The 288,358-nt window shown below is 44.5% G+C and overlaps 3 protein-coding genes, 1 long non-coding RNA gene and 1 pseudogene across 5 annotated transcripts; 2 read left to right on the top strand and 3 right to left on the bottom strand.

The window, feature by feature from the left end:
• Positions 1 to 30,115: 30,115 nt before the first annotated feature.
• Positions 30,116 to 71,605, bottom strand: LOC117351134. Its single transcript, XR_004537339.1, has 3 exons — positions 71,523 to 71,605; positions 49,064 to 49,196; positions 30,116 to 30,287 (listed from the first exon to the last, which is right to left on the bottom strand). It is a non-coding gene; the product is annotated as an uncharacterized LOC117351134 (long non-coding RNA).
• Positions 55,716 to 182,596, top strand: RAF1 (Raf-1 proto-oncogene, serine/threonine kinase). Of its 2 annotated transcripts, XM_033925984.1 has the most exons (18): positions 55,716 to 55,979; positions 78,260 to 78,492; positions 90,746 to 90,858; positions 93,226 to 93,328; positions 101,690 to 101,847; positions 112,378 to 112,476; positions 112,870 to 113,023; positions 117,891 to 117,950; positions 134,791 to 134,818; positions 134,912 to 135,039; positions 140,830 to 140,947; positions 144,271 to 144,355; positions 145,929 to 146,105; positions 167,512 to 167,558; positions 171,184 to 171,302; positions 174,803 to 174,934; positions 179,867 to 180,001; positions 181,581 to 182,596. In XM_033925984.1, the coding sequence occupies exons 2-18, from the start codon at positions 78,286 to 78,288 to the stop codon at positions 181,719 to 181,721; spliced, it is 2,004 nt and encodes a 667-aa protein (XP_033781875.1). In that variant the 5' UTR covers positions 55,716 to 55,979; positions 78,260 to 78,285; the 3' UTR covers positions 181,722 to 182,596. The 2 variants fall into 2 exon arrangements, with proteins under 2 accessions (XP_033781875.1, XP_033781877.1); XM_033925986.1 differs by lacking the exon at positions 117,891 to 117,950 and having other exon boundaries at positions 55,717 to 55,979; positions 181,581 to 181,721.
• A 32,514-nt stretch (positions 182,597 to 215,110) lies between these two features.
• Positions 215,111 to 253,553, bottom strand: MKRN2 (makorin ring finger protein 2). The gene is made up of 8 exons (XM_033926295.1): positions 253,398 to 253,553; positions 251,595 to 251,723; positions 242,558 to 242,739; positions 239,365 to 239,669; positions 237,518 to 237,732; positions 235,919 to 236,029; positions 233,126 to 233,270; positions 215,111 to 215,455 (listed from the first exon to the last, which is right to left on the bottom strand). Exons 1-8 carry the CDS (start codon positions 253,424 to 253,426, stop codon positions 215,297 to 215,299), a joined length of 1,275 nt encoding a protein of 424 aa, XP_033782186.1. The 5' UTR covers positions 253,427 to 253,553; the 3' UTR covers positions 215,111 to 215,296.
• Positions 226,971 to 227,089, bottom strand: LOC117351476 (annotated as a pseudogene).
• A 10,777-nt stretch (positions 253,554 to 264,330) lies between the features above and the next one.
• Positions 264,331 to 270,268, top strand: MKRN2OS (MKRN2 opposite strand). Its single transcript, XM_033926296.1, has 4 exons — positions 264,331 to 264,566; positions 268,089 to 268,138; positions 268,467 to 268,629; positions 269,858 to 270,268. Exons 1-4 carry the CDS (start codon positions 264,361 to 264,363, stop codon positions 270,090 to 270,092), a joined length of 654 nt encoding a protein of 217 aa, XP_033782187.1. The 5' UTR covers positions 264,331 to 264,360; the 3' UTR covers positions 270,093 to 270,268.
• The last annotated feature ends 18,090 nt before the right edge of the window (positions 270,269 to 288,358 follow it).

Raw genomic sequence — 288,358 nt, forward strand, 5'->3', positions numbered from 1 at the left:
TTTGTTCAAAGCCCCCGCCGCGGCTTCTCTATCGAACTTCACCAGAGTTGGAGAAGACTTCCGACTCTGGCGGGGATCGAGAGAAGAGACGCAGCGTCGGCTTTGAACTAAAAAATGAACTTTGTCTGGCCGGAGCCGGCAAGCCCACTGCGAGACAGAGAGATGCGTTGCCAAAATTCAGTCGTAGGAGTCAAGCTTACATCTGACTGGCTCCCTTACTGCCGCCCCTTCCCTTCCCGCAGTCCCGACTACAAACCTGCCAATTCCAGCAGCGTGTGCAGCACTCTACACACGCTGCTTCGGGGCCTTCTACTACCCTGATTTGCTCTGCCGCGTCTCTGATGATGTCATCAGGGACGTGCCAGAGTAAATCAGGGCAGTAGAAGGCCCAAAAGCAGCGTGTGTACAGTGCTGCACATGCTGCTGGAATTGGTAGGTTTGTCGGGACCGCGGGAAGGGAAGGGGGGCAGTAAGGGAGCCGGCCAGACCGCGGGAAGAGAACGAGGAGGTAGGGGAAACGCTGCTGCTGCACAGGTAAGTGGTGTGGAGAGAGGGAAATGGAGGGGGAGGGAATGCTGCTGCTGTGGCTGCTGCACAGGGAATTGGAGGGGGAGGGAATACTGCTGTGGCTGCTGCACAGGGAAGTGGGGGGAGAGAAATGCTTCTGCATAGGAGGCAGGAAAACAGATAGATAGAAAGGAAGACAGACAGCGGGAGGAAGGGAGACAGAAATAAAAGAAGAAAGACAAAGGGGCAGGGAGAGACACAGAAAGACAGATAGACAAAGGGGGCCAGGGAGAGAGACAGACAGAAAGTAAGACAGCGGGAGGAAAAGAGAGACAGACAGAAAGTAAGACAGACATATATTCTAGCATTTGTTAATGTCACGGGCTAAAATATTAGTTGAAAATAAAATGTCTGATTACACAAAATTTCAGATCATTCAATGAATGGTTGCTCAGTACCCTGAGGTTGTGGGTTCCAACCCACATTGCTCCTTGTGACCCTGGGCCAGTCAGTAATAGACAGGTCAGATTTTGATCACACCGATTGTAAAAAATCCTAAGGAATCTATTAAGTTGACATCAAATTGCACACCTATTGCGAGCACTCCCTTATTCATAAAGCTTTCTGGTCAACATTAAGAGGTGCTGAGCAAATCAACTAACAGCAGCCCTCCCCTGCCACAAAAGTCCTGGATCCTGCAACTTCTGTCACCTCTGGAACATGAGTAATGATCACATCAGGTCTGGTGCCAAGTAAATTCCTTTCTCAAATAAATAAAAGATTCTTGTTTTAAAGAGCTAGCTTGAATCTGCTATGTAATCATTTGTGTTCTGATGAACTCCTCAGATCATTTGATTCACTTTCTGCTTCAGGATTAAAAGGCCTTCATTTGCTTTATATATTGCATGACTTATACATCATTTAAACAAAAAAGCTCCTCTCACTAACAAACTCATCTGGCCGGTGGATCAGAAAAGCGCTGTCCTGGTTTGGTTTCTGTGTCAGAAATTCCACTTCCTGCATCAGCCACAGTTTCAGATGCTAAAAGTAAAAGATCATGGATTAGATAAACCACCTTTTCTGTGGTACAACAGAAGCGGTATTTCTCTGTCTAATGGGCTCACAATTAACATAAGAACATATGAATTGCCGCTGCTGGGTCTGACCAGTGATCCATCGTGCCCAGCAGTCCGCTCAGGCGGCATGTCAAAGACCAGCGCCCTAACTGAGACTAGCCCTACCTGCATACGCTCCGGTTCAGCAGGAACTTGTCTAACTTTGTCTTGAATCCCTGGAGGGTGTTTTCCTCTATAACAGACTCCGGAAGAGCGTTCCAGTTTTCCACCACTCTCTGGGTGAAGAAGAACTTCCTTATGTTTGTACGGAATCTATCCCCTTTTAACTTTAGAAAAATCCCTCTCGTTCTCCCTTCCTTGGAGAGGGTGAACAAACTGTCCTTATCTACTAAGTCTATTCCCTTCATTATCTTGAATGTTTAGATCATGTCCCCTCTCAATCTCCTCTGTTCAAGGGAGAAGAGGCCCAGTTTATCTAATCTTTCGCTGTACGGCAGCTCCTCCAGCCCCTTAACCATTTTAGTCACTATTCTCTGGACCCTTTCGAGTAGTACCATGTCCTTCTTCACGTACGGCGACCAGTGTTGGATGCAGTACTCCAGGTGAGGGCGCACCATGGCCCGGTACAGCCGCATGATAACCTTCTCTGATCTGTTCCAACCCTGGACCCATGACCCCTCCCAGTTCCGCCCCATTCTGCCCCCAATCCCTGCCCCCACAAAGCCTCCTCTCTTCTTCCAGCCCTGTCTGGAGCATCTGCAGCATTCGCGGAGGTGTGTGACGTCATCCACACATGCTCAGAGGCCCTCCAGATGCAGCTGAAGCATGTTTGGGGCTTTCCAAAACCTAGACAAATGTCAGGTTTTGGAAATTCTGGACAGGCCTCTAAAAGGAGGACATGTCCGGGTTTTCCCAAATGTCTTCTAACCCTACACTGTCCGAACCATTTAGACTCCTCCTCCATTCAGAAGGTCACAGGTCTCTAGAGACATAGGAAAGGAGCTGTAGTCAATACATAGAAGTGACACCCACAGGGCAGCCAAAGCAGGCTATATGTCACCCTGCCCGAGAGAGATAAATTCCTCATGTAATACAAATAAACACTCATGGCAACAAATCCCAATCTGGTTCCACACAAGTATATGTTTATTAAGGTACTTAGATACTGACCTTTATAATACCATCAAAGCAGTTTTTACATTCAATATTTTTCCCTATCTGTCCCTGAGGCAAACGAGGATTAAATGACTTGTGCAAGGTCATAGGGAGCAACACGGGGATTGAACCCACAACCTCAGGGTGCTGAGGCAGTAGTTTTAACCACTAGACCACTCCTAGAGAAGAGAAGTGGGAGGAAAAAATAAATCCTAGCTACAAGCTACCTGATTTAGAGGAAGATTCTCAAAACTTCGCAGTCAAATCCTCATTAATGCACACTCATTAAAATACAGTAACAGTGAATCAGTGTGACGGATGATTGCATACGTTCCTGTTCAATTTTTCTGCTGCCGATATGCCACAGATCTTCTCTTTGTCAGTACAGTTGTTACAAAGTTCAGCTGTATGATCAGAAAGCAGAAAAAGAGGTCAGGTGATCTGGAGGCTTCCTGGCTCTGCTTTTGAAATAGCTCGTAATGGAAGGGGCGCAGTATTGAGAGCTTGCCTGAGGGGAATGTGGGGCACAGTTACAGCCCTGTGAATTTATGTAAGCTATTTCTGATGATGGCCACTCCCAACATATAGTCACCTGTAGCGAGTTAGGAATTCCATGGGCGTATCAGAAACTTAATTTGACTCTGGGGCAGGTGTAAAGAAAAATTACTGGTTTGATGAGGTGCTCAAAAGGGGGAAATAAAGCAACATAACTGAATCAGCTTCTTGTGAACTGAGTTGCACTGAAACGAATGATGCTCTGGGACCTCGGGAAGTCATCCAGGCTCCAGGAGATAGGCAGGGCATTGTGGCTGTAGGACTGCAACTCTTTTCGGTCATGTGATGGCTGCCAGGGAGTAAAGTCATACCACAGGAGCTCTCCCAGCAGAGACTACTACACATAGACTTGACCCCGATAATACTCATTCGAATATTGCTTGGATTGAAAAGTGTTTATCGGAAAACACGCCCCCTCAAACTGATCCAGAAAGGATCACTAAATCTGCAGATACAGGGGTGAAATCAGTGTAGTCTTCTAGATAACCCACAATGCTTCAGTGCATGGCTTAACAAGATGGTGCTCCTCCAACGCCAGCTACTTCACCTCCAAACACCCCCAGTGGTGATGCCTTGGGAGATAAGATTCCATGAGATTCAGGTGACACTTTGGACTTGGTTCTCCACGCCATACATGAAGGCAACGCTAAATTAGCTGCCCAGTTCAATACTACCCAAAATAATCTTACAAGAATGTGGGCTGAGGAACAGGCCATAGCGGGAAGACTGGATTTTGTGGAGCAGCAGGTGGGAACGGTGGAGGATGATATTATCAACCTTGGAAAAGATATCAATTCCCATGACTCAGTGATCATAAATCTTCTCCTCAACTTAGAAGATTCATTATTGGTATTCTTGAGGACGCTGAAAGAGGCAAATGGTCATACTTAATTGAAAAAAATACTTAGGGACTTATTTTCAGCAGAAATATTTCCGAAGGGCTTTGCTACTGAATTGGCACATCATGTACCAATGCAGCTCATGTCAAGGAACACGTTACAAGCGCCTAGATTTGTGCTGGCAAAAATTCTCAACGGTAGGCAGAGGGAATTGATTCTATCATGGGCAAGAAAACAAATGGCTGGAACTACAAGGCTGTAGGATACTATTCTTCCCTGATTTCAGCCCCAAAGTTGACAAGAAACGCAAGACATATTGAGAAATTAAAGAAAGATTATATATGAACATGATGTATCCTGTAAGACTGAGTATTCAGTTGAAAGGGTAAAGGAATTTTTTTCTGATCTGGTGGAAGAGGAGAAATTTCTGTAATTGAACTGCGAGGTATTGTGGTCTAAAAATAAAATTATTATATTAATTGCATTATCCAGATGATCCACTATTTCAGTGCTCCTCTTGGGAGGATAAAACCAGGGAAGATTTTCATCAGAATACCCAAAGCAAATTGAAGCAACAGAACAAAACTATGATCCAGAAAGTGATTGACAGATTTGCCCGAGTGGACTTGCTGGTAGATTCTGGATAAAATTGATCCAGGAGCATTAACATGATGGTGTTTAACCTTTTTTTTTTTTTTCCATAGGCCAAGAGGCCTTTCTGCAAACAGAGGTTAAGTTCTATAATTGCTAGAATCCAAATATTAATTCTAGTGACTTTTATTGACTGATTAAAGTGTATTGCACTAGGATCCCCCTTTTCCCTTCTTTTTTTTTGGGGTTCTACTCTGTGGAGGATGAATACGGAACTACTAGGTTATGAACACTTTGTCCTACAAACAAAAGAGATGATCCACGAGTACCTACAGTTCAATAATACAGGGAAACTGATACTATATTATGGGACAATCTCAAGGTGGTTATATGCAGTAAAATTTATACAGTATCATTCATATTTCAAAAAACGAAAGGCTCAAATCCTCTGCAGATTGCATTAAAGCAGGTTGAGGGGAAATACAAAGTCTCACAGACAGAATCTTCCACTTTGGAGCTTTTCAATGCTAAAAGACAATATAGTGAATATATAGATGGGGGAGTTTCTCAAAAATATTATGTTAAGGGATGGAAAATAGATACATTCCTTGCTATTACACAAATAAAGGACATGACTGGTGCTCTTATAACCAATATGAAAGGGATTGAACAACCGCTTGTCGATTTCTATAAAGCCTTATATTCCTCCAATATACTATAAGATATTTGAATAATACTATTTACAATAAATTTATAGATGCCCACATGGATCTTCTGGACTCTGAAGTTACAGAAGTGGAGGTCCCTCCCGTAAAGTAAAGTAACCAGGCCAGATGTTGTCTCCCTGAATTTTAGTCCAATTTTAACAAAGATTACCTAGTTCTTTTTTTACAAGCAGTTATTACAATTCTTTCCCAACCTGAAAAAGATGCAACATTGTACGGGTCCTACAGACCAAATTTGCTTATTAATGCCGATGCAAAGATAGTTTGTTGATTGCTTTTGAAAAACGTGTTCATGTCATGTATTCAGTGTGATTTTTTTCCACGTTTTTTCTCTTTTGAATTTTTCCTCCACCCATCTGAACCCTATTTTACCAGAAGTTGTTCATAGAAGGGAGAACAACAGCAGAGCTTTGAATCTATTGGTTTCTGAATGCTAACTCACATATCTCAGCGGTTTTTCTCACACTTGCCCCCTTTTACAAAGCCGTAGCATGGTTTTTAGTGCCGGCCATGGTGGTAACAGCTCCAAAGCTCATAGTGAGCGTCAGAACTGTTAACAGTCGTAGCCAGCACTAAAAACCGCGCTATGGTTTTGTAAAAAGTATGTGTATGTGGGTTTGATGTGGAAAAGGCACTTGATAGGGTGGAGTGGCATTTTCTACAATTAGTTTTAAAACATCTGAACTATGGCCCTAACTTTTTTCTTTATCAAATACCGTAACTTTAATTTAAACATCATGATAGCAACCAGCAATGAAACAGTTACAAAAGATACTGAAATAACCACAAAAAATTTCAAATCATAGATTAAACAAAAAGAAAAAGGCAAAACAGAAAATCTCATAGAAAAGGAACAATGCATATTCAATTAATTAATTAGTAATAAAAAATAACAGTATCAAACATTTAACAGTACTAAGAGATAACGAAGAACATCAAAACAGAGCAATAACCATAACATGTAAGAGAAACAGAATAAAGTAGAAGGGAGATATATGTTAATAATCTAGCAAAAATGAGGAAAGATATCATCATAGAGGAGCTGATATAAATCAGTCATGTAAGAAAATAAAATCCCCCTCAGCCTTTTACTAAATGCTCCAACGCTCATAGAAGTCCTATGAGCGTCAGAGCAGCGTTGGCTCATTTAGTGCTCCGGGCTGCGGTAGAAACCTCTACAACAGCTTAGTAAAAGAGGGCCTAAATGAAAGGTCTATAACGGAGAATATAGATAAATTCTTAGTTAAAAAGAGGCGTGTAATAAAGGGTTCCATATCTGGTCACCGTACATGAAGAAGGACACGGTACTACTCGAGAGGGTTCAGAGGAGATTGACTAAGATGGTTAAGGGGCTGGAGGAGTTGCCGTACAGTGAGAGATTAGAGAAACTGGACCTCTTCTCCCTTGAACAGAGGAGATTGAGAGGGGACACGATCGAAACATTCAAGGTACTGAAGGGAACAGACTTAGTAGATAAAGATAGGTTGTTCACCCTCTCCAAGGTAGGGAGAATGAGAGGGCACTCTCTAAAATTGAAAGGGGATAGATTCCGTACGAACGTAAGGAAGTTCTTCTTCACCCAGAGAGTGGTAGAAAATTGGAATGCTCTTCTGGAATCTGTCATAGGGGAAAACACCCTCCAGGGATTCAAGACAAAATTAGACAAATTTACGCTAAACTGGAACGTATGCAGGTGAGGCTGGACTCATTTAAAGCACTGGTCTTTGACCTGGGAACCCCGTGTGAGTGCACTGCTGGGCACGATGGACCACTGGTCTGACCCAGCAGCGGCATTTCTTATGTTCTTATTATAGTATCTCCATGATTTATGTTTCATAAACCAGTTGAGTTTTTTCATACTTTCTCTAAGCACATATATTTAGAAGGTAAAGAGAATTGAAACATAGAAACATAGAAATAGACGGCAGATAAGGGCCCACGGCCCATCTAGTCTGCCCACCTTAATGTCCCTCCCCTACCTTTGCCCTGTGAATAGATCCCATGTGCCGATCCAATTGGTGCCATCTCTGAGCCATTCATACTTTGATTTGTTTCTTGTGTGTTATTTATATCTTTGACAACTCTGAATGCTTCTATCTCATCCACTCTTAAGTCTCATTTTGGCAATTTTTCTATGGACTATCTTGTTAAGGCACAAGCTCCAAAGCTAGACATAAGAACATAAGAATTGCCATACTGGGACAGACTGAAGGTCCATCAAGCCCATTATCCTGTTTCCAACAGTGGCCAACCCAGGTCCCAAGTACCTAGCAAGAGCCCAAGAAGTAAAACAGATTTTATGCTGCTTATTCTAGGAGTAAGCAATGAATTTCCCCAAGCTATCTCAATAATGGCCGATGGACTTCTCTTTTAGGAAATTATCCAAATCTGTTTTAAACCCTGCTAAGCTGATTTCACCACATTCTCCAGAAACAAATTCCAGAGTTTAATTACACATTGTGTGAAGAAATATTTTCTCCGGTTTGTTTTTTTTTTTGTTTTTTTTTTTTTTGAAAAGTATGTTTTATTAAATTTTCAATAAGAAAAGAACCAAGCACTCAAGTGCACATGGTGTACAACAAATGTCATGAATACCAAAATTCTGCTCAAATTCACCAACACAATCTTGAGCCCTCCCCCCCATCCCACCCACTCCCACCCCCCTCCCATAACCCAAATAAACAAACAAATCAGAACAAAGGTCCACTCTAGTACAGTCCAAATTCTATGGTCAAATATTTAACAAATGGCTTCGAGCTCTAGATGTTAAAGTATCCCAGAAGGGAGCCCAACAATGACAGAACAATCTGCCCTGTGCAGAGTCCAGACTAGCAAAACAAAGGCGCTCCATGGAGGCGTGCTGTATCATCAATGTCCGCCAGCGCGAAAGCGTCGGAGATGCAGATGAAATCCAATTAAGTAGAATAGTCTTCTTCCCCAATAGTATAGAGCGGGCAAGAAAGCTTCTAAACCCCTTTGGAGCTGACAGAGGCACAGAGTCAAGGGTAAACAGCATCTGTTGATCTAAAGAAAAGTTGTAATTCCACATGTTTTGAATATGCACACACAGCTGTTGCCAAAAAGCGTGAATCCGAGGACACATCCAGAACTGATGTCCCAAAGTGGAAGGAGAATGAGAACATTTAAGGCAACCATCAGACAGGCACATCTTCGCACGATATTGATATGAAGTAGATCTATACAAACGATGGAAAAATTTATAATTCATTTCAAACAGAGTGACACTGTGCGAAATTCGAGCCGTTCGAAAGACCCCCCTGCGGATCATAGTAGCTGTTATCTCACAGGAAAGATCATGTGACCATTTTAAAGCATAAGAGTCATAGGAAGGCTCGCCCAGACATTCCTGTAGATGACGATGATGAAATCGCAAAGGAATCGGTACCTGAGCAGATAAGCTCAGCGCTTCAGATAGAAGTTCCATACAACGATCCGCTATAGAGTCCCGTGGCAAGGAGGCAATGTAAGAGGAAAGTTGAAGGTAAGTGAACCAATCAGTAGGCCTCCAGCCATGGTCTCGCTGAAGTTCTTCAAATGATTTCAAGGCGCCAGTGGAGTGCACCAATTGAAAAATATATTGATTAGTAGGCAATGTCCACACTTGAGAAGAAACTGGGTCCATACCCGCTGTAAAGTCACCATTACCCCGCAATGGTAAGTAAGGAGTAACCTGAGAGGTAAGCTTGAGCTGATTACAAAGTACTTTCCAAAGACGCCGCAAAGGCAGTAGAAATAAGTCTCGTGCTGAGGAGGTCTTCCTTGGCAAGTGAGAAGTGTGGAGCAGGTAACTGAAATGATATGGAGCACAGAGCAACAATTCCTGTGTGGAAGCCGAAAAATGTGTAGTCCCCCGGTACCAATCGTTCAAATGTCTCATCTGGCACGCCCAGGACAATAAACGAAGACTCCGAAGACCAAATCCTCCGCGATCCCTAGGGCGCGCCAGATGAGCCAAAGACATACGAGCCCTCCTCCCACCCCATAGGAACTTTTGCAAACATTTCCCCAGAATGTTATCATGACGTGCGGAGAATAATACAGGTATCATTTGAAACACATAGAGCCACTGGGGCACAATTATCATATTATACAACGCTATTCTACCCATTAAAGAAAGCGGGTAACTCCTCCAATTCTGCAATTTTTGAGTTGTGGAAAGAACTAGAGGGCCCACATTGAGAGCATAAAGTTGGGAAGGATCAGGGGAGACAACCACACCCAAATAAGTAAGATGACCCGGTGCCCATGATAGAAGAAAAGGTCCCCTCCACTGTGTCTGCACTTCCGGGGTCAAGGGCAAAACTGAAGACTTTGATTTGTTTAGTACCAAACCCGAGTACATACTAAACTCATCCAGCAACTCTAAAGCTCTAGTAAGAGAAAGTTCGGGAGATCCCAAAGTTAACAAGAGATCATCAGCATAAGCTAAAACCCTCAGTTGGGAGTTACCCTCTGGTAGACCCTGGATAATGTCATCTCGCATTATAGTGCGCAGGAGAGGGTCTAAGTAGAGTAAGAAAAGGAGAGGTGAAAGGGGGCTACCCTGTCGCGTCCCACGCGCTATCGAAAAAACGGGTGTGTAAGTACCATTGACCGAAATGCAGGCCGTAGGATCTGTGTAAAGCAAGTGTATCATGTCCAGGAACCACCCCTCAAAACCCATGTATGTGAGCACTTGGAATAAATATCCCCAATTTACCTGATCGAAAGCCTTTGCTGCATCTAGCCCCACCAGTATGCCTGGAAGATCAGAATCCCTTGAGCGCTGTAGAGCAGTGAGTAGTCTACGAACATTGAGCACCGAGTGGCGGTGTTGAACAAAACCCACCTGTTCCTGTACTATCAAAGTGGGCAATAAGGTGGCCAATCTATTAGCCAATATTTTGTCCAATATTTTGATGTCCACATTAATTAGTGATATAGGTCTATAAGATTCAATGTCCGTATCAAGTTTGCCCGGTTTAGGTATTAGGGTGATGATTGCCTGGTTAGCCCCCCGCGGGAAGGACCCTCCCTCAAGCGCTGCCGTATAATATGCCTCCAATGGACCACAGAGGGAAGGAAAAAGAAGTTTATAGAACTCAGGAGTAAATCCATCGGGGCCTGGTGACGTACCTCCCTTAAGCTGCTTAACCGCCCCCTGAAGTTCTTTACCCTGTATAGGACGATTTAAGTAGTTACGATCCAGTGAGGTCAAGCGGGGTACCCCCGCATCCATTAAATAATCCTCCGCATTCGGTCCCCCCTGCCCTTCCCTGGAGGCATAAAACTCCGTATAATGTTGGAGAAAGCCAGCGGATATTGCAGGAGTGGTTGTGAGCTCCTCCCCCGATCGCAGCAAAATACGGGAAATATGACGATTAGGACGGTGAGGTTTAGTCAAGTTAGCCAAAAGCCGTCCCGCTCTATTCCCAAACCTATAGAATTTAAACTTCCAATAATGAAAGTAATGTTGTGTGCGTTCATGTAATAATGTGTTCAATGCGTTCTGCGCCGCTACCATGGCCTCCTGAGATTGAGGGGAAGGATGCGAAAGGTGAGCTCGCTTCAGACGTTTACATTCACTCTCTAAATGAAGAAGGCCCCTGGAAAGGCGGGCTCTATGGGCACTGACATAGGAAATGATATCCCCCCGCAGTACAGATTTGGCTGCCTCCCAAAAGAGCACGGGTGTAGTCCTATGCTGTGCATTGAAAACCTCATAGTCATTCCATTTCTGTGTGAGATATTTTTGAAAATTCAAATTTTTAAATAGGTAGGAAGGAAATTTCCATGCCCCCCCAGGCATATTGTCCGTACCACTTAAGATGTCTATCCAGATAGGACAATGATCAGACACAGAAATAGGACCCACTTCGGATGCTCCTATCATAGGCAAATAAGCAGTGGACGTCAGTATGTAGTCTATACGGGAGAATGTGTGATGCGCTCGGGACTGATGGGTGTAATCCCGTTCCGTGGTATGAAGTACACGCCACGGGTCTATAAGATCTAAAGTGTCGCATAAGTATGGAATACCTTTCGTGGGGCCATGATTTTGTGAGGAGCCCGGTCCCGTTCTGTCCATACTAGGGTCCAGGACTTGGTTAAAATCTCCCAACACTATCAAAGGATTAGTAGGATCTCTGACTCCCAATCCCGTGATAGAAGTGAAAAAGGAGTGCTCATATTGATTGGGGGCATACAGCATTAACAGATTGATAACCTTCCCTGACATAATAACCTTACACATTAAAATCCTTCCCAAAGTATCCCGGTAAAGTTGTTCCACCCTGCCCGGAAATCCCCTGCGCACCAGGAGCACCACCCCTGCCTTCTTATTAGAGGAAGAAGAGCAAAAAATCTGCCCCACCCATCCTCTAAGGAGTTTAGCGTGTTCAGCATCAGAAAGTCTTGTCTCCTGCAAACAAGCCAAATCTGCCTTATGATGCTGCAGACGCTGAAGAATCTTACTTCTCTTAACAGGAGAGGTTATGCCGCATACATTCCAGGATAATAGTCGAATAGTTTGGGAAGTCATGGAATAGGAAAGGTACAGACACGCGCCCAGTTCCACTTACAGAGTCTCCCCGGCTCCCAGCCAAACCAGGGAGAATAGAAAACAAGTCTGGCCGTTGATGTCACCAAGAAAAGCACAGTATTTGGGATTATCAGAAACTGTACCAGAATGGACAATACAAACAAGAGTGTTATGATCAAGTGCACAAAACTCAATCCCCTCTCCCACCTACCCCTACCCAAACCCAACCTACCCCCTAACCCCCCCTTCCAATCTATCCCTACCATCCCCCCACTTACTCCAAGATAAGGCTACCCTCAAACCCTCCCGGGCTTAAGATAGCAAATCACGTGTGTGAGGCTATCCGATCCCCACCATCCTCCTCAGAAAGTGAAATACACTGCACCTACAACATTTAAACAACCAGCAGTAATTTGTGAAACCCCCCAATACCAGCATTGCAATAAAGACAGAATGTTATGCTCATGTAGTTCCTGCCGTGGACTCTGCACGATTAATGAACTCCCCTGCTAAGTCTGCAGAGTCAAACACGTGCCATTTCCCATTTTGGTGTATTTTCAGCACTGCAGGATAAAGAAACATAAAACGCCTCTTTTGTTCCACCAGCTTAGCGCATAGGGGGTGAAAGACTTTGCGCCGGTCAGTCAGCGCAGCAGAGTAATCTTGACCAATGCGCACCGGTAAAGTTTCATAAGTCAGAGGTTCTCGTCGGGCACGGTAGGCTCTCAGCAGTTCCACTTTATGACGATAATTGTGTAATTTTCCAATGATAACTCTGGGTCTCTGGTCCGAGCCCCCTTTAGGACCCACTCTATGTACCCTCTCAAAGCGGGCTGGGCCCAGTGAGGATGGCATGGGGAGCTCACTAGCCAGCCACGACTCCACCACAGATAATAACGCTGTATCAGAGATGGTTTCTGGGAGTCCGATAAAGCGCAGGTTCCCACGGCGAGAACGGTTCTCTAAGTCCTCAAGCTTGTCTTGACAAGAGTGTAGCTGCTTGGTGAGGGAGGCCACTGTGGATTCCATTGCCGTGGCCCCATCTTCCACCGCCGAGACCCTCGTCTCCAGTTCAGTCACCCTCGTCGAGTTGTCCTCCAGCAGAGACTCCAGTTTGGTTAATTGGCTGGAAATAAGCTCCATCCTCGGCCCCAGCGCCTGTATGACCACATTGTGGAGCTCTGTGAGCATCTCCGGGGTAAATGCCGCTGTCGCCGCTGTCGCCGCCGCCGCCTCAGCACGAGGCGCGGCCGCCATTTTATCCTCCCCGGACCGCGTCTTGTCTCTCTCTTTTTTCCCCGATTTCGCCGCCATTCGTGCCCCCGGAGAGCTTAAAAACTTGTCCATGCAGTGCTGACCCGTTGCTGGCAAAAGGGGGAGCAGAATCGCTAATGCGAGGTGCGGTTGTTATGCCGGATGAGGGGCAGGGATCCGGAGCCGATCGAACTCACAGCCGACCAGCTCACAGCATCACGTGATCTCTCTCCGGTTTGTTTTAAATCTACTACTTAGTAGCTTCATCGCATGTCCCCTTGTCCTAGTATTTTTGGAACGAGCGAACAAGCAATTCACAGCTACCCTTGCCATACACAATACTAGGTGGGATTTCACCAAAGACTTGCACAGAGACATCCTCACCTCTGGTTATACTTCTTCCTATGCACCCATTATTTAGCTACTTTGAACTTATCAGATTTGACCATACTGACGTTTTTTTCCTGGTTGGTGCCCATCAGTATCTCCAGCTGTAGTGGTTTTAGCTCAGATGCTCACAGGAATTCTATGAACGTCAGAGCTAATACTGCTGTGGATGGCGATAAACAAAGCCTAATTTTTTAACCTTTCAATCTCCTGCCTTGCTGGATTTTAACAAATATTTGTAGGTATAATTTAGTGCCCCAAAACAATGAAAGATCAGCAACATCTATAATACTAAGCTGAACATGTGAGCAATCGTTCCTATATTCTAGGAGTGTTGCTCAGATTTTACACGGTTGCTCACAAAAATATTAGCAAATATGGAAAATTATTAGTTTTTAGATCTTTTCGCTCACATGAGAAAATATTTGCACGCACCCAGCCAATCCTTAGAGGGAGCATTGCTCAATACCCTCAACAATCTCCACATGGGCAAAGAGAACATAAGAAGTTGCCTCCGCTGAGTCAGACCAGAGGTCCATCCTGCCCAGCGGTCCGCTCCCGGGGCGGCCCATCAGGCCTAATTGCCTGAACAGTGTCCATGATTAATTTGTAACTGCCTCTAATCCTATCCCTATTACCTACCTCTACTCCTATCTGTACCCCTCAATCCCTTTTTCCTCCAGGTACCTGTCCAGACCCTCTTTGAAGCCCTGTAGCGTACTCCTGCTTATCACATCCTCCGGTAGCGCGTTCCATGTATCCACCACCCTCTGAGTGAAAAAGAACTTCCTGGCGTTTGTTCTAAACCTTTCCCCTTTTAATTTCTCCGAGTGCCCCCTTGTACTTGTGGTTCCCCGTAATTTGAAAAATCTGTCCCTGTCTACCTTTTCTATACCCTTCAGGATCTTGAATGTTTCTATCATGTCTCCTCTAAGTCTCCGCTTTTCCAGGGAGAAAAGCCCCAACTTCTTCAGTCTGTCAGTATATGAGAGGTCTTTCATACCCTTTATTAGCTTAGTTGCTCTTCTCTGGACTCTCTCAAGTACCGCCATGTCCTTCTTGAGGTATGGCGACCAGTACTGGACTCCAGTGGCAAAGCTATGGGGAGGGAGCCTTGGTGGCCTGGCTCCCCCCACACACTCCCTTTGACTGAACGGTGAGGATGCTGATTAGTTCTGCTGACAGAACTACCTCAGTGCTGTCTCAATAGGGAAAAAGTTGCTTCCTTTCCTGCTGCCAGCATCAGCACTCCTTGCACAAAGGGTTCCAATATTGGCATCAGGAAGGGAGCCGCTGATTTCTTCCCTACTGCCAGCAAAGATAAGGAATGTGGCGGGTGGGGGGAGGGGTTAGAGGCTGGCTATACCCCTGTCATATAAGAAACATCAATTAGGTGAAACACTCATTTGAGTGAATTTCTGGTTCCTTGATCAACCCGACGATGAGTTTCCCTTTGGTTGAGACCTGTCCAATGACAGCATCTTGTTCTTCTACCTGGGAATATGTAGAATTTCATCTCATTCCCCCAGGAAATTAGAAATAGAAGTGACAGCAGAGGGAATAGCAATAATTGTATTTAAACCCTTGTGCTAGTTAAATCCTCAAAATAGGATAAAACATCCAATATTAAATTAAAACTACATGTTTGCTAGCCTACGACTGAAATCAAATTCTGAAAAATGTATTTTGGGTAACTAGATCAACTTAACACATATACAGAGATGTCTTTGCGCGTATGAACTCAAAATAGCTTACTAGCCCTGAAGAGACAGATTAGTCTCCGAGAACCACAAGAAACAGGAAGTGTTGTTCAACCAAACCATGACGCGTTGACTTCTGTTGACTGCTACATGAAAACACACTTTTATAGCACAGTTCAAAGACAAAAGCACTCTAGAACCCTTTTCTTATCTTTATCAGAATTGTCATACTCATCTCATGCAATCTAGGGGTGCAATTACTGCAGGGTAGCCCTGGCTATTGTGTTTGCTCCACATCATTCTCAGCATAAGGAGATGGTTTTCAGAAGGGAGATTGTGCCTGTTTGTTAATCAGGAATTACATAGAACATGCAAAATACTGCAGTCCACTTATCAGCAGGCCTGCTTTTAGTATGAACACTATCTCATAAGGCAGATGGGGTTTCAAGACATCCACAATGACTTTGTATAAGATTAATATACATGCGTTGGGACTCAATATCCAAAATGTCTGGGGTCTCCAGGACAGGTTTGAAAATCCCCATTATAGGGCCAGGACTGGCTCAAGGAACTGTGGTACCCAAAGCCAACTTTGGCATCAGGGCCCATCCATCCCCATGATCTATTAATCTCCCTCCCTAATGCTGCCGATACAGGGTGCCAAAATCCTGAATCCAAATCTAGCATCTCTCCTTCCCTTCCCACAAATGGGAGGGAAGAGAGTCAGAGAAGCCCAGCTGGGATTTTAGCACCCTTTATCACCGGTGCCCTAGGCCAGGGCTTCACCTGGTGAATAGGTTGAGCCAGCCCTGTATAGGGCATTCATTTATTCACTATCTCTTAGTAATGCTGTGATAACCACAAACGAAGCACCTCTGCCTGCCCCTAATACACAGTTTATATCTACTATAGCATATATAGTTAATTAATGCATCTTGGTCGTTTGTTTCTACCATACCATGTATAGCATGTATCTAGTGTATCTCAGATTTTCTCCATTTACCGTAATTTGATCATTGTACACTAGCTCCCAAATACGTCTTGTCCATATTTGTCTTGGCTATACTGTGTATGTACAAAAATAAATCAAACGACTGCTGTTAAATTCGCTTTACAATACCCATTACAGTATACGGATTATGGTACAGTACTCCCCCAAAATTTGTGGGGATTAGGTTCTCGGAGTGACTGCGAAAAGTGAAAAACCGCAAAAATTGGATGTGGTCCATAAATGACCTCCCCGCTCCGTTTTTGGCTGCTGCCATTGGTCACCGTTGGCTGGAAGGCTAAATCGTGCGTGTGCACTCTACTGCTGCAACTGCCACTAATCTCTTCTTTCTCTCCCCCTCCCCCAAACTTCCTCACAGCGGCCGCACTGGACATAGTAGGTGCCGCTGCAACAGTTGGCGGGCCGGATTCCACGGCGCAAGGGGTGGTGGTGGGGCAGATAGCACCAGCACTGGGAACCGTGTCCGCCGAGTCGCCTCCCACATGGATGCAAGTTGCTGCTTCTTCTCACAGGTCCTTCACCTGAGCACCGGCCCTTCTCGAAAGTAGCAGGAGGAAGACCCCCCCCCCCCCCGCGAATAACTGAGGCCGCGAATGCTGAACCACAAATTTGCAGGGGAATACTGTATCCTGCTGCTCCCAGCTTAACACTGACTCCCTGTAAGTTATGTTATATGGGTTTTTGATGAATTAAAAGACAACATTAAATGCAAACATAAATGTATTTATTAAACATAATTTATTAAACAATTGTTTGTATTTTACATGATGTTAAAAGTTAAGTATACATAAAAAAAGAAAAATTATTTCTAATTAAGCTCCCTTTTACAAAACCACAGAAGTGGTTTTTAGCACAGGCCAGCGTGATGAATGCTCTGCACTGATCCCGGCGCTCACAGAAACTCAATGGGCTCTTTTTATCAAGCCGCGCTAGCGGTGTTAGCGCGTCGGACATTTCATCATGCGTTAACCCCGCATTAGCGACTAGCGAGGCAGGAGGATGAACGCGTGTTAAACTCCTACCGCAGCTTGATAAAAGGACCCCTATGAGTGTGGGGAGCAGCACAGAGACCTCAGTGTGCCATCCTGCGCTAAAATCTGCTTCCACATTTTGGAGGGAAGGCCACGAAGAGCACTGCTGTGGCTGCTGTTTTTAGAGGCCTCGGAAGTGCGCTATGTTTCACGATGGGAGGGTCGGTGGGGTTCTGCTGCACAGGGAGATGGGACAGAGGAATAGAAAGATGCTGCATAAGGGGATGGGTGAGAGGGGAGGAAAGATGCTGCACATGGGGGGGGGGGAAGGAAAGAGGAAGAATTAGGGTGGAAGAGACGAAGGGAGAATTGATTGTGGTATGTGAAAAAGCAAAAAAAAGACAACCCCCTAAAATAAGCCCTAATGTAATTTTTGGAGCAAAAATTCATATATAAGACTTGGTCTTATTTTTGGGGAAACACAGTATTAGCTCTGACACTCATAGAATTCCTATGAGCATCAGAGCTAATACCGCCGCAGCTGACAATAAAAAAGCCCAATGTGGCTTCTTAATAAGCGGGGGTGGGAAGGGTATATACAGTACTTTTTCTGATCCTAGTGGGCTTACAATCTTAATATTTTTGTACCTAGGGCAATGGAGGGTTAAGTGACCTGCCCAGGGTCACAAGGAGCTAGAGTAGGAATAGAACTCATTCTCAGACCACTGTACTAACAGTGTAAAGGGACACTGTCCCAACGAAGCGTCATGGTGAAATGGGACCTCTTTCTTTGCAGGGTGGCCCTCTCTGTCATGTACCACTCAGCCTAAACAGCAGCGCATCATAGCGCCTTCCAGCTGTAATTTTCTAGAAAAAAAATAAGGTATGATTCAGGTTTGGTGGCAGCCTCCAAGTTGCAACCCAATCACAATGGAGAAAAAGAAGCAAGTTCAAACATTTTCCAGTTCAGTGACAAAGGGTACGATTGGTGGCCTAGTGTGATCTGGCACTTCTTGTGCCCACTTTCTTAAAAGCACAGGAACGGGCTGGGAGTGGTTCCACTGTACTCTTACTGTTGTAGCAAGGGCTGCCCAAGCAGAGAACATAAATATAGAGGGGTGAAAAAATTCCTCCCAGTCTACCATCTCAACTCACTGAAAGTGGCGAAGCAAGTAGAGGGAATCAGTGGGCGAATCGCACAGGACACAACTGTCAATGCTCCCTCTAAGGATCAGCCGTGTGTGTGCAAATGTTTTCTCACGTGAGCAACAAGTTCTAAAAACAAACAATTTTCCAGATTTGCAAGTATTTTTGTGAGCGACCATTTAAAATCTGTGAGCGATTGCTCACGGCTCCGCTTAGAGGGAACACAGTCGGCTATCGCTTAGTATGGTCCTGCTGCTAGCTCCCTGTCAAACCTTTGAAAGTCAATACATCACACAAAAAAGGGAATCGAAATACACAGCAAAACACAATAACTACCAAAAAAGGAGTGTAAACGCCTGTAGAACTGGGACAAATACTTCTTTCTTTCAAATGAAAGACCCGACACTGTCAGTGTTTTAAAGACACTGTATGAACATTTTTTGAATAATTGATTCCAATTGTTTTTAATAAAAAACATTTAAAATAATATGTATATTTAAAATATTATGTTGATATGTGATGTTATGATATTTTTACCCTTTTCATAAAATGCTTTGTATTTTTTCAAAAATTTTATGATCAATTGATTTGTGCGGTAAAATATTATGTTGATATGTGATGTTATTTTATTTTTTTTATAATTCTTTATTCATTTTTAAAACTTACATCAAGTGTACAATTAATAAAACATTTAAGATTAAAAACATCACTTGAATTTTCTTAATATATTCAGGTACATAAGTTTATTCCCTTCCCAGCCACCCATTCCATTCATACTTAATCAAAAATATATAAATATAAATGTACTTATTTATGTTAAAACCTTCCGTATAATTTAGACAACCCACCCTCCCCCTCTCCCTCCATTACTCCATATACTTCTAATAGAAAATGGCATCTATTCATTACAGTATGTGATGTTATATTTTTACCCTTTTCATAAAATGCTTTGTATTTTTCAAAAATTTTATGATCAATTGATTTGCACGGTACCTATTATATTTTCATACAATAATTTTGTTATCTTGTAGACCCCTGAGGTAGGCCAAGAGCCGAAACACTGACAGTGTTGGGTCTTTCATTTGAAAGAAAGAAGTATTTGTTTACACTCCTTTTTTGGGTGTTATATCTTTGAAAGTCCACATTCAATAAGAGATTGCTGCTGTTAGAAGAAAGTTCTGCCAGGATGGAGGAGGAGACACCCCTTTCACTTCAATGCCCTAAGCAGCTGCCCATTCTGCCAGGGAGGAAAACTGGACCTGCTCTTTTGTTACTGCAAGCCAGATGTACTCGTACAAAGCTATTTTCCCCAAAGATGCAAAAATGAGAAAACCCCAAACGGCTGCGACTCTGCAGATGGGTTACTAAAGCATTGCTTTAAAGTGGTTGAAGTCAGAAGAAAGAAGCTTCTGTTGTTTACCCCTCTGATCCAACTAAGCACTCTCGCACAGCACATTTGGGACTGCTGAAATACTTCCTGTAGCAGCTCACTCGCTACTGTCTACAATAAACATTATGCACTCTGGGATATCATTTGGCTGGCTAAACACTGAAGCGTGTTGATGTAAAAATGGCTCTTTCCCATCATTTCTCTGCAGAAGGTTAATGGAAAGCACAAAGTGGTTATGTTAGTTTCCAAGTTGTTCAGTCAAATTTTTTTTAAAAAGCCCTTTTCAGGTCAGTTGCTTTTGAAATTGAATCCTGATATTCATGAGTTGTGTGATGCAGGGCATGAAAATCAAAGATGCAGGGCACGACAAAATCAAAGACACCACAATTCAAGTGAAAGGATCCACATTCCCCCTTGAACAAACCTTAAAAGTTCTGGGAGTAACACTGGACAAACATCTATCCCTCGAGAAACACACTGATATCACAGTCAGGAAAAGTATCTCGACTCTATGGAAACTCCGCACCATAAAAAAATACTTTGACGACTCTTCATTCCGCCTCCTAGTGCAATCCTCCATACTCAGCATACTGGACTACTGCAACATCATCTACTTAGGCTCCACAAAGAAAACCATCAGGAGACTAAGGATGATCCAGAACACCGCAGTCCGCCTCATATTTGGCCTGAAAAAATGGGACCATATCACCCCTTTCTACCATAAACTTCACTGGCTCCCTCTAGAATCCAGAATCATATTCAAATTCGCCTGTTTTTGCTACAAAACGTTATTTGGTTTATCCCCAAGCTACATCACCCCTCACTTCACCCTTAACCACAACTACAAGAACGCCCGTAAAATTCAACTCTTCGCCTTCCCCTCCCTAAAACTATGCCACTCAAAAAAATTCCTAGACAAAACCTACGCCTTCCAAGCCGCCAAACTAAACCCTTGGCTAGCCCAAATGGTCCTCAAGGCCCACAACTACCTCGACTTCAGAAAATTACTCAAAACTCATCTATTCCGAGACCAAGACCCTCAATGCCCCTTCCAATCCTCTTCCCCCCCCTTCTGATCCTCGCCCCCCCTGTTCTCCCTCCTCTTCCCACTACTTCTCTCCTTGCTGTTCGCAACTCTATGACCATTTTGATATGTAATCACTTGTAAATACTCTCTCCTTGCTGTCTGCTACTCTATGATCAATTTGTGTAACCACTCGTAATCTCTGTCAAACTACTCCATGATCAATTTGATATGTAACCACTTGTAATCTCTGTCTAAATAATGTGAACCGCCTAGAACTCTTCGGGGTATGGCGGTATACAAAAATAAAGTTATTATTATTATTATTATTTCATTGGCACAGCAGCGGCAGTCATCCTAGGGGTGACATGGTTCATGGACAGGGTCAAGCATTCGGTGCCAACAGGATAAAGGTGAAATTTAGCATATCAGAGAGGTACGTTGGCCTGGTCTTGCCAGCTGGCTTCAATTCTCTGGCTGAGGTTCATCCAGTTCTGGTTTTAGCCTCACTGCCTGCATAGATTCGTAGCTCCTGCTTAAGAAATGTGCGTTCATGTGCGATTTATCTCGGCTGGTTAAATCACTTACCCTGGGTTTTACTAGCGAGTCAGCTGCAACAACTATTCTTTGTAAGTCACTGGGAAGGGTTCCCGAGATATACAGTCAAAGTTGGTTTGGGGTTAGCAGTTATCTAACTCAAATGTTAGATTTAGAAACTGTTCTACTACCATAAGAAGTCTTTGCCTCTACTGTTAAAACTGATCTCTCTTTATTTGAAGTCCTTACTCCACCTGTCTTATCACTAACTCATATTGTGCCTATATTGTATTATAAGAACATAAGAAGTTGCCTCCACTGAGGCAGACCAGAGGTCCATCTTGCCCAGCGGTCCGCTCCCGCGGCGGCCCATCAGGCCTATTGCCTGAACAGTTCTTATTACAACTATCGTATTGCTTATATTTGTAACCTGTTCGGGGCTCTTTGGGGAGCATGGGCTATAAAACTGAATGAAGAAACAAAATTAACACCAAATATTATGGCCAATATTCAGTTATTAACACCAATAAGCAGCTAATTATTAAATGTATTCATTTGTTTCTAAACTAAATTAAAACTTCATTTTATAGGCCGGTTCTTCAACCGAAAGCTGCTCGACTCGGTTTACAATAATGTCAGTACATGTTTAGTACATAAATCTGAAAGAAGAATGAAATCTAGAATGGCTTAATTTCCAAAGTGTTCAGTAAACAAGAAAGTTTTCAGAGCTTTCCAAAATAAAGCAAAGGGACCTAGACTTCTAAGTGAAAGCGGGAACTCATTCCGGAGCTCAGTTAATTTGAAAATGAAAGAGTGGCTGAATCTCTTGAAAGTTCTAGTTTTACCCCTAAGGGCAAAAATGTATTTTATAATCCACCTTTATCCGAGGAGGAATACAAAACAACATACGTAATCATAAAATCAAAGAACACAGAACAACCACAAATTAGTCACTTCATACAATCAAATGGAGGCAAAGGCTAGTAAGTCATCTTTCTCAAAATCCTGCAACTCTCCGGGACAAAAGGTGGAGCAATAATGAGATACACGTGCAACTAACACTATTCTATAATGTATAATTGTGCACACAAGTATATAGAATTAGAAAGTAGGTGCTTTTTGAAGGCCGAATAGGCACCTACTGAAGCAAAGTGCATCTGCTTATAAACAGTGCACACTATTGCACCCTACCGAGTACTATTTATGACACTATCCTGAAGTGAAAATATCTACAAAGGAGACAGGAAAATAAACAAAATGCGCATTTTTTTAACCAGTACATCCCTCGTATTAAACTACAAGCCCAGAGATGTACCTGGTGGAGCAGGAGCCGGGGCGGAGTGGCCACTCCTCCAGGCTGTGGTCCATTTGTGCACGGCCGACAGCTCCACCGGTCCCTTGCCCTGGAACAGGAAATTTGACATCAGAGGATCAGGGACTGGCAGAATGCAGCCCTGTGATTGCTCCAGCATCTTCCAACTCCCTGTACCCTGGGCGGACTGCCCCCGCTGCCTCGCCCTTGGTGCACTATTTCAAGCCCTTGTAATAAGTAAGACTAAGAGCCAGATTCTCAAGCTTGACTGTGCCTTTAACTATGGCTGCTAAACCGGCTCCAGCCAGTGCGTTGTGGCAGTATTTTACAGCACAATTATCAGAACGGCTCACTGTGGTCTTTTCCGAGCTTCCTAGCAGCCTCTGATTCTGCCGTGCAAATGTATTACAATGAGCTCATAAATATTAAAATGGTAGTAAAATGTACTCCGGGTGATTCTCCAAGCACGGTGCTGGCTTTTGACGACCAAAAATTACCGACTGGTCTGGAGGTGACAGTACTGTGAAAAGCGTGTCTAAGGTGTTTGTTTCTGGCTGTGGCTCATGATAATTTTTTTTTTAATGCACCATTCACATAAATTATATTAGTATAGTTGTATAATAGTTTTGTGGGGAAAAAAAATCTCAAAAGCACGCATCTCAAGCGCATGTACTATGTGTGCTTGTTGAAAGCTGATGCTTGCACCTCCCCTCTCTTCCATCTAATAGCACTGACACACCACATGTGACATGCATATATTGCACTCCATGCACATGATCATATTTATGCCTCTTTCCGTGGACTATTCTGCGCATGTGCTGGTTGCTATCACCAGTGTCTCATCTCATGTAAATTTGGCAACTTTCCGTGACCTTCTGTGAACCTCATTTGCATGCATGATTCTTCAAGAATGACTTGTCTTTTTGAAATCGTTACATTTATGGCCGTTACAGTGGACCATCGGATTTTACCATCGATATTAGAGAATCCAGGTCTAAACCTGCAAAAATTATTTTAAACAAAACCTTTAACTGCAAAAGAAGAGGCCAGGTGACAGTAGCAGATCTGGCAAATGCCTCTACTTCTGAATGGAGATGTTATTCCAGTCCAGTTTAAAAGAGGAGATTGAGAGGGGACATGATCGAAACGTTCAAGATAATGAAGGGAATAGACTTAGTAGATAAAGAGAGATTGTTCACCCTCTCCAAGGTAGAGAGAACGAGAGGGCAATCTCTAAAGTTGAAAGGGGATAGATTCTGTACAAAATGTAAGGAAGTTCTTCTTCACCCAGAGAGTGGTGGAAAACTGGAACGCTCTTCCAGAGGCTGTTATAGGGGAAAACACCCTCCAGGGATTCAAGACAGAGTTAGACAAATTCCTGCTGAACCGGAACATACGCAGGTAAGGCTAGTCTCAGTTTGGGCGCTGGTCTTTGATCTAAGGGCCGCCGCGTGAGCGGACTACTGGGCACGATGGACCACTGGTCTGACCCAGCAGCAGCAATTTTTATGTTCCAATGCACTGCAGTTCTTGTGGTGCCAAACTCAAAAGAAAGTTGATATAAAAATACTTGAAAGCAAGTTCACAGGTTGAAAGTATCCCTTTAGAACCCAGGTCATTTTAACTGTTGGAAGAACATAAATCATATGTTCCACTTGGAAAGCTGCCTTCTATAGATCGTGCTGTTCTACATGTTCTGACAGTTAAGCAATTAAGGCTGACAGTGTCCCTTAGCTTTGCTTTGGACACCAGTGCTTTCTCCGCTCGTTCTGACATTTGACCTGCGCTATAATGCTCTATTTGCATTAAACAGAATTCACCATTTGAGACTCTTGACAAAGGCACAGACGCCGAAACTCTGTCAGTGTCACGTCTTCGAGTCTTCACAGTGCTACTAGCAAGAAAGTGAACTTTGAACTGTAGACCCGTGGCTGATTGATTGACAACTTATCCTCATGACTTCCCTGTTGTGCAGTGTTTCCCTCGTCATCAAGGCCTCCTTTGAGCTTTTTCCTTAAGTGTCTTCCTGTAATAGGCCTCCAAGAATGGAATGAGATTCCGTTGTACATACGACAGCAGGAAAACTTGTAAATTTTTTTAAAAAAATATTAAAAAGACATCTTTTTTGTAAGATGAAGCATGGGAACTGAATTTTAGGTTGTAAGATTGAGTGCTGGTCGCTTAGTTGTTTTTGATTATCTTGTTGTGTATGCATTGTTGATTTTATGATTATGTATGTACTTGTAGTGACCTGCTTTGTGCAAAGCGGGCTACAAATAAATAAACTATATAGCACCTCGGTACAAAAATATCATGAATTTATTGATGGTCTTCAAGGGATCACCAATGGTTTGGTTTCAAGATACCTCACATGAATAGAATGGGATAGATTTGCATGCAAATCTATTTCATACATATGTATTAAAGGGATATTGAAAATTTGAACAAAATGCAGCTCTGAAGGACCAGAAGTGAAGACCACTGAGTTGCTGAACGAAGACATCAGCTTGCTAAAATAGTGTTATAGATGCTGCAGCCACCCTGAGCCAGGTCATTCCCACTGCCAAGTTGCTGGAAAGGGAGTTACAGAGTTTCCAGTATTAGGAGAAAATGGCATAAGAGCTTTTTACTGGTAGAGTGCTTTCAGCTGCAATTGCAAAATCAACTCATAATCTTCATTGAGCTGGTTTTGTACATGCTGGCTCCTCTGTATGAAAGGTGAAAGGGAGTATCACCCCAGTCCTGTGCGCTTGCTGGAAGGAGATACTTGGCTAGAGTGCAGGTTCGTGAGTACAAGAGGCAGACGGCCAATAGGGATGCAGTGCTAGCACTTCCTCCTCCTCCTCCTTTATCCAGTATCCCTCTTATGGTCACCATAGGATGAATGACACAGGCCAACAATAACAAAAAAAAATAATTTTCTTGGTGCCTTAGGTTTTTTGACCTGTTCCTGGGGATATTTGGGGTGCTGATAAAGAAGGGAATCGCGAGTAGATCAGAAAGGGTTATAATGTCGCTTTATAGAGCAATGGTCAGACCACACTTGGAATACTGTGTCCAACACTGGTCTCCCAACCTAAAGAAGGATATAAAACTGCTGGAGAGGGTGCAGAGATGAGCAACAAAGCTGGTTAAAGGTATGGAGAACTTGGAATACAAGGAACGACTTAGGAGACTGGGATTGCTCTCCCTTGGGAAGAGGAGACTACGAGACTACAAGACTTTCAAAATATTGAAAGGACTCGACAAAATAGAGCAGGAAAATAAGTTATTTACAATGTCCAATATGACACGGACAAGAGGACATGGACTGAAGCTGGGGAGGAACAAGTTCAGGACAAATATCAGGAAGTTCTGCTTCACGCAGCGAGTGGTGGACACCTGGAATGCTCTCCCAGACGAGGTTATTGCAGAATCCACCATCCTAGGATTCAAAAGTAAACTAGATGTACATCAATAATAATAAAATGCTAGAGGTGCATGCGCTCTTAAAAATTCTGTGCCAGTCCTCAGGGCGCCTGCGCCAAAGACACCAGCGACTCCTCCCTCCCGCTCCTCTTCAAAGCAGCCTGCTGAGGTTTGCCAGCCGCTGTAGCTAACCTCGCAAGCTGCTCTCCACCTGCAGAAGAAGGAGTCGCCGTGTCACCTCCTGCCCTCACTCGCCGCCGCCACCGCTGCCGCTGATCCTCCTCTTCAGAGCAGCCTGCGATCGTGGCCGGCTTTAAAGAACCTCGCAGGCCGCTCTCCAGGCTCAGTAGCACGCTCTCTCTGATGCACGGGATCGCGTCAGAGGGAACGTGCTACCGAGTTGGAGAGCAGCCTGCGAGGTTCGCTAAAGCCGTCCACCATGATCGCAGGCTGCTTTGGTGAAGAGGAGCAGGCCAGAAGACGCCTGGATGTTGGGAGGGTAAGAAGGGAATCAATACTGGGAGCCAGGGGGAAAGGGAGCTGCTTTGGGGGGAGACAGAAGGGGCCATGGAGAGATAGAGAGAGGGAAAGGGGGCTGCTTTGGGGGGAGGGGTATGCTGGGGGGGAAACAGAAGGGGCCATGGAGAGATAGGGAGAGGGAAAGGTGGCTGCTTTGGGGGGGAGGTGTGTCCTGGGGGCAGACAGCTTTGCTCAGGGGGGGGGGACAGAAGGATACAGACAGCGGCTAAGGAGAGAGAGATAAAGAAACAGACAGACAGACACATCTATTCTAGCACCTGTTAATGTAACGGGCTTAAAGACTAGTCTCCTTATGAAAGGCATAGAGGGATATAGGTGACTAAAATTACGCCAGGTGTACACCTGGCTGGGCCTCCGTGTGTGCAGATCGCCAGACTTGATGGACTGAAGGTCTCATCTGGAGATGGCGGTTCTTATGATTCAGAAAATTGCATTGGATAGACTGCATCAGCTCTAGTTTCTTAGATATGGTTGAATTTATTAAATTTTTTTACCGCTATTTAAAAGATCTCTTCTGCAGAATTGGGACATTATAACAAACTTTCTTTTTTGAATGGGAAATTTATGTATTTAAATTACCCACTTTTTTGTGTATAATCACCTTTGTTTCACAACTGTTCGTCTACTTCCTTCCCTATAAGGCACACTGGCATAAAAATGTAAACAATTTGTAAAGGCTTTGAATAAAGACGTTTCGTGCATGGAATACATAGAGGGGCATAATCAAAACATATGTCTAAGTCCGATTCGGATGTATGGTGCTAAACACCCAAAGTCGGCACTGGGAAAATGTCCATTCTCGAAAGGCAAATCACTATACATTCAAAATATTTATTTTTTGCTGAAAATTGTCTATCTGAAGGGAGGGGGATCAATACAGCATTAGCAAATACAATACTTTTTTTTATTTTTTGGGGGGTGCTACCCATATTCGCTTGCAATTGCAGAGCAAATGCACAATATGGTGCCATTAACTAATCTCTGTGTTCCTCATTGTGGTAAAGTGAACAAGGGTGGGATCTGGAGACAGGATGAGCCACACAGCGGGTTAAGGTATACAAAATGATATCAGTTAGGAGTCCTGTTCCATTCACAGGTGGGGGAAGGAAAGTAAATATAACACTAGTCCTTAGATACAAGAATGTCCTTTTGTGATTTGCTGCTGTAGGGCTACAGCATACTCGCACACTGCTGGGTCCTGATCCAGCTCCCCAAAAATTACTGGTCAGATTTTAGCAGTTAGCATAAGCCAGCCTGCATCCAACCAACCAGATCAAAGATATCAAATTGTAAGGTGCTAAGATTAACTTGGCCTACCTGGCTGCAGTTCACACATAAATGGTGGAGATATATGCAGTCAGGCATCACTGCTTCTCTTCTGGGCCTCCCTAACTTAGCTGTGTTCTGGGCTTTTATACTTCTGGACCATGTCCTCCTGTCTCTGCCCTTCCTATGTCACTTCCCGCTTGGACAGGACTTGAAGTTTTAAGGTGGCTCTGACACATAAGAATATAAACAATGCCTCTGCTGAGTGATACCTGAGGTCCATCGTGCCCAGCAGTCCGCTCACGCGGCGGCCCAACAGGTCCAGGACCTGTGCAGTAATCCGCTATCTATTCCCCTCTATCCCCTTTTCCAGCAGGAAATTGTCCAATCCTTTCTTGAACCCCAGTACCATACTCTGCCCTATTACGCTCTTTGGAAGCGCATTCCAGGTGTCCACCACACAGGTAAAGAAGGACAGTTATCAAGGTAGAGGGGCAATGTCTTAGACTCCCTCACACTTGTGTGAAAGTATGTTGAGAAAACAGGGATGACAAAACTGTCTTATCTAATTCTCTTGCCAAATGGTACCACATAACGATGATGCACTTGTCAAGAAATCTTACTCACTGGAGGCTTGTTGCTACATTTTCGAGCTTAATTATCAGGCTGTGACCTTCAGCCTCCCTAAATGAGTCATAAACACATTCCTCGAACTTCATCACACCAAGAGAAAGACACGGTAGCTACATCTTCAGCTAAGTGACAAAGAAGAAACCAAAATATTTCAGAGCAGAAACCTCTCGCTCTACTCCGTCCCCCACTTTACGCTGGGGCTGTTCTTGAAGTTACATTTCTGAGGATGGAGATCAGGGCAAGCAGCATAAAGTTCACCGGAAAAGGCGAGATAAAAGGAAAATCAGATGCACCTGCTGATAGTGACGCTGCCTTTTAAAAAGTCTTCCAGAGAGTGAAAGGGCTTTCTTTTTTTAGATTTCTGTTTACATCACAGCATGTGACTCCTGAGAAGCTATTTTCATACTTTGTGGTCAAATATTCACTGTGTTCTTCTAACAAGAGTGATCAATGATTATTCTGTAAACCTTCTACGGAAACTTCTGTATTTTAGTCCTATCTTCCTCATTTTAACTTCTCATTTCAAGACAGTATTTCAGTTAGCTACAAAACCAAAGCTATGTAAAAGGAGACATTGACTGGCAACATTAGGCAGCAAATGTAATATGCTTTCTCTTGACCTTCAAATGTATTAAAGGAATTTTCGCTTTCGCTTGACATTGTCTCTCTTCCAGAGCCTCTGTTAATGCTGTGTCTACGAACTCTTTCTGTTAGGATTGTAGATGAAAAGGGGGCAGAACATACAACATTGTGATGGTTTTGCTATATACTGTATATTTTCTGCACTGTAATAAATGTCAACAAATTTTATTTTATTTATTTGGTTTTATATTCTGTCCTCCTCAGAACAAGTTACAAATTATGTTACAATTCAGCAAAGCATTTTACTATTCAACTGACTAGACACAGCCAAACCACTAAAAAACATAATGGATAATCTGGTTTTAAATGCTTATTAGCTCCAGAAAAGGCCACAGTATATCTGGACTACCACTACTACAGTGGTCTCAAACTCGCGGCCCGCCAGGTACTATTTTGAGGCCCTCGGTATTATAAAGAATGATTCTTTATGGAAAACGTGTGCCTTAAGTGTCTGGCGGTCGCTGTAACCTCACGCAAGCGCTTTCCTGCGTCTGTACGCGATTGTCCTCTCCACTCCACCTCACAATCGCATACAGATGCAGGAAAGCGCTTGCGTGAGGTTCCAGAACATAAGGTAACCATTGGAGGCAGCGTAGCTTGTGCGTGTGTCCGGTGCTGGAGGAGATGAGAGCTGAAGGCGGTTGCGGACGCGACCGCCAAACACTTAAGGCACAAGTTTTTCATAAAGAATCATCCTTTATAATACCGAGAGCCTCAAAATAGTTGGTCCAAAATCTTGTCTTTTGCAGTTGATACTTCGATAGTTTTTCACTTTCTGCATGTTGCACTGCTTTTAACTGTATATAGCTGAAATTATCAGAAGCAATTGCTTCTGATAATTTCAGATAATCCACATTTCGGATTTGTAGGTACTTCCTCATGCAAGTTGTAATTTCTTTAATAAGTCATAAGCCTCCTTTTACAAAACTGCGATAGCAGTTTCTAGCATGGGGAGCCGCGCTGAATGAGCCGAACTGCTCCCGACGCTCATTGAGTTGTTCTTTCCAAGGTTGATGTCCACAGTCCCACTTCCCCACATGGTTTCTTTTTCTGTATTATTTAACATGGGGTTGGTTTACCTAGTTAACGAGAAATTTCAACATTGGCTTTTTTGAGGTTATCAGAATGAACAGATTAGTTACTTCTGTTGCCTTTTTATCCCTGCAAGCAGGTGAAGTAACACAACTATTTTATAACACTGGTATTTTCCTCAAATGTATTTTGTAAAATGTTACTTCTGAACTCATATATAAATGTTAACAGGTTTGCACTGTAGATAGAAACAAGGGAGTGAATACAAAATGTTACCATCCTAGAGAATGAAGGTCAGGACCAGACCGCAGTGGCAAAACTACACCAGCGGTTGTTACATGGTTGCTCACAAAACTATTGATCCAACTTGGCTTTCAACCAAAATTAAACCATAAAAATATTAAGGCTCCCTTTCATCAAGCCGTGGTAAAAGCTCTGATGTTCATATTTCCTAACACTGTTCTTGAGTCTACCTCCCTGCACATTTGAGTTCATTTCTTCTACTCTAATACTTCAAAACCTCTGTATCATTTCTCCTTTCCTCTCTTCTCCAGGGCATAACATTTTCCTGTCTTTAAGGCTTATCTTAGTGCAGACCCTACACCATTTTGGTTGCTTTTGTCTGTGTTGTTTCTAGCCTGGTCAATATTCAAATGCACTTATGTGGTTGGCAGTGACACGGCACACATAAAAGCTTTTTAAATGTGAAAACTTGGCCAAGTGTACATATAACTTTGGCATTTAAATCAGAAAGGGGTGCGATATGGGGGTAGGGAGGGCAAAAAATTATGGGCATATTCAATGGCAGGACCACTGACTATACGCCATTTTGTGGCCAGTTTGGAGGATGGAGTCAGCAAGGATTAAGCAGCATTATGGAATGGAGGAGTGGCCTAGTGGTTAGAGCAGATGACTCAGCACCTTGAGGTTGCGAGTTTGATTCCCACTGAAGCTCTTTGTGACTCTGGGCAAGTCACTTAACACCTCATTACCCCAGGTATAAGTACCTGTCTAAAAATATGTAAACTGCTTTGATTGCAACCACACAGAAAAAAAGTGGTATATCAAGTGCCAATATTCGGTACTTAGCTGCCTAAATAGGAATGCATAGTCCTGTCTTTATGTGCTAAATATAGCACTTCAATGTTGTAACTGCCTGATATTGAGAGATACTTATTCCTATAGCAGCAGCCACTTATGAAAATCTGTCTAACACCACCTATCTCTATGCCTCCCCCTCCCATGTTCATTTCTATAGCCTTACATAAGAACATAAGAAGTTGCCTACCCTGGGTCAGACCAGAGGTCCATCCTTCCCAGCGGTCCACTCCCGCAGCAGCCCATCAGGCCTATTACCTGTTGCAGTGGTCCCTGACTATTTCTATATCTATAACCCACCTCTACTCCTATCTTTTCCCCTCAATTCCCTTATCTTCTAGGAACCTATCCAAATCTTCCTTGAAGCCCTGTAACATGCTCTGGCCTATCACAACCTCCGGAAGCGCGTTCCATGTGTCCACCACCCTCTGGGTAAAAAAGAACCTCCTAGTGTTTGTTCTAAACCTGCCCCCTTTTAATTTCTCCGAGTGCCCCCTTGTACTTGTACTTCCCCACAGTCTGAAGAATCTGTCCCTGTCTACCTTTTCTATGCCCTTCAGGATTTTGAAGGTTTCTATCATGTCTCCTCTAAGTCTCTGCTTTTCCAGGGAGAACAACCCCAGTATTTCCAACCTGTCAGCGTATGAAAAGTTTTCCATACCTTTTATCAGTTTAGTCGCTCTTCTCTGGACCCCCTCAAGTACTGCCATGTCCTTCTTGAGGTGCGGCGACCAGTACTGGACACAGTACTCCAGATGTGGGCGCACCATTGCACGATACAGTGGCAGGGTGACTTCCTTCGTCCTGGCCGTGATACCCTTCTTAATGATACCCAACATTTTGTTTGTTTTCTTTGTGGTCGTTGCACACTTTTCAATGTTGTGTCTACCATCACCCCCAGGTCTCTTTCAAGGTTACTTACCCCTAGCAGTGACCCCCCCCCCCCATTTTGTAGCTGAACATCGGGTTCTTTTTCCTTACATGCATGACCTTGCATTTCTCTATGTTAAAGCTCATTTGCCACTTTTTTGCCCACTCCTCCAGTATCGTTAGGTCCCTTTGCAGGTCTTTGCAGTCATCCGCGGTTCTAACCCTGCTGCAGAGTTTGGTGTCATCCGCAAATTTTACAACCTCACATTTTGTTCCCGCCTCCAGGTCGTTAATAAATATATTAAACAGGAGCGGTCCCAGCACCGACCCCTGTGGAACTCCGCTTGTGACCCCTAGCCAGTCTGAGTAATGGCCCTTTATTCCAACCCTCTGTTTCCTGCCTGCCAGCCAGCCAGTTTTTGATCCATCGGTGGACCTCCCCTTGCACCCCGTGGTTCCACAGCTTCTTAAGCAGCCGTTCGTGTGGTACCTTGTCGAAGGCTTTCTGGAAGTCAAGGTAAATGATGTCTATGGATTCCCCTTTATCCATCTAGCTGTTTATCCCCTCAAAGAAATACAGTAAGTTTGTGAGGCACGACCTTCCCTTGCAGAAGCCGTGCTGGCTCGCCTTCAGCAGTCCATTGTTTTCTATGTGATCTCTGATGCTGTCCTTAACCAGTACCTCCATCATCTTTCCCGGAACCGAGGTCAAGCTCACCGGCCTGTAGTTTCCCGGGTCACCCCTTGATCCCTTCTTGAAGATGGGCATGACATTTGCTAATTTCCAGTCCTCCGGGATCTCCCCAGTTTTTAAGGATAGGTTGCATATTTGGCGAAATGGTTCCGCTATTTCGTTTCTTAGTTCTTTGAGTACCCTTGGGTGGATGCCATCTGGACCCGGTGATTTGTCGCTCTTTAGTCTGTCTATCTGTCAGAGGACATCCTCTTGGCTTACGTCTAGTTGGACCAGCTTTTTTTCCTGATCCCCATTTATGATCTCCTCGGGTTCCGGAATATTTGATGTGTCCTTTCTCGTGAAGACTGACGAGAAGAACTTATTTAACCTATCAGCTATCTCTTTTTCCTTCTTTACCACTCCCTTCTTGTCTCCATCGCCCAATGGTCCCACTTTCTCCCTGGCCGGTTGTTTCCCCTTCACGTACCTGAAGAACGATTTGAAGTTTGTTGCTTCCCCCGCCAGTCTCTCCTCACATTCTCTTTTTGCTTTCCTAACCACTATATGCAAGTACTTTGGGGCCAGATTCACTAAACTTACCGAATGTCAGTAAACCAGTTTGACTGGTTTTGCAATTGTTCGTGTTCCCTGACCCGATTCACAAAACTGCTGTCGGATGAGTTTCTCCGAGCACTCTCCCAGTCTCCAATCCAAGCATGCTAATGAAGAGATTAGTAATGAAATGCCATGCGATCGAATCACAAAGCAGAAGAAGAAATGCCAATCCAAAAAAGAGCGACTGCTGAGGACCAGTCGCTCACTCTCCTTGCCAACTCTGCCCTGAAATATCAGTATTAAGGTTACAATCCTGAATAAAACAACTATTAAAAATACCTATAAATTACTATAGACATGCACAAGGACTCATTCGTGTGTTATATGCTGAATCATGGGTGCATTGCAAACATGTGTGTTTAAAGCGTGTTGAAGTTCTGTTCGATACATGCCCGTAGTCTGCGTACACAAAAAAATATAAGGCACGGTGGCAGTCACAAATCTTTCCTTTTTAAAAATTGCCAACTAGTAGGGCCAGCAGTGAAATGTATCTACCCCTCCCTAATGGGCTTACAATCTAAGTTTTTGTGCCTGGAGCAATGGAAGGTTAAGTGACTCGCTCAGGGTCACAAGGGGTTGTCGTGGGAACTGAACTCAATTCCCTTGGATGTCAGTCTATTGCACTATTAGGCTCCTATTCCACTCCCAGGGGTGGTTTGTTTTTCTCCTCTTAGAGCTCCCCAAACACCATTTTGTCACAAATGAAACCCTGTCAACGAAAAAGAACACAGGAGGTATTCCCAATGTCATCCTAATTCATCCGATTCCGGGATTTTTTATCCTTTCGTAAGAGTTTGAAGGTTCATCTTTTTGGAAATGCTTTCCAGGATTTGGGAGTGATTTAGCTCATATATGGTTTTCTTTTATGAGTTGTATGATGAATGTTATAAGTTAAAAGAATGATGTCATGTGCTTATGTTGTGTTATCGAGTAATTGTATTGTTTTTATTTTATGAATGTGATGTTGTAACCCACATAGATTTCGGAAATGCGGACTATAAATGCCTAAATAAAACAAACAAAAACCTGCACTCAATGAGAGTCACTGTTAGTACTTGTTTGTTTATTTTCCTCAATTTAAGAGAGTTTTTCAGTATAAGGGGACTCACCCTAAGGTGAAATTCATCCCCAAGCAAAAATAACACGAGTCCGCTGCTACATCATATCACTCTCTATAGGCAAGTTCTAAACATATAGGTAAAGTAACAGTACTTTATTGTTGTATATAATCAGTTAATCAAGAGAACTACATTGTTGTCATAGAGAATACGACAGAGTACGCTACTGGGTTTCAAGAAAGGTTTGGATGATTTCCTGAAGGAAAAGGGAATTGAGGGGTACTGAGAGAGAATTACTATGCATGTCCTTGACCTGATGGGCTGCCGCGCGAGCGGACTGGACCTTTGGTCTGACCCAGCAGAGGCACTGCTTATGTCCTTATCAGTCCACTACATGTAAAAAGACGCTAAGCAATCTGCATGAATCACTTCCAGCATGATCATGAAGCTGCCTGACATAGTGCTCCGTTTCGTTTCTTCTTCAGGGGTAGAAAACAGTCTCACAACTAAGAAGGTCGGTTCAAAAAATGCTCTGCAGTTTTGTAAATCCAACCACGACGGTAACAGCTCCTCCGAAAAGCTTTCAAAGTTCTAATGCATTAGTTCCTATGGAAGTACAGTAATTACTGCTTTTTCCATCTTGGCCCAAAGACACTGTAATGCAGTGTTTGAGACTATGTATTTGGTTTTATTATTAGGTAACTGGGAGAAGCAGCACTCTTGTACTGCATTTGAAAATTTTAATATATTTAGAAAAGGTTTTGTTTGTGCAAGGATTAAGCCGCATTACTTAAAAAAACATGGAGACCGAACTCACAGTCTAAGAAACCTTTAATCTTCTTTATTAATAATACTTAAGTCAATAAATCATGCAGTTGACCTCTAATGCGAAATGCCTAATCCAGGTTTTTTCAAATTATACGTGTGTCATAGCATCATTATCTGCTTAGGCAGTATCACTGAATAAGCTTATATTTATTTATTTCAAAAATTATAACTTTCATTTTCTACTATTTTAAGCAGGCTGCAACTTAAAGAGTACTGGATCAGACCAATGGTCCATCTAACCCAGTATTCTGGTTCTAACAGTGGCTAATTCGAGTCACAAACAGCTGGCAGATATGTTCCCTCTAAGCCAGTGGTCTCAAACTCAAACCCTTTGCAGGGCCACATGTTGGATTTGGAGGTACTTGGAGGGCCTCAGAAAAAAGATAGTTAATGTCTTATTAAAGAAATGACAATTTTGCATGAGGTAAAACTCTTTCCTTTTGGCTAAGTCTTAATAATAATATTGTCATTTATAGCTAAAGAGACAGATGATCAAGAAACTGTTTTATTTTGTTTGTGATCGTGATAAACATACCGAAGGCCTCAAAATAGTACCTGGCGGGCCACGAGTTTGAGACCACTGCATCCTTCAACTATCTAACCATCCAATCAGGACGCACGTTTTTAGAAAATAGCTCCCCAGGCCGCCTACATTGGAGGCGCCTTGGGAGCCTAGGGAGGCCCACATGCCTGCCTAAGGTTAGCCGTGGGGTGGTTTTACATTACATTACATTTGTGATTTCTATTACGCCTGTGCCTTGCGGTTCTAAGTGGATTACAGTTAAAAGAGATCAGGACATTACCGAGAGAATTACATTACAATGATTTAAGTAAATTACACGTTGTGGTATAGAAATACAAGTATAAGATATCTGGATTTATCGATAGAATAACTTGACAGGGTTCAAGTAGTTACAAGGTTCAGTGGGGGAAACAATATAGACAACTGAAGAAAGATACCTAACTTTGAAGGAATCAGTTAAGTGGATACCTAAGGGAGATGCTTATTTAGGAGAAGGTTAAATGGATACCTAAGGGAGATGCTTATTTAGGAGTTTGGATATTTTTCGTAAATGAGGTTCAAGGGGATGACTAGTGTGTTATTTAATGGGGAGAGTGCATCTGCGATTGGGGAGGGGAATATTAAGTAAGGACGTGTTTTTTGAAAAGAAATGTTTTGATTTCTTTCCGAAACACTTTGATGTCTGTTGTTTTGATCATCAGTTTGGTGAACAAATCTCTGGAGACGGGAGTGATTCCTGGGGATTGGAGGAGAACGGATGTGGTCCCTATTCATAAAAGTGGTCACAGGGATGAAGCAGGAAACTACAGGCCGGTGAGCCTCACTTCAGTTGTTGGAAAAATAATGGAAGTGTTGCTGAAAGAAAGGATAGTGTATTTCCTTGAATCTAATGGGTTACAGGATCCGAGACAATATGGCTTTACAAAAGGTAAATCGTGCCAAATGAACCTGATTGAATTTTTTGATTGGGTAACCAGAGAGCTGGATCGAGGACATATGCTAGATGTAATTTACTTGGATTTCAGCAAAGCCTTTGATACAGTTCCTCATAGGAGGCTGTTGAACAAACTTGAAGGGCTGAAGTTAGGACGCAAAGTGGTGAACTGGGTCAGAAACTGGCTGTTGGACAGATGCCAGATGGTTAATGGAAGTCGCTCGAAGGAAGGAAAGGTGACTAGTGGAGTCCCTCAGGGTTCGGTGCTGGGGCCAATCCTGTTCAATATGTATGTGAGTGACATTGCTGAAGGGTTAGAAGGAAAAGTGTGCCTTTTTGCAGATGATACCAAGATTTGTAACAGAGTAGACACCGAAGAGGGAGTGGAAAACATGAAAAAGGATCTGCAAAAGTTAGAGGAATGGTCTAATGCCTGGCAACTAAAATTCAATGCAAAGAAATGCAGAGTAATGCATTTGGGGATTAATAATAGGAAGGAACCGTATATGCTGGGAGGAGAGAAGCTGATATGCACGGACGGGGAGAGGGACCTTGGGGTGATAGTGTCCGAAGATCTAAAGGCGAAAAAAACAGTGTGACAAGGCAGTGGCTGCTGCCAGAAGGATTCTGGGCTGTATAAAGAGAGGCGTAGTCAGTAGAAGGAAGAAGGTGTTGATGCCCCTGTACAGGTCATTGGTGAGGCCCCACTTGGAGTATTGTGTTCAGTTTTGGAGACCGTATCTGGCGAAAGACGTAAGAAGACTTGAGGCGGTCCAGAGGAGGGCGACAAAAATGATAGGAGGCTTGCGCCAGAAGACGTATGAGGAGAGACTGGAAGCCCTGAATATGTATACCCTAGAGGAAAGGAGAGACAGGGGAGATATGATTCAGACGTTCAAATACTTGAAGGGTATTAACGTAGAACTAAATCTTTTCCAGAAAAAGGAAAATGGTAAAACCAGAGGACATAATTTGAGGTTGAGGGGTGGTAGATTCAGGGGCAATGTTAGGAAATTCTACTTTACGGAGAGGGTAGTGGATGCCTGGAATGCGCTCCCGAGAAAGGTGATGGAGAGTAAAACTGTGACTGAGTTTAAAGAAGCGTGGGATGAACACAGAAGATTTAGAATCAGAAAATAATATTAAATATTGAACTAGGCCAGTTACTGGGCAGACTTGCACGGTCTGTGTCTGTGTATGGCCGTTTGGTGGAGGATGGGCTGGGGAGGGCTTCAATGGCTGGGAGGGTGTAGATGGGCTGGAGTAAGTCTTAACATAGATTTTGGCAGTTGGAACCCAAGCACAGTACCGGGTAAAGCTTTGGATTCTTGCCCAGAAATAGCTAAGAAGAAAAAATTACAAAAAAAAAAATTTAAATTGAATCAGGTTGGGCAGACTGGATGGACCATTCGGGTTTTTATCTGCCGTAATCTACTATGTTACTATGATGGTGGGGTCAATTTTCGCTGCCTGAGTTGCTAGAAGGCTGTCGTAAAGTTTCTTACGTCGGGTACCATTCATTATGAGGGGGGAAGGTGAAAAGATTCTGAGTTCTTCTTAATCTGGGTAGTCGGTAGCGGCAAAGACGGTTGTTCAGGTAATTGGGGGCCATACCATGGGTTACTTTGAAAAGTAAGCAGTAGAGTTTGAATTGCCTCAGAAGTCACCTTAGGCAAACCTAGGTGGCCTTGTGCATCTCCCTAGTCCAGCGGGAGACGTGTACAATGTAGGCCAGCCTTTTTAAGTAGACGTGGCCGCTAAACTTATTGTGGCAAGAGATATCCCTGCCACGATAAGTTTAGCGGCCAAGTCTGCGGCCGCCAGTTCCTCACCCCCCGAACGAACATGGCAGGAAGGATGCCCAATCCCTCCTGCCCAAAACACCCCCACCTGCCCCGAATGATATCCCAATGCCAGGCCCACCCCCAAGCATGCGCGGACCCCCTCCTCCTAATAAGAACATAAGCAATGCCTCCGCTGGGTCAGACCTGAGATCCATCGTGCCCAGCAGTCTGCTCACGTGGCGGCCCAACAGGTTCAGGACCTGTGCAGTAATCCTCTATCTATACCCCTGTATCCCCTTTTCCAACAGGAAATTGTCCAATCCTTTCTTGAACCCCAGTATCATACTCTGCCCTATTACGCCCTCTGGAAGCGCATTCCAAGTGTCCACCACACGTTGAGTGAAGAAAAACTTCCTAGCATACGTTTTGAATCTGTCCCCTTTCAACTTTTCTGACTGCCCTCTTGTTCTTTTATTTTTTTAAAGTTTGAAGAATCTGACCCTCTCTACTCTCTATATGCCCTTCATGATCTTGTAAGTCTCTATCATATCCCTCCTGGACCCCCCACTAACCTTAATTGATGAGTGGCCGGATGGGTTTTCCCATTATCTGGCCGGCAGGCCTTTCTCCGTTAAAATGAGGTGGGCCTGCCCCTTGCCAGTGCATTGTGGGATGCCCCGGAGAGGGGCCTAAGGCCTGATTGGCCTATGAGATGAGCCTTAGGCGTATGGGCCAACCTAAGATTCCGGTTGGTCCATGTGCTGTCTGTATCCGGTTTGCTTAGAGATTAAAGCTGTAAAATGTTTTTATAATGCTCTTCTCCAGACCCCTCTCTTTCACACTTTGACTTCCTGCTTTCTCTCTTTCCAGGCTCCTATGCAGGGCTAGTCACGGAAGCACTGCTGAGCCTTCATACACATACGGTACTTTTCTCTGTTAATCAGCACTCATTTTAAACCAGTTGTAGCTACCTTTCTTTCTCTATTTAGAAACCCAGTTAGCTGCTGTTCTGGGTCTGCTCCTGACTTGAAACGTATTCCTGCAAAATATACTGACTTCTAGGACCCCCTTCAGAGATAGTTTTCCCAGCGACATCATGCCCTTTATCCCACCCATCCCTAGGCTCACATTACACTTATACATCCACAACTACATAAAGAACATAAGAACATAAGCAATGCCTCTGCTGGGTCAGACCTGAGGTCCATCGTGCCCAGCAGTCCGCTCTCGCGGTGGCCCAACAGGTCCAGGACCTGTGCAGTAATCCTCTATCTATACCCCTCTATCCCCTTTTCCAGTAGGTAATTATCCAATCTTTTCTTAAACCCCATTACCGTACTCTGCCCTATTACGTCCTCTGGAAGCGCATTCCAGGTGTCCACCACACTTTGGGTAAAGAAGAACTTCCTAGCATTCGTTTTGAATCTGTCCCCTTTCAACTTTTCCGAGTGCCCTCTTGTTCTTTCATTTTTTGAAAGTTTGAAGAATCTGTCTCTCTCCGCTTTCTCTATGCCCTTCATGATCTTGTAAGTTTCTATCATATCCCCTCTAAGTCTCCTCTTCTCCAGAGAAAAGAGACCCAATTTCTCCAATCTCTCAGCATATGAAAGGTTTTCCATACCTTTTATCAGATGTGTCGCTCTCCTCTGGACCCTTTCGAGTAATGCCATATCCTTCTTAAGATACGGCAACCAAAATTGGACGCAGTACTCCAGATGCGGACGCACCATCGCCCGATACAACGGCAGAATAACTTCTTTCGTTCTGGTCGCAATGCCCTTCTTGATTATACCAAGCATTCTATTCGCTCTCTTAGCGGCCGCTGCGCACTGTGCCCTCGGCTTCATTGTCATGTCCACCATTACCCCCAAGTCCCTTTCCTGTGTACTCTCATTCAATAATATCCCTCCCATCGTATAGTTGTACCTCAAGTTTCTGCTTCCCATATGTAATACTTTGAATTTCTCAACGTTGAACTTCATCTGCCACCTTGTCGCCCATTCCCCTAGCTTGTTCAAGTCCCTTTGCAATTCCTCGCAGTCCTCTATAGTCCGAGCACCACTAAATAGTTTGGTGTCGTCTGCAAATTTTATTATCTCACACTTTGTCCCTGTTTCTAGATCATTTATGAATATATTAAATAGCAGCGGCCCAAGCACCGAGCCCTGCGGTACACCACTCGTGACCCTCCTCCAGTCCGAGTAGTGGCCTTTCACTCCTATCCTTTGCTTTCTACCTTCCAACCAGTTTCTGATCCATCTATGTACATCTCCTTCCACCCCATGGTTCTTCAGTTTCCGGAGTAGACGTTCATGGGGCACCTTATCAAAGGCTTTTTGGAAATCTAGATATATGATGTCTGTGGGGTTTCCTCTGTCCGTTTGTTTGTTAACTCCCTCGAAGAAGTGCAATAAGTTCGTTAGGCACGATCTCCCCTTGCAGAAACCATGTTGGCTGGTTATCAGAAGTTCGTTCCTTTCAAAATGTTCATCGATGTTTTCTTTTATCAGAGCTTCTGCCATTTTTCCCGGAACCGAGGTCAGACTCACTGGTCTGTAGTTTCCAGGGTCACCTCTTGATCCCTTTTTAAAGATGGGCGTAACGTTGGCTATCTTCCAATCCTCCGGGATCACTCCTGTTTTTAGGGATAGGTTGCAAATTTGCTGTAATAGTTCCGCTATCTCCTCCTTTAATTCCTTCAGAACCCTTGGATGTATTCCGTCCGGACCCGGGGATTTGTCAGTTTTTAGTTTTTCTATCTGCCTGTGTACGTCTTCAAGGCTCACTTCTATGGATGTTAATTTTTCTGCTTGACTTCCATGAAAGAATTGCTCAGGTTCCGGTATGTTTGATGTGTCCTCATTTGTAAATACAGACGAAAAGAACATGTTAAGCCTTTCTGCCACTTCTTTCTCCTCCTTCACCACTCCCTTCCTGTCTCCGTCGTCCAGTGGTCCTACCTCCTCCCTAGCCGGCTCCTTCCCTTTAACATATTTAAAGAACAGTTTGAAGTTTCGTGCTTCCCTGGCTAGCCTCTCTTCGTACTCTCTTTTGGCTTTTCGAACCATACGGTGACATTCTTTTTGATTTTTCCTGTGCTCTTTCCAGTTCCCCTCAGTTTTGTCCTTTTTCCACTTCCTGAATGAATTTTTCTTATTGCCTATTGCTTCCTTCACTATTTTGGTTATCCACGCCGGGTCTTTTGTTCGACTCTTTGTGCACCCCTTTCTGAACCTGGGGATATATATATTTTGCGCCTCGCTCACCATGCCCTTGAAAAAAGACCAGGCATGTTGTACCATTTGCCATATTTTGGAAGTGTTCCTAAGTTTCTTCCTTACCATTTCCCTCATTGCCTCGTAGTTTCCTTTCCTGAAGTTAAAAGTTGTCGCTATGGTTCTCTTCCCTTTCGGTATTCCTACCTCAACCTTGAACTTGATCATATTATGATCGCTGTTTCCCAACGGTCCCACTACTTCTACTTCCTTAGCAGGTCCCCTTAACCCATTTAGGATTAGATCCAGAGTGGCATTTCCTCTCGTCGGTTCTCTAACAAGCTGCTCCATGAAGCAATCCTGTGTAGCTTCCAGGAATTCTGTCTCTCTAGCGCATTTTGAGCTTCCAAGACTCCAGTCTATCCCAGGGTAGTTGAAGTCTCCCATAATAACTGTGTTACCGCTTTTGCATTCTTGCTTCATCTCGGCTTCCATTTCTTCATCGATATCTCCGGTTTGTCCAGGTGGACGATAGTATAGGCCTATCTTTATTTCAGGCCCTTTCCTTCCTGGTATTTTAACCCATAGCGATTCTAGCTTGTTGGCCGTCTCTGCTGTGTCTATTTTTGTCGATCGTATGCTTTCTTTTATGTATAGGGCTACTCCACCTCTTCTGTCCTGATCTGTCCTGGCGATAGAGCTTGTACCCCGACAGTGCTGTATCCCATTTGTTTTCCTCATTCCACCATGTTTCAGAGATTCCAATGATGTCTATGTCTTCTGCATTGGCCATGGCTTCTAGTTCCCCCATTTTGTTTCTCAGGCTCCTTGCATTGGTATATATGCAATTTAGATCCTGGTATTTTGTTGTCTTCATTTCCATTCCCTGTGCTTTGGTCTTTATTTTCTTCTCTTTTGCTACAATCTTTCTAACCTCCTCTTGCAATTTGTCCCTTGCTTCTTCCCGGCCTTTTTTCCCCTCAGTATCTTCACGGGATACCTTCTTCCGAATCGTCGGCGCTTGGTCGACTGTCGGCTTTCCCCTTCTTGTTAGTTTAAAGCCTGTTCTATTACTCTCCTGAGTAACAACTACAAATTAACATTAATTAAGGCTTCTAGTACCAAGCCTTATCAAGCTACCTCCGCACCACCCTGATCACTGCTCACACCTGATAACTATCAACTATCAAAATAATAAGGTGCAGGTCGCCTCTGTATTTTATGGTTTGCACTTCTTGTATAATGGAAGTTTTGCATGGGGGTTTTGTATTATGGGGGTATGTATTGTCGATGGTGTATGTAATGTTATAGCTTTGTACGTAAGTTTGTAACCCACCCTGGGTAAGAGTAGAATATAAATGAACAAACAAACAAAGTCAGACACTGCATTTAAACCTAAAACTAAGAGTACAAACCACATCACTACCCTAATGATTCTATATATTCACTCACTCCATCCTGGTTTTGGAGGAAAAGTATGAACTCTAATACTCAGAAGAGAGCTGTGTGGCCTAGAGCAGTGTTCTTCAACCACCGGTCCACGGACCAGTGCCGGTCCACAGAAATTTCCTGCCGGTCCACAGGGCCAGCATGTGCATCAGGCCAAAACAGCGTTCTTCAACCGCCGGTCCAAGGTGCGATCGATGTGGCGTTATCTTCAAGCCAGCTCCCTCTTCCTAACTGATTCAGTGCACAAGCCACGGGCAGTGGCTTCTACGGGGATCCTGCGCCTGAACTGGAAGCCTTCTCTCTGACTTCCAGATGAGGCACGAGACGTGCAAGGTGCAATTAGTACTATTATGGGGCGGGATCTGGCCCACAACAGCCCAGTGTTCGTCAACCGCTGATCCACGGACTGATGCCGGTCCACAGAATAATTATTTTATTTCTGCCGTTCCATAGGTGTAAAAAGGTTGAAAAACACTGGCCTAGAGTATCCAACCAACCTATCTTGCATACTACACTTAGGTGGCAGGGCCTGGGACAGAGAGAAGGAATTGAAATGCTGGTTACTTCTATAAGCTGATTTAGATGCTCTGACCTCAGTTCAGCAATTATCCCAGTTACAGTGTGGAAGCAGGCCATGTCGAAGGATTCCTTTTTGTACCAAGATGGCATGAATGTTAGATAAGCCCAAGCTAGTGAAATCTTTGAGCTCACAGGGAGTAGAGAGGAACAAAAAAATAGATGAAAGGGGTGCCTGGGTGAGGATATTATGGAGCATTAGAGTTTGAGGTGAACTCAGTCCCCAGGAGATACTTCTGCAACCCAGAAGGGTAGGGAGAGGATCCTGTACCATAACATTGTAGAGTCTAGAAAGGAGAAAGATGAGTGCACAGGAGAACTAAGTCTTCTTGCCAGAAGAGGAGAGTAAAGCTGTTGGGTGTAGAAGAAACAATAACCACCTGAAGGGTTTCTTTGCTTTCTATATTAACCTGATGTATGTTCCTTATTGTAAGCATGGTTGCTTGAAAGAAGATATAGGTTCTTTAATCACTAGCTGATCTAGCATTGCCAGGTTTCATGAATGTTATTAGGTATGTTCACAGTTTCAGTGACTATAATACCATATGATCCATGAATGATGTGTTGTCTTACTGATATCGCACCAGTAATAAACATTAATAAAGAGGATGCCACACTGATATAAATCACTGACCCTGTGATTTACAATAATTTGGGCTATAAACAATGCATCTTTATAGCTCTCAAATCTTCATTGTATTTCTCACACAGTGACCTTGTTGTCAGCATTTTATCAGTTGTTAACAATTTAAAGTTCAGAGGTAAATCCACACATGCTTAGCAATGGGAACTTGATTTTGAATTGAGTTACAAGCAAAAACTCAAGGGCGGACTAGCCAAAGGCCTTGATTGATGATGTTCCTTAAATAACAGATAATTTTTCAACTGGATTCAGTAAATGGCACTGAAAGTCAGGTGGCAGAAAGATCTGCACCCCTTTTAAAATAGTGCCAGTGGCTTAGTGAGGGAAGGAGGTGCCGGGGGTGGTGGTACCTGGCACGGCCTCCCCTTTGGGTGAAAAAGTGTTTACGGTATTTTTTGCTCTCTTGCCCATTGCTTTCAAAATAACACTAGCTAAGCACCTTATTCTATATATGAGCTAAGCACCTTATTCTATATATAAGCTAAGCACCTTATTCTATATATGAGCTAAACACCTTATTGTATATATGAGCCAAGCACCTTATTCTATATATGAGCTAAGCACCTTATTGTATATATGAGCTAAACACCTTATTGTATATATGAGCCAAGCACCTTATTCTATATATGAGCCAAGCACCTTATTCTATATATGAGCTAAGCACCTTATTGTATATATGAGCTAAGCACCTTATTCTATATATGAGCTAAGCACCTTATTGTATATATGAGCTAAGCACCTTATTCTATATTTGAGCTATATATGAGCTAAGCACCTTATTTTATATATGAGCTAAACATCTTATTGTATATATGAGCCAAGCACCTTATTGTATATATGAGCTAAACACCTTATTCTATATATGAGCTAAGCACCTTATTCTATATATGAGCTAAGCACCTTATTCTATATATGAGCTAAGCACCTTATTCTATATATGAGCCAAGCACCTTATTCTATATATGAGCTAAACACCTTATTGTATATATGAGCCAAGCACCTTATTCTATATATGAGCTAAACACCTTATTGTATATATGAGCCAAGCACCTTATTCTATATATGAGCTAAACACCTTATTGTATATATGAGCTAAGCACCTTATTGTATATATGAGCTAAGCACCTTATTCTATATATGAGCTAAACACCTTATTGTATATATGAGCCAAGCACCTTATTCTATATATGAGCTAAACACCTTATTGTATATATGAGCTAAGCACCTTATTCTATATATGAGCAAGGCAGTGATTCTGAACTTTCTATTGACACATCTGACAATGTTCATGTGTGTGATATGCTACACACTAAACTTTACAGCTGAACATAAACGAATCTTAATTTTTCAATGCAGTTAAAAACGATGCAAGGGAAATCCGAGTTGCTAAAGAACCTACTTTAGACTGATAGAAGATCGGTACACTAGCCTTTTACTTCCCCTTTCTACTTTCCGTTCTTACCCTTCTTAATTTTTTCACAGCTATGTGACCTTCAGAAGGTTGATGCATTTGGGAGGTAATTGTATGTTTCCTATAGGTGCTCCGAGGCCTATTCTATAATCTGCTATCCAGGGTGCCTAAAATTTAGATGCCTGGTTACATCAGCCATGGATCTGGTGTAACTGCAGACATGCAAACACGGCAAGGTCACACGTAAATTAAGTATTCTTTATATTGCACGACTATCTTAAATTTGGGGGAAAAAATGAAGACTCTTCTCTTTGGCGCTACTTTTCTAAACTGTTAATTTATTATAACATGTGATTTCAATATTAACATTACCAGCTAGAACATCAAGTGTTAATGCTCCGTATTTCCAGAACATTTTGGTTCATCTTTCACTGTTTATGAGATCAGCAGGGACCCCTCAAGACGTTCCAATTAAACCTTCAGCCTATAAATGAGAGGATGACAACATGCAATTTCTCCATCAAGAGAAACTATCAATCAGGGTGCCGAAAATGATAGCCCGCTGCAGCAAAATCATTGCAATCTTCATGCATCATTAAGCTCTAGTGCTAGCGCAGACCATTTCACTTCTTTCTTCCCCTGCATATTTTTGAAAGGAAATTTTCTCCCAACATATTATAAACACTAGGGAGACTAATTAAGAAGGCTGTGTTTCAGTTTCGGGATTCTGCTGCCCTATGCAAACCTCTTCAACTATGCGTGTGCGCTTTCTGCCAAATCTTCTGATTGAAAGTTAGACTTGCAGTTTCTCTCCCATAAACAGAGAGACAGACCTAGATACACAATAGGATATTAATGAGCAACAATTCAAAATAAGCCAGATTAAGATTTTTTTTTTTTTTAGCTGGGCCTTAATACTACTACTACTAATCATTTCAAGTGTTACTTAGGGTTACCAGACGTCTGGATTCCCCAAACATGTCTGGGTTTTGAAAAGCCTCCTCAAATTGCGTTGAGAAGAGAAAAGGTCTAGTCATGCGCAGATACCATGGAATGATGTCATGCGCATGCAAGAGCAGGCAGCGGGGACTGGGGCGGGAGGAGGGCATGGGTGGACTGGAAAATCTGGCAACCCTCCTAGTGCTACTGGACATACATCAAAACACAGACAAATTGGACAAGAAAGTGCATCAATACAGGTGAGAGAATTACAGAGGAAATGATAAGACAGATGTTGGAGTTTGGAATTGAAATGGGCTTTGAGTCTGGATTTGAATGCTGTCAGAGACAGAGCTTAAATAAGAATAGCTTTAATGGGTCAGACCATTGGTCCATCTAGCCCAGTGGCCAATCCACATCACTAGTACCTGGCAAAAACCCAAATAGTACTGATCCAGGGCAAGCAGTGGCTTCCCCCATGTCTGACTCAACAGCAGGCTATGGACTTTTTCTCCAGGAAATTGTCCAAACCTTTCTTAAAACCAGTTATATTAACTGCTCTTACCACAACCTCTGGTAACAGGATACAGAGCTTAACTATTCTCTGAATGAAAAAATATTTCCTCTTATTAGTTTTAAAGCAGTGGTCTCAAACTCGCGGCCCAGGGGCCACAAGTGGCCCGCCATGTACTATTTTGAGGCTCTTGGTATGTTTATCATAATCACAGAAGTAAAATAAAACCGTTTCTTGATCATATGTCTCTTTAGCTATAAATTACAATATTATTATTAAGACTTAGCCAAAAGAAAAGATTTATAAACTATAAAGAGTTTTACCTCATGCAAAATTGTCATTTCTGTAATAAGACATTAACTCTTTTTTTCTGAGGCCCTCCAAGTACCGACAAATCCAAAATGTGGCCCTGCAAAGGGTTCGAGTTTGAGACCACTGTTTTAAAGGTATTTCCCTGGAACTTCATCAACTGTCCCCTAGTCTTTGTAATTTGTGACAGAGTGAAAAAAATCGATCCACTTATACCCGTTCTACTCCACTCAGGATTTTGTAGACTTCAATTCTATCTCCCCTCAGCTGTCTGTTTTCGAAGTTGAACAGCCCTAACCTTTTTAGTCTTTCCTCATACGAGAGGCGTTTCATCCCCTTTACCATCTTGGTCGCTCTTCTTTGAACCTTTTCTAGCGCGCTATATCTTTCTTGAGAGAAGGAAAGCAGAATTGAATGCAATACTCCAGATGAGGTTGCAGCATGGAGTGATACAAGGGCATTATAACATTCTTAGGCAATTGTTAAATTATGTGATAACCGGAAGAGATCTAGCAAAATGCATCATATGCACTCATACATTGCCTGTTGAATAGTTCATCCACACATAGTACAGTGCTCAGCCTTTAGTTATTTGGCAACCAGGAGGTCAGAAACATGGATGCTCCATTGCCAGATTGCAACATTGAAGAATAATGTGCAGTAATGTGCTTTCTTTGGGCAGAGGGAGTGAAACCTGTGGAAATTCACTGTTGGATATTAACTCAATATGGACATAGCACCATGAATCAACAAAAGGTTTATGAGTGGGTAAAAAGGTTTAAAGTGGGAAGAACGGGTGTATCGGACAAAAGTCGTTCTGGCCACTCATCATCATCGTGGACACAAAAGCATATTGACAGGGCGCATTCCTTGATTAGATAATGGACTGATAATGGTGTCTCAATTCACTGCAAATTTGAATATCAGGTATGGATCTGCATTTGCCATAATGTTTGATAACTGGGATACAGGTAAGTCTGCACAACAGCTTACTGATCTGCATAAGCAACGATGCGTGGAGGTTGCAACCCAGTTCCCGAGACGGTATGAAGAAGATTTATGTATTCTGGAGAGAATTGTCACCGGCGACGACACATGGGTGCATCATTGTGATCCGGAGAGCAAAAGAGACAGCATGATGAAGTAAAGGAAGCAGTGCTCACCTGGCTTTGGGAGCAGCCAAAAACCTTCTCTGCAGGAAAGCAAGAAGCTAGTTGAATGATATAACAAATGGGTCACCTTGCATGGAGACTATGTGGAAAAGTGATATGTTCAGTTGCTCACAGTTATATGAGTTATATATAACTGAACATATCACAGTTGCTCAAAGTGATATGTTCAGTTGCTCACAGTTGCGTTAAATGTAGACTTTTTGACTTACCGTCCTATGTATCAGCTTTATCTTCAGGTCCAAGCAAATAAGAAATACGATATGTTCATTTTGTATTTCCTTCATAACCCATTTTCCACCAAAAGATAATATCTTAGCTCAAAGCACAATAGATACAATTTATCTGTAATAAATAAACAAAAAAAAAAAAGAGGTCATCTTAGACTGAGCCATATGCCAGCTAGTGTTTATTTATTCCTGCTGTTTTAGCTCTCATATCTCAATTTTTTTAACAGCCCTTTGGATGTAACCGGTCCCCTAGGCACTTTTCCTTACTGGATGTGCAGGTATCCACAGATTACAGCTGTAAAGGAGGAAACCACACTCTTCTACGTTCTGGGTCTTGAGGGATTTAAGGCCCCATATTGGTGGAATATTTTAGGTGGGTTCAGACTCTAACGGGCTCTTTTACAAAGCCACGCGGCAACAGCCCCGAAGCCCTGGCTTTGTAAAAGAAGCCGTAACTCTCTCTTTTATCGCTCACTGAAAATTAGATCAGATTCAGTTCAAGTTTTGATTGTATATATATTTTTAAAAAAATGAAATGTAACATCGGGGAAAATTCAGCATAATAATTGCATGAATTTATCCCTGCTGTTCCTAATTCATATTTCTGTGTCTTTTTTGCCTGTGGCCTTAGATGCTTAGCCAATGAAAACATGCTACCTGGAGTTTGTGCCTACATCCCTAGAGTTACTAGGTTGGCCCTTTGCAAATTTTTTACTTTTTATTTTGTCCTGTGCTTCCTGCACCTGCTTGGAAATTCAGACCTTCTGGTACCAAAATCTTCTGGAGGCTTGGGAATGCTTTCAGAAGCCTATGGAAGTGAAGGAGGGGTTTGTGCTTGAGAGGCGTTCCTGGTGGTAGAAGTGAACACTTCAAAAGTAATTTAAGTTCTTGCTTTTGCCCACCAGAATTCTTTGGTACTCTCCCACCACTGACTACTCCATCTCATAGGGAGAGGCTCGATTTTTATTCCTGCCAAGCTTGACACTTTTTGTGGTTTTTAGAATCAGCCAGCCTATACTCTCATGGAAGGGCAAAAAAAAAAAAAAAAGCACTTGTTTTTACTATAAGAATTCAGGAGCTCCTGGGACTAGAACTAACCAAGTTGCTGCCTGGCATTGTATGGTGGTATGAACACAGGCAGCAGAATGCTTTTTCGTTTGGGGTGGCTCAAAAGCTCTTCCCAAACTCTTCCCCAGACCCGCCCAAACTCCAGCCCTGACTCCACCCCAAGAATAATAATACTAACTGTAATGCAATTTCTTCCATCCATTTTTTATATACACACACAATATAATCTTATTAATACATAATGGTAACCACAACATAAAAAAAAACCCAAAGCACACTGTATGCAGAGAAAATGTTAATTATCGAGAGGGTTCAGAAGAGAGCGACACATCTGATAAAGGGGATGGAAAACTTTTCATACGCTGAGAGATTGGAGAAACTGGGTCTCTTTTCCCTAGAGAAGAGGAGACTTAGAGGGGATATGATAGAGACTTACAAGATCATGAAGGGCGTAGAGAGACTAGAGAGGGACAAATTCTTCAAACTTTCAGAACATAAAAGAACAAGAGGGCATTCGGAAAAGTTGACAGGGGACAGATTCAAAACGAATGCCAGGAAGTTCTTCTTTACCCAACGTGTGGTGGACACCTGGAATGCGCTTCCAGAGAACGTAATAGGGCAGAGTACGGTACTGGGGTTTAAGAAAGGTTTGGGCAATTTGCTGCTGGAGAAGGGGATAGAAGGGTATAGATCAGTGGTCTCAAACTTGTGGCCTGGGGGCCAAATGCGGCCCGCCAGGTACTATTTTGAGGCCCTCTGTATATTTATCATAATCACAAAAGTAAAATAAAACAGTTTCTTGATCAAATGTCTCTTTAGCTATAAATTAGAGAATGACACGGGGAAAAAATCTGTCCCCGTCACCGCCCCGTCACCGGCCCACCATCCTCTGCACCGCCCCGTCACCGCCATTCCCTTCACCGCCCCGTCACCGTCACCGCCACCGCCATCCCTTTCACCGCCCCGTCACTGCCACTGCCATCCCATTCACCGCCCCGTCACCGTCCCCGCTGCATCCATATAAGCCTTAGTACTGTAATATTTAGCTTATTCCTTTCTTATAAATCAAAGTTCCTGCTGCTGAACTAGAGAAAGAGATGTTCAGCTGGCAGGGCTTTGTTTATAAATTTTTATCAACACAACTAATATACTATTTTATCTTAAAGCAAAAAATAAATAAATAAATATAATTTTTTTTTCTACCTTTGTTGTCTGGTTTCTGCTTTCCACATCTTCTCATTGAATTCCTTCCATCCACTGTGTGTCTTCTCTCTGCGTCTTCCATTTGCTGTTACTGTGCCTCTCCCTTAACCCCCCCCCCAATTGGTCTAGCACCCATCTTCTTCCCTCCGCTCCCACATAGTCTGGCATCTGTCTTCTTCCCACTCTGTCTTCCACATTTCCCTTGGGAGTCTGTTCCTCTCCACCCTCCTTCAATGTCTGTTCTATTCCTTTCCACCACCACCCTTCCCTCCCTCCTTTACCATCTGTTCCTTTCTACTACCCTTCAGCTCCTCTCGCGTGGCCTATCTACCTTCCTTCCTCTTATTTTCATGGCACGTTACAATGTAATTTGTGCAAGCCACTGGAGCCTGCAAGCTCGGTCCCTGTCCCATCCCCACAAACCATCTCGCTTCTGTGCTCCTATTTTCTCCATTTCTAATATCTCCCCTATGTATCTGTCATTGCCCCCCCCCTGTGTCCATATACCATCCCCATGGCATGTCCCCTTTATGTCTCTGTCCCTATGCCCCATGCACATAATTTCCCCTCTTTCTGTTACCTTCCTGTGTCCAGATTTCCCCTATCTTCCTCTTCCATACCAGTGTGTCTCTTCTTTTCAACCCCATCTAGCTTTTTTCCCTCTTTCTTCCCCCCCCCCTGCTTCTAGCATCTGGCTCACCTGCCAGTCCTTCCCTTTCTTTCCTGCTGTGGGTTTTTCTTTCCGACTTCATCCCCTTGGCCCAGAATCCTTTTCCCTTTCACTCCCTCCTTCCAATTTGAGCCGGGAACACTAGCGATCGCACGGTCCCCGCAGCCACTACCTGCCTGCCCAATCGATCCTAGTGTTTAGCCAGCTCTCTCCCTTCTCCTCACCTTAGTTTATAGGTTTTCTTTTTCGGCGACCTGCACGCTTTCCCAAAGAGCCGCGCATGTGCGGCTGCTCAGTGTTCAATCTTCTGCTCTGCTGCAACTTCCTGTTTCCGGTTGCGTCAGAGCAGAAGATCGAAACTGAGCAGCAGCGGGTGCGCGGCTCTCTGATAGCGTGCGGGTCGCCGAAAAAGAAAATCTACAAACTAAGATGAGGAGAAGGGAGAGAGCTGGCTAAACACTAGAATCGATTGGGCAGGCGGGTGTGAGCTGCGGGGACCGCGCGATCCTTCATGCCTCACTGCGGGGACAAGACCATTCACCGCCCCGTGGGCGGTGAATGGCCTTGTCCCCGTCGCCGCAGCGACTGCTAGTTTTCTTCCCCGTTTTCGGCGGGTGACCCGCGGCTAAAATGCGGTGGCCGCAGGTAAACCGCCACCGTGTCATTCTCTACTATAAATAAGTACATAAGTAGTCGCCTCCGCCGGGGCAGACCAGAGGTCCATCCTGCCCAGCGGTCCGCTCACGCGGCGGCCCATCAGGCATATTGCCTGAGCAGCAGTCCCTGACTAATTTTATGCCTACCTCTACACTTATCTCTAAACCTTCCACTGCTCTTATCTGTACCCCTCAATCCCTTTGTCCTCCAGGAACCTATCCAGGTCTTCCTTGAAACCCTGTACTGTGCTATTTCCTATCACGGCTTCAGGAAGGGTGTTCCATGTGTCCACCACCCTCTGTGTGAAAAAGAATTTCCTTGCGTTTGTTCTAAACCTGTCCCCCTTCAATTTCATCGAGTGACCCCTTGTTCTTGTGGTTTCTTTCAAATTGAAAAATCTGTCCATGTCAACCTTTTCGATGCCCCTCAGGATCTTGAAGGTCTCTATCATATCTCCTCTGAGTCTCCGCTTCTCCAGGGAGAACAGCCCCAGCCTCTTCAGTCTGTCAGTGTATGTAAGGTTTTCCATACCCTTAATCAGTTTAGTTGCTCTTCTCTGGACTCCCTCAAGCATTGCCATGTCCTTTTTGAGGTACGGTGACCAGTACTGTACACAGTATTCCAGATGCGGGCGCACCATAGCCCGGTACAGTGGCAGGATGACTTCCTTCGTTCTGGTCGAGATACCCTTCTTAATGATACCTAACATTTGGTTTGCTTTCCTCGAGGCTGTGGCGCACTGTGCCGATGCCTTCAATGTCGTGTCTACCATCACTCCCAGGTCTCTTTCCAGCTTACTGACCCCTAGCGTTGATCCCCCCATTTTGTAAGTGAACATCGGGTTCCTTCTCCCTATATGCATGACCTTGCATTTCCCCACGTTGAAGCTCATTTGCCACTTTTTCGCCCATTCTTCCAGTGTCGTAAGATCCCTTTGGAGATCCTCGCAATCTACCGTGGTTTCAACCTTGCTGAATAGTTTGGTGTCATCTGCGAATTTGATGACCTCACATTTTGTTCCCGCCTCCAGGTCGTCGATGAATATGTTAAACAGGAGCGGTCCCAGCACTGACCCTTGAGGAACCCCGCTCGTGACCCCTTGCCAGTCTGAGTAGTGGCCCTTTACACCAACCCTCTGCTTCCTGTCTGACAGCCAGACTTAGCCAAAAGGAAAGATTTATAAACTATAAAGAGTTTTACCTCATGCAAAATTGTCATTTAAGACATTAACTATTTTTTCTGAGGCCCTCCAAGTACCTACAAATCCAAAATGTGGCCCTGCAGAGGGTTTGAGTTTGAGACCACTGGTATAGATAGAGGATTACTGCACAGGTGCTGGACTGCTGGGCACGATGGACCTCAGGTCTGACCCAGCGGAGGCATTGCTTATGTTCTTATCATTTATATCTGGGTGTTTTTCGAAGATGTCAAGGGAGATGACTAACATATGCAATGTCACCTCAGTAACAACTATAGAAAAATAGACAAATATAATGCAAAATATAGACAGGAGATATAAATTCCCAAAACTGACATATTTTGATCACTAAATTGAAAATAAAATCATTTTTCATACCTTTGTTTTCTGGTGATTTCATGAGTCTTCTGACTGTGCATCCAGTCTTTCTTTCGCATCCAACATTTCTTTCACAATTCAGCCCCATCCTCTTTGGGTCCAGGTCTGTATCTCTTTTCCCTCTGCTTACCTTCCCCAGATCCAATGTCAATTCTCCTTTGTACCTACCACCACCTTTGTTGCAGGTCTCCCTCTCTCTTCCTTCTCTGTTATGATATTCCATCTCTCTGTTCTTCCTCATGGTCTCCCCCCCCCCCCCACCTCTGTCTGCACCTCTCATAGTCCAGCATCTGCCTCCTGTTTTTCCCCTTTGGTTCAGACCTTTCTCTCTGTGTTTCTTCTGCTTACAACCCCCACCCCTTCTCTGCCTCTCTCTCTCTCCTTCCTTGCTCCCTATGTCCCCCTCACTGTCTTTCAGCCTTTGTACCACCCCCTCCCTTGAAGCCAGCCTGCCTGCGTCCAAGCCTGGCCTACCTGCCGTCGATACTTCCTCCCCCGGTCCGCTGCCACTCGCCGCCCGCTGCTGCAGCAAATCTAAGAAAGAAAGGGAAGAGCCAGGTGCATGCAATGACACCAGCCCAAAAGCCTTCCCCCGTCATCAATTCTCACGTCGGAGAGAAGGTCCAGGCCAGCCAAGCAGCGATTGGCTGGCCTGGACCTTCGCTACGTCAGAACTGACATCGGGGGAAAGCTTCTGGGCAGGTGGTGTGCATTCGCTGCACGTCTTGGCCCTTCCCTTCCTGCAGTTGCGGCGGTGATCAGCCTGTGTACCCCCTGACCTACAGGATGGGCAATTTTGGGGGAGGCCAGGGCCCCTGTGGGCCCCCGCTGTTCTGATGCCTATGGGTATGAGGAACCACTGCACCCCAGAGAAATCTAAGCAGAAGACTTAATTAAGCCTTTCTAGGCAGGAAGATCATTTATATTAATAAGTATTGGGAGTTAACATGGTTTTTTCCATGAACAACTTTACTATAACATCTTTTAAAAGTAATTTTGGTGCTGGAGAGGAGGAGAACGGTGTAAATAGTTGGCCATAGTTTGGAGCTGCTTCATTAATTGACTATTTTTCTCTCCAAGGAGTTACCAGTTGGCCCTGGCTGTGGTCGTGAACGAATCCATTCTGGGAGGCAGCTGGGGAGGAGTGTGTGGTGCAGTGGCTGAGGGGAGAAAATGCTAAGAACGGATTGTCCCTTGCAACTACACTGGAAACGTCCATGAAATGCTATGTGCGAGCAGGGGGGACATTTCTCGGCTTTTCCTGGCGTTGCGCGCGCGAACTTTGCTCCCACGACACAAAGCCAACAGTTTTGCCAGAAGTTTCAGTTTCACGGGCTCCTCGCGCGCCTCCTCCGACGTCGCCCCGCCCTCTGGCGCGAGATCGACGGCTCGGCGATCGACCGCCGCGAGAGGCGTCGTCTGACGCGTCGAGCGGCTCGAGCCCGCCGCCATTTTAGGCGGGGACGTCAGGGGGCGGCGCTTGGGCAGCGTTAACTCTTGATTTGTCCGCGCGGAGCCTGGTTACGGCGGCGAAGCCCTTTATTGATGTTTACCCAGCGGCGCACTTGGCCGCGCCGCAGCGCTCGCGCCAGCTGAGAGGCCGAGGCGGGAAGACGCAGCCCGTTGCGAGCGCCCTGTGGAGACGAAACTTCGGCGGCTTCCTCGGGTCCTTCGCGCCTCGGGAGGACGGTGCATGTGACCGGCCCCGCCGTTGCCCTTCTCAGGTAGGAGACGAGGCGAGCAAAGGGGCCCGAGCGGCCGCCCCTACCCCCCCCCACCCCCCGGGCACAACTTGCTCAAACTCTTCTTCCTCTCTCGCCTTTCTTCCCCCCCCCCCTCCGGCCTTAAAGCAGCAAATCTTCCGCTTTGGCAACTCGCTGGAAGCGTCAGCACTTCGCCGAGGGGCCGGACAGCGGCAGGTGGCTCGCAAGCGAGGTAGAGGAGACCGGGGGGTTTCGCCCTTTTAAGAGCAGAAAAGTGAGAGATGGAGTTTACTGAAGAATTCACTCCAGAAGTACAACAGATTTACCAACGGGAGTCGCACTTTGTGGGAAATCGTTCTTGACAGGGCCCGATCTCTTTTTAAGAGTGACAGTTATGTTGTTTAAATCTTCCAGGAAAAATAAGAAACGACAGTAATCCCATACAAAACAGATCTTTCTGATTTAAGAAATAGTTTTAGATCAACATAAAGAATGCCATTGAATGACAACTGCAAGTCACAAGCAGTTTCTTTCAGGAGTTAATGGTGTATTTCTAAAGTTGAGATTAGAAATACTTGCATTTAGTTTCTCATCTGTAAATGATGCTAATTCTACTTCTTGAGGGTTTTTTTTCCCAAAAGTTGCTAAGAATAGTTTGAAATGAAATCTGAAACTGCAATTCAGTTGTCAGAGCGTTTCAAGGTGTTCATCAAGTGATAAGAGACAACAAATCTGGAAAATCTTGTACATTCCCCAAACGTAGGGTCTTATATATTTCGAGGGGCCTTTGGTACACTCAAACAAATGGGGCTGATGCGAGTTTGTCCTGACTTCTACATGGTGAATAAATGTCAGTGTTCTGCATTTTTCGGAGTTGGCACTCTTTTCCAAATGTCCAAGTTTAACATTTTCTCCTAGAGGTATAGATACTATTTCTGTCATTAAGAGAAAAGATGGAAGGACAAACCCAATAGCTTTACTATTTTCTGTGCTACTAATTTCATGCTTCTATTTTGTCTTGGTATTCTTAAATGTTTTAATATGGCAACTTTCAGTTATGCCTTCTATGTGCATTAGCAACTTCTGCTTGTATGCTTTAATTAGACATTTTGTATTTTTAATTAAGTGACTAGAATTTGCTGTATTGTCTTCACTTATTCCAGTGGCGGTATTTTTATTAGTATTTATATTTCACTTATAACTAGGAAGTTTTTCTTTACCCAACGTGTGGTGGACATCTGGAATGCGTAATAGGGCAGAGTACGGTACTGGGGTTCAAGAAAGGATTGAACAATTTTCTGTTGGAAAAGGGGATAATGGGATATAGATAGAGGATTACTGCACAGGTCTTGGACCTGTTGGGCCGCCGTGTGAGCTGGGCACGATGGACCTCAGGTATCGCTTAGCAGAGGCATTGCTTATATTCCCTGTCTGTCCTGATGGACTCATACTCTTATCTAATGTAACTGGGGCCAATAGAGGATTAAGTGACTTGTCCGAGGTCACAAGGAGCAGCATGGGTGTTGAACCCACAACCTACAATTGCTGAGGGTGTAGCTCTAAACACTGCCACATACTCTATGGCAGGGGTAGGGAACTCCGGTCCCCAAAAGCCGTATTCCAGTCGTGTTTTCAGGATTTCCCCAATGAATATGCATTGAAAGTAGTGCATGCAAATAGATCTCATGCATATTCATTGGGGAAATCCTGAAAACACGACTGGAATACGGCTCTCGGGGACCGGAGATCCCTACCCCTGCTCTATGGTATCGTGGCTTAAAGTAATGACGCATTACTACATTACATTAGGGATTTCTATTCCGCCATTACCTTGCAGTTCAAGGCAGATTACAAAAGAATTATCCAAGATGTATTACAACAAGAACTTACAAAAAAAAAAAAAAATTGGTCATTTTCAAAGAGAGTAAGAAATGGGTAAGGTTATTTGTTTGGGGTAGTTCTCTTTAGTGAGGGGTGGAGTTTGAGACTTGCGGTATTATTTCTTTTATTATTGCTGATAGACTTTGTTTTTGGAATTACAAGTGTAAATAATAGTGTTTTTGATGGAGTGATTTTTTTGTTTGTTTGTGTTTTTTTTAAAGTACAAGAGTACAGTCCTTGTTGAAAAGGAGGGTAAAGTCTCTTAATACATTTCACAGTGTTACATTGTAATGGGTTAATGGCCACATAAAGAATATAACTTTAACATTTATAAGTTCTATTATTTCTAGCCTTGAGTACTCAAATGCTTTTGTCTCAGAATCAGGGTGATTGATGGGGGGATAATATGCACACATTTAACACGTTCTAGTAAAGTACAGGAGTTTCCTAATTTTTTTTTTTTTACCTTTAGTCATTGAAGCTGAAAGACAGGATTTTAAAATCAAGCTGAAGCACTGCTACAAGATAACTCTCTGGAATGAGAGAGGGAGATAATGGTGTTCGTACAGTATTGGACTCGATGTCCTATTTCCATAATATATAACCAGCTGGTTTGATTCCCCAGGGAAATTCATGAAAGGACAAAAAAGACCATGCTGATGACTTGATTCAGATAACCTCTTAGTTCTTGAATAAGAATGTATGCAGAAATGTCTGCCAAGTAGTTAGGTCCAAGTGAATGACCTTCTTCACAGAACTTGAGTGGTGTCACTGAGATTGAGTGAAGAAGGTCATTCACTTTCTTAGGGCAAAATGGTACAGGTTTATGATTGTAAGACCTTAAGGGAGAAGAACAATGCCAGTATTAAAGGGCATAGAGGGGGTTGTTTCTTTCTCTCTCCCCCCCCCCCCCCCGAGACTCTCAATTCAATATGAGAATTCTAGTGCTCTAATACTTGGATAACTTTGTACCAGGTACTTTTTATCAAATGCATTTAAAACTTTCCACAGTACAGGACTATAGTAGCTGTTTTGGTTCTGGAGAAAATGGGAAATCATTGCAGGTTGTGATTCTGTTCTTTGGACCCTTTAGAAATAGTAGGTGTTGCATTATGTGAACTTTTAAGACCATCTTCTAGATGGCTTCTTCAGGAGCTTTGGTACATGTATTTTATCGTTTGTAGCATCATGCAACCTTCATTTAACTTTTTTTTTTTTGTATAGAATTTCACGTCCATTATCTCTTAGTTCAGCTGTAGCTGGGTTTGGGTTCTGTGGAAATAGCACATTTCTAATGGCAGAATAGTGAAGTGCTACTAAACTGCCACTAAAGTGTTTAGTTCCAACTAAAAAGCTGAAAACTTAATTTTTTCCCATTTTTAACAGGGGAGGGTGTAGTTTCTGTATGCTGTCATTGCTTCCACCAAAGGGATTAGAATGCATACTATGTAGCACAAATGAGAATCACATTGTAACACAATTCAGCTAGTTTCTAAAGTTCTGCTGTCAGTGTTTTACATTTTAGAATTTCATATTCCCCTTTTTTAAGCTGAGGCATGTTTAAAGCAAATTATGTGCATTTCAGGGCAAACTTGTAATACAGCTTAATGGTAGCCCAAGTTGAGCTCACTTAGCACAGGGGTCCCATTTTATGCAGTGAGAACCTGTGCTAAAAAAGCTTGGATTTTGGTCAAAACTCATCTTTAATGGTAACCTGTTTTGATAACCTCTCCCTCAATATCTATGCTTTTTTGGCAGTTGTCAAAGGGGGTCTGTGAATGAGTGGACTTCAGTGTTAGGTTGTTGCCTCACTTGAAATTCTGTCAAGCTAGTTTGTTCCAGCAGCTGGATATGAAAAGTTGTAAAACCCAAAGATTAGAGGAAGAAATTTACATGTAAATAAAACTCATGTTTTAAAATGAATATGAATTTTTTGCTGTAGTACTATAGAGAGTTAGTTCTTTGATTGTCTTGAATCAGGTTACAGTAGGTACATAGGGGATCCAGCTGTATGACTAGCCAAGCACTGTCTACTGGTGGAAAATGCACCTTTTACTATTTTGGTATTAAATTATAATGGATCCTATTTTCAAATGAGTTCATTTCAGAAAAATGTTCAAGTGGGGCACTAGTCTCTAATGCAGTGTCCCCCAAACTTTCTCGAGCCGCGGCACACTAAAGGTAGTGTGTGGATATCGGTGCGATGACATCACGCGCATGCATGACATCATGTCTGTCCAATGTGTGTCTGAAGTAGAGAGTTGCACAGGGACAGAAATCCCACCCGTCCTCATAAAAAGTAGCAATTCTGACAGGATCATCAATTCCACAGTTTCTTTTGTGTTTGCGCTGCTGTTTTCCTTGTGGAATCTCTTTGGTGGAACCCTTTTTTTGTTTTCTGTTCAGGTAATTAACTTATAAACCCCCTCTTTTACTAAGGCTGACGTGTCCATTATATTATATGGACGAACCCTGCTTCCAAAGCCTTCCATCCCCGTGGGAGTCCTGTTGGCTAGAGGGGGGTCCCCGTGGGAGTCCCGTGGGTTAGGGGGGATTCCCGCGGGACCTCCGCAACCCCGTGCAGACCTCTAGTCTGAAGGCCCTCCAGGCGGGCCCTGAGATGCCAGTGTGTGTGTGTGTGTGGGGGGGGGGGGGGGGTGCCAGAAGGGAAGAGGGCCTGAGAGAAGGATAGGTGCTGGTGCCCACTGATTGCCTACAGGATGTGCCTCTCGCCACAAGGCGCCTCTCCTCCTCCCCAGTGTACCGAGGCACACAGTTGGAGATATACTGCTCTAATGACTAACAAAACAGGCAACTACAAGTTTATTGCCACGGCTTACTTTGCATTTTTCTACAATATTCTCAATAACTGCACATACAATCTGGAATGCCTTGCCAACTCATCGAGTAGAACCAAACCTAGACAAATTTAAAGGAGCCTTAAAATTTTTTTATTGAAAGATGCTTTTGATTATTGATTTCCCATCTCTATTTTCAAAGGTTCCAGCGATTAAGAAACTTTTTCCTTTTTTGCCCTATTTTTCCCATCTATGTTCTCTTTCCTATAATTTATTCTAGTTCTACCCCCTTTCCTTTTGTGCAGTGTATGTGTTTTTAGGTATTTAGTAATATGTTTTTCATATTTGAATGTACTTAGTGATTTTAAATTTGGCCTTCCCTTTATTCTTATTTTCTTCTAAAATGCCTAGTATTTGGATAGGCGTTTAAATTTTAAATAAACGTGGGAACTTGCAAATAAGGGATGCATTTTATCCCTTTAATTCTATAACACCTTTTATAGTTAAATAGCTTATTTTATAAAAGACCATATTGTTTTCATTTTTCATCTTGTATAGAGACGTTTAAATACCTATGTAATATAAATGTTAATGAGTCGAGTCTCTTTCATTTGAAAGGAAGCTCTGCAATGAGAGGGCTCTGGAGTAATCTAAAGAAATACTGTTTTATAGAAAGGGTGGTTGATGCATAGAACAGTCTCCCGGAAGAGATGGTGAAGACAGACTGTCTGAATTCAAGAGGGCCTGGGATAGGCATGTAGGATATCTTGGAGAGAGAAAGAGATAATGGATGGGCCATTTGGCCTTTATCTGCCATCATATTTCTATGTTTTTTTGCCTCATTTGTTTTTGTGACATCCTCTCCACCCCCACCAAATGACTGACAGTGGTCACTACAAGAATACTATCTATCATATCTCCCCCTCTCCCGCCTTTCCTATTCCTTATGACGAAGACCATGCAGCATTTTAGCCTTCCTCTGGACCGACTCCATCCTTTTAATATCTTTTTGAAGGTGCGGCCTCCAGAATTGTACAAAATATTCTAAATGAGGTCTCAGAGTCTTATACAGGGGCATCAATACCTTCTTTTTCCTACCGGCCAAACCTCTCCCTATGCACCCTAGCATCCTTCTAGCTTTCATTGTCACCTTTTCAACCTGTTTGGACACCTTAAGATCATCATATACAATCCCACCCAAGTCCCGCTCTTCTGTCGTACACATAAGCTCTTCACTCCCTAATCTGTACCGTTTCCTCGGGTTTTTGCAGCCCAAATGCATGACCTTGCATTTCTTAGCATTAAATTTTAGCTGCCAAATTTCAGACCATTCTTCAAGCTTTGCTAGGTCTTTCTTCATGTTGTTCACACCATCCGGCTTGTCTACTCTAGTGCAGATTTTCGTATCATCCGCAGAGAGGCAAATCTTATCCTACAAAATCTGCTTGTGAAAGAAACTTTAAAAGTAAATTAGGTCTAGAAATATGGTGTTTTTTCAATCTAGGGTATTAACATTTTTGACAGGGTGCCATTACCCTGTATATAATCTGTATAATTTTCTTGAAATTGATGGTGCACCCTTTTAAAACAATTTTTATATGGGATAAATAGTGGTACTTTATTGGTACTGCATAAACAGTACGATTGTTTGAATAGAGATTTTAGAAAGCATCACTTTAAAATAAAATCTCTATGGACTCTTAATTGCAGTGGCTCTGTAAGCATAACTTAGAAATTCCTTAGTATTGTTGTGGGAGCTGTGTGGTGTGTTTGGGTTTGTTTTTTTAATTTTTAAAAAGTCAGATTCTTGAAGCATTGGGATTTTATGCTTAGCTCAGATGTTGACAATGTGTTTGCATAAGTATGGTTATCTTTATCTCTAATTTTCTAATGTACCAAAAATCAAACCAAAAACTAGTTGAAACCTGCAAAACCTTTGTAGCATTATGTACTTGGTGTGCAAAATTGCGTGCTCAGATTATGGAATATGCACAAATTAATTGGTAAATTAGATGCTGACAGTAACTGATTGGAGTTAATTGACAGCTATGTGCTTAACTGTACTTGGTTGTTATCCTAGAAATTAGCATGCAAAAGCTATAGCACTAAGTACAACGGGGCATGGGCAGGCCAGGTTAAGGGTGTGCCTAGTGCTTACACGTAAAGATTCTAGAATATGGTTTGTTACGCACACGATTGCAACATTTAGCCATAGATATTAGCATCACCCATGTTGCAAGTGGCTGTGACTAAATGCCGGCATGTAAATGCCAACTTACCCTAATATTACATTTGTAATTGCTGATTATAGAATTCACTTTTAGCCTGCAGCTTCCTCGCACCAACATTTTCAGCAACTTGTTTTCAGAATTAACTCCCTTGCTGAGCAAACCCAACTTCATAATGCCCCTTCCCCATCACATCTCTTTGTTTCTTCTTCTCCTCCTCCTGCTGCACCAACTCCTATATCCTCCTTCCTGTTTGAAAACAGCATCATAAGAACATAAGCATTGCCTCTGCTGGGTCAGACCAGAGGTCCATCATGCCCAGCAATCCGCTCACGTGACGGCCAATCAGGTCCAGGACCTGTATAGTATTTTTCTATCTATACTCTTCCATCCCTTTTTCCTTCAGGAATTTATCTAATCCTTTCTTGAACCCCGATATCGTGCTCTGTCCTATCACACCCTCTGGACGCTCATTCCAGAAGAACTATGCCTACTTAAGTTGGAGCATGAGCTGGGGACAAATTTTTCCCCATCCCCATGAGTTCTTTTCCTGCCCCTGCCCCATCCCTGCAAGCTCTGTCCTCATCTGCACAAGCCTCAAACACTTTAAAATCATAAGTGTTTGAAGCTTGTGCGATTAACACAGTGCTTACAGGAATGGGACAGGGACAGCAACAAAACTCACGGGGATGGGGACAAATTTGTCTCCCTTTCATTCTCTACTTTAAGTTCCTCCTCTAACCATTCAGGAGCTTAAGGGCCACACAGGATGCTTCTATCTGTATTGCCAATCTTTGGTGCCAGAGTAGCCTTTCTTGTGCTAGGAGAGAAGGCTTACACATACACAATTTGTGTATGATTATATGGTATTCCCATAAATAGAATAGGCATTTTGACCTAGACATTTGGCACCAAGATGCATGAGATTGGTGGAGTTGTTTTCCTTAAATAGTTCTGTAAGATGTCATAACAATTTTCATAGCAATGAAAAATTGTAGCTCTTTAAAATGCCTATAGGCAGGGTTGGACAACATTATTTGGTTAGCATCTTTTTATCTAGGAGGCAGAGGTTTTTTGTTATAGATTTTTTTTGTCTTTGTTGAGAGCCTTCATTGAAGAGTGACCAAGTGCTATTCTGTGGAGTATTTATTCCCTGCTAGTTGCTCATTTGTTTACAAAAGAACCCAAGAAATAGAATAGAATGGGGTGGGGGTGGGGGGGCTGCAATCCAGTTGGGTTTTCAGGATTTCCCCAATGACTATGCACGAGATCTATTTGCATGCACTGCTTTCATTGTATGCTAATAGATCTCATGCATATTCATTGGGGAAATCCTGAAAACCCGACTTTGACACCCCTGGAATAGAAATTGTAAAGGATTACAATCTCCTGGGTTCTTTTGTAAACAAATGAGCAACTAGCAGGTAATAAATACTCCACAGAATAGCACTTGGTCACTCTTCAATGAAGGCTCTCAGCAAAGTATTCAAAGGCAAGAAAATAACACTCTAAAGATCAGACTTGTCCACGCACTCTTTCAGTGGTCAATTATGAATCCGAAAGCTGGACACTATGGAAACAAGACAGGAAAAAAGATCGATTCTTTTGAGCTTTGGTGCTGGAGAAAGATTTTATGTGTGTTGTGGATCACCAGAAGAACTAACAAATTGCTTCTGCAAGATATAAAACCAGCTATGGGGCTCATTTTCAAAGCACTTAGACTCCATATGGAACTTTGTAAGTCTGTGCTTTGAAAACATGTCTCCATGTCACGCGAAGCCCAAATGGTGAAGTTACGACTGTCTTATTTTGGTCACACCATCAGACTGTTTCATGGAGCAGCTGGTCACGGAACCAACGCGAGGGGATGCCACGCTAGACCTAATCCTCAACGGGCTAGAAGGACCCGCAAAGGAGGTGGTGGTAATAGCACCATTAGGGAACAGTGATCACAACATGATCCAGTACAAATTAAACATGGGAACATCAAAGGTGAAAAGAACCAAAACGACAGCACTCAACTTCAGAAAGGGAAACTACAAGGACATGAGGAAAATGGTAGGAAAAAAGCTCAACAGCAACTCAGGAAGAGCACAAAAGACACCAGAAAGAATGTCATCGAGAGGTCAGGAAGGCAAAGAGAGAATATGAGGAAAGACTGGCAGGAGAAGCAAGAAACTTCAAACCCTTCTTCAGGTATGTGAAAGGGAAACAACCAGCCAGAGAGGAAGTGGGACCACTGGACGACGGAGACAGGAAAGGAGCGATACAGGAGGAAAAAGAGATAGCTGAAAGGTTAAACAAATTCTTCTCGTCAGTCTTCACCAGAGAGGACACATCCAATATCCCAGAACCCGAGGTGATTATAAACGGAGAACACGACGAAAGGCTGGTACAACTAGAGGTAAGCAAAGAGGATGTCCTCAGACAGATAGACAGACTAAAGAGCGACAAATCACCAGGCCCGGACGGCATCCACCCAAGGGTACTAAAAGAACTGAGAAACGAAATAGCAGAGACACTTCGCCAAATATGTAACCTCTCCCTAAAAACTGGGGAGATCCCAGAGGACTGGAAAATAGCAAATGTCACGCCCATCTTTAAGAAGGGATCAAGGGGTGACCCGGGAAACTACAGGCCTGTGAGCTTGACCTCGGTTCCTGGAAAGATGCTGGAAGCAATGGTAAAGGACACAATCTGCGAACACATAGAAAACAATGGACAACTGAAGGCGAGCCAGCATGGCTTCTGCAAGGGAAGGTCGTGCCTCACGAACTTGCTGTACTTCTTTGAGGGAATAAACAGTCAGATGGATAAGGGTGAATCCATAGACATCATTTACCTTGACTTCCAAAAAGCCTTCGACAAGGTACCACACGAACGGCTACTTAAAAAACTGTGGAACCACGGGGTGCAAGGGGATATCTACCGATGGATCAAACACTGGCTAGCGGGCAGGAAACAGAGGGTTGGAGTCAAGGGCCAATACTCAGATTGGCAATGGGTCACGAGCGGAGTTCCGCAGGGGTCGGTGCTGGGACCTCTACTATTCAATATATTTATTAACGATCTGGAAACGGGGACAAAATGTGAGGTTATCAAATTTGCTGATGACACCAAACTCTGCAGCAGGGTTAGAAACACGGAAGACTGTGAAGACCTACAAAAGGACCTAACGAGACTGGAAGACTGGGCAAAAAAGTGGCAAATGAGTTTTAACGTGGAGAAATGCAAGGTCATGCATGTAGGGAAAAAGAACCCGATGTCCAACTACAAAATGGGGGAAACACTGCTAGGGGTGAGTAACTTGGAAAGGGACTTGGGGGTGATGGTCGACTCATCACTGAAACCATCGGCGCAATGTGCGACAGCCTCAAAGAAAGCAAACAGAATGCTGGGCATCATCAAAAAGGGTATCACAACCCGGACGAAGGAAGTCATCATGCCGCTGTATCACGCAATGGTGCGCCCGCACCTGGAGTACTGTGTTCAATACTGGTCGCCGTACCTCAAGAAGGACATGGCGGTACTCGAGGGAGTGCAGAGGAGGGCGACTAAGCTGATAAAAGGTATGGAAAATTTTCCATACGCTGACAGGTTAAAAATGTTGGGGCTGTTCTCCCTGGAGAAGAGGAGACTTAGAGGGGACATGATAGAAACCTTCAAAATCCTTAAGGGCATAGAGAGAGTAAATAAGGACAGATTCTTCAAACTGAGGGGAGCCACAAGCACTAGGGGTCACTCGGAGAAATTGAAAGGGGACAGGTTTAGAACAAATGCTAGAAAATTCTTTTTTACGCAGAGAGTGGTGGACACATGGAACGCGCTTCCGGAGGAAGTGATAGGCCAGAACTCTGTACAGGGGTTCAAGAAGGGTTTGGATAGGTTCCTGGAGGATAAAGGGATAGAGGGGTACAGATAGAACTTGAGGTAGGTTATAAAAGTGGTCAGAAACCACTTCACAGGTCATAGACCTGATGGGCCGCCGCGGGAGCGGACCGCTGGGCGAGATGGACCTCGGTCTGACCCAGTGGAGGCAACTTCTTATGTTCTTATGTTCTTAAGAGAAGGACATGTTTTGGAAGATCAAAGGAACCAAGGAAAGAGGGTGACCTGCAACCAGATGGTTGGACACATTGAAAACAACCATGGGGATGACGCTGATGCTGATGCTGGAGGACTTTACTGAACTAGCAGAGAACCAAGTTCTTTTTCGATCTGTAATTCATCAAGTCACTAGGACTTAAACAGGAGTCAATAGCACCTAACTACATCAAGAAATCACTTCTGGATCTCCCCTCATTCCTAAGCATAAAGGAAGTATAGATGTGCCATTCTTTCTCTTTCCCTCTCCTGGAAGAAGCAAGGAACCGTGGGAATCAGCAACTGAGAGCAAAGCTAGCAGTTCACATTAAATGCCAGGAGCATTTAGCTTTTGCTGCATAGCATCAAAGATTTGTAAAAGCCCACTTAGGAGAGCAAAAAGAAAAAAAAACCCACAACCACCCTCCATCATTCAAGAATAAAGACATATAAAGTGCATATATTTATTCAATTTTCTACAGCGCTCTCTCAGGGGAGCTCAGAACGGTTTCCCTGAATTTATTCAGGTACTCAAGCATTTTCCCCTGTCTGTCCTGGCAGGCTCACAATCTATCTCATGTTCCTGGGGCAAGGGGGTGATTAAATGGCTTGCCCAGGGTCACAAGGAGCAGCGTGGGGCTGAGGCTGTAGCTTTAACCACTGCGCCACACTCTCCCAAATACAAAGAGCAAATTAAAATAATAGCAGCACAAAACAAAAGCAAACACAAAAATTATAACAAAAACCTCTCTACCTCCTAGATAAAGATGCTAACCAAATAATGTTTTCCTAGTGTTAAGTTTAGCAAGACAAAGAACGATATCTAAAGGAATTTTTTTTATCAGAAAATTGAATTGGAACATATAAATGGAAAAGCCAGATTAAGTTCAAGTTCAGTTTGTTTAATATACTGCAAATATAAAACCAAGATTAAAATCTAAGCAGTTTACAATGAAATTGGTTACACTTAAAGGAAAAAACGATAAGGTTAGATTACAATAAAATTTACATAGGGAAAGAGAGGTTAAGAGATTGCAGCAGAAATTCCAGCCTCAGTTGGGGATGCTTAAAGATGCCGATGGAATGATCTAGAAAGCATTAAAAAGAGTGAAAGAATATACAGACAATTTATACCTAAAAGGCAGAGGATAATGTTAGCATTTGCACCTGCTCATGGGCCCTTCCAAAACCTGGACAAACTGCTGGGTTTTGAAAATCCCTCTCTCGCTGGGGGTTGGGGTGCTGTAGAGAGAAGGAGAGCTGCTGGTGACAGACTTGTATCTCGCTACAGCACACAGTTTGCGATTCTTTGCTAGAGAGACATCTAAATACCTACTCTGCATAAACGTGCAAGTTTCTGCTCCTGGTTCCTGCCATGCTCAAGCTGTGTACCAGTCTCTAGTTCTGCTTTTGTGCTGGATTTGTGTCCCAGGTTTTGTTTGGATTTGGGGTTTTGCCTTATTTTTTGTTTCATTGATGTTTTCTTTAGACATTGTGTTGGAAGCTTCCTGAGAGTTCTGCATTTCAACTTACGTTAGCCCTCTCGTGGCTCTGCATTCTGTTTCTTTACTTCTATTGAGGGCTTTTTTTTTTTTTTTCAGTGGTTGCCCATCTCATTAGAGTTTCTCTGACCAATGTGTGCATTTAGCAATCAATAGTAACCCCTTCTGGCATGCAAGGAAGGGAATCCCAACTAGCAAGTGTGAAAGTGATTCCTGCAATGTATTGAACCAAGGTTTCCATCATGGCTGCACACCCATTGTGTCGGAGTTGAGTACAATACTTTTGTATTAAAAAAACCAAGTAATAAATAGATGGAACAAAATCTCTTTAAATTCTTTCCTTCCAATGCAAAAGTCAGTCTGAGCAAAAGCCAAATCTTTCAGTTACATTGCAATGACATTGGTAACCTCATTTAAAGGAGCTATTTTTAATCCATCTTGCTGTTTCATCAGTCTTATTTTATGCAGAATCAAGAAATGTTTGTAGGAAACTAGGGGGGGAAAAAAAGAACTGGGATAGTCATCAATCTTAATCAGTGAGAAATTACTGCATTGTTTACGTTGGCTTAAGAAATATGGCAGGAAGAATCATTCTGCTAGTGTTTTTTTAAACATTTTCAAACAAACTATTGGTCTTGCTGTGTGTTTCTGCAATGGTGGAGCAGGAATTGTGGATAATATCTACGTTTCCCCCCCTCCCTTTTTTGCAAAAGCATATCGCAGTTTTACCTGTTACCACCATGGCGGCCAGTTAGGTCATCAGCTGTACTGTCTCCCTCACCCTATTTTTAAACATTTTTGTTTTCTTTTGCCTTGCCTATAGTTCATTTAATTTTGTCAATCTTCTGTTTTATTGGTTTTATGTTTGGGCTTTGTTCCTTTGGTATGGGACCTTAATTCTTTTTTTTTTTTTTTTAATTTAAAAAATAATTTCTCCGACTCTCCTGTTTGACTGTTGGCTTTGGTCCAACAGTTGAGGGGCCTCCTACCTGCCGCTCGACTGATTCCATGGTGGCGGCTGAGGGAAGTTGGACTATGCCTTCACATCTTCTCCTTCATTGAAGATGGAAAGGGTCTGGGTTCAGCTCCTTTATATCACCGGTGGGAATGCATCATGTCTGAGGAGGTCAGCAGTGAGATCGACGCTGCCGAAATGGCACGGCAGTGTCCAGTGGTAAACTGCGACAGATCGGCTAGACCAGCTGCTTTGCCCTTGCTTCCTAGTGGAGCTGGCCTGGATTTACAGCAGCTGATGGCAGGTTGCTGGCACAGGCTTGGCATTGCACCAGCCCAGGACTCTCAAATACCAAATGTTCAACCAGAACTATCACATCGCTACAGCGATTAGGGGAGAAAGGCCGAGCAGTGCGAACACCGGTGAAGAGGCAGAGTCAATGGTGAACGCAGGCGCTACGGATCAGCAGTGTCCATTACACGCTGGACACACATTGTAAACATGTCGATCTCATTGCCAGGATCGTTCCCACCGCCTAGATTACACAGCAATTACTTTTCAGCAGTTATGTCTGGGCTCAAAGAATTTACCAGCTGGTTCCTCTTTTGCTCCTGGGCATGTCTCCTCTACGAACTTATAACATCAAAACCTATTGTCTGACTGGAATTTATTTAATTTAATATTTTTTATTTTATTTTAATTCAATTTACTCACTGAATACTTGTTGGGTTGTACAGCTTGTCACCGTGCATTGCCGGGCCCAAGCGGGAATGACCACTAGAGCCCAGAGCACATGGTGCTGACCGAGCGGATTATCAGTACTGATTAGAGTTGGTGGATCAAGTAAAACACACCCAGTTTTGCTTCCAACACAAAATTCTTTATTCCAATAGGAACTTCAGCTTTCAAAACCCACAATTGCATTCACAGTTCAACAAAAAGAAAAACTATTATTTTCCCAGTTATAATCCAAAAATGACTTGTCCATAGATTCCAAACTACTTTCAAAATGCTTTCCTGTGGTTTGATACAGTCTCTTGCTGTCAATCACTTCTGGCAGCTTTAGACTGGATCTGGCCTCTGAACTCCTTGAATGCAGAGCTCAGGGCCGAAGGGACCTCCTCCCGCAATGACCGTTGACTGTGGTCCCTCCCAACTAGGACCTACAATCCAGTCTAGGGAGAAAAAACCCCCAAAAGGAAAAAGGTAATGTAATGTAATGTAATTTATTTCTTATATACCGCTACATCCGTTAGGTTCTAAGCGGTTTACAGAAAATATACATTAAGATTAGAAATAAGAAAGGTACTTGGAAAATTCCCTTACTGTCCCGAAGGCTCACAATCTAACTAAAGTACCTGGAGGGTAATAGAGAAGTGAAAAGTAGAGTTAGAGGAAAAATAAAAATAAAATAAACATTTTAACAAGACAGCATTGATCTAAATACTTTGGAAGGTAGAAGAGAGGAGAGAAAGGAATAGAAGCAGAATGGGTCAGCGTCAGTGATGAAATGGAGCAAGTAAGTTTAGGAGGAGCGATTGACGTTTCCAGAAAGGGCTTCTTCAGGGAAGAGACTTGGCCGACAGTCCCAGGATGCCTATGTCTCCTCCCCTGCGATGTTCTCCCATCCATGTATTCCCTCCCAGACACACTGCCTGTGCCCCAGCCGCTCCAAGGAGGCTGCCCCAGATGAGGTCCACGGTGAATGCAGGATTCTCTCCTTTGCGGGTCTCCAAAGTACTGCCAAGGCTGGGCAGTACTAATTGCCCCAGCCTAGAAACTCTGGGGTTCTTGCCCAAAAGCAATGCAAAGAACCCTCATAAGCTGCTAGGGCTTTCAGTAACCTTTCTTTTGCCTTAAGGTTACAGAGGCAGCCAGCCCCTTAACTAGCACAACCAAAATCAGAAAGACCATTTAACTTCTCAGTGTTGCTGTTTGTCCCAGTCTCAGCCTAACTTCACTTAAACCCCATTATTGGTTTCCATATCCCATTGGTCAGAATCAACATTTCCCTCTTTAAAGTCCATGGTCTCTTCATGGTCTAAAAAGTCTTCATTATCTGAAGCTTCCCTCCTGAATTAATCTAACATTTCAGCTTTCATAAAGTTAGATCTGACCTGGGTGTTAGGCTGAGGTATGCTGCTGCATGTCCTTGGAACTGGTCTCCTGTCTGTTTCCTCTCCAGTGTGGGTTGGTTCAGTGGCTGCCTCCCCTCTGAGCACTGCTGCTGGTCCCTATAAGCCCCAGGATAATGAGCAACAGGTGTGACTTGTTCCTGACTAAATTGAGGACTGGAATTTTCCTAGTGTTGCCTGGAATTGTGTCCCCCATCAATGTTAGGAGATGTGTGGTGCATCCTCCCCCTAGGAACAATATCCTGAGTACCTTTAGTTCCCCTTACCCATTGTTCTCCCTTCTCTAATTCTGGCGAAAACAAATAGCTACTTCCTTACTCTTCACTGAACCTTCCTTGCCTGGCTGTAGTTCTGGGCTGAGGTGTTGGTGTGGGTAGTGTTTTATCTCTTTGGGAGAATAGTTTCCCCTGCCTAGCCCTAGGCGTAGGCGTCCTTCCACCACCCAGTTCAGTCGCAGTGCCTACCCTGTGACAATATCTTGTCTCTATCTCTATCTTTATCTTTTCTATCTGAATATGTTTAATGGATTTCCTTTCAGTATTCAATTGTTATATTGTAACATAGTAACATAGTAGATGACGGCAGATAAAGACCCGAATGGTCCATCCAATCTGCCCAACCTGATTCAATTTAAATTTTTTTTTTTTTTTTTTTTTCTTCTTAGCTATTTCTGGGCAAGAATCCAAAGCTTTACCCGGTACTGTGCTTGGGTTCCAACTGCTTAGGTCAGTAAAATGCGGGAGCGGTATATCAAAAATCTTAATAAACAAACATTATGAGGAAGTAATTAGCTACTTCAGCATTATTTTTTTTATGTGTAGTAAACTAATGTAACTTTGAATTTAATTCAAAGCTGCTTATTTCCATGGTTTTAATTCTTCCTGTGTACTTATGTACGTACATAAGTACACAGGATGTATAAAAATGTGCTAGAGTTAATGTTGCTGACATGATAGTGAATCTAAATTGGAAAGGGTTTTTCTTAGGCTTGCATTTTTCAGTTTTGGTTCTGCTTTTACCAATTCTATTTATCTATGTAGCATTTAATAGTACATCATACCAAATATATTTTTGTAGAAATTTTTACTGACCAAGAATTAACATATTTGAAAAGTTGTACTGTGTCAGAATCCCAAGCTGCAATATATCTACAATTATGTAATCAGAACAGATGATCTGATCATTTCTTGTTTTGTAATGTGGTGTTTGTATCCCTGATGTTTTTCCTTTACATCTGTGCTTTCTCCCTTTTTTGAAGCCCCAAACTTATTTTATGTTTAAAAAGTTGGTTTAAACAGCTACATCAATACCTTTTGGCAGCCTTAAAATCATGATAGTGCATCAGCAATCTTTTATCTAGGCTTTGGTGTTTTTTGAAATACTTTTGACTCTTCAGCAGTGAATATGTAGCTTGTGAGTTTTTTGTTTGTTTTTTTATATGGAATATGGATCAGATTTCTACTTGGGTAAAACTGTAAAAGTCTTTCTATAAAACTGACAAGCAATAAGTAATAGGCAGTCAAAGTGTAGAGTATTTACATATTACTGGTAATATTTTATGAAAAATCTGATTTTCTTTTTGGTATTTTGTTGGTGGTGCTCTGTTATGGTGTCTGTAATGTGCATTACAGTTTGTTCTTTTTCTCATCTGACAGCATGACCATCACACTAAAAACAAAGGAACAATGATACTATCTACTCCAATTTATTTATTTCTATTTAACTTGCCAAATCAGCTCAAAGTAAACAGATATAAAAGTTGATCATATCTTGTTTCCACAGTAGGCCTTGAAAATGTCTGCTGCCCATTCCTGCTGTTTCAGCAGATTGAAATTTCTCCTGTAATCTTCATGTAATACTTCTGTCCCCCAGTTTGATTAACCCCCCCACTCATTTATAATGTAACATAGTAACATTGTAAATGACAGCAGATAAAGACCTGACTGCCATTAGTTATACCCATTAGAAATACATGATTAAATTAACTTAGGAAAAGTTATTTCTGGGTCATAGACTGTAAAGTCCACCTGGTATTGTCCTAGGTTCCAAATGTTGAAGTCGCTATCCAAGCTCACTCCAGCCTATCCAACCATCCTGTTTGAAGGATATCTACCATAAAGTCTGGCCAGTAACATTTTTACTGACTCAGAAACATCCAGTTTAGATAATCCTGGATAAGTCCCTCACATTATCTGCCAATGCTGATAAATATTAAATTTTCAGAAGTGTTCAAGCAGAGTTGCTCAAATAACCAGGAATGTAACCATTCCTGCTATTTCCTCATTTTTGATTCTTTGCTTTGTGCCTGTGGAACAGATACAAACCCGTTCTTTTAACAAAATCTGTTTGCAAATGTGCTAAAAATTTGCTCAGCCTTTTCTACTATTGCAGTCTCTAGCAAAATGAGCTTCTGGAAGAAGGTCTTTTTAGATTTTCATCCCTTCTCTATTATGACACTTATAGTCCTCCTCCTTCAAATTAAAGCTGGAAATATTTTAGTCATCTCTATTTAAGGAAAATTTAAATATCTAAGCAAGCAGTAGAGGATAGATAACTTTTCAGCACCACTTCATATTTTATCAGCCTAAACAACTTCCTAAATTTTGAGCATTATTTTTGCCACTGTAGCTGAAAAGTGTTTTATTTTGCAAAGTGCCAATCTGCAGAATCGTAATGCTATGTTTTGACATTATTTCAGATCATTGATTGAACCATGTCAACGAAAAGGGTGGAAATTTTCAAGTTTGGAACTCTAAGCCATAATGAAATTCCTATTCCTGTGGAAGAAAACTCCATGAATGTATGATGCAGACATTGAGTGACAAATGCCCATCATACTCCAAAGATGCAGCAAGGTCGGGAAGGCCTCAAACAGGTATCAACTCCTGAAATTGTTGACAATATCCATGACCTGATTTTGGCAGGTCAGCGAATTTTGGCAAAAAATTGCTCAGATGCTACAAATGTTCAGGAAACATGTTGGATTCATAATTCACAAGTAGCTGGGTATGCAGAAGCTGTCAACCAAGTAGATGCCCAAATGTTTGAATGCTGATGAGAAACAACGTTGAATGGATACTTCCAAGTTTATTTTGCAGCATTTTCAGTGAACTGGTGCCAACTTTTTGGACGACTAATTATTGTTGATGAAACGTGGTTACACCAATATGATCCAGAGACAAAATAATAGTACATGCAGTGATGGCACTCAGATACTCCAAAGCCAGGGAAATTCAAGACCCAAAAGTCAGCAGGAAAGGTCATGGCCACACTGTTTTGGGATCAGGAAGGTGTTGTCATGACTAACTTCCAAGGAGTCAGTTAATGTGCCATACAACTGTAACTTGCTATTCTGATTAAAGGAGGCATTGAAAGAAAAGGAGAGGGAAGCTATGGAAAGGATTTTTTTGCAAGACAATGCACCTGCTCACAAGGCTGGCAAAATGATGGATGTTTTGATGCAGTTGGGATTTCAGTGCATAGACCATCCACCCTACTCACTAGATCTTGTTCCATCTGACTATTTTCTGTTTCCAATTTGACAATTTGAGTGATTCAGAGATGAATGGAGCAGTATTTCAGTGACCAGACATCAGAGTATTTTTTGGAAGGGTTACATAAACTTCAGACACGATATGCCAAATGTGGTGAACTTAGGGGTGAATATCTGGAATAACTTGTAAGATTCATGGCTCCACATCATTCCCTTCTTGGTTGGGCTGAGAATTTTTTAACACGCCCTAGTAATATCCATGTTAGTCATGAGATGGATTCAGTGGAGGCATCCTGGAGGGAATCCAAATTTCTAGATATTCTAGACTTCAGAACACATTTTTGTTTTTTATAATGATACTAATGGTTTAAGAAGATCTGCTATTCTGTGGTTGGGAAGATGATGGTGGTCAACATAAAAATCAAAGCAAAACATGGAATATTGCAGTCATTTATATTTGAAAGCTAGATCTCTAAGAGCAGATGTATAAAATTAATTAATTTAGCAAAATGGTTCCCTTATCAAAATCTATTAAAGAAATAGGGCATAGGTTGAAGAAGCTGCTTTGTACACAGATGAGCACAAAAAGTTGTTTGTATATTCTTTCAGAATGTTTTGACGATATATTATGTATGTACCGAGCTCATTGGGGAGGAAGGGATATAAAATGAATTAAATATTTAATCCTTAAATGCTTTGTAAAAAATTATCGCTTTATTGAGGCACAGTAGGGTCAAGCCCCCCCTCCCTCTGGGGTGAGGGAGGATACCTCAGGCAACTATTTATTCTAGTTCATTTGTGGGTATGAACACAGCTATAGGAGTTCATGTTTGGGCTTACTGACTACTGATTTAGTATCAATAAGACTCGGCCGGGTTCTCAAAATTTGCTGGTAATATCTGGCGAGGCTATGTAGTGGCCATAGTGGGAGTGATTTTTTATTTTACGGGCGATTCTCAGTATAATAGTATGCAAATTATATGTATGTTATTTGTGCAGAGAATTGCCAGTAAAGAGGTGGGAGGAACTGTGCCTGACGCTTGTTCAGAAGAGCAGTCGTTAAGCACAGCTCATACCTTCTGTCCTGATCAACCGAGACACAGGTCTCCCCGAGTCCTGCCAGCAGGGAAAGCAGCAGATGGAAGTGTTCCCCCACCCCTTTTATAAGATCGGCAGGAGGGATGCCAAGTGTATTAAAATTTTCTATCCCGCTCCAAGGGTCATAGCCTTCTGGGTGGATTACAGTCTAAAAAGCCAAACAATTACATAGATCTATATAAATAAACTATCTAAATTTAAAATTACAAACCAATGGTCAAAAAAACAACAAATCAAAAAAATATTCTGATATCTAATGTCTCCAGAGTTCTCTCCATACCAGACCCCCATTAACCATTCTCGTATGCATTGGGGGGATAAAATAAATGTTTTTAGATCTGTTTAAATGTTATCTAAATTCCCTACCGTGGACTGGAAAGGATTCTTGGGTCCTCATTTCTGCTTTCCAATCTTGTAAAAAAAAGAAAATGAGCAGGGCCAGTTTTGACACCACAGTTTAGGTCAGGGGTGACAAACTCAGTCACATTAAGGGGCCGAAATCCACAACACAGGCTGTCGCGGGCCAGACCCTGCCCCCACAACAGTATTAATTGTAACACCAGTTTTTTCCATTCAGTTTTCAAATATACACACACACTATAATCTTATTAACAACATATAATGGTTAACCACAAAATTCAACTGCACAAAACACGCTGTATGCTTCTCAACATTCATTCCTATCAGACCACAGAAAACCCCTATGCAAATATGGGACCAAAAACTAAAAGTACTAATATATAGAAAGGAAACCCTAAGATTCAAGACTCTGCATCCAGTACAACCCCCAGAGAAAAAGAAACAAATGCATTTCTTCCTGAACAGTGCAAAATTGACACAATCCAATCACTAAATTCAAAAATAAAATCATCCCCGCCTTTGTCTCCTCCCTCCCTTCATGCTGTGCCTCCCTCTGGCGGGTGTCTTACCTTCTGGTCGGCTCCTGCCTGGCCGTTTTATGCAGCTCATGGTGCAATGCGGCATTTTCATTGCCGCCCCCAGTGTTATCTTCTGGCTGGCTCTTTCCTCCTCCTCACTGCCGCAGTGTGCACAAAGCCGCGGACGACGACGATGACTACTCGCACGTCCCATGCCTCATCTGGAAGCATTCCCTGTGATGTTGTGACATCAGAGAGAAGGCTTCCGATTGAGGCGCAGGAGCTGCAGCAGTGAGGAGGGAGCCGGCCAGAAGATAACACTGTCCTCATGTTCCTTCTTTTGAACATTCCTAGGTTTTCATTTATAGGCCTTACATTTATCTGTATATATTTTGTTATTCTCCTTGGGTAGGAAGGAGAGAAGAAATTGTACATGCCTGATCTGTCACCAGAATTCTTTTTTCAATCTATTCCTTGCTTGCAAAATGTTCATACAGGTTTTACAGACTACATGTATCTATAGAGTTTTGAGCACAACTAGGCCCTGATGTTCTTGCTTTCACAGTAGCTGAAATGGCTAAGAATGCCTGTTGATTAGTAAGCCAGATTTGAATAGCATAAAACCAAGTAGTACAGAAGTATTTATCTTTACTAACTACTTCTTAGACACATATAGCATTGTACACTTTATACGCAGGTACTTCCTCTGTCCCTAGTGGGCTCACAATCTAAGGCTTTTTTTTAAATATACTTGGGGCAAAGGAGGGTTAAATGACCTACCTAGGGTCAGGAGGAGCTGCAATGGACTTAAACTTGGTTCCCCAGGGCCTGTCTCACTGCACTAAGCATTAGGTGGCTACTCCCAAATTTTCTTGCATATTTTAAAATTTTGTCAGAAATGCTGTTTGACAAAGTTATTTTGCTGCTTTTTACAGATGTTGCTCACTAAAAGATCAGTGAAAGTAGCTTTTTCTACATTCTAGGGTGAGAAGCAAGTAAGGAACATTAACATACAAAGTAGAAATAGACAAAATTAAGCAGGTGGGTTTTGTGGAAGGGGAATATATAATATTTCTGAGGGGAACTTGGAATCGTATTTGAAAAGATCATAGGCCCATACAAATTCTTTTAAATCTTAAAGTAATTGGTTCTGAATTTTATGGAGCTGAATCTTTCAGGAACTTTTAAGTAAAGAAGCAGTTTACTGTTGTGCTTTGAAATTGATGTATTTTTTTCTTTTTTTCTCATAGATTTTCGTGTTCTTTAGAAGTTGTCCATGGATCATTTTCAGGGAGCCTGGAAGACGCTGAGCAATGGGTTTGGACTTAAGGATTCCGTCTTTGATGGACCTAATTGTATGTCTCCCACCATTGTGCAGCAGTTTGGCTATCAGCGTCGAGCGTCTGACGATGGAAAACTCATAGATGCCTCGAAGACAAGTGGTACCATTCGGGTGTATTTACCTAACAAGCAACGTACAGTGGTAGGTCCAAATAACTTTTTGTTTATTAGTAAGTCATAAATCAAATTTTAAAAATCTATATTAATTTGAATCATATATTACCTATGCCTGGGTTTGCTTTTATGGTGCCTTATTAGTACTTTGTTGATTAGTAGGACATAAAGGTGACATTTGACAGTTGAACAAAAATACTATGAAATAAAAACTATAGGTATGGTACACCAATATAGGAGATCTTAGGAGCAGTTCCATTTCTCGGTATGCATTCAGATGATGGTCATCTATGCATTGTAAAACTAATTTGGAAATCACATATTTTCCATTGCTAGGTGTTGGTGAGAACTTTTGCCCTTACAATTACTTCTGCCTCAGGTGGTTTATATTGGAGCGTACAGTAGTAACATATGCTGCCTCCTTAGACTAAGGAAACCTCAAACAGTCTTATGTACAGACAAGTGCTTTTTTTTTTTTTTTTTTTTACTATTTGTGGTGATAGCAGCTCACTAAGGGATTACAGGTTTCATAGGTATCATTTTGAGTGTTTATGGTTTTTTTTGTGGTTTTGTTTTATTTTGTGTGTTTGGGGGTAGGTTCCGCACTTGATCTGTCTGATGACCTGCGCCACTAGTCACAGGACTATATCTAGTTCTGTTATGTCCCCTCCGGATTCCATATGCTAGGTGTTCAATCCCAACCTTTAATCCGGGAGTTGCAGAAATCTACTAACTTTTCTGAGCACATTCTCCACCCCCTTAGTTTGAGAACTAGCAAACATATTCAGTTACAGTTTTTACAAGCAATCTGTGCAGAAGTCCTTTGCAGTTGCCCTGCTTCTTATTTTTTCACTTAAAGTTCATTTTCTCGGTGGCTTCAGGGTCTTGAGACTCCTTCCCGGTTGTCCCCTGTTGGAGGAAAGGACACATTCTCATGACGCTTGATTGCTGCTTCACAGAGAAACTCAGATGGATCTGTGGAGCTAGCCTGCTGTGTGCCACCATTTCTAGACTCTGGGTCCCTTCCCCTGGGAGTCTGCTTGCTGGTGATCTTTGTCATGGATTTCAAGTGCAGGCTGTTTGCGTCTGGAGTGAAACCCACTCTGGTTTCAAGGTGCAGGCTGCCTTTCCTGCCCCTGACCACATGGACGAGGATCCATGGGGGTGGAGGTTGTAGTCTGTGTCTGGCCGGCTGGCAGTCCAAATACCTTGAACTTTGGTCATTTGGAGACGTTTACTGAAAAAATCATTTTCCTCCACTCAGCTGTTATTTAAAATTGCTGATAGGTATGGCATACAGAACTGCGAGTACCCACCATTATTTCCTACGGGAACATCAGAGGTGGCTTCTGGATTGTTTTAAAAGTAGCTTTTTACAGTTTGAGGGTAAGGTTCAGGTCCCCCACCTCCCCAGACTCCAAATCACTATTTATTTTTGCCGTTTTTTCCACGAATTCACTGTTGGCCATCTTGGATTTTAAACTATCTTTTTTTTTTTCCTAAGTTTTATTTTATTAAAAATCATTTGAGATGGACTCCCTAGCCCCTAATCTGTTGAATTGTGATCATTGATTGTGCCTGATTGGCACCGGATCAGTGATCGTTTACCACATGCCGTAGCGTGCTGGGGAAGAGGGTGTGGGAGCTTCGGCCTTCATCTCCTTTGAGTACTCTAGGTCTGGGGAGAGGAAAGGGGCACAAACGTGGGACATAGGATAGAAGGAGAGAGGGAAAGAGGTGCTGAGATGAGGAAAGAAGTATAATTGTTAGGCATGAGTGTGTGAGTAAGAGGGAAAGATGTGCACATGGGGAATGGAAGAAAGAGGAGAATATTTGGGCATAGGGAGGTTGAAGAGTGAGGTACATATGCATGGGGAAGAGAAAGATGAGAGGGATAAATGTTGGATATGGTGGTGGAGAGGGAACAGTGGGACAGATGGAAAGGAATGCAAGAGGAACGAATGTTGGACATAGTGGTGAAGGGAATGGAGGGAGAGATGTGGCATGGTGCTGGAGATGGGTGATAGGACAAATGTTGGGCATGGGGCTAGTGGGCAGGGATGAAAGATACTGCACATGGTCTGAGGGATGAGAGAGGGAAAAATGTTGGATGTGGCAGTAGAGGGGATGGGAGAAATGCACCATGGATCCCTCTCTCTTTCCCAAGAGAGAGAGAGAGATGAAGACGTTACACATGTGGGTGGAGAAGAGGAAGAAATGCTATGCAGGAGTAGGAAGGGATAAAAGAGGGAGATTGATCCAGGACAGAAGGAGAGGTTGTTGGCGGAAGTGTGTGAGCAGGGCACTGGCTGCGCCTTCTAGCGCTTGTGGCCTCGGATGGATGTGAACGCTGTAGTAAGGTTACGGACCGGGGGAGGGGCGTGGGGCTAGCACACCGTGCAAAGTTTAGTGGCGACACGGATTCGAATTCCAGATTTATTTTTATGTTTGCTCCTTTGCTGGCTTGTTTTCCCGACGAAAGATGTTGTTGTCCTTGGTGCTGCACACTTACTCCCTGCGCTACATGCTGCCTACTGCTGTCATGTTGGGAACAGCTCCCACTTACTTCCTTGCCTGGGCAGTGTGGCGGCTGCTCTCTTCCGTGCTGCCTGCTCGCATGTACCACGAGGTGGATGATAGACTCTACACTGTCTACCAAAGCATGGTGCTTTTCTTCTTTGAAAGCTACACGGGGGTGGAGGTGAGTTTGACTTGCTCTCCTGGAAGGTGTGCACAGAAGATCTCAGCACATGGTCTTTCTCTGGATCCAGGGGAAGGGTTTACTATCCCTTAAGGATCACTACTATCTATCTATGAAAAGGAGGCAATGACTTCTATTTAGGATACAAATTCAGATAACTGTTGAAATGACAGTTTTACATGTGTCGCCAATATAACACATTTAGGGAAGTGAAAGGAAAGGGATGTGACTTGACATTGTGATTACAATTAATTTACATATTATAGGCAGGTGCTTATGTTGTATCTAGAGCATTGGAGGGTTACCGTAAGTGCCTAGAGATTGGGAACTGCAGTAGAAATTGAACCCAGTTACCCTGATTCTCAGGCTACTTCTTTAGCAGTTAAGGTACATAGAAAGAGACAAAAAATAGAGATAATTTACAAAGTAATAGTAACATCAGTAAAGTAGATGTACAGTATATAGAAAAGTCAAGGGGATTCAAGGAGGGATAGGGATAGAGATAGGATTATGAAAGGGTATAGATAGAAGAAAAATGGGGATTGAAAGATTTTAGGGTCATGGACCTGATGGGCCGCCGCGGGAGCGGACTGCTGGGCGCGATGGACCCCTGGTCTGACCCAGTGGAGGCACTTCTTATGTTCTTATGTTAAATGAGGATGCTGTACAGTGAGTGGAAGTGAAGAGAGAGGGAGAAATGCTGAACCATGGTAGGAGGAACCAATGGACAGTAACAGAAGAATTTGCAGAAGAAAGAAACTGGAACCAGCTTGATGGAAAAATAAATCCCCAGACACCAGATGTAGAAAAGTAATTTATTGACCAAAATATGTGTTAGCTTTGGGAATGTATATAGCAGATGTCTTTGTATTGTGTTCAAGAGAAAAGGAAATGCATTTCTGATTTTATTTCTCCTGTGCTGAAGTACTTGCTGACCCTTGCTGGGGCTAGTGGGGATCCCCAAACACCACCTACGGAGGACCTCCTCCAAAGATAACCAGAACTCCCCTCCACCAAGCGCAGCAGTCGCTGGCAACATCCCTGAGCCTCCTGCTAAGCTTGGCAAAAGGGACCCCTGGCCATCTTCAGAGGAAGTACTCATCTGACATAGCTTGGGGGTCCTCATCAGATGGAGTATTTATATTTTATATTTACATTAGAGGCTCTGGCAGAGACCCATATGTATTTTTCCCAGTTAATATTTCCAAATTAAAAAAGTATTTTTGCTTATTTGTAAATGGGTCTCTACCAAAGCCTTTAATTCAGTAGCATAATTAAATTAAATAACTACTTCTGAAGTTTATAGGGACGGGCATGGATGGATTTGATTACACGCGGGGACGGGTGGGGATGGATTCAATTCCAGCAGGGACAGGCTTGATTTCTGTCCCCGCACAAGAGGGAGGTAAGAGCAGAAGTGTGAGCAGAGTCATTGTGGAAGGAACAGAGAGAGTCATTGGCGCAGTTGGATTACTCTTCATCCATTAAGGCTGTGGACTGTTGGCAAACTTCTTTGCACAATGCATTAGATGCAATAGCTCCCCTTACTGAAAGAAACGATTGGGGCGCAAAATGTGAAGACCTGGAGAGTTAGCGGCGCTTTGTTGAGTTTAAGAAAGGCCCTGCATAAAAAGAATGGTGAAAGAGGAGACCAGAATTAAAGGAAATATTTCTGCAGGCATTGGATGATTACAAACTGGTGGCTTACGTTGAAAAGAAAAGGTTTTATTTGGAGAAATTAATGAGGGTACTTAATCGTCCCTAGAAATTGTTTAAAGTAGTTAATCAGCTGACTCGTAATGAAGACAGTGGGCATTCAGCTATCCCAATTTCCCCTGATAAATTGAACATATTTTTTGAGCAGAAGGTGGAAAGAATTGTGAATTTGATTCCTTAAAGTGCGTTTATTGAGAATGAGGAGATTGTGGTATCCTGTAACTGGGACAGATTTGAGGCTGTGCATGAAGTAGAGGTGGCAATATTTGTTCTCTTGCTACGTTGAATGAATTAAAAGGGAAGATAAGCCCAGTTATTTCGCAGATATTGAATCTGATAATGAATGAGGGAGTGATACTAGAGGTATTGAAAGCGTCAACAATGCAGCCCTTAATGAAGGATAAAATCATGGGATCTGAGGATATACAGAACTTTCAGCCAGTAACATCTTTGCCAATATTATCAAAGATTTTGGAAAAAGTAGTTTATGCTCAACTTGAGATGCATCTTTGAGAGAATGAGATTTTGGATGTTTTCTGAAAGTATCACAGTATGGATACTTTGCTAATGACTATGCTTGATGAAGTTAAGTGTGGTTTCGATCAGAGCAAGACATTTTTGGTAACCTTCCTTGGCATCTCGCCTTGGCAGCATTTGACACTTTGGATCACAGAATTTTGCTTGATAGACTTAGGAGCTGTGGACTTAGCAGAATGGCATTGGAATGGTTTAAGTTGTTCCTACATGGCCATAAGCAGGAGGTCAAGGTAAATGGTAGATGTTCAGCTCTACAAGCTGTAAAAACTGGTGTTCCACAAGTGTCAGCCCTGTCGGCTATGCTTTTTATTGTATATCTCTGACTGCTGTGTAAGTTGAGTGACCTTGGGGTGTCTTATCGGTTAGATGCCAATGACATCCAGTGGATGAAGCGAGTAAAAGATTAAGTGAGATCATGGTAAGAATAAAGGATTTGATGGTTCTGAGTAGATTGAGGCCGAATATAGCGCAAACAAAGTGATGCTATTATCCAAAGATATAAGAATGAGATCCCATTGGCCCCAGTCCAAATTCCCAAGGGGATTCGTTACCTTGGTGTGATCCTTGACTTGCAATTAACTTTTAAATTGCATGTACAGATGTTATGGAAAATGTACTTCAAGTTGCAACTTGTTAATAATCTTTATCACTATCTGTCTGGTAGCGCCTTTAAAAGGTCCTTCGTTGATTCTACTTTCAAGTCTGGATTACTGTGATATACCGTAGTGTTACTGAGGTGTCCTGTCCACTGTACTAAAAGCGTTAAAGGTAGCACAGAATTATTTAGGCTATCAAGATGTGACCATGTAGTTGTATTGGCTCAAGGTAGGTTATAGAGAGGTATAAATTGCTGCTGATAATTTATTTAGCAATACATAAATTGTCACCACGATACATGTCAGAGGCAATTGCATATCAGGTTTCGCTCCATCACCTGCAATTTCCACTGTAGCCTCGTTGCAGAAGGTCAAGGCTGCCATTTTGGGATTGGAACCGGTATGGGCAGGAGCAATCCCCTGTTGCTTCTGCTCATTCCAGTTTTAAAGATGACACAAAAACTTTGATTTGATTTACATTGACTTACATGTATGTGTGATCAATATTTTTAAATGTTTATAAAGAAACATTCTTGGTTAATTTTTGGAGGCAAGAGTAGTAAAGATCTGTTGGACAGTCAATTTAAGTGGATAGGACATAGTCGACAGTTTGGGAATTAGTAAATGCAAATTTGCATTGTGTTTTGGTGATTGTGAATTGCATTGAATTTTCAGAAATTATGTTATATTAAGGAGAGTGAGAGCCCTTGTCTTAATGGGCAGCTGTAATGCGGGGATGGCAGGCCCGCGTTGTCGCCCATCGGGATGAGTGTGAGAGGGGGCAGCTCATTGGTCGGCAGGGTTTTTCCACCGCCGAGCAGCTTCCTGATAGGCAGAGGGGTGTGGGGCTAAAGGCCAGGCGGAGCTGTTAAAGCCGTAACCTCGGGGGGCCTGGCCTCTTCCTAGGTCCTCCGAGGTGGCTTTTCCTGCCCACCCATCCCTTTTAGTCGGGCATGTGGCTGTGTGGCTCGGGACGGCGGTTATCCTGAGCTACTGGGGCTCATCGGGAGATGAGTGGGGCCAGCGGGGAGCTATGCCTGGGGTTCTGTTGACTCTGATTAAAGGGGCATGTAGGGACATGCCACCCACCAGGCCCTTGCTGGCATGGCAGGGTCGAGGGCGAAATATAGGTTATGGTTTATTTGGTAGCTCGGGAAAACAGTTATTGTTATGCGAGTGTGATAATTTGGCTTCTTGTTATACATGAAGCAGCGGCTCTTTATACCAATAAGTGTTGTATAGTTATTCGGTTAGAGGGGTAGTTTGGTGGATTGGGGGATGGAGGTGTATGGGGACAACCGGGCCTGTACAGATCCCGCTATTAATACTTTTAAATGAATGAATGCAAGTGCATTACAAACATGTAAAAGCAATAAATGATGTAATGGAAGGAAATGCTAGGAAGGCAATATTTGGAATGATATATTTAGTACAGCTTCTGTAAGGATTCTGTTTCGGTGAATGGAATTTAGAATGACCTCAGCTTTCTTGCGAGTTGTCTCTTAACTAGGAGTGACTACAGATCTGTTCACTCCACCCTCCTGTAATCCACAATAGCTTGCCTTAAATATTCTATGAAGCATATCCTTTGTATCGCAATCAGCCCTAACCAGGAAGTAGTTGATCTAAAACTTGTATAGTTTCGTTACATTTCTAGGCCAGTTTCTATATCTAAGCTTATGTAAATTTTCTAGCATGACTTATTTTCTGCAGCTTTGTTCTTGGAAACCAAAATTAAATGCCAGATTTTTTTGGTTCTAATAATTTGGTTCTGTAGCTGTACAGATGTTAATGAATTGATTGGACAGAAAACATATGTTGCTGTGAATAAACCAGGGATGTTCGTTAAAATAGAATGAAGACAACAGGGGAGGGGGTGGAAGGAAAAAAAAAACAAGTAAACTGTAGTTTTGCAAAGGCATGTGGATTCCTCTCAACTGAAGTATTGTAAGAATTCAGAAGCATATACTAACACTTTTTGTTAAAAAAAACAAACACACAAAACTGCTTTATGCATCCTGGATTGTGAATCTTTCTTTCACCAAGTAATAAAGACACAGATTTACTGTATGCATGTATCTTATAATATTTATAGTCTGCCCATAATGTATATAAGCGGATTACAACTAAAATATACACTACATTACACAAAACAATACAAGCCAACTACTACTGTCAGTTCAGTCATGTCCACCCCTTGGATACTGTGTAGGCCAGTCCTCGCAATGCTTCCCTGTTTTCTATGGCTTCTTTCAGTTTGCTTGATATTCATTCCCATGTCATAATGCCCCTTTATCGCTCCATGGTGTGACCTCTTTTGAAGTATTGCGTACAATTCTGGTCTCCTTATCTCAAGAAATATATAGTGGCACTAGAAAAGATTCAAAGAAGAGCGACCAAGATGGTAAAGGGGATGAACTCCTCTCGTATGAGGAAAGACTAAAACAGTTAGAGCTCTTCAGCTTGAAAAAGAGACGGCTAAGGGGAGATAGGATTGAAGTCTAAAGAATCCTGAGTGGAGTAGAACGGGTACAAGTGGATCGATTTTTCGCTCCATCAAAAATTACAAAGAGTAGGGGACACTCGAAGTTACACGGAAATACTTTTAAAACCAATAGGAGGAAATATTTTTTCACTCAGAAAATAGTTAAGCTCTGGAATGAGTTGCCAGAGGATGTGGTAAGAGCGGATAGCGTAGTTTTAAGAAAGGTTTGGACAAGTTCCTGCAGTAAAAGTCCATAGTCTGTTATTGAGAAAGACATGGGGGAAGCCATTGCTTGCCCTGGATCAGTAGCATGGAATATTGCTACTCCTTGGGTTTTGGCCAGCTACTAGTGACCTGGATTGGCCATCGTGAGAACAGGCTACTGGGCTTGATGGACCATTGGTCTGACCCAGTAAGGCTATTCTTATGTTCGTATGTCGTTCTTGATGGTATCCAGCCAATGGGCCTTTGGTCTCCCCTGCTTCCTTTTACCACTGACCAGTCCGAGTAGCACCTCCCTTTTCTAGTGAATTCACCATCATCACATGTCCAAAATAGGTCAGTTTCCATCTGGTAATCTTGCTTTCCAGGAACAACTCTCTGGATTTCAAAAACATCTTTGTTGGTGATCCTAGTTGTCCATGGGATTTGTTATAAGTCTTTTCCAGCACCACAGCTCTGCTTTTGTGAGTGTCCATGTCTCTCAGCCATATGTCGCAATTGGGAACACAATGGCAGTGATCAATCTTTGTCTGATGTTGACCAAAACGTCCTTGCACTTCCATTTTTGGTCCATGTTCACCATGGCTGCATGCTCTAGTGTTAATCAATTCTTGATCTCTGCTGTCGAAAACCGCCAGTGTGATCAATGAAGGACCCAGGAAAATGAAGCTGTCAACCACATAGACATGAAATAAGTTTGAATTTCTAAAACAGTCATGAAAATCCTCCGATTCTTTACCTAGGCCTCAAATTAAAATGCCATTAATTTTAAATTAATGCAACCACCCGATAAAATAACATTTTAAGATGCTTTTTAAAAACAATTGTGTCCTGTTTTCAGTCGGAGAGTAGTAGATAACATGTTCTGTTCAAATGAACCTGTAATAGAAAAAGAAGAGCAAAATATACCTTCCATAAGGAAGGAAGAGAAGACAATTTATGTCTTCACAGCAAAGAGAATGACAACTATAGAATTCAGATAGCAGGGGACATCATTTTTCAAGGCCTTTGAGTTTAAAATAAGACTAAATTTGACCCTGTAATAAATCTAGTAACTAATCTAAGGCCTTAAAATAGGGTTAGGGTGAATCCTGCACCTGAACCAGAAGCCGCCTCTCTGACGTCAACATCAGAGGGAATGGTTCTGGAGGTGGTGTGGGGAAGCGGCTCAATGCACACTACGACTGTGAGGAGGAGGGAGCCGGCCACAAGGTAACACTGGGGGCATTGGACTGCGGGCTGCATAAAACAACCAGGCGCAGGCCTTGAATTTGACACCTGTGCCCTAGAGGAAAGGAGGGACAGGGGAGATATATTACAGACCTTTTCTCTTTCATAACCAACAGACACAAGCGAAGCTCACACCCGAACTTTGTTTCTCCACCAGTTAGAGGTTGTAAATTTAAAAGTCATCACCAACATCTTTTTTCACATCAAGCAGCACTATGGGGTAAAGACCTAGAACAATTACTCGTGCCTACTACCTATAGGGAATTCAGGAAACGCCTAAAAACACATCTTTTCCTGAAATACTTAGGAAACCAACCTATACAATCTTAGTCCTCAACAAACGATCTCTAGAACTGTCAATCAATAAGTCTGTACTTTGTTTATTCCACTCAATCTATAATATCTTTAATCATTGTAAATCGCATAGAACTTCACGGTCCTGCGGTATATAAGTTGTTATTATTATTATTCAGCCGTTTAAATACTTGAAAGGTATTAATGTAGAACAAAATCTTTTCCAGAGAAAGGAAAATGGTAATACAGAGAACATAATTTGAGGTTGGAGTGGAAGACTCAAGAGCAATGTATGGAAATTCTTCTTTACGGAGAGGATGGTGGATGTCTGGAATGCACTCCCGAGAGAGGTGGTGGAGAGGAAAATGGTGACTGATTTCAAAGGAGCGTGGGATGAATACAGAGGATCTAGAATCAGAAAATAATATTAAATATTAAACTAAGGCCAGTACTGGGCAGACTTGTACGGTCTGTGTCTGTATATGGCCGTTTGGGGGAGGATGGCCTGGAGAGGGCTTCAATGGCTGGGATGGTTTAGATGGGCTGGAGTGAGCTTTGACGGAGACTTCAGCAGTTGGAACCCAAGCACAGTACCGGGTAAAGCTTTGGATTCTTGCCCAGAAATCAGACTACTCTCTGATGACCTTCTGAAAGCAGTAAAGACCCTCCTCTTCAACTGAAATTCTAACTGCAAACTACCCCCTTGACCCCCTTATATTCCCCTTCCTTTCTGCACTCTCCTGTACTTAAGTTGCTGTATAGTCTTGTACTGTTCAAAATGTTTTCCATTGTGAATGTTGGCTTGTAACCTGTTCTGATCTACTGGGAGGATGGGATAGAAATCGAAATAAATAAATTGCTAAGAAGAAAAAAAAAAATAAATTAAATCATGTTGGGCAGACTGGATGGACCATTTGGGTCTTTATCTGCCATCATCTACTATGTTACTATGTTATCAACATATAATTGAGAATGACCCTCGGATTAGATTGATGCAACAGATTAATCTGTGCATTGTTAACCAAAATAATAAAAGGTGTTTAGTTTTCTATCACTTTAGATGTACTATAAATTGGTTTTGTTAATATTTAGAGTAAGTCTATCAGCAGCCATCCAAGATACAAGTGTCTTTAAGCAAAATTTAAATTTGCTTATTTTTGACGTGAGACGGTTGAAAGAAAAGTAATTGTATATTATCAGCATTATACACAATAATAGATGCCTAAGTGCTCAATTTATACCTGGTGCCCATCTACCAAACGTTTCAACAGAGGTCCCAACAGCATAGAATCTTGTGGAAATTTGGCCTTTGGCAGTGTTGGCCATTTGGATTTACTGAGTGAAAAAACTTGTGTTGTTATTTCTTTTGCTGCCTGGGTGAAATAGAAAAGCTTTAAGAATTCTTTTGGCAAAGCTTATACAGAAGAGCTTTGCTACATCAAATCATAACTTACGCAATTCTAAGGGTAACTCTCTTTACAGACTTAGCAACTGGAACTAGGCTTATGCTTTTTGCTAGGAAATGCAAGTTCAGAATTTATAAGACTGCATTTATTGCAATAGTAACATAGTAAATACTCAGAGTATAAAGCGTACTTTAATTACTCTTTGGACTGTTGGCTGTTTTACTAGTCAAGTTTGGCTCCCTCTTCTGAAAGAGCATGGTGCTCATTTCTTTCCTCCTGTGGGAAATATATACACTTCTCCCTCCGTATTTGCTGTGATAGGGGATTAACAGAACTGCAAATACAGAAAAACTGTGAATAACTTTTTCATATGGTATTCGCTGTTTTCTATTAAAAACCATCGTGAATATAGTGAAACTGCAAATAACATGGTGGGAGACCTGGCCTGTTCCTGAAGCAGAGGCAAAACATGGTGAAGAAAGTGCCGGGAATCAGCGATTTCTTTATGCAAGCTGATGTAATTTGGGGGGAGGAGCCAGCAAGTTAAAAACAGTGAATAATCGAAACCGCAAATACGGAGGGAGAAGTGTAGTTCTTTCTGTGTCTGCTGAGCCTCCTTCAGCTAACTAGCTTTTCTTGTAGTTAATGATATTCGCCCTTCAACTGGTGAAATCTAGCTCTCTTGACCCTGATCCTTTCCCTACAACTTAGCTCCAATGGGCCATACGTAACTCTTATAACCATTGGTGGTCCTCTTTGAATAGTCACATCTGGAGGACAGTTTGTACTCCCCTTCCCCTTGGTGATGGGAGATATTTCAACAAGAACAACGAATAATAAACATCTGGCTATGAAGATTAATTCTTGGATATACTAATTTATCTACTTGCACACATACTGTTTATGAGAATCTGACATAAGACCAGCTGTTAATAGATTAGACATTTATAGAGCCCAGAGGTGGTCTTCAAGTTGTCATTGTTACTTGTTTCTTTTCATAGAGGCACATTGCTGTAATAATATAGATTTGACTGACATTAACTGTTTAAGTCCTGCCTAATATTGCATTAATATAAATGTCTCTCTATTTGCAGGTTAATGTACGAAATGGAATGAGCCTACACGATTGCCTCATGAAAGCTCTTAAAGTCAGAGGTTTGCAGCCAGAGTGCTGTGCAGTTTTTCGACTTCTTAATGAACAAAAGGGGTGAGAACATTTTACTATGTTCTTTACAGCTGCTGCCCCTTGAATAACTGTTTAACCTGCTGAAAGGTTGCAGCATGTTGCAAGCATTCCCCCTATTCTGTTTGTGCCACAATTAAATTATATTGTGTAATGGTTCATAATGTTGAACTGAATAGTCCTAGGTGTCTAGATATTTGTTTATATTCTTCCCTATTTTTATAACCTTATTCCAGCTCCATCCTGGGTAACTGCATAACAGTGTTTAGGCAGGGACTGTAGAGAATGATACGGAGACAAATTTGCCCCCATCCTATCCCTTGCAAGTTCTGTCCTCATCTACCCATGCCTCAAGCACTTACGATTTAAAGAGTTTGAGGCTTGTGTAGATCAGGGCTGAGCTTGCGGGGATGGGACAGGGACAGAACTCGCAGGAATGGGAATGGAGATAGAGCCCACAGGGGTCATTCTTTAGCCTCACAGCCATGGATCCTCCATCTGACCACTAGGTGTTGCCCTTGAGCAGTGACCATGACTCATTCCCCAGGAGCTAAGCACTTTGTTAGACTTAAGGCCTACAGTAAGTTGTTCCAAGTCTGTGCTAATGTTAACGTAGGTACGTGTTTGTAGTTGAATGGCTTTTTGGCAGTAATTGAAGAGCCCTTTTCCAGATCTCACTCAGTCCATCATCAGAAGTGTTGAGAAAAATAGGTAGCAGCTTTTGCACTGAATGAGTTTTGCATAAGAGTTTTCAACACAAAGTCATTAAAATACATGAACTTAGGGCCCCTTTTACAAAGGTGCCGCGCGCACTAGACGCCAACGCCTCCATAGAGCCAGCGTTAGTATTTTCCTTGTAGCGTGTGCTAAAAACGCTAGCGTACCTTTATAAAAGGAGCCCTTGATGAATTTTGTCACAGGAATAAGCTATAACTGGGGAAATCCCATTATAAGAAAACAGAGTGGGTGTGAGGCAAATAAGCTCAATTTTAAACCTCGTTAGTTTAAAAAGTCATTTTACAGTCAGAGACCTTGAGGTTCATGCTGGCTTCAAATTAGTCCTTTTATTTGTGTGGATATGAATATTTGTCAATGACAAAATTCCCTTAAATACAACAAGTGATGAATTGGGGAAATGCCTCTTTTTTGCTTCTGTTTTTAATTTTTGTTTATAGCCTTAATGCAATTATGATTAATAGAGGGAAAGAGAGACCTCAAGGGCTTGCTGCCGCCTGATTTTCAGAACTTGTCTTTGTCAGGGCAGCCTCTTGCGGACTATCATTAATATGAATAGACGGTAACAAAGCGAAGGGAGAAAGACATGGGGTACCAATAGTAGGTAATGGCTGTGACCACTGCAGGTTCTGTTATCTCCCAACAAACCAACAATTTCCTGTGGGCTACAGCAAATACAGTATTGTAAAATGCATGTTTTTTTCATAAAACTGATAGGAATTCATTGAATTACCAAAATGCAGGGGGGGGGGAGGATGTCACCATATCCACTCTTCATATAAATTGCTTAAATCCTTAATATGATGGCAGAGGTAGAGATGGGATTATGAAAGAGTATAGATAGAAGCATAAAGAGGAATAAAGGGTTTTAGACAAGGATCACCTTACAGGTCATGGACCTGATGGGCTGCGGCAGGAGTGGACTGCTGGGCGCGATGGACCTCTGGTCTGACCCAGTGGAGGCAACTTCTTATGTTCTTAAGAGCTCATGTCCTATATATTTTTTTTCTACTATGCGAGACACTGTATACATTTTCTTGCTATATTGACATCTTTTCTGAGTTTCCACTTTGTTTTGTAAGGTCATAAGCCTTCTTTTATTTTTACAAGCAGATATACCAAGTGTTCCATCCTGGTTCCAATTCTACAAATACCCATGGGAAACGTGAAAAGCTTGTGGTCTTTCAGTATATCATGAGATCCTGACCAAAAGCATGATTCTATACAGTGCACCTAACTTTATAGAATCGTGCTTAGTGCCGCACTAATTGATGCCAATTTTTTTAAAAAGCCTGGATTTAGCATAGACGATTCTTAGAGAAATCTGAGCCAGGCCTGAGATTGGGCATGCACTAGTCTGCCTATCCCATGCCTTCTTAAATTCAGACCGTCTCTGTCTCCGAGAGACTGTTCCACAATCTACCACCCTTTCTGAAAAATGTATTTCCTTAGATTCCTCCAGAGCCTGTCACTTCTTAACTTTATCCTATGCCCTCTCATTCCAGAGCTTCCTTTCAAATGAAAGAGAGAGATCTTGCTGTCCTTTCCTAACTATAGAGTTTTGATGAGGAGATTACGTTTTGTACTTAAAGAAGATAAATACACACGTTCCTGTATTTCATATATATGATTCTCCCTTGCATTTGTCTCTATTAGAAATAAATTACGTTTAGACTGGAATACTGATGCGGCCTCCTTGATTGGTGAAGAATTGCAGGTGGATTTCCTGGATCACGTTCCACTCACAACACACAACTTTGTATGTTCTGTTTATTTTTCTCTAAACTGTTTGCAAGGATTTTATTTGTTTGCAAGTTGTTGCTGAGCAAACATATACTTGAATCAAAGTATTTTGTGTGTGTGTGGGGGGGGGGGGAGGTTGTTTCCTTTCCTTTGTGGCCTAAGTTAGATTTCTAAACAAAAATTTATTATCCATAAACAGATTTTCAGTGTAGATGTTGAATGACTACCTTCTAAGGGACTAATTTCAGTTAAATTATCTACCGTATTTTCACGCATATAACACGCGCGTTATACACGATTTTACAAACCGTGCATAACCTTGCGCGTTATACAACTTTTTTTTTCCAATCCGATCGGCATCCCCCCTGCGAACCGGCATCCTCCCCCCCCCCGCTCACATCAACCCCCCTCCCCCGCGATCCTACATCCCCCCAGCACCAAACATCTCTTACCCGATTGGGCACCGGCACCAGCACCAATGCACAGGACGTGCCAGTGCCCGAAGATCCTCCCTCGTTGGTTTGGGCTGGGCTGGGCTGGGCTGGGCGGTGCGATGCAGGAGAGATAATCCTTCTTCCTGCGGATCCTCCCTCGTTGGTTTGGGCTGGGCTGGGCGGTGCGATGCAGGAGAGATAATCCTTCTTCCTGCGCCGGGCTGGACTAGGCTTTGAGCATTTGCGCATGCTCAAAGCCTTCTGGTCTCGCTCTCTCCAATCTCGGAGAGAGCGAGACCAGAAGGCTTTGAGCATGCGCAAATGCTCAAAGCCTAGTCCAGCCCGGCGCAGGAAGAAGGATTATCTCTCCTGCATCGCACCGCCCAGCCCAGCCCAAACCAACGAGAGAGGATCCGCAGGAAGAAGGATTATCTCTCCTGCATCGCATCGCACCGCCCAGCCCAGCCCAGCCCAAACCAACGAGGGAGGATCTTCGGGCACTGGCACGTCCTGTGCATTGGTGCTGGTGCCCAATCGGGTAAGAGATGTTTGGTGCTGGGGGGATGTAGGATCGCGGGGGAGGGGGGGTGACGCGAGCGAGGGGGGAGGATGCCGGTTCGCAGGGGGGATGCCGGATCGGATTGAAAAAAAAAGTTGTAAAACGCGGGTAAGCGAGCGGGGGGGGGAGGGGAGGATGCCGGTTCGGAGTAAGCGGGAGGAGGTTTTAGCATGCGCGGTATACGCGTGTGCGCGCTATATTAAATTTTTTAAACATAAATTTGTGTTCCCCGCGCGCTATACCCGTGTGCGCGTTTTACACGGGTGCGCGTTATATGCGTGAAAATACGGTATATACTAATAACTATCTGAATGGCTGGAAGCAGTGTGTTTAAAGTTGAATCTACTTATAAGTATTTTAGTAATTATTATAGACAATCTAACTAGGGAGGCCTAGGTACACAATGTTAAAAAAAAAAAGAATCCTTTTGGACCCTTAGAAAATGTAGATATATCAAAAAGTATTTTTTGAATGTGAACAATTTAAGTTCATGGTTCAATTTTTATTACTGGCACAACCAGATTATTGTGAATTGTATGCCAGCTGTCATTTCAGATTGCTCACGAAATTACTGACAAAATACAGTAACCTGGCTGATTTTTCAATCAGGCTGGACAGCAGGATAACTCCTTATTATCCCAGGACAAGCAGGCAGCATATTCCCACACATGGGTGACGTCACCGACGGAGCCCCGCAGCGGACAGCCTCGAAAGCATCTTGCTTGAAGATCTCGAGCTTTCGATTGCTGCATCGCGCATGCGCGCGTGCCTTCCCGCCCAAACTAGGGGGCGCATCTCCTGAGAGGATCCTCAGTTCAACGTTTTCCGCGGAGCCGAGAAGACTTGTCGACTTGGTTCCCGTAGCGTTGTGCCTTCTCTTCACCGCGGCTGAGTACTTTTTATTGTTTTCGGTCGCTGTGTTTCTATTCTGATTCTATTTTATTTCTATATAAAAAAAAAACAAAAAAAACATCTTTTTGTTTTTCTTTAGCGTCGGGTTGGAAGATTGAGGCCTAGGCCTCTCTTCTCCGTTCTCGACACGGACTTTCTCCTATCTATGTCCCGGCCTGTTACCGGGTTTAAAAGGTGTTATCAGTGCGGTAGGACTATTTCCATCACTGATCCACATAGTCGGTGTATGATCTGTCTTGGGTCGACTCATCGCCCTGAAGATTGTCTTCGCTGCCTCACTCTTCAACCTCGTGCTTTTAAACGCCGCTGCGACAGGTTTTTAGAGCTTTTTCCTCGTATGGAGCCTGAAAAAGCTGTGGTCTCAGTCGAGGCATCTGTAAAATCCTCGACTCCGGGTCCAACTTCGAGTACTAAAACCTCGACCTCGCCTCCTCGACAGGCCTCGGCCTCGAAGACCTCCGGGTCCTCGGCCTCGAAGGCCTCGACGATATCCTCGAAGCCTGGATTGGGGGGTAAGTCTCCTGCTTCCTTTTCAGGTACCATCCCTAAGAAGCCGACAGAGTCTACCTCCATTCAACCTGGGGCTCCAGGTTTGACTCCGTCTTCCAGACCTTCAAAACGTGCTTCCAAGTCCAGGGAATACTCTCGATCGAGGTCGCCCTCCTTGGAACGCACGAGACCTCCTGTGACTCCGAGTCCTTTGGTCTCCGTCCCCATGTTTGAGGATATGCTGAAGTCAATTCTGACTACGCAAATTACCTCAATAGTGGCTCAGTTGGTACCGGCCTCGACTCTGTCTGCGCAACTCCAGCCTGAGCAAAAATCTACACCTTCTCGACGATCTCCTCGTCGAAGGTCTCGATCCAGGGTTTCCTCGTCGGACTCTTCATCTGAACGTGGGGCTAAACAAGCATTACCTCGATCCAAACACAGGTCTCGGTCTTCGAAGCTTACCTCTACAAAGAGCTCGAAGCATTCTGATCTTACTTCCAAAGCTCATACTACCATTGCCTCTTCAATTTCATCGAGGCATTCGAGGTCGAGGACACCACCTTCGAGGCATTTGTCTCGAGAAAAATCTCCTCTTACTAAGCCTCGTACTCCGCGCACCTCTCCGACTCGGAGCCTTAAGCGGAAGCATTCAGCCACTCCTCCTCTGACAGGCAGTGGAACATCTTCCATCACTTTACATCTTGAATCTGAGCCTGTATCTCAGTATTCACGCGAGGCTTCTCCATCTTTTTCAGTGACACATCGTTCTCGTTCTGTTTCTCCTGAGGAAGCCTCGACCTCGAAGTCTGCTTCCTTTGCTAAATTTGTCTTCGACATGGGGCAGGCTCTTAATATTGATTTACGTTCCGATTCAAAATACACGCCTGAATATCTGGCGGATATGGAACTTTCTCATCCTCCTAAGGAGACCTTACGTCTACCCATGACACCGGTGCTGAAGCAGACGTTTCTACGTAACATGGAGACTCCTTATTCTGTGACAGCTATTCCATCGAAGCTGGAGTCTCGGTATCGTACTGTTCCATGTAAAGGGTTTGAGAAATCTCAACTTTCTCATCAATCTCTAGTGGTGGAATCCTCCCTGAAGAAGGCTCACCCATCTAAGGTGTCTGCAACAGTTCCACCAGGACGCGAAGGGCGAACTATGGACAAGTTTGGGCGCAGACTTTATCAAAATTCTATGATGACAAATAGAATTTTGAATTACAACTATGTCTTTACTTCATATTTTAACCATTTTTTGAAGCAGTTGTCATCGTTTTGCCCAGACTGGCCCAAAGAACGCCTTTCTGAATATAAACATATTATTCAATCTCTATCTCAGTTACGTCTATTCATGTTGCAGGCATCTTACGATGCTTTTGAGCTATCTTCCAGAGTCTCGGCATTTGCAGTGGCTATGAGACGTCTTGCATGGCTCAGGATTGTTGATATGGATCCCAATTTACAAGATCGTTTAGCAAACCTGCCGTGTCAAGGTTCTGAGCTCTTTGATGACTCTATTGAAGCAGCTACTAAAAGGCTTTCTGAGCATGAGCGCTCCTTCGCCTCTCTGCTTCGTCCGAAACCAAAACCTTCTGTGACTAGAGCTTACAGACCTCCAGCTCGTCGTTACCCCATGAAGTCCACACCGGCTTTTTCTAGGCCTCCACCTAGACGGCCACAACAACAACGTCCTCAAAAGCCCCAGACACCTGCTCCAACCAAAACAGCTCCGTCTTTTTGACGGTCCAGTGATGAGCATTCCAACCTCTTTACATCCAAATTCCTCCCTACCCATCGGAGGTCGCCTTTCCCTTTTTTCATCTGTCTGGGAAACCATTACATCGGACCTTTGGGTCCTTACGATCATCCGCGAGGGATACTCTCTGCGCCTGCTTCAGGTGCCTCCAGATCACCCTCCAAGAGAGTGTCTTTCCAGTTCCTCGCAACTTCCCCTTCTTCTTCGGGAGGCTCGGGCTCTTCTTCTCCTTCGAGCAGTGGAGGAAATTCCTCCTCTCGAACACAACCAGGGGTTTTATTCCAGATACTTCCTGGTTCCAAAGAAGACGGGGGATTTGCGACCTATTCTGGATCTCCGAGCTCTCAACAAATTTCTAGTCAAAGAAAAATTTTGCATGCTCTCTCTCCCGATTCTGTACTCCCTCATGGATCAAGGGGATTGGATGTGCTCACTGGATCTCAAAGAGGCTTATACTCACATTCCTATTCATCCAAACTTTCGCAAATATCTCAGGTTCAAGGTGGGGAACCTTCACCTTCAATACAGGGTTCTTCCATTTGGCTTAGCAACCTCCCCTCGGGTTTTCACCAAGTGTCTGGTTGTGGTAGCCGCGGCCCTTCGAGCCCAGGGATTGCAAGTTTTTCCTTACCTCGACGATTGGCTTATAAAAGCTCCTTCTCTTACAGGGGTTACGCAAGCGACCCTTCAGACTATTTCTTTTCTTCAAAGTCTGGGGTTCCATATCAACTTTCCAAAATCTCAGTTAGTTCCAACTCGATCGATCCAATTTATTGGGGCGGTGTTGGATTCTGTCCGCATGAGAGCTTTTCTTCCTCTCAACCGACAGAATACTCTCTTAAACCTTTGTCATCATGTAGCTTCCCTATCAACTATCAGGGCGCGTCATATGATGGTCCTTCTCGGTCACATGGCATCTACAGTACATGTGACTCCTTTAGCAAGACTACATCTTCGCATCCCTCAGTGGACTCTGGCATCCCAATGGCAACAAGCTCTAGATCCACCTTCTCGCCATATAACGGTGACACCTTCTTTAAAGAAGTCTCTCCGCTGGTGGATGCTCTCTTCAAATCTTTCCAGAGGTTTGCTGTTTCACCATCTCCCTCATCAGAAAGTTCTCACAACAGATTCGTCCGAGTACGCATGGGGAGCCCACGTAGATGGTCTCCGTACGCAAGGGTTATGGACGGCCACAGATCGTCGATGTCATATCAATCTGTTGGAACTCAGAGCGATATTTCTTGCTCTCAAAGCTTTCCTTCACATCCTTCACGACCAAGTAGTTCTTGTTCGAACGGACAATCAAGTAGCAATGTATTATGTCAACAAACAGGGCGGGACGGGTTCCCATCCTCTGTGTCAGGAAGCTCTGAAGTTGTGGCATTGGGCGATTTCACACAACATCTTTCTTCGAGCCGTTTATATTCAGGGTATTCAGAATTGCCTTGCAGACAAATTGAGTCGTCTGCTTCAACCTCATGAATGGACGATCAACTCCCCCACACTTCGTCAAGTATTCAATCGATGGGGGACTCCTCGGGTGGATCTTTTTGCGTCACCCAACAACTTCAAACTTCCTCTGTTTTGTTCCCGCATCTTCTCCCCTCTTCGTCTCGAGGCGGATGCTTTTCTACTAGACTGGAGGAATCAGTTCCTTTACGCCTTTCCTCCTTTTCCTCTGATTCTCAAAACTCTTGTCAAGTTGAAGTCGGATCATGCCACAATGATTCTAATAGCACCTCGGTGGCCCCGACAACATTGGTTCTCTCTTCTTCTGCAACTCAGCATCAAGGAACCTCTTCTTCTGCCAGTTTTTCCTTCTCTGCTCACTCAGAGTCAGGGATCCTTACTTCATCCAAACCTGCAGTCTCTTCATTTGACAGCATGGTTCCTTTCTACCTGATGGATTCTGCTGAATTTTCTCAGTCTGTTCAGGATGTATTTCTGGCTTCCAGAAAACCGTCCACTCGTCAATGTTATAGTCAGAAGTGGACCAGATTCTCTTCTTGGTGTTCCACTCATAATCTTCAGCCAACTTCTTCTTCTTTGGCTTCCGTTTTGGATTATTTACTTCATCTGTCCCAGTCAGGTCTTCAATCCACATCTATTAGAGTTCATCTTAGTGCAATTGCTGCTTTCCATCAGCCTTTAGAGGGGAAATCACTTTCGGCACACCCTCTAGTTTCTCGTTTTATGAAGGGTCTTTTTAATCTCCATCCACCTGTCAAACCACCTCCTGTGGTATGGGATCTTAATGTGGTCTTGGCTCAATTGATGAAGCCTCCTTTTGAACCTATTGACTTGGCTCATTTTCGATATCTTACTTGGAAAACTGTTTTCTTGATTGCTCTCACTTCGGCTCGTCGAGTTAGTGAGTTACAAGCTTTGGTTTCGGATCCACCTTTTACTGTTTTTCACCATGACAAGGTGGTGCTCCGTACGCATCCCAAATTCTTACCTAAGGTAGTGTCTGATTTTCATATCAATCAATCTATTGTTCTACCAGTTTTTTTTCCTAAGCCACATTCTCACCCTGGTGAGGCGGCTTTGCATACTTTGGATTGTAAACGTACGTTGGCTTTCTATCTTCAACGTACTCAACCTCACAGAAATTCTCCTCAACTTTTTATTTCTTTTGATCCAAATAGATTGGGTCATCCCGTCTCGAAGCGTACTATCTCCAACTGGATGGCTGCATGTATTTCTTTCTGTTATGCTCAGGCTGGTCTTCCTCTACAGAGTCGAGTAACGGGCCATAAAGTCAGGGCTATGGCGGCTTCTGTTGCTTTCCTCAGATCAACTCCTATTGAGGAAATTTGTAAAGCTGCCACTTGGTCCTCGGTTCACACTTTTACTTCTCATTATTGTCTGGATACTTTATCCAGGAGGGATGGCCATTTTGGCCAATCTGTTTTACAGAATCTTTTCTCTTAAATTGCCAACTTCCCTCCTCCCTTTTGATTTAGCTTGGAGGTCACCCATGTGTGGGAATATGCTGCCTGCTTGTCCTGGGATAAAGCACAGTTACTTACCGTAACAGGTGTTATCCAGGGACAGCAGGCAGATATTCCCACAACCCTCCCACCTCCCCTGGTTGGCTTCTTAGCTTGGTATCTGAACTGAGGATCCTCTCAGGAGATGCGCCCCCTAGTTTGGGCGGGAAGGCACGCGCGCATGCGCGATGCAGCAATCGAAAGCTCGAGATCTTCAAGCAAGATGCTTTCGAGGCTGTCCGCTGCGGGGCTCCGTCGGTGACGTCACCCATGTGTGGGAATATCTGCCTGCTGTCCCTGGATAACACCTGTTACGGTAAGTAACTGTGCTTTTTATGAAACTATACTGGTTACCAGTGGAGGCTAGCGGTATGTTTAAAATGTGTAGCCTGGTATTTCTAATATTGCATAGTAGAACAAATAGAATTTCCAACTTTGTGCTTGGAGATAAGCAAGACAACTATTAAATTTTCCAATCCAAAAGGAATTTTCTATAAATCCTATTGGGCACAGACTTTTAGATTATCAAGCAACAAAGATTTGAAATGCCCTGTCACCATATTTTAAGTGCAATACAAGATTATAGGTTTTTAACTTCTGTCTTTCAAAGATATGTTGCAACTTTAACAATGAATGTATTTTGCTATGCCCAGGAATGTTTTGGCTTATTACTGTTGACCACTATGAATTGTAAAAGATATACATGTGGTATACAAGAATTTTTTTGTAATTGTATACTGCTTTATCGGTCAAATGACAATTCAAAATGGTTTATGAACTGCAATGCATTCTCTGATAAAACAACATATATTGAGGCACAAACTACACACAAAAATACAAATTACCTTCAAAATAGAAGAAAACCATTGCTGGCTCAAATCATAAGTAAAATGAATTGTATTTTACTTGTGTCTTAAGTTTGCACACTGCTGTTCAGTGTGTGACTTTAAGTGAATCTCCTTTTTTGATGTGTTTGTACATAAGTAGCTTCCATAGTCTGACATGATGATATTGAGCAAATGAGTTAAAACGGTCACTGCAGTAAAGTGTTCTCGGATGAATAGAGGAGGAACTGTAACGAGGAACGAGTTAAACCAATGGCAGCGGTGCCAAGGTGTTAAATCTAGAGTTAACCGTTATGTCCTAGTTTTTCAGCAGTGTTCCATTCCAAATTCTACAGACATCAGAAAAGTAATATGTTCTTATTGATGATGATTTCCAGGTTCGGAAGACATTTCTAAAGCTTGCCTTCTGTGATATCTGCCAGAAGTTCCTGCTAAATGGTTTCCGTTGTCAGACGTGTGGTTACAAGTTCCATGAGCACTGCAGTACGAAAGTCCCAACTATGTGTTTGGACTGGAGCAATATCAGGCAGCTCTTGTAAGTGCCGGTCGAAAAGGATGATTGGGCTGTCATTAATGCATAATTATAGCAAACTAATGTGCATGAAGGGTTGTGCCTTTGCATTCATACTATTAGAAATGGAGCAGAACAAACTATTACTATGAAAGTATTGAACTTCACTTTTTACGGTGTGGACATTTGTCTATAGTAAAAAAATGAATAACATTTAGCAGCAGGAAAACATCTGGACTTAAAGTTCACACTAGATTAAATTACTATAGTGTAATCCAGCTCTTCATAGTGTCTGATATTGGTATATACGTTACTGTCTTCCTATTAACTGTAAAACTAATACAACTGCGAGGCAAATTTCAGTCTCTCATATCAACAGATGCAAAAACACGATGGAAGTACTGACTTTTCATATCAACTTGATTAGAAATTGACTACATGAGAGCTTTATATAGGATGCACATTGGTCTGCTACTTTAAAACTTGATATCTCATACTAAAACCTAGCATCAAGGCGACTCGTTTTCAATATATTGCTTTAAAGAAAATCGAGTCATTTCATAACATAAAGCTTTATTTGTGAATCATAGATACCTCGTGGTCCTATGCAATTTACAAAAGATAAAACTAGCATATTAACTGTTGAATTTACAATAATCATTTTCTGAATTTCCTAAACAAATAAGCTTTCATTAATCTTCTAAAATGTATATAAGAGAATGATAGTGAAATTAACGGTTGAATTATAGATTCTCATTTGGCCACTTGGTTGGAAACTAGATTGGTTATGCATTGTCAGAGGTTGTGGTAAGAGCGGATAGCGTAGCTGGTTTTAAGAAAAGTTTGGACAAGTTCCTGGAGGAAAAGTCCATAGTCCATTATTGAGAAAGACACGGGGGAAGCCACTGCTTGCTCTGTATCGGTAGCATGAAATATTGCTACTCCTTGGGTTTTGGCCAGGTACTAGTGGCCTGGATTGGCCACCGTGAGAACGGGCTACTGGGCTTGATGGACCATTGCTCTGACCCAGTAAGGCTATTTTTATGTACTTCCATTCCTTTACTGATGAAAAAGTGAAATAATTAATATTGCACAAAGATCATTTTAGTAAAGAAAATGAAAGATGAGCATATAGGGGTCCTTTTATTAAGTTGCACTAACCGATTTAATGCGCTAAATGCTAAGATGCCCATAGGAATATAATGAATGTCTTAGCATTTAGCTCACCTTAATAAAAAGGACCCCATAAGTAAAAAGGAACCAAATCAAAACATCTTACAAAAATAAAATAAATCCCAATTTGAATAATACCTTGGCTTGTATTGGAAACCAATGTAATTTCTGGTAAAAAATAAAGGAAAAAAAAAACGGAAAGATGATCAAATTTCCTCATTAAATATTGGACGCACTGCAGAATTTTGAATAATTAGTAACTTTTGGAAATTTTTATAGGAACCTGTTAAGTATATTATATTGCAATAATAAAGGATATTTATTAAAAGATTGCATCAATAGTTTAAACAGATAAGGTTCAAAATAAAAAGGAATGTACCTCAACTTCTATAGTATTTCAAATCCTTTTCAAACTACTGACTACTTGCCAATGCTTATGTCTTCATGGGATCCTTTTTTCATTCTTTAAAGGATGTTTTCTTGGCTGTAAAAGTCTCTTTCACTTTACTTTTTAACCATGCCGGCTCTCGTTTTCTCTTCTTTCCACCTTTTTTAATACGTGGTATATATCTAGTCTGGGCTTCTACAATAGTATTTTTAAATATCCACACCTGCTTAAACTTCTGACCTTTTATCACAGACCCTTTTAGCTTCTTTTTAAACATTTTCCTCATTTTATCATAGTCACCCTTAGATTTATTTAGCAACGTCACTCCAGTTACCCGCTCAAATTTGATCATGTTAAGATCACTGTTTCCCAGCCGATCCAGCACAGTTACCTCCCATACTATGTCCTGCATTCCACTAAGGACCAAATCTAGAATAGCTTCCCCTCTTGTTGGTTCCTGGACCAGTTGCTCCAAGAAGCAGTCATTTATGTCGTCTAGGAATTTTACTGTCTTTGGGATCCAATAGCAGAGACAATCTGACTTAATTCCAGTGTACAGTATGGGGGCTTAACTCCTTATCACCTGACCTGCTCCTCCCCACTTCCCCACACCATTAGGGACACAGCTACGACTGTTGTCAAAGCAAGAAGATTTCATCACATCGCTTTCGCTTGATAAAACCAAAGCAAATAGCACAAGTTGGATCTTAGAAAGGCGAGGCCACTGTAGTAAACTTGGCTTTCAAATGGAGCTGGCTTCAAGAAAGTGTAAAAAGTATTTTTTATAAAATGCAAAGCCCAAGGACAAGAGTGAGAAGAAAACATCTTCATTTGAGAGGATCATGGATACTTCGTACAAATTGTAAGAACCAGAAGAGGAGCAGAATTGCAAAGGAGACTGCTGAACCGCCAGAACTCGTGGCAGCGACCGGCTGAGCAGTAGGGCAGGAGCATGGAAAGCTTGCTCCTGCCTTTTACACCTCTGGACCACCAGGGATTCCAGGAACGCGGGTCATACGGAAGGTGCGGTAGCATGCAGGATATTGGCAGGGAGGGGGGCTGAGCGCAGCCTGGCAGGGGAGGGAGTGATGGAGGGGACGCTCCTGGCTGGGCAGGGCAATTAAATATTAAGCCCCCCCCCAACATCTTATATTTGAGTCAACCATTTTTCCTCCTTTTTTTGGAGAAAATAGGGGTCTTGGCTTATATTTGCAAATATATGGTATGTACTTTTCCTAACAAAGATGTGTCACCTTTAGAATAGCTCCTTTCAGTTTTGCCCACTGCTTTTCTACTTCATTCAGCTGTTCTCATCCAACTTAGCTCCTCTTTGAGGTATTCCCCCATCCAGTGGCGTACCAAGGGGGGGGGCGGGAGGGGCGGTCCGCCCCGGGTGCCAGCCCTGAAGGGGTGCTCCCGGCCTTGCCGTTCAGTCCCCCCACACCCCCGAAGGACCGCTCGTCCCACTGACCTTCCTGCACCACCTGTGAAGCAGCAAGCAGCAGGATCGCGAGGTCAGCTATCCCTGAGCTGCTTGGGCGCTGCTTCCTGCGCCGCGGTCCCGCCCCTCCTCTGACATCAGAGGAGGGGCGGGAACGCGGCGCAGGAAGCAGCGCCTAAGCAGCGCAGGGATAGCTGACATCGCGATCCTGCTGCGGCTGCTTCATAGGTGGTGCAGGAAGGTCAGTGGGGCGAGCGGTCCTTCGGGGGTGGTGGGGACTGAATGGCAAGGCCGGGAGCATAGGTAGTGCTGCTTCATAGATGGTGCGGGGAGGCCAGGGGGGGCGAGCGGTCCTTCAGGGTGGGGCGGGTGGGCAGGCAGGCAGGCATTCAAGGGGGAGGGGGGTGACAGGCAGGCAGGCCTTCAAGGGGGGGGACAGGCCTTCGGGGGGGGTGTGCAGACCTTCAAGGGGGAGGGACAGGCCTTCAAGGGGGGGCATGCCTACAAGGGGGTGGGACAGACCTTCAGGGGGGGGGCAGGCCTTCAGGGGGGGTGCAGGACTTCAGGGGGGGGTGCAGGCCTTCAAGGGGGGGACAGGCCTTCAAGGGGGGGACAGGCCTACAAGGGGGGGGGACAGGCCTTCAGGGGGGTGCAGACCTTCAAGGGGGGGGACAGGCCTTCAAGGGGGGGACAGGCCTTCAAGGGGGGGACAGGCAGGCAGGTCTTCAAGGTGGGGGGACAGGCCTACAAGGGGGAGGGACAGGCCTTCAAGGGGGGGACAGGCCTACAAGGGGGTGGGACAGGCCTTCAAGGGGGGTGCAGGCCTTCAAGGGGGGACAGGCAGACCTTTAAGGGGGGGCAGGCCTTTGGGGGGGACCCTGGTTTAGAAGTACACGGAGGGAAGGGGGTGTTCAAAGAGACGTGCATATGCTAAACTTTGGGGGGGGATGAAGAAATAATGGGTTTGAAAATAGAGGAGAGGGAGAGAAATGATGGACCATGGGATTTAAGGAGGGAAGGAACTGAAAGGGAGAGAAATTGGACACAAGGGATGGTGTGGAGGAGGGATAGAGATACTGGATAGGAGGGTAATTGGGAAAAGAAAGGGAGAGATGGTGGACTCTGGGGTGGTGGGGAAGGAGGGAGAGATGCCGGATGAAAGGGTAGTTAAGAAAAGGTGGATCTGTGGAGGGAGATGAAAAAAAGGAAAGATACCAGACTTCCTGGGGAGGGAAGGGAAATGGAAAGGGAGGACAGAGTTGGCAGATGGATGGTTAGCACGCAGAAAGAAGAAAGAAGGAGACCCTGGCAAGCAAGTTATCAGAAGAAAACCAGAGCCTTGGTCCAACAAGATTTGAAATATAACCAGACAACAAAAGGTAGAAAAATTAATTTTATTTTCTGTTTTGTGATTATAATATGTCAGATTTGAAATGTGTATCCTGACAGAGCTGGTGTTGGACTGCAAACGTGAGCTAGGATTTAACAGAGAGAGGAAAAGTCCTTTTTGTTTCTTTATTTTATTTACACCACAGTGCCAGTGTGGTTAGGAGAAGCCAAAGGGGGTGAAAAAGCTATAAAACCCACCAGGAGTTTTGAAAAAAATCACCCAATTGGGCAGGAAAATCGAATTGAAAAACCAATTCAATAGGCTGAATCGAATCGAAATTTTTTTTCCTGAATCTGGCAGCATTAGTTTGCGCTACTGTCTTAGACTTTAGGACCTGGGATTGGGGAGAGATGGCATCCTCAGTACTTTATAATGCAAGTGAAACGAGGATTTGGTCAGACTTTTGAAGGGTCTGCAGAAAAAAAATATTGTATAGGCCGGGGACATGAAACAGCAGGAAATGGGAACTTTTCTTCCTTCTATTTTTGTGAATGGAAAGGCTGAGGATGTCAGAGAGTTCAGTTAAAATATGTGCTTTATAAGAAAATATAATAATGTGTTTTATAAAGTTTATAGCATAGCTGGCCTACCCAGTGAGGTGTTTCTAGTGGTGGTGGTGGCAGCGTGTCAATGTGTTGAGAGGAAGAGGTGGTCTGGGAAATTCTGCCGAGCAAACTCTGGGCCCATTTCCACCCCCCAGTTAGTCCACTCCACTCAATTGGTTCACACACTGAGTGGGTCTTTGGGTGTTGTGTTGGTATCTCTTCCAGTGGTTTATCAGTATCTCCTTCTGGTCCAAGGAAGGAAACTTTGTTATCCTTAGCATTGACCTACAGAATATGTTTGTAACAGCGCTGCTTGTGTGGCATTAGGCTATGTAGTGATCGAAAGAAAAAAACAGACCTTTGCACATTTTTGCACTATATGGTGGGTGTATGAGGAGATTCACATTTCCTGCACAGCTAAGTCCATGTGAAGTTACCTTGTGCTGTATTTGACATCTAGCAAGGTCTCTGTTTGAAAGGAAAGATCTAAACTTAAAAATGAAGTGGCCAGAAGTTATGGTAAAAGCAGATAGTGTAGCTGGTTTTAAGAAAGATTTGGACAAATTCCTGGAGGAAAAGTCCATAATCTGTTATTAAGACATGGGGGAAGTGTCTGCTTGCCCTGGATCGGTAGCATGGAATGTTGCTACTCTTTGGGTTTTGACCAGGTATTAGTGTCCTGGATTGGCTACCATGAGAATGGACCATTGGTCTGACCCAGTTAGGCTATTCTTATGTTATATTCTCATCTGTAGGGGCCTTTGTTTTCACTTCTTATTTTAATGTATTTTTTTTCTGGGAACTTATCAGTGTTTTTTATAATGGGAACAAAAATGGAAGAGAATTAATGTGTGTGGGATGAGGGGGTAACTAATTTCTTCAGCTAAATAATTCAGTCCACCTCAACCAGACATAGGAGAACTCACGCACCATTCACACACCCTCCAACCAAAAACGTCAAAAGAAAAAAACTGTTCGACAACCTCCTAGCCATTTGAGCTGCAACACTCGACCCCCAACTCTACAACCAATTGACATCGACCACATACTGCAAAACCTTCAAAAAGAAATAGAAACCCTTCTATTCAAAAAACACATAAAACTGCACTAACACAATCAGAACTGTCCCAAGCATCACCTGCAACTACTCCATATGTACTTCTGATGTCATGACAATTCAGACATAATTTATGCTATGTTATGTTTGGAATATAAGAAAATTTTCACTGCCTGTTTCTATTCTCACCATTTATTCCGTTTCATGGTCATTACAAAAAATATTTTTTTACATGGGGGGGGGGGGTGTCAAAAAATGATGGGCCCCGGGTGCCACATACCCTAGGTACGCCACTGCCCCCATCTTGACAAATTTAGTCCTTTTGAAGTCTGAACCTTCAAACTTGAGTAAGTCCTCTTATCCCACATTTTAATATTGAACCTCACCATTCTGTGATCACTAGATGCCAAATGATCACTCACCGTAACCTCATTTGTAAGCACAGAGTCCAGAATAGTTCTATCCCGCATGAGTTCTGTTACTAATTGCCGGAACAGCTTCCTATAGCGAATCCAAGATCTCCTTGCTTCTAGACAACCCCACAGCTGAGACGTTCCAATCAACATCCAGCATCTTAAAATCATCTATACTTTCCCTTTCCTAGCTCTTTTGTCTCATTTCAGTAATGGTATTTGATGCCTTATATTCCTGAGAGTTATAATTATATTAGGGTATTTAGCACCCATCCCCAGTAAATTTAGTTTAAAGCCCTCTTCAGTACATTAGCCAATCTGTTACTAAAGACAAGTGAAGGCATTCAAAATTAAGTACTTGCCTGCAACAAAAGTATATTTGCTTTCATTGTAGCTTATGCAGGAATCATTCTGGAATCTTTGGACTTGAAATGATTAGAATTGACATTTAATTAACTAGATAAGTGTCTGAAATGACCTTTTATTCATGTGCAGGTGGAGAGTTGATACTTTTGAACTACTTTTATTTGTATGTTGACTGATCTAAAAATATAAAACTGTTACATGTTTACTTTGTGAAACTGTCATTGTTCCAGTCTCCTCTGCTCGCAACCTTGGAGTCATCTTTGAGTCTGACTAGAGAATGACACGGGGAAAAAGTTTTTTCCCGTCACTGTCCTATCCCCACAAACCATCTGATCCCATCCACACAAGCCTCGAATAGTTTTATACTAAACTTATTTAATTAAAGTATAAAAAGAAACAAGATTCTGTACAATTGTCATTTTATAAATTAAAGTTTTGGCTGCTGAACTAGAGAAAGATGTTGAACTGGCAGGGCTTTGTTTATAAAATGTTTATCAACACAACTAATACACTACTTTATCCTAAACAAAAAAAAATAAAATATACTTTTTTTTTCTGCCTTTGTTATCTGGTTTCTGCTTTCCTCATCTTCTCATTCAATTCATACCATCCATTGTCTGTCTGCCTGCTCTCTCCCTCCGCCCCCCCACCCCCAATTGGTCTGGCACCCATCTTCTTCCCTCCACTCCCCCCATAGTCTGGCATCTCTCTCTTCCCCATTTCCCTTCAGCGTCTTCACCCCACTCTCCACTTCTCTTGCCCATTTCCCTTCAGAGTCTTCCCCTCTCTCTTGCCCATTTCTCTTCAGTGTCTTCTCCCCATTTCTCTTCCCAATTTCCCTTCAGCGTCTGTTCCTCTCCCCCTCTCTCTCCACTTCCCTTCAGCGTGCGCAGTTCAGCAGCTTCTCCCCCCCCCCCCCCCGATCACCAGAGATCCTCCCTCCCTCCCAATTGCCGAAGTCATTTCCCTTCCCCCTCCCCTTGGCGATTTTCTGAGCTATTTTCAGCTCCCAGCTGCCCAAGCCGGCTTTCATCAAGTCGCATGTGGCTGCCGAAACTTCTCCTCTGATGCAACTTCCTGTTTCTGGTTGCGTCAGAGGAGACGTTTCAGCAGCCATATGAGACTTGATGAAAACTGGCTCGGGCAGCTGGGAGACAAAAACCCCCCACAAAAACGCCACAGTAAGGGGAGGGAGGGAAGGAGGGGAGAGAGGGAGATGCCCTATCGGTGACCGCATGCGTTCCCGACCTTAACTGCGGAGACAAGGCCACCGCTCCACGGGGCGGTGAATGGTCTTGTTCCCGTACCCGTGGTGGCGATGACTTTCTCCCGTTTGGGCAGATTACCCGCAGCTAACCGCGGGTAACAGCCACCATTTCATTCTCTAATTCTGACCTCTCAATTTCTATCCCCATCCAACAAGCTGCTAAGTAAGACCTGTTGCTTCTATCAAGTTTACAAGTTTATTTAAAATTTGAATAAATGCTTATCTTGAATTCTAGGCGATTTACAATGGTAAAAAAAGGGATACAATATATTTAAAATAATAAGACGTATACAGACAAAATACAAAAGACTTGACATACAGTTAAACAAAAGGAAAAAGGAGAACTACAATAAAGCAAAGAAAAGAAACATTCAAGGGATAAAACACTAGGAACATGAGGGGAAAAACCTCTTTGCCACTGGAACTACTGAAGAAATACGGCAGAAAGGAAAAATCTGTGATCAAAGGCGTCTTAAATCAAAAACATTGTAATGCTCCTTTAAATTTGTCAAGATGTTGCTCTTCTCTAATATGAGTTGGCAATGAGTTCCCAAGTCATGGGGACAAAAAGTAGTCATACGGCGGGAATGATCTTTAGGGACAGCACAAAGAATAGATGTTGAGTGGCAGATCGGAGTTCCTTGGTTTTAGGAGTTGCCAATTTTATATAGAATTCAATAAGGAATTGGAAGCCAATGTGCTTTCATTAAAAGTGGGGTATCGTGGTTGTATTTTTTTGAATTAGTGATTACCTTGAAAGCTGTATTTTGAATTAACTGAAGATGATAGATTTCTTTCTGGGGTATTCCTTTGTATGTCAATTTTTGATATTACAAGTGAATGGATCAGTATGTTTAACTACGATGGTTCCAATATATTTGCTTGAGCCCTGATCATTCTAAGTTTATGGAAGAAACTTGTGACGACTGTACCGATTTTAGCACAGTAATTCAATTTGTTTTCAATCGCACCTAAAATTTTGACCGAAGTAAGACGATTGGTGTGTTGTCAATGCAAATAGGGGATGCTAGATGAATATCATCTTTCCACATGAAGAGAACAGTTTGTTTTAGAGATACTAAGGAATAACATTTTCGCTTAACCAATTCTTAATGCTATTTTACTTCCGATTTATAGTATTGATTTCACTATTGTTGGAAGGATTGATTGGATGGATGATCTGGATGTCATCAGCATAGGGATATGCACTGAAACCTATTGATTGGTACAGTGTTAAAAGGAGAGCCAGGTAGATGTTAAAAGGTAGAGGAGAGAGTATGTAACCTAGTGGAATGCCGAAGTTGGATGAATAGGACGTAGAACTTCAATATTGCCAAAATTCGTCCCTTCCTCTCTGAGCACACTACCCAGACCCTTGTCCACACTCTAATAACCTCACACTTAGATTACTGCAATCTACTTCAAAGTGGTCTCCCGCAGTGTTGCCTCCCCCTTGCAATCTGTGCCAAACTCTTGCATGACTCATCATCTACCAAGCTCGTTACACTCATGTCACCCCTCTCCTTAAATCACTTCACTGGCTCCCTGTCCGCCTTCGTATATAGTTAAAGCTCATATTGCTGACCTACAAGTGTGTTCATTCTGCTGCCCCTCAGTATCTCACACCTTTTCTCTCTCTCTCTCTCTGTCTGTACACCTCCCAGAGAACTCCATTCCTCAAATAAGCTGCTCTTAGCTTTACCCTGCTCCTCCACTGCCGTCCCTTTCATCTAGCTGCCCCCCCCCCCCGAGTTTGTCCGCCAAGCCCCTTCCCTTGTTTAAAAGCAGGCTGAAAATCCACCTTTTTGATATAGCCTTCAATCCTTAACCCAGCTAGTTGGTTAACTGTTCTCTTTAACTGTATCCATGACATCCAATTTGTCTTGTCTGTTTAGATTGTAAGCTCTTTTGAGCAGGGACTGTTTTCTTTTTCTTTGCGACTCTGAACAGTGCTGCGTACATGTGGTAGTGATTTAGAAATAATAGTAGTAGCAGCAGCATAAGAAGAACGAATCAAGATGGCTATCTTGTATAAATTCACTAGAGCCTTCTGAAGCTAGAATATGGATTTTAAAAAGATCTATAGCTCCTTTTAAAAGCAGTAACTTAGTGGTTTCCAAAGCTGTAGAATTTGGAATTTGAGCAGGTCCTGGTTGACTTTAATTTCATAGCCAGGGGGTAAGACTCAAGAGAAATCTCGGTGACGTAAGGGATGGACTGCGAAGAGTCATATTTTGCACTCGGTGCTTTGTACTTTTTGAGATTGCCAACTAGAATTATGGAAAAAAAACCTCAGCATCTCACTATTTTCATTATATGTCAGATAATAGCTATTTAAAAAAAAAAATCTGTAGTGCTTTCTTCACAAACTCAGATTCTTGCCCCAGTTGTTTAGCTGCTGTTATCCTGAAAATAGATACATAATGGGATCAATGCAAAACCGTAGTATTTCAACCCATGAAATATTATTTTATATCCTAATTGTCCACAGCTGATATGTTTTTGTGTTTACAGATTATTTCCTAATTCAAATATTGCTGACAGTGGCGGTCCTGCACTACCTCCCTTAACAATGCGGCGGATGCGGGAGTCTGTATCCCGTACATCTGTTAGGTAATCTTTATTATTGTACATAAAAATGCTCCTCTTTAGCTTTGTGCTTTTTTGCTCTGTCTTTGGAGTGGGGTAACTAGAATATGGAAACGATCGTTTTCCATTATTCAAGCCTCTTTTGTGGTAGTGGCAAAAATCTTCAAAAAGAAGCCCTGTTTAAGCTGTTCTGTTTTACAGCTAAATTGTTACTGCTTTGAGTTTCCACAGTATAAATATAGCATAAGCAAACAAATCTTGTTTTCTAATGCTAGTGACTGGTTGGTTGTTTTTACCAAAAAATTAATCTTAGAGTATAGTGGAATCTTAAAATTAATCTTCAGTTACATGATGGCCTAATCGAATTGTGTTATTTCCTAAGACTAAACAATACATATCTTTGGGTTCTCTCCACAGTTATCAGCACAGATATTCTACGCCTCATGCCTTTACATTCAGTCCATCCAGTCCAACCTCTGAAGGCTCCCTTTCTCAAAGACAGAGGTCCACATCCACACCCAATGTCCACATGGTTAGCGCTACTATGCCTGTGGATAGTAGGATCATTGAGGTAAGAAGGAGTGACCCCCCAAAAAAATAAAAAAATACAAAAACTAAGCAGTACCAGCATTTCATGACTCAACCCCATATTTCCTCTATTCTGTTCTTTGTCCACTTGGGTTTATTAATAAGTCAATTTTGGTTGATAAGTAGCAATACTGATAATGACCCCAGATTACAAATCATTCAGAAAAGAAATAAAAACCATGCTATTCAAGAAATCCTTGAAGACAAACTAACACCGCAAGACTCATCCTAATTCTCTGAAGCAACTTGCTCTACTCTTCAATTCAAATCTTTGACAAACAGGAAGAATCAGCCAAATAAGTAGAGTATGTTATGTGATTAGCACCAATTCAGAACAGATTTCATAGAGTACTGAAATACTCTATGAAACAAGGTAAAACAAACTTGTTTCTAAGGGGCAACTTAAGTAAGGACGGAACAATGTTTCTTAGAACAAGCTCTAGCTAGGTCAGCTTCCATTCTGATTCCAGGGGTAGGTGACTTAACAGCTCAAACCATTGCACAGTAGTAGTATAAAGTAGAGAATGACATGGGGACAAATTTTTCCCATCCCCATGAGTTCTTTTCCTGCAAGCTCTGTCCTCATCTGCACAAGCCTCAAACACTTTAAAATCATAAGTGTTCGATGCTTGTGTGGTTAAGGCAGAGCTTACAGGTATGGGGTGGGGACGGAACTGAGTTTCCGTAGGGATGGGGACAAATTTGTCCCCATATCATTCTCTAGTGTAAGGTACATTATACATTCAGGTTCAGAGCTCTCCATTGCCTCAGGTACAAAATGGACTTGGCTATGTTTCAGCTTCAGCCAAATCTGCCTGTCTGTTTTCAGCTGAAACCAAAATTAGCCCTGGACCACTCTCTCTGGCGTCCTCCACTCACCCTTGACTAAAAGCCACCGCTGCTCTCCCACCATCCTTAGGCCCTACCTTAAAAGCTCTGATCTTGGGAGAAACTTGAGATAGCTTCCCTTTTCATGGGGACTTTGTTTTTCAACTCTGGCCTTCCTAAGCATTCAGCAGATTTGGTTTCAGATTTCTAGTAGTTTAGTGTGGTTGCACATTGCAGTTACCTGATATATACTTGATAGTAACCAAGAAACTACCTATTGCTCTGAAAAGCAGACCTGTATGTGCTGCTGGAGGATCAGAAAATCTGACCATTGCTGTTTTCAAATTTGTACATATATGTGTAAAAGAAAACACTGAAAAATTGATATGATGAAAACTTAAGTGAATGACTTCTCATCTTGTAATTCCTGAAGTAAATGTTATGACTGTATTAATAACTGAAAGCTATAGAAGATCAAGAGATTGATCTACACACCATGTCCTTGAATGGAAGATTAAGAGCAAGCCATGGTGCGACTTGTAGCCATGCAACTCAAATTATAGACTAATGTAGTCTATTCTCCTTCTTCAGTGGAGGAATAGAAAAACCATATCACCTTTCTTCTGAAATCCTTTTGTCAATATGGTTATCATGAACATCAATTCAAATTTATTTTTGGTTTACATGAACAACCAAAACTTTAAAAATTCATACACATCTGCTTTGAAATACTTGTGATCTTGCAAGTGAAAAAAGTATGTAAAGGATAGCTGATTTTTTGGGTGCTTAGCATAATGTGACAGGATATTGCCCTCTGTGTTTTTCTTTTTTTAAGTTCAGGAAATTTTTATTGGTATTCAAAAAACGAGAAACAGAACAAAAGGGATATACTCTGTGTTTTTCAACAATAGTACAGTAATTTTTAATCACGTGTGACCTCTTAAGATTGCATTTTATTATAAATTTAGAATATCTTACTCTAGTGGCATATATGCTTAGATTTAGGCCCTCTTCTATCAAACTGCGATAGCAGTTTTTAGCGTGGGGAGCCGTGCTGAATGAAGGCTTGGAATCAATATGGGTTAAGCTACCAGGAGGATCTGGAGCAGACATCAAATTGGGTCTATACTATCGTCCGCCTGGCCAATCGGAAGAAATCGACCGGGACCTGGAGACGGAACTGCGGCAGGTATGCAAGAATGGAAGTGTGGTGGTGATGGGGGACTTCAACTACCCTGGGATAGACTGGAGTATCGGGCACTCAAGTTGCGAGAGAGAGACCAAATTCCTGGAAGCCACGAGGGACTGCTTCCTGGAACAGCTGGTCATGGAACCTACACGAGGAGAAGCTACTCTTGATCTAATCTTCAGTGGACTGGGGGGACCTGCAAAGGAAGTAGCGGTATTAGACCCACTGGGGAACAGCGATCACAACATGATCCAGTGCAGACTAGAACTGGGATCATCCAGGGTGAAAAGAACCACAACAACAGCGCTCAACTTCAGAAAAGGGAATTATGATGCAATGAGGAAAATGGTGGGGAAGAAACTCAACGGCAGCACAAGGAAGGTAGAGTCCGTAGAAAGCGCCTGGACCCTGCTCAAGCGTACGGTGCACGAAGCACAGAACCTGTACATCCCCAGGTTCAGAAAAGAGTGCAAGAAAAATCGAATAAAGAACCCAGCATGGATAACGGCAGCTGTAAAAAAGGCGATCAGTAACAAGAAAGCATCGTTCAAAAAATGGAAACAGGATCAAACGCAGGCCAACCAAAAGGAACACAAGGAAAGCCAGAAGGAGTGCCACCGAGTGGTTAGGAGAGCAAAGAGGGAATATGAAGAGAGACTAGCGGGAGAGGCAAAAAATTTCAAATCATTCTTCAGGTACGTAAAGGGAAAGCAACCAGCGAGGGAGGAAGTGGGGCCCTTGGATGATGGGGATAGAAAGGGAGTAGTGAGGGAGGAAAAAGAAATAGCTGACAAGTTAAATGACTTCTTTACGTCGGTCTTCACGAGGGAGGACACATCCAACATTCCGGAACCAGAGGAAATAGAAAATGGAGATCAAGATAGCAAGCTGGTCCAATTAGAGGTGAGCCAGGAGGATGTCCTCAGGCAGATAGACAAGCTAAAGAGCGACAAGTCGCCAGGTCCGGACGGCATTCACCCAAGGGTGCTCAAGGAATTAAGGAATGAAATAGCAGAGACACTTCAGCAAATATGCAACCTATCCCTAAAAACTGGAGAGATCCCGGAGGACTGGAAAATAGCTAATGTCACGCCCATCTTCAAGAAGGGTTCGAGGGGCGACCCGGGAAACTATAGGCCGGTAAGCCTCACATCGGTCCCGGGAAAGATGATGGAGGCACTGATTAAGGACAGCATCTGTGACCATATCGAAAAAAATGGACAGCTAAGGTCGAGCCAGCATGGGTTCTGCAAGGGTAGGTCGTGCCTCACAAACTTGCTGTACTTCTTTGAGGGGGTAAATAACCAGGTGGACAAAGGCGAACCCATAGACATAATTTACCTAGACTTCCAGAAAGCCTTCGATAAGGTACCACATGAGCGGTTGCTCAGGAAGCTATGGAATCATGGGGTGCACGGGGAGGTCCACCGATGGATCAAAAACTGGCTGGCAGACAGGAAGCAGAGGGTTGGTGTAAAGGGCCATTACTCGGACTGGCAAGGGGTCACGAGCGGGGTTCCTCAAGGATCGGTGCTGGGACCGCTCCTGTTTAACATATTCATTGATGACCTGGAGGCGGGAACAAAATGCGAGGTCATCAAATTCGCAGATGACACCAAACTATTCAGCAAGGTTGAAACCACGGTTGACTGCGAGAATCTCCAAAGGGATCTTACGACATTGGAAGAATGGGCGAAAAAGTGGCAAATGAGCTTCAATGTAGGGAAATGCAAGGTCATGCATATAGGGAGAAGGAACCCGATGTTCACTTACAAAATGGGGGGATCAATGCTAGGGGTCAGTAATCTGGAAAGAGACTTGGGAGTGATGGTAGACACGACATTGAAGGCGTCGGCACAATGCGCCACAGCCTCGAGGAAAGCAAACCAAATGTTAGGTATCATTAAGAAGGGTATCTCGACCAGAACGAAGGAAGTCATCATGCCACTGTACCGGGCTATGGTGCGCCCGCATCTGGAGTACTGTGTACAGTACTGGTCACCGTACCTCAAAAAGGACATGGCAATGCTTGAGGGCGTCCAGAGAAGAGCAACTAAACTGATTAAGGGTATGGAGAACCTTACATACACTGACAGACTGAAGAAGCTGGGGCTGTTCTCCCTGGAAAAACGGAGACTCAGAGGAGATATGATAGAGACCTTCAAGATCCTGAGGGGCATCGAAAAGGTTGACAAAGACAGATTTTTCAATTTGAAAGAAACCACAAGAACAAGGGGTCACTCGATGAAATTGAAGGGGGACAGGTTTAAAACAAACGCAAGGAAGTACTTTTTCACACAGAGGGTGGTGGACACATGGAACACCCTTCCGGAGGCCGTGATAAGAAATAGCACAGTACAGGGTTTCAAGGATGACCTGGATAGGTTCCTGGAAGACAAAGGGATTGAGGGGTACAGATAAGAGCAGTGGAAGGTTTAGAGATAAGTGTAGAGGTAGGTAATAAAATTAGTCAGGGACCGCTGACCAGGCAATATGCCTGATGGGCCGCCGCGTGAGCGGACCGCTGGGCTGGATGGACCTCTGGTCTGCCCCGGCGGAGGCGACTACTTATGTACTTATGTACCCGCACTTCTCCCAATGAGCATTGGGAGCAGTGCGGCTCCCATTGCAGTTTGATAGAAGAGGGCCTTAATTTTGCAAGAAAATGCTTAGTTCTGTATATGCAGTATTTATATATCTATAAAATTGTACCTGATGTCCCTATCATGCAGTCATTCTTCATGGTTTTATTTTCCTTTTCATTCATGTCTGTCTTAATTGCTATCTCTCTACTCTCTATTTTTTATTTTTCCCTTTCATTATTTTGGATTAGAATAATGGCCTGAATACATCTCCCAGGTCTTGGTGCAGACGGTTTTATGTGAGGGGAAGAGTAGGTATTTTTCTTGTGACATTTGAATTCATGTAATAAGAGCACGAATAAGAAAATTTCAGATGTAAATATTTGACTGTTAAGCTTTCCATATTGTACATTTTGGGGGTAACTTTATAAAGCATTTCCATGTGTAAAGCATGTTCTACACATGGAAAATTGCTATTATACAGTAAAACTGCATGGTGTGAACATCTTAGAAGTGTACTTTTAAATGATCAGAGCAGACCAAACCTAGAACAATCTTCCAACAATTATCAAGACAGAACCTAACTACTTCAGAAACTGAAGACTCCCTTGTGAGAACATATACTCCATTGATACTTAACAAGTATGCTCTTCCCAGCATTTCACCCTTCCAGGGACCACAAGAGCTCCCTCCCCAAACTCTACATAACAATCGCTCCTAAGCGTAATGTAAATGTCTTGATTTGTAAGTCGCCTTGAACCTAGATAGGCACAAAGTGACCCAGAAATTGAAGATTAAGTTAGGTTAGAATTATAAAGAACACGCATGCCATACATATAGCAGAGTATCTTTTAGGAACAGATGTAACTCTCTGTGAAAGCAGTTCTGGGCTTTATTGTAGGAAACTATTTTAAAAAGGCTAAACTTACACAGTATATGTTGACCTCTAGGTTTTAAAGTTGACCATAGCTCCTGAACATATTTGAAACTCTGAATTCAGTTGATGAAGGCTGGCTAAGCTTGGCAGAATATGTTCACACAGATAATACAACGTAAGGCGCATTCCGGAAAGCAATTAAAACCGCACTGTTTGACAAACTCATCTCCTAAACTGAAACCTCACTACTTATTGTTATATTTTCCCTCTGTTCAACTTCGGTGTAATATGTTTGTCCTTTTATCTATTTTTTATGTAATATGCTGATTGTCCAGCCTCCTTCGATGTGAACCGCCTATAAGTCTTTTCGACTGTGGCGGTATAGAAGAATAAAGTTATTAGTAGTGGTAGTAGTTGTCTAGTTAGTACTTCATATTGGCTGTAGCTGCTTGATCCCCTTTAAAGGTACCTTAGGCAAAGCATAGTACAAATACCCAGTGGCGCCTGGCATTGCCACGCCTTGCGCCCCACCCCTCGCATACCTCTTGACATGTTCACTGATGCGAGTAGCATCTTCCACATGTTATGCCTGCAACCAGGATGCGACATCAGAAGGGAACTGAGGCCGGTGCGAACAGAAGGTAGAAGATGCTGCTTGCACCAGTCTGGTGAACATTTCAAGAGTTATGCTGGGGGGGGAGGCAGGGAGGAGGAGTGGCAACAGCACCCCCATGAAGATGGTGCTCGGGGTGGTTTGCCTTCCCCCTTACTCCACCACTGCAAATACTTAGTGTATAATACAGACAATTTTATTACAGTTGACATAAATGGTAGAAACAGAATCTTAACCACTGACGAGATACGTGTATCCAAAGGAAAATCAGGGTTACAGCCTCTGTTCTTTACCTCAGTTGCAGTGCCCTGTAGTTTAGTAATAGGTCTTAGACCAGGCTCTTCTCACCTTTGGATCCACAAGGTTTAGTCTCCATCTGTGTTGGAAATTTGTTGTAGACGCAAGGTAAGACATCAAAAACGTTTCAAGCCAATGTGAACCAAATGAATTGAACATCAGCTGTAAGTAACCCTGGATTATGTTGTAAGGCGAAGGTTCTCAGCTTAGCCTCAGGAGACACCCATTTCAGGATATTCGCAATGAATATGCATATGAGAAAAAAAAAGCATATAATGGAGGCATTGCATGAAAATTTCTTATGCATATTCATTGTGGAGATCATGAAACCCAGAATGTTCTTAACCTCTGCTTTAAGGCAAAGCATATACCATGGCTGATGGTCTCTTTCCTTTCCTTTCCGACAAGATATCAAGACCACTATAATATCTGACTTGTGAATCTCCTGGCCTCCTTACACTACAATCGCAACACAAAATCGATAGCGTTACAATCTAGAAACATAGAAACATCATAGCAAATAATGGCCAAATGGCCATCTAGTCTGCCCATCCGCAGTAATCATTATCTCTTCCTCTCTCTCTCTCAGATCCCATGTGCCTATCCCACGCCTTCTTGAATTCAGACACAGTCTGTCTCTGTCTCCACTACTTCCTCCGGGAAACTGTTCCACATATCTACTACCCTTTTTGTTAAAAAGTATTTCTTTAGATTACTCCTGAGCCTATCACTTCTTAACTTCATCGTATGCCCTCTCATTCCAGAGCTTCCTTTCAAATGAAAGAAACTTAACTCATGCGCATTTATGCAATGTAGGTAAGTCTCTATCATATCTCCTCTCTTTAGTCTTTCCTCCAAAGTATACAGATTGAGATCTTTAAGTCTGTCCCCATATTCCTTATGACGAAGACCATGCAGCATTTTAGCCTTCCTCTGGACCGACTCCATCCTTTTTTTTTCAATTGAAAAGCTTTTATTGAAAAACACTCCAAACAGTACATAACAATTGCACATGAAATGCAAGAACAAAAATACATGGAGCCGAGTACCACACTCTAAAATAGCACACATAATTAAAATCAACAACATAGACATGTGCAAGTCCTACAAACTAATAAGAACAATCTAGAATGCCCACCAAAACACAGCCAATACCCCCCCTCCCACCCCCCAGGGACAAAACACAATACCTACAGCTCTCAATATGGTTGAGAGATAGTCAATTCCAAACAGATACCAAAAATTGGAAAGGAATATGGTTATGGGATCCCCCCAAGCATCGCCCATCCATTCCAACTCCAAGGCCAACTCAAAGCCCCTGACCACCCCTACCACAAACCCCCCCAGAAGCCCGAAAATTGCGCCACACATGAGCATAGCCATGTAGTTTACCATGCCGCAAGGCCGTTAAGTGATAAAGGTTCTGCCAATTAAGCAAACGTTGCTCCACCAGGGCCCACGTGGGAGGGAGCGCCTGATTCCACAAAGAGGCAATGGCCAATCGAGCAGCAGTGAATGCCAACCTACAAAACAAAGAGTCACCCCAAGCCAGATCCATTTGATGCCAAAACAACAAGGCGTGTCGCCAATCGGCCGGTATCTGGACATCTAGGATCCGGGACACCCGAACAAAGACCTCAGTCCAGAATCCACACACCTGCCCACACTGCCACCACATATGAAAGTAGGTACCCACTTCCTCACAGCCCCTCCAACATAGAACACTCGCACCTCCCTGCCAACAAGCCACAACCTGAGGGGTATAGTACCACCGAAAGAGGACCTTGTAACCATTCTCGATCAGCAAAGCAGCAATACCCGCCGAGGAGATCTCCGACCATATGTCACCCCAAGTGTCCCAGGAAATAGCCGAACCACAATCATCTTCCCAGGCCCTCATGTAGGGAAGGGGAGCCCCCCGACAATTAAGGCACCTATATACCGCAGAGAGAGCTCCCTTCCGAAGCACTGGACCCAATAGCAGCTCAAAGGGCATTTTACCACCCCTCAAGTCTCCCAGAAGACCCGAGGTCCTAATATAATGGAGAACCTGTAGGTAGGGGAACAAATCCCTTATCCCAAACCCAAACTTACCCCTGAGTTCTGTAAAGGGTCTAACACCGCCCTGGACCGGGTCCCACAACTGTCCCACACAAATTAAGCCCCGTGACTCCCAGTCTGCAAACACTCCCCCATCCCTTCCCGGTGGAAAATCAGGGTTGTGTCTCAACGGAGTATACCAGGAATGTCGTCTACTCCCCAATAAACAAGCTTGGGTCTGATTCCATACCCTCAAGGAAGTCACTACTGAGGATACCCCCCCTACCAGTCGCGCCCTACCAGGCACCCACGGCCTATGTAACAAAGGCACCCCATCACTTAAATTTTGCTCAATTTCCACCCACGGTTTCGGCGTCTGCGTCTGCCATTCTAAAAGGGCGCGCAGCTGAGCAGCCTGATAATATTTCACCACATCTGGGACCCCCAACCCCCCATCCCCTCTCCCCATACATAAGACCTTCCTACTCACCCTTGGCCGCCGACTAGCCCAAATAAAATTAAAGATATGCCTTTGAACCCCCTCTTAACGTTTTTCTACCCACCCAAAGAGGCAATACTTGGAATAAGAACAACAAACGAGGCAGAATCATCATCTTCACGATGGCCACCCGGCCCAACCAAGAGAAATACAGATCTTTCCAATTAAGCAAATCTTGGCGAATACGACGAAAGAGCGGAGGAAAGTTAAGGTCATATAAATCCACTCCCGGCGGTCCAAAATAAACCCCGAGATATCGCAAAGAATGCTGAACCCACCGAAACGGATACCGGTCTCGGAGATAGGATACCCGGTCAGCAGGCAAGTTAATGTTGAGGAGCTCCGATTTGCCAACATTGACCCGAAATCCCGACACCTCACCATAAATATCCAACTCCCGCAATATAGCCGGCAAGGAAGTTGCAGGTTCTTCCACCGTGAACAAAATATCATCCGCAAACAAGGCCAACTTAAAATCCCCTCCCGGCACCGTGACCTCCTTAATATCCTGATTCATCCGCACTCGCTGCGCCAGGGGTTCCACCGTCAAAGCGAAAAGGAGCGGGGAAAGGGGACACCCCTGACGTGTTCCCCTTGCCAGAGAGAAAGTCTCCGAATAACCACCATTCACCTTGATGCAACTCAAAGGTCCACTATATAGGACCCGAATCCAGTCCCGCATTCGTGGACCCAAACCCACAGACTCCAGGACCTGAAATAAAAAAGGCCAAGCTACCCTATCAAATGCCTTCTCAGCATCGATAGACAAAAACACTGTTTCTCGCCCCCCCCCCCCCCCCCGGCCCTATCATACAAGTTATAGACCCTACGAGTATTATCACCCACCTGTCTGCCTACCACAAAGCCCGACTGATCTGGATGGATCAGCCGAGGGATCCAACACATCAATCGGTCTGCCAAAATTCGCGTGAAGATCTTAGTATCAACCCCCAGCAAGGATATCGGCCTGTAGGAAGCACATTGGAGGGGATCCTTCCCCTCCTTAGCCAACACCGTCACTCCCGCCAAGCGCATGAAGTAGGGGAGGGTACTATTCCCTTGTAAAGAGTTAAGAAACGCAACAAAGGAGGCAGTAGCAGATCTTGAAAATGTTTGTAGTACCGAACGGTAAAACCGTCCAACCCAGGCGACTTACCAAGCTTCATAGAGCGCAGCGCGCTACGAGCCTCAAGCAATGTAAGAGGGCGGTCCAACCGCGCCACATCAGCCTGTGCAATCCGGGGCAACTCTGCTGAAGTTAAATAAGCATCCTGGTCCCGCTAGGGCCCTGGATTTTCCGGAGTATAGATTTGGGAATAATATTCCACAAAACGGGCACGGATAGCATCCTCAGTCTGTAACACTTCCCCAGAAGCCACCCAGAGTGAAAAGATCTGGTTGCGCGTCTGTCGCACCTTAAGACGATGTGCAACCAGTCGACTAGCTTTATTAGAAAACTCAAAATATCTCTGTTGGAGGAGTTGTAAGTTATGGTGCAATCTGTCCAAGTCTAAAGCCTGGAGATCCCGACGGGCCTGAAACAAGCGCTCCCGCAGTTTCACATCCCAAGGAGAACGCTTATGCAAACTCTCCAACCTACCAATCACAGTCAACAGGCCCGCTGCATCCTCCCGCCGTTTACGCTGTCGGGTCGACGACAGGGCTATTAATCTGCCCCTAAGGGTAGCCTTTAACCCCTCCCAAACCGCTTCCAACGAAGCTCCACACTCCACATTTACATCTAGATATTCTTGTATCCACCCTTCGATCTGTGTTCCCACCTCTGGGTCATCTAAAAGACTATCATTAAAACGCCAAAATTTCCGTCCCGAGCCTCCACCCACACCCTGGAATCGCAACCACACCGGGGCATGGTCCGACCACGTGAGGGACTCAATCCCCGCGGACTCCACCCTCCGGAGTAGTCCCCGCTCCACAAAAACATAATCAATTCTAGAATATGAGGAGTGTATTCCCGAAAAGTAAGTATAGTCCTTAACCGAAGGATGTAGCCACCTCCAGCAGTCCACCACATTCAGATTGGCCAATGCCTCCCGCAACAGTTTACGATCCCTTCTCCCATAATGATCCGCCCGCCCTGAGTTATCCAAATGAGGGGTCACTGTAAGATTGAAATCCCCACCAAAAACCAGGGCTCCCCCCTTAAACTTGAGGATCCGAGGGACCAACTCACGAAAGAAGGTCCCCTGACCCTCATTAGGGGCATATACATTTACCAGGGAGTACAAGACCCCCTCAATCAGAGCCTCCAACATAATGTATCTGCCCTGAGGATCCCGCACCACCCTACGTACCTCACAACGGATCCCCTTACGAATAAGAATTCCCACCCCACCCCTCTTAGAAGTGCCCACCCGGGAAGCCCAGAAGGCCTGCGGGAACCTGTGATCCCCAACCAAGGATTCATGGGACTGCAGTAAATGTGTTTCCTGGACAAAGCAGACATCAGCCCTCAAACGGAGCAATTCCCTATAGAAGGCCCTTCTCTTGTTGGGGGAATTGAGACCCCTAATATTATAAGAGACCAATTTAAATGCCCCCATATTCCAAATAAAATAATGACAATGCAAACCCAACCCCAACAGATATGCCCCCCTCCCCCACAGTGAGAGTCCTCAGATCTCCCACCAACATACAAAGAAGTGAACCATCTCCATGGCCCCTTACACACATCCCACACTCAAACATCAACTATCAAAAACGGTGTGTACAAGGATCCCCCACACCCAACCCACCAATCCCTCAAACTCCCATGTCATAATGTACACTCTCCCCTCCCCCACACTGCACTACCCCCCATATAACACAAACCCCAAACCTTCAACTTTCCCCTCCCCCCTCATCCCAAACCAGGTAGTGTATAACCCCCACAAAACACTCTCCCAAGGGGCAAGACTCAACAGTCCATTCCCCCGGGGGGGAGTCCAAAGACCCCCCGCCGAGACATGAAACTGGCAGTAGAAACAGGAAAAGAACAAGAACAGTCAGTCAGCTCTCAGGGGGGAGCACTTGAGGAAGAAGCGGTGGCCCGAAGAGGGGGTCCACCCCCTCGGCCACCCCTCCCGCTCCGGGATCCATTTTCCACTCGTTGCCAGCGGGCGGAGGCAGGACGCCCACCCTGGCCAGGCACCACACCTCCCGCCGGAACAGCCTCCTCAGGGATCTCAATACCCGCTTGTTGCAACAGCCCACGAGCCTCTCGAACTGTGGTAACTCTGGTGTGGACTCCGTTGATGGTAATAACAACTCCAAAAGGGTAAGTCCAACGATAGCGCAAATTGCTGCGCTGCAAAGCCTTGGTCACTTCCCTGAACGCCCGCTGTTTCTGGAGCGTGCCAGCAGCTAGGTCCTGATAAAACTCCAGCCGGTGACCCTCCCAGGTGACCGTGCCCATCTCCCGGGCTCTGCGGAAGATCCGCTCTTTAAGGACAAAGCTCTGAAGACACAACACTATATCTTTTGGTTGATCCAGTGTCCGGGGTCCCAGCGCGCGATGAGCCCGCTCCAGTCCCGGCTCCAATGTGTCATCTTGCAGGAGCCACCTGATCAGCTTGATTGTAGTAGCACGAATATCCTTAAACTCAGGCAGGTCTGGTAGGCCCCGCACCCTCAAATTATTACGCCGGGTGCGGTTCTCCAGGTCCTCGACCTTATCCAGAAGAAGTTGGTAATCCGCAGACACCGTCTCCAGTGATCTCTGCATTCCGGTTACACTGTCCTCACAGCTATCCATGCGCATCTCCACCACCTCGACCCTCGTGCCCACCTCCACCAGGTCAGTGCGCAACTCCTGCACCGCCTCCCGAACCTGCACCGCCACCGCAGAGATTTCAGATTTTACCTCTGCAATCCATCGCTGCATATCCGCTTTAGTAAGCGGGTCCATCGGTGTACTCTCTGGTACCGGGTCCACAACCATGTCAGCCACAGCCGCCAGGGTCCCGCTCAATTTCGCCGCCTCCCCGCTGCACGTCTCAGGGCCCATGCTGCCACGTGCAGCCCGGCTCAGCGCTTGTTCCATCGTGCGCTGGCCGGGTTTGTCGCCGGGCAACTTTTTTCGCGTTGCCATAGTGGTCACTGTGACTTCGCACACCTCACCAGCCCCCGGGGACAAAAAATTTTGCGCCGTTTACACACCGAAATGATAGTTATTTCGCCGGCCCGAACGGAGCTCTCAGTTCAAGCTCCCATCCGTGGCGATGACGTCACTTCCTCTCCCCGACTCCATCCTTTTAATATCTTTTTGAAGGTGCGGCCTCCAGAATTGTACATAATATTCTAAACTAGGTCTCGCCAAAGTCTTATATAGGGGCATCAATACTTCCTTTTTTTCTACTGGCCTTACCTCTCCTTATGCACCATAGCATCCTTCTAGCTTTCAATGTCACCTTTTCAAACTGTTTGGCCAATTTAAAATCATCACATACAATCACACCCAAGTCCTGCTCTTCTGTCGTGCACATAAGTTTTTCACCCCCTAAACTGTATCGTTCCTTTGGGTTTTTGCAGCCCAAATGCATGACCTTGCATTTCTTAGAGAACACAAGTACAGCTTCTAGAGTTCATATCCAACCATAGATTATCTACAGTGGCTGCCTGAAAGGGCTAAATGGTGGGATAGTGCCAAGTGCCAGTTGATAAACATCAGGTATTTCCTTATCCACAAACTCTTATATCTGATACATCATTTCTTGTTCAATATCTTTTAATAAATGTAAAAGATCAGGTATAGATCAGTAGCTAACTGGGTGATCCCAGGGGAGATTAGATTTTTTTAAACTACTGTCAAACTGTTGAAAACTTGAGATCCTGAGGGACTACCTTCTCCCTGAAAGAAGAATATACACTTCTCCCTCCGTATTCGCGGTGTTTGGGGCTGGACTGAACTGTGAATACGTAAAAAACCGTGAATAACTTATCATATGGCGTTTCAGCCTTCCCTGCCCTGCCTGCGGCCTCCTTCAAATTGAGCCCAGCGCTGCCATGACGGGTCCTCCTCAGCAGCTGAGAGAAAGGGGGAATGGTAGGCAGGAGTAGCCAGGGGGGAAGCCATACTCACGCTTCATCCACCAGCTCCCTCACTTTCCACATATTTAGCATGTTGGTAGCTTCCCCACAATGGGGACGGACTGGCCTTGGCTGGTCCGTATGCGGCCTCTGGAACCAGATGGGAGTGCGGAGGAGGTGGGAGAGGGGAGGCAGCCCACCACGGATTTCCTGTCCCATTCCTGGAAATCCTGACACAGCAGCTGCGGCCTCGTGCTCCTGCCTACAAAGCCGTTGCAAGTCCAGTCGCTCAGGGGGAGAGTCGCGGCATGCATGTTATGGTGCTCTGCGTGGGAAGGCACGTCCTCTCGCAGGGCAGCCCTGGGAGGTATAGTTTGTGGGGAGCGAGGACTTTGTTTCCTGGTTTTTCAGTTTACAGTAGTTCCCGTTTTTGCACTCATGGAAAAAACCGCGAATAATCGAAATCACGAGTGCAGAAATTGTGAATACAGAGGGGGAAGTGTAATAAATTGGACTTAACACATGAGCCTCACTAAACTGTTGGGACAGGAATTTTCAATATTTAGGGGCCTTAGTACTAAAGTATAATGACTTTACAAAAGGGAATTTTGCATGTCGATTCATGCAAATGCCTGGAAAGGCAATAAAAAAATGCACCAGTGCAGTGTGAGGGTTTCTGCAATGTTTCACCTGTTTCCTCCAAACATATCTACATGATTGTGGCCAACTAGATCAATTTTTCTTTAATTAGCTCATACTTTAGGGAATGACATGGCAACATAGAAAATCATATGGTCTATCTAGTCTTCCTATCCATCATCTAGTATCCCTTAGAGATCCTAAGTGTTTCTCCCACACTTTCTTAATTCAGAGAGTCATTTCTATCATTTATAGTGGTTCCATGCTTGCAGCATTTCTTAGATTATTCCTGAGTCTGTTCCCTTTCACCTTCGTCCTATGCTTCCACATTCCAAAGCTTTCTTTCCATTGAAAGAGACTTGCCTTCTGTGCATTTATGCCACAGAGATATTTAAATCTATCATCTCCCCCTCGGGAATCTTCTTAGGTATACGTGTTGAGATCTTAAAGTATGGTCCCATATAAAAACATAAGAATTACCATACTGGGACATACCGTAACGCATCAGTTGCTTATTCCATTTCTAACAATGGCTAACCCAATTCTCAAGTACCTAGCTAGAGCCTATGTAGTAAAACAGACTTTATGCTGCTTATCCTAGGAATAAGCAGTGGATTTCCCCAAGCCATCTCAATACTGGCCTATGGACTTCTCTTTTAGAATATTAGCCAAACCTTTTTTAAACCCTTCTAAGCTAACTGATTTCATCACATTCTCTGGCAATGAATTCCAGAGTTTAATTACATGTTGTGTGAAGACATGTTTTCTCCGGTTTGTTTTTTTAAGTTCAATCAGTTTTAATCTACTACTTAGTAACTTCATCGCATGTCCCCTAGACTTAGTATTTTTGGAAAGAGTAAACAAGCGATTCACATCTACCCTTTCCACTCCACTCAGTATTTTATAGACCTCTACAATATTATCCCTCAGCTGTCTCTTCTCCAAGCTGAAGAGCACTAACCGCTTTAGCCTTTCCTCATAGGGAAGTCGTCCCATACCTTTTATCATTTGTCACCCTTCTCTGTACCTTTTCTAATTCCGCTATACCTTTTTTGAGATACGGTGACCAGAATTGCACACAGTATTTGAGTTGCAGCCATACCGTAGAGTGATACAAAGGCATTAAAACATTTCCATTCCTTTCCTGATAATTCCTAACATTCTATTTACTTTCTTAGCCGCTACCACACATTGAACTAAGGGGTTTCATTGTATCTTCAAATGACACCTAGATCCTTTTTCTAGGCAGTGACTCCAGCTATAGTTCGGGTTCCTTTTTACTAAATGCCCAGGTCGGATCTCTAGGAGGGTAGAGTTAAGGGGATGGGTTATCAGAACATGAGATCAAAGGGTAGCTAGATGGGAGGGTCAATAGAGTGGGCAGATTTGATGGGCCTTGGCCCTTTTCTGCCGTCACTTTTCTATGTTTCTATTAAACATCTCACAAAAAATTGCACCCTCCAAAATACAGGACAAGAAAATCACCTTTCCTTACAAAAAGGGAGAAAAGACCTTTAAGCTTCCCATATAGACAGGCTAGTTTTAAACAGAATTTAATCCTAGCAGACACATCCTTGGTCAGAAAAACTCCCAATTAGTGCGTGAACTTCTATTCTAATTTTCTTATAGTTTTATGTATTTTCTTATAGTTTTATATATTTTTTTACTTTTCTTCAAACAGCAATTGTCAAAAATAGAAGTCACTTATCTGAGTACTTTGATATTCAGGTGTGGTCCTGGAGTAAAGAAAGAAGGAAAAACTGCTCTATGGAAAAAAGCTATCAATCAAACATTCTTCCAAAATATCCAACAGGGGCCCCTGTTTCGCAACAAGATGCTTCGTCAGGGATTTGCTGTAAAACATAAAAGACACATTGTAGAAAGTTTTCAAAAAACTTGAGAAAACAAGCAAAAAAAGGATAGCTATACCCACAGCGATCACACACCCGCTTCCACTCCTGTCATAAAAATGGCCCCTCAGCGTTCTTACTAAATAGGCACCTCACAGCGTCACCACGTCAAAATGTGATGATGTCATATTTATGCAAATCATGCAAAAAAACGTGGTGACATCATATTACTGCAAATCTTATTGTTCTCATTGCAGACTATCAAAACCAGGCTTTCCAATCCACCCCACTATTCAAACCCATAGGGGTAAAAGTTTGCAAAGAAAATATCCAGCGTTGTTCCCTTTTCAATAAAATTTGTTTAAAATCACCACCCCGTGCAGACGGTGACACTCTCTCCAAAACCCAGCAGCGCAAATCTTCAAAAACATGTTTACAGTCCATACAGTGCTGTACCATAGGAGCCTCAAGCCTTTCTCGTGCACGGCTTATGAGAACAATAAGATTTGCAGTAATATGATGTCACCACGTTTTTTGCATGATTTGCATAAATATGACGTCATCACATTTTGACGTGGTGACGCTGTGAGGTGCCTATTTAGTAAGAACGCTGAGGGGCCATTTTTATGACAGGAGTGGAAGCGGGTGTGTGATCGCTGTGGGTATAGCTATCCTTTTTTTGCTTGTTTTCTCAAGTTTTTTGAAAACTTTCTACAATGTGTCTTATGTTTTACAGCAAATCCCTGACGAAGCATCTTGTTGCGAAATAGGGGCCCTTGTTGGATATTTTGGAAGAATGTTTGATTGATAGCTTTTTTCCATAGAGCAGTTTTTCCTGCTTTCTTTACTCCAGGACCACACCTGAATATCAAAGTACTCAGATAAGTGACTTCTATTTTTGACAATTGCTGTTTGAAGAAAAGTAAAAAAATATATAAAACTATAAGAAAATACATAAAACTATAAGAAAATTAGAATAGAAGTTCACGCACTAATTGGGAGTTTTTCTGACCAAGGATGTGTGTGCTAGGATTAAATTCTGTTTAAAACTAGCCTGTCTATATGGGAAGCTTAAAGAGCCCCTATTAGACACTGAGGTCTTTTCTCCCTTTTTGTAAGGAAAGGTGATTTTCTTGTCCTGTATTTTGGAGGGTGCAATTTTTTGTGATTTATTTTGGGCATCCTTTTCTTGATTTTTTGGATATTTCTATTAAACATCTGCCATTTTAATGTCCAGTCTCTCAAGGTCCTCTTGCAATTTTTCACAATCCTCTTGCGATTTAACAACTTTATATCATCAGCAAAATGAATTATCCAACTAGTTGTTCTCATCTGTAGATCATTGCTAAGTATGTTAAAATGCAGCGGTCCCAGCACAGATCCCTCCCTGGGGAACCCCATTATTTACCCTTCTCCATTGAGAAAATTAACCATTTAAGTGTACTGTTTTGTCTTTCAACCAGTTGTTAATCCATAATAGGACATTACTTCCTATTCCATTACTTTTTAATTTCCTCAGAAGGCTTTCATGAGGCACTTTGTCAAACGCCTTTTGAAAATCCAAATACACAATATCAACTGACTCACCTTTATCCACTACAACTATTAATTATTTCTATAGCGCTATCAGATGTACGCAGCGCTGTACAGAGTCACAAAGAGTAAGAAAATAGATTGTAAGCTCTTTCGAGCAGGGATTGAACATGCAAGACAGATAAACAGGATGTCATGGATACAATTAAGGGGAACAGTTAATCAACGGGCTGGGATGGAGGGCAGAGGAGTAGAGTTAAGGATTGAAAGCTATATCAAAAAGGTGAGTTTTCAGTCTGCTTTTAAACAAGGGAAGGGGCTTCATAGACAAACTCGGGTAATTTATTCCAGGCATAGGGGACAACTACATGAAAGGAACAAAGTCTGGAATTGGCAGTGGAGAAGGATAACGCTAAGAGTGACTTATCTGAGGAATGGAGTTCTCTGGGAGGTGTATGAGGAGAGAGATTGAGGGGCAGCAGAATGAACACCCTTGTAGGTCAGCAATAAGATCTTGAACTGTATTCGATGGCAGATAGGGAGCCAGTGAAGTACTTAAGGAGAGGGGTGACATGAGTGTAGCAAGGTTGGTAGATGAGTTGTGTAGCAGAGTTTTGCACAGATTGCAAGGGGGAGAGGCAACACTGAGGGATACCAGTTAGGAGTAGATTGCAGTAATCTACGCGTGAGGTTACGAGAGCTTGGACAAGAGTCTGGATAGTGTGCTCAGAGAGGAAGGGGCAAATTTTGGTGATATTGAAGAGCTAGAAGAGAAAGATCAAAGCAGCTTGTTGGATGTGTGTAGAAAATGAGAGGTCAGAATCGAAGACATAAGAACATAAGCAATGCCTCTGCTGGGTCAGACCTGTGGTCTATCATGCCCAGCAGTCCGCTCACGCGGCGGCCCAACAGGTCCAGGACCTGTGCAGTAATCCTCTATTTATACCCTTCTATCCCCTTTTCCAGCAGGAAACTGTCGAATCCTTTCTTAAACCTCAGTACCGTACTCTGCCCTATTACGTTCTCTGGAAGCGTATTCCAGGTGTCCACCACACTACAAGGTTGCGAGCAGAGGAGACTGGAACAATGACAGTATTATTTACAGAGATGGAGAAAGGAGGAGGAGGAAAGAGGAGCAGCTCAGTCTTGGACATATTTAGTTTCAGATGACGGCAGGACATCCGGGCAGCAATGTCAGCCAAACAAGCAGAGACTTTTTCTTGGACTTTAGATCTGGGAGTCATCAGCATAAAGGTGATACTGGAAGCCATGGGAGGAGCTTCTTTTTAAAAAAAGGAGTTTAACTTATCTTAGGTGGCGCTGTACCTAAGATAAGTTAAACTCCTTTTTTTAACAAGAAATTCCTCAGGGCTAACCTGCTCCCCCAATGCTATGGACCACTTAGCGGCCAAGGTAATCAACTGAGAGTCTGTTTGCTTTACGAATAAAATTTTTTTAAAAAAAAAGCTCAAGTATATAAGAAAAGTTAAATAAAATCAAATAGTGTAGAGGAATGAATAAGAAGATGCCATAGTCAGAGGGATTGTACTACATGATGGACAGTCTGAAGATCCCTAGGACTGCTACTCTGTTGCAACATTGAAAGTTTTAAAAAAGTTGCAATACATTTTGATACTTAGTAGCTGTTATTTTAAAAAAATGTGGATAACTTATAGAATCACGCTGTGCCACACTAGTTTGGTGCAAGTTTTTACATGACTTATGTATATTTGGGGGGATTGATTTGTTGAAGCTCCGGAGTAATCTGAGGAAATAATTTTTTACGGAAAGGGTGGTAGATGTGTGGAACAGTCTCCCGGAAGAGGTGGTGGAAAAAGAGAGTGTCTGAATTCAAGAAAGCCTGGGATAGGCACGTGGGATCTCTCAGAGAGAGAAAGAGATAATGGTTACTTGTGGATAGGCAGACTGGATGGGCCATTTGGCCTTTATCTGACCAAGGGTGCCTAACATTTTGCTTACAACTATATCTTAATGTTAAACTTCCCAGCCATTGTTCATGTACAGGTCTCCATATACTGGGTGAATGTAAATCATATCTTAGTAGCCAATTTTTTTAAATTTTTCCTTAAAATTATTACAAATTATATGACCTAGTTAAGGAGCCCTTTTACTAAAGCTTAGTGTGCACTAAAGGATATGAATCTGCACTTAGCATCACAGCATTTAACATAGACTAGTGTCCATTTGCATGTGCTAAGCTTTGCTAAAGGAAGGTCCATGTCTAGACAATGAGAAAGCAGACATTGAACTAGCTAATCTTCCCCGTCATAGGATCCTCTAACTAAGAAGTTGTATTCTTCTTGGAGTGGGATTGACACAACAATTTAACTTCCTTGTAAAATAATTTAGTCCACGAAAATGCTAAGCAGGACCGCCTTTGGCATCTGGCAAGACCATAGTTTTGAAGCTGATCCAATCTGTTAAAACAAGAGTCCTGGAGTTCCTACTGGCCAGTCTAGTTTTGAGGATATGCACGAGAGAGATTTGCTTGCACCCATGTGGATATCTTGAAAATGAGACTGCTTGAGAAACGCTGATGTCATGGACTGTGGGTTCCTGAATTTAGAAGTCCATTTGCCTTAAGTTGTTGTTTTGACATTTTATTCGATATCTTTGCTACACTAAACTGGAGTTTCATGTTTTCCCTCAACTTCATTTAATATGTGCTGTGAAAAGTGAATTAGATTTATATGTCCTGTGTGTGCTGAAAACTGCCAAGTACAGTAAATAGCTGAACTTTCTATTCCCTACATATGCTTTCCTATAAGTTTATCTCTCAGATAAAACCAAACCAAACCCCCCCCAAAGTAAGAGCACATAGCTCGTACTTTATAAAGCAGATTAAGTATGTTAGAACAGATGTGCTTGGATTGCTGTGTTTGAAATGTGCCCTTCTCTGCTCTTGATACTTTCTGCATGAGCTTCCACAACATGCACATTTTTAGCCAGATTTGGAGGAGACATTTCCAGAAGTGTATGTAGGTTGGGGAAGAAAACAGCATTGGTGCATGTCATTCTCAAGAGTTTGCATGCTATTTACCCTCTTTAGTAATCCACAAAATATGTAGCTACTTTTAATGTTCCTATAGGACTAGATTCTATAAATAGCACACACACACAAAAAAATAGTGCTATTCTATAAAAGGCACTTGGTTAGATGTCGTTGAAATACTACTACTCGATTCCGGGAACTGCATCTAACTTAAGGCACAGCCATTTACAAAAACTAAAACGTGGTTTAAATTCTCACATCTAAATTAGGAGCAGAGCCTCCTTATTCTATAATTGCGTGTATAAATTGAAGGTGCGCCCTTGATCCTTCCTTGGTTTCGCCCCCTCCCTTTCAGAACCATGCATAAAATTTGCACACAAATTTCTATTCCATTAGAACCACCGATTCCTTGTTAAGATTCCAATTACTGGCTTGTTCAATTTGCACATGACCTAATTTGTGCTTGCAATTTTTAGTGCCTTTTATAGAATTGGGCTGTTAATATGCAACTTTTCAAATATTTCAATAAAAAGTGCATATGCTTAAAACAACCTTTAAACCTTGCAACCAGAATATTTCCTCTGAAATGAGCTGAGGGTCTTTGTATGAAAAGCACATTTAATTGAATATTTTCAGTTATGTAATATCATCTTTTCTTGTGGGTAGACTAGGGACAATCTTTGCAACTAATCTGCTAAGCATGTGCGTTTATTGAACAAAGTATTCCTTGGAGTCTCATGAAAAATGTTTTATTGTTTATAGGATGCAATTCGAAGTCATGGAGAATCAGGTAAGAAGTTTATTATAAATTAAAAACTAGTTGTATATTTACCTCTGGTTATACCCATTCTGGTTATAATAATGTTTGGTTTTCACCTTAAAGCTTCACCCACAGCTTTGTCCAGCAGCCCAAATAATATGAGTCCAACAGGCTGGTCTCAGCCCAAAACCCCAGTACCAGCACAAAGAGAGCGTGCACCAGCATCCAGTAACCAAGAAAAAAATAAAATCGTAAGTGCTGCATTACTAATTTTGGAGTGCAGATGATAAAAATGAGAGGCTTCCTTGGAAGCAAGACACTGCAGATGGACCATGCAACCATAAATAATGTCTCCATTTAATTGATAAGCGCCATGAAACATGTTTTTGTCAGGTCAAACTCATCTATGGAATGGAGGAGAAATATCTCAGAGACCATTAATGACAGACTGATGATGTCTGTTCTTGCCAGGTTTTACTTTTTTCATTGGTCTTTAAAAAAAAAATTTTAAAACCCTCCTTTTCCTTTTTCCTAATTGATACAATGTGCAAAAGCATGATATAAAAAAACCCCACTTGCATTTCACAACTGAGCCAGGTTCTTATACAGTGCCCTAAACCCAATGTGGTGCTTTATAAGAAAACTGGGGGCACTGTACTTTATCGATACTTTCAGTGCACACATTTAACCCACTAAAAATAGCAGGGAACTATAGTAGGATTACATATCAAATCGTTGTTGACTCAAGAGCATTGTTCATAGTTCAGAGCCCGGTACAGACAGTGGTAGGACAGTGGTAAAAGTGTATCGCCACTAAGATTTTTAGAAAGTTCACGACTGTGCATGCACGAGTGCCTTCCCGCCCAATGCCGGCTCACGAGGAAGTCAGTTTTTTCGTTTTCCATTGTGGTCACCAGGCCCTGATTAGGCTGATCAAGCGCACCTAGTGGGTCACAGGATTACTGCTCTGAGCATGCTGCTCAACAGGGAGACCAGTCCTACAGGCAATGTATCAAGCAAACAAAACCAAAAACCAGTCATAAACACAATGCTGTGTTTTCAATCTTTGCAGGATTATTGTTCAGGATTTTTATTCCATAACAGTTCAAAACAGAAAAGGCAAAACACAAAACTTGTAGAAAAAAAATCCAGGTTAATATTATCAGCGGTTCAGGATATACAAATGTCACTGTGCCCTATCAGTTTCAGAACAGCTTACAGAAATTAGGCCAGGGGTAGGCAACTCCACTCCTCAAGGGCCGCAATCCAGTCGGGTTTTCAGGATTTCCCCAATGAATATGCATGAGATCTATTTGCATGCACTGCTTTCAATGCATATTCATTGGGGAAATCCTGAAAACCCAACTGGATTACGGCCCTCAAGGACCGGAGTTGCCCAGCCTGGGCCTAGGCCTGCTTTGAATGGTGCACAGCTTACACAAACTAGGCCCAGCCTGGGCCTAGACCTTACTCTGGCCCTCAAATCAGGCCTGCTCTGAATGGTGCTCAAGTCCAGCAACATTAACTCATTACCATTCTCAGTTTGGCTTTTCACAATATCAAAAACAAAAGAAAAATGTCCAGGAAGCCTTCAACTCTTCTCCTGAGCTGAGGCAGGAGAATTGTCAAGTTTGTCTTCCCAGCTAGCAAAGCTTTCATATAATCCCACCCAAAGTCTTGACATACTTCTCCCCACACAATTCTCATTTCCTTTTGAATTTCTGCATTCAACATTGTAATTCCACAAAGCAAAAAACAACACTTTTAGCAAATACTGTAGTGCACCAGAAGCAGCCCTTATGTAACACAAGAAGGTGCCCTGCACCCCACCTTGGATAGGGCCTAAGTGAGCCCATGCAGCAAAGACGAAAAAAACTTCTTCAAATTTAGTCACTGGCTGTAACACAAGCCCTGGTAATTTAACACATTGTTCATACAAAAATCCAAACCAGCATTCACAAACAAAACTGTTCAGAGCAGTGAGGCTTGTTTTGTAAACTTAAAACAAAACACAGTTTAAAGTCAGTAGGTCTTACAAGCTACACCTACTTCCATGGCTTCTGCTGCATCTGATTCTCCTGGGGTAGGGCTTCAACTTCCAGGCTAGGAACCATTTCCTCCAATTCCAGGGGTTCCAGGCCATTACCTTGCCCTGGGCTGCAGAGAGAGAACCATTCTTCTCCCTGGCCTCTCTGACTGCTGGCTCTTCAGTTTGTGAGCCACGCCCAACTCTGTGTGCCTGCTCTGCCCTGAGGCTCTTGAGCTCCCCCTGTGGATGTCCAGGAAAGTGCAAGGCTTTCTAAAAGAGGCATTTTGTCTGAACTTTATGTTGATGGGTTTAGAGACAAACCTTCTAGTGCTAGGTTGAGTCTCCATTTCCTCTACCTTAGAACTATCAGAAAGGTTCTCTTCAGCGTACTCGGGGAACCTAGGCTACTGTAACTTTCTGGCCTTAGTTCTGCCTTTTTAAATGGGAACATATCAGGTACGGAGTCTGACGGTCACACCATGGAGTGAAGAAGATATCAGTTCATGCCCTCAAGTTTGCTTTCCTGCTTCTTTTTTTTTCCAATTATTTTGTTGTTTTATTATTCTAATTTTTTTTTTTTTTTAATATAAATGTTTTAGTCAAGGGGCTCTCAGATAACTTTCAGTCCTTTGCTCCTGCCTATGTCTATGGTTTTTTCAGCCTTCTTTCTACTTTACCACAGTCTCATCCTTTCTGGCTGGCCCTGACTCCGGGGCTAGATACACAAATAAAGTAAAAGAACTAGAAGAAGAAAAACTATCACCATGTTTTCCACCTCTCTCCTTTAGAAATTTTAGCTCTGGAGTAGCATTTCAAGTCACTTGGACTTTTCTGTAGTGCAGATCCCTGTCTATATCGGTGGACATAGACACCGAACAGCGTCAGTCTATTTGATGCATGCCTCTCGTCGATGCCATCGTTCTTCAATGCAGGCTGTAATTTCTGAAGTGAATCGGCTTATTAAGGACAACTACACTTCCACATCTTCTGTACCAGCTTGTGGCATATGGTAACAGTGCCTTCTCTTCATACATCAACAAAGGAGCTACATTGAGTTAGCCTTGACAGCTTCATAGGTACCAGCGGATGATCCAGCGGTACCGGTGCACTCTTACCGGATTCATCTGAAGGAGTTCCTAAAGATGGATATCGCTTGCATGTGACACTACTGTTAACTTCGAATCCCTTGGAATTGGCTCATGCTGAACGTAGCATATACAGGTCAAGGGTACGAACTCCAGTTTTTCATCACAGCATCGATGAACATCGAGATCCTAAGGAAATATCATCATGTTATGATTTTCCTTTCCCTTGACATCATCGATCCAGTGCTGCAGCTGTGGACCGATGGTACAGGCTATTAACCAAAAGGTACCGGTGTACATCTTCAAGGAACAACTGAATGAGTTTTACCAAAGTGAGCTTGGGACACAAATTGCACTTGCAATTGCTTATTTCGCCTCCCTTGGTACTGACCTAGCCTAAGTATAGCACTTTACATAGTAAATGACAGCAGATAAAGACCTGAATGATCCATCCAGTCTGCCATTAGTTATTAGAAATACATGATTAAATTAACTTGTCTCTTCTTTGATATTTCTGGGTCGTAGACTGTAAAGTCCACCTGGCATTGTCCTAGGTTCCAAATACTGAAGTTACCTTCCAAGCTCACTCCAGCCTATCCAACTATCCTGTTTGCAGGATATCTATTATAAAGTCTGGCCAGTAACATCCTAATGTTCCAAGTTAGTGGAGTTCCCATCTATGCCTTCTCCAGCCCAATCCTACACCAAATCATCACATATGGGACACAGACCATGCAAGTCTGTCCATTACTGGCCTTAGCTCTTTAATTTACATTCTTCATTTTCTAATTAGAGATCCTCTATGTTTATCCCACATTTTCCTCTCCACCACTTCCCTCGGAAAGGCATTCCAGGCATCTATCACCCATTCCAGGTCTACACCGGCACTCTGCTATCGACGCTGTTCCAGTAGATATCAACACTTCCCATTGAAACTTGAAAGAATACTTCTTGGCGCTCTCAATGCCAAAACATCTGGGATTCTACTTATGCCTTCTGACCTGTTTCACACATATTGCCAAGTGTGAATCTGCTCCTGGATCCTATAACATCCCATCGTATCCCTCTCCTACCTTTTTCCTTCAATATGTCAGGTGTCTCAGGAAACCTCTATAATGGTCAGAAAAGAAGCCTAGAGCATGGATCCTTGGTCCCTTCGATTGCAATAGACTTCTTCGGTTCCATCTGTACTCTCCTTCAGGATGCACTCCTTAAGAACTGGGAGACACTTTTTCTCCCCATACTGTTGCTCCCAGCATATTAATCTGTATCGACCCTCAATTGAGAGTTTCCTGATTTCCAGCTCTAACATACTGAATTTCCTGGGCTGGATCATTGTTATCTCCAATTTGAACTGGAACTTTTACTCATGGTTCTCCGTTTTGCATACTCACATTCACAGCACCATTGATACTTTTACAGGGTTCCAGCATGGGTATAGAGCCTGCAAGGGTATAGAGCCCTTTTTTGTGCACTATAACCATGAAGTAAGCAGGATAGTTTGTGTTTTCTGCTTAGTTTGGACCCTATTAAACATGACATGTGTGTTTGCTACTCCATCATAATCATGACCTGAAGTGTGTATCTTGCCAGAGCTGGTGTTAGGTCCTAGCTCATGCTCGCTGTCTAACAGAGAGGAAAAGTCATTTTTTATTTTGTTCACCCCCCCCTTGTCCTTTTCAATGCCATGCTGGTGTGGTGGTATAAAGCAGTGGTTCTCAACCCTGTCCTGGGGACCCCTCAGCCAGTCGGGTTTTCAAGATATCCCTAATGAATATGCATGAGAGAGATTTGCATAGAATGGAAGTGACAGGTATGCAAATCTCCTCATGCATATTCATTAGGGATATCCTGAAAACCTGACTGGCTAGGGGGTCCCCAGGACAGGGTTGAGAACCACTGGTATAAAGAGCCTACAAAATAAACCCACCAGGATGTTTTGAAAAAAATAAAATAAACGCCCGATTGGGCAGGAAAAGTGAATCGAGCCAAAAAATCAATTAAATGGGCCAAAATCAAAACATTTTCCCTGAATCGGGCAACACTAATGAACAGACATTATTGTCAGTGTGTCACATTAATGATCTCTTAAGTCTCTTTTTTTTTTTTTTCTTTTGTTCCTTAGATGAGTTTGATATGAAAAGTGTGTATATCTTATTGTTTGGTTGTGGTCACTTTTGGTGGTCTACCCACATCTCTTAAGTAAGATTAGAAACAGAGCAATAGTGATCTGCTTTTTAAGTATTTTGTTACTTAAAGAAAAGGTCGTATTGATAAAATGATGCATCTCTAGCAGCTACATATTTTTTCTTTAAGGAAAACTAAGCTGTTGTGTAGAAGCGTTATGACATTTGACCTAACTGACTGCTTTGTAACTTTTTTTATTCTTTAATGAAGACCAAAAATTTTTTTTTAGGTTGGTAGAGTACCTAAGCCATAGTACTTTATGTATCTATCTATAAGTTATCTATCTATTCAGTTTGTCTTGAGAATCATGTATCCTTACCGACAAGGGTAGTTACTATTCATGGCAATTTTCTGTGAAAATTATAAACCACATGACAGTGACGTTGAACAACAGTGAAAGCAAACGTATAATGAATATCGCCTCCACAGTGTGGTATATCACCTTCATTTTCTTTTTAAAACTAGTCATATCAGTTCTGATCCAACTGTCCACTTTGCATTTGGTAGCTAATTACAATTTGCTTGCATTGAATGCAAGTCCAAATCACATTTTGAAAAGTGGTTTTAGGACCCTCTCTTTAATTTCTAAGCAATTCCATTAATGTTATAAATATTTTTGTGGTGAGGTTCTTAAGTCTCCTCCCATTATATTAAGGCAAATTCAGACTGGCTTTATTTCTATCAATTTGTTTTGGAGTAGTCTAATTTTTTTCTTTTCAAACTCCACTTGCTTGTTCCAGAGGTCCCGTGGACAAAGGGATTCAAGTTATTACTGGGAAATAGAAGCAAGTGAAGTCATGCTTTCTACCAGAATCGGGTCGGGCTCTTTTGGAACAGTATATAAAGGAAAATGGCATGGTAGGTATTCAACTTATTTGATTAAGTCTCTTTATTGATTATATGCATTTTAATGAAAACAAAGTATAGATGCAATAAACTTAACTTTCTCCTAAATTTTTGGTCTAATACTGTTTGCCGGATCCTATTGAAATGGATTAAAAATTAACCCTAGTAAAACAAGCATCTTATGGGTAGTGGGTAAGCATATTGAATTTCCTTGGAAAAAGATTAGGTTAGCAATGGCTGAAGTGCTGCTGAAATCATGTAAAAAAAAATTTTAATTTTTTTTTTGTGGGGGGGGGGGTTAGGTTCTACTGATTCCACCTTTGAAATGGACACTTTAATGGAAATTATTCTGACTTCTCAAGCCTTTTAGATCTATCTGAATTTAGAACAGTATTGCAAGCTATGGTATTAAGTTGCTATTTGAAATTAGAAACATGATGGCGGATAAAGGCCAAATCTGCCCATCCGCAGCATCCACCATCTCCTCCTCTCTTTCTAAGAGATCCCACATGCTTTCCTGAGTTCAGACACATTGCTTCTTTTATTATTTCTTATATTAAAGCTGAATGCCCATTATTTGAATTTGATATTCATATTCGATCAAATAGTATTTTTTATCTTCAGCTGAATAGCAAAATATACTATTTGATAGAGCTGTAATTTGTTTTACGTTGTGTTTTTGATCGGTGTGCTAGAGGATTTGTAAACTGCTTTGATTTTATTAACAAGTAGGCAGTATATAAGAATTTTAATAAATAAAACAAATCTTAGAAAGTATTTTATTCGACTGTGAAATTGGTTACTGTATGTACTTGAATATAAACCGAGATTTTTGGGGCCAAAAATGGCTTAAAAATAGGGGTCTCGGTTTATATTTGAGCCTCCTTTTGAAGATGGTGCTGTTTTCCTCCTCTTCCCACCCGATGACCAATGCTGCCAGTTTCCATTCCTCTCAATTTTCTGGCACTGCTGCCCCCCCCCCCCCCGTTCCAATGACCAGCATTGTTATTCCCTGATGACTGACACTGCTATGTCTCCCCCTCCCCCCAGATGACCGGCACTCCTATTTTCCACTACCCGCTTCCCGCTGCCCAGATCAACATTGCAGTTAGTCCCGATGCTCTGAAAGCCCACACTGGTGCTCTGTGCTGGGCTGAAGGGCTTTGAGCATCTGCGCATACTCAAGACCTCCTAGCTCCCGCCCTCTCCAGGATTCTCAAAGGGAGTCCAACAAGCTTTAAGCATACACAGACGCTCAAGGCCCTTCAGTCCAGTACAGAGTATCAGCGTGGGCTTCCAAAGCATCGAGACTGTAAATGCAATGTTGGATCTGGGGCAAGAGGAGGGGGAGCAGGTAATGAAGGATAGGAGTGCCTAAGTCACTGTTCTTCGATTCTCCAGTGCTGCTAGTGGCCTCCTCTGTACTTTTACTGCAGTCCATCCAGCTTTGAAGCAACTTCTTGTTTCTGCTTGGGTGGACCGCAGTAAAGGAACAGTGAGAATCACTCCTGCATCAGCGACTTCTTTGTAGTTTTCTTAGTGGAGGGGGTTTTGGAACCTGGTGGGTAGAACGTTTGGTGGAACCCTGGGAGGGAGGAGGAGGAAGAAGGGAGATATGCTGAACGGGTGGGGCAGAGAGAAGAGGAATGGGGCACATGGTTGGAGGCGAGAGGAAGAGTTGGCAAGATAAATTTGAGATGGAAGAAAACTGAGTATGAAAATCAGTGGAAGAGGTGAAGGAGAGAAAAGAAACAGCAAATGCATAAGGAGGCCTTGGAAAGAGAGTTAAAAGCACAGATGGAACAAGATAAGAAAAATAAAATTGTAGGAAAAATGCTTATAATTTCCAATTTAGTGATGTCAATTTTCAGACTGTTGGGTTTATATTTTGGGACTGTTCCTTCTGTTTCTCTGTGTGCAGAGTCTGGCATGTTAGGGTTTCGTTTGTTATAACAGTACTTTTAGTTTGTGGGTTTGAGGCCAGGTGTTCTGTTGGGGATAGAAGTCCAGAAACTTTGGTTGGTGTTGTAGCCCCAAGGAGGAAAATATTTATCTGCTCTCCTTCAACTTTTTTGGATTCAAAACAGCCCCAACTGAAAAATGAGTGATTTACTTACGACACAATTCCTGACAAACACCACTCAAATTTCTAACCTTGGTTTATATTCAAGTCAACCTTTTTTTTTTTTTTTTTTTTTGGGGGGGGGGGTAAAAGGTTACATAGGTTTCTTATATTCAAGTATATATGGTAATCTGTAAAATCGATTGCTGTGGGACAGTGTATTGCAAACTTTTAAGGTGTGGTACACTAATCTCGTGGCCACGCATAGAGGGCACCCAGAACTGTGCAGACGTCAATGTGATGTCATCATGTGGGGATGCCCTCCAGTCACGGCCCTGAGCTTCGTATTACTGCTGGGGCGGGAGGGAGGGGCAGTGCTGCATGAGGAGCAGAGGTGAGGAGAGACGCAGGCACCGGCTGACTACAGGATGTGCTTCTCGCCGCAAGAGGCACTTCCTGTAAGCAGTCAGCCAGCACCAACACCTGTCCTCCTTTCCAGCATCTTGTGGCACACCTGGAATCTGCCGGGACACACAGTTTATGATGCACTGCTGTAGGATATAGTCAAGGCACATAACATAGCAGGATTCAGAAGATATTTGGGCAAGTTCTGGAGGAAATGATTAGCAAAAGTAGGTTTGGGAAAGCCATCACTTTCCACCAGAAATGATTTACAGTATAAGAAACAGATTTACTTTATGTAATCTGCTTTTAGACTGGTCACTGAGCATCGTGCACCTCGGTCCACCTCAACATGACTTATCTAATGATCCTATATTCTGAAAGTCTAGAAGTTAAAAGGTACATAGATAGAGCCATCCTCCACCTGTGGAAATCCATTCTTGTTGATGGAGAAAGCAAAACTGTTTGTCTGTCACAATTCTCTTGTGCGTGTGTCTGGTAGCTCTATAGAAATGATAAATAGAGGTTCTGTGTAGATTCAGGTTAAATCATGCATATAGCCACTGTCCTTCCTCTGTATAGACAGAAAGGACAGCTAAGTGATAGTGGTAGCTCTTGTGTGCGAGTTCAGAAACATCTTATCCTGTTTATGGGGAAATGTAGTTACAGGGAATCGGCTTCACTTTCAGGTTTAATGTGCCTCATACCAGGAAGTCTTCTATCTATTCTCTTTCCTGCAGCTTTTGAATAGGACAGAAGAATATGTCGTGGCATTGTGAGATTCAGGAGTCCAACACTGGATCAGGCACTTTTTTGCTTGGAATATCACATACCATGAATATTTTAAAATTTCATGTAATCCATTTTGTAGGTGATGTGGCTGTGAAGATTTTAAAGGTTACAGATCCAACACCAGAACAGTTTCAAGCATTCAGAAATGAAGTAGCTGTGCTAAGGTAAGCAGATATGAGCAGAGAAAAAAAAATGAATGTAATATAAATGAAAGCACAAAGAATTTGTCAATATCTTCAAACCTTTGTAAGGGTCCCTTTTACAAAGGTACGGTAATGATGCTCCACAGTAAATGCACCAAAGCCCAGAGGAATTGAATGGGCTTCAGTGCATTTACCGTGGCTTTGTGAAATGTATCTTTGGAATATGTAAAAGTTGGAACTGGATCATTTTCTTTATGTGGAAAACCCAAATTTTACTTTTTAAGTCTCAAATCTAATATTTACAATACATTTCTCCATGTAGACAAGCAATGCTTTAGTAACAAGCAAAGGAATTGTTTTACGAATTGGACCTTAAGGCCTTCCTTTCCCTTGCATGGGTTTTTCCCTAATGGCAACAGATCTCATACTGTAAAAGTCACAATCATATACACACTCGAGTGTTGCAAATATCTCGGATTATTTCTCCAGTATTGTATGTCCCGATATGGGATCTTCAGACTGCCGCTAGATTAGCATAACTCCACGCAGCTGCAATCCTCAATCCCGTTTTGCTATAATCCGTTTATAATTAGCTTTTACACTACTGTGACACTTCATACGTTTTATAGACTTGATTTTATAAATCAAACTTAGCTTGCATTGTAGATTTCATTTTGGGCACGTCCCCCCTTGCCGACGCATTTTATATTTACTTCCTCAGGATCGGGGAAGACTACATTTACTGAGAACTGTTACCACTATTGCTGCTCTTTACAATCTGCCGCCATGGCGCCATCTCTTGCCCAACATGGCCACATTTCGCCAGCTGGCTGTGTCAGGGGCAATGAAATACCATTTGGTGATGAAATTCAGTTTCTACCAAAACTGGTCAGAGCAGTACCGTCTGTCTGGGATAGTTTGTATCATTGAAATACATTTAACTTCTATTCAGTTCAAGTTAATTCAAAGATAGTAACAAAAAGCTTGCACTTAATCATCGATTCAACCAAATAGACCCACTGCCAACATGGCCAATGCTTTGCATTCTTCTTCGGGGAAGTGGTCTGTTGTAATACATTTTTGTTGTGATTTATGAATTGACTTGAACAGAACTGAAGTTTTGAAGACGGGAAATATTTATATAAATTGAATTTTTTAACACAAGAAAGGGAAAAATATGAAATTTTGGACTGATGGCAATTTAAGGCGAGTAACTAGCTGTAAATATGAGCTGCTTGTTTGAAAGTGTAAGGTTGGTTCTAGTTACATTGTTTAAATAAGGAAATTGGACAGTTGATGGAACATAACCAACTATTTTTGTGAATTGCCTGCACTTGTAGGGATATCCCTCAAAGCTTTTTTTTTTTTAAGGCAGCCAATAAGGTACCCATTGGTAAAAAAAGGATAGTTGTTTTCAGATCACCTTGATAACTGTAGATGTTCTTCAGAAAAATAGAAGTTCATCAGACCTAGCAAACTGAGCAGCTTTGTATATGAACTGATTAAAAGTGAAGTTGTAAGGAATTGTGTAATGCACATTTTACTTTAAATTAATGCTGTATTAATACATTTCCCCTCAATTCTTTATCGATAGAAAAACTCGGCATGTCAACATATTGTTATTTATGGGCTACATGACAAAAGATAACTTGGCTATTGTCACCCAGTGGTGTGAGGGAAGTAGCCTTTATAAACATTTACATGTGCAAGAGACCAAGTTCCAGATGTTCCAGCTGATTGACATTGCCAGGCAAACAGCACAAGGAATGGAGTAAGTACCATAGCCCAAAGCAAATAGGGAGAACTCCCAGAGAGTACAAAAACTGCTGAAAAATGCATAGAAAGTATGATGTAAGCAAATTAAACCTGTTTTAGTATTCACTAAAGTTGTGGTTGAAATCCTCAGGTTTCTAAAATCAGGTAAATAAGACTAAAACACTGATGGTTCCAGCCTGGTCTGTGCAGTGGACCTATTATGAAACTAAGGTTGTGAGTGCCTTGAGAGTGTTTCTGCCTCATTTACCCTCACCACCTAGGGAGCAATTTGATAGCTGGGCATCACTATTTAGGCGACCACTTTTTTTGGGCTGTGAGCCTTTTCTAGAACAGTACGTGTATGCTTAACATAGAATGCTAGCTTCAGTTAGCTTAAATTTAGGTGCTAACACGTGCCAGGCCTGTGGTTGGTGGAAATGTTAGCATCTGAGTGTGATATCTTTGTAATTAACAAGTACAGTGGTACCTTGATTTACAAGCATAATTCGTTCCAGAAGCATGCTCGTAATCCAAATTACTCGTACGTCAAAGCAAAGTTCCCCACAGAAAAAAAATGGCAACGCTGACAATTTGTTCCACAACCCAAAAGGTGCTAAAGAACTGGGAAGAAGTGGTGAGGGGTGGCCCAGGGCTGTGTACCTGTCAGGTGCTGGATGCTACAGTTTGTAGGTGGCCAGCCGCCCACAACCATCGGGGTCCCTGTACAGCTGCAGGCAGCGCCGCTTCAAGGAGATACCTCTTCCGTCCACCAGCCAGCCTTCCGCACCACATTGGAGAACCCCTGAGCCCACGTAGCTGAACGCCATCCCACATGTGCGTTACGTATAAACACGCACAACGTCGATGATCGATGTACGTGATTATACATAACGCACATGTGGGACAGCGTTCGGCTACGTGGGCTCAGGGGTTCTCCAATGTGGTGCGGAAGGATGGCTGGTGGACGGAAGAGGCATCTATCTCCTTGAAGTGGTGCTGCCTGCAGCTGTAAGTGCTCGTTAATTGGGGCGGCACTTGGTTTGCGAGACAAAAGTTTGCTGAGTATTTTGCTCATCTTGCAAAACACTTGCAAATTGTGTTGCTCGCAAACCGAACTTTGATTGTATAATGTTCCATAAATTGTGCAAATGTCAGCTCCACCCATGCCCTCATCTTACTAAGCCATTTTAGCTTATAATTATAGCTTTGTTATGCTACTGTCACTTATGTGCCCAAATGTACAGTTAAATTTATTGACTACTAGCATTTACACACCTAAGTATGCAACGTGTTAAAGAATGAGGGCGCCAGCAACTAGACTTTTGATCTACATTAGCCGAGTTGCAGAGGGAATCATCGCTTGTAACACCTGGCTAAGAGACTATTACTACAATGGCCTCACTGTATTGGGAGATGGAACTGGAGATTCTTTATATTTTGGCTTTTATATGAAAACATTCAGCACTCAGAATTAGTAAACTAGTTACATTGGTTAAGTTATACTATCAGCCATTCTAAAAGATTTTAATGCTTCATTTCTAGAGTGTGTATATTCTTTTAGGAGAGAGGACAAACGAGGCTTAATTGTTTAAAATTTATCACCTGTATTCTCCTGGAAATTAGTTTATGATATTTGAGGAGGGAAATCCTTGTGCTCTGAAAGAAAAACAGTCTGCTGTTTGAATAATTACATCTAGAGAATGACATGGGGATGAGTAGCTGCAGTACATACAAAGTTAAAAAAAAAAAAAAAATATATATATATATATATATTTTTTTTTTACCACAGATGTGTGAGCAAAACTTTTTACCATCCCACTGGCTCAAACCTGGAGCCAGCCGATCCCTACACAGGCCTGCTTGTGTCCTTTCAGTCTGCTGGGTTCCTTCTTGAGATGTAACTTCCTGTCTTAGCAAGCATGCCTGTGTGGGAAGTGGCAGGGAGAGAAGGCAGTGTGGTGTTGGGAGGGCAAGAGGCAGGCGCTTGACCCGGGGGAGCCAGTTGGAGAAGCAGAGACATGCTACACCCAGTGGGGAGGGAAGGCAATGTAAAGCAGAGAGGAATTGGAGGGAAGAACTGGTGCTGGAGGGATGGGAAGAGAGGTACTGGACCCATTGGGGAGACTGGAGAGAAGGAGGAGAGAGGCTGACTGGAACTGGAGGGAAAGGAGAGAGGCTGACTGAACTAGAGGAAAAGGAGAGATATATGCTGGACCCATGAAATGGGAGGTGGGGAGGATTGGAACTGAAGTGAAGGGAAAGAGTTGCAGGACTCACTGGAGGGATAAAAGAGATGTGCTGGATCCAAGGGACAGGGTGGATGGAACTGAAGTAAAGAGAATTGCTGGACCTGTAAAAGGGGGGGACTGAAGCTGGAGGGAAGGGGAAGAGGTGTTGCATCTGTGGGAGGGGGTCTGCTGAAGGGAAGGTAGAGAGGTGCTGGACCTTTGGGGGGAGGCTGAAGGGGAGAGATGCTGTACTAAGTGGATGAAGGAAGAGGAAGTGAAATACTGAACACACAGCAGAGGGAGACGCACTCAAGGAGGTATATAGAAACAGGAGAAATAATGGGGAGGAGAGTAGAGATAGGGACACAGAGATGGTGCATGGAGAAAGACAAGTTTGATATGGGAGAGATGCTGGACTTTGAGCATAGAGGAAACCGAGGAGTGATGCTGAACCCATGGGGAGGGCTTAGGGATGTAACCGCATATTTCCTCGCCTCCTCTCGTTGATAAACATTTCTGTCCTACTTTTCTTTCATATGATAAGCCATTTTCAATTGCTTCAGAGTCTTTTCTAGTTCTCTTGTATTCTTTAATCTAAGACTGTTACCAGCTTTATCTGCTTGCTGTGTTGCCTGCCTGTTCTGAAGCAGCTCCTTCAAGAGTAGCAGAGAAAAATTAGTCGGTCTACTCTGAACCCCATCTTTTTGTTCTAGTTCATGTTGCCATTTTTTTGTCAGACACCAGCTAAATTATTGAATCTGGCAGACATTTTTAATTTGTTAATCTGGTACTGAAAGTATATAAATACGGATATTATGATCTAATTCTGTAAAGGTCATCTTGGAAATTTTCCGGTTTAAGAAACAGAAGTAAGCAGCATCAAAGGCAGAAATCCAGTTACTGAACTGTGAGGGTGAAGAGAGCGAGTGGGGATTGCCTAACTGGGAAGTCAAGGTTAAAATCTTACCGATATGCCTTGTGACCTTGGTCAAGCCATTGAGCCTTCATTGCTCCAAATGCAAACTTGGATTGTAAGCGCTCTGGGGACAGGGGTGAATGTAATGGACCATGAACCAAATTAAAAAAACCCAAACAAACTGGTTTGATCACTGTATTTTGGAGGCTGTGTGGCAGAAACCTAAGAGGAAGGTTTGTCGGTGGTGAACATAAAACCAGTTATCCCAGGACAAGCAGGCAGCATATTCTTGACTGATGGGTGACGGCACCGACGGAGCCCCGGTACGGACAATTTTAGAGTGATTGCACTCTAAGAACTTGGAAAGTTCTAGTAGGCTGCACCGCGCACGCGCGAGTGCCTTCCCGCCCGACAGAGGCGCGCGGTCCCCAGTTTCTTAGTTTCCGCGGAGCTAAGAAGACGCATCTTTCAACGGCTGTTGAAAATTTTTTCTCAAACGCCTTCCCGCTCGCGTAAACTTTTTTTGGAGTTATTCCCTTCTTATTTTTTTTCTTAAAAAAAAAAAAAGAATTTTCTTTTCTTCTTCTTTTTTCGGGTTCGCCCCGGCGGGGCCTGCTGCCACCATCGAGGCCTCGGCCTTCGATTTGGCAGAAGCCGTTTTCACGTTCATGCCCCCCCAACCCGGTTTTAAGAAGTGCCAGCGGTGCGCAAGGCCCATTTCCCTCACTGACCCACACAACTGGTGCTTACAGTGCCTGGGTCCTGACCATCGGGCGTCAACCTGCACCCGCTGTGCCACTCTAAAAAAGAGAACTTTAAAAAACCGCCAGATCCAACAGCGACTTTTGTTTGGTACCGAGATGTCGGATTCGGCGGCACCGGTCCCGACTTCGGCCCCGGTGCAGTCGGCACCTACCTCATCGACGCCGCGCGACACCGCATCCCTCAGGTAAGCCGGCTAAGAAGCCTTCCCCGCTGGAGCGCCCTCCGGTCTCAGTGGCAGCGAGTCCAATCCTGCCGACCTCGAGGCGTCCACGGAAGCGCTCCGCTCCGATTGAGGTGAGCCCCTCGACCTCGGGTTCCTTTTCGGAGTGTAGAGCGGCACCAAAGGTACCGCAGAAGAAAAAAGCGGTACCGGTGCCTTCGCTGGACGAGCGAATTGCTGCCGTCCTGCAAGTGCAGCTCAAGGAGCAATTACAACAGCTCCTTCCTGCTCTTTTGACTCCGAGCCTTCCAGTCCCGGTCCGGTCTGAGCCACCAGTACCGGCAGTGGAGCAACCTCTTTTATCGGTATCCACTTTGTTGGTACCGGTACATACGGCTTCATCAACATCCATGCCGATCTTAGCGCCGGAACCGAGATCCTTACACCAGGCCGTACAGATTTCGGCACCGGCACACCCCATAACATCTCCCAGTACCGTCTCTCAGAGATCTGGTAAGTCGACTCACAAGACTCGACACCTGGAACCCTCCACACCGGAGTCACGGGACCGGAGCTTTCAAGTGAGGGACTCTGATCTGTGGGGTGATTCAGAGGAGCCTTTCCTCTCTGAGGGAGAGTGTTCGTCAGGGGACGAGGATCCTTCTGGTTTAGATCCATCCTCCAAACCTGATGCAACTTCTTTCACTTCATTTCTTAAAGAGATGTGTGAATCTCTCTCTATTCCCTTGGAGGCTGAGTCTAAAAAATCCAAGGCATTTCTCGATGCACTGGACTTTGACCAGCCTCCAAGGGAATTCCTAAAATTACCTCTCCATGATATCTTGCGAGAAACTTTCTACAAAAATCTGGAGACGCCCTTGACCATTCCAGGAGCTCCTCGAAAACTGGACTCCCTATATAAGGTCATACCTATTCCAGGTTTTGACAAACCGCAACTCCCTCATGAATCTTTATTAGTGGAGTCCACTTTAAAGAAATCTACGGGGGCTAGTGTGTACGCCTCTGTCCCTCCTGGCAGAGAAGGTAAAGCCATGGATAAGTTTGGCAAGAGGTTATATCAGAATGCGATGCTTGCTAATAGATCAGGGAACTATGCTTTCCATTTTTCTTTCTACCTGAAGCATCTCATTCAAACTTTGTCATCTTTTGAAAAATACCTCCCTGACCGTAAAAGATCTGCCTTTCGCCAAACTTCTTCATCGCTCTTACAACTTCGTAAGTTCATGGTCAGATCGATCTATGACACCTTTGAGCTGACCTCTCGAGCCACGGCTATGTCGGTGGCCATGCGTCGACTGGCCTGGCTCAGAGTTACAGAACTTGATGTCAATCATCAGGATCGACTGGCTAATGCACCTTGCCTGGGGGATGAGCTGTTTGGAGAATCCATGGACTCCACTACCCAAAAGCTTTCGGCTCATGAGACTAGGTGGGATACTTTCCTCAAAACAAAAAAGAAGACCCCACCTACCAGGCCCTTTCGTCAGCAATCGGCATACCAACGTCGATTTGTGGCTCGTCCTTTGCCACAGGCACCTCAACAACCCAGGCGTCAGAGGCAAAACAATAGACCAACTCAGCAGCAGCAACAGGTAAAGCCTCCTCCTCCACAAAAATCCTCACAACCCTTTTGACTTGGTTCTCCAGGACATAGCCAGTATCCCTCCATCTGTCCATCTTCCACTGCCTATAGGAGGACGCCTCACTCATTTTATAAGCCGTTGGGAAACCATCACCTCGGATCAGTGGGTCCTTAACATCATCCGCCACGGCTACTCTCTCAACTTTCAGACTCTTCCTGCCCAAAGTCTACCAAAAGAGTCTGCTTTGAACACTCCTCAGTCTTCCCTCCTTCTTCAAGAGGTTCAATCCCTCCTCCTTCTGAACGCCATAGAGGAAGTTCCTCTAGATCAAAAGGGGCAGGGATTCTACTCACGTTATTTTTTAGTTCCCAAAAAAACAGGAGATCTCAGACCCATTTTAGATCTTCGCGATCTCAACAAATGTTTGGTCAAAGAAAAATTCAGAATGCTTTCTCTGGCCACTCTTTACCCTCTCCTCAATCAAGGCGACTGGCTGTGTTCCCTCGATCTCAAAGAAGCATACACTCATATACCGGTCCATCTGGCCTCCAGACAGTACCTACGCTTCATGATCAATCGTTGTCATTACCAGTACAAGGTTCTACCCTTCGGTCTTGCCTCCTCTCCAAGAGTGTTTACCAAATGTCTGATTGTGGTAGCTGCCTTTCTACGTTCCCACCACCTTCAGGTGTTTCCTTACCTGGACGATTGGTTGATAAAGACCAATTCATCTCAGACAGTACTCCTGGCCACCAACCAAACCATCCTGTTTCTACAACTTTTGGGGTTCGAGATCAATCTACCCAAGTCTCATCTCATCCCCTCTCAGAGACTTCAGTTCATTGGAGCGGTGCTGGACAGTCCTCATGAGAGCGTTCCTACCGTCCAACCGTCTTCAAACGCTTCAATTTCTATGTCAGCAGGTGCTTCCACAACGTTCCATCTCAGCCAAGCAAATGATGATACTTTTGGGTCACATGGCCTCCACAGTTCATGTCACACCCTTCGCACGTCTTCACCTGCGCACTCCTCAATGGACCCTAGCTACCCAGTGGTCTCAAGCGATGGATCCTTGCTCACGTCACATATTTGTGACATCATCTCTTCGTCAGTCTCTACAATGGTGGTTGATATCCTCAAATCTCTCCAGGGGTCTTCTCTTCCATCTACCTCCTCATCAACTTATCACCACCGACGCCTCCCCTTACGCTTGGGGAGCTCACTTGAACGAGTTCCAAACTCAAGGACTTTGGACAGCTCAGGAACGGAAGCATCACATCAGTTTCCTGGAACTCAGAGCGATGTTTTATGCCCTCAAGGCCTTCCAACATCTTCTCTTTCCTCAAGTCCTCCTGCTGTGCACAGACAATCAAGTTGCAATGTACTACATCAACAAGCAGGGTGGGACAGGCTCTCGCCTCTTGTGCCAGGAAGCCCAGAAGATCTGGACTTGGGCCATAGATCATCATCTATTCCTGAAAGCTATCTACATTCAGGGAGAGCAGAATTCCTTAGCGGACAAGCTCAGCAGAATTCTCCAGCCTCACGAGTGGGCACTCGATCCTTTCACTCTGCAGTCCATCTTCGCTCAATGGGGCACTCCTCAGATAGACCTCTTTGCAGCTCCTCACAATCACCAGCTGCCCCTATTCTGCTCCAGACTCTACTCTCCTCACCATCTAGCAGCGGATGCATTTCTCCTTGATTGGTCCAATCTGTTCCTGTACGCTTTCCCTCCTCTGCCTCTCATGTTAAGAACCTTGTTCAAGCTCAAGAGGGAACTAGCCACCATGATTCTGATTGCCCCGAGGTGGCCCAAGCAACATTGGTTCTCCCTTCTACTTCAACTCAGTTCCAGGGAACCTTTTCTTCTTCCACTGTTTCCTTCTCTGCTTACACAGCATCAGGAGACCCTTCTACATCCCAACCTCCAGTCTCTGCACCTGACAGCTTGGTATCTCTCGGGCTGACTTCTCATGATACTCTTTTGTCTCAACCCGTTCGTTCCATTCTAGCTGCCTCCAGGAAACCAGCCACTTTGCAATGTTACCATCAGAAGTGGACACGATTTTCTTCCTGGTGCCTTCTTCATCATCTTGATCCCACTTCCCTGGCAGTGGAGATGTTGTTGGATTATCTGCTTTCTTTGTCTGACTCTGGCCTTAAGTCTACTTCCATCAGAGTCCACCTCAGTGCTATTGCTGCTTTTCATGAGCCGGTTCATGGAAAACTTCTCTCAGCTCATCCCCTGGTGTCCAGGTTCATGCGGGGTCTTTTCAATGTGAAACCACCTCTTAAAGCCCCTCCTGTAATCTGGGATCTCAATGTGGTTCTTTCCGCCTTAATGAAGCCTCCATTTGAACCTTTGGCTACCTCTCCTTTCAAGTTTCTCACTTGGAAAGTACTTTTCCTTATTGCTCTTACCTCTGCCAGGAGGGTCAGTGAGCTACATGCACTAGTTGCAGATCCACCTTTTACGGTCTTTCATCATGACAAGGTGGTTCTGCGTACACATCCAAAGTTTCTCCCTAAGGTTGTCTCTGAATTCCATCTCAACCAATCCATTATTCTGCCTGTCTTCTTTCCGAAACCTCACTCTCATTCTGGAGAACAGGCTCTACATACTTTGGACTGTAAGTGGGCTCTAGCTTACTATTTAGAACGTACTAAGCCCCACAGATCAGCTCCCCAACTCTTTCTGTCCTTTGATCCGAATAAATTGGGACGTCCTGTTTCTAAACGTACGTTGTCTAATTGGCTGGCAGCGTGCATTTCATTCTGTTATGCTCAGACAGGACTGACACTGGAATGTTCTGTCACGGCCCATAGAGTTCGAGCTATGGCAGCATCTGTAGCTTTCCTCCGTTCCATGCCTATTGAGGAAATCTGCAAGGCTGCTACTTGGTCCTCAGTTCATACTTTTACATCTCACTGTTGTCTGGATGCTTTCTCCAGACGGGATGGACACTTCGGCCAATCTGTTTTGCAAAATTTGTTTTCCTAATGGCCAACCTTCCCTCCATCCCTCTTTTTGTTAGCTTGGAGGTCACCCATCAGTCAAGAATATGCTGCCTGCTTGTCCTGGGTTAAAGCACAGTTACTTACCGTAACAGGTGTTATCCAGGGACAGCAGGCAGATATTCTTGCGTCCCACCCACCTCCCCGGGTTGGCTTCTTAGCTGGCTTATCCTAACTGGGGACCGCACGCCTCTGTCGGGCGGGAAGGCGTGTGCGGTGCGGCCTACTAGAACTTTCCAAGTTCTTAGAGTGCAATCACTCTAAAATTGTCCGTACCGGGGCTCCGTCGGTGCCGTCACCCATCAGTCAAGAATATCTGCCTGCTGTCCCTGGATAACACCTGTTACGGTAAGTAACTGTGCTTTACCAGATTACAGAGAATGGTCAACTGACCACTAAACTTCAAAAGTAGTATTGTTGCTCAGAGTTCATATCTCAGTAATTTAAAAACAAAACAAAAAAAAAGAGACACTTTACCAATAATTTGCTGTAAACTGTCTTATAGCATTGTTAAGAAGTGTTGAAAGAAGACCAAAGTTGTTGACTAGAGATACTTGGCTAACATCCCTTGAAAATCATTGGTTTTATTTAGTCATTTTCCTAAGCATGCTTGATTTGGACTTTTGAATAACACTTTTTAATCTAGACAGATGTGTGTTTTTTCACTTCCTTTTGGGTTCTGAATACCTCTCTTACAAATGACCTGTGCTGAATAAACCAAAATCCCAATTGTAGATGAAAACAGAATTAGAATTGTTCCTAAAGGTTCAAGCTTGCTCTCGCCAGTACTTGGCTCTTTTCCTTTCCCTAAGACTTATGTCATCACCTATTTCATGCGGCCAAACCATGCTTATTGTGATGGGCCATGTAGGGATGACCCAGAATAGATATTTAATGTTCTTGGTTTATAAAAACAACACAGGAGGTGTCTGTGGTCATCCTCCAACTGCCACCTTAGCTGCTGCTTCAAACGCCTTACGTCTTTCACTAGGTCAAGAGACTTCTTAATATTCTTCTGACTTATTTTTGCCAAGCAGGATGTTTGCTAATTAGGAGGTAAATGTCAGCTTACTCTGCCTGTAAATGTTTCCTGGTTTACAGTTGCCAGCAGTCGGGTTTTACTGATGTGCAAAGCCATGTGAATTTATTCCATACTTAGCTGGATATATTAAGAAAAGGTTGAAAAAATTAAAAGAAAGGAAAACTGCATTACATATGAGATGCAACAAGGCCACTGCAAGAATATTAGGCAAAGTAACAAATCTTCATTCTTGCAAAATCCCCCCCAACACTACTGCCGCTATATATACCTGGAAATCTGGTGTAGGGCCTCTGAACCCCCTGCTAATGCAGATACAGTATGTGGGGGTTCAGAGACCTCACCCTGACTTTTATGTCCCTTTCCACATGGTAGTGGTGGTAATGCTAGAGGGTTGGGAGGGTATAGCAAGCGAGGTTGGCATGGAGCTAAGGCTGCCACTCTAGATCACTGCCAGTTTCACCTGAAAAGTTCCTGGCCCAACCAAGAAGGGAATATGGTTCAATCAATGCTCTGAACCAATGTCAAACAGAGAATTTTGTTTCTGCAAATTGGCACACAGTGAAATAACTGTTCAGCTTCAGTGGCAAAATCACACTTAGAATTTGGAAAGTTGGTTGGTTGAGCTGAGAACTTTTCAGCGCCCCCTCGTAATAATAGTGTTATGTTTATTATCATTTGTTATCCCGCATCACCATATTACAGACCTCAGCGGTTTACATTCTAAATTATTTCCAATTCCAACTCTCCGACTCCACCAGACGAATGAGCAGAACCGTGAAACTAGATGGGAGCAGGCAGAAAGCTCCCCCGACCGCTAGACCGGAGCCAACGGTCAAAACCATCTCAATTTCTGAGGAGCTATTCACTCCAGGGCCCAAAAAGAAACAGGCCAAAAGTGAAAACGAATCAACATAAAATATTGAGAAAAAAATAACCTAAGCAGGGGTGAGCAAGATAGCACAGCCGATGACCTAACTGGCCGCCATCTTGCTCACAGCACACATCATTCTTTTGTGTTATGTCCTTACTTTTTGAGTCACCATCTTCAAATACGATGTTTTCATATGCAATGACTTTTTCATACTCCTGTTCTGGAACCTTTAAATCCTTTAGTGCTAGCCATGTTATGTAAGTTCTTTATAACATATTTAGGTAAAATATACTTAAGTTGTTTACTGTTTGAGTTTTTGTATATGTTCTGGAAGATGGCAGTTTGTGTGCTTTTTTCATGATTGTAATTGTGATTTGTACAATATTAGATGGTTTCAAAAACTTTACTTACCTATTGCAATTTGTGCTTTATTACTTCATGTTATGTACTTCCATTTTGTTTATAAATTGAACATCCTTTTTGCATGCCATATCTAAAGGTAATTCAGTTTTTAAAATGACCAGACTGAGTTCTTTGCAAACCTAAAGCAGACCTGCAAAGCTATTCTGTATTTTAAAGTATAGCATGCAGTGATGTGAGGGTTGGTGTTCTTCAGCAAAAGGGGATTCCCATCCATTTTATTACTGGAAAGCAGAGCGATGACATCACATCCATTAGAAAAGTGTTCTCAGGGCAGGATGCCAGGACTGGCAATAAATCTGCCAGAGTTGTTTTCTGTAGATGGAAGAAAAGAAAGATATGTGGTCCCCCAACTGATCCTCTTTTCTGTACACCAGACCAGCACTTTGAGTGCAATTTGTTCCTGTTCATGCTTTGCCCAGTCCAATCCTGGATATATTAGGAGAACATGATCTTCCTTCTCGTACAAAATATCAGTCAAAATGATGAAATGTTTGATTTGATTGTATTCTGAGAATGAACTTTAGTTCCTTCCATCTTTCTTCTACTGGACATTTTAATAGTCAGATCCAGCGGACACAGCCTGAGTGGTACTGGCATTGTTCTTTTAGCATGGAGGCAGAGGTTAGATTAATTGGGGGTGAATTTGAAAGAAGAGAAAGGGGTTTAGGATTGTGAAGGAGCTGGATGAACTGGTGTTTGAAAGAAGGGTTAGGGGCATAGGGTGTATGTGTGTGTATACTTGAGATAGAGAGGATGGGGGGGGGGAAGAATGTGATTGAGATTTAGGGGAGCAAGAATATATATTTTATTTTCACCTAGTCCTACCTTTCTTTCTTTGCACCATAAAACTCCAAAACATTATATAGACACAAAGCAAGTTTTAATTTTATTATGCAAAATACATTTACAGTGTTTAATATGTGAAATGATTTAGCTTTCTTGCTGCAGAATTTTCCAGTGCTTACCATAGAATCTACCACTGAGCACAAAAGAAAGCCAATGTATAACTTTCTGTAGTAAAAACAAACTCCTGCTCCACCCAACCAAAGCTCCAGATATTCTAAGCTCTATAGAAAGGGATTATTTGTACTCTACTGAGCCAATTGATGTTACCCAGAGCATGAAATATTCAGTTTCTGTTTCAGATTAGGTAATTGTTGGCATTTTTCAGAAAAAGGAGTCTGTATTTTTCTGCCGTCAGCACATGGTGTAGGTTGAACTGGTGCAGCAGGATTCTTCTCAGGAGTCCCAATTTCTTGGTATGCAGACTGTGGTCTCTACTCTGGATAAGAGACCCCAGCCACATTGACCTCTCGGAGTTTGGTCTCCGGATCTTTGTTCTGATTGAGCTTGGAGGTTCCAAACCTTGACCCGTGGGTCTTGGCTTCAGCAGTGGTCTCATGGGGGTCACTGTGTGGAGGTTGAGTAGCCCTTGCATCTCTGTCCTCTTCGCTCTTGGGAGAGAGGCATTGCTTTTGGGTGCATGCTTTGTCTATGCAATGTATTAAAATGCCTTAGTGATTTGAAAAAGGAGAGGTAGTAGCATAATAGTGAAATGGCCTGAGAACCAGGGAACTGGATTCAGTTCCCAGTGTGACTCCTGATTAGAGAATGACACTGACAAATTTTTCCCCGTCCTGTCCCTGCCCCATTCCTGTAAGCTCTGCCTTAACTGCACAAGCCTCAAACACTTACGATTTTAAAGTGCTTCAGGCTTTTGCTGCTGAGGACAGAGCTTGTAGGAATGGGACAGGAAAAGAACTCGCCGGGACAGGATGGGGAAATCGAGTTCCTGCGGGGATGGGGAAACATTTGTCCCCATGTTATTCTCTACTCCTGATAAGTCACTTAATCGTCCATTGCCCCAGGTACAAAATAAGTACCTGCATATGTGAACTGCTCTGATTATAACCACAGAAAGGAGGTATATGCATTATCCCAGGACAAGCAGGCAGCATATTCTTGACTGATGGGTGACGGCACCGACGGAGCCCCGGTACGGACAATTTTAGAGTGATTGCACTCTAAGAACTTGGAAAGTTCTAGTAGGCCGCACGTGCGAGTGCCTTCCCGCCCGATATAGGCGCGCGGTCCCCAGTTTCTTAGTTTCCGCGGAGCTAAGAAGACGCAACTTTCAACGGCTGTTGAAAATTTTTTCCTAACGCCTTCCCGCTCACGTAAACTTTTTCTATATATTTTTCTTTACTTATTTTCTTTAAAAAAAAAATCTGAAAATAATTTTCTTTTCTTTTTTTCTCAATTTTTCGGGTTTGCCCCGGCGGGGCCTGCTGCCACCATCGAGGCCTCGGCCTTCGATTTGGCAGAAGCCGTTTTTACATTCATGCCCCCCCCAACCTGGTTTTAAAAAGTGCCAGCGGTGCGCGAGGCCTATTTCTCTCACCGACCCGCACAACTGGTGCTTACAGTGCCTCGGCCCTGACCATCAGGCGTCCACCTGCACCCGCTGTGCCACTCTGAAAAAGAGAACTCTTAAAAACCACCAAATTCAACAGCAGTTATTGTTTGGTACCGAGATGTCGGATTCGGCGGCACCGGTCCCCACTTCGACTCCGACACAGTCGGCACCTGCCTCGTCGACACTGCGCGACATCGCGCCGGCGTCGCATCCGTCAGGTAAGCCGGCTAAGAAGCCTTCCCCGCTGGAGCGTCCTCCGGTCTCAGTGGCAGCGAGCCCAATCCTGCCGACCTCGAGGCGCCCGCGGAAGTGCTCCGCTCCGATTGAGGTAAGCCCCTCGACATCGGGTTCCTCTTCGGAGTGTAGAGCGGCACCCAAGATACCGCAGAAGAAAAAAGCGGTACCGGTGCCTTCATTGGACGAGCGCATTGCCGCCGTCCTGCAGGTGCAGCTTAAGGAACAGTTGCAACAAATCCTTCCTTCACTGTTGGCACCGAGCCTTCCGGTCCCGGTCCGGTCTGAGCCACCGGTACCGACGGTGGATCAGCCCCTTATTTCGGCATCCACTTTGTCGATACCGCTTCATTCTGCTTCCTCGGTCTCCATGCCAGTCCTAGCACCGGAACCGAGAGCTCAACACCAGGCTGTTCAGACTTAGGCACCGATGCAGCCCTTAATGTCTCCCGGTACCGTGTCTATGAGGTCAGGTAAGTCGGCACGCAAAACCCGACACCTGGAACCCTCCACACCGGAATCTCGAGACCGCAGTTTTCAGGTTCGAGATCCTGATCTGTGGGGTGACTCAGAGGACCCTCTTCTCTCTGAAGGAGAATGTTCATCTGGTGATGAGGATCCTTCGGCTTTAGACCCATCCTCTAGACCAGATGTAACCTCTTTCTCATCTTTCTTAAAAGAGATGTGTGACTCTCTCTCTATTCCCTTGGAGGCTGAGTCAAAGAAATCCAAAGCTTTTCTTGATGCATTGGATTTTGACCAACCTCCAAGGGAATATCTCAAATTACCTCTCCATGACATCTTGAGAGAGACGTTTTACAAGAATTTAGAGACACCTTTGACCATACCTGGAGCCCCCCGCAAGTTAGACTCCTTATATAAAGTCATCCCAATTCCTGGGTTTGACAAACCACAGCTCCCACATGAGTCTCTATTAGTGGAATCCACTCTAAAGAAATCCATGGGAGCTAGTGTATACGCCTCAGTCCCTCCTGGCAGAGAAAGTAAAGCCATGGACAAATTTGGCAAGAGGTTGTACCAGAATGCGATGTTAGCCAACAGGTCAGGGAATTACGCTTTCCACTTCTCATTCTATCTCAAGCATCTCATACAAAATCTGACTGCTTTTGAGAAGTACCTCCCTGACTGTAAAAAATCTACCTTTCGCCAAACTACTTCATCGCTCTTACAACTTCGAAAGTTCATGGTCAGGTCCATCTATGACACCTTTGAGCTGACCTCTCGGGCCACAGCTATGTCGGCCATGCGCCGACTGGCATGGCTCAGAGTGTCAGAACTTGATGTCAATCATCAGGACCAACTGGCTAATGCACCTTGCCTGGGGGATGAGCTGTTTGGAGAATCCATGGACTCCACTACTCAAAAGCTTTCGGCTCATGAGACTAGGTGGGATACTCTCCTCAAAACAAAAAAGAAGACCCCACCTACCAGGCCTTTTCGTCAGCAATCGGCCTACCAGCGTCGATTTGTGGCTCGTCCTTTCCCACCGGCAGCTCAACAACCCAGGCGTCAGAGGCAACAACAACAAAGGCAAAACACTAGACCTGCACAGCAGCAACAACAGGTGAAGCCTCCTCCTCCACAAAAACCTTCACAACCCTTTTGACTTGGTTCTCCAGGACATAGCCAGTATCCCTCCATCTGCCCATCTTTCGCTGCCTATAGGAGGACGCCTTACTCATTTCATAAGCCGTTGGGAAACCATCACATCGGACCAGTGGGTCCTCAACATCATCCACCACGGCTACTCTCTCAACTTTCAGACTCTTCCTGCCCAAGGTCTACCAAAAGAGTCTGCTTTGAACACACCTCAGTCTTCCCTTCTTCTTCAAGAGGTTCAATCCCTCCTCCTTCTGAACGCCATAGAGGAAGTTCCTCTAGATCAAAAAGGGGCAAGGATTCTACTCCCGTTATTTTCTAGTTCCCAAAAAGACAGGAGATCTCAGACCCATCCTAGATCTTCGCGATCTAAACAAATACTTGGTCAAAGAGAAATTCAGAATGCTTTCTCTGGCCACTCTTTACCCTCTCCTCAATCAAGGCGACTGGCTGTGTTCCCTCGATCTCAAAGAAGCATACACTCATATACCGGTCAATCTGGCTTCCAGACAGTACCTACGCTTCATGATCAATCGTTGTCATTACCAATACAAGGTGCTGCCCTTCGGTCTTGCCTCCTCTCCAAGAGTGTTCACCAAATGTCTGATTGTGGTGGCTGCCTTTCTACGCTCTCACCACCTTCAGGTCTTTCCTTACCTGGACGACTGGTTAATCAAGGCCAATTCATCTCAGACTGTTCTCCTGGCCACCAACCAAACCGTCCTGTTTCTTCAACTTCTGGGGTTCGAGATCAATCTACCCAAATCCCATCTCATCCCCTCTCAGAGACTTCAATTCATCGGAGCTGTCTTGGACACAGTCCTCATGAGAGCGTTTCTGCCATCCAACCGTCTTCAAACACTTCAATCTCTATGTCAGCAGGTGCTTCCACAACATTCCATCTCTGCCAAGCAAATGATGATACTCTTGGGTCACATGGCCTCCACAGTTCATGTCACACCCTTCGCATGTCTTCACCTGCGCACTCCTCAATGGACCCTAGCTACCCAGTGGTCCCAAGCGATGGATCCTTGCTCACGTCACATATCTGTCACATCATCTCTTCGTCAGTCTCTACAATGGTGATTGATATCCTCAAATCTCTCCAGAGGTCTTCTCTTCCATCTACCTCCTCATCAACTTATGATCACCACCGATGCCTCCCCTTACGCCTGGGGAGCTCATTTGAACGAGTTCCAAACTCAAGGACTTTGGACAGCTCAGGAAATGAAGCATCATATCAATTTCCTGGAACTCAGAGCGATGTTTTATGCCCTCAAGGCCTTCCAACATCTTCTCTTTCCTCAAGTACTCCTGCTGTGCACAGACAATCAAGTTGCGATGTACTACATCAACAAACAGGGTGGGACAGGCTCTCGCCTCTTGTGCCAGGAAGCCCAGAAGATCTGGACTTGGGCCATAGATCGCCATCTATTCCTGAAAGCTATCTACATTCAGGGAGAAAAGAATTACTTAGCGGACAAACTCAGCAGAATTCTCCAGCCTCACGAGTGGACACTCGATCCTTCCACTCTACAGTCCATCTTCGTTCAATGGGGCACTCCTCAGATAGACCTTTTTGCAGCTCCTCACAATCACCAGCTGCCCCTTTTTTGCTCCAGACTTTACTCTCCTCACCGTCTGGCAGCGGATGCATTTCTCCTCGACTGGTCCAATCTGTTCCTGTACGCTTTCCCTCCTCTGCCTCTCATGTTGAGAACCTTGTTCAAGCTCAAGAGGGAACGAGCCACCATGATTCTGATTGCTCCACGATGGCCCAGACAACATTGGTTCTCCCTTCTACTTCAACTCAGTTCCAGGGAACCTTTTCTTCTTCCACTGTTTCCTTCTCTGCTTACACAGCATCAGGAGACCCTTCTACATCCCAACCTCCAGTCTCTGCACCTGACAGCTTGGTATCTCTCGGGCTGACTTCTCATGATACTCTTTTGTCTCAGCCCGTTCGTTCCATTCTAGATGCCTCCAGGAAACCAGCCACTTTGCAATGTTACCATCAGAAGTGGACACGATTTTCTTCCTGGTGTCTTCTTCATCATCTCGATCCCACATCCCTGGCAGTGGAGACATTGTTGGATTATCTGCTTTCTTTGTCTGACTCTGGCCTTAAGTCTACTTCCATCAGAGTCCACCTCAGTGCCATTGCTGCTTTTCATGAGCCGGTTCATGGAAAACTTCTCTCAGCTCATCCCCTGGTGTCCAGGTTCATGCGGGGTCTTTTCAATGTAAAACCACCTCTTAAAGCCCCTCCTGTTATCTGGGATCTCAATGTGGTTCTTTCCGCCTTAATGAAGCCTCCATTTGAACCTTTGGCTACCACTTCTTTCAAGTTTCTCACTTGGAAAGTACTTTTCCTTATTGCTCTTACCTCTGCCAGGAGGGTCAGTGAGCTACATGCACTAGTTGCAGATCCACCTTTTACGGTCTTTCATCATGACAAGGTGGTTCTGCGTACACATCCAAAGTTTCTCCCTAAGGTTGTCTCTGAATTCCATCTCAACCAATCCATTGTTCTGCCTGTCTTCTTTCCGAAGCCTCACTCTCATTCTGGGGAACAGGCTCTGCATACTTTGGACTATAAGAGGGCTGTAGCTTACTATTTAGAGCGTACGAAACCCCACAGATCAGCTCCCCAACTCTTTCTGTCCTTTGATCCGAATAAATTGGGACGTCCTGTTTCTAAACGTACGTTGTCTAATTGGCTGGCAGCGTGCATTTCATTTTGTTATGCTCAGACCGGACTGACACTGGAAGGTTCTGTCACGGTCCATAGAGTCCGAGCTATGGCAGCATCTAGCTTTCCTCCGTTCCACTCCTATTGAGGAAATCTGCAAGGCTGCCACTTGGTCCTCAGTTCATACTTTTACATCTCATTATTGTCTGGATGCATTCTCCAGACGGGATGGACACTTCGGCCAATCTATTTTGCAAAATTTGTTTTCCTAATGGCCAACCTTCCCTCCATCCCTCTTTTTGTTAGCTTGGAGGTCACCCATCAGTCAAGAATATGCTGCCTGCTTGTCCTGGGATAAAGCACAGTTACTTACCGTAACAGGTGTTATCCAGGGACAGCAGGCAGATATTCTTGCGTCCCACCCACCTCCCCGGGTTGGCTTCTTAGCTGGCTTATCCTAACTGGGGACCGCGCGCCTATGTCGGGCGGGAAGGCACTCGCGCGTGCGTGGTGCGGCCTACTAGAACTTTCCAAGTTCTTAGAGTGCAATCACTCTAAAATTGTCCGTACCGGGGCTCCGTCGGTGCCGTCACCCATCAGTCAAGAATATCTGCCTGCTGTCCCTGGATAACACCTGTTACGGTAAGTAACTGTGCTATCCCATCCACTTTCTAGGAATGAGAGCGCATTGGCCTGCAAGGTCCATCAATCTGCCCAACAATCACCCTTATCAAAGCAATGTTGAACCAATAATCTAGAAATTATTTATTTTACTTGCTAAGTTTATTTATAAGATGTTCTCCCCCATCCCCGTACTCAGATGATATGAAATGTAGCATCAAATTATACCAGGACACACACCATATAATATGTTCATATAATGACTCAAAATGTTGTGTTATCGTGGCACCGAGGTACCCCCCTCTTCAAACCCAGCATGCACCCAAAAAGAGGGACTAATGTAGCAGTATAGTACCAAAAGGTACAAATCAAAACTACTTTTGATACTTTCACTGCCAAAAAACTCCCTCACGGAACAGCTCAGGTTTAGAAAAGGGCAAAGTCACCTGGAGGCATGTTTAAGGAGTTAGCTGACTGACAAACGAAGACTTGAGCGCCAACGCTGTCATGGGGAAGATTGGAGAAGACATGATAGTGTTAGCGCTCAAGTCGTCTTTTGTCAGCTAAGTCCTTGAAGGTGTGGGAAGGGCTTTGATGGCTGAAATGGTTAAGATGGGCTGGGGTGAGCTTTGATGGAAACTCCAATAGATAGAACCTAAACACACTACCGGGCAGAGTTCTGGGTCTCTGGCCCAGAAATATCTAAGAAAGAGGACAATGAGGTCTACCATCTTTACAGTGACTGCTCCCTCTCTATGGAATATTATCCTGGCTTATTTACGAGATGAATCAATCCTTAGTCAATTCAAGACAAAGCTGAAAACATTTCTATTTCTTGATGCCTTTGAGACCTAACTGCCCTTGTAAGGGCAACCTAGAGCAACCCCTCCTACTGTTTTTCCCCTAAACGTTACCTTTTACTTTGAATATTGTAGTTCTTGCCTTTTTACCTTCTGTTCCTGTTTGTCATGTTTTTAAATGTCCATGAATGTAGTAGTCATTTTAAGTTTGTATTTTAGCCAATGTATGTTTTTATGATTTTGTACACCACCTAGAACAGTGTTTTTCAACCTTTTTTGGGCAAAGGCACACTTGTTTCATGAAAAAAATCACGAGGCACACCACCATTAGAAAATGTTAAAAAATTTAACTCTGTGCCTATATTGACTATATATAAAGTAATTCTCTCGAATAGGAATCAAATAAACACAAAGAAAGTATTTTATAATTACTTTATTATGAAATATTAAGTAAACAGAATAGTGAAAAATTATAAAATACTTTATTCAGTGCGAAACCTGGGCCTGTTTGGCTGAACACAAAGCTGATATTCTGGCTGGAATCGAAGAAAGACACACACGTAACTCTTCGTCAACAGCTCTCAGTCTCTCTCTGTATTTGGTTTTTATAGCATACAAAAATAGACAAATATACCCTCCATCCTTTTTATTAAACCACAATAGCTGAATGCCCAGCGCTGCTCTTGACGCTCATAGGCTCCCTGCGCTAAAAACCACTATTGCGGTTTAGTAAAAGGGGACCATATTGTAAAATATAGACAGCAGATAGCATAGTAAGTGAAGGGAAGTTTTCATCTCTGGGAATTTACCCAGTTAACTATTAAGTTATTTGGGCAAATTCCTTTGAAAACTGTGGTAATACTGCCTCCACTTTGCTAAATTTAAAATAAAATAATTTTTCCTACCTTGTCTGGTGATTTCTGGTTGCACTTTCTTCTTCTGACTGTGCATCCAATCTTTCTTCCCTTCTATCAGCCTGTATGCTTTCTCTCCTCCACACCTCATTCCCTCCCCCAACTTTTTCTTCCTCTCACCCTGACCTTTCTTTCTTTCTTTCTGTTTCTCTTCTTTCCTTCTGTTTCCCTGCCTGCCCCCTTTCTTTCTTTCTCCCTGCCGTTCCCCAAGCCACTGCCACTGCTGCTGCCATCGAGGAACAGGACCCACCAATGGATAACAGGCCCCAAAGCCGACGCTGACGCATGCTCTCCCTGACGTCAATTCTGCAATCGGAGAGGAAGTTCCGCCCAGCCAGGCAGCGATTGGCTGGCCCGAACTTCCTCTCCGACTGCAGAATTGACGTCGGGGAGAAGAAGACTTATCGGCTCGATAGATTAGATCGCCAAGACAAAGTGAGTCCTGGGTGATCGACTCACTTTGCCTTGGCGAGCTGGCGGCCCTGCGGCACACCAGGCAACATCTCGCAGCACACTAGTGTGCCGCGGAACAGCGGTTGAAAAACACTGACCTAGAAGTCTGATTAGGTGGTATAAGAAATTTTAAATAAACTTGAAATGATTGATTTTTATGGAGCATGAAGGGTTGGGCAGACTGGATGGACCATTCGGGTCTTTATCTGCCATCATTTACTATGTTACTATGTATGTATGTATGTTACATAAGCTAATGCTTTGGACATATCTATAAATGATCTGAAATGGGTGAAGTCAAATTTGGAGATGAAACAGTTATTCAAATAGTCAAATAGTGGATTGTGAGAACTTCAGGAGCTTGGCCATTTCTGGCAAAGGTATGTATCTGCCAGGTACACAGTTGGCAGTTGTATACTATAAGGTTTTAATCTGTATAAAGAATGAATATATATAGAGATGTCTGACTTTCTTTTTTAAGCCTTCTTTCTGAAGGGAACAAGGCTTAGGAGATATCCATCTAATAACTAAGAGTTGACCTTTTGGTTTCAAAGATGGATTGCTGACTTTGAGTTAGCATGTGCTGAGCTTTAGTAAAAAGACCGCTTATATATTTAATTTTGTTCTTGCTTATATTTTTTATAGCTATCTACATGCTAAAAATATCATCCACAGAGATATGAAGTCAAACAGTATCCTTTTCTTGTTGAATTTCCCCAATATTTGATTCATTTTAGGAGCATGTGGTCTGAAGAAGACCGAGGTTAAGAGAAATGTTCCTATCTAATTGATTGATTGTACAATTGTAAAGAAACTTGTCATACTGAATGGCTACTAAGCTGAATAGAAAATGTATGAGTTTAATATCTTAAGCCTCAAATCAGTTTGAAGAAGAGATATGTTAATGATTACATTTGTCCTTTATTCATTGTTGGTACCACCGAAAGAATAAGTCCTTGAGAATCTATCTTATATATAAAGTTTCAAGTAGGTATACTAATATTTACTTTGCTAAAATATAAACAAACAATCAAAAATTCCAAATCATATTTACTACAAAGAGAAGATGGGGGTGAGAGGGGCAAGGGAGAAAATCATGGCAACAAATACAAACGCAACCTAAGAGTAATTATTGGTGAAGATATGAAGACTGCCAATCAAGTAGAGAAAGCTTCATCCAAGGCTAGGCAAATACTGGGTTGCATCCGAAGAAGTTTTGTCAGCCGGAAGCCCGAAGTTGTAATGCCGTTGACAGGTCCATGGTGAGACCTCATCTGGAATATTGTGTTCAATTTTGGAGGCCACATTATCAAAAGGATGTGCTGAGAGTGGAGTCGGTTCAGCGAATGACCACCAGGATGGTCTCGGGACTCAAGGATCTCCCATATGAGGAACGTCTAGGTAAGTTGCAGCTATACTCTCTCGAGGAACGCAGAAAGAGGGGAGATATGATAGAGACATTCAAATATGTAACTGGCCGTATTGAGGTAGAAGAAGATATCTTTTTCCTTACAGGACCTACGGCAACAAGAGGGCATCCGTTGAAACTCAGGGGTGAGATATTTCATAGCAACACTAGGAAGTATTTCTTCACTGAAAGGGTGGTTGATCGTTGGAATGATCTTCCACTTCAGGTAATTAAGGCAAGCAATGTGCTTGATTTTAAGAAAAAATGGGATAAGCATGTGGGTTCACCGTGGAAGTGCTTAGGAGGGAGGGTCCTTATAGTGGCCAGACTTGTTGGGCCAGTGGCCCTTTTCTGCCATCATATTCTATGTTTCTAAATGAATCATATAAAAACTCAGTTTCTTACACGTCATCAGAAAGACATTAACAATTGGCCAGGAGGAAAATTTCCTAGGTGTGAAGGTTCCAAAAACATTAATATCTTTTTGTTGCTATACAGGATAAGCACAAACAGAGCTCCCAAGGAAATGACATGTGATCTTCATTCTAAAAGTCTCATGTGTTGAAACTGAGTCTCTCTGGCTTTGTCTGGAAAAAAACAACTTTTTATTATGTCTAGGTAAGAAAATAATTGCAGATTCCAGAGTCAACAGCTTTCATCACCAATGTAGGTGGTGGTAAGCATTGGAGAGAATTGTCCAAAAGCCTTATCCATTCAACTGATTGATCAAGATTACTAGGCTACATTGAAGCCCTAGGCAGCTAATCATTAAAATGTAAATAGTAATCCCAAATAGAAAGGTAAACCTTCCTCTGGAATTTCAAGGCCTCTAGTACATAATTTTGAAACTTAATTCAAAATGTACAAATTCATACTACTAAAAACATTCTTCATTTTTATCCGACATAATTTATTGAACTGTTTTGAATTAATAAATTAGATTTCTCTTGTAAAATTGAAACATCCTCCTTCACTTGTCATCTCATGCTTAATATTTACCAAACTTCCTTTTCATGAAGCACAATCCTCAAATGTCACCGGAGTGCCATGGGTAATTCAAGCTTATCTAACCTTAAAATTTCCAGGCTTAAAATGAAAGAGGAATCTTTTCTTAAAGAAGTCTTGCAGACTTGTATCTAAGTCCTACTCCTGAAAACTCAAAGTTCTGCTCACAAATGCTAGACTTGACACCATCTTGCTGGTAAAATAAAGCATTCCTTCAATGGTAACCATAACTCGATCTGTATGCTCAAAACATTGTTTCCTCTTCTCTCCATGGTCTGCAAATGCTCTTGTTGGTAGGCCAAGGAAAGAACCGTTCCTGGCATCTAGCATGGCACAGAGAGAAAAGGCAACTGCTATGCCTTCTTTTGGCACTGGGTAACAGATCAATCAGCCTGCAAATGTCATAGACCTAGATGCTGCCATTATTACTATGTTGTGAACCCCTTCTTCTTTTGTAGCAGTGACCATGGCAATCGGATTATTTTCTGATCCTGAAATCTGATCTGTGCAAATTTTAAAGCAAGTAAACCACTGGGAATTGAGAGTGAAACCAAAAATGTTTGACAAAGTCTAGATGACTGGCTATCCGCCAAACTTCAGGTGAAGAAAGAAGATGAATTGGATTGAAGACCTCAAAGAACGTTTCTTTATTAAGAAAGTGTAGATGTGAGATGTGCCTAAGTAGGTCATAGCTTAAAGATACACTTTGACATTATAATGAAAAGCTTTCCATACAATCTGCTATCTTGATCTCTCATATATATCCTCAATAAGTCACCCACCTGTATATAAATGTTTCTGCCCTCTGTCCCCAATAGGAGAGGCCTTAAGCAACCTGGGCCAATCAGAGCCTTAGGCCCATCCAAGGATGCATCAGAGAGGGGAAGGCGGGTCATTTTAAAGAGGCTGGCGGAGGATGTAGACATCCCTCTGACTGGCCTTCTTAAACAGGGTAAAGGGGGGGGAGGTTGCTTAATGGCAATGGCAAGATGGAGTGGGCATCCCTTCTGCCAGGGGAGGAGGTAGGTAGCTTGACAATATCAAAATTTTCTGACGGGTTTAACCCGTCAAGCCTTACTTTCCTGTCAGTGCCTGAGCTGATGAGCACTCAGGCACTGACCAGAAAGTCAGGCTAGTATGTGCTGGAAAAGTTTTGCTCACAAATGTAGGACAGTGAGGTTAGAGAATTGTCCAGAGTTGGAAAGGAGATTGCTAGGAAGCTCAGAAAAGACCACGGTAAGCCATTTTGATAATCGGACGCTAAAATACATGAACACTAAACCGGCTGAAACTGGTTTAGCGACCACGTTAAAATTTTGAGTCTCTTCCTCTCAGTTTGGAATTAGAAAACTGTAAGGTTAAGAACATAAGAATTGCTGCTGCTGGTCAGACCAGTGGGCCATCATGCCCAGCAGTCCGCTCATGTAGTGGCCCTCTGGTCAAAGACCAGCACCCTAACTGAGACTAGCCTTACCTGCATATGTTTTGGTTCAGCAGGAACTTGTCTGTCTAACTTTGTCTTGAATCCCTGGAGGGTGTTTTCCCCTATGACAGACTCCGGAAGAGCGTTCCAGTTTTCTACCACTCTCTGGGTGAAGAAGAACTTCCTTACGTTTGTATGGAATCTATCCCCTTTTAACTTTAGAGAGTGCCCTCTCGTTCTCTCTACCTTGGAGAGGGTGAACAACTTGTCTTTGTCTACTAAGTCTTAGTCCCACACTCTTTAGGCAGTTTAAGTCACGATTTGATTAAATTGAACATTTGATATTCAGCTTACCGTTGTAAACAAGAAAGGTAGATACCATTTGTAATTGCAAGAAAAGTATACTAGGTCATAGCTTTGTTTTATTGAAATAAAAAATTTTTCATGAATTTTCAGTAGTAATTCCTTAATCAGTATTCAGATATATTTCTTCATGAAGGTTTAACAGTGAAAATAGGAGATTTTGGTTTAGCAACGGTGAAATCTAGATGGAGTGGCTCTCAGCAGGTGGAACAGCCAACGGGGTCCATTCTGTGGATGGTAAGACATAATATTCACCAACATAAACACAGGAAAATAATTTATATATGTTGCAGTATAACTGCAGAGCATTACTGCTGTATATATTGAAGTTTCATTCTCTTGCTGAATTTCAAGAAAATGCTGCCCATTTATTTTTTAATTTTTCAGCTAACAGTTGAAGCAAATACATTCAGTAGGAAATCCTTGTTTTTCACTGATTTCTGAAAAGTAATTTTCTCGTATAATCCCACTTTATTCTGGGACCAGTGGGTTATTTCCCTCCACTCGGCAGAACTTTGTAGAAAGCCTCAAACTTCAGAGACTTAAACCCCATCACTGTGCCTGATCCTCAGTCTTTCTTCTTACAAGCCAGGCTATAGGAACTAATCCTTTCTGCTTGTGTTTAATTTTACGTAATTTCAGTATTTTCCATTCGCAGTCTTCACCCTTGTGCTGTGGAGGTTCCTTGCGGGGGGACATCCTTGACTAAATTAAATTAAACTTGTAAGTTTATATACCGCATCATCTCCACAATCGTAGAGCTCGGCACGGTTTACAGGAGCTTAATAATAATAAGGAACTCCATAGTAAGGGTTATAGGAGGAATACAGAGTGAAGAAAGTGTTACATTTTTGAGAATAGCCTAAGCTTTTAAATTAGAACCTGAGAGAAAGCTGACAGCTGTTCAGGAGAGCATGGTTCAGAGTAAGGTATTGTTGAAGGATTCTGACAAAATAGGTAAGTTAGGGCATCTTAAGAGAGAGGTTGCAATACAGGCAAAAGTAGCCCAGATGTCTTTTAAAGAAAGAGCAGAGGGTCTTGAAAGATTGCAAATTATCACTGTCAACTTTTAAGCAGGTTATAAATTCAAACAAAAACATTGGATACAAATATTGGAAGCCTAAAAAATAAAATGGGAGTGTCAGAGTAAATAGCAATCAGGCATTTCAGAGACCCAATGGAAGGAAGATAAACCATATCATAATGATAGGGTAGTGCTGTATGTTAAAGAGGACATTAAGAACAACAACATAAAAGTTCACAGAACCAAAATACCCTTTGGAATCCTTATGGATAGAACCTTCATTTGTAAAGGGGAACAGAATGAATAGCAGTGGGAACATACTTCTAATTGCCTATCTAGAATGAAGAGACAGACGTTGAAGGAAGCAAACTGGTAGCACAATAATAGTTGGTATTTTCAATTACTAGAGTAAATTGAGAAGCAAATATCTTCAATCAAATATTAGGATAATATCTGCTACACTTAATTCAGCCCAGCCTGAATTATACAAGTAGACAGAGGAACCTCAGTTAAAGGGCTTCATGGGTCCTCCAAAAAAAACCTCCAATAGGTGCAGCAACTCCAAGGCACACAACTTTTAAAGTTTTACTCCATCATAGTCCAGTAATCAATAATACAATCAAGGTAGAAAAGTAGCTGAGTGAAATAATTCTCAAAATGGTGCTGCCAATACAAGCAATAACTGAGCACCAGCACTACATATTTCAAAAGCAGTCCAAGCATTTAAACATTTATCAAGAAAACACAGAAGCCTCCAGCTGCTAACAAGCAGAGCTGGGGCCAGGAGTTTGCCTTTCCAAAAAAGCTTTACAAATTGCTTTCAAAATTCCCACTCAGAATTGTAGCAAACTTCTCCCTACTTTGGCTTTGGCTTTAAAGATGAAAAAGCCAGGAAACAAACAAACAAACAAAAAACCAAACAAGAAAAATCAACTCAATTTCTTTCTAGGCACCAGCTGGTGCCCTACCCCCACACAGAGTTCAAAACAATTGGAGGTTTTTAAACAGAGTACTTAGCTTGACCAAAACACTACAATTCAGTCAACAAATGCAAAGAAAAAATACCATCAAAAGAAACAGCAAATGCAGCAAAACAGAACCATTTCAAAAAGTCCCAAAGTCAGCAATTTCAAACTCACAGCTCTGCATTCAGTAGTGCTTAGCCGCCATATTTCAGGTTCCTGGAACAGCTCTTCCTGAAACTCCATTGCTCCTCCTGGGTTGGTGCTGCAAACTCTGTAGAAGAACCAGCTTCTTCTATTTCCATGAGGTCAGAGCCATTACCCTGACTTGAGCTGGGAGAGGCTTGTTCCTCTTCCCTATCCTCTCCTAGTCAAATCTACAGGCTTTGCAGGAGAGGAGCCACGCCTTCACCTGTCTGAGCTTGCTCTAGCTTGTGGCTCTCTTGGGCTCCCCCCAGTGGTTGTTAGGGAGACTGCATGACTTCCTAGAAACGACTAGATTTAAAACCTATGTTTCTAGGTGTGTTTACAACAGGGCAGTGACTGGGGGAGGGTTTCCATATCCTCCCACTCTTGAGTCTGACCCATCCTCAGGCTGTTCTGTCAGGACCTGTGGTTTGCTTTTTGGGTTTACCTCCACCTTTCACTGGGACCACGGCAGGCACGGAGCCTGACTGGTCACAATCCGCAGTAACCATTATCTCTCTCTCTTCAAGAGATCCCACGTACCTATCCCAGGCCCTCTTGAATTCAGACACAGTCTCTGTCTCCACCACCTCTTCTGGGAGACTGTTCCATGCATCTACCACTCTTTCTATAAAAAAATATTTCCTTCGATTACTCCTCTTAGTTCTGTAAATCAAGAAATGGGCATTATAAAATGTTACATGCTTTCTGAAAAATCTTGTCTTCAAAACTATCTTTATTGTAAATTCTTGAGCTATCATGTTTAAAAATTGCTCTTGATATACATTTCAGCTTTTGATTGTTTCACAGTGTGTCATTTCCATTACTACTATAGAGTAGCCCGAGAGCTTGTCTCGACGGGCGTATTGTAACATGGGGCTGGGAGACCCCCTGTGTCGCCCGCGAGGCAGGCTGGGGGGAGGATCGGTAGTAGGGGAGAGTTAGGGAGGTAATAGGGAAGTGGTTCGCCCCAAAAGGCGAGTGTAGGATTGGGCAAACGGGATTGGGATGATGGATGGTGCGGGGGAGTTGATAAAACCGGGACCTTGAAGGACTTGGTTTGTTTAAGGTCCTCCAGGGCGGTTTTCCCCCCACCTGCCTGAGCTACTGGGGGTCAGGTGACCCGGGTTAAAGGGGCATGAGGTCATGCCACCCCTCAGACTTGCTGTTTGTGGAGGGGTCGGGGGCAAATGTTGATGTTTACACTGGGTAGCTCGGGAGGAGCTTGGCGATGTTGTTCAATTGAGGTTCAATGTGTTAATGATGTTAATATATGCAAAGTTAATTTATTGGCTATTGGGGATTAATAAAGAGCTGCGGCTATATTCCATAATAATGTGTGTTGGTTTTATTAGGGGTTGGGGCATGAGAAAGGTGGATGTTTATGGGCAGCAGCAGGGACTATCCAGATCCCGCTGTTATATATTTTTCTACCCTTAGAAAAACTGGCATTCCCTTGTACACTTGCCTAGCAGAAAACTGTTTGCGTAATATCCTTTGACTAAGCAAGCTGTGTTCTTATTTTTATTTTACATATTTACCAGTGTAATCTCGTCTTTCTGTAGTCGCCAGAAGTGATCCGGATGCAAGACAGTAATCCATTTAGTTTTCAATCAGATGTATACTCCTATGGAATTGTGTTATATGAGCTCATGACAGGAGAATTGCCCTACTCCCATATCAGCGACCGAGACCAGGTGAGTGAAACTGGTACCTTTTAGAATGAGAACCTGAGTAATGATGCCAGATTGAGTAGCATCTGCTAAAAGAAAATGTTCTGGCAAGACAAACTAAGGCCTTAAGGTGAACCAGAGATAATATTAATCCAGATCTTCTTCGATATCACAAATCTTTCATCTTGCACCAAGGCCTAGAGTGGATTAAACCTTCCCACATATCCACTATGCCTAGATGGCTCTCATTTGAACTTAACTACATGTCTCCAATCTCTCTATCTAAACTCCTTGGCATGACTCTCCCTAAACACGGGAAAGCTAATCTTATCATAAAGAGTACCTATGTTAGCAACTCCAATTTCTAATTCCTTCCATATTCCCATTTGGAATAATCCCACCATATTAATAGATATAAAAAATGGTCTCCTGGACTTCCTGGCAAGTGCTCAATATATGGGATAGTTCCTTTTTTATTGACTCTGAAACAAAACAATGGAGACCTTTCTCTCAAGTTCAGCACTCCCGCAAGCTGGTTGATTCCCAGTAACAGCGGAACCTGGAGCAGCCCGCTCTCACAACAAACCTTTTGTCACCCCACCCATCCTGGGTCCCAATAACATGCCCCACACTGTCATTGGTGAAACCTGGCCGCAGCCCTGTTTATTGAAATAAACATATAACTTCAATAAATTATAACCATGTTTAACAAACAGGCATTGTAAACAAACACATATTGAACCCGAGCTACTATGGCCAAATCCTTATTTTTTCTCTTACACAGGGCCTTATGGACCCCCCTTACGCTCACATCAAATTGATTCTAAACTTTCCAAATTGTGTTGGTGGTGTAGTTCAAACATAGGTGACCTAAAGCATCTTATTTTTGAATGTCCGTATTTGAATAAATACTGGAAAGATGTCTGGTCTACTATAACTGAGATTCTTCCCATTTCCGAACCTATGTCCCTTAAAATCATACTGTTAAAAGGATCTTACTTCACTACCTGTTTACCAGAACCTTCCTGCCTTTTACTGGATACCTTATTGGCTACAGCTTTGAAAAGTATTTGCTCCTTCTGCAAAGATCTTTCAAAAGTTTCTCATTCACATTGGTGGAATTTATTATTCCTCAGTTACAGGTATGAATGTTATTCTGTTAAGAGAAATTACTTACCTAATACTCACTTCTCTGCTGAAGAAATGGTCTGCTCTAAAAGCATATTTGGTGTTGAATTCTGACTCATGAAAGGTTTACATTGTTTCCTGTGTATGGCACATTGTACAGCACTGTTCATGATATACATATGTATATTCTGGGCTATGTTTTGTTCCTTCATTTCTGTTTTTGTATGGAAAACTCAATAAATAAACTAAGAGTGTTTGTGAGCAGCAGCTTCTCAGTGGAGTTGATGGAGATAAGGACTGTCCTGAATTTTAGAACGTAAAGGACAAGTGCAGAGGATTTCTTGAGTATTAGAGAGCCAAAACATTTGATATGAGTGGGCAGGCAAGGTAGCCTGTATGGTCTTTCTCTGTTCTTTTATAAGAGCTGTAATTCATAGTGACATAGGTGGAAAGAGGAGGAAACAAGAGCTGGCATGGTAAAAGGTGACGTGAAAGAGGCTGTTAGAGCCAAAAAAAACCCAGAATAGTTGGATAGGCTGGAGTGAGCTTGGATGGCAACTTGCAACCAAGTGGACTTTAGTCTACAGCCAGAAATATCAAAGAAGAGACAAGTTAATTTAATCATGTATTTTTCATAATAACTAGTAGGCAGACTGGCTGGACTGTTCAGGTCTTTAACTACCATCATTTACTATGTTTTGTTTAAATAAAAACCAGAATAGCCTGTTTAAGTTTGCCTAGTAAGGTGCTTTCCCCACTTTTGTCTTAGAAGCACAAAGTCATTTCACTACTGATGTTTCAGGAGCTGGGCACAAAAGAATTGTAGGCATGTAATGACAAGCCAACATTTTTTTGTAATACTGTCGATCTATTTCTAGTGCAATGTATAAATAAATTTATTAGGTAAAAGCGCCAAGTTGATGTATATAGAGCTAATATGAAACTGGGCCTAGAATTTTTTTTTTTTAAATTTTAAACTAACAAATTAGACATAGTATACAATTCATACAGAATTAATCTAGAAAAACAAGTTGTATTAACTTTTACAGTTTGTTAAGCAGTTTCATGGCTTCAGTACACTAGTGAATCGCTGGGATGCAGGTAAAGAGCAAGGGGATGGCATTTAACATACACAATCAAAGCACTTTACAGAGTATTTTTTTTTTATACTTGGGGCAATGCAGGGGTAAATGACTTGCCCGGCTTCTCTAAACAGTTACCTTAAAAGCAGCCGCCGATCACATGTTTAGTCGTGCTTCCAGAGCTGCAAGCTGCGCTGTAGTGTTTCAAACTGCATTTCCCTCAGGCGCTGATAAGGCATCTACCAGCACTGTCTATAGAATTTCCCCCAAGGAGCTGCACTGGGAATTGATCCCAGTTCTCCAGCTTCTCAGGCCACTAGGCTATTACTTCTGTACGAGAACAAATGGGGAGATTAGAGAGGATTGAAATAGAGAACGACACGGGGACAAACACATTTTCCTGTCCCTGCCCCACCATCCTCATCTGCACAAGCCTCAAACACTTTAAAATCGTAAGTGTTCGAGGCTTGTGCGGTTAAGGCAGAGCTTACAGGAATGGGGACAGGGACAGCGTCAAAAGTCACGGGGAAATGGAGTTCTTGCAGGGAAGGGGAAACATTTGTCCCCATGCCATTCTCTAGTTTGGAAGTCAAGTTGAACATGAGAAGATCCATATTACAGAGGAGAAATACAATGACAATATTGCCTTTTCTACAAAAGATTATAGGTAACTTGCATGGCTTTTAAAGGCATAAAGTGGGTGAGTGAAAATGGCATGGTTGAAAGGCAGAATAAATGGTAATGTAATGTGCTCCCTCTCTCCAGAGGTCTGATGTCAAGAGAGGAAGGAGGAGCCAGACAGAGTATTAGTGGGCATGCAGCAGTTTGGCACCAACACAGCTCATTTGGCAGAAGTTGTGATGTGTTTGCAGCTCTGGGCTCAGGAAGTTGTAGTAAGGAGAATCGGCCAATAGTGCTCCAGGTCTAAGGGAGCATGATTAGCAGAATACACAGAGACTTTTCTTCCTGACAAAGGTTTACTTAAAACAACTTTGTTGCAGCTTGAGTAACTCAGTCTCAGCAACATTCTGTTCCCTTCACTCAGGGTTGGCAAAGGCTGAAATTCATAGTTGTTTTTTTTTTTCATTCCTTACGTCGGTCAAGCTCCACATTTAGAAGACAAAGTTTAGGACCTTGGCAAGAGCTTATCAGTAGAATATGAAAATACCAAGTTGTGTTGAACTTTGTTCACTGGATCTGTAGAAATGCTAATACTTAATAACCAGAAATCTGTGTAGAAAAGAGTGATATAGCACAAGTGATTTGAAATGGAGACAATAAATGTTTTATCCCTAGCCAACTAAACTTTCGAGACCTTAAAAATTATTCGCCTCCCTGCAATAATTGGCTATTGCCTCAGGCACGAAGTGGAATATACAAAGAACATTTTATAATTATTGAGCAGAATTTATGGCAGTGGAGATTTGTTTGAACTATTTTTGTAGATGTGTACAAGGATGAATAGAAGACCCTTTTGTTTTTCCTGTGGCTTAGGATAATAAAACCATTTTTAAAGGGGCTTTGCTAAAATAACTAATGCACTAAGGAAAAGAGTTCTAATAACAATGTTCAATCATGCTTTTTTCAATCTTAGCTGAAATGCAAACTGTAAGATTGCTTACTTGACTGGTTTTAGCATCTTCTCACACTCTGCTGGGAGAAATATTAGCAATCATAGCAGTATTGGGATGTATGCAGGCCACGTTTTGAAGGGAGATGCTCATGGCAGTGCATAGCACAGAATACCTTCCGAGAGAAGTGACACAAGTGCAGTAGAACCCTGCTGCTCTTCTGATATGGACTGCAAAGAAAAGAACAGCTCTACTGAAGACCTTAGGCCAGGATTCTTGAACCAGCACCAATATTGGTGGTTACCTTAAAAGTGGCCGCTGATTACGTGTGAATCTTGCATTGGCGCCGGTTTCACACTGACACGAAAGATAGGCCAGGGTTTTCCGGCCTATATGTCCAGCACCTAGATAGGCGCTTTAGGCCATCTAACGCCACTTCTGGCATTAGCCATGCTGACTTTGGCATTCAGGGCCTAAAGCACATACATAGGTGCGACTCTGGCATTGGGATGTTCTTCAGATCTTGGTAAAAATACACCGTTTGGATGGTGTTTTAACAGAGGTATGGGTGCCTACAAAATCAGTATTGGTTCAAGAATCTGGGCCTACAAATTTTGAGGATCTTGCTCTCGTAGACACAAGTGCACAGAGCTTTGCTGAGCCAGCTCCAGTACTGATCCCCTTCAGATTAGTACACTATTTCATGCCAGACAGCAGATGTAAGGGTTTACAAATTGACTCCACTGACTCTTGCTTGGGAGTCATCCATGTCCACAGAGAAAGCTAGGTTGCTTTCCATTTAAAGCAGGACACATTCTCTCCCACCTCATGAAACTTTAGCTTTGTGACTAACTGAAAAGTAGACTGGCAACATTAGTCACTAGATGGAGGGGTAACATATGCCCAGCAGCTTTCTAGATGGTTCTGGGCTCCTACATGTGGCTTAGCTACAAATGATTTGGAAATGTTTGGATTATATGTCCATTCATTTAGTTCTACTATAACTCTCATTATTCTTTAGCTGTTAAGGAGGTTATGGTGCAATGATTAGCCAATTCATTCTACGAGTGTCCAATGATAAAAATTAATAGTGTAATTGGACGTAAGATATTTTTGTCATAGTATAGGTGTATCTTTGATGATAACTAAATTGTGTCTATTTCTGGCTTTATTAGATCATTTTTATGGTGGGTCGGGGTTATGTGACTCCTGACCTCAGTAAATTGTATAAAAACTGCCCCAAAGCTATGAAGAGACTTGTAGCAGACTGTGTGAAAAAAGTTAAGGAGGAAAGACCTTTGTTTCCACAGGTAAGGATTTTTCTATTACTTTATCTATATAAACTTAAATGTACATTAACAACTTGGAGAAATAGTTTAAATAAATGTTAGAAATGATTTGATGCTGATTTATTGATTAGATTTGGTATCGATATACTGTATTTCCCCATGTATAGGCCCCAGGAAATGCCAATTTAGGTTTTAAAACTGTTAGATAAGCTGCTCCATGTTACTAGCCACGGCTTATCTAAGAGTTTTATAACCTAAATCAGCCTATACATTCCCCCCCCCCCTGGTAAATACATCCTGGATGGCTGCCAGCTGCTTCCTGCAATGTGGCGGCCAATGGTGCCTGGCAGGAGCGATCTTTTCAGCATCCAGCCTGGCTCTGTGGTGCTTCCTCAATGCCTACTGTCAGTTCTCAGGCATTGAGGAAGCAGGTAAGGGGGACTTCGCGGCTGATCTACTAATAGGGCGGCTTATCTACAATGTCTTTAGATAGGCCGCCCCATATAAGGAAGCCGCACCCACTGCAGTAGCTTGTAAAACCCATGTACAGGCTGCGGCCTATACATAGGGAAATACGGTAGTAGACAAAGGATGTATGCAGTTAAATGGAATGAAAAAGTTCACTTAAATCTTTCAGGCAACTTATAAACCAGCAATGTTGAACACCCTCTAATTTTTCTTATTTATTAGCAATTTATAAATTTTACAGCACCAGAACTTTTGTCTAGAAATTAGGGGAAATATTACAATAATAATAAAGTTAAAAGGAAACAAGGTCAAGTTGCAACTAGATATAATAAATATAATTTATGTGCACACAAAGTTTGCTCTCTGCAAAAGTTTATAAGTTGAGTTCATACTTATGTGCTATGAGCCAAGTGTACCTAGGCAAATTATAATGCAAATATCAGGATTTCAAAAGGGGTGATCGTTGCAGGTAGCTCTGAATATGGCAGCTCAGCTATTATCGGGCATTCAAGAGTCAATCATACTTGTCTTGTTAAGGCTACAGTGGCTCCCAGTTTCATGGAGCATTTAATTTATTAACCTTCATTTTCAAAATAGTAAATAATGAAGATCCACTGACAATTGCAGCTTCTCTCCAGATCTACCATCTCTCTAGATCTCTAAGATCCAGCACAAAAAAATAAATAAATAAATAAATATATATATATATATATAGAGAGAGAGAGAGAGATAGAGAGAGAGAGATAGAGATAGATAGAGAGAGAGAGATAGATAGAGAGATAGAGATAGATAGAGAGAGATATAGAGAGAGATACCCACCACTCCTGGGCCACCATATCTGAGAAACCATATCGTTTTGTGGGAGTGTTTTGCTCATCTTGGAAAACACTCGTAAGCTACTCATTTTATGAAAGCCAAGAATGACCCACCACAGTTGCAAATTAAAGCAGGTGGCCATACTTACCCACGTATTCTTTTAATTGTAACTTCACATTTTATATCAAATATGTAGTTTTTAAGTACATATGGCAGTGCTTGACTTACTGTTTTCCTCAGCTTGGGTAATCAGCAAAATGGCTTAGAGTTTATATGTGGCTCCAGCCAATTATACTTTTTCTCTTTGTCATTTCAGATATTATCCTCTATAGAACTTCTTCAGCATTCTTTACCCAAAATCAACCGCAGTGCTTCCGAACCTTCACTGCACCGTGCAGCCCACACAGAGGACATCAACTCTTGTACACTAACATCCACAAGACTACCCATTTTCTAATAAGAACTCTTTCCTAACTTCCCTACAGACAGAAATAAATTGGAAAGTAGTTTGCAAGGTGGCCTTTAATTTTGCATTCTTTGCCTCATTCATACAGGGTCACTGTACCACAAAAAACAGCATATTTACAACTTGGCATTAAACTATTCCTGTTGCCTTTCTCCATCATCTTAATTCTGTTGGTGCAGCATTTGAAAATAGATTATTTTCCTCACTTTGACCAACTCAGGACAATTTTGTGGACAATATTTCAAAGAATGCACTTCAGCAAACAAAGGAGAATTTATGTACCAATCTTACATCATGGATTCATTGTTCTTTTTAGTACAAGGATAACTGACTGATTTGAGGAAACATTTTTAATTGTTTTGAATGTGCAAATGTAGGGCAAAGACCCTCAAATGGTTTCAGCCTACACATTCAAGACCTGATAAAGGACAGAGGAATGGTTCAGAAAAAAACAAAACAAAAATAAGCTACTATGCTTTGAGAAGGAACAGTTTTGCACAGAAAAAGAAGAGAAAACCAAAGCATAGTGGAATACCTGCACAAGAACAGAATGTATTATTGGTTGTAGTGGCTAAGAGACAGTAGAGCAATTGGAGCTGACCTTGGTACTAGACTTCACTCTTTTCTTCCACCCAATGATGTCTGAGAGTGCAAGGCTCTGTGTGACAGTCGCTCCAGAATCTCTGCTGACATTTGCAGAAAGAGCTGCACTAGAAGGGGGAATCTTCAGTTATTATTTAGGTGCTGACTTGGGTTTTAAATTTTGGTTGGTCGTTTTCTTTTATTGCTCCTGGGCAAAGGCATCTATGGTTCCCCAGATTTTTTTTCTGGTTATTTTAATAAATTAAATTTGTGTTTCGGTTTCATGCTGTTATTTGTAAATTCTTATCCATTTTCATCCTAGTTTCTTGGGACCTCATCATCATACTGACTAGAGTAAAGGTTTGTGACAATTGGGGATCCTATTTGTCCTTCCTTTCTTGGAATTATAAAGTCTAATTTACACCCCATTACGATCAGATGACATAACTTTGTTCCGATGGCTATTTACAACATAATATTGGGAAAATGCTTGTGTAGCGTGACAGCACATTAATATGCTTGCAAAGCTTCCTGCCAAGAGAGGGTGTTTCACTAGCTCAGCTATGTCAACTACATGAGGAGCAGGGCCTGAAAAATATCCATTATTTAGATGAATGTTCTTCTGGCTTTCTTCACTCCTCTGCTATTTGCCTTTCCCCTCAGAAATCTCTACATTTCCTCTTGAGTCTGAAAACCATGTGGGCATACTGTTTGTAGGTGAAATATTTTTGGTTTTATTCATTTTTATTACATTTTAATTTGGGTTAAAAGGGGAACAAAAAGAAAATGCATAGCCCTTGTAGCATATCATTTCTATTCACAACTTCAGGCCAAAAAAGTATATGTACAGAAAGTACAATTTGTATTTATTAAGGGAGGGGGGGGGGATTGTTTTTGTCCACTGAGGCAGTTTGAAACATGATTTAATGTTTATGAAGCCAGTGAGGACAAAAAAACATAACTGCTATTATCCCAGGACAAGCAGGCAGCCTATTCTCACATGTGGGTGACTTGCTTGAAGAAACTCAGAAGTCTTCCTACCCAGTGTGCCTCCTCAGTTTTCTGCAGAGCCGAGAAGTCGGTCTCTGACACTCTGCTCTAAACTTAGTTCACTTTGTGCCATCTCTCACCACGGCTCGTGTTTTATTTTCTTATTACTGTGTCGGCTGTGCTTTTCTTTTGGTCTTTGTTAAAAAAAAAAAAAGTTGAATTTTTTAGTCACGTGACTGCGGGGCCTGTCGCAAGCCCTCAGCCTGCAGGCTTTGACTTTGCAGCGGCTATTTTTCTTTCTATGTCCCGGCCAGTCACGGGCTTCAAGAAGTGTAGCCAGTGCCAGCACCAGTGCCTGGAGTCATGCGTTTGTGTGCTACCCTTCAACCTCGAGCCCTCAAACATCGAGTTCAAGTGGAGAAGATTTTCGGTATGGAAACCCCTACTACACCCTCTACCTCTGATTCGGTCAGGCCTGCTACGGGATGTCCTCCTGCCTCCATGACTTCGACCTCGGCTCTCATTAGACCTTCCTTGTTTGTAATGTCCTCGACCTCGAGTAAATCTGCCAAGTCTTCTCTTGAGCTTCCCTCAGGTCAGATACCTCAGCAGACAGTTTTAGCGGTGGTCCTCAAGCTACCTAAACATCATTCCTCTAAGTCGAAGCATTCTTCCTCATCGACCTTGGAGCCTTTAGCCTCAGCAAGTGGTCCAGTTTCAGACTCGGATCCACAATTGCAGGCTACTATCCATACCATTTTAGAGCGGGAATTTGTTCAGTTACTGACCAAATATAGTCCTTCCTTGACTCTGCTTCCTGCAGTCCAGCCTGGGCACTCAGCAGTCTCACAAGAGGTCGAGTCCTTGCCTGTGCCTCGAGCTGAATCTACACACTGTATACAAGGAGTCGAGTCTTTGTGAGTGTTTTGTCTGGAATCCTCACACTCCATACAAGGAGCTGAATCTTTGGGAGTGCTTCGTGATTCCTCAATCCAAACACAGAGTCTATGGGACTTCGATCTACAGCTTCCAGCCCTATATCCTCACATAAGGCATTGCCCGTTTCGAGGCATAAGGCAAAGTCTCCTCGACCTCACACGAGACTTGCTTCCAGGCAGCACTCTCATCGCGGCACAGATCCTCCTCCAGGGAGAAGCCTTTCTCGTCCAGGCCTTCCAGCTCTTCGAGGCCTCCTACTCCTCGATCCAGGACACCAATAGCAGAACCTGAAGGCTCCGCTTCTTCCAGTGCCTCGCCCCAGTCTGTTTATTTGCTAGGATATCAATACTCCAGAGAGGCCTCACCTTCATTCTCCACTTGAGGTGCCTCAAGGTCATCAAGTCCCTCTTGAGGCCAACCTCTTGCGGATCAATTGTCCTTTTCCTCCTTCCTCTGTCAAATGGCTGAGGACCTGGATCTTAAATTGGACTCTGGTTCTCAGTACTCTAAGGAGTAGTTAGAGGAAATGAGTTTGCCTCGGCCTCCTCTCTTAAACTTCCTCTTAACAGGCTTCTTTCTCAGAGTGGCATCATCTCCCAGAGTGTTCACCAAGTGCCTAGTGGTGGTAGCAGCAGCTCTAAGGAACCATGGTCTTCAGGCAACCCTGGTTCTCCCTTCTCCTTCAGCTCAGCAGCAGGGAGCCATACCTTCTACCAGTTTTTCCATCTCCACTTACACAGAGTCAGGGATCTCTTCTTCATCCCAACCTACAGTCTCTGCACTTGACTGCTTGGTACCTCTCAACATAACCCCTCTTCAGTTTTCTCAACCTGTTCAGGACATTTTGTGGGCTTCCAGAAAGCCTGCCACTAGACAATGCTACCACCAAAAATGAACTAGATTTTCTACGTGGTGTTTCTCTCATAGGATGCCTCCTTGTCTTCCATCTTGAATTATCTTCTGCACTTATCTACCTCTGGCCTCAAGTCTACATCCATTCGAGTCCATCTTAGTGAAATTGCTGCTTCCCATCAGCCTTTTGAAGGGAAACCCCTTTCTGCTCATCCTGTGGTTTCCAGATTTATGCAAGGACTTTTCAAAGTCCAACCTCCTCCAGTAGTTTGGGTTCTTAATGTTGTTCTTGCTCAACTGATGAAGCCTCCTTTTGAACCAATGGATACGGCTCATCTGAAATATCTCACTTGGAAAGTGGTGTTTCTCATTGCCCTCACATCTGCTCGAAGAATCAGTGAGCTGCAAGCTTTAGTTGCTGATCCACCTTTCACAGTTTTCCATCATGACAAGGTGGATCAGCACTCATCCTAAAATCTTACCTAAAGTGATTTCAGTATTTCATCTCAACCAATCTATTGTACTTCCAGTGTTTTTTCCAAGGCCTCATTCTCATCCTGGAGAATCAGCTCTTCATACCCTTGACTGTAAGCGTGCTTTGGCCTTCTACTTAGAACGCACCAAATCATACAGATCTGCTCCTCAACTTTTTGTCTCCTTCGATCCAAACAAGTTGGGACACCCGATTTCTAAGCGAACCATCTCCAAATGGATGGCTGCTTGTATCTCTTTCTGCTATGCTCAGGCTAGACTGCATCTAGAGTTGCGCCACAGCCCACAAAGTCAGAGCCATGGCGGCTTCAGTGGCTTTCCTCTGATTTACTCCTAATGAAGAAATTTGCCACCTGGTCATCGGTTCATACTTTCACCTCTCATTATTGTCTGGATGTTTTCCCGGCCATTTTGGCCAGGCAGTATTACAAAATTTATTCTCCTGAATTGCCAACACTCCCACTATCCCTTTCTGGTTAGCTTAGAGGTCACCCACATGTGAGAATAGGCTGCCTGCTTGTCCTGGGATAAAGCACAGTTACTTACCTTAACAGGTGTTATCCAGGGACAGCAGGCAGCTATTCTCACAACCCACCCACCTCCTCTGGTTGGCTTCTCTGCTACCTATCTGAACTGAGGAGACGCACCCTGTGCTGGGCGGGAAGGCACTTGCGCATGCGCAGTGCAGCTGATTCGAAACTTCTAGTTTCTACAAGCAAGTCTGCTTGCGAGGCTTCTGCATCGGGGCTCCTTGGATGATGTCACGCACATGTGAGAATAGCTGCCTGCTGTCCTTGGATAACACCTGTTACGGTAAGTTCGCTTAGGCTGAGTTACAGATGTAAATGATTTCCATAATCACACTTGGAAACAAAACCTTAATTCTGAAATGCTATGAGGTACGTTTCACCTAAAGCACAGTTACTTACCGTAACAGGTGTTATCCAGGGACAGCAGGCAGATATTCTTGACTGATGGGTGACGGCACCGACGGAGCCCCGGTACGGACAATTTTAGAGTGATTGCACTCTAAGAACTTGGAAAGTTCTGGTAGGCCGCACCACGCACGCGCGAGTGCCTTCCCGCCCGACAGAGGCGCGCGGTCCCCAGTTATGATAAGCCAGCTAAGAAGCCAACCCGGGGAGGTGGGAGGGACGCAAGAATATCTGCCTGCTGTCCCTGGATAACACCTGTTATCCCAGGACAAGCAGGCAGCATATTCTTGACTGATGGGTGACGGCACCGACGGAGCCCCGGTACGGACACTTTTAGAGTGATTGCACTCTAAGAACTTGGAAAGTTCTGGAGACCGCACCGCGCATGCGCGAGTGCCTTCCCGCCCGACCCCGACGCGCGGTCCCTCAGTTTCTTAGTTTCCGCGGAGCTAAGAAGTCGCATTTTCAACGGCTGTTGAAATATTTTTTTCATTCGCCTTCCCGCTCGCGTAAACTTTTTCGGGTTCTTTTTGCCCTTCCCTTTTTTCTTTAAAAAAAAAAAAAAAAAACATTTTCTCTCGTTTTTGTCAAGTTTATTGATTTGACCCGGCGGGGCCTACTGCCATCATCGAGGCCTCGGCCTTCGATTTGGCAGAAGCCGTTTTTACGTTCATGCCCCCCCAGCCCGGGTTCAAGAAGTGCCAGCGGTGTGCACGGCCTATTTCCCTGACAGACCCGCACAACTGGTGCCTTCAGTGTCTGGGTCCGGAACATCAGGCCTCTACCTGCACCCGCTGCGCCACTTTAAAAAAGCGGACTCTCAAAAATCGACAGATACAGCAGAGACTGCTTTTCGGCACCGACATGTCCGACCCCGCGTCTTCGGCGCCGGTCTCGGTACCTGTTTCGTCGGCACCCACCTCATCGACGCCACGCGAAACCGCGTCGGCGTCGCAGCATGCAGGTAAGCCGGCTAAGAAGCCTTCCCCGCTGGAACGTCCTCCGGTCTCCATTGCAGAGAGCCCAATCCTGCCGACCGTGAGGCGCCAGCGGAAGCGCTCCGCCCCTATTGAGGTGAGTCCCTCGACATCGGGCTCCTCATCTCCGGGGCGTCGAGCGGCACCGCAGGTACCGCAGAAGAAAAAAGCGGTACCGGTGCCCTCACTTGATGATCGCATTGCGGCCATCTTGCAGGTACAGCTGAAGGAACAGCTCAAACAACTCCTTCCAGCTCTCCTGACACCGAGCCCTCCGGTATCGGTCCCCACTGAGCAACCGGTACCGATCGTGGAACAGTCTGTAGTGTCACCATCCACTCCTTCGGTACCGGTACACTTGACCTCATCGGCATCGATGCCTGTCCTCGCACCGGAGCCTAGGTCTCATCATCAATCGGTACAGACATCGGCTCCGGTGCGACCGATAACATCGCCCGGTACCGCGTCGGTGAGGTCTGGTAAGTCGGTACAGAAGTCCCGACACCGAGAACCATCCACCCCTGAGTCTCGGGACCGTGGTCCCCATGTTCGAGACCCTGATCTGTGGGGCGACTCTGAAGAACCTCTTCAGTCAGAAGGGGAGTGTTCATCAGAGGAAGACGAGCCTGTTCTGCAGGATATTTCCTCCAAACCTGATTCCACCTCTTTCTCTTCTTTTTTAAGAGATATGTGTGACTCTCTTTCTATTCCTTTGGAGGCTGAGTCTAAAAAGTCCAAAGCTTTTTTGGACGCTCTTGATTTTGACCAGCCTCCAAAGGAATTCTTGAAACTCCCTTTACATGACATCCTGAGGGAGACCTTTTACAAGAATCTGGAGACTCCTCTTACTATCCCGGGAGCCCCTCGCAAATTGGATTCCCTTTATAAAGTAATCCCTATTCCTGGTTTTGATAAACCACAGCTCTCTCATGAGTCTCTTCTTGTAGAATCCACCCTCAAGAAGTCCTTAGGAGCTAGTGTCTATGCCTCTGTCCCTCCTGGCAGAGAGGGTAAAGCCATGGACAAATTCGGTAAGCGACTTTACCAGAATGCGATGCTTGCTAATCGTTCTGGTAACTATGCTTTTCATTTTTCGTTTTATTTAAAGCATCTCCTTACCACCATGGCTTCCTTTGAGCAGTACCTTCCTGTGGGGAATCGTGAGGCTTTTCATCAGTGCTCTTCAGCTCTTTTCCAGCTCAGGAAATTCATGGTAAGATCTATATATGACACTTTTGAGCTTACCTCTAGAGCAACAGCCATATCTGTAGCCATGCGCCGTTTGGCTTGGCTCAGAGTCTCTGAGCTTGATGTTAATCATCAAGACCGGTTGGCTAATGCCCCATGTTTGGGGGATGAGCTGTTCGGAGACTCTATGGACTCAACGACCCAGAAGCTCTCGGCTCATGAAACCCGCTGGGATACCCTTCTTAAGACCAAGAAGAAACCTCCACCTTCTAGGCCATTCAGACAGCAAACGGCCTATCAGCGGCGTTTTGTGGCTCGCCCCTTGCAGCCTTCCACTCAGCAACCTAGGAGGCAGCGTCAACAGCAGCGGCAAACACCTAGGCCTCAGCAGCAACAACCAGCTAAGCAGCCTCCTCCACAAAAATCGACCCAGCCCTTTTGACTTAATACTCGAGGGCATAGCCAGCGTTCAACCATCTCCTCTCCTCCCTCAACCGATAGGAGGACGACTGTCTTTCTTTCTCAGCCGGTGGGAAGTTATCACTTCGGACCAGTGGGTCCTCAACATCATCCGCCACGGCTACTCTCTCAACTTTCACACCCTTCCGGGCCAAAGTCTACCAAAAGAGTCTGCTTTGCACACTCCTCAATCTGCCCTCCTTTGTCAGGAGGTTCAGTCCCTCCTACTTCTGAACGCCATAGAGGAAGTTCCTCTGGACCAAAGAGGGCAAGGATTCTACTCCCGGTATTTTCTAGTCCCCAAGAAAACAGGAGACCTCAGACCAATTCTAGATCTGCGAGATCTCAACAAATGTTTGGTCAAAGAAAAATTCAAGATGCTATCTCTAGCTACGCTTTATCCTCTCCTCGATCACAACGACTGGCTATGCTCTCTCGATCTCAAAGAGGCCTACACTCACATTCCAATTCATCCGGCCTCCAGACAGTACCTTCGCTTCATGATAAATCACTGTCATTACCAATACAGAGTGCTCCCCTTCGGTCTTGCCTCCTCTCCAAGAGTGTTCACAAAATGTCTGGTAGTGGTGGCAGCGTTTCTACGCTCCCACCACCTTCAGGTTTTTCCCTACCTGGACGATTGGTTAATCAAGGCCATTTCATCTCAGACTGTTCTTCTGGCCACCAACCAGACCATCTTTTTTCTACAACTACTGGGGTTCGAAATCAATATACCCAAGTCTCACCTTCTGCCTACGCAGAGACTTCAATTCATTGGAGCGGTACTGGACACGGTCCAGATGAGAGCCTTCTTGCCGGACAACCGTCTTCACAACCTCCAATCGCTCTGTCAGCAGGTGCTCTCCCAGCACTCCATTTCGGCAAAGCAGATGATGATTCTCTTGGGTCACATGGCCTCCACAATTCATGTCACGGCCCTGGCACGGCTTCACCTGCGCACTCCCCAATGGACCCTGGCTCTCCAGTGGTCTCAAGCGACAGACTCTTGCTCACGACACATATCTGTGACATCGTCTCTTCGTCAGTCTCTGCAATGGTGGTTGATATCCTCAAATCTCTCCAGGGGCCTTCTGTTCCATCTGCCTCCTCATCATCTGGTCATCACCACCGACGCCTCCCCTTATGCATGGGGAGCCCATCTGAACGAGTTCCAAACTCAGGGCCTTTGGACTCCCCAGGAAAAGAAGCATCACATCAATTTTCTGGAACTCAGGGCAATGTTCTATGCCCTCAAGGCCTTCCAACACCTTCTATTTCCTCAAGTCCTTCTACTTTGCACAGACAACCAAGTGGCCATGTACTACATCAACAAGCAAGGGGGAACGGGCTCTCGCCTCTTATGCCAGGAAGCCCAGAGAATCTGGTCTTGGGCATCCTCGCGCCGCTTATTCCTGAAAGCGATTTATATTCAAGGAGAACAGAACTTCCTAGCGGACAAGCTCAGCAGAGTTCTCCAACCCCACGAATGGACTCTCGACCCATCGACTCTACAGTCCATCTTTGCACAATGGGGCACTCCTCAGGTGGACCTTTTTGCAGCTCCTCACAATCATCAGTTGCCCCAATTCTGCTCCAGACTTTACTCTCCTCACCGTCTGGCAGCGGATGCATTTCTTCTGGATTGGTCCAATCTGTTCCTTTATGCTTTCCCTCCTCTGCCTCTCATGCTTCGGACCTTGTTCAAACTAAAGAGGGAACGGGCCACCATGATCCTGATTGCTCCACGGTGGCCCAGACAACATTGGTTCTCCCTTCTACTTCAACTCAGTTCCAGGGATCCATTTCTACTTCCACTGTTTCCATCTCTACTTACACAGGATCAGGAAACCCTCCTCCATCCCAACCTGCAGTCTCTACACCTGACAGCTTGGTATCTCTCGGGCTGACTTCAACTGATCTTTTGCTGTCTCAGCCTGTTCGCTCTATCCTGGACGCCTCCAGGAAACCAGCCACTCTACAATGTTACCATCAAAAGTGGACGAGATTTTCTTCTTGGTGTCTCCTACATCATCATGACCCCAAGTCTCTTGCAGTGGAAACTCTATTGGATTATCTGCTTTCTCTGTCTACTTCTGGTCTCAAGTCTACTTCCATCAGAGTTCATCTCAGTGCCATTACGGCCTTTCATGAGCCGGTCCAGGGGAAACTCCTTTCAGCTCATCCCCTGGTCTCCAGATTCATGCGAGGTCTTTTCAATCTGAAACCACCTCTCAAAGCGCCTCCGGTGATCTGGGATCTGAACGTGGTTCTTTCCGCCTTGATGAAGCCTCCATTCGAACCCTTGGCTACTACCTCTTTCAAGTTTCTCACTTGGAAGGTACTTTTTCTTATTGCTCTCACCTCTGCCAGGAGGGTCAGTGAGCTACATGCACTAGTTTCTGATCCACCTTTCACTGTCTTTCATCACGACAAGGTGGTTCTACGTACACATCCAAAGTTTCTCCCTAAGGTTGTTTCTGAGTTCCATCTCAACCAATCTATTGTTCTACCTGTTTTTTTCCCTAAACCTCACTCCCATCCCGGAGAACAGGCTCTTCATACTTTGGACTGTAAGCGGGCTTTAGCTTTCTATTTAGACCGCACTAAGCCCCACAGATCATCTCCCCAACTTTTTCTGTCCTTTGATCCGAATAAATTGGGACGTCCTGTTTCTAAGCGTACGCTATCTAATTGGCTTGCTGCGTGCATTTCATTCTGCTATGCTCAGTCCGGACTGACACTGGAAGGTTCTGTCACGGCACATAGAATTAGAGCTATGGCAGCATCTGTAGCTTTCCTTCGTTCCACGCCCATTGAGGAAATCTGCAAAGCTGCTACGTGGTCCTCAGTCCATACTTTTACATCTCATTACTGTCTGGATGCTTTCTCCAGACGGGATGGACATTTCGGCCAATCTGTTTTACAAAATTTGTTTTCCTAATGGCCAACCTTCCCTCCATCCCTCTTTTTGTTAGCTTGGAGGTCACCCATCAGTCAAGAATATGCTGCCTGCTTGTCCTGGGATAAAGCACAGTTACTTACCGTAACAGGTGTTATCCAGGGACAGCAGGCAGATATTCTTGCGTCCCACCCACCTCCCCGGGTTGGCTTCTTAGCTGGCTTATCTTAACTGAGGGACCGCGCGTCGGGGTCGGGCGGGAAGGCACTCGCGCATGCGCGGTGCGGTCTCCAGAACTTTCCAAGTTCTTAGAGTGCAATCACTCTAAAAGTGTCCGTACCGGGGCTCCGTCGGTGCCGTCACCCATCAGTCAAGAATATCTGCCTGCTGTCCCTGGATAACACCTGTTACGGTAAGTAACTGTGCTTTACGGTAAGTAACTGTGCTTTATCCCAGGACAAGCAGGCAGCTATTCTTGACTGATGGGTGACCTCCAAACTAACAAAAAGAGGGATGGAGGGAAGGTTGGCCATTATGAAAACAAATTTTGCAAAACAGATTGGCCGAAGTGTCCATCCCGTCTGGAAAATGCGTCCAGACAATAATGAGATGTAAAAGTATGAACTGAGGACCAAGTGGCAGCCTTGCAGATTTCCTCAATGGGCATGGACCGGAGGAAAGCTACAGATGCTGCCATAGCTCGGACTTTATGGGCTGTGACAGAACCTTCCAGTGTCAGTCCGGTCTGAGCATAACAGAATGAAATGCACGCTGCCAGCCAATTAGACAACGTACGTTTAGAAACAGGACGTCCTAACTTATTCGGATCAAAGGACAGAAAAAGCTGAGGAGCTGATCTGTGGGGTTTTGTACGCTCAAGATAGTAAGCGAGAGCCCTCCTACAGTCCAAAGTATGCAGAGCCTGTTCTCCAGAATGAGAATGAGGTTTTGGAAAGAAGACAGGCAGAACAATGGATTGGTTGAGATGGAAGTCGGAGACAACCTTAGGGAGAAACTTTGGATGTGTACGCAGGACCACCTTGTCATGATGAAAGACCGTAAAAGGTGGATCTGCAACTAGTGCATGTAGCTCACTGACCCTCCTGGCAGAGGTAAGGGCGATGAGGAAAAGTACCTTCCAAGTGAGAAACTTGAAAGTGGTAGTAGCTAGAGGTTCAAATGGAGGCTTCATTAAGACGGAAACAACCACATTAAGATCCCAGATAACAGGAGGGGCTTTAAGAGGTGGTTTCACATTGAAAAGACCCCGCATGAACCTGGACACCAGGGGATGAGCTGAGAGGAGCTTTCCATGGACTGGCTCATGAAATGCTGCAATAGCACTTAAGTGGACTCTGACTGAAGAAGACTTGAGGCCAGAGTCAGACAAAGAAAGGAGATAATCCAACAAAGTCTCCACTGCAAGGGAAGTGGGATCATGATGATGGAGGAAACACCAGGAAGAAAACCGTGTCCACTTCTGATGGTAACATTGCAAAGTGGCAGGTTTCCTGGAGGCATCTAGAATGGAACGAACAGGCTGAGACAAAAGTGTATCATGAGAAGTCAGCCCGAGAGATACCAAGCTGTCAGGTGCAGAGACTGGAGGTTGGGATGTAGAAGGGTCTCCTGCTGCTGTGTAAGTAGAGAAGGAAACAGTGGAAGAAGAAAAGGTTCCCTGGAACTGAGTTGAAGTAGAAGGGAGAACCAATGTTGCCTGGGGCACCTTGGAGCAATCAGAATCATGGTTGCTCGTTCCCGCTTGAGCTTGAATAAGGTTCTCAACATGAGAGGCAGAGGAGGGAAAGCGTACAGGAACAGATTGGACCAGTCGAGGAGAAATGCATCCGCTGCCAGACGGTGAGGAGAGTAGAGTCTGGAGCAGAATAGGGGCAGCTGGTGATTGGAAGGAGCTGCAAAGAGGTCTATCTGAGGAGTGCCCCATTGAGCGAAGATGGACTGTAGAGTGAAAGGATCGAGTGTCCACTCGTGAGGCCTTGAGAATTCTGCTGAGCTTGTCCGCTAAGGAATTCTGTTCTCCCTGAATGTAGATAGCTTTCAGAAATAGATGACGATTTATGGCCCAAGTCCAGATCTTCTGGGCTTCCTGGCACAAGAGGCAAGAGCCCGTCCCACCCTGCTTGTTGATGTAGTACATCGCAACTTGATTGTCTGTGCACAGCAAGAGAACTTGAGGAAAGAGAAGATGTTGGAAGGCCTTGAGGGCATAAAACATCGCTCTGAGTTCCAGGAAATTGATGTGATGCTTCTTTTCCTGGGCTGTCCAAAGGCCCTGAGTTTGGAACTCGTTCAAATGAGCTCCCCAGGCATAAGGGGAGGCGTCGGTGGTGATAACTAGTTGATGGGGAGGTAGATGGAACAGAAGACCTCTGGATAGATTTGAGGATATCAACCACCATTGTAGAGACTGACGAAGAGATGATGTTACAGATATGTGTCGTGAGCAGGGATCCATCGCTTGGGATCACTGGTTGGCTAGGGTCCATTGAGGAGTGCGTAGGTGAAGACGTGCAAAAGGGGTGACATGAACTGTAGACGCCATGTGACCCAAGAGAACCATCATGCGCTTGGCAGAGATGGACGCCTGTAGAAGCACCTGTTGACATAGAAATTGAAGCATGAGAAGACGGTTGGACGGTAGGAACGCTCTCATGAGGACTGTGTCTAAGACTGCTCCAATGAATTGAAGTCTCTGAGTGGGAATGAGATGAGATTTGGGTAGATTGATCTCGAATCCCAGCAAACGTAGAAACAGAATGGTCTGGTTGGTGGCCGTGAGAACTGTCTGAGACGAATTGGCCTTGATCAACCAATCGTCCAGATAAGGAAACACCTGAAGGTGGTGGGTACGAAGAAAAGCAGCCACCACAATCAGGCATTTGGTGAACACTCTTGGAGAGGAGGCAAGACCGAAGGGTAGTACCTTATACTGGTAGTGACAACGGCTGATCATGAAGCGTAGATACTTCCTGGAGGCTAGATCGATCGGTATGTGAGTGTATGCTTCTTTGAGATCGAGGGAACATAGCCAGTCGCCTTGATTGAGAAGGGGGTAAAGAGTGGCCAGAGACAACATTTTGAATTTCTCTTTGACCAAGCATTTGTTGAGGTCCCGAAGATCCAAAATGAGTCTGAGATCTCCTGTTTTTTTGGGGACTAGAAAATAACGGGAGTAGAATCCCTGCCCCTTTTGATCTAGAGGAACTTCCTCTATGGCGTTCAGAAGGAGGAGGGATTGAACCTCCTGAAGAAGGAGGGAGGAGAGTTCAAAGCAGACTCTTTTGGAATACTTTGGCCCGGAAGGGTCTGAAAGTTGAGAGAGTAGCCGTGGCGGATGATGTTGAGGACCCACTGGTCCGAGGTGATGAATTCCCAACGGCTTATGAATAGAGTAAGGCGTCCTCCTATGGGCTGCGGAAGATGGGCAGCAGGTTGGAGACCGGCTATGTCCTGGAGAACTAAGTCAAAAGGGTTGAGTGGATTTTTGTGAAGGGGGAGGCTTCACCTGTTGTTGCTGCTGTGCTGGTCTAGCAGCTGGCCTCTGTTGTTGCCGCTGACGTCTGGGTTGTTGCGGGGCTTGTGGCAAAGGACGAGCAACAAATCTACGTTGGTAGGCCGACTGTTGGCGAAAAGGCCTGGAAGGTGGGGTTTTCTTTTTCGTTTTGAGGAGAGTATCCCACCTAGTTTCATGTGCCGACAACTTTTGAGTGGTGGAGTCCATGGATTCTCCAAACAGCTCATCCCCCAGGCACGGTGCATTAGCCAGTCGATCTTGATGATTGACATCTAGTTCTGACACTCTGAGCCACGCCAGTCGACGCATAGCCACCGACATAGCTGTGGCCCGAGAGGTCAGCTCAAAGGTGTCATATATCGACCTGACCATGAACTTCCTAAGCTGCAACAGTGATGAAGTAGTGTGGCGGAAAGCAGATTTTTTACGGTCAGGGAGGTACTTCTCAAAGGCAGTTAGATCTTGAACAAGATGTTTAAGATAAAAGGAGAAGTGGAATGCATAATTCCCTGACCTGTTGGCTAACATGGCATTTTGGTATAGCCGTTTGCCAAATTTGTCCATGGCCTTACCCTCTCTGCCAGGAGGGACTGAGGCGTATACACTAGCTCCCGTGGATTTTTTCAGAGTGGATTCAACCAATAGGGACTCATGCGGGAGCTGCGGTTTGTCAAACCCAGGAATTGGGATGACCTTGTATAAGGAGTCTAATTTGCGAGGTGCTCCAGGGATGGTCAAAGGTGTCTCCAAATTCTTGTAAAAAGTTTCTCTCAAGATGTCATGGAGAGGTAACTTTAGATATTCCCTTGAGGCTGGTCAAAATCCAGTGCTTCAAGAAAAGCTTTGGATTTCTTTGACTCGGCCTCCAAGGGAATAGAGAGAGAGTCACACATCTCTTTTAAAAAGGATGAAAATGAAGTTACATCTGGTCTAGAGGATGGATCTAAAGTAGAAGGATCCTCATCACCAGATGAACATTCTCCTTCAGAGAGCATAGGGTCTTCTGAATCACCCCACAGATCAGGGTCTCGAATCTGAAAACTGCGTCGAGATTCCGGAGTGGAGGGATCTAGGTGTCGGGATTTGCGTACCGACTTTCCTGATCTCATAGAGACGGTACCGGGAGATCGTGGTTGTACCGGTGCCGACGTCTGAACAGCCTGATGTTGAGCAGTCGACTCCGGTGCTAGGACTGGCATGGAAGTAGACTGTGTCGGTGCCGACAAAGAGGAAGCTGAGAGAGTGGGCTGTGGAACTGTCGGCACCGATGGCTCAGACCGGACCGGTACCGGAAGGCTCGGTACCAGTAGTGCAGGAAGGAGGTGCTGTAACTGATCCTTCAATTGCACTTGTAAGACGGCAGCAATGCGCTCGTCTAAAGAAGGCACCGGTACCGCTTTTCTCTTTTGCGGTACCTTGGGTGCCGCTCTACACTCCGAAGAGGAACCCGATGTCGAGGGGCTTACCTCTATCGGAGCGGAGCGCTTCCGTGGGCGCCTCGCGGTCGGCAGGATTGGGCTCTCTGCTACTTTGACCGGAGGACGCTCCAGCGGGGAAGGCTTCTTAGCCGGCTTACCTGACTGGTGCGACGCCGACGCGGTATTGCGCGGCGTCGACGAGACGGGTGCCGACTGCGTCGGGGTCGAAGTGGGGACCGGTGCTGCTGAGTCCGACATGTCGGTACCGAATAATAACCGTTGCTGAATTTGACGGTTTTTAAGGGTTCTTTTCTTGAGAGTGGCACAGCGTGTACAGGTGGACGCCTGATGGTCAGGTCCGAGGCACTGTAAGCACCAGTTGTGCGGGTCAGAGTTAGAAATAGGCCTCGCGCACCGCTGGCACTTTTTAAAGCCGGGTTGGGGGGGCATGAACGTAAACACGGCTTCTGCCAAATCGAAGGCCGAGGCCTCGATGGTGGCAGCAGGCCCCGCTGGGGCGAAACGAAAAAATGGGATAAAAACCAAAGTTCGGTTTTTTTTTTATTTTTTTTTAACAAAGAAAATAAATAAAAAGAGGGAAACAATATTTCCCAAGGAGTTTACGCGAGCGGGAAGGCGAAAAAAATAGAAAATGTTCAACAGCCGTTGAAACGTGCGTCTTCTGAGCTCCGCGGAAACTAGAAAACTGGGGACCGCGCGCCTCTGTCGGGCGGGAAGGCACTCGCGCGTGCGCGGTGCGGCCTACCAGAACTTTCCAAGTTCTTAGAGTGCAATCACTCTAAAATTGTCCGTACCGGGGCTCCGTCGGTGCCGTCACCCATCAGTCAAGAATAGCTGCCTGCTTGTCCTGGGATAAATGATAATACAAATTGGGGAGGATCCACACCTACACCTATGAACAGATAAACACGAGTTTGTAAATTGGAGGAAGGGGAAACAAGCCATCTATCATATACATATGTGTACAGGTCTCAACTGGATTCACAAGTGTATTTCTAAAAGTTACTGGCAGTAGGTATGAAAGTGTTTAACCCTGAAAAAGTGCAATACAGAATCAGGGCAACTACTCGCAGCCAAACTTAAAAAGGTGGTTCTTCCCTTCTCTGGCACTGGCTTGGTGCCCAGTGTGACTTTTTCATCCAATCTTTCTGATGTCACTGGGTACAGTTTTTACAATATATCTATGAAAATTGGCTATTTACCCCTCCCCCCGGAAAACCCCTGCCAAAAACTGTCATCCCTGTTTTGTGGATAAAAATATTAACATGAATGCTTTTAACTAATGTTGGAAAAGAGGTGGGGTTAGGTCGAGAGAGGGAAGCTTGCACATATATTTGTTCTCAGAATGATGCCCTGTTATTTAACTGACCCAGATTTTAAAAAGAAAGCCCATGTGGAATTTTCCTTTGAGACTACAGGATCTGTGACCTATTTAATAAGTAGCAAATCACTTTTGAAGAAAAGGGATGACATTAACTAGCAGATTAGTTTAAATACCAGATGTAAGGATCAACACAAAAAGTCTAAGTCAATTCACTCGCATAGTTTCATGACGTAGTTCTTATTAATGGAGAATGATAAACAACATAAAAATTAACTTCCTAACATGGGCAACTCTGATCCTTGAGGGCCGGAATCCAATCAGGTTTTCAGGATTTCCCCAATGAATATGCATGAGATCTATTTGCATGCACTGCTTTCAATGCATATTCATTGGGAAAATCCTGATTGGATTCCGGCCCTTGAGGACTGGAGTTGCCCACCCCTGCACTAAAAATATTGGGGATCATTATAGATAGACGGCAGCTCCCTTCCATTACAAATCAACAATGTGGTCCGAAATCCTTTATAATAATGCACAAGCTAAGTCTTGTGCATAAACTTTTTTAAAACCAGTTTCATCTCCTAGTACAGTCACAAATCTTGGGAGTGCCAGATTATTGCAACATTTTGTACCCAGTGATGTAGAAAGGGGGGGTGGGTGTGGCATGGCACCCATCGTCCTCTCTGCCCCCCTGCTTCATTTCCACCCCCCAGGGCCTTGCATGCGCACCCCTTCTCCCATACCTCTACCATTCCCTGTGCGAGCACCAACCCCAACCTTTTGCATCAGCATGTCCTGGATCTACGCCTAGGAAGTGACGGCAGAAGGACTTCGGAGCCTTGGGTGTGAGGCTGAAGCAGACGGGTGCGCAGGTGGTCTGCTCTTCAATCCTCCCAGTCAGAGGCAAGGGAAGAGCCAGAGATGAATGTATCCTAAGAACCAACGAATGGCTACAAGGATGGTGTCGGGATATGAACTTTGGATTCCTGAATCATGGAGAGGCGTTACAAGGACTTCTGGGACCAGACGGACTCCACTTGACCAGCAGAGGTAAGAACATCTTCGGACACCGACTAGCCCGCCTACTTCGTAGGGCTTTAAACTAGGTAAGTTGGGGGAGGGTACCTACTCATGTACTGGTGCGGAAAGGAACTATCCAGATGGGACGAGTCGACACTCTGCTTCCAAGGTAAGGGCACACATAGCAAACAGTTCTCTAGGAGCCACACATACTCAGGTGGAAAACGCCTTACAGCGACCTAGCAAACACAATGTGTGGAGGGCCATGTATATTAATGTTCACAGTTTAGGCAATAAAATTCTAGAGCTGGAAATTGAAATAAGGGATGCCAACCTAGACGTGGTGGCAATAACCGAAACATGGTTTACGGACTCACATGGGTGGGATATGACTATACCGGGGTACAATCTACTTCGTCATGACAGAGAGGGTAGGTTAGGTGGTGGGGTAGCACTATACATTAAAGAAGACATCAAAACCACCAGGATCACAGATGTCAAATATACCGGGGAGTCCCTCTGGGTTAACCTGGCAAGAGGTGGCAATAAATGCCTGTATCTTGGTGTGGTATACAGACCCCCAAGACAAATGGAAGACATGGACACGGAATTAATCGAGGACATAGAGAATATCACTCTACGGGGCGACACTGTACTGCTTGGGGACTTCAACATGCCTGATGCAGACTGGAACACATTTTCAGCAACCACCAGTAGCAGCAAGAGGCTTTTGGCCTCCATAAACGGTGCACAACTAAAACAGATGGTAACGGAGCCCACTAGGGCCCAGGCGATCCTTGACCTGGTACTCACCAACGGGGAAAGCGTCTCAGAGGTCTTGGTAGGAGATACGCTAGCCTCCAGCGACCATAACATGGTATGGTTCAACCTTAGGAAAGGATTCCCTAAATCAATCACAAAAACAAAGGTACTTAACTTCCGGGGCACTGACTTCACACGTATGGGAGATTTCGTCCATCAGACGCTGCAGGACCAAGCAGAGACCGGTAATGTGGAAGCTATGTGGTCGTACCTGAAATCATCCATACACGAAGCTACTAATCGCTACATAAAATCGGTAGACAAACGGCAAAGAAACAATAAACCCCAATGGTTCACTGAGGAGATCTCGCACCTCATTAAGGAGAAGAAAACAGCATTTCTTTCCTACAAACGTACGCAGAGAAGGGAAACTAAAGTAGAATATAAGACCAGGTCCGCAGCGGTTAAAACAGCAGTTAGGGAGGCCAAACTTCGAGTGGAAGAAACTTTGGCAAAAAACATTAAAAAGGGGGACAAATCTTTCTTCAGGTATATTAGTGATAGGAAAAGGAACACAGACGGCATAGTACGCCTTAGAAGACCGGACGGAAACTACGCGGTGGCGGATTCTGAAAAAGCCGAAATACTAAATGAATATTTCTGCTCAGTCTTCACCTGTGAGGCACCGGGACACGGACCACAGTTGAAGGCAAAACAAATTGCGGAAGACCCGTTTCAGAATTTTGAGTTCACACCTGAAGACGTCTACAGCGAGCTGACAAGGCTCAAGGAGAACAAGGCCATGGGACCGGACAATTTACACCCAAGAGTGCTTAGAGAATTGAGAGATGTTCTGGCGGAACCGTTGGCCGTGCTCTTCAATCTCTCACTAAGCACGGGGAAAGTTCCGTTGGACTGGAAAACAGCCGTCATTCCTCTGCATAAAAAGGGTTGCAAGGCTGAGGCTGCGAACTATAGACCGGTGAGTCTCACTTCAATAGCGTGTAAACTCATGGAAACACTAATTAAGCATAAATTAGATACGGTCTTGAATGAGGGGAATCTCCGGGACCCCAGTCAACATGGATTCACCAAGGGTAGGTCCTGCCAGTCCAATCTTATTAGCTTCTTTGACTGGGTAACAAGAAGGCTGGACTCAGGAGAGTCCTTAGACGTCGTATACCTTGACTTCAGCAAGGCTTTTGACAGCGTCCCACACCGCAGGCTGCTGAACAAGATGGAATCGATGGGGTTAGGAGTAACACTAACTGCATGGGTTAAAGATTGGCTAAGTGGCAGACTTCAGAGGGTGATGGTTAACGGTACCCTCTCCAAAACGTCGGAAGTGACCAGCGGAGTGCCGCAGGGCTCAGTCCTGGGTCCACTCCTCTTCAACATATTCATTAGGGATTTGACTCAAGGGCTTCAAGGTAAGGTAACCTTATTCGCTGATGATGCCAAACTATGCAATATCATAAACGGCTACAATCTGCAGAATACTATGGAACAGGACTTCCGTACTTTAGAAAGTTGGTCCTCTGTCTGGCAGCTGGGCTTCAACGCCAAGAAATGTAAGGTCATGCATCTCGGAAATGGAAATCCATGCAGAACTTACACCTTGAATGGTGAAACTTTGACCAAGACTACAGCAGAACAAGACTTGGGAGTGATCATCAGTGCAGACATGAAGACTGCTACTCAAGTGGAGAAGGCTTCATCTAAGGCACGGCAGATGATGGGTTGCATCAAGAGAAGTTTCGTCAACAGGAAGCCTGAGGTCATGATGCCATTATACAGAACCATGTTGAGACCTCATCTAGAATACTGTGTGCAATTTTGGAGGCCACATTACCATAAAGATGTGCTCAGAATTGAGTCGGTTCAGCGGATGGCCACCAGGATGGTCTCGGGGCTAAAGGGTCTCTCGTACGAAAAGAGACTGAACAAATTGCAGCTCTATACTCTCGAGCGTAGGGAGAGGGGAGACATGATTGAGACATTTAAGTACATCACGGGATGGGTCGAGGTGGAAGATGATATCTTTCTTCTCAAAGGACCCTCGAACACAAGAGGACATCCGCTCAAACTCAGGGGAGGGAAGTTTCGTGGAGACGTCAGGAAGTACTTCTTCATGGAACGAGTGATAGAGCATTGGAACAAGCTTCCAGTACAGGTGATCGAGGCCCGCAGTATCCCAGACTTCAAGAACAAATGGGATATTTATGTGGGATCACTGCGGGAGTCATACCAATAAATAGAGTCGCTAGGATATAGACTTAATAGAGCAGGTCAGTAGAGTTAAGGGGGCCAGTAGACTTAATAGAGGGTCAATGGTATGGGCAGACTTGATGGGCTGTAGCCCTTATCTGCCGTCATCTTTCTATGTTTCTAAGGAGAACCGACTCCAATGCGGGCAGCAAGTTGGCGTTAAAGAGGTATGGGGGGAAGGGCTGAGCAAGTGTAGCAGGTGGGGTGGCAGAGAAGAGAATGGGGGAGGGGTGCCTCTCACCCTTGCTACGCCACTGCTTGTACCTACCATGTCCGGCATCAATGATAAAAACAAATGCAAACTATACAAAATCCAGCATTAAGATTAATCTTTTCTATGAACAAATATGAACACATAACACCAGCCTACCTGAAAGCACACTAGCTCTCGGTGAAAGGCCGAATCTGGTTCAAATTCTATTGTGTGTTTAAAGTACTACAGCAGAGGTGTCCAACCTGGGGCCCCTTGAAGTATTTTGTGTGGCCCCGGTCAAGAGCGATGCAGTGTTTTCCTCTGCTGCCCCAGGGTGTTCACCGTCTTCAAGGCTCCCTCCTCTGTCTTGCTGCAGCGTTTGCGCGGCCCCAGAAACATTTTTTTTCAGCCAATGCGGCCCAGGGAAGCCAAAAGGTTGGACACCCCTGTACTATAGGGCTATTCCCCAGTTTACCTGAACAATAGACTCACACTGAAAGAAGCAAAAGGCCTTGTAGAGACATGAATCCCTTTTCTTACCCTTCAACAAAAACAAAGAAAAAGGCAAAAAAAGTTAGGCCTATCGACACTCCAAGTAGCAAAACTCGATAAAGATGTTATCAGAATCTTAGCTGCCGTAACAGATTACAGAATATTGCAGAAAGAAATCAAAATGATGATGTTTAGGAAATATGTCTTACAATGCTAATCCAATGTCTGTCCCTGGAACTGTCCAGATAACTCTTATTGTTAAGGTGGAATAAAAGTCAATGAATGTAAAATATAGCCCCCTTCCCCCAAAGTACTGAAGTTATTCTACCGTTTTCTAGTCAAGGTACTAAGTGCTAAATTATATATACCCCAATGCACAATCTTATTTTTATATACACATTGGGAGTCATCCAGTCGATGCCAACACAGCCCAATTTTAAATGGCCCTAGTCACACAATTTTGAAGTGAGTAAATCAGTGCTGAGAAAGCCAGGAAGTGGGCAGAAATGACAGAGAGAAACTCAGTCTCATACTCAAAAGCAGTGTTCAACCCAGTTATGAGGCCACACCCATCCAGTGGCTTTTCAACTTAGCTGCATGAGATTTGCAAATCTCTCATCTATATTCATTGGGGCTATCCTGAAAACAGGACTGGATGGGTGCACTAAGGACAGCTGCTCCAAAAGCCATTAACCGACATACTCCAAACATTTCCATTATTTGAATTTTAACCACCTGATTATTAAAGAAGCCCAAAAAGCCAGGAAGAACAATAGTAAAAATTAAAGTAGCTTAAAGATGAGCCATGTAGGAGATGTTAAAATACTTAAGCCCTCACTTTTCCCTAATCCAGTCTGCCTTATGAAAGGACAGTGATAGCAACCATTAAGCACAGCAATAGTGAACAGGTTTGTTGGAAGCTTTTTCTTACAGCTCTTTCTAGTATAGGATTCCTTCATTTTCTTTTACCAGCTGTACTTACAAAGACACCAAACTCACTTCAGCCCCTCAATGCCAGCAACACAGAAAATATACAGTAAACTGTTAACTGGAACTCTCAAGCAACCAGAAATACTGTAATGCTTTAAATAAAAATGATTTAAGTGTAAACTTGGCACACGCTTTGCCTCCCATATGTTTGGCTGGAACACTTTATGGTATTGCATAGTACGATCAGAAGGCTCAACACAACTCCATTCAAAGTTCCTATCAAGGAATTGCAGTTTGTGTCAACGTTCACAGGACCCCTGAGAGTAAGTTCAGCTGAAACATGGACTGCATAGGATCCAACCCACACCTTGGGAGCATCAAACTTCATTGACACATTTTTGTACCTGATGTGGAAAACTGGGCCTTCCCTTCATTTACGTCTAGTACCATCTTAACTTGGTACATTAAACTGTCAGTGCAGAAATCACCAAAACAGAATAGGCAGAAAGTCCATGGTAAATAGTTAAATCCTGCTGTGCAGTAACTTCTCCAAATTGCTAGGAATGTCCAACAGTTATTAGAGTTTTCCACTTCAGGTGCCTTAATTTTTTAAAACTTAACATGTATAAAGAGGAAAATTCTTTAAAAGGCACCTATGTTAGGCACTTAAGTCAATTGAAGTCAATAGACTTAAGTGCCTAACATAGGTGCCTTTTAAAGAATTTTCCTCTTTATACATGTTAAGTTTTAAAAAATTAAGGCACCTGAAGTGGAAAACTCCAATAACTGTTGGACATTCCTAACAATTTGGAGAAGTTACTGCACATAATTGGAAAAAAATCAATTTTGTGATAGGTGCCTATCTTCTTAAGCATGATTCTACATAAGATAGGCACCTAACTCCAAAGTAGGCATGTTTAGGGGCGGAGAAGGACTTAGGTGCCCTTAGGTGTACTTCTCTAAAGTACTTAGGCACCTATATAATGTAGGCTTTTAAAACCCTGGCCTACATTGTAAATGCCTAACAAAAGATTAGGTTACTTACCTCTGCTAATCTTCTTTCTTGTAAATAGCCTCTAGAAGCTTCACCATAAACTCCTCAAGCTTTGAGCAGGTAACTTCAAATCAAGTTCTAACCCCTCCCTATGTGGATACAGCACAGTTACTTACCGTAACAGTTGTTATCAAGGGACAGCAGGCAGATATTCTCAACAGTGGGTGATGTCACCCCGCAGCAGACAGTGGGTGACAGTGGGTGACGGAGCCCCGCAGCAGACAGCCTCGAAAGCAGACTTGCTTGAAGATCTTTATAAGAGCTTCCGAGTGCTGCACTGCGCGAGTGCCTTCAAGCCTGAGTTAGGGCGCACGTCTCCTGTAAGGGACCTCAGTTCAGATACCTAGCTAAGAAGCCAACCAGGGGAGGTGGGTGGGTTGTGAGAATATCTGCCTGCTGTCCCTGGATAACACCTGTTACGGTAAGTAACTGTGCTTTATCCCAGGACAAGCAGGCAGCATATTCTCAACAGTGGGTGACCTCCAAACTAAGCAGAAAGGGATGGAGAGAGAGTTGGCAAATTAAGAAAAGAGATTTTGCAAGACAGATTGGCCAAAATGGCCATCCCTTCTGGAGAAAGTATCCAGACAGTAATGAGATGTGAAAGTATGAACCGAGGACCAAGTGGCAGCCTTGCAGATTTCCTTAATAGGAGTTGATCTGATGAAAGCCACAGACGCCGCCATTGCTCTAACTCTGTGGCCCGTGACTTAACCCTGCAGAGGGAGACCAGCTTGAGCATAGCAGAAAGAGATGCAAGCAGCCATCCAGTTGGAGATGGCTCGTTTCGAGACAGGATGCCCCAACTTATTTGGATCGAAGGAGATGAAAAGTTGTGGGGCTGTTCTGTGAGGTTGAGTGCGTTGCAAGTAGAAAGCCAAGGCACGCTTGCAGTCCAAAGTATGGAGCGCCACTTCTCCAGGGTGAGAATGAGGCTTTGGGAAAAATACTGGAAGAGCAACAGATTGATTGATGTGAAATTGTGACACAACTTTAGGCAAGTATTTGGGATGAGTACGGAGTACCACTTTGGCATGGTGGAAAACTGTAAAAGGTGGATCCGCAACCAAAGCTTGTACCTTCACTGACTCTTCGAGCAGACGTGAGGGCAATCAGGAAAACTACTTTCCAAGTAAGGTACTTGAGATGAGCCTTATCAATTAGTTCAAATGGAGGCTTCATCAATTGAGCCAGGACAACATTAAGATCCCAGATCACTGGAGGTGGTTTGAGCGGTGGATGAACATTAAAAAGTCCTTTCATAAAGCAGGAAACTACAGGGTGTGCAGACAGAGGTTTCCATCAAGAAGCTGATGAAAAGCAGCAATCGCACTCGGATAGATGTAGACTGGAGTCCAGACTGTGATAAGTGAAGTAAATAATCCAAAATAGCAGCCAAGGAGGTAGACATTGGCTCCATATGGCGATTGGAACACCAAGCAGAAAATCTAGTCAATTTCTGGCCATAACACTGCCTAGTGGACGGCTTTCTGGAAGCTACCAAAATATCCTGGACAGACTGAGAGAACTGTAAAGAGTCAGTCAGATTGAAAGGTACCAAGCTGTTAAGTGTAGAGATTGTAGGTTGGGATGTAGCAAGGACCCTTGACTCTGAGTAAGCAGAGAGGGAAAAACCGGTAGAAGCAGAGGCTCCCTGGTGCTGAGTTGAAGTAGAAGGGAGTACCACGGTTGTCTGGGCCACCGAGGAGCTATCAGAATCATGGTGGCATGTTCTGTCTTGAGTTTGACAAGAGTCTTAAGAATCAGAGGGAATGGAGGGAAGGCATAGAGAAACTGCCCCGTCCAATCCAGGAGGAAAGCATCTGCCTCGAGACGCGGGGGAGAGTATATTTGGGAGCAGATTTGAGGCAGCTTGTTGTTGAGGGACGAGGCAAAGAAGTCTATTTGAGGAGTCCCCCGTCGAGCAAACACCTGATGTAGAGGCGAGGAATTGAGTGTCCATTCATGTGGTTGCAGAAGACGACTCAATTTGTCCGCCAGTCAGTTGTGCTGACCTTGAATGTAGACAGCTGAGAAAGATGTTCTGATGGATTGCCCAATCCCACAGCTGCAGAGCTTCTTGACAAAGGGAGAGAGATCACGAACCTCCCTGTTTGTTGACATAGTACATGGCGACTTGGTTATCCATCCGGACAAGGACTACCTGGTCGTGAAGAAGGTGTTGAAAGGCTTTGAGAGTATGGAAAATCGCTCTGAGTTCCAACAGATTGATTTGACAAAGACTGTCTGCAGGAGACCAATGACCTTGGGTACGGAGACCATCTAGATGGGCTCCCCATGCATAGATTGACGAGTCTGTTGTAAGAATCTTCTGATGAGGGAGAGTGTGGAAGAGAGCATCCACCAGTGGAGAGACTACTTCAACAAAGGAGTTACTGTAATCTGTTGAGAAAGTGGATCGGTATCTTGTTGCCACTGAGAGGCCAGGGTCCACTGAGGTATGCGAAAGTGAAGTCTGGCAAAAGGTGTCACGTGACCGTAGAAGCCATGTGACCAAGCAGAACCATCATTTGTCTTGCTGAAATTGATGTGAGATGAGACACTTGATGGCAAAGGCGAATGAGGGTATCTCGATGTGGTGGAGGTAGAAACGCTCTGAGTTGGATAGTGTCCAGAGTGGCCCCAATGAACTGAAGAGACTGAGATGGGGTCAACTGGGATTTTGGAAAGTTGACTTCGAACCCCAGATATTGGAGGAACATAATAGTCTGTTGGGTCGCTGCAATAACCCCTTGTTGAGAGGTGGCCTTGATGAGCCAGTCGTCGGGGCTAAGGAAAAACTTGAACCCTGGGCGCGGAGGGCTGCAACCACCACCACCAGACATTTCGTGAAGACTCTGGGGGATGAGGCGAGTCCGAAAGGAAGAACTCTGAATTGTAGATGAAGATTCCCCACCAGGAATCGTAGATATTTGCGAGAGGCTGGATGAATCGGGATATGAGTGTAAGCCTCTTTGAGATCCAGAGAGCATAGCCAATTTCCTTGATCCATCAGGGAATATAAGGTTGGTAAAGAAAGCATCCGAAACTTCTCTTTTACTAGAAATTTGCTGAGGGTTCTGAGGTCCAGAATGGGTCATTAATCCCCCGTCTTCTTTGGGACTAGAAAATAACTGGAATAAAAGCCCATGTCCCGTTGGTTCAGAGGAACCTCCTTGACAGCTCAAACGTGAAGAAGAGCCTGAGCTTCCTGAAGAAGGGGAAGTTGCAACGAATTGGAAGGACACTCTCTTAGAGGGTGATCTCGAGGCACCTGAAGAAAGTGAAGTGAGTATCCCTCCCGAAGGATGGTGAGAACCCAGAGATCTGAGGTGATCATCTCCCACTAGTGATAAAATTGGTGAAGATGACCTCCTATGGGCAGAAGAGAATTTTGATGCAGGAAGGTTGGTATGCTCAGACTGGGAATGTCAAAAAGACAGGTTTAGTCACAGGAGTTTGAGCCTTCTGCTGTCGTTGTTGCTGTGGAGGCCTTCTAGGCGGAGGCCTGGAGAAATCTGGTGTCGTTTTTTGGGGATTATGACGTGGTGGTTACTAGTATGGCCGAGCAGGAGGAGTCTTAGGCTTCGGCCGAATCAAGGAAGCAAAAGAGCACTCATGTTCAGAGAGACGCTTTGTAGCAGCTTCAATAGAATCATCAGAGTTCATTTCCCTGGCAAGGCAAGTTTGCTAGACGGTCCTGCAGATTGGGATCCATATCAACAATTCGGAGCCAGGCGAGACAACGCATGGCTACTACCAAAGGCAGAAACTCTATAAGAGAGCTCAAAAGCATCGTATGTGGCTTGCAGCATGAAGAGTCGAAGTTGAGACAGAGTTCCGATGATCTGTTTAAATTCAGAAAGACTTTGTTCCTCCAGAGCCGGATAGAACTTAGGCATCAATTTGAGGAAATGGTTAAAATAAGCAGTGAATATGTAGTTATAATTGAGAATTCTGTAACCCATCATGGAATTCTGGTATAACCTACGACCAAACTTGTCCATTGTACGGCCCTCCCTGCTTGGAGGGACCGCAGCGTAAAGCTTAGATGGATGAGCTTTCTTTAAAGAAGATTCCACAACCAAAGACAATTGAGATTTCTCGAAGCCTTTGCAAGGTACTGTGCGATATCTGGATTCCAGCTTGGATGGAATGGCTGTAATGGAATGAGTTCCATATTTCTTTAAAAAGTTTGCTTCAATACTGGAGTCATAGGAAGCCTCAAGGTCTCCTTGGGTGGATGAGGCAACTCCATGTCAGCCAAGTATTCAGGTGTATATTTGGAATCAGAGTGGAGATCCAGTTGAAGAGCTTTTCCCATGTCGAAGACGAACCTGGCAAAAGAGGCAGACTTCGAGGTTGAGGCACCTTCCGGAGAAGGAGTGTGAGACCGAGGAACTACTGAGTAGGACAGAGAAGCCTCTCTGGAATACTGAGACAGAGGTTCAGAATCCGGGCGCACAGTGATTGAAGAAGCTGCACTACCTGCATGAGGCGGAATCAATGAGTGTTTGCGCTTCAAAACCCTCGATGGTGAGGTCCCCGGGGTTCAAGGAACAGAGTGGGTCGAGGCAGGAGGAGAAGGCTCCTTCGAAGGCGGTCTCGATGGAGGAGTTCTCGACCTCGATGGACTTCGAGGAGAAGGAGCTGGTGTAACAGCTGTGCAAGACTTATGTTTAGATTTGGAAGAAGTCTCAGTAGCCTTGGATAAACGAGGCATCAAAGTCTCAGTATCCAGAGAAGGCGAGTGTTTCTGTTGTAGAGATGTCTCCTGAGGAAGCTTGGAAGCGAGATGCCTCGAATGCCTCCAACGATGCTTCGGTCGAGGTGGAGGAAATTGTGTCCAAGGAGTAGGTGAAGAGTCACTGGATGAGAACCGGCGAGACTTCCGAGACTTGCCTCAAGGTGCTTCGACAGGAGTCCTAGACTGCTGCTAAGGCTGACTCGTAAGAAGCATGGTTGAGGACGGAAGGAGTTGAGCCATGACCGAGGAAATCTGAGTTGTCAGAATGGCTTTTAACATGTCCTCGAATATAGGCACCGAAACAAAGGGATCAGGTCTCGAAGGTGCAGCAGTGCGCTCCAAGGAAGGCGACCTCGAGGATGAGTATTCCCGATGCTTGGAGGCACGCTTAGCTGGAGGTTTCGTAGAGGCTGGCAGGACCGCGGACACGGCCTGGGATGCCTGAGACTCTGGAGGCTTCTTAGGAATGGTTCTTGAAGGAGAGACAGGAGACTTACCCGTCGAGGACGACTTCAGAACTGCGATCGAGGCCTTCGAGACCAAAGATGTCGAGGCCTTGGTGGAGGCAGAAGCTGGAATTGAGGTTGAGGACTTAGATGTCGAGGCCGTCCCCGAAGCCGAGGTCGAGACCTTCTCAGGCGGTTGGTCCATAGTAACAAAAAGTTGTAGAAACTTGGCTCGGCGTCGACGAAAGGCTCGAGGTTGAAGGATAGCACAGCGCAAACGTCGGGGCAATGTTCAGGACCCAAACAAACAATACATCGACTATGGGGATCGGTGACTGAAATGGTTTTGTTGCACTGGCTACACTTTTTGAACCCGGTAAGAGACTGGGACATAGAAAAAAACAAAGCCCGACATACCGAACGAGGTGAGCAGCCAGGCCTAGGCCAAAAGGCCGCTGACCGGAAAGAAAAAAAACAAAAATCCGAATAAAATTTGTGGTTTTTTTCAAATATAAGAATGAATGGAAACGCGAGCACAGCGACTTAATAATAAAAATAATAAAAAGCCACGGTGAGAGAAGGTAACAAAGGCTGCAGAACTGAAAAGAAGAGGACTTCTCGGCTCCGTGGAAAATGTTGAACTGAGGTTCCTCACAAGAGACGCGCGCCCTAACTCGGGCGGGAAGGCACTCACGCATGTGCAGTGCAGCACTCGGAAGCTCTTACAAAGATCTTCAAGCAAGTCTGTTGTCGAGGCTGTCCGCTGCGGGGCTCCGTCGGTGACGTCACCCACTGTTGAGAATATGCTGCCTGCTTGTCCTGGTATAATATAAGCTATAGGATTTAATGTACAATCTTCAGGTAAAAGCTCCTTTAAGGCAGGCTGCTTTTCAGTGTTTTGAGTGCTGCAATCAGTACAGGACCTTACCGGACCAATACAAAACCACCAAAGATGACGAATCAGTACAGTTGAGCATGAAAACTCCACAGATGAGCTCCTCAGACAAATTTGCTTTTCTCCTTCACTACGCCGTAGGTCTGGAATCAACTACTTGAGTCTCCCTTCCTTTAATCAAAAGTAGGCTGGAAACCCACCTTCAACTCATAACCCTACTCCCCTCAGCTCATCACCTTAGCCAGTAGTTTAACCATCTTCTCTACTCTGGCATCTTGTTTCTTTGGCTTGATTGTTTACATTTTAACTCACTCAAGTGGGAAGTGTCTTCTTTCTGACTCTGTACAGTGCTGCATATGGCTGGTAGCACTGTAGAAATTAATCGTAGTATCGAAACCAGCCTGCCAATTTTTTACATACATTTTTGAAATGTTTCTATTTAGAGCTGCTGACAAAGGCTTCACAAGCTCCCCTAACAACAGCATTATTTCCTTGAAGAGTAGTGGGAGGCCCAAATTGGAATATGCAAGTAGGCCTCTGTCAGGTCAAGAGAAGTCAGATGCTCCCCTGGCTGAACCGCCACAATCACAGACCGCAGAGTTTCCATGCGAAAGGATGGAATGTGGAGAGCCCTGTTGACCCCTTTCAAATCCAAAATGGGCTGAAAAGTCCCTTCTTTCTTGGGCACCACAAAGAAAATTGAGTACCAACCTGTGCCCCACTCCTGAAGGGGAACTGGAACTACAGCTTTGAGATCTAACAATCTTTGAAGGGTCTGCTGATTCCACGCCACCAAGGCAGGATTAACCAATAGGCCAAGTAGGCACGTGCCTAGGGCCCAAAATGGTCAGGGGGGCCCGATGAAGGAAGGCATCAACATTGTTTTTTCCAAACAGTGATGGGCCCCTCCAGCATCGATCGGCAACACGGCCCCTCCATCGACGGAAATTAAGACAAGCAAACAACGTGGGTAAGAAAGGCAACGGGAACTGTAATTGTGCAAGCAGTGCTGCTTGCCCAAAGCTTCCCTCTGACGCAGCTTCCTGTTTCCGCCTGGGCGCATGGTGGGGTGGGGCAGGGCAGGGGGCCCAGTGTACTTGTGTGCATAAGAACATAAGCAATGCCTCTGCTGGGTCAGACCTGAGGTCCATTGTGCCCAGCAGTCCGCTCACGTGGCGGCCCAACAGGTCCAGGACCTATGCAGTAATCCTCTATCTATACCCCTCTATCCCCTTTTCCAGCAGGAAATTGTCCAATCCCTAGGGGCCCTCGACGAATTAATCCTGCCCTGCACGCCACCTGCGAAGGAGAAACGAGAAAATGATCTGGCAAGGAATGGGCGAACTCTAGAGCATAACTGTCCCAAATCACCTCTAGAACCCACTGATCTGACATAATCTCTGCCAACTGTGGATAAAAGTCGTGCAGCCGGGTGCCCACCGGAACCAAGGTAGATGCTGGCAAGGAGTCATTGGGCCCCTCAAAAGGAACTGCATGCAATGGAAGAACCAGCCTCTGAAAAGCCCGGAAGACTGAAAGGAAGTGGCCCCTCGATAAGGGCAGAAATCACACCCATGAGCAGCACCTCGTGCTAGCGGCCTAGGCCTATCTACAGGCAAGCAAGGCACTTTAGAATCAGTTAATGTCTGAACCAGCTTATCCAAGTCTTCACCAAACAGGAAAGACTCCTTAAACAGAAATTTTGTCAACTTAGCTTTGGACACCGTATCTGCTGACCAAGCACGAAACCACAAGGTACAATGTGCTGCCACGTCAAAAACCATAGACTTAGCAGAAGCTCGCAAGAGATCATATATAGCATCTGAGAGATAAGAAGCACCCATCTCAATTTTGGCAACTTCCTGCTACACTAATTCCCAATTATCAGACTCACGGTCAAGAACGTGAAACACACGCCCGAGCAACCAGCCCGCCACACATTGCCGCCTGGACCGGCAGGGCTGTCACATCAAAACTCTGTTTAAGGAGAGATTCCAACTTATGCTCCTCAGGGTCCTTTAAGCAGCACCGCCCTCAACAGGCATGGTATGCCGCTTTGACATGGCCGAAACCACCGCATCCACAGGCAACTTCAGAGTGTCCCTATCCCCTTCTGGGATGGGATATAGGGGGCCATGGAGCGCAAAAAGCAAAAGGGCACCTCCGGCACCTGCCACTGTGCGAGCATAATATCCTATATATCCTGATGCATAGGAAAAGAGTTGGAAACAGAGCAGATCCCCTTAAGCAAGGGGTCCACTGCACATGGGGGCTCCGACACGGTGCCCTCAAATTTCAACACAGAGAAGACCTGAAGAATCAACTGATGAAGCTCGTCCCGCTGAAAAATGCGCACTACAGACGCATCTTCGCTGGCAGGGGGGCGCTCAAACCCACTGCAGGCAGAGTCCGATCCCCCAAGAAGATCCTGGAAATCTCCCCAAAGGTCCAGGTCCCCATCAACCACCTCCTGCTCCTCTAGATAAAAATCCTCATCCCAAGAGACCCGTGGCCGCTTGGACAAGAGAAAAATAGAGAGGGGCAAAATCACCGCTGTCTGGAGCCAACTGGAGAAGACGTAGAGGGCAAATCCCTGCCCCCCTCAAGACCCCCGGATTGGAAACTGAACCTTCAGCCGCCAGCACATAAGCTTTACAAAATGCCAACATAAATTCAGGGGGAAAACCCCCTGGCAGCCCTAAGGGACTTCCTGCCACAGCAGGGACCCATCAACACCTTGCCCCTGCTTCTCTAATATAGGGGGAAGGTTACCTGAGGACACTGAAATGGAAGAGCTTCCTGCCGAAAACTGGCTTGAAACCGCCAAAATTGGAGCTTCAGAATCCTGCAGTGTCTGAAAAGCCTGGGCTTTTCCTACTGCTAAGGCCGAGGAGCTGACCAACGAGGTAAGGGAATCCCCAGTCGCTCCAGCAGTAAGGGAATCCTTTCTACCCTGACCGTTGGCGGCTGGGAAACCTCCTGTGTGGGCATTAGGGGAAGCCTGGGCTTCTCCACAATCTGAAGCTGACTCGCGAGGTACTTGCGGCAGGGTTCCCTGGCCACCGGCACCTGATGCCGACAAGGATCCCCCACCTCTCCAGCCTGTACAATGCTTGCACAAGCCAGCTATGAGTACCTCGCGTCTGGAGCACTTTTTCCCTTTCAAATGCTCACTGTGCTGAAAACCGCTCCTAGCTGAAAAGGAAAATGAGCCTCAGGAATTTTTTTTTTTCCAATCAAAACAGACTCCACAGCTCTCAAAGCTGGAAGCCTGACCAACCACAGGGTTGGTGGAGGAAGAGGGGGGGAGGGATCCAGCATGAGACCCGCCGGGTTTGACACTCTCGAGGTCGGACGGATCCCCAAACAGGACCCATCCAGGCTCCGTCCGGCACAAAAGAGGACTCAGGAGTCCTAATACAAATTCCAACAGCCCTAAAAGGGGAAGCCAAATTAGTCTTACCATACTGCTTGGAGACTGAGAAAGACTAGATGGGAAGGGGGAGCCTCATCTAATATACAAGTTTTGGTCTCAGTCTCCACCTGCTGGTCGCACTGAGATATAACCCATCTGTAAAGAACTATACCGGCCTATCAGGCGATACAGAAATCAGCATTTTTCCATGTTCCTTATACTACCTGTCTGGACACACATGATAGAAAAAGTTTATACATGTCACTTCTTGGCACTTGTCTCAGAAAGAATCACCTAACTATGCAGTGTATCAAGACTAAGATACTGGTGTAAGGTAAGATGTCAAGCATAGAAAAGCACTTCACATTCCTAAATGAACTCAAGTACTAAAAATTGACCAAAAGCATGCTGCAAAGAACATTCATATAGGTCAGCTTTTTCTAATTTTACTGCAGGAGCCCAAATGATTGAAATGTTCTTCTCCCTCTGTTTTGCTTTCTAGAACCACCGTCTTCTACTGCGTAATTAACTCTGCATCTGCCAAGAATGATATTGCTTGATTAGTGTCCTTCATTTTTATTTTCTTGCCGCACAAAGAAGTTGATTAGGTCAAGGCTCTAACCTGACCTTTTTTTTAACTCACATGGTGTTTAATGCTACTGTGACAGTAAAAGTCAGAAACCTGTCAAATAAATAACTGAATTGATACACCAGGTGCCCAGTCCTTGAGCTGTCATTCTGAGGGAGCCAGAGGCTCTTGATCTACTCCGGACAGATGCATGAAGAGCTCTCCCATCTCTGCTACTTCATCTTCATCTCCATCTTCAGCACTGGGTATACTCCGATTTTCTCTATCTTCAATGAAATCCCAAAGTCGGACAGAGTTGAAAAACTAGGGGGAAAAAAAAGCAGTACAGCAAAAGCAATCCATTGCTACAGTAAAGATTCACACCAGACCATGACATCCTAACCGAACCTAGAAGCCAGTGTCTGAGGCTGGTCAACTTTTCAGGACTAAAGAAAAGAATTACTGTACTTCGGTCAGGGTTTCCTGAGGTATTCCTTCCATTCTCTCTCTTAGGGGAAGATAATGAGGTAAATCTAACTCTTTCCTAGGAAAAGCATACTGTTAGGAGCTCCCCCTCTCCTCACCTACCCATTTCTTATCCTCCCTCTTGCCCACCTCATCTTTCCATTATCCCTACTACTCTCAAAAGCTTACCCCCCAGGCCAACCAAGAGCTGTATGCCATAGAAGTTTTGGGTTTTACTTATAAACAAATATGTACATAATAAGTCCCAGGTTACTCTTAACCTATTTTAATAGTAGAGTTTGCCCAACAGATTTTAAAAATTGAAGAAACAGCATTAAGATTTGAAAATTAGATCAAATTTTCTCCCAACTATCTGAATGTTCAATATTCTGCTAATGTATATGTTAAAACTTCAGGTTTCTAAATATATAGCCAAAAAAACTCGGATATTGTGAAAACTCAATAGATCTAATAAACACTTTCACAAAAAAGATGTCTGATGGATACCAACAGCACAGTTCAGGCTTAATCACAATATACAATTTGAAAAAAAAACCCAGAGGAAATGGGGGTCACGTGACGGCAGGATAACCTCTTTTGCTCTGGCTGTAAAGCACAGTTACTTACCGTAACAGGTGTTATCCAGGGACAGCAGACAGATATTCTTGACTGATGGGTGACGGCACCGACGGAGCCCCGGTACGGACAATTTTAGAGTGATTGCACTCTAAGAACTTGGAAAGTTCTAGCAGGCCGCACCGCGCACGCGCGAGTGCCTTCCCGCCCGACGGAGGCGCGCGGTCCCCAGTTAGGATAAGCCAGCTAAGAAGCCAACCCGGGGAGGTGGGTGGGACGCAAGAATATCTGCCTGCTGTCCCTGGATAACACCTGTTACGGCAAGTAACTGTGCTTTATCCCAGGACAAGCAGGCAGCATATTCTTGACTGATGGGTGACCTCCAAGCTAACAAAAAGAGGGATGGTGGGAAGGTTGGCCATTAGGAAAACAAATTTTGCAAAACAGATTGGCCGAAGTGTCCATCCCGTCTGGAGAAAGCATCCAGACAATAGTGAGATGTAAAAGTGTGAACTGAGGACCAAGTAGCAGCCTTGCAGATTTCCTCAATAGGCGTGGAGCGGAGGAAAGCCACAGATGCTGCCATAGCTCGAATTCTATGGGCCATGACAGAACCTTCCAGTGTCAGTCCGGTCTGAGCATAACAGAAAGAAATGCACGCTGCCAGCCAATTAGACAACGTACGTTTAGAAACAGGATGTCCCAATTTATTCGGATCAAAGGACAGAAAGAGTTGGGGAGCTGATCTGTGGGGCTTAGTACGCTCTAAATAGTAAGCCAGAGCCAGCTTACAGTCCAAAGTATGCAGAGCTTGTTCTGCAGAATGAGAGTGAGGTTTTGGAAAGAAGACAGGCAGAACAATGGATTGGTTGAGATGGAATTCCGAGACAACCTTAGGGAGAAACTTTGGATGTGTACGCAGAACCACCTTGTCATGATGAAAGACTGTAAAAGGTGGATCAGCAACTAGAGCATGTAGCTCACTGACCCTCCTGGCAGAGGTAAGAGCAATAAGGAAAAGTACCTTCCAAGTGAGAAACTTGAAAGGAGCGGTAGCCAAAGGTTCAAATGGAGGCTTCATTAAGGCGGAAAGAACCACATTGAGATCCCAGATTACCGGAGGGGCTTTGAGAGGTGGTTTCACATTGAAAAGACCCCGCATGAATCTGGACACCAAGGGATGAGCCGAGATAAGTTTTCCATGAACTGGCTCATGAAAAGCAGCAATAGCACTGAGGTGGACTCTGATAGAAGTAGACTTGAGGCCAGAGTCAGACAAAGAAAGAAGATAATCCAATAAGGTCTCCACTGCAAGGGAAGTGGGATCATGATGATGAAGAAGACACCAGGATGAAAACCGTGTCCACTTCTGATGGTAACATAGCAGAGTGGCCGGTTTCCTGGAGGCATCCAGAATGGAACGAACGGGCTGAGACAAAAGAGTATCATGAGAAGTCAGCCCAAGAGAAACCAAGCTGTCAGGTGCAGAGATGGAAGATTGGGATGCAAAAGGGTCTCCTGATGTTGCGTAAGCAGAGAAGGAAACAGTGGAAGAAGGAAAGGCTCCCTGGAACTGAGTTGAAGGAGAAGGGAGAACCAATGTTGCCTGGGCCACCGTGGAGCAATCAGAATCATGGTGGCTCGTTCCCTCTTGAGCTTGAACAAGGTTCGTAACATGAGAGGCAGAGGAGGGAAAGCGTACAGGAACAGATTGGACCAATCGAGGAGAAATGCATCCGCTGCCAGACGGTGAGGGGAGTAGAGTCTGGAGCAGAATAGGGGCAGCTGGTGATTGTGAGGAGCTGCAAAGAGGTCTATCTGAGGAGTGCCCCACTGAGCGAAGATGGACTGTAGAGTTAAAGGATCGAGTGTCCACTCGTGAGGCTGGAGAATTCTGCTGAGCTTGTCCGCTAAGGAATTCTGTTCTCCCTGAATGTAGATAGCTTTCAGGAATAGTTGGTGATCTGTGGCCCAAGCCCAAATCTTCTGGGCTTCCTGGCAAAAGAGGCGAGAGCCTGTCCCACCCTGCTTGTTGATGTAGTACATCGCAACTTGATTGTCTGTGCACAGCAGGAGGACCTGAGGAAAGAGAAGATGTTGGAAGGCCTTGAGGGCATAAAACATCGCTCTGAGTTCCAGGAAATTGATGTGATGTTTCATTACCTGGGCTGTCCAAAGTCCTTGAGTTTGGAATTCGTTCAAATGAGCTCCCCAGGCATAAGGGGAGGCGTCGGTGGTGATGACAAGTTGATGAGGAGGTAGATGAAACAGAAGACCTCTGGAGAGATTTGAGGATATCAACCACCATTGTAGAGACTGACGAAGAGATGATGTCACAGATATGTGTCGTGAGCAAGGATCCGTCGCTTGGGACCACTGGGTAGCTAGGGTCCATTGAGGAGTGCGCAGGTGAAGACGTGCGAGGGGTGTGACATGAACTGTGGAGGCCATGTGACCCAAGAGTATCATCATTTGCTTGGCAGAGATGGAACGTTGTGGAAGCACTTGCTGACATAGAGATTTAAGAGTTTGAAGACGGATGGACGGCAGGAATGCTCTCATGAGGACTGTGTCCAGCACCGCTCCAATGAATTGAAGTCTCTGAGTGGGGATGAGATGAGATTTGGGTAGATTGATCTCGAACCCCAGAAGCTGTAGAAACAGGATGGTTTGGTTGGTGGCCAGGAGCACTGTTTGAGATGAATTGGCCTTGATTAACCAATCGTCCAGATAAGGAAAGACTTGAAGGTGGTGAGAGCGTAGAAAGGCAGCCACCACAATCAGACATTTGGTGAACACTCTTGGAGAGGAGGCAAGACCGAAGGGCAGCACCTTGTATTGGTAATGACAATGATTGATCATGAAGCGGAGGTACTGTCTGGAGGCCAGATTGACTGGAATGTGTGTGTATGCCTCTTTGAGATCGAGGGAGCATAGCCAGTCGCTTTGATGGAGAAGAGGATAAAGAGTTGCCAGAGAAAGCATCTTGAATTTCTCCTTGACCAAGCATTTGTTGAGATCGCGAAGATCTAGGATGGGTCTGAGATCCCCTGTTTTTTTTGGGACCAGAAAATAACGGGAGTAGAATCCCTGCCCCTTCTGATCTAGAGGAACTTCCTCTATGGCGTTCAGGAGGAGGAGGGATTGAACCTCCTGAAGAAGGAGAGAAGACTGAGAGGTGTTCAAAGCAGACTCTCTTGGCAGACTTTGTGCAGGACGTGTCTGAAAGTTGAGAGAGTAGCCGTGGCGGATGATGTTGAGGACCCACTGATCCGATGTGATGTTCTCCCAACGGCTGGTGTAACAAGAAAGACGTCCTCCTATGGGTCGAGGGAGATTGGCAGATGGTGGAATACTGGCTATGCTTTGGAGAACCACGTCAAAAGGGTTGGGTAGACTTTTGTGGTGGAGGAGGCTTCACCTGTTGCTGCTGGGCTGGCCTAGGTGGTTGTCGCTGTTGCTGACGCTGACGTCTAGGCTGTTGAATAGCCGGTGGCAAGGGACGGGCAGCATAGCGGCGCTGGTAGGCAGATTTTTGGCGAAAAGGCCGAGCAGGTGGAGTCTTTTTCTTAGTCTTCAGGAGAGTATCCCACCGAGTCTCATGGGCAGACAGCTTTTGTGTAGTGGAATCCATGGACTCTCTGAAGAGCTCATCACCCAAGCAGGGAGCATTTGCTAGGCGGTCCTGATGATTTACATCGAGCTCTGAGACTCTGAGCCATGCCAACCGACGCATGGCAACAGACATAGCCGTGGCCCTAGAAGTCAATTCAAATGTGTCATAAATTGACCAAACTAGGAACTTGCGTAACTGGAGAAGAGAGGAAGAGCAGGCATGAAATGCAGATTTCTTGCGGTCAGGGAGGTACTTTTCAAAAGCAGCCATGTGTTGAATGAGGTGCTTTAAATAAAATGAAAAATGAAAAGCGTAGTTCCCTGACCTATTGGCTAACATGGCATTCTGATATAAATGTTTGCCAAATTTGTCCATGGCTTTTCCTTCTCTGCCAGGAGGGACTGAGGCATACACACTAGCTCCTGCTGATTTCTTAAGTGTGGATTCTACCAAAAGAGACTCATGCGGGAGCTGAGGTTTGTCAAAACCAGGAATAGGGATAACCTTGTATAAGGAGTCCAATTTACGAGGAGCTCCCGGTATAGTCAGGGGAGTCTCTAAATTTTTATAAAAAGTCTCTCTTAAGATGTCATGGAGAGGAAGTTTGAGAAATTCCCTTGGAGGCTGGTCAAAGTCCACAGCATCAAGGAATGCCTTGGATTTCTTCGACTCAGCCTCCAAGGGAATAGAAAGAGATTCACACATCTCTTTTAAGAAAGAGGTAAAAGATGTGGAATCCTGCTTAGAAGAGGGATCAGCAACAAGTTGATCCTCTTCATCAGAGGAACACTCACCCTCAGACAGAAAGGGCTCTTCAGAGTCACCCCACAAATCAGGGTCCCGAATCTGAGAGCCACGGTCTCGAGACTCCGGAGTGGAGGGTTTCAGGTGTCGGGTTTTGCGCACCGACTTACCCGACCTCATAGACACGGTACCAGGAGATGTGACATGCTGCGTCGGTACCGAAGTCTGCACCGCCTGGTGTTGAGCTCTCGGTTCCGGTGCTAAGATTGGCATCGAAGTCGAGGAAGCAGTGTGAACCGGTACCGACAAAGTGGATGCCGATAAAAGAGGGTGCTCCACTGTCGGTACCGGTGGCTCAGACCGGACCGGGACTGGAAGGCTCGGTGTCAAAAGTGCGGGAAGGAGTTGTTACAACTGCTCCTTAAGTTGCACTTGCAGGACAGCAGCAATCCGCTCGTCCAGCGAAGGCACCGGTACCGCCTTTTTCTTCTGCGGTACCTGTGGTGCCGCTCTACGCTCCGAGGATGAGGAACCCAATGTCGAGGGGCTCACCTCAATAGGAGCGGAGCGCTTCCGTGGGCGCCTCGAGGTCGGCAGGATTGGACTCGCTGCTACTGAGACCGGAGGACGCTCCAACGGAGATGGCTTCTTAGCCGGCTTACCTGAGTGTTGCGACGCCGGCGCGGTGTTGCGCGGCGTCGACGAAGTGGGTGCCGACTGAGGTGGTGCCGATGCCGCAGGGTCAGACATATCGGCACCGAAAAGCAAACGTTGTTGGATTTGTCAGTTTTTTAATGTACGTTTTTTCAGAGTGGCACAGCGGGTGCAGGTAGAAGCCTGATGCTCTGGACCCAGGCACTGTAAGCACCAATTGTGCGGGTCCGTAAGAGAGATAGGCCTTGTACACCGCTGGCACTTTTTAAAACCTGGCTGGGGGGGCATGAAAGGAAAAACGGCTTCTGCCAAATCGAAGGCCGAGGCCTCGATGGTGGCAGCAGGCCCCGCCGGGGCAAAACCGACGAAATGAAGAAAAAAGAAAAAAACTTTTTTTTTTTTTTTTTAAAGAAAATAATAAAAGAAAAAAAAGGAAATATAATTTCCAAAAAGATTTCGCGAGCGGGAAGGCGACAGAAAAATTTTTTTTCAACACCGGTTGAAAAGTGCGACTTCTTAGCTCCGCGGAAACTAAGAAACTGGGGACCGCGCGCCTCCGTCGGGCGGGAAGGCACTCGCGCGTGCGCGGTGCGGCCTGCTAGAACTTTCCAAGTTCTTAGAGTGCAATCACTCTAAAATTGTCCGTACCGGGGTTCCGTCGGTGCCGTCACCCATCAGTCAAGAATATGCTGCCTGCTTGTCCTGGGATAATACCTTTTTTGATAATACCTAGCATTCTATTCACCTTCTTTGAGGCCGCTGCGCACTATGCCGACGGCTTCATTGTCTTGTCCACCATTATCCCCAAGTCCTTTTCTAGGGTACTCTCACCCATTTCCAGCCCTTCCATCGTATAGCTGTACTTCGGGTTTCTGTTTCCCACATGTAAGACTTTACATTTCTCTACATTGAATTTCATCTGCCATCTCGCCGCAATAGTGGGGTCTTCTAGCGTTACGCTTGGTTAGAGGTTGGGGAGATGTTGGGCAGGTGGGCGCATATAGTTCCTTATGGATATAGGGTTGTGGAAGTTGAATGGGGGACTTTTTTGGGGGGTTGGTTGGGGTATGTGTATGTATGTTGTATGGATGTGGATGTTAGGCAGGAGGGGTGAGAGGGGGGCAGGAGCTGGATGGGGCGGGTTAGCTGACAGCATGGGGACTGCAGGTGCATTTGGGTCTTTTTCAATGCTTCGCATCCAGGGTGGACCTAGCTGTGGGTTCCGATCCTTGGATTGTCAATTTTCCTTCACCCTTTGGGTGCAGTGGTGGCTCTTTCTGCTTAGCAGCTATGGTTAATCTGACTATAGTCACTCTTAACGTTGATGGCATACATTCTCCAATAAAACGTAAGAAAATTCTTACTTGGCTTAGGCAACACCACGTTGATGTAGCATTTCTCCAGGAAACTCACTTGACTGCTGCCGAGCATGAGAAGCTGCGTAGGGACTGGGTGAGTGATGTGAGATACTCTGCCTACAATAGTAGACAAAGGGGGGTGGTGATTCTTTTCCATAAACACCTACCCCTACACATTCATAAAACCATTCAGGATAAGGGGGAACTATGGGGCTTTGAGCTTCTATTCTGCAATCTTTATGCCCCGAATGTATACAGCCATCAATTCTACTCGGGGCTCTTGGGTATCTTAGCTCAGTATCCTACTTATCAATTGATTGTTGGGGAGGATTTCAATATTCCTGCTGACCCCACCTTGGATTGCTCTCCTGCCAAGCCGCACCCCCGGGATTCGCAACAGCGGGGGATGAACTTTCTCTGTGACCATCTCGCAGTGGTGGATACGTGAAGAATTCTTCATCCTTTTGGATAGGGAATACACATTCTATTCTAATCCGCATACTATGTATTCCTGGATGGACTACGTTCTGGTGTCCCATACTCTTTTTCCCGGGTGGATCAGGTAACTATTGAAAACACCTCACTGTCGGATCACTCGGCTGTGGTTCTCACTTTGCAGGTCGTGGATCAGAGGGGGGACCGGACATGGCGATTTCCAACGGCTTTATATTCTGATAAAGAATTTCATGAGTTCCTCAGAGCCCGATGGCTGGAGTATGATTTGCTTAATAACACCTTGGACGTAGAACCGGCAGTGTTCTGGGACGCTTCTAAGGCGTTATTGCGGGGTTATATTATTCAATATGTTGCCACTAAGCGGAGAAAGTAGAGGGAGCAGCTTCTCGCTCTTATGACACAGTTGGAGGCATTGCGTAAGCGTCATAGGGTGAGTTTCGCAGGGTCGGATGGCCAGCAAATTAAATCTATTCATCTTCAGATTAACGAGATATTGGACCAACGAGCTTGCCAACATATTTATTATCAGAAATTTTGTCTTTACCAATGGGGGGGGGGCAAAGCGGGTAAACTTCTCACAAATTTGGTACGGCCCTACTGGAAAAAACAGATCATCGGATGGTAAAAAATGATCGGGGAGAATGCTTCACTAAAGAGGCTCACATTCGGGAGCAATTTGTAGAATTCTATAGTATTCTCTATGCGAGGAGAGATTTTACTGCAGAGGAACGGGATAACTTTTTCCAGGATCTTCCTCTCCCACGGCTCTCCGGGGACCAGGTGAAGTGGTTGAATATTCCCATCTCCTTGGAAGAAATTAGATTGGGGATTAAGAAGCTGAAAATTGCCAAGTCTCCGGGCCCCGATGGGTTTGGCCCGGAATACTACAAATTCCTGCCTGATATTCTTGCTCAACCCTTAGGGAACTATTTCAATTTCCTTGCTGATAATGCCTTAGGACCCTGGTGCAACTTAGCTCATATTACCTTGCTCCCGAAACCTGGGAAGGATCCAACCCAGGTTGGGTCTTATCAACCGATTTCATTACTGAATCATAAAGATGTCAAGCTGTTGGCGGCTATTTTGACTGCCCGACTGAATTTGTTCTTGCCCGGGCTCATAGGGGATGACCAGGTAGGGTTTGTACCTCAGCGTTATGCTTCCATGAATCTCCTTAAAGCGCTGACGGCGATGCATGAACATCGGGGTGGGAGTAGCACGTCCGCAATAGTGGGCCTTGGCATGGAAAAGGCCTTTGATAGTATCTCGTGGCAATATCTTTTTTGGGTGCTGCAGAAGTATGGTATCCATGGGCCTTTCCTCCAGTGGATTCAGAGTCTTTATAAGGTGCCGCAGGCCCATCTCATTATCAATGGGGGTCTCTCGAATACTTTCCCGCTTTGCCGGGGGACGCGTCAGGGTTGCCCCCTCTCGCCACTGCTGTTTGTCTTAGCTATCGAACCTTTAGCCATTAAAATACGTTCCAATCCTTGGCTCAGGGGCATATACATCGGGGGCAAGGAGTGTCGTATTACCTTGTTTGCGGACGATATATTGCTGTTTTTGGACCAGGCCCCTTGTCATCTGCCCGTGGCATTGCGTTTGGTAGAAGACTTTGGCTCCTTCTCGGGTCTTAAAGTAAATTGTACAAAGTCCGAACTGTTATCCTTGATAGGATCGGGCTGGGAACCATGGCATGACACCCTGCAGATTCCTCCAGTGAGTAAACCGATGCGTTATCTTGGCCTTTACTTGCACCCGCACCCTCGGGTTATGTTATCAATGCAACGTGGTAGCAGCTATAGATAAAATTGGAAATCTCTGTGCTGCGTGGCGAAATCTTCTGTTATCTTTGTTGGGGAGAGCGGTATTGGTCAAAATGATACTACTGCCCAAATTATTATACCCCCTACAAACGGTGCCTTTTTGGGTGTTGCAGCGCGATATCCGTAGAGTGCGCTCTCTTTTTACCACTTTTCTTTGGCGTTGGAACCCAGCACGCATTGCTTATGTGAAGCTAACCCTTTCCAGGGGGGAGGGGGGCTTGGGTCTCCCGGATGTTCGTGCCTATAACATGGTGGTCCTTTTGCGTTTTATTCATGAGGGAGTGACCGGGTCTGCTAGGTTTTCCCCGTCAGGTTGGATGGATGGTTGGTGTGTGCCTTTTACATTTCTGAACCTCTTGCATTCCCCCCGTAGTCCGGGGAGTGTATTGTCCTCTAAGGTAAAATTATGTTCTTACCTGTTAATTTTCTTTCCTTTAGAAGCAGCAGATGAATCCAGAGACCAATGGGATAGCTCACTTCTACCAGCAGGTGGAGATAGAGAAACTGATTAACAGGTGTACTTATTTGCTGGCACTCCTCCTGTCTCATCAGTATAGCTCCTTGCCCAAGCACATTTAACCATCAGTAGGTATAGCATGTAAAAAACTTCTTTCCCAGAACACCTCGCGAACAGCAACGATACAGAATGCAATCATGAACAACACCCAATCACTAAAAGCCGTACACGAAAAACTGACAACCAGATACCAGAAAGGGTGGGGCTCTGGATTCATCTGCTGCTTCTAAAGGAAAGAAAATTAACAGGTAAGAACATAATTTTACCTTCCTTAGCAAAGCAGCAGATGAATCCAGAGACCAATGGGATGTAGCAAAGCAATCCTTAATTTGGGTGGGAAGCAAACGCCGCCTTCGCAACGACCGAAGCATCAAAAAACCCCTATCGCATGTGCCCGCACATTCATGCAGAGACGCGGAGAGAAGGTACTCTCGGAAGACCAGTTAGCCGTGAGACAAATCTCCTCCAAGGCAAAAACCCTCTGGGCCGAGCCCAAGAAGCAGCCATCGCTCCAGCGGAATGGTCATGAAGTTCAATCGCCACCCGCTCCCCTGCCAGCAGGCAAGTATAAAAAATGTCCTCCTGGACCATTGAGCGAGGTAGGCATCGGACGCCGCCATACGCCTGAGGCGTTCCTTGAAGAATCCCAAAAAGGAGATATAAACCACTAACAGTTGTTAGAAACCGATCTCGCGGAGAACGCTACATACGTTTCAAAAAATGCAGTGAATAAAAGTACTGCTTCCACTATCTCCTTCCAGGAAGAAGGAAGGAAAAGCGAGCATGATGTAAAAGAAAGGATGACACCCCCCTAGAAAGAAATAGTGGTACCATCCGAACTGACACCCCATATGACGGAAATAAGGAATAGGAATCCCCGTTGAACAAGGCCTGCAACATCGCAACTGCAAAGCTGAAGCCATGACCACCAGGAATCCCATGGACAACCGCACAGCTCTTTAGAGCCCCAAAGGACAAGGCTAAAATGAAGCCATCGGTAACTTAGAAGAAGTACATGAATGAATTACACCAAACCGGGCTTTCTAAGAGGTGCATGAATATACCGCCTTCTCTTTAGGAACTGAACTACAGGAAGCTGAGAAGTCAGCGAAGGGCCATATACCTAGTTCCTGTAACAAGCCAAGAATGGTAATTGAAGCTGAAGGGAATTGAACGCTATGCCATCGGCAATATACCTGTGCTAAAAAGGAACTCAGGAAGGGTGCAACTGTTGAGAAGTATTCAAGAAAGGAAACACCTCCAAAAGGAAGCAGAAGCCACAGGAGAAGACGTCTGTAGCGCCTGGATAAGAGAAGAAACAACCTGCTTCGCATTACCGTCACATGCCAGTCAAGACTGCTCAAAAGCTAGGTCGTAATACCAAAGTAGTATGAATATCCATGTTGATCTCAATCAAGGAGAGCAAAGTCGGAGATAAAAGGAAACTTCTTAGTCCGGCTGTCGAAAGGCTCAACAGATCCACATAGCAAGGATGGCGCAGCCAAGCCAGAGATTGTACCAATACTGTGCCCCTAAAGCGAGCTTGAGATGGCAAATCCAAGCTATCATCAGCCAGGGGAAAACAGTGAAAAAGAGAAACCAGAGGATTTTTTTTTTTTTTTTTTCAATCCTACAGCACCTGGTATTCCCAGGTGGTCACCCATCCAGGTACTAAACAGGCCCTATCCTGGTTGGCTTCTGAGATCAGACAGGATTGGGCACATTCAGGGTGGTATGGCTGTAAGAAAGAAGCCACACTGTTACCCCCTTTAACTCCCACTTCCTGTGCCCGCCTAAGAAGCTAGGAAGCATGGAATTGTGAGACGAGGCCATGAGGTCAAGTTCCAGGAGATCTTATTTCCACCACAAGAAAAGTGGAACACCTGAGCCAAAATTCCCAATAACCAGGATGTAGAAGATATCACTATAACTAACGTCTACACTTCTAGAGCGTACGCAGTGCTGTACACAGTAACATCCAATAAATGAGCTATGCTCAGATTTCACAGAGAGAAAGACTAACCAAACTCTTTTCCTGACCTGAAAAATGATCGGTCAACCGAATAGAAAGATGAGGGTCCACCCATCGAAGTAGAACAACCACTGTACCTGGCAACTGAGTACATCACCTACTGCCCAAGCTGCAGAGAAACACCCCCATCATAATACTGACTGAAAGGGCCCTCAGCGGCATTCCGGAAGAATGGTCTGAAGCTCCAGAAAGGAAGCCTGACCATGCTCAAGAGTAGAAGGAACCAGAACTTAGTCGCTTCTGAAGACCAGACTCCTGAAGCTGAGGATGGAAGCCACCGAGTCCCCCAACCCGACAGTCCGGAATAGTCGGTGGTCATAAGCTAGTCCAGGAAAGACCGAGGCATGCCCTGGAAAGACAATCTTTCTGAGCCCCTAAATCATACAAAGCTATGCAGGAGAAGCCTAGCAACTAATAGGAGCCCAGAGATACCGAGAACCACTGGAATAAAAGCGGCTGCTGAGCGTTAGAAGGGAAAGCAAGCTGAGGTTCCCAGAGGGGTCAGCAATATGGATGCTAGAACCTGAACAGAATCCCATACTCTTAGCCATGGTAAGCGAAGAACGCCAATCTGAGATCGAGACTCCACACTCAAGGTTCTGGAAAGAATTACAAGTCTCTCCTATAAGAATAACAGCCTCAACCCGATATACCTATAACTAGTATAGGAAAAAAGAGCACTGCAAATATGAAGATGCGCATGTAAAGAAATGAGGAAAAGAAACCACCCGCTTCGTGTCAGTCAAAAGACCCGACTGGAAGTCATCCGAATCAAGCAGGCAGTCAAGCATAAATCAGACAAATCGCCTGGCAGTGCCAACGAACCCTTGGGTAGGTGAAATGGAATGTGCCCCAAACCGAAAGCGCTGCTCCGAGAGAGGCAGGCCAACCTAGTGCAGACTCAGAGTCCATAGAGAAAATGTAAATATCTTCCCAGGTTGACTGCAGAAATGGGTAACCCTGAGAAACTAATGCAGCCGAATGGAATCCAGCCTGCCCAAAGCCCCCATCTTGGCCACCCACTAATAAGTGGTACCCTAAGAACTACAAGAACTGTCCCGAGGACCAGCCACACTTCAAAGAGAAACGCAACACAGAGAGACTCTGGAAACGTGAGGAGGATGCAAAGGTGCAAGCATCCTGAAAAAAAGTTCACAGCTCCCTGACCTGACAGTAAAGCGACTACTCCTTCATGAGAAAACTGTCAACCTGGAAAAAGAACACCGTCTTGCGATGTGAAGGGGAGCATGAGGACATTCAGCAACCTGCCTGAGCTTTACGCAAGCAAAGGAAAGACAAGGCGCACCAGGCGTAATCCAGAAGCCGCATACGCCTCTCCAGAGAAACGAGCTGTACCTGGCCGAAAACAGACCAGGTTTCCACTCCAAAAGAGAGCGTAAGGGGAGAATTCATTGGGCATACAGTGCCAGCTACCCTACGACCTCGCAAGCAGAGGATCTTGCCCTTAGGGATCAGCCGCCACTAGACCATGCTTCTAGAGCGGAAGGCCGTCTAGCTTTTTTTTTTTTTTTAAATAGACTTGAACCTTCGCCTCTTCTTTTGGAGCCATATCAGCTCTACTCCTTAGCTGGGGCTTGAACCTCAGCTCCTTGTTACTAACCCAGCACACAACCCTTGTGCCACCAGGTTTTCACAGACAAGCTGGCCCACAGCAAGAAGAAAAGATCCATCAGGCCTCAAGAGAGACCCTCCACTCGGAATTCCTGCAACTACCCCGCAGAAACAAGTCAAGAGCCCAAGCAGGCGGACGCAGCACCCAGGCAGAAGGCCTAAGGAAACCTCCAACATCGCCGCACGTTATCGGAACCCCGAGTGAAGAAATGAACCACACGAATGATACACTGGCACGCCCTTGACACCTACTCCACCTTGCTGTTCGCTAACCCATAAGGCAGCAAAACCAAGCGTAGGCAACCAAACTCAGGGCAGAAACTTAATGTGGAAGTGCCTAGGGATATAAATGGACAGCCCCCAATAACAACCTTTTTTTTTTTTTTTTCTTGTTAAGAGAAGCATGTGGACAACACCACAGCAAATGGAGCACTGCAATACGGGGCACAGCTGATTTCAAACAAAAATAAGCCGCGGTACACGCTTAAGTTAGCTGTAGGACATGAGTCAATGAACCCCGCGGCGCTGGGGGCCCAAGCGCGGGCACTTTCCTGCCAGAATCAAAACCGGCTGGCTCCCCCAACAGCGCTGTACAAAACAGACCGGGAGCTCATAGCCAAAACCGCAGCACACCGCTCCGCAAAGCAGACGGCGAGGCCTGCGCTGAGAAAGGCAGCCGCCCAGAAAAACTCCCCGAGTATTGCAGTGCTGGCGACCCAAACTCGGACCGTTTCGCGCCAAAATAGGCCGGCTCCTAGAACATTGTCGCTCACACCGGCTCGGAGCCCATAACCGAAGCGTATAAAAAATGCAAAACACACCTCGGGGAGGAAAGGGGAAAAGGCGCATGGCTCCCAACAGTAGGGGAGCACAAGCTCGCACCACCCGCGCTATAGAACGATTCAGCTCCAGTTCAGATAATGTATAACACACCCGGAGCCGTCCTCACAATTTGCGGCCATATCGAGAGCCACACAGTTACATTTACCCACGGGCCGTGGCAGTATCAAGAAACAATGTCCCAGAAACTACCAACCCCACAGCACAAGCGCTAGGGTAAGAAAAAGAAGCGCTCCTTAGTTATGCGCAGGAATACAGAGGCCACCTACCTCACTGAAGCAAGCTCATACAAAAACATATTCCACCACAAAACAAAACTGCCATAGTCAAAAACCCACAGCTCTCACACAACCACAAAGTTCAGAAACCAGTAGAATAAAACACATACTCACGATCTACTGGACAATGCCGGTAGACGCCGGCAACACCTGCTGCCCAGTACGAGCAGGGCAAAAAAGTCAGCTGTGTAGGCCCCCTTTTTTTTTTTTTTAAATGGGAAAGAAGAAAAATAGGGACCAGGGCAGACCCTCTATCATTGGAGGGAGGGTGAGGCAGGGACAAGGGGGGGCCCAAGTGTAACCTCTAAAGCCGGCACCGATTAGCCGGACACCCCTGTCTCACTGAAGAGAAAAAGCTCAACAGGAGAAACAGAATGGCAGTCTCACTGAAGAGAAAATCTCAACAGGAGGTAATAAAGTTCCAGCCACAGCCAGAATCCAGGAGCTAGTTGAATAGCGACTTCCACCTGCTTGGAGATAGAGAATACTGATGAGACAGGAGGAGTGCCAGCAAATAAGTACACCTGTTAATCAGTTTCTCTATCTCCACCTGCTGGTAGAAGTGAGCTATCCCATTGGTCTCTGGATTCATCTGCTGCTTTGCTAAGGAAATTGCAATTTCTGCGCCCTTTTTGCCTGGCCTGGAGGTGGTGGCGGAGGGTGCAAGATCTGTCTCCCCTTGCTTCCCCCTTTTTACAACTGAAGGGCAACCCCAGTTTCATCCCAGGCCTTGGTCGCTCTCCGTTTGTGGTCTGGGCTTCCTGGGGGGCCTCCCTTCTCTCTCATATGCTTGATAAGGACACGGGAGATTTTTTCCACATTTACCCAATTCCAGGACCAATGGGTCAGCACTTTTTTTGCTTATTTGCAAGCCCGGTATTATTATCAGAGTCTCCAACTACAGTATGGCCAGGGGGGGTTGTGGGGCCATTTAGATGAGTATCTACTTAGTGTGCCGGCCTCCCAAAGCTCCCTTTCAGTATGGTATCAGGTGGTTCGATCCTCTGCCTCTCCAAAGCCTTTGACTTCTCTCAGGAATCAGTGTAACCAGGACCTTGCGGCGTCCTATACACCTGATATATTCCTAGAACTCTTTCACACTCTACATGCTTTTGTGAAATCTGCGGCTTGGCAGGAGACTCAATTCAAGATTCTCCATAAAGCTTACATTACTAGGGAATGGGGCTTCCACATGGGTCTATGGGATGATGCTCAGTGCACCAAATGCAAACAGGCATCTGGAACACTTCTGCATTCTTTCTTGGAGTGCCCCGAACTTACAGTTTGGAACTCCTCCTTTATGCAGCTTCAATTGGTCTTACAGCGTGACCTAGAGTGGGATTATAAAACGCTGCTTCTAGGTGATCAAACCTTGCTGGCAGAACAAGGCCTCACTGTACCTCAGAGGCGCTTTAGCTCTTTGACCTTCCTCACGGTTAAGAGAACGATCTTACAGTATTGGACCCAGGAAGGAGCTGTACCCCTGGACTGCTGGATCAATCAGATGTCTGAGCTGGCATGATTTGAGCTCAGCTGTCATAAACGATCAGCTAACCTGGAGGTCCAGGCGTACCTGGCATTATGGAGAGTGTTCCTGCAGTTACCTCCAGTCTCCCAATGGGGAGGGGGGGGGAGTCTGAATGGGGAGGCTGTGTGATGTTTGTTTGATTGTGTGATTGGTGTGTGATGTTTGGCATGGGGATAGCATCTTAAGATGGGGAGTTCTTTGGGTCGGGTTTTATATATATATATATATATATTAAAATTTGGGGGGTCAGGTGGAGGAACCGGGCTGTATTACCGGTTGGTGTGACTCGAGAGAGCAGCCTAGAGTTATCTGCCTTTCGCTTCTTTTTCCTGCTGGCACTGTGGTATTTTATATTTTTCTTCTCAGGGGTGATGTTTTGGGCAGGGTTGTATTGGGAAGGAGGGGGTTTGGTTGGGGGGTTTTGACTTGTGGGGTAGGGTTTTCTTTAAAATGTTGAGCTTGATTGTTTTTTGAATGTTCCCTTGTTGGTGTTTTTCACTTGCTCAATAAAATATATTTGAACATATTTTTCTTCTCACCCACATTCGTAATACCCACCTGTTTACCTTCCCGTCCCTAAAGGGTTGTATCTACAAGAGGTTCCTCGATAGATCCCTGGCATTCCAAGCAGGCAAATGGAATAAATGTCTTACCACTTTCATCTCTAGCTCACCCTCCTACCAAACTTTCAGGAAATCAATCAAATCTTATCTCTTTGACAAATTCCTCTGACTCCCCCCCCCCCACACCTTTTAACCTTGCCTTGTATCTCCGACATACCTCCGGATTCCCTGACCACTCCCTACTCGCTAAGCTATGCTGATTGACTTATTTGTAACATCACTGTATATGTACAGTCTCTTATTCTGTTAACCGCTCTGAACTGTTATGGTACTGCGGTATAAAAAAATAAAGTTATTATTATTATGTTCATTATTGTTGCTTGTACCGCATTGTTTCCAGATGCATATATTTACATCTGCTTCTACTGTATTTCACATGTTTCTCTGGTTGACCTCAATACCAATAAAAATGATTTAAAAAAACAAAACAAAAAAACAACAGAGGAAAAAGCCTCAGACTGAGGCCCTCCCACCGCCACAAAAGGTGGTTACAGGTGGTTAGGCGTTAACCTCACTGGCAAAAAAACCTCTATTTCACTGCAGACAGATAAAAGCCTTATACGGTGCTGTTTATGCTATTTGTGCTTAAAAGATAGAAGAAAATATGTCTTTCCACTTATCTTCTGTTTGATCGGTACACCAACTGTGGCCAGTGTTTCACAAGTCTGCTGCCTCAAGGTGTAACGTATCCGATCGAACTTTAAATGCACATTGTGATTAAGCCTGAAGTGTGCTGTTGGTATCCATCAGACATTGTACATCTTTTTTTGTGAAAGTGTTTATTACAAAAGTTCAGGTCTCGGCATAATAGTTGCTGGCCCACTGGGTCTATCTTTGCGCCTGTCTTACCCGGACGGTACCCTCCGAGCTGAGCTGCTTCCGTGGTTTCTCAGGTTCTGCTCTTGTCCCATCAGAATAAGCATGCAGGTACAGACATTTTCCTCCAAATGGGCAGGTTCCTTTCCCTTGCTCAAAATATTTGCAGGCCTTTTTACTTAAAAAGAAGAAGAAAAAAAAAGCAATACTATAGTATTTAACACTAAACCCACACTGCTCAAGGATACATCACAGAAAGCATTATACGTTTTACCTCAAGCATCACCATATTCTGCAGTAAATTCCCAAATTGTCTCTGTAGCATATGTTCCAATCCTCTCCTAGTCCATATTTTGCCTTTTTCACAGTTCTCGCCATCTGTCTCCTTCCCGGGCAGCAGAAGCCCCAGCTGCAGGAGGAATCCATCCCGGCAGTACACAGACTCCAGCAGGATTCTCCCACCTCCACTGCAGTAGCTGATCTCTTCAGCTGCACACTTATGAAATAGTCATCTTTTTAGCAATTCTGAAGAACAGCTATATGCAGTGGCGGGGGGGTTCCGCCTTCCCTAACACGTACGTGCCGGTTCCCTTCCCCTGTACTTTTGTAACCCCCAAGATGCTGTCGTGCCAGCGTCAGCTCTTCCTCTGATGTCACTTCCTGGACTCGCGCCTAGAAAGTGATGTCAGAGGAAGAGCAGGAGCTTGGGGTTTGCTGATTGCGCCGGGAATGTTACAGAGGTACGGGAGAATGGAAGCGGCAGAAGGGGGTGGGGAAAGAGCATGAGGAGGTGGGGGGGGGACATCTCACCCTCGCTAAGTCACGAGCTATATGGTGACTAATGTCAAGCAGGCTTGGAACTGCACTGCAAAAACCAAGGCTTATCTCATACTGTTTGAGGGGTGACATTATCAAGGTGGGTGATGATTAGATCAGGTTCCATTTTAGGCAGTGAGGCATAGGTTATTTTTACTCTTAACCTGAATCATGAGTAACTGTCTTAACAGTAGCCCACGTTGATAATTTCCCCCCTAAATGGCTCCACTGGATGTAGTAAAATTATTATTTATTTAATACATAAACCATTATATAAAACAAATGCAATGCCTTTCAACAGAGCTCAGTCCACTTGAGGTACAGCCGGCTTTCATCCTTCACCCAAAAGTATTTATAAACTTCTGAATACTAAATCACAGCTTAACAAGTTGGGAAACCATTCGGAACATGGCTTGTGGGACAGACATGTGGGATCTATCCGCAAAGATAGATAGGGAGGGTCATTGGAGTGGGCAGACTTGATGGGCCGTGGCCCTTATCTGCCGTCTATTTCTATGTTTCTATACATGTGTGTGAGGCAGTTTGGGGAGGGGGTTCACTTTAGGACATAGGCAGTGACATTTTAACACACTTGTTTTCAACTCAGTCCTTAGCAACTATCTGGCCAGTTGGGTTTACAGGATACTCACAATGAATACACACAAGATATGGATTGCGATCAAAATCTTTCTTTGATCATGACACATTTTACTCGCTCAGTTCTCTCTCTTCAGCTTGGAAAAGAGATGGCTGAGGGGAGATAGGATTGAAGTCTACAAAATCCTGAGTAGAATAGAACAGGTACAAGTGGTTCGATTTTTACAGGGAAATATTTTTAAAACCAATAGGAGGAAATATTTTTCACTCAAGAGACTAGTTAAGCTCTGGAACGTATTGCCAGAGGATGTGGTAAGAGCGGATAGCGTAGATGGTTTTAAGAAAGCTTTTGACGAGTTCCTGGAGGAAAAGTCCATAGCCTGTTATTGAGAAAGACACAGGGGAAGCTACTGCTTGCCCTGGATCGGTAGCATAGAATATTACTACTCCTTGGGTTTTGGCCAGGTACTAGTGACCTGGATTGGCCACCGTAAAAACAGACTACTGGGCTTGATGGACCATTGATCTGACCCAGGAAGGCTATTCTTATGTTCTTATTGTAACATTTTTTATTTTGGGGCATCTAAAACATACCCTTCGGAAACTACAAATGCTGCATAAATCAGATCACATCAGCCTTGGGAGGGTTTAGATGGGATGGAGTGAGCTTTGACAGAAACTTCAGCAGTTGGAACCTAAGCACAGTACCGGGTAGAGCTTTGGATTCTTGCCCAGAAATAGCTAAGAAGAAAAAATTTAAATTGAATCAGGTTGGGCAGACTGGATGGACTATTCGGGAACTTTATCTGCCGTCATCTACTATGCTACTATGTAACCAAGATCCCCACAGCAAACAACTGCAGCCTATGAAGGTTAAATGAACATCGTACAGGCCTACATTACATTGTATATTTACATAATGCAAACGACTTGCTAGTATTGTTCAGTGCAGTCTACATAACAAGAGAAGGAACAATCATTCACAATTACAACATTTACAAATGCTACTTATGTAAAAACAAAAAAGCGAGGAAACTGAAAATCTAGATTTTCATAACATATTCCTGAAACAAATACATTTTCAACCATCAAAAAGTTTTTGAAGCCCACATTTTGTTCCCCTACGAAATCATATTTCTAGATTTCTTTCATCCCCAAGATAACCACCTCTCTGTAGGATTCAACTTCATTTTCGCTAAACCCCTTTCCCTCTGAAATCCTGCTCTGTGTACTTTAGTTCTTTAGGGGTTAACCAATCTTAACATACTAATGTAACCTCGAAAATCTTTCTGTTCTATCGCTGTTTGTATACAGTCTCTTCCTGTTTGTGGTATAGCGGTGTATAAAAATAAAGTTATTACTAGCTGTGTAGGTCAGTAATATTTTCATAATACTTCTGCTAAGAGCACATACCCCATTCCTTCTTTAAATGCCTGTATCAGGTCATTCTTCTTATTCTGGTCTTCAACCCAGTAGACACTTGGAATGACAAACTCCGATATCACCCGGCATTCAGGACAGGATCTGTACAGAAGAAAATCTCTATAATGTGAATTTACAATTTCAACTTTTAAAAATTTCAGCAGGTTAAATGTGAAAGTTCTCATAAAAAGTTTAGGAAATCAATTTTACTTGATCTAATTTCTTCCTCTTTATTTTGGAAGACTGAACAGAGCCCTATGAAGTAAAGAACTCCAGCCCAAGCATTATACAGTTGTAGGGATACACACATTAACCTGAGATGTTCACATTAAAAGCACCACTCAAGCTCTTTCAGACTTAAATGGAAAAAGTTCTTAAGACATCCATTTCAGACCTCAAGCCTCACTGCTACTGGTCAAACTAAAAAGTTGTTTCCCCATTCCATTAAAAAAAATAGATAATAAAAATCAACAGAAACAGTGATAAGAAAACTGGTTATAGAAACACAGAAATATGATGGCAGATAAAGGCCAAATGGCCCATCCAGTCTGCCCATCCGCAGAATCCATTGTCTCCTCCTTTCCCTATAGGCTATGGCTCTTTACACTAGCTTTGTGAGGTCATAGAGCTTTATGGTTCTAGAAACATGAAAGGCAGATAAAGGCCAAATGGCCCATCCAGTCTGCCCATCCGCAGAATCCATTGTCTCCTCCTTTCCCTATAGGCTATGGCTCTTTACACTTGCTTTGCGAGGTCATAGAGCTTTATGGTTCTAGAAACATGAAAGGCAGATAAAGGCCAAATGGCCCATCCAGTCTGCCCATCCGCAGAATCCATTGTCTCCTCCTTTCCCTATAGGCTATGGCTCTTTACACTTGCTTTGTGAGGTCATAGAGCTTTATGGTTCTAGAAACATGAAAGGCAGATAAAAGTCCAAATGGCCCATCTGCACTAACCATTATCTCATCCTCTCTCTAAGAGATCCTACAGCCCTGCTTCCCCTGCTGTCAGTTCTCGGACCCACAGGAAGCTTTCCCATTTGTCCGAGTCAAAATCAGCATCTTCCTGTATTAGACCAAAGCTCACACAAACTGCCCTGAAGGTGAGCTCTTGGCCTTGTTCTTATCCTATTACAATTTGCTGTACATTGCCTTGGGTGAAGCTGTTCATAAAAGGCAGTTAATAAATCTCAATAAATAAGAAATAAAAAGTTTACAAAGTTGAGATACTCTCATTCTGTTTGAAAGGGAACTTCTTCAAAAATATATACACAGTATACTGAAAACAAAAATGGTATTTAATTTTGACGACTTCATAGCTTCAGGCGGAAGAATACAGGCTCAAAAGATCAAAGACTGGGGGCCCCTTTACAAAGCCGTGGATAGCGATTCTCCCGCAGCAAATGCAAAGAAGTCCATAGGAATTGAATGGGCTTTAGTGCATTTGCCACTGGAGAATCACTACTGCGGCTTTGTATAAGGGGCCCTAAATTAACAGGAAAAGATACAGCAATCATGATGTTCCAGATCGTATAACAAGAAGCAGAGGGGCAAGAGAGGTTTGATCCCGGAAAGGGATTTCCAGACTTACTTTATCACTGTATTTTCAAACTGCTTAGCACACCTCCACTTCCGGATGCAGGACAGGCAGTACGTATGGTTACAGTTGGAAAGGATCCCAAAGCGTCTTTCGGAGGCCGAGGGTTTCTCGTACACAACCTCCATGCAGATACTGCACGCCTTATCCTGACTTGCCTGAAAGGCAAACGCTTTTTCCACCTCATGCTCGAAGGATGCCATACACATCTACAATGCAGCAGAACACAGGGGGTTACTCAGGCCACTGCTCTACAGCTTGACTGAATAGTGAGACTACAGATGGCAATCGGCAAGGCAAATTCAATATCCAAGTAGCCAATGGCTACCACAAAAAGAAATTTGGCCACCACTTTTTATTGGCTTGCATCAATCTGACCATCACACTTCAAAGGCAGTGGAGTAAAATCCAGTAGATATTTCATCAATGGAAACTACAAGAACTAAGTTGTGAGTACATTATATGAACACTAAGCCTCAGACATTGTAAGGCCAAAAAGACAAATGTGACTGAGAGTGGGGAATTTAGGAAACACCTAAAAACATACCTGTTCCTGAAGTATTTAGGCAACTAACCCTCTACAATTCTACTCCACAATAACTTGATCTCTAGCGCTGTTAATAACTAGTTTCTAACTTTGTTAATTCTACTTAATTTGTAATATCTTTTAACCACTGTAAACCGCATAGAACTTCCCGGTCCTGCGTATATAAACTGTTATTATTATTTTGGATTCGCAGTCCCTGGCGGAATACGAAAGCATATTTGAACCTCGCATGCACCTAAATTTAATGTGCTGGCAGGTCCAGAGTGCAAACAAAGAATTCTGGGATATTATATTAAAACAATCTGACCCTGGGAATGTTAGTGCAGATAGTAACATATAGGCAGGGGCCATTCAGTCTAACAAAAGACCCTTTATTTAGAATGCCACTAAATGACTCCTAAAAGACCAGTACTTGAGATTAACAAAGAACCTTTTGCATGGTATTGGGGAGTGTCCTGCAAAGTCCCCGAATTTCAAAAGATGTGATAAGGCCAGATGCTTAAGGAATTCAGATGGGTTTGAAGAATCGATCCGATTTTTTGGCCGATTCAGAAAGAACTATTAATGCACTAAAAAGTTTGCATGCAAATTATTCACATGGATCTTAATCAAAATCCCAGACTCTGCCGTCCGATGAATGCTGTGAGAGCAACTCTCACGCATGCGCAGAGCCAGCAGGGGAAGCCCCAATAGCAGCATCCTGCCACTCAACTGTTCAGGGCAGGAAACCTTTTTAAAAAAAATTGTTTTAATGGGCAAAGATACTATGCGTGTTTCACACGCATAATAGCAGCCCCATTAAAAAAGAAACCTCCCTTCCCTTGGGAGGGGCCTTAGGCGTCTGAGCCAATCAAGACCTTAGGCTCCTCCCTCTGTATCCCATGATACAAGGGGGAGGAGTCCAAGGCCCTGGTGGCTTGACACTTGACTGAGCCAGAGCCTGGAACTGCTCCCCCTTCCCCTTGTATCACAGGTTGAAGCAACCTAAGGCTCTGATTGGCTCAGATGCCTAAGGTCCCTCCTAAGGGAGCAGCGGCCCTGCGAGCAAGACGGATTGAACTTCCGTCCTGCTCCAATGTTTCTAAGAAGGTATGGGGGACCTTTGGTGGCAGGAACACGTTTTAAGTCAGACTCTGAATTAGCTAAGCCCTGGGCTTTCTGCATCTCGGGCCAGCCCACGCCGAGGGTTCCGCTTTCAAGAAAGCCCATCTTCTTTCAGAAAGACTAAACCCACGGGGGTGAAGAGTAAAACAAGAATGGCACAGCATGTCTGGAGTTAGACAGGTTTCCTTACCTTTTCATGCATCTTCCTCTGCTCCTGGTCAAAGGGATGTAGGACTTGCAGATCACAGATCTGGCATATGTTCCCATGGAGATAAAGGCAGCTGTCGCCATAGTGACACGTGCCAGCTGCTGCAAATGGACACAGCTGCTGAGCATCAGGATAAGAACTTGCAGCCTCGACATCCTCAAGCCCGGTCCGGATAGCTTCCAAATAGGAATGAGGCTTCAGCCCTGCGTTCTCACTCTGATCACTGTAACAGCCAGGGTTACAAGCAGGGTTGGACTTAGTTGCATCTTCAGTCGAGCCGCACAAATCTTTAGAAACAGTCCATACCCAAAAATCACAAAAATGATACCAAAGAGGAATGACAATTATTCAGGAGCACCGCAGCATTTCGAGCGTATATTTGTTGAGTGAATTTTCACACTATTTCTCTGAATACAAATTTGACTACGGATCACCTAAGACAGCAGTGAAATCATTTTAAATTTTGTAACAGCAAATTGAAGTGCTGACAATGTAACGCTCTACAAGTTTCAAATGTGTATTAACTTAGGCCCCCTTTTATGAAGCCTCGTTAGGCTTTTTAATTGTCAGTCACGGCAGTATTATTTTATTTATTTATTCAATTTTCTATATCATTCTCCCAGGGGAACTCAGAGTGGTTTACATGGATTTATTCAAGTACTCAAAACATTTTCCCCCGTCTGTCCTTGTGGGCTCACAATCTTATCTAATGGGGGGATTAAGTGACTTGCCCAGGGTCACAAGGAGCAGCGCAGGATGCTGAGGCTGTAGCTTTAACCACTGCGCCATACTCTTCCGTAAGCGTCAGAGTTAATACCGCCATGGCTGGCAGTAAAAAAGCCTATTGCAGCTTCGTAAAAAGGAGGAATGGGTGTTCATCTGTATGCTGCCTTATTTAAAAGTACTAATAAAAATAAACCACAAATCCCCAGCAGGCAAAATTAGCTCAGGAGAAAGAACAGATTCTGTAAGTTTGTTTATAGATGGGAAAGTTGAAAAGATAGCATTGTTAGTTTTACTAATTTATAAACATGTAAGTGCATATTATGGTTTACGTCAGGGTTGGGGAATAAGGGCCACAATCCAGTCGGGTTTTCAGGAGTTCCCCAATGAATATGCATGAGATCTATTTGCATACAATAAGAAGATAAGCATAGCCTTATTGGGTCAGACCAATGGTCCATCAAGCCCAGTGGTTCATTCTCATGGTGGCCAATCTGGATCACTACTACCTGGCCCAAACCCAAGGAGTGCAATATTCCATGCTACCAATACAGGGCAAGAAGTGGCTTCTCCCATGTCTTTCTCAATAACAGACGATGGACTTTTCCTCTAGGAAGTTGTCCAAAGCTTTCTTAAAATCAGCTACACTATCCGCTCTTACCACAACCTCTGGCAATGCCCTGAGACCTGCCCTACCTGCATACAATCCGGTTCTGCAGAAACTTGTCTAACTTTGTCTTGAATCCCTGGAGGGTGTTTTCCCCTATGACAGCCTCCAGAAGAGCAGTCTAGTTTTCTACCACTCTCTAGGTGAAGAAGAACTTCCTTATGTTTGTACGGAATCTGTCCCCTTTCAATTTTAGAGAGTGCCCTCTCGTTCTCCCTACCTTGGAGAGGATGAACAACCTGTATTTATCTACTAAGTCTATTATCATGTCCCCTCTCAGTCTCCTCTTTTCAAGGGAGGAGAGGCCCAGTTTCTCCAATCTCTCACTGTATGGCAACTCCACCAGCAACTTTACCATTTTAGTCGCTCTTCTCTGGACCCTCTCTGTAAAGAAGAATTTCCTTATATTGCTCTTGAGTCTACCACCCTCAACCTCAAATCATGTCTTCTGCTTTTACCATTTTCCTTTCTCTAGAAAAGATTTTGTTCTACGTTAATACCTTTGAAGTATTTGAACACCTGAATCATATCTTCCCTGTCCCTCCTTTCCTCTATACTCAGGGCTTCCAGTTTCTCCTCATACGTCTTTTGAAACACAGAGAAGATGCACTGCTTTCTACAAAGGTCAATATCTGTAACAAAATTTAACATGACTGACCAATACATTTAGAGTATTTATCTATCTGCCATGAGATACAATTCAAGATCTTATTGCTGATCTACAAGGGTGTTCATTCTGCTGCCCCTCAATATCTCTCCTCGCTTCTCTCTCCTTATACACCTCCCAGAGAACTCCGTTCCTCAAATAAGCCGCTCTTAGCTTTACCCTTCTCCTCCACTGCCAATTCCAGATTTTGTTCCTTTCATCTACTTCTAGCTGCCCCCTATGCCTGGAATAAATTACCCGAGTTTGTCTATGAAGCCCCTTCCCTTGTTTAAAAGCAGACTGAAAACCCACCTTTTTGATACAGCTTTCAATCCTTAACCCTACTCCTCTGCCCTTCAACCCAGCCTGCTGATTGACCGTTCCCCTTGACTGTATCCATGACTTCCTGTTTGTCTGTTTAGATTGTAAGCTTTTGCGAGCAGGGACTGTTTATTTTGTGACTCTGTGCAGCGCTGCATGCGTCTGGTAGTGCTATAGAAATAATTAATAGTAGCAGCAGTATTTATTAAAAAGCATACCTCTCTGATGTTAGCACTGAAGAGAAAGCCAACGAAAGCCTCTACGATGGAAACAATAATCCAAGGAAGAAAGTCGTGAGGAAAAGATGTCAATCCCTCAACAGCGGACTATCCAAAATGTTCTTTATTAAACAGCAGAACTATGTTGGGAGACTCTTGACAAACGCACAACTGCTGAAACACTGTTAGTGTTGAGTCTACAAGTCTGTATGGTTCTGCTATTTAATAAAGAACAATTTTGTCTAGATTCCCACTTAGAAAATACTGCTGTTCAACACTTCTCTATGATCTTTTCCCATTCAAGTAATACTGTGGACAATTGACCAGAGTAATCATCTCTCAGCAGATTATTTGACCTGTTTTGATATATTGTATGCCTGGGGGACCATTAGCTAGTTGATTTTCACGACATCCTAATAATATCCATGAGAGAGAACTGCATGTCTGTCACCTGCATTATAGGCTGTTGTAGGCAGACTACAAACCCCCATTCAATATATTCACACTGATATCTAAGCAAAAATTCCCAACAATTGTTCTTTTTTGTAACCAATTTCTATCACCATTATTACAGCAAGAGGAAAACTTGTTTAAACTCACTTCGGTCCCTGAGTACCAAAGTCTTCTTTTCTCGCCTCCCAGATTCCTTTTTGTTTTTGGGGACAGGTGGTGTGGTCTCGGGCGTGGTGTCAGGAATCTGGAAAGCTGGAGCAGGAGGAGGACTAGGTGTTATAGAAGTCACTGAAACACTGGCTGCAGAATGGGGTCGAATGTGATCATACCTGAGAAAGAGAGAAAAACAGATCATGGGAATACTGTGGGCAAGAATTTCGCTTAGGGCCTATGTGTTACTGCTTACCTAAAAACCCCTCTCGCTTAACATGGCAATTTTTCAAACAGCACAGTTACTTACCGTAACAGGTGTTATCCAGGGACAGCAGGCATATATTCTCACATGTGGGTGACGTCATCTACGGAGCCCCGATGCGGAAGCATTTTCAAGCAAACTTGATTGAAGATTTAAGTTTGCTCTGCTGCTCCACGCATGCGTGCCTTCCTGCTCCACTAGGGGGTGCATCCCCTCGTGGTCTCCAGTTCACTTAACTAGCAAAGAAGCCAACCTCGGGGAGGTGGGCGGGTTGTGAGAATATATGCCTGCTGTCCCTGGATAACACCTGTTACGGTAAGTAACTGTGCTTTATCCCAGGACAAGCAGGCATGATATTCTCACATGTGGGTGACCTCCAAGCTTACTGAAGAGGGATGGAGGGAAGTTGGCAATTTAAGCAAATAGATTTCGCAATACCGATTGGCTGAACCGGCCATCGCTTCTGGACAGGGAGTCCAGACAGTAGTGGGAGGTGAAGGTATGAACCGAAGACCACGTGGCAGCCTTGCAGATTTCTTCAATAGGTGTGGACCTGAGGAACGCTACGGAGGCTGCCATCGCTCGGACTTTGTGTCCCGTTACTCGACCATGCAGCGCGAGACCAGCCTGAGCGTAGCAAAAGGAGATGCAATCGGCCAACCAGTTGGACAAGGTGCGTTTGGAAACTGGGTGGCCTAACTGGTTTGGGTCGAAGGACAGAAACAGTTGTGGGACTTTCCGGTGTGGCTGAGTGCGTTGGAGGTAAAAGGCCAACGCTCTTTTGCAGTCAAGAGTGTGGAGCGCCACTTCTCCGGGGTGAGAGTGGGACTTGGGAAAAAACACGGGTAAGACGATGGACTGATTGAGATGGAAATCAGACACTACTTTAGGTAGGAACTTTGGATGGGTGCGGAGTAACACCTTGTCGTGATGGAATACCGTGAAGGGTGGGTCCGCTACCAGAGCTTGTAGCTCACTAACCCGCCGTGCGGACGTGAGCGCGAGTAAGAAAATTACCTTCCAAGTGAGGAATTTTGGATGGCATTTGTCTAGTGGCTCAAATGGAGGTTTCATTAGTTGAGCCAGAACCACGTTAAGGTCCCAAACCACCGGGGGAGGTTTGAGAGGGGGGGTGGACGTTCAGCAGACCCTTCATGAAGCGAGTGACTAAGGGATGGAGCGAGAGGGCTTTCCCTTCCAGGGGCTGATGAAAGGCCGCAATCGCACTGAGGTGTACTCGAATGGAGTTGGTCTTTAGGCCGGAATGAGATAGTTGAAGTAGATAGTCAAGGACCAGGGGGACGGGGACCGACACCGGGTCCTGGCTGTGGGAGGAGCACCAGGTTGAGAATCTGGTCCACTTTTGGGAGTAGCAGGTTCTCGTCGAGGTTTTTCTAGAGGCCTCCAATATCTCCTTGACTGATTGAGACACGGGGAGAGCAGTCAGGGGGAGAGAAACCAAGCATTCAGATGAAGAGATTGAAGATTGGGATGTAACAGTGAGCCCTGACCCTGTGACAGTAGAGAGGGAAACAGAGGCAGAGGCAGTGGATCTCTGACACTGAGTTGAAGTAGAAGGGAAAACCACGGCTGGCGTGGCCAGCGAGGGGCAATCAGGATCAGGGTGGCTTGTACTGTTTTCAGGTGGACAAGCGTCCGCAGTATCAGAGGAAATGGCGGGAACGCGTACAGGAATCTTCCCTCCCAGTCGAGGAGGAAGGCGTCGGCCTCGAGCCGGTCCGGGGAGTATATCCGGGAGCAGAAGAGAGGCAGCTTGTGGTTGTGAGGGGACGCGAACAGGTCTATTTGAGGTGTCCCCCACCGTTCGAACACCCCTCGTAGGGTCTGAGAGTGTAGTGACCACTCGTGTGGCTGGAGGAGGTGGCTGAGTCTGTCCGCCAGGCAGTTTTGTTCTCCTTGTATGTACACCGCTCGAAGGAAGGTGTTGTTGGAGATTGCCCATTTCCAGAGGCGCAGGGCTTCCCGACAAAGGGACCAAGACCCTGTCCCCCCTTGTTTGTTTACGTAGTACATCGCTACCTGGTTGTTGGTTCGGATGAGAACCACTCGGTCGTGGAGCAGATGTTGGAAGGCTACAGCTGCGAGATAGATGGACCGAAGTTCTAGCACGTTGATGTGGCAGCGACGGTCTTGTGCTGACCACATTCATTGGGTGCGTAGGCCGTCCAGATGGGCTCCCCAAGCGTACTCCGACGAGTCCGTGGTGAGTACCTTGCTGTGGGGTGGGGTGAGGAAGAGCAAACCTTTGGAAAGATTTGAAGAGTCGGCCCACCAGCGGAGCGATCGTTGCAATGAAGGAGTCACTGTCACAGGGCGGTCGATCGGGTCCCGGTCTTGCCGCCATTGGGACGCCAGGGTCCATTGAGGGATTCTCAGATGGAGGCGGGCGAAGGGTGTGACATGGACGGTGGAGGCCATGTGGCCCAGGAGGGTCATCATCTGTTGAGCTGATACCGAGGTCAGCAGGGAGATCCTTCGGCTCAGACTTACTAACGCCTCCAGGCGCGGAGGGGGGAGGAAGGAACGGAGGCGAACCGTGTCCAGCGTGGCCCCGATGAACTGTAGGGACTGCGAGGGGCGTAGTTGAGATTTTGGGAAGTTTATTTCGAACCCCAGACTTTGTAGGTAGGTAATAGTCTGTTGGGTCGCTGAGATAACCCCTTCCCTGGACGGGGCTTTGATCGTCCAGGTAGGGGAATACCTGGAGGCCCTGGGAACGTAAGGTTGCTGCTACCACCACGAGGCACTTGGTGAAGACCCGAGGTGATGATGCTAGTCCGAAGGGGAGGACTCGGTATTGTAGGTGCCAGTCCCCTACCTGGAAACGCAAGAACTTGCGGTGAGCGGGGTGCACTGGGACATGTGTGTACGCCTCCTTGAGATCGAGGGAGCAGAGCCAGTCGCCCTCGTCGATCAGGGGGTAAAGTGTCGGTAGTGAGAGCATCCGAAATTTTTCCCGTACCAGGAATTTGTTGAGGCGTCTCAAGTCTAGTATTGGGTGTAGGTCTCCCGTTTTTTTTCGGTACCAGGAAGTAACGGGAGTAGAAGCCCTTCCCCCGTTGGTCGGGGGGAACCTTCTCCACTGCTCTCAGGCGAAGCAGGTCTCGAGCTTCGGAGAGGAGTAGGGATAGCTGAGTCCGGTTGGGAGGGCAATTCCTTGGGGGGTTGTCCGGGGGAATGGCCCGAAAGTTGAGAGAGTACCCTGATGAGATCACGCCAAGGACCCATGCGTCCGACGTGACTTGTTCTCAGCGAGGGTAAAAGGCTTTGAGTCGACCCCCGATGGGAAGGAGGCCTGGGACTATGGCGGAGGGGGCCCGCCCCCTTCCGCGTGTCCCGTCAAAAGGACGGGGATGGTTTGGTGGTCGCAGGCGGTTGGGACTTGGGCATGGCCCTGTGGTGGGCTTGCGGACGCCTGGGTGGGGGCCGCGAGAAGACAGGGGTGGACTTTTGTGGGTAGCGGCGCGGAGGGGCCCTATACGGCCTGGACGCTGGCGGTTTGGGCTTTTGCTGGACAAGGGAGGCAAACGAGCGTTCATGTTCGGAGAGGCGTTTTGTAGCCGCCTCGATAGTGTCATCGAACAATTCCTTTCCCACGCAGGGGAGGTTAGCCAAACGGTCCTGTAAGTTGGGGTCCATGTCGACCAGGCGCAGCCAAGCTAGTCGGCGCATGGCGATAGCGAAGGCTGCTTCTCTGGAGGAGAGTTCGAAGCCATCGTAGGCCGCGTGGAATAGATGAAGGCGCAGGTTGGAGAGGGACTCTAAAAGCAGGCCAAACGTTCCTTGCCGGGAGGCCGGTAGGTCAGTCTCAAAGGCTCTCAATAGTCCAATGAGGTGTTTGAGGTAGGATGTGAAGGTGAAAGTGTAGCTTTGCACCCTAGAGGCCATCATTGCGTTTTGATATAGTCTCCTGCCGAACTTGTCCAGGGTTCGGCCTTCTCGGCCTGGGGGGACCGCTGCTGAGGCCCGGGACGGGTGAGCCTTTTTCAAGGAGGATTCTACTAGCAGCGATTGGTGGGAGAGCTGTGGTTGCTCGAATCCCGGGTAAGGTACTGTGCGGTACTTGGCCTCCATTTTGGAGGGTACGGCCGTGACCATGTAGGGGGTCTCCAGGTTCCTGAAGAAGGCCTTTTGGAGTACCGGGTTAGGTGGTAAGCGTAGGGACTCTCTGGGCAGTGATGGCATATCCAGCTCCGCCAGGTACTCCTTAGAGTATCTGGAGTCGGACTGGAGGTCTAAGTCCAATGCGTGGCCCATGTCTTGGACAAAGCGAGTGAAGGATGGGCGAGATGTCCCCGGGGCCCCGTGCGGGGTCGGGGAACGAGACCTTCGTCGGGTGGAGAAGGATGGGGAGGCTTCCCTCGAGTATCGAGGTTCATGCTCTAATCCATGCACCGAGACTGGGGAAGCACTGTGAGAGTGTTCCGGGGTTGTCGATCTTCGGCGTCTCGAGGAGCCCCTCGGAGACGATGCCGGGGTTAGGGGTACCTATCGATGTCGGATTGGTGACCTCGATCCGGACTCCCTCGGAGAATACGTCCGAGGGGGAGTTCGGAGGATGTGCGGGTTGGAGAGTGATAACTCAGCCACCCTTAGTGGTCCCGTACGAGGTGTGGGAGAACGGCCTCGTAGAGTTGGTGAACCTCGGGCCTTCTTGGAGGTACGGCGGTTCGAGGTTTCTGTCGTTTTAGCCCGACGTTTTGCCCCTCGGCGGTCTGCGGAGGGGGAACGTCTTGGGCGCCTCGGCGAGGAGTCCGAGGAGGATGGGATGCGGCGAGGATTGCGCACCTTTCCTCGAGGTTGTTCGGTGCGAGGCTCAGGCTGGTCTGGCACATTCGAGGTCGAGGCCGATTGAAACTGGGCCATTGCAGCGGACAGCTCCGACGTGATCATCGCTCGGAGTAGGTCCTGGAAGACGGGCATGGACAGCATCGAAGGCATGTCCACTGCCTCGGTGCACTCCACCGGGGGCGACCTCGTATCAGAGTATTCCCGTGTGGTGGAGGCACGGCCCGAAGGCTTGGAGGGCTTAGTCGGGGCTGTAAGCATGGGGCTTCCGCCATGCGTCGACGTTGTCCCCGAGGCTGGCTTCTTCGCTGTTACAGAACCTGAAGAGGGAAGAGGGGACTTACCCGGGGCCGAGGCTTTCTGTTGTCCCGAGGACTTCGGGGTCGAGTCTCGAGGCGATGCCGAGGTATCCGGGGCCGAGGTCAAGGTCGGGGCCCGAGGCCGGGGCCGACCTCGAGGCCGAGGTGGAGGGTTGATCCGGGGTGAAGAGGTCCGCCATGCGGGCTTTTCTTCGGCGGAGGGCCCGATTTTGGAAATTAGCGCACTGGGGGCAGGAGTCGGTTGGATGAGCCGCCCCCAGACAGAGGATGCACCGGCAATGCGGATCTGTGAGAGAAAGAAGCCGCTCGCACCGGGTGCACTTTTTAAAGCCGGTCAAAGGCCGGGACATTAAATCGAAAGTAGCCGCGGCTCGATTAGCCACGCGGCCACGGGGACCCGGAAGCCTCCGGGTCGTCGAAAACGAAGCAGGAATCAAGTAAAAAGGTAAAGAATTCGCGCACAGCGACTTAATCGTGAAAAAACAAGAAAAAATCGCGGTGCTAGAAGGCAGTTGGGGCAGAGCCTGAAAAACACGGCTTCTAGGCTCGCGGAAAATTTTGAACTGGAGACCACAAGGGGATGCACCCCCTAGTGGAGCAGGAAGGCACGCATGCGTGGAGCAGCAGAGCAAACTTAAATCTTCAATCAAGTTTGCTTGAAAATGCTTCCGCATTGGGGCTCCGTAGATGACGTCACTCACATGTGAGAATATCATGCCTGCTTGTTCTGGGATAATGTCTGTATCTGGGTGAAGACTACATGGAGTTTTCACGCATGAGCTCTGCATCAGTTCTCTGGCATCAACTGCTGGACAAGTACATGTTCTGTTGACGGTATTTTTCTTTTCTTTTTTTTTTTGTGGTGGGGGTAAATATTTCCGGATGTATTCAAAACAGGAGCAAGCAGAGGTGATGTAAAAAAAATGCCAAGTCTTTTATTTGAATTAATAAACAATTTGTATCAAATAAAAGCCTTGGCATTTTGTACATCACCTCTGCTTGCTCCTTTTGGTTTCATTGTTCAACAATTACTGCAGACTCGTCGGATATGAGCAAGAAATTTCTGGTTTATCGCCAATATATCTTGGCTCATGAATGCAAGTTTCAACTTAAGTATCCTTGTAAATGTGTTATCTTGGTTAATTCAACATATTTTTCTATGACTCTCCAAAGGGGGGGGGCTCTGACAGGAGGGACTGGGCATCCCTACTGCCGGCAGTCTTTGCAGGGGGGGGGGACACAGGTTGCCACTAATCACAGCAGGGAGATCTCTTGCTGCTATAAGCTCAGCGGCAACCTGATTCTCTAATTGGCACCTGTGACATGGACACCAGTTAGAGTATTAGGTTATTAGGCATGGACAGACACGATTCTCTAGAGCAGGGGTGTCCAACCTGAAGCCCCGTGAAGTATTTTGTGCGGCCCCAGTCGAAGACAATGCAGTGTTTTCCTCTGCTGCCCCTGGGTGTTTACCATCTTGCCGGCTCCCTCCTCTGTCTTACTGCAGCGTTTGCACATTTGTGCGGCCCCAGAAACATTTTTTCGGCCAATGCGGCCCAGGGAAGCCAAAAGGAATGGGAATGGGAATCCCTACTCTAGAGGATGCCCATGCGATTCTCAAAAGCCGCTTAGGCAGCTTCTGAGACTGGGTGTCCTATACAGAATCCAGTCCTAAGTGCCATGCAGTCCATAGGCATACAATAGGCTGAACAGGAGTTAGCACATCTTAATAAAGGGTTTTTTAACTTGTTAAAAATTCATCACCCCTTTACCTTGGATAAAGTGCAATTTCCTAGAGCTTGGCAATGGGATGCAGTATCACTGTGGCAAAGAAATCCTTACAGCAGAGGTACGTAATGTAGACTGTACCATTAACGAATAAACAGGTAAAAGCAGAAAAAAAAGTTCCCTTCCCTGCTGCAATTTAATTTTGTGCTTCTACAAGAATATACTTTCAGCACTTTTGTAAACCCACAATTTTTCGCTTTTAAGTCTTTTTGGAATTAGGAGACATCTCCCATGCTTGACACCAAATCACCACTATGTATCAATAAACTTAGTTACCCTATCCAGCCCACCATAAAGATACTAGATGTAACTTTGGATCAATGCCTAACCATGAAAGACCAGGTAGACTCCTTAATCAGAAAGGGATTCTTTACTCTCTGGAAATTCAGATCCATTAAAGCTTATTTCGATACAGCAGCATTCAGAATCCTAGTCCAATCCCTCGTACTGAGTCTACTTGACTACTGTAACATCGCTTATTTATCAATTTCCCAAAAGAATATGCAACGTTTACAATTGATGCAAAATGCAGCAGTCAGACTGATCTTTGGGCTGAGGAACTTTGACCACGTGACACCCTACTACCGGCAGCTGCATTGGCTGCCAATGGCGGCGCGCGTAAAGTTTAAATTTGCCTGCTTCTGCTTCAAAGCACTACACGGACTTGCCCCTAAATACATAACTGACCTCTTCTTCTCAGCCAACAGACACAAGAGAAGCTCACATTCCAATTTCGTTTCCCCCCCAGTTCGAGGTTGTAAACTGGAAAAAACACCATGAACATCTTCTCTCGCACCAAGCAACATCCTAGAACAGTGCACAGTGTGCAGCAGCCTCGAAGAAAGCCAACAGGATGCTGGGCATCGTCAAGAGGGGCATATCAACCAGGACGCGGGAAGTCATCATGCCGCTGTATCGAGCGATGGTGCGCCCACATCTGGAATACTGCGTTCAATATTGGTCGCCGCACCTCAAGAAGGACATGGCAGTTCTTGAGAGAGTCCAAAGGAGGGCAACGAAACTGGTAAGAGGGCTGGAAAACTTCCCATATGCTGAGAGGCTGGATAAACTGGGGCTCTTCTCTCTGGAAAAGAGGAGGCTCAGGGGGGATATGATAGAGACCTTCAAAATACTTAGGGGCATAGAGAGGGTGGACAGGGACAGGTTCTTCAGACTAAAAGGGACGACAGGTACGAGGGGGCACTCAGAGAAACTGAAGGGAGATAGGTTCAAATCAAATGCAAGGAAGTTTTTCTTCACCCAAAGGGTCGTGGACAAATGGAATGTGCTCCCGGAGGAAGTGATCCGGCAGAGTACAGTACAGGGATTCAAACAGGGATTGGACAGATTCCTGAGGGAAAAGGGGATCGTGGGGTACTGAGGGAGGTGCTGGGGTGTTGCATAAGTATAGACAGCTCACCAGGTCGTGCAGGTGCAAGGCCGGAGGGTTAGGACATTGATGGGAAGATAGGACTTCGATGAGAAACCTAGGGGGCAAGGGGGCCCCTTCTGGTAATTAAGGCAGGTCATGACCTGTTGGGCCGCCGCGGGGGCGGACTGCTGAGCGGGATGGACCTCTGGTCTGACCCGGCAGAGGCACTGCTTATGTTCTTATGTTATGTTCTTAATTGCTTTTGCCCACAGTATATAAGCTGTTATTATTATTATTATTATAACAGTAGAACCTCCTAAGGATCTTGATCCCTCTTAAGGCATCCTGTAAATGTCCAAAATACTTCAAGATGTTCAACCGTAATAACAGCGCACACCATGTAATCACAAGCCCTTTCTGTCAATTAGCACCTTTGTTCAAAGCATTTCCTGCCCTCCACCAGGAATAAGTGATCCTTACCTGCAGCGGGTGCCGAAAGCACACTGGCCCTTTTGGTAGAATTTACAGATGGTGGACGGCTTGCTTGTCTGCAGGTCGTGTGAAAACAAACAGTTACTGCCTTCCCGGCACACACCATGCAGGAAATACCTGGAAAGATGATGCAGAATCGCAGCTTGAGCTCTAGCGTGAAACAAGAGAAAAGGCCTCCTCCTGTGCAAGCAACTAACCGTCGCATTTGTTGCAGCTTTGTAAAAGGGGTGTACAATGTCTAAATGCCATTTTGTGCATGTTTGTCTCTTTTGAAAATGAGCTCTGTGGACACCTGAATCTTCATCAAATGTTAGAGGCAAAAGTGACAGAAACAGTTGGCTAGAATGGAACTATGAACATTTCTCCTACTTGGATGCAGAAGCAAATGTTTGTGCACATTTTATTTTAAAAACAAGCATAAATTGTGAATGTGCTATGCTCAAACTCCAGCCCTGAACATGCCTACACAAGCTGCATGACTTATCACTACCCATACTTTTATGCATATAATCCCTGGGGTAATTTTATAAAAGCCCTGAAAACTCCTCCATTATGCTTAAAGTTGCAACATTTCCCTCCAAGCTACTGTCTACAACTGATCTCAATTCAATTTTAGATGATTCTCCACTGTTGTGAGGGGATTTGAGCCTAACTACTGGAATCAAACAGTTACAATCAAAACCGTTTACATATTATATACAAGTACAGTACTTACTTTGTACCTGGGGCAATAGAAAATTAGGTTTAAAATTTTTACAATAAGAAAAATAATACTTTTAAGGCTCTAAACTACACTGGGATGCAGTTGCATAATTTTGGTTAGTCTATAGAGGTGCCATCTGCCTGTGCTAGCCCTTGGGTGTTGATTCTATTCTCCTGTGCCATTTTAATGGACTTTTTATGTCTGAATACCTTCACTCAAAAATATAGTCATTAATAATATTTTTAGAATTTATTGTACATATATATATATATGTACATATGAGCATTCTAAAATGAGCTGAAAACTACTGTTTAAAAACCCAGTCCTATCACAGCTACAGGATAAAAGACTGCTGTCACAGTATGTGAGTTATGATGTCCACATTTCCCACCCCCAACTTCACTATTACACATTTAATTACCCTCCCTCTAGGGCACAGGTGTCAAAGTCTCTCCTCAAGGGCCGCAATCCAGTCGGGTTTTCAGGATTTTCCCAATGAATATGCATTGAAAGCAGTCATGCAAATAGATCTTATGCATATTCATTGGGGAAATCCTGAAAACTTGACTGGAATACGGCCCTCGAGGAGGGACTTTAACAGCCCTGCTCTAGGGGCAGGTAGCAGAGTTCGTAAAAGATAGAGAAACAGTGTTATGCAGGAATGTTTAATATCTACAGTTGGCATTTGTTAATCGGTCTAGTACGAATCAGCGCTCTTTTTTTTTCTTTTTTTAAGAGCACATCAAATCAGTAAGTACAGAGCCATGTTTTTTAAACATAATATTGTAACCTCAAGGTGCAAAATGAGTGAAATAACTGAATGCAATGTACAAAAGTGGAGTGGTAATCTGGAGTTTTTTAAATGCTGCATTCATGAAATGAGAACATCCAGTGACACATTTATTGTAGCTGAAAATACTGCAGGGGGGGAGGGGGGCAAAAGCATAGTCAGAAAAGGTAAATTGAAGGCTCCCCCCAAGAGTGGCCGCAGGTTGGGAGGACGGTGGCTCTTAGCTGACCTCTGCGGCCACTTTTCCCGCCTCGACCTTGACGGGGGCACCAAGGCCCGACCTTCTCTCAGCGCTCACCTGCACGTGACCTGCCTGGTGCTGCTCATCGTCTCGGCCCCGCTGCTGCCGCCGCTAGCGCCGCGCCATTTCCGGTCTCGCGCGCCGATCCCGCCCCTTCGCGTCACAGCTGGTGCAGCGCAGCACGAGCGCCGGCCGGACCCGGAGCGCTTCGTTCGCGGGTTCCGACTTCCGACGCTCCCCAAGGCCTCGTCCACACGTCTTCAAAGCCCCCCCCCCCCCATAACTCCTTCCTCTCTCAACATCTGCGTAGCAAAGTACAGAATTCACAGTTTGGCTCCCAAAAGCTCTGCCAATTTCCTTGGCCTTGGACAACCCGACTACTGCCACTGCTCGGACTGTGGATCACAGGGCTAGATTCACCAAGCAAACCCATCAGTTTGCAACCAGATTCACTAACTTCTCCTGCGCTCTGCTTCCAATCCGTGCATGCAAACTAGAGGTCTGCACGGGGATCGCAGGAATCCCGCGGGAATCCCCCCCTAACCCGCGGGACTCCCACGGGGATGGAAGGCTTCGTCCATATAATATAATGGACACGTCAGCCTTAGTAAAAGAGGGGGGTTATAAGTTAATTACCTGAACAGAAAACATAGTAACATAGTAGATGACGGCAGATAAAGACCCGAATGGTCCATCCAGTCTGCCCAACCTGATTCAATTTAAATTTTTTTTTTTTTTAATTTTTTCTTCTTAGCTATTTCTGGGCAAGAATCCAAAGCTTTACCCGGTACTGTGCTTGGGTTCCAACTGCCGAAATCTCTGTTAAGACTTACTCCAGCCCATCTACACCCTCCCAGCCATTGAAGCCCTCCCCTGCCCATCCTCCACCAAACGGCCATACACCGACACAGACCGTACAAGTCTGCCCAGTAACTGGCCTTAGTTCAATCTTTAATATTATTTTCTGATTCTAGATCCTTTGTGTTCATCCCACGCTTCTTTGAACTCAGTCACAGTTTTACTCTCCACCACCTCTCTCGGGAGCGCATTCCAGGCATCCACTACCCTCTCTGTAAAGTAGAATTTCCTAAAATTGCCCCTGAATCTACCACCCTTCAACCTCAAATTATGTCCTCTGGTTTTACCATTTTCCTTTCTCTGAAAAAGATTTTATTCTACGTTAATACCCTTCAAGTATTTGAACGTCTGAATCATATCTCCCCTGTCTCTCCTTTCCTCTAGGGTATACATATTCAGGGCTTCCAGTCTCTCCTCATACGTCTTCTGGCGCAAGCCTCCTATCATTTTCGTCGCCCTCTTCTGGACCGCCTCAAGTCTTCTTACGTCCTTTGCCAGATACGGTCTCCAAAACTGAACACAATATTCCAAGTGGGGCCTTACCAATGACCTGTACAGGGGCATCAACACCTTCTTCCTTCTACTGACTACGCCTCTCTTTATACAGTCCAGCATCCTTCTGGCAGCAGCCACCGCCTTGTCACACTGTTTTTTCACCTTTAGATCTTCGGACACTATCACCCCAAGGTCCCTCTCCCCATCCGTGCATATCAGCTTCTCTCCTCCCAGCATATACGGTTCCTTCCTATTATTAATCCCCAAATGCATTACTCTGCATTTCTTTGCATTGAATTTTAGTTGCCAGGCATTAGACCATTCCTTTAACTTTTGCAGATCCTTTTTCATATTTTCCACTCCCTCTTCGGTGTCTACTCTGTTACAAATCTTGGTATCATCTGCAAAAAGGCACACTTTTCCTTCTCAACTAAACTAAACTAAACTAAATCTTGGGTTTATATACCGCATCATCTCCACAGGTGGAGCTCGACACGGTTTACATGGTTAGGGAAGGAACAGAACTCCAGTGGATTTATAGAAGTAAGTAAGAGAGAGGTTAGGTGTGATAATACTAGGGAGGGGACGGGTTACGTTTTGGAGAAGAGCCAAGTCTTCAGAAGCTTACGGAATGGTAGAAGGGGGCTCGAGTTGCGGAGAGGGGAAGGGAGACTATTCCAGAGCTGAGCGATTCTGAAGTGGAGGGAGGACCCGAGTTTACCGACGAGGGAGATACTTTTTGAGGAGGGGAAGGATAATTTTAATTTTTGCGTGGATCTAGTGGAGAATGGATTTGAGGAATTCCAGGATAGAGGAATAAGAGGTGGAAGGATGCCGTGGAGTATCTTGAAGGTTAAGCAAGCACATTTAAAGTGGACCCTGGAGATGACAGGAAGCCAGTGCAGCTTGGACAGGAGCGGAGAGACATGGTCAAATTTGCTTTTTGAGAAGATAAGTTTGGCCGCGGTGTTCTGGATTAGTTGGAGTTTGTGGAGGCTTTTCTTTGTTAAGCTAAGGTAAATGGAATTGCAATAGTCCAATCTGGAGAGGATGATGGACTGTACGAGCACGGCAAAGTGTTTTTGGTGGAAGCAGGACCTCACTTTCCTCAGCATGTGAAGGCTGTGGAAGCATGTTTTTATCAGGGAGTTGAGGTGGTCGTTGAAGGATAGCGAGGAATCTATGGTGATGCCCAGAACTTTGCTAGAGAACTCTAGTTGTAGAGAGGAGCCTGTGGGCAGTGGGATGGAAGTGGGTAAGTGATCAAGTTTAGGGCCAAGCCAAAGTAGTTTGGTTTTGGACTCATTCAGTTTCATTTGTACAGCGAGAGCCCTGGATTGAAGTTTGGTTATGCATGAAGAGATGTTTGCTGCGAGATTGGTGAGGTTTGCGTCGGTCTCGAGGAGGACCAGGATATCGTCAGCGTAAGTGTAGAGTATTTCTAGGGGGGAGAGGTGGAGGAGGTTCAGGGAGGACATATAAATGTTGAAGAGGATAGGAGATAGGGGGGAGCCTTGAGGAACTCCACATGTCGGTTTCCACGGGGAGGATGAGGTACCATTCTTGGTAACGTTATAAGAGCGAGAACGTAAGAAATTCGAGAACCAGTCGAGGACCGTGGAGCTGATGCCTATCTCGGAGAGTAGGAAGATTAGAATGTCATGATGGACAACGTCGAAGGCTGCAGAGAGGTCGAATTGGAGTAGAACGGCAAATTTTTTGTGAGAATGGAGTTGTTGGATCTTCGAGATTAGGGAGGCCAGGAGGGTTTCAGTACTGAAGTTAGGTCTGAAGCCGTATTGATAGGGTAGGAGGATAGAAAATCTTTCCAGGTAGGCTGAGAGTTGGGAGGAGACAATGGACTCAAGCAGTTTGGTTAGGAGCGGGATGTTCGCTATAGGGCGATAATTGGATGGGATGGAGGGATCTAGGTCAGCTTTCTTCAGTAGGGGGGTCAATGCAATGTGTCCCATTTCAGGTGAGAAGAGGCCCGATAGCAGAGCAGAATTTATGAGTTTGGTGAGAGATGAGATGGCCTGTGTGGGTATTTTCTCGAATAGATAGGATGGAAATGGATCCAAGGTGCAGTTACAGGATTTCAATTTCTGGCAGAGCTTGAGGACCTGCAATTCGGATACTTGCTCGAAGGCAGTCCAGGATCTGTTGACTGGGACAGAGGTGATGACATTTGGAGTAGGATTGGGGGTGGCGAACACTAGAGAATTGTAGGAGACTGCGGGAGGGAAGGAGCTTCTTAAGGTGGTGACCTTTCCATTGAAGAAGTTTGCAAGTAGGTCGGCTGATGGGGAGGAGAGGAGTAAGGAAGGGTTGGTGTTGGGGATTAGGGAGCGCCAGATATTGAACAGCATGCTGTTCTGATTGTTTGATCTGGAGATCTTGTCCCCATAAAAGTTTTTCCTAGCGCTTTTGAGTGCGTTGTTGTAAAATTTAATGTTGACTCTCCAGATTTGTTTGTCTGTGGGGGATTTAGATTTTTTCCAGATGCGTTCCAGGGATCGACATTTTTGTTTTAGTACCCTGTGGTGTGGGAGGTACCAGGGGGCCTTACGGGAGTAGGTGACGGTTTTGGTAGAGAGCGGGGCAAGAGAGTGGTAGGTGGATTCTGAGAGAGTAATCCAGTTGTGCCAGTTGGTTGCAGTATCTGGAGGCTTAGGGTTGGATGAGAGATTGTCGAGAAATTTGGACCAGAACTGATTACTCGAAATTTTCTTGCGGAAAGTAATGGACTTAGAGGTATGGGATGAGGTTCCAAGGTGTGACATGAAGATGGGGAGGGAGAAGGTTCCTAAGAAGTGGTCGGACCAGGGGACGTGGTCCCAACGGATGTCATTGGTCGAAGTTTTGTAATCCGTGAGATCGAGGAAGCTGATAATGTCTAGTGTGTGGCCTCTATCGTGAGTTGGAGAGGAGGCGGGGGGAGAGAAGCCAAGGGAAGTGAGGAAATTATTGAAATCAGATGCATCCTTGCTGGTGGTGTCATCGAGGTGGAGGTTGATATCTCCGATGATCAGGAGTCTTTGGAACTTAAGGAACGCGTTAGATATGGTCTCATAAACAAGCTCGGAGGAATTGCTCCAGGGGGTGGGCGGGCGATATAATGATAAGATACCCAGTGGGTGAAGATGGAGCTCATCGTTGACTGAGGCTAACATGTATTCAAGTGAGCGATGGCTGCCTTTTTCGAGAAGCTGAACATCAAAGAAAGATTTGTAGAGGAGTGCCAGGCCACCTCCTTTTCGGTTTAATCTAGGAGAAAAGAGGCCTTGGTAGCCCTGGGGACATAGCTCGTTTTGTGTAAAGAGATCGTCTTTGGTGATCCAGGATTCTATGATGCAGAAGAATCCAGGATCAGAATCTGCGAGAAGGTCTTTCACAATTTGGGTCTTGTTGCATACGGATCTGGCGTTGCAGTAGAGAAACGGGACTGGGGTTAGAGAGTCTGGGGTGTGGTTGGGAAGGTTGGCGGGGGGCACAGGCTTTAAAGAGGCGAGGTTGGCTTTGCGGGGTTTTTGTCACTCACATACATATTGAACAGGATTGGCCCCAGCACCAAACCCTGAGGGACTCCACTAGTCACCTTTCCTTCCTTCGAGCGACTTCCATTAACCACCACCCTCTGGCGTCTGTCCGACAGCCAGTTTCTGACCCAGTTCACCACTTTGGGTCCTAACTTCAGCCCTTCAAGTTTGTTCAACAGCCTCCTATGAGGAACTGTATCAAAGGCTTTGCTGAAATCCAAGTAAATTACATCTAGCATATGGCCTCGATCCAGCTCTCTGGTCACCCAATCAAAAAATTCAATCAGGTTCATTTGGCACGATTTACCTTTTGTAAAGCCATGTTGCCTCGGATCCTGTAACCCATTAGATTCAAGGAAATACACTATCCTTTCTTTCAGCAACACTTCCATTATTTTTCCAACAACTGAAGTGAGGCTCACCAGCCTGTAGTTTCCTGCTTCATCCCTGTGACCACTTTTATGAATAGGGACCACATCCGCTCTCCTCCAATCCCCAGGAATCACTCCCGTCTCCAGAGATTTGTTGAACAAGTCTTTAATAGGACTCGCCAGAACCTCTCTGAGCTCCCTTAGTATCCTGGGGCGGATCCCGTCTGGTCCCATTGCTTTGTCAGTTTTTCAAGTTGCTCATAAACACCCTCCTCCGTGAACGGCGCAGAATCTATTCCATTTTCTCGTGTAACTTTGCCAGACAATCTCGGTCCTTCTCCAGGATTTTCTTCTGTGAACACAGAACAGAAGTATTTGTTTAGCACATTTGCTTTCTCCTCATCACTCTCCACATATTTGTTCCCAGCATCTTTTAGCCTAGCAATTCCATTTTTTATCTTCCTCCTTTCACTAATATATCTGAAAAAATTTTTATCTCCCTTTTTTACATTTTTAGCCATTTGTTCTTCCGCCTGTGCCTTCGCCAAACGTATCTCTCTCTTGGCTTCTTTCAGTTTCACCCTGTAGTCCTTTCTTCTCTCCTCTTCTTGGGTTTTTTTATAGTTCATGAACGCCAACTCTTTCGCCTTTATTTTCTCAGCCACTAGGTTGGAGAACCATATCGGCTTCCTTTTTCTCTTGTTTTTATTGATTTTCTTCACATAAAGGTCCGTAGCCATTTTTATCGCTCCTTTCAGCTTAGACCACTGTCTTTCCACTTCTCTTATGTCCTCGCATCCTAACAGCTCTTTCTTCAGATACTTTCCCATTGCATTAAAGTCCGTACGTTTGAAATCTAGGACTTTAAGTATCGTGCGGCCGCTCTCCACTTTAGCCGTTATATCAAACCAAACCGTTTGATGATCGCTACTACCCAGGTGAGCACCCACTCGAACATTAGAGATACTCTCTCCATTTGTGAGGACCAGATCCAATATCGCTTTTTCCCTTGTGGGTTCCGTCACCATTTGTCTGAGCAGAGCCTCTTGAAAGGCATCCACAATCTCCCTACTTCTTTCCGATTCCGCAGAAAACAAAAAAAGGGTTCCACCAAAGAGATTCTACAACGAAAGTCTACAACACAGTACAATGCCAACGGCCTGGAAAACTTCTACTATTCATCCTATTGTTAAAGATCAAAAAATAGGCAGCTCAGAGAAATCAAATTATAGGCCAATTGCCAATATCCCATTTCTTGCAAAGATAACAGAGAAAATTGTTTTCAATCAAATATCAAACTTTATAGAACAAACAAATACACTTCACCCTAACCAAACCGGTTTCCGGCAACACCATTCCACCGAACATTCCCTAATAGGTATGACATCATCTATACTATACCACCTTGATCACCACTCTTCTGTCCTTTTGATTTCACTAGATCTTTCAGCAGCATTCGACACAGTTGATCATAATCTTTTACTAAATAGATTACAATCTATTGGCATTTCTGAACAAGTTCTTCTTTGGTTTAGGTCTTACTTTGATAATCGAACCTCTATAGTCTCTTTTAATGATTCTGTTTCTTTGAGTTCTTCTAGCTCCTATGGCATACCTCAAGGTTCTATTCTATCTCCTCTGCTGTTTAATATTTTCCTTTCTCCCCTTATGACTCTTTGTCAATCTATTGGTTTCTCAGTATTCGCTTATGCGGATGACGTATAACTCTTACATCCCCTTGACCCTAACAATGCATCAGAAATTGACTTCATTAATGAAAAACTTAAAAAGATTCACCTATGGTTGGACCAAAACAGATTATCCTTAAACATTAATAAAACCAACATTTTACTCTTTCCTTGGAAAGAAAATCACAAAATAGCAGTTTATATTGATATACAAGGAGTTACGCTCAAACAAGTAAATAAAATCCGGATACTAGGTATCATTTTAGACGAGAATCTTACTTATCATGACCACGTTAGCTATGTGGTCAAGAATACTTTCTATAGGTTACGTCAAATCCGCTCCATTTCAAAATTCCTCTGTCCCAAATCTTTAAATATACTAATTCATTCATTAATTATCTCAAAAATCGACTATTGCAATGCTTTATTTAAAGGAATGGCCCAAAAAGAAATCAGAAGATTACAAATTATCCAAAACACTTCCATCAAATTAATTACGGGGGCAAAAAAGTTTGATCATGTCACCCCGTTACTTCTAAAAGCACATTGGCTCCCCGTGGCACACCGCATTCTTTATAAATTATCTTTACTCACCTTTAAATCATTGTTATATAAAACCCCTTCATTTATTTACAAAGTTTTAATTCCATACTCCTCTCAAAAAACTTTAAGATCAAACGAACAACTTTTATTGGTTATTCCTACCCTTAAAATGATCAATACACAAAGGCAATTCATTTTTACAGTTACAGCACCACAAACTTGGAACTCCCTCCCGCTATACTTACGACAGGAGAAAAACTTTGATAAATTTAAAAGCCAACTCAAGAGCTTTCTTTTTAAAGACGCTTTCAATGTTTAATTGAAAAGCCAATTGCTCTTTATAGTAGTAATCCATTCTGTTTAATTGTGTATTCTACTCCCAATAAACTAATTTGTTTTCCCTTACCTTTTGTATATTACCCTTAATTGTTCTTCCTTTTCTATCAGAAAATGTAGTTCTTTCCCTTCCATCCTAATGTTTCCCGTTGTATTTTGTCTATGTTTAAAGATTTTATCTTTTTATTTAATTTTGTTCTTGTTTACCCAATATTAATATTTTATGTACATCGCTTAGTAATTATTGATAGGCGATTGATCAAATAATGAATAAACTTGAAACTTGATTCCACAAGGAAAACAGCAAAAGAAACTGTGGAATTGATGATCCTGTCAGAAGTAATTGCTACTTTTTATGGGGACGGGCGGGGATGGAGGTAATTCCTTGTGGGGACGGGCAGGGATTTCTGTCCCCGTGCAACTCTCTAATGCAAAGTAGACAGGGATGCGATTCACCAAAGAAATTTATGAAACCGACTGGGCCAGCTGATCAACCCAAAAAGCAACTGCTGGGGGACCAGTCACAAACATCTTTCCAACTAAGCCCTACTACCTGCCACCCCGATACTCTTCCCCAATCTCTCTTGCCTGCTCTGCCTCGAATCACCACCCTGCTCTCTCCCGAATCGCCGCCCTGCTCGTCCCCGGATCTCTCGTCCCCTTCCCTGCACTGCGACCCCATGGTTTTAACCCTCGGATTTAAAGCAGGCTAAAACCACAGGCTCACTGGGTTAAAAAAGTAAAAAACAAAAAACAAAATAAAAGTTGCGGCTCAGACAGGGCTTAGACACATGCGCAGACTATCTACAGAAGGGTCTGCATTGGGATTGCACACTAGCGATCTGTGCTAGCAAATGGGGAATTCCTCCGATTGCCCCCATTTGAATATTGGAGGTTCAAGAATCCATCAGACCTGCCCAAATCAGATATGTATTGGTCACGATCAGGCAAGTTACTGAATCTAGCCCATAGTGTTGTAACCATGTTCTATGAACAATAACCAATTGTTCCAAGAAGTTGGCACCAGCTCACTGAAAATACTGCAAAATCAACTTGGACGTATCCACTCGATGTCAGCACTTTTGGGTTTTGAAAAGCTTCTTCTTTGAGACCACATCCGGACAGCATCCACACATGCACGTGACATCATCACATTGCATGCACAGATGCCCTCCCGACTGATGAGAACAGGATGCGGGACGGAACGCGGCTATGGGTCCGAAATGCGGCTATGGGATAGATGGCAAGTTCAGTTTTGGATTAGGAATTTGTTATCAGATAGAAAACAGAGGGTAGGGTTAAATGGTCATTTTTCTCAATGGAGTAGAGTAAACAGTGGAGTGCCACAGGGGTCTGTACCTGGACCAGTGCTATTTAACTTATTTATAAATGATCTGGAAATTGGAACGACGAGTGAGGTGATTAAATTTGCAGGTGACACTAAACTGTTCAAAGTTGTTAAAACGTATGCGGATCTTAGGAAATTGGAATACTGGGCATTCAAATGGCAGATGAAATTTAATGTGGACAAATGCACAGTTTGTGAAATTACATCATCCAGTCTTAGAGATTTGTATGAGTTTCTCTGGTTCATTAGAATTGAATACAACTTCTGGCACCTGTAACTCCTCCACCTAACTTTGGGCACCTCTTATAGAACTTCCCCCCTAGTGATGAAGGAAAAAAAGAATATCTACTGCTCGTCTGGAACATGATCTATTGGGAACTGAACTTTACTGAAAGTGCCCTCGCCTCCAGCCCCCGTTCACTTTCTCCTCCAGCTGCACTCGCCCCTCCACAAAGCCACATGCAGCACTCCCCATAAGTTGCCTGCAGCCAACCTGGAAGCCTTCCCTCTGATGTCAGAGGTTACATCAGCCATGTCCTGTGAAGAAGCAAGTGTTGCTGGAAGGCAGGAAGAAGGAGGCCCACCTAGACAGCTCTGATATACACCCACGGGAGAGGGGCACGAATCTGGGCCACAGAAGGGAGGGAGGTAGCGAGTGAATGTGTTGGGACAAGGGAGAGAGGTCATAATCTTGGGACAAAGGAGGGAGGTGAGTGAACATGGGAGTGGGACATGGGAGGAGCATAAACTTGGAAAAAAGGCTGGAATAAAGGAAGATGGGAGAGGGCACAAACTTGTGACACAGAAGGGAAGGAGGGAGCAAGGGTGCACAAACCTGGGACATAGGATGGATGGAGGGAGGAAAATATGCTGAGGTAGGAGGGGGTAGAAAGAGAATTATTGGGTATAGGGAGGGAGAGGAGTGAGGCAGATGCATGGGGATAAAAAAAGATGAGAGTGAGAAATGTTGGATATGGTGGTGAGAATGGAACATTGGGACAGACTGAAAGTGATGGAAGAGGGAGGAATGTTGGACATAGTAGTGGAGAGACTGGAGGAAGAGATGTAGCATGGTGCTGGAGAGGGGAGATAGGAGAAATGTTAGGCATGGGGCTGGTGGGCAGGGGCAAAAGATGCTGCACATTGCCTAGGGGATGAGAGGGAAAAATGTTGGATGTGGTAGTAGAAGGGGTGGGAGAGGTGCATCCTGAATCCTTCTCTCGCTCTCTTTCCTCAGTCCCTTTGCAGCAAGGGAGGGAATGAGTGAGAGATGGTGGATAGTGAGAGACATGTTGCATATGGGGGTGGAGGAGAGAAGAAATGCTGTGCAGGAGTGGGGAGGGGAAAAGAGGGAAGAATGGTGCAGGATAGAAGGGAGAAATGCTGGACCATTATAGGAGGAAGCAAGGCAGGAAAGCAGAAAAGAAAAGAAACTGAAATGAACTGAGGCCCAGCCAAGATCACAAAGGTTCATGATGAACTGAAGCACTTGTGAAACGGTTTATTTGGGGGATTTTCACTGTTTTGCCTTTTTTCTTCACCTGAGCACGTGGCAGCGAAATAAGCGCAGCATTTCTAGTGCTTTCTAAAAGTAACGTGTAAGAAGAGATACAGATCTTTCATGTTATACTTTTCCCATTCCAGATACAGTTTTTCTTCGAACGACCCGAAGGACTTTAATGAAGCCGCTTCCCACTCACAGTGAGGCGAACAGCGGTTGGCTCATTCGGCCGTCAATCTGCCTGAGAACTTGACGCGCAGGTCGCGGAGGCGGCCTTCCGAAAGACTTCCTGCCATTGGCCGTCGGGAGCGTCGTGGGCGGGGCTCGGCGACGTTTCCCGCATGGCCGACGGTCTGCTGAAGTTCCGCCACTGCGGGCACGAGATCTTCGCTCGCGCGGTGCCGGAGCGTTGCCCGCGGTGCGGGCGGCCCGCCGTCAGCTCGGGCCGCCTGCAGGACGCCCCCGTGGCCATCCCCAGCCCCTTCGTCAACGGCCACCAAGCCAGCGCCGCCTTCCTCCTCCGACCCACTCAAGGCTCCTTCCTCAAGTGAGGGCGGGACGGACAAGCTTTGAAGAACAGACTCGGGGCTCCTGGTCCAGGGGTCGGGAACTCCGGTCCTCGACAGCCGTATTCCAGTCGGGTTTTCAGGATTTCCCCAATGATTATGCATTGAAAGCAGTGCATGCAAACAGATCTCATGCAGATTCATTGGGGAAATCCTGAAAACCCGACTGGATTGCAGCTCTTGAGGATCGGAGTTCCCGACCCCTGCCTTAGTCTTAGTATAGATCAGGGGTCTAAAAATCCCTCCCTGAGGGCCGCAATCCAGTTGGGTTTTCAGGATGTCCCCAGTGAATATGCATGAGATCTGTTTGCATGCACTGCTTTCAATGCAAATTCATTGGGGACATCCTGAAAACCAGACTGGAATACGGCTCTCGAGGATCGGAGTTCCCGACCCCTGCCTTAGTCTTAGTATAGATCAGGAGTCTCAAAGTCCCTCCTCCAGGGTCAAATCCAGTCGGGTTTTCAGGATTTCCCCAATGAATATGCACGAGATCTGTTTGCATGCACTGCGTGCATATTCATTGGGGACATCCTGAAAACCCGACTGGATTGCGGCCCTCAAGGAGGGATTTTGACACCCCAGCTCTAGGCCAAGGCCTGAAATCAAAAACACAGGCTAAGGTGCCAAACAAAGTACTTATTAACATACTTAGGGCTCCTTTTGCTAAGGCACGCGCCAAATGCTAACACACCCATTATGTCCTATGCACGCCTTAGAGAAAGGAGCCTTAGTCTTAGTATAGATCAGGGGTCTCAAAGTCCCTCCTTGAGGGCCAAATCCAGTCAGGTTTTCATGCACATCGATCTCATGCAGATTCATTGGGGAAATCCTGAAAACCCAACTGGATTGCTGCCCTCGAGGAGGGACTTTGAGATTCCTGGTATAGATCCTTCTTCACCATGATCCCACTGAGACCCTCGACCAGTGTAGTTGCTACTGGCAGCAGGTGCAGGATCAGGACTGTGGCACAGTCACGGGTGGGAAGAAGCAACTGAGCTCACTGTTTGGGACTGGCTCCTGCCTATGGCGCAGTCAGGCACTTGTGTGCTCCTACCTAGCTTTCTGCGACTGGGACTTTCTGCCTACAAACGGGTACTGAGGCGCTTGGAGCACCATTGGGACTGGAGCCGTGTAATCAGGCACTTGGAGTGCCGCTGGGGCTGCACCATCAGGCGCTTGGATGCGGCACATTCACCCCGGGCCATATAAAACGGCCCACAGGCCTTGTGTCTGACATATGCTCGAGGCAGCCCGCAGCAAAACAGCCGCACTGGCTTTTCTGCATTCCTCAACCCCTTACGGCCAAAAATAATTTAGACGAGATTGGTGCTGTAAATGTTTCATGTCACAATCACTTTATATCCGTCCCCAAAATATAAACTTTTAAACAGTACACTGCAGTAAAAGTTTCATAGTTTGGCCGCATGGAATTGATGCGTAACTGACGCTTCATTAAACTGTACATACCCATTAATTCTATAAAGTTGTGCCCACAATTTATAGAATAGGGTCGACTATGCACATAATTTAGTAAGCTAACACTTGGCATTAATGACAAATTAACAACTACAAGTAGACTCTCTGTTAACCGGAACTCAAGCAACAAGCAAAAAAAAAAATCAAAGAAATACTAGTACTACTTTAAATAAAAAATGGAAATAAAATCAGTCTAAGTATGACCACAAGCCTACCACATCTGGTAGTTTGGCTAGAACAGTTTATGGTATGGCATACTTTGGGGTATACTATTAGTTAGGTCTATTTTTAATAATAACTCAAGCAACCAGAAACTACATTTATCCTGCACCTATCAATCCCCATGGGTGCCGGTTTCTATGTACAGTCTCTTCCTAATCTTATTAGAATGTTTATTTTGTTATTTTTTTCTCATCTATCTCTATTTTATTTCTTCATTACTCTACTAATTGTCATTTTTCCAGGTACTTTAGTTAGATTGTGAGTCTTCGGGACAGTAAGGGAATTTCTAAGTACCTATTTTACTTATAATTTTAATGCACCCTATTGTCTATTTTTCTGTAAACCGCTTAGAATCCTAACGGAGTTTAGCGGTATATAAGAAATAAATTACATTACATTACATTACATTCCTCTGTAAACCACTCTGAACTGCTGTGGTATTGCACTATACAAAAATAAAGTTATTATTATTAACTTAAAGTCTGCAGGGGTGTCAAAGACCCTTCTCAAGGGCCACAATCCAATCAGGTTTTCCCCAATGAATATGCATGAGATCTATTAGCATACAATGAAAGCAGTGCATGCTAATAGATGTCATGCATATTCATTGGGGAAATCCTGAAAACCCGACTGGATTGTGGCTCTCGAGGAGAGACTTTGACACCCCTGGTTACTGTATAACTGGTAGCCATTAGCAGTTACACGCATAACTGCCCCTAGTCCAGAGCTGCCTAAGTCCGGTCCTCAAGATCTACTGGCAAGCCAGGTTTTCAGGATATCCACAATGAATATGCATGAGAGAGAGAGATTTGCATAACAAGAAGGCAGTGCAGGCAAATCTCTCTCATGCATATTCATTGTAGATGTCCTGAAAACCTGGCTTGCCAGTAGATCTTGAGGACCGGACTTGGGCAGCCCTGCCCTAGTCTATATTCTTAAAATTGTGTTTGCAAATTGCAGTGTGCACAACTGAATGTGGACCTGTGCTAGGATTCTGTATGCTCGATGCTGCTTGAACAGGAAGAGGAAGTTGTCATCATACTTCAGCCACTGATATTGGCACATTTGCTCATAGTTAGGATTACTAGACGTCCTGATTTATCCGGACATGTCCTCATTTCAAAACCTGGCATTTTGTCCGGGTTTTGAAAAGCTTCCAGCTTGGGACTGCGTCAAGAGGCATCTACGCATGCGTGGAGGCCCTCCCGACATGGCTCCAAACATAAGGTTAGGGGGGCAGGACTTGGGCAGAATGGGGTGTTCATGGTCCATCCCAGTGCCAGCAAAGATAAGAATAGGGGGGGGGGATGGATGTGTGTGTGTGAATGTATAAGACAGAGAGAGAGAATGTTCTAGCTGGAGAGGGGGAAGGAGGGAGTCCTTTCTTTATCATAGTCTAGATCTCCCCATGTTTTCTACCATCTCCTGTTTATCCTCTGGACTAAATGGGCCTTGAAAAGTATCCTGGAAAAATTTCACTTCCTTTGCCTGAAGTGTTTTAGAATAATGTAATCCAGTTTTTAGAAATGCTTTTTTAATGCATTTTAGGGGTGTATATACTTAAATATTATATTATTTTGTACTGTGCATTACCTTGGGTGGAACTTTGAGAAAAGCAGCCTATAAATGTAATATAATCCTGCTGCAGGCTGTATTTCCTGCAAACCATAAATGTTGCCTTATTTTTATAGCAAGAGAGACAGAGACGATGGCCTCCAAGTTGCTGCGGATTGGCTCCTTTTTCTTTTAGTCTGATTGTTGAATTATCCTGCTCTAGGTGAATTCTCTGTTCTGTCTTTCAGAGACTATGATGGGAACTCAGATCTTCATGTTGGAGTAACTAATACCACTGGTAAGGGTCTGGACATGCTTAATGGGTTTTTAATGGCGGGTCAATTACTAGGAATTAATTTAAGTTGCGCACTAATTTTCATTAGAATTGATAGGCATCGGCGATTGGGGCTCCTACTGGTGCCTAACATGGGTGCAATGTATAGAATCGGGCCCTAAAAGATTTGCATGTGAATCTTTACCGAATAGTGCATAGCAAGATGCCACTAATTGATAGCATCCAATTGTTGGCTCGCTAGTCGATTTTGTTGCACGTAGACACTTGTGCATTAGTTATAGAATCTGGGGGATATCGTGCATGACCTCTTTCACTCTCTTCTGGTTTGCAGGAACAGTTTATCATTACAATGAAACAGGAATTCACAGAGATGATCTCGGATGGGAACAGTGTGTGTGTGTTCCTCTGATACAGCCCAGCATGTTTGGACTGATTAACCAGTGGGATCGGTACCTGGAAGAGTGCTGTGCCTCAGAAGACTGGCTTCCGTGCAGGTAGTTGCTAAAATTGGAAGCCAAAAGCTGGAGTGGAGTGGGTGCACAGCTCGGTCCCCTGCCCCACTCGGAGGTTGGGTTATGGCAGGGGTGTCGAAGTCCCTCCTCGAGGGCCGCAATCTAGTCGGGTTTTCAGGATTTCCCCAATGATTATGCACGAGATCTATTTGCATGCACTGCTTTCATTGTATGCTAATAGATCTCATGCATATTCATTGGGGAAATCCTGAAAACCCGACTGGATTGCGGCCCTCGAGGAGGGACTTTGACACCTCTGGGTTATGGGAAAGGGAGAAGTAATCTTAGACTCTGAAGTTTTAATACTGATCGTTGTCTTATACTGTGAGTCCCACAAAGCTGCTTTTAACTTTGTTTCAGAACTTTGTGTTTTGGGCCAGACATTCTAAGGTAAATTCTATACCTGTTGCTTCAAGGTGTACAACTTAATTGAATTATGAGTGAAGTGGTGCTGATAAGTGGCATCCTGATAACTAATTATTAGCACTAATTGGATTTAATCAAAAGTTACGTAGGCCAAAAAGAGGATGTGGAAATGGGAGGATCAGGGGTGGATCAGGGAAGTCCAAGAATTTATGTGCATAATTGTAGAATAAGGGGGATCTAGTGGCGTAGTGAGGGTGAGAGGCACCCCCCCTGCTTCCCTTCCCCGTACCTCGAGTTGTTCACTTCTGCAAGCAAGAAGAACTTCAATGTGCTCCTCGCGATTCTGTTGGTTCTCCCTCCGATGTCACTTCCTGTGTGTGGCACCCGGAAGTGACATCAGCAGGAGAGACGATGTGGTCACGAGGAGCACATTGAAGTTGTTGCAGTGATGAACGACTAGAGGGAAGGGGGTCGTCCGCATGGCGAGGAGAGGAGTGGGAAGAGGCGGGGGGCCGGTGCCCCCATCAACAAAGCACCCAGGGCAGACAGTCCTCCCTGCTCCCCCCTTACTATGCCATGGGGGGGATCCGCACCTAATTTAGGTGTTACGATTTGCATCTTGTTTCAGATGGTGTAAGTGGATGCGCCTAATGTTAGGCATAAGCGCTATTCTATGAACCGTGCCTAACTCTAAGCGCCGTTTATAGGATAACACTAAGTCTTTTTAGGCACCATCTATAGAATTTAGCCCCATGGTAGTTTTCCATTGTTCTTACTGTATTTGATGTCGATGAGCAGTTTTGCGCCATGACACTGACTGAGATGATCTGATCCTTCTTTACAGATATGATGAACACGATCACAACTGTTATACATTCACGCTCACATTTGTCAACTGTATCTTAGCTGCTCAAGAGAGGAAACAGCTGAGTAAGTGTGAATTTACCGAGAGATTTGTGCTACCGCGGACAAGGAGAGCCTCCAAGTATATCAGCATCTGCAAGGAGATAGCTGGAAACAATTTCTACTTTTTGGACTGTTCGGACAAGGAAGAGATGAAGAGTCAAGCAGCTAATTGAGAACATTATTCAGATTTGATATGGTTTATATGGATTCCCTTTGCACCATTATCGTATTTTCACTCATATACCGCGCACCTGTGTAAAACGCGCACATGGGTATAGCGCGCGGGAAACTAATTTATGTAAAGAAATTTTTATATACCGCGCACACCCGTATACCGCGCATGCCGCCCCGACTCTCCTTTCGCCCGCCCCGACTCTCCTTTCGCCCGCCCCGACTCTCCTCTGGCCACCCCGACTCTCCTCTGGCCACCCCGACTCTCCTTTTGCCCGCCCCGACTCTCCTTTCGCCAGCCCCGACTCTCCTTTCGCCCGCCCCGACTCTCCTCTGGCTGCCCCGACTCTCTTCTGGCCCGCCCCGACTCTCCTCTCCCCCTTGAAGTCCTGTCCCCACCCTGAAAGCCTGATGCCCCCCCCCCAACATCCGATTCACCCCCCCCCCCGGCAGGACCGCTCGCACCCCCACAGCCTCCCCACCCCCACCCCCACCCCCACCCCATCATGGAGAAGCTCCTACCGTTCTCCTGCTGCTTCCTCTGCCGGTGGTCCCGGCCCTTCTGTGAGCCCTGCTCTGAAATGCTTCCTCTTCCGGCGGTCCCGGCCCTTCTGTGAGCCCTGCGTCTGCGCTGCTTCCTCTTCCGGCGGTCCCACCCTTTCTCTGACGTCAGAGAAAGGGTAGGACCGCCGGAAAAGGAAGCAGTGCAGGCGCAGGGCTCACAGAAGGGCCGGGACCGCCGGAAGAGGAAGCATTTCAGAGCAGGGCTCACAGAAGGGCCGGGACGCCGGAAGAGGAAGCATTTCAGAGCAGGGCTCACAGAAGGGCCGGGACCGCCGGCAGAGGAAGCAGCAGGAGAACGGTAGGAGCTTCTCCATGATTGGGGGGGGGTGGGGAGGCTGTGGGGGTGCGAGCGGTCCTGTGGGGTGAATCGGACGTCGGGGGGGGGAACTATGTAAAAAAAAAGTTGTAAAACGCGCTCACGCGTATAACGCGCAAGGTTATGCACGGTTTGTAAAAATCGTGTATAACGCACGCGTTATATGCGTGAAAATACGGTACTTAACTAGTTTACATATGGGGGTGTTTTTAATGTGCATCCATCCACATGTGAAAGGCAGTTCTATAAGTTGGCAGCTGTACTTGGGTTAGATAATAAGTTTGCTAATGATGAGTTGCACTAAGGGATAAACCGGGAAGGTAATTATTATCAAATGGCAAGCCTTAACACCAGAATTAGACTACTATTGGGATCAGAAGCCCAGCTCATATTACTGGCTTGCTCTAAACAGTTGGGAAAACTAGAACAGTAAAAAAAAGGATAGGAGGAAAAGACTGTTCTATAAAAACCCAGACTATCATTCCAAATCTGGATCTCTTAAGCAAATCATCTGCAGTTTAAGAAAATGTCAACATAAACCTCTTGGGCAAAGTCAAGATTTTCACTCAAATTGATGAAATTTCACATCCAGTCGAAAGTAGCTTATTTTCAGCAGTCCAGAGAGGAAAACCAATCCTTTCCCCCCATTGGTTATCGGACACAGCATGGGTCAGACTCCTCAGCTCTTCAGGTGAGCTGGATGGGGGGTGACTTGGGACAGCATCAGTGAGACTCCTCGCGAGCCGACTCAGTGCGATGACACGGCCTGCTCTTAAAGGGCTGCGATGGGACGGTTGCGATTAAACATCCCGCACTGAAAACGGCCCATTCCCGTCTGCACAGACTACAAAAATCTTGTATTTTGTACTTTGTAACGCATCTGGGTAAAGAATAGCAAAGTTGAGGACAAGGAGAATGTGAACCAAAACTAGATCCAAAATGTAAATTTTAATGTCACAGAAAAATATAATATAACATTGCACACTGCCTACCCCACACTGGAGCCAGGAGGCTGGTATTCATAGAGAGAGAGAGAGAGGAAGGGAATCCTAGAAAACAAAAAGGGAGAATAGATGGGGAGGGGGAGAGGTGTGTTTTACAGGGTTTATTAGTTGAAAATAATAGAATAATAAAATGAATGAGTTTCTTTAATAATAAGGTCACAATATCCTAAATTTTATGAAGTTCTGTTTATTATGTTTTGAAAGTAATTATGGGTATTAAAATCTGTTTCTTGTTGGTTGAGTATGTCAATTTTATCATTTAATGTATTTTTTGCATTGATTCAGTTTTGTTAAATATTTGCATAGTATTTTAATTTTTTAAATATTGTAATCGCCACCCTGATACCTGTTAGTAGGTAGGATGGTAGATTATAAATATAAATTAACCTCCCGTTTTATGAAGCCACGTTAGCGTTTTTTATTGCCGGCCATGGTGATAAAAGCTCTGATGCTCATAGAATTCCTTTGAGCGTTGGAACTTCTACCACTGTGGCTGGCGGTAAAAAGAGCTAAAGCAGCTTCAGAAAAGTGTGTGTGTGTGTGTGTGTGGGGGGGGAATGAATTAAATTAAAATTTAAAAGGCCCTTTTACTAAACTATGGTAAACATGTGGGATGCATTCAAGCTTCCCACTACCCAGTCGCTAAAAAAATAGAAAATACTTTTTAGCACTTGGAGTTTTGGGTAGAGAATGGCATGGGTAAAAATTTGTCCCCGTCACCGCTCCATCCCCGCAGCATCCATACAAGCCTCAGTACTGCAATATTTAGCTTATTCCTTTCTTATAAATCAAAGTTCCTGCTGCTGAACTAGAGAAAGAGATGTTCAGCTGGCAGGGCTTCGTTTATAAATTTTTATCAACACAACTAATATACTACTTTATCCTGACCTAAAACAAAAAAAAAAAAAGAAAATAAATAAATAGATACTTTTTTTCTACCTTTGTTGTCTGGTTTCTGCTTCCCTCATCTTCTCATTCAATTCCTTCCATCCACTGTCTGTCTTCTCTCTGTGCCTTCCATTTGCTCTGTTACTGTGCCCCTCCCTTCACCACCCCCCAATTGGTCTGGCACCCATCTTCTTCCCTCTGGTCCCCCATAGTCTGGTATATCTGTCTTCTTCCCTTCCACCGTCTTCTCCCCACTCTCTCTTCCCCATTCCCTTCAGCGTCTTCTCCCAATTTCCTTTTAACATCTTCTCCCCACTCTCTCTTCCCCATTTCCTTTCAGCGTCTGTTCCTCTCTACCCCCCTTCAGCATCTGTTCCTTTCCACCAACCTTCAGCACCCCTCGCGCGATCTGAGCATCTCCCTCCCTCCCCTTTGCGGCACGGTTTAAGTTTACAGAGTAACTTGTTCAAGCCGCCGGAGCCTGCCTGAAGTCACATGCGTCTGTGGGCGGAAACTTCTCTAAAGCGACTTCAGGCAGGTTCTGGCGACTTGAACAAGTTACTCTGTAAGCTTAAAATGCACCTGAAGGTAAGGGGGAGGGGGGGAGGGAGATAGGTAGATAGGAAGGAGGGAGGGGGCTGCGTGCATTCCCTTCCATAACTGTGGGGGCAAGGCCATTCACTGCTCCACGGTGTGGTGGATGGCCTTGTTCCCTTATCCGTAGTGAGCACTTCATCCCCACCCCCACACCGTTTCAGAGGGTTGGGTTACAGCCACCGTGTCATTCTGTAGTTTTGAAGGGACAGAGAGTAGGCATGCCCAGCACTAATTTGTCAGAGTGGGAGCCCTTACCACCTAGTAAGTAGGTGTTTGTAAGGGTTCATTCGCTAATGGCCACGCACTAATTGGGAAATTAGCATGTAGCTATTAATGGAGGAAATATGGCTATTTTACAGCTGTGCTAAAAGTGGCTTCAAGGTGCGAAAAAACCCTGCACTGCTAATACCACAGGCCACTTGTTAATGCAGGTTCGTAAAAGGGCCTCTAAATCTTATTTATGTTAAAAATTTGTCAGTCATCCACTGATTAATGAGGAAACACAAGGCAATATTTACTTATTTTAAGCATTGATAGGCTACTCATCGTTACATCTGAGAGCTTAGAATAAAGTATACAAAATAAAAAAAAATGTTGATGTAAATGTGTAGATGCTCTATATAGAGCTGTAATATTTAAAGAATCTACATAGGATTGAAAAGTTAATGCCTATGAGTTATGAAAAATGTTGCTGTCAGGCAGCAGGAAGATCAAATGGTCTTTATATACCGTCACTAATTCTATAGTCATTTTACTAAAGTGTGGTAAAAAGTGGACTTGGTGTTGTCCTTTCGTGGCTCTTTCCTAAACACTAAGGCCATATTTACTGCAGCATCAAAATGGCTATTTTGTATTACCGTATATACTCGAATATAAGTCGAGACCCCCATTTTCTCCCCAAAAAGTCAGGCGGCTTAATAGTCAAGTGCCCTGCCCTGTCAGGCTCTGCACCCTTCCTTCCCTCCCCCGTCAGATTCTGCGCACTCCCTCCCAGGCTTTGCACCCTGCAAGAATTTGCAGGAGGCTGTAAGGATGCCGCTCAGCACCAAGTTGCAACGTCAAATCGCAAGCCTGCTCATGCTGCTCAGCGGCCAAAGAAACTCACAGCAGTCAGTTAGCAATGGGGCAGGAACTCAGAAAGTTCGCTCCTGCCCGCTGCACCTAGGGATTAGCAGTAGAGGTATGAGGCTAGGGCAGGGAGGGAGGGGGGGTATGGTGCAGAGCCTGACGGCGGTAGCTGGCAATAATTTTGGAAGGGGGTGTATTGTTGGCTCGAATATAAACAGGGACTCCTATTTTTGGGACAATTTTTTGGCCCCCAAATCCCGGTTTATATTTGAGTATATACAGTAATGATCATGCACTAATGTTGTTATTAGAGCATGGTCATAAAAAACCCCCAAAACATTTTTACTTTCTTTGCACTTCCCATCACCTATTTTGTAGGTGGTTAAGGGCTCACACTGTATCCCTGGGTGTGATAATGTAGATGCAGTAACTGATTTTCCAAGGCGAGTTAAAAAATGTACGGTACATACATGATAAAACAATTAAACTTACATACACAATAATTAAGACAATTTGCCCATATCAGTCAAACTTCTCTCCAAATGGCATACTTTATGGTACAAAGTGCATACCTTCCTATCCACTATTTCAGTTATTACATCATGTTAAGTACCATATTTCATAGCACAAAACAGGTGTTTTAATGTTTAAATTCCTGCAAATCTTTCAATTGTCATAAATTCACAGGTAATTCGTTCCACTCCATAGGTCCTATGCAAGAGAGCACACTTTCCCTTGTATTCTCATAATGAAGGCTTTTTGAAGATGGAACAATCAAATTTGCCTATGTGAAAGATCTTAATTGTCTCTTTGGGACATACAGTGCCAGACAATCACAGAAATACCTAGGTGCCATTTGATTAAAACTCAAATAAACCATTAGCAAGAGTTTTGTCTTTTCCTCGAAATGCCATAGTCAGCCAGTACATTGCAAGAATATCGACTCTTCACCACCAGACATGTCCCCTCAAACAAGAAAATATTTTTACCGTGTGATTAGCATACACAGATTTGGCAGTCCCGCAGGAATGAATCCAAAACAAAACTACTCTGGCTTGGCCCAAAATTAGATCAGTTACCCATGCTCATTCCACTACCTTCTGGTCCCACACAGCAGATCGAATTCTCAAGCAAAGTTTTGGGCATCATTATTGACTTTACACTTTCCTTTAATGATCATCTCAACTCTCTGGTAAAAAAAAAAATGTTTTTTTAGTCTTCACATGTTGAGGAAAGTGAAATCCTGCTTCCACCAACAACATTTTGCTGTCCTTGTACAATCAATCATTCTTTCCAGACTGGACTATTGTAATTCCATCTATCTAAGTCTAACCAAGAAAAGTCTTCAAAGACTTCAGCGGATCAAGAACACTGCGGCTAGGTTGATCTTCACAAAAAGCAAATTCGATCATGTTTCCCCGCTTCTGTCAAAACTTCACTGGCTTCCGGTGATTTCTAGGATTCACTTTAAATGTACCTGCCTAATTTTCAAGATCCTACATGGCATTCTTCCTCCCCTAATCCCACTATCCTGGAATTCTTCGAGATCTGACACTACCAGAGCCGCCCACATACTCAAATTATCTTTCCCCTCGTTAAAAAGCGTCATGTATGCAGGTAAATTAAGGAAATTCCTTTTCTTCAAATTCACTGAGCTTTGGAATAACCTCCCTGCCCCGCTGCGGAATCTCGGCTCATTCCAATTATTCCGAAAGTATCTGAAAACCTGGCTTTTCTCCAAAATGTAAAGCTATCTATTTAAAATGTAAAGCAAGCTTTCCTCTTCATAACTTCTAATTTCTTATTATGTTCTTCCCTCATTTATTGAATTACCTGTAAACCATGCCAAGTTCTATCTTTATGGACGAAGTGCGAAATAATAAAATTTGCAGACGACACCAAACTATTTAGTGGTGCTCGGACTAAAGAGGTCTGCGAAGAAAGGGACTTGAATGAGCTAAGGGAGTGGGCGACGAGATGGCAGATGAAGTTCAATATAGAGAAATGTAAAGTATTGCATGTAGGAAGCAAAAATCCGAGGTACAGCTATACGATGGGAGGGATGTTATTGAGTGAGATTACCCAAGAAAGGGACTTGGGGTAATAGTGGATAAGACAATGAAGCCGTCGGCACAGTGCACAGTGGCTGCTAAGAGAGTGAATAGAATGCTAGGAATAATCAAGAAGGGTATTACAACCAGAATGAAAGAAGTTATCCTGCCATTGTATCGGGTGATGGTGCATCCGCATCTGGAGTACTGCGTCCAATATTGGTCACCGTACCTTAAGAAGGATATGGCGATACTCGAGACGGTTCAGAGGAGAGCGATGCGTTTGATAAAAGGTATGGAAATCCTTTCATACACTGAGAGATTGGAGAAACTGGCACTCTTTTCCCTGGAGAAGAGGAGAATTAGAGGGGATATGATAGAGACTTACAAGATCACGAAGGGCATAGAGAGAGTAGAGAGGGACAAATTCTTCAAACTTTCAAAAAATAAAAGAACAAGAGGGCAGTCAGAAAAGTTGAAAGGGGACAGATTCAAAACCAATGCTAGGAAGTTTTTCTTTACCCAACGGGTGGTGGACATCTGGAATGCATTTCCAGAGGGCGTGATAGGACAGAGTACGGTATTAGGGTTCAAGAAGAGATTAGACAGTTTTATGAAGGAGAAGTGGATAGAGGGGTGTATATAGAGAACTACTGCACAGGTCCTGGACCTGTTGGGCCACCACGTGAGCGGACTGCTGGACATGATGGACCTCTGGTCTGACCCAGCAGAGGCACTTCTTATGTTCTTATGCGGTATACAAACTTAAGGTTTAGTTTAGTTTAGGACGCCTGTGTGTGTTCTTCGGTATTCCATTTTAAGTTGCATTAGGTTAAAACCAAGGCAAAACTCTCCATTCGGTAATCATTTGGATTTACAGAGTGCCTTTCATCCAAATTGCATCATGTTGGGCTGAATATTTTGGGTCCAGGTGCAGGGAGAGTAGTGGGAATTGGTTCATGCATCCAGGATCCTTGATGGAAAGCCCAGGGGCAGCTCAAGTGGTTATGGTGCCCTACTAATCATTTATATAGCGCTGTACCACCTCTCCTCTGAGCCAAGCAAATCTTATAGCTTGTACATCAATATTTGCTGCCCGCCATAAAGAAGTAAAGGACGTTAAATGGCAGCTTAACCAGTTTTTTCAACTTAAAGGATTTCCCGTGTCTAGATCCCAGATCTCCTCCTTCCTGAACCAGCATTTTATGAGCTACTGCTGATGTCGCTATGTTCACTTCTGCCTGTGCATATGCAGGTACTGCACCCTTCTCATGGGTCTAGCTTCAGCCGCAATCAATAGGAAGATAACAAGCAGAATAGAGCATTAGCCTGAACTGGAAATGCAAACTCACTTTTCATTGACCACTTCTGAGCAATAGCTTTATTACCAGGCTCATTGTGAAATACAAAGTAGACATATCATACAACAGTAGCACTAATCATAAGCTTCAAGCAGCATTACTACTACCTATTGGACACTAAAACATCAATACACATGTAAATCAGAAGAAATGGGACATCTACGTTGTAACAGTCACACAAAAATACAGACATCTCAACTACAGAGCAAGGGAGCACACATTAGAAATAGAAATATGATCTCCCACAGAAATAATATGGCATGTCCTGCAACAAAATACACATTTCTCAATACATCAGTTAATTCAAAATAAAACTTTTCTTTTTACCTTTGTTGTCTGTGCCAGTGTGTACAAAATGCGACCCTGTCTCCCAGGCTCTATCGTTGGCTCGCTGGCTGCCTGTAGCCAAATGTTGTCGATTCAAGGGCCTGTTGCTAGCGTTCAAACCCTTACATGACATGGCGCCAGGCTACATGACGACCAAACTTCCTCTGTATGTACCTAACAGGTCCCTCCGCTCCCAGGATGAAATATGCCTCAAAGTGCCAAATAACGTTCCTACTCCCACTTCATACCAACCCACTGGAATCAAGTGTCCCTTTAAGGATTCCTCAACTTCAGGAAAACAATAAAAACAGACCTCTTCGCCTAACTCCCCTGCCCTCGACCGATGGATTACAAAGAAATGGATATTGAGACAGGATCCTCGGTATGTGTCATGTTAGGACAAAAACTGGTACTGAAAAACCTATGGCAAATTGTAATCTGTTAGGCATGATAAAGAAAGGAATCACGAGTAGATTGGAGAAAGTTATAATGTCGCTTTATAGAGCAATGGTCAGACCACACTTGAAATACTGTGTCCAACATTGGTCTCCCAACCTAAAGAAGGATATAAAACTGCTGGAGAGGATGCAGAGACGAGCAACGAAGCTAATAAAAGGTATGGAGAACTTGGAATACGAGGAACGACTTAAGAGACTGGGATTGTTCTCCCTTGAGAAAAGGAGACTGCAAGGGGATATGATCGAGACTTTCAAAATACTGAAAGGCATCGACAAAATAGAACAGGGAAAAAATTTATTTACAATGTCCAACGTGACACGGACAAGAGGACATGGACTGAAGCTAAGGGGGGACAAGTCCAGGAAGTTCTGCGAGTGGTGAACACATGGAATGCTCTCCCAGAGGAGGTTATTGCGGAATCCACTGTTCTAGGATTCAAAAGCAAATTAGATGCACATCTCCTTACGAGAGGCATTAGAGGGATATGGGTGACTAAAATTACGCCAGGTGTACTCCTGACCAGTGTTCCCTCTAAGCGGGCGGGTGTTGTGAGCAAACTTTTTTCACCGTGAGCCAAAAATATCGGGCGCCAGCAAGTTATGAGCCAACTCGCCCGATTCTCCTCTCGCCGCCCTGCCATCTGCCGTACGCCTCTTCCGATCGTGCGCTGTGACGAGAAACGTGTGCGCTGCGATGTAATATTTTGTGCGCCAGCGCACGCCAGCGCAGCTTAGCGGGAACACTGGTTCAAATGGTTTTATTTATTTCCCCAAATTTATTTTTGTTATACGCATTGAAAATATTTGATATTGCGTTTAAATCAAAATCTCAATAAACTTGAAACGAGTGCCCGTGAGATTGTGGGAGGGTTAAATACTCAAAACTTAGAAGTTTTTGCTACGCCAGCTTTCTGGTATCTTTACATACAGTGGCGTACCTAGCATATGTAACATCCGGGGCCCATCATTTTTTGGCACCCCCCCCCCATCTGTAAGAAAAACATGATTTTTAGTAACAAACCACACGTCACACATGAGTACCTAGGAAAAGGCAGCATCTTACATATTGCAGTGAGCAGTACATCAATACACCCATTGTAAAACTAAACAAGCCAGACCAGCACAGATCAATCCTACACCGTCAATCCTAACAGAAAACCATGTCTTTCGAACACACAGAACACAGAAAACACCTTCGCCTAGTAAGGAATATGTAATCACAAACTAACCCCTCCCTCTTTTACAAAACTGTAGTGTGGATTTTAGCTACGGAGGTAACAGCTCTGATGCTCATAAAATTCTGAGCATCAGAGCTGCTACCACCAAGGCTGGTGCTAAAAACGCTTCACAGTTTTGTAAAAGGGGGGATAAAATAAAAATACATAGACAAAGGTTAAATTGAACCAGCAAGAAGCTGGACTCTGCATACAATGCTTCACAGAAACAGTGACACATGTCTCCTAAAGCAATAAATAAATAGAAATTTTTTTCTACCTTTGTCTTCTGTGGTTTCTCCTTTCCTCATCTTCTTGTAACTCTCTTCCTTCCATTCACTGTCTGCCGTCTCTCTTCCCCTATATGGCATCTTCTCTCCTTCTATGCCCCTTCCAGAAACTGTATGCCTCCCCCTTCCATCTCTCCTTTCACCCCATTGGTCTGGCATCTCTCTCCTCGCCTTCCCTCTCCCACACCTCTCCTCATAGTCTGGTATCTCCCCTTCCCTGATTCTCTGGCATCTCTCTCCTTTCCTTTTCTTCCATCTTTCGCTCCCCCTCCATGCTCTCACATCTCCCCCTTCCTTTTCCCTTAGACTGGCATACCTTCCTCCTACGCTCCAAGCCCTGGCATCTCCTTTAATTCCCTCCCTCATCTTCCTTCTCCCTCCAGCTGGGTACCGCAACACTCTTCCCTGCAGCTCTGCACTTCCCCACAATTGCCATGCTTCGGTTCCTCTTCTTCCTTCCTTCCTCCCCCCCCCCCCGCGGGACCCTGCGGCACCATCAACTCTTACTCCCTCTAATGTCGGCCCTGCAGCTCCAGACTTCCTCGCACCTTCTCCCCTCCCCCTTTGGATCGCTATTATTTTAAATGTTATAGCCGCGGAGCTGTATCCATCAGTGGAGATGTCTAACCTCGGCCTGCCCCGGAACTCTTACTGCAGCAGCCGCCCGTCTAGGCAGGAACAGGAAGTCACTGTTGCAGTAAGAGTTCCGGGGCAGGCCGAGGTTAGACATCTCCACTGATGGATACAGCTCCGCGGCTATAACATTTAAAATAATAGCGATCCAAAGGGGGAGGGGAGAAGGTGCGAGGAAGTCTGGAGCTGCAGGGCCGACATTAGAGGGAGTAAGAGTTGATGGTGCCGCAGGGTCCCGCGGGGGGTGGGAGGAAGGAAGGAAGAAGAGGAACCGAAGCATGGCAATTGTGGGGAAGTGCAATCCCCCCAATGCGTCCCCTTACCTTACCGACGCGTGTGTGCGCTGTGAAGAGAAACTTTGCGCTGCGATGTAATATTTTGTGCGTGAGCGCAGGCCAACGCAGCTTAGCGGGAACACTGCTCCTGACTGGGCCTCCGCGTGTGCAGATTACCGGACTCGATGAACTGTAGGTCTGATCCGGAGATGGCAGTTCTTATGAATGTTAGTCCGTAACCCGTTCTGAGCCCTTTGGAGAGCATGGGATAGAAAGTGAAATAAATATGGCATGGGAGGAATGAGCCCTTTGGAGAGCATGGGATAGAAAGTGAAATAAATATGGCATGGGAGGAAGAACATGGAAATAAGGGCTGTGTGGAGAGAGGTGGGAAAGATCAGGTACACGAGCAAAGAAACAGCAGCAGCGAGAGATACCGTGGATGAAAATCACTTATATCAGCACTAAGGGGCACTCTCAGTCCATTTTCCATACAGAAACCTGCCCAAATCAGTCTATTGCTGAATGCCTTATCACAGTGATTCAGCCTTATTTTTGCAGTGGCAGTTTTTATATCCTGTGTGTTTGGTCTCAGGAATGAGTAAGATGCCATATTTTATGCCATGTTTTCACTAGGTAAATGCAAAAAAAATGTAGAAGGAAATATTGCCACCCACACACACTGGGGAATGATAGCCAGAAGCACCACTGGACCGAAAGGAATAGGAAAAAGCAGAATCGGTTTTATGGTAAATGAGGTTTACGTACCAAGAAGCAGCTCAGGATTACGGCAGCCATACTTGAAACAGAGCTGTGTCGGGAGGACATCTGTGCATGATATTACACACACGCCCTCCAGACGTGGTCCCGAGCTGGAAGCTTTTCAAAACCTGGACAAAGTGCCGGGTTTTGAAAAGCCGTCTGGACGCTCGGATATATCCTCTAAAAAGAGGACATGTCTGGGTAAATCCAGACGTCTGGTAACCCTATACTAGATCTTGGATGTGTCACGTTAGGATAAAAACTTGTACTGAAAAATCTTGCACTATAAAAATGGCAAATTGTAACGTATAAACTGTCGAGTTAGGATAAAAATTTGTACTGTAACTACGGCAAATGGGCGTAATATTCAGCCAGCAGTAGTCAGTGTTTTGTGTGTGTGGTTTTTAAAAATACTGACCATTGCTAAAGTTATGCCTGAATACCAGAAGCCCAGATGGAAATCCCAACAAACTCTGGCCACATATGGAGGGCCTCTGAGCATGCGCGGATGATGTCACACACCTCCGCGCATTGTCCAGGCCCTCCAGGCTCGACCGGAGCTTGTCGCAGAAGAGAGGAGGCTGGCTGGATGCGGAACAGGGCGGGGTTATGTGTCCGGGGTATTCAATGTATGTCCAACATGAAATATCTGGTTACGTGTGGCCAGCCAGCACTTATCCGATTATATGCTAGCATTCAACCCTTAACCAGTTAACTTAAACCAGACAAATATAGGACTGCTATTTACGTGGTCAACTTCACCGATTAAGGACCCTTTTTACAAACCACAGTAGTGATGCTGCTATGGATAAGGTTACCAGATGTCTTGGAAAACCCAGACAGATTTCCAAAACCTGGCAGCTTGTCAGAGTTTTGGAAAGCCTGAGCTTGGGGCCGCATCTGGGGGGAGCCTCTGAGCATCTACGCATGTGGCATGATAAAGTTGTACGCATGTGCGCAATGTCACTGTGTCACATCTACACATGCCTGAGGTCCTCCAAATGTGGCCCCAAGCTCAGGGAAGATGAAGGTTTCTGGGGGGGGGGCATGACTGGGGGGTGCAACAGGGCAGGGCCACATGTCCTCTTTTTTAACTTTAAAAATCTGGTAACCCTAGCCATGGTAAATGCACCAAAGCCCATTCAGTTCCTATGGCCTTCGGTGCATTGCTGCCGCAGCTTTGTCAGAGGGGCCCTAAGGGTTAAACATTGGCACTCATCCTGTTAAGTGCTGACTCCACCCATGGAGCATCCACACATTAGCCAATTTCAGCTTTTGCAAATAGGGGAATTTCAGTACCTGCAAATCTGTCTCTTGCATATCAATGATGGATATCCTGAAAACCCAATTGGACCAAAGGACTGGGTTGAGAATGGCTACAACAGACTCATAATCCTCCCAATCCATTTCAGACTCCTTCTTACATTCATACAACATCCCCAAATTATCATCAGTAGGGGTGGCTTTCTTCCTGCTACATACGGTTCCAAAGCTAAGGTGGTAACATTGACGTACTCAGCTACTCGAGACTACTCTATCCATTAGTGGTCACAAACTTGCGACCCGGGGGACACATGTGGCCCACCAAGTACTATTTTGAGGCCCTCGATATGTTTATCATAATCACAAAAGTAAAATAAAACAGTTTCTTGATCATATGTCTCTTTAGCTATAAATTACTTAGCTAAAAGGAAAGATTTCTAAACTATAAAGAGTTTTACCTCCTGTAACCATTTTTCCTGAGGCCCTTCAAGTACCTACAAATCCAAAATGTGGCCCTGCAAAGGGTTTGAGACCACTGCATCAGCATGTGCTAAAAGGTTAATCAGCTGCCTGCCCTGTTCCTCCTTAAATTTATAGTAGCTCTTCCCCCCAACTTCTTCTGTGTCACCCAGACTTCCAGGATAGAGAATGACACAGAAACAAATTTTTCCCCATCCTGGCAGGAACTCATTTTCCCGTCCTTGTAAGTTCTTTTCCTGTCCCTGCCCCATTCCTATAAACTCCGTCCTCATCTCCACAAGCCTCAAACACTTTAAAATCATAAGTGTTTGAGGCTTGTGCAGTTAAGGCAGAGCTTACAGGAATGGGACAACGACAAAACTCACGGGGGCGGGGAAATTGAGCTCTTGCGGGGACAGGGAAAAATTTGTCCATGCATCATTCTCTATTCCAGGATCTTATACAAATCACCTGTGAAGTCCAAATGCAGCAGATGTGACCCACTGTTTGTTCCTGCCACGTTCCAGCCATACTTCTCAAAGGTGCCAGCTGACCCCGTGTGGCTTCCGTTTTGGAGTACGTCTAGAACAGGGATCTCAAAGTCCCTCCTCCAGGGCCGCAATCCAGTCGGGTTTTCAGGATTTCCCCAATGAATATGCATTGAAAGCAGTGTATGCACATAGATCTCATGAAAACCCGACTGGATTGCGGCCCTTGAGGGACTTTGATACCCCTGCCATTGAGGGTTAAATGGTTTGCCTAAAAACAGGGGTGTCAGTCACTCCTCCAGGGCCGCAATCCAGTCGGGTTTTCAGGATTTCCCCAATGTGCATGCAAATAGATCTCATGCATATTCATTGGGGAAATCCTGAAAACCCGACTGGATTTGGCCCTGGAGGAGGGACTTTGAGATCCCTGGTCTAGAATGTCTTAAGAGTGGGCATTGCTTCTACCCAGTTTGAACTCCAGCAGCTTCACTTTTATTCACTGTTTGAAACTGCCAACTTCTTTTTTTCTACTTTCTTTAGCAGGGTCCTCGAGGGCCGCAATCCAGTCGGGTTTTCAGGATTTTCCCAATGAATATGCATGAGATCAATTTGCATACACTGCTTTCATAGATCTCATGCATATTCATTGGGGAAATCCTGAAAACTCAACATGATTGTGGTCCTTGAGGACCGACTTTGAGACCTGTGCTTTAGAGATTATAATGTAAGCTGCTTAGAAGGACCTTCTCTTAGGCGGGATATTAACAAATAAGCCTGAAACACAAGTAAGGGGGTAAAATGAGGGACTGAAGAAATAGGAGAAAATAGAAGGGCTTCTTGGAAAGCTTAAGATAGTCGTTGGTAGGGGAGTAAGAAGGGAAGGGGGGGGTTTGAGCCAGTATATAGATCAAACAAAAGAAAAAAATAACATTTCTTTTTCTTTCATTTACAAAATGACAAGAGCTGTTCAGATTTCCTATTTCATTTAACGCTTTAATTGGCATTGTTGCTGAGAAGCCACATGTGTCTCCTATGTCTCTTATAGGAGATCTGCATTAGAGAATGGCACAGGGACAAATTTTTCCCTATCCCTGCAGGAACTCAATTTCCCCATCCCATCCCCGTGACTTTTGACGCTGTCCCTGTCCCCATCCTGTAAGCTCTGCCTTAACCGCACAAGCCTCGAACACTTATGATTTTAAAGTGTTTGAGGCTTGTGCAGATGAGGACAGAGCTTAGGCATTGGTGGAATGAGGCATTATGACATCACAATCTGAGCTGTAGAATGTTGTTAGTTAGGATTTTAAGGGTTCGAGGCTTGTGCAGGTGAGGACGGAGCTTAGGCATTGGTGGAATGAAGCATTATGACATCACAATCTGAGCTGTAGAATGTTGTTAGTTAGGATTTTAAGGGTTCGAGGCTTGTGCAGGTGAGGACGGAGCTTAGGCATTGGTGGAATGAGGCATTATGACATCACAATCTGAGCTGTAGAATGTTGTTAGTTAGGATTTTAAGGGTTCGAGGCTTGTGCAGGTGAGGACGGAGCTTAGGCATTGGTGGAATGAGGCATTATGACATCACAATCTGAGCTGTAGAATGTTGTTAGTTAGGATTTTAAGGGTTCGAGGCTTGTGCAGGTGAGGACGGAGCTTAGGCATTGGTGGAATGAGGCATTATGACATCACAATCTGAGCTCTAGAATGTTGTTAGTTAGGATTTTAAAGGGTTTGAGGCTTGTGCAGATGAGGACGGAGCTTGCAGGGATGGGGCAGGGACGGGAAAAAAAACCTGATGGGATGGGAAAATGAGTTCCCATGGGGATGGGGAAAAATTTGTCCCTGCGTCATTCTCTAGTCTGCATCTCCAAATGCCTGTTACTTGGCACTGTCGCTCTCGTTCAACATCAAGTTACTTAAAGCAGCCGTTTCACCATCTGTCAATTAAAGGGTTAAAGCAAAAGCACATTTACTGCTAAAACCAGCAAATCATTTCTGCTACTATTTGGTCAGTATATGGCTCCCAAGAGTCTAAAGAAGCAATCCTTTTCATCATCTTTCACCATTATTTCACTTCTCCCCCCATGAGTCACCTATTATATCTCAGTAATGAGATTAGGGGCTGAGATAATATTAAGCGCCAACAGGGAGTCAAGCAAAAGAACATTCTGCAACAATACTGTAATATTTTGTTAAAAACACACAGCTTTCACTTAGCTTTAAATTACTTTAGGGGTCATATACTAACAAAGAGTCTTCATCCAAAGCGGCTCACAACAAGTAGACACACAGTAAAAATAGAAACAAAACCTACATAACATTATCAGAAATTTCAAAAATCACCCAAGGCAGTCTGCGCCTAAATATATTACATAAAATTCAATTCCTATATTTCATCTTACAAAAAAGACGTCTTTTTAACAATCTTTTAAAACTACATATATTAGTCTGCTGATGTATATATAGTGGAAGATTATTCCACTCTTAGGGACCTCTATACAAGAAAACATACTGACTCTAAAACATACGAATTGCCCCTGCTGGGTCAGACCAGTGGTCCATCGTGCCCAGCAGTCCGCTCACGTGGCGGCCCCTAGGTCAAAGACCAGGACCCTAACTGAGACTAGCCCTAACTGCGTACGTTCTGGTTCAGCAGGAACTTGTCTAACTTTGTCTTGAATCCCTGGAGGGTGTTTTCCCCTATAACAGCCTCCGGAAGAGCATTCCAGTTTTCTACCACTCTGGGTGAAGAAGAACTTCCTTATGTTTGTATGGAATCTATCTCCTTTTAACTTTAGAGAGTGCCCTCTCGTTTTCCCTACCTTGGAGAGGATGAACAACCTGTCTTTATCTACTAAGTCTATTATCATGTCCCCTCTCAGTCTCCTCTTTCCAAGGGAGAAGAGGCAACTCCTCCAGTTCCTTAACCATTTTAGTCGCTCTTCTCTGGACACTTTCAAGAAGTACCGTGTCCGTCTTCATGTATGGCTGAACGCAGTACTCCAGGTGAGGGCGCACCATGGACCGGTACAGCGGCATGATAACCTTCTCTGATCTGTTCGTGATCCCCTTCTTTATCATTCCTAGCATTCTGTTTGCCCTTTTCGCCTCCACTGCGCATTGCGCAGATGGCTTCATTGACTTGTCAATCAGAACTCCCAAGTCCCTTTCCTGGGAGGTCTCTCCAAGTACCGCCCTGGACATCCTGTATTCGTGCATGAGATTTTTGTTACCGATATGCATCACTTTACACTTATCCACGTTGAACCTCATTTGCCATGTCGATGCCCATTTCTCAAGCTTGATTCTTAGGATTATCAGATGTCCTTTTTAAAAAAGAGGACACCTGGCCCCGTCCCATTCCGCCTCCAGCCTCCCCCCAAAACAAACCTCATGTCTCCTTCTCCGAGCTCAGGGTTGTATCTGGAGGACCTCCACCCATGCGCAGATGTCTAAAAAGAGGACATGTCTGGGTTATCTGCTCTTAACCATGCCTACTTTTCAGGTAGGCATTGGACGACGCTTTGACTTAGGCATTGCTAGCTGATGTGTAGATATCTGGGTACAATTTAAATTAGGAATCAAAAAATTGGGTTTTTTAATGGGATTTTAGTGCATGGGTCAATTACCACATCATTTAGCCCATTAAAAAACAAGTCGCACCTGGAGTGCGGGTGGGGGTGGGGGTTGGTTGGGGGGATAGGTTTGTTTTTGACTTTATATGGACCTTTTAGGTCTCCATGAAGGACAAACATGGATGATCTTATTTTTATCATGTTTGGTTGTATTGCTGTATTTTGTATGTTCTGCTGTTTCAATAAAGAACTTTAAAATGGGGGGGAAAAAACCAACAAAACACCCAACAAGTTGCACTCAAAGTTTACCCCCCACCCCATTTTACAAAACAACACTGGTCATGGTGGTAACAGCTCCAGCGTTCATAGAATTCCTATGAGCGTCAGAGCTGTTACCGTCATGGCCACCGCTAAAAACTACACTACAGTTTTGTAAAAGGGGGTTGAGAAGCTTAGCAGAGCCTAACGTAGGTGACTTTGATAGAATCAGGCCCTTCCTGCCAACAAAATAGGTGGTGCTGAGGGCTCATGCGCTCATTTTTGTTAACGGCCATATTAGTGCTTAGCTACTCATTTGGATAATGGAAACTGTTTCATGACAGAGCAAACCGCGCAAGTGGTTTTTTAGCGCTGGGCGGCTGTTCCAACCCTCAAAGGAACTCTATGAACGTCAGACCA

Source organism: Geotrypetes seraphini, chromosome 17, assembly GCF_902459505.1.
Source record: "Geotrypetes seraphini chromosome 17, aGeoSer1.1, whole genome shotgun sequence".
Taxonomy (NCBI): Eukaryota; Metazoa; Chordata; class Amphibia; order Gymnophiona; family Dermophiidae; genus Geotrypetes; species Geotrypetes seraphini.

Bases quoted from the DNA above. Each gene is read 5' to 3' on its own strand.
- RAF1 (XM_033925984.1), top strand. From the start codon at position 78,286: ATGGATCATTTTCAGGGAGCCTGGAAGACGCTGAGCAATGGGTTTGGA. The intron at 112,477-112,869 runs GTAATCTTTATT...TTCTCTCCACAG, and splicing joins GTATCCCGTACATCTGTTAG to TTATCAGCACAGATATTCTA. The intron at 117,951-134,790 runs GTAGGTATTTTT...TATTGTTTATAG, and splicing joins GGTTTTATGTGAGGGGAAGA to GATGCAATTCGAAGTCATGG.
- MKRN2 (XM_033926295.1), bottom strand. From the start codon at position 253,426: ATGAGCAGCACCAGGCAGGTCACGTGCAG. The intron at 251,724-253,397 runs GTGAGCGCTGAG...TCATCTTTCCAG, and splicing joins ACCAGGCAGGTCACGTGCAG to GTATTTCCTGCATGGTGTGT. The intron at 237,733-239,364 runs GTAAGGAAACCT...GCTGCATTGTAG, and splicing joins AGAGGAAGATGCATGAAAAG to ATGTGTATGGCATCCTTCGA.
- MKRN2OS (XM_033926296.1), top strand. From the start codon at position 264,361: ATGGCCGACGGTCTGCTGAAGTTCCGCCACTGCGGGCACGAGATCTTC. The intron at 264,567-268,088 runs GTGAGGGCGGGA...TCTGTCTTTCAG, and splicing joins ACTCAAGGCTCCTTCCTCAA to AGACTATGATGGGAACTCAG. The intron at 268,630-269,857 runs GTAGTTGCTAAA...CCTTCTTTACAG, and splicing joins GAAGACTGGCTTCCGTGCAG to ATATGATGAACACGATCACA.